At 45.3% G+C, this 242,146-nt stretch overlaps 6 protein-coding genes across 13 annotated transcripts; 3 read left to right on the forward strand and 3 right to left on the reverse strand.

Moving 5' to 3' along the window:
• Nucleotides 1–1,982: 1,982 nt before the first annotated feature.
• Nucleotides 1,983–18,252, forward strand: DSN1 (DSN1 component of MIS12 kinetochore complex). Its single transcript, XM_060078710.1, has 11 exons — nt 1,983–2,300; nt 3,858–3,900; nt 4,128–4,454; nt 6,772–6,845; nt 7,494–7,566; nt 9,184–9,271; nt 13,286–13,345; nt 13,961–14,035; nt 15,789–15,930; nt 16,802–16,889; nt 17,471–18,252. The coding sequence occupies exons 2-11, from the start codon at nt 3,873–3,875 to the stop codon at nt 17,572–17,574; spliced, it is 1,059 nt and encodes a 352-aa protein (XP_059934693.1). The 5' UTR covers nt 1,983–2,300; nt 3,858–3,872; the 3' UTR covers nt 17,575–18,252.
• A 7,144-nt stretch (nt 18,253–25,396) lies between these two features.
• Nucleotides 25,397–121,035, forward strand: NDRG3 (NDRG family member 3). Of its 4 annotated transcripts, XM_060120126.1 has the most exons (17): nt 25,397–25,464; nt 48,039–48,140; nt 63,157–63,192; nt 82,398–82,503; nt 83,991–84,111; nt 85,939–86,001; nt 87,052–87,112; nt 88,160–88,246; nt 89,970–90,026; nt 103,085–103,188; nt 104,332–104,397; nt 104,518–104,569; nt 108,264–108,311; nt 116,966–117,001; nt 117,087–117,138; nt 118,335–118,373; nt 119,449–121,035. In XM_060120126.1, the coding sequence occupies exons 2-17, from the start codon at nt 48,084–48,086 to the stop codon at nt 119,628–119,630; spliced, it is 1,167 nt and encodes a 388-aa protein (XP_059976109.1). In that variant the 5' UTR covers nt 25,397–25,464; nt 48,039–48,083; the 3' UTR covers nt 119,631–121,035. The 4 variants fall into 4 exon arrangements, with proteins under 4 accessions (XP_059976109.1, XP_059976111.1, XP_059976112.1 ...); XM_060120128.1 differs by lacking the exon at nt 118,335–118,373; XM_060120129.1 differs by lacking the exon at nt 108,264–108,311.
• A 5,652-nt stretch (nt 121,036–126,687) lies between these two features.
• SLA2 (Src like adaptor 2) lies at nt 126,688–146,229 on the forward strand. Its single transcript, XM_060078895.1, has 7 exons — nt 126,688–126,778; nt 130,781–130,880; nt 131,266–131,352; nt 133,088–133,191; nt 144,411–144,560; nt 145,321–145,453; nt 145,862–146,229. Exons 1-7 carry the CDS (start codon nt 126,688–126,690, stop codon nt 146,025–146,027), a joined length of 831 nt encoding a protein of 276 aa, XP_059934878.1. The 3' UTR covers nt 146,028–146,229.
• Nucleotides 146,230–147,372: 1,143 nt separating this feature from the next.
• Nucleotides 147,373–156,320, reverse strand: RAB5IF (RAB5 interacting factor). The gene is made up of 4 exons (XM_060078124.1): nt 155,966–156,320; nt 154,312–154,415; nt 148,807–148,936; nt 147,373–147,582 (listed from the first exon to the last, which is right to left on the reverse strand). The coding sequence occupies exons 1-4, from the start codon at nt 156,077–156,079 to the stop codon at nt 147,541–147,543; spliced, it is 390 nt and encodes a 129-aa protein (XP_059934107.1). The 5' UTR covers nt 156,080–156,320; the 3' UTR covers nt 147,373–147,540.
• A 9,419-nt stretch (nt 156,321–165,739) lies between these two features.
• TGIF2 (TGFB induced factor homeobox 2) lies at nt 165,740–182,455 on the reverse strand. Of its 5 annotated transcripts, none has more exons than XM_060078120.1 (3): nt 182,383–182,455; nt 178,452–178,677; nt 165,740–168,535 (listed from the first exon to the last, which is right to left on the reverse strand). In XM_060078120.1, the coding sequence occupies exons 2-3, from the start codon at nt 178,641–178,643 to the stop codon at nt 168,014–168,016; spliced, it is 714 nt and encodes a 237-aa protein (XP_059934103.1). In that variant the 5' UTR covers nt 178,644–178,677; nt 182,383–182,455; the 3' UTR covers nt 165,740–168,013. The 5 variants fall into 5 exon arrangements, with proteins under 5 accessions (XP_059934103.1, XP_059934106.1, XP_059934102.1 ...); XM_060078123.1 differs by lacking the exon at nt 182,383–182,455 and adding an exon at nt 182,254–182,314; XM_060078119.1 differs by lacking the exon at nt 182,383–182,455 and adding an exon at nt 182,161–182,314.
• A 40,935-nt stretch (nt 182,456–223,390) lies between these two features.
• MYL9 (myosin light chain 9) lies at nt 223,391–230,896 on the reverse strand. Its single transcript, XM_060120417.1, has 4 exons — nt 230,789–230,896; nt 227,429–227,638; nt 225,063–225,224; nt 223,391–224,172 (listed from the first exon to the last, which is right to left on the reverse strand). Exons 2-4 carry the CDS (start codon nt 227,610–227,612, stop codon nt 224,000–224,002), a joined length of 519 nt encoding a protein of 172 aa, XP_059976400.1. The 5' UTR covers nt 227,613–227,638; nt 230,789–230,896; the 3' UTR covers nt 223,391–223,999.
• Nucleotides 230,897–242,146: the final 11,250 nt, after the last annotated feature.

Raw genomic sequence — 242,146 nt, forward strand, 5'->3', positions numbered from 1 at the left:
AACCCCGCCAATACTGTGAAGCCCCCTTCCTAACCATCCTGGTTTCCTGGTGTGGACCCTGCAGCTGTGGGCCCTAAGGGTTCCCCAGGGAAAGGCCTTTGGGCGGGAAGGGACTAAGGGCATCCTTGGGCCAAACTGTCCACCTCTCCTGTCCGCTGTTTCTCCTCCCCACTCCTGTCTTCAGAAGGCTCTTTCCCAGGATGGATTGGGTGCTAGGACAACCATGGTCCAATCCGCCAGCTCTCCTTGCCCCCGTGTCTTATTTCAGACATGAGAATAACTAACTGTACAGTGTAAACTTACAAAGCGTTTTTAATGGTTGTAGATTGGAAATAAAGTATGTCATATGAACAGTTTCCATGGACTTGGCCTCTTCTCTGATTTCTCATTTTGGGTGGGTGGGGTGCTCAGCAGATTTGAAACTTGACTCTACCCCACACCCAGCTGCCTGGGAAGGAAGGAGCCCTGGGAATGCCACAGCCAGCTGGCTGGTTTGGGGGTCACTTGGGAGGAGCCACCAGGGGTTCCTGGCTACTGACTACTGACACCTCAGAGTCTCCCATGAAGGATGGTATGGCCACTGAGAAATAAATGCAGAGTCATCAAAAATGGAATTGAGGGAATTCCCTGGAGCTCCATTGGTTAGGACTCTGTGCTTCCACTGCATGGGGCATGGGTTTGAATCCCTGGTCAGGGAACTAGGATCCTGCTGGCCAAAAAAAAAAAAAAAAAAGGAATTGAAACTTTCTACAAAAGACTTTCCAAAATTTATCATAAAAAAGGACATGGATTGGGCCTCCCTGGTGGCGCAGTGGTTGAGAGTCCGCCTGCCGATGCAGGGGATACAGGTTCGTGCCCCGATCTGGGAGGATCCCATATGCCGCGGAGCGGCTGGGCCCGTGAGCCATGGCCGCTGGGCCTGCGCGTCCGGAGCCTGTGCTCCGCAACGGGAGAGGCCACGACAGTGAGAGGCCCGCATACCGCAAAAAGAAAAAAAAAAAAAAAAAGGACATGGATTAATTATCTATTACAGTAGAATTAATTATGCCCAAATGTTTATTATATCACAGATGCTGTGGGTCAGGAATTCGGGAGCTGAGTAGTTCTGACTCAGGGTCTCCTGAGGGTGCAGTCAAGTGTCAATCAGGCTGCAATCATGTGAAGGCGTGATTGGGGCTGGAAGATCATGCTGGGTGCTAAAGCAGCAGTCTGCTATCTGGGAGCCCGCAAGCCAGCAAGGGATAGTGGACCAGGCACAGGCTGGGCTCCTGGGAGCACAGAAGGGGGATCTGCTTTTCAGCCTGGGGCCTCAGAGAAGGCTCTGAGAGAGATGAATCCTCAGCTGAGGCTTAAAATCGGAGAATTTTGCCAAGAACAAAAGGCTTGAAGGGCTTCCCAGGCAGAGGGAATGGCTTGAGCAAAGGAGTAGAAGCAATGGGAGATGACGAGAGGAGAGGCAAGCAGTTTGGGGAGGGGCTGGCCTGCAGTGAGGTTACAAAGGAGAGTTCTTGAACTTTGCCAAGTATAGAAGGGACCACAAAGGGAGAATATGTGCTAGAGCAGGACTGGAAAAAGTGTGAGAGTCATGGTCCACATTTTCAGCGTTAAGAAGATAAAAGGAGGGGTGACCATGGCCTAGCGACGGAGCAGGCATCACTGCCCACCCGCTAATGCCTTGTATTCCTTTGGCAAGTACCTCCCTGGACCTCTGTTCCCCATCTTAGAAAGACTCTAGGCATACTGGGCGCAAAGGATACACAGGTGTGATGGGACCCAGTTAATGACTCCCTGGGCGTGGCGTAACTGAGGAGGTGTAACATGACAAAGTCTGGGTTGGGAAGCACTTGGACGAAGAGGGCGGGGCAACAAGAGTCTTGAACACCAGTTTGCGCATGCACCTTGAGTGAAGCCGGCATTCTGCGCGTGCGCGTGCGCCAGCCCTGGAAGTCGCCGGCGGCGCATGCGCCCTCGGCTGGCGGGAGTTTCACCAGAGGCGGGGCGGGCGCGGGCGGCGGATCGCCAAGCGGGCCCAGACCAGGAAGGAGCAGACGCTTTAGCGCAGGGCGTGCGGGGGTCTCCGGGGCCGCGGAGAGTGGCCTGCGGCCTTGTTTTTCGGGGACGGAGGCTTTGGGCTGGACGGGCGTCGCTCTGAGGTCAGGAAGTCGCAGACCTCTCCCTGTACGCGGCCCCGCTTACCCGCGCACCATCCTCTTTGGGATCGGACACCTCGGCCCAGCCCAGACCCAACCCGTCGTCACCCCCGACAGCGGGGACTAGGGGGGCGCTGCAGCCATCTCCGGGTAAGAGGAGACCCGAGGCCGGGCGGCGCCTCTCGGTCGGGGCCTGTTTGCCGAGCCAGCGGTCTAAACTCCAGAACAGTAGTTGAAGGTTGGGGGTGGGTCTCAGGCCGGGGTTGGAATTTCGCCTCTGCTCCAGGCTGGCTGCACAACAAGTTTGGGCCAGGCTTTTGCCTCTCTGAACCTCAGTCCTCCTATCTGCAACGTGGAATTGATGATGGTACTTACAGAGCTTGGAAAGGATTAAACGGGATAGTGATGCAAGTAAATTGTTTGCATACACACACAGGTCCTGGCATGTAATAAGCGCTTAACGGGCGACAGTGATTGCTGCTATTATCCAGGCTTTCATCTGAGTGATACAGTCGTTACTGGGGCGATGTAGATCCTCGACCTACCCCTCGTTGTTCTGTTATCTTTGCCATGTTGTCCCTTCGCATATATTCATTTCTCTTTACTAAGCACCCCGCAACGCACCGATTTCTGTTGGGGATGGGGGTGGGGGAAGCATGGACGATGTAGAGATGCCTCAGTCATGTCCCTGCCCTTTTCCAATCCGTTAGTTGTCTGTAACAGGCTCTAGAAATACAGTCTGGCCGGGGAGGCAGACATGTAAACGGACTTTACAGCCAGTGCTAGGGAGACCTAGGGGTGGAGCAGCCAACTCTGCCAAAGAGAAGTGGTGTGAAAGCGTCACACTTGAGCTCGATTGGGAAGGATGAATAAGCTTTACAGGCAATGTGTGCAAAGAGTCAAAAGTGGTGCATGGAATGGGAGTGGCAGGAGAAAGCAGGAATGGGTACTAGTTAGGACTAGCTTCTGGAAGGTGTTGAGTACACTGGAGGAATCTCTGCTGCTGTCTAAAGAATGGATTGGAGGGAATTCCCCAGCGGTCCGATGGTTAGGACTCCGTGCTGTCACTGTGAGGGCCAGGGTTCAGTCCCTGGCAGGGGAGCTAAGATCCCACAAACGGCGCGGCCAAAAGTAAAATAAATAAAATAAATAAGAATGGATTGGAGAGGAGCAATGCTGCATGTAGGAAAAACTAGTGGAGAGACAGATTCTTGGGGGATGTGGGGGAGAGTGGTAGAAATTATGAGATCTGAACTAAATCGATAATGGGAAACGGAAGAGTTGTAGAGACTGTTGGAAGTAGAATGAACAGGCCTTTGGATCTTAGAATTAATCAAGGATAATGTGATTTTTTCATGTTTTGAAGACCATATAGATCATAATGCCATCAACTGAATTATGCACTTAGGCACTTGTTAAACACAAAATAATTGGGAAATAAGATGGGCTACATGTTAAGGTGAGTATTTCTAGTGATGAATTCTGTAGAAATTGAGAACAGGAGGTGATGAGCTGTGCAGATGTTCTCTGGAGGAGGTGGGTGAGGCGGGGTTGGACTGGGCCTTGTCAGGCAGGTAGAATTTCATGGGGCAAAGAGGGGCAGTTCAAAGAGATTAGAAAGCACAAGGCCGATTCTGGGGTAGTAAAGCCCCAGCAAGACTGGGACTGAAATGTGGAGAACAGATCACCTCATTTTCCTGTTTTCAGGGCTCTCCACCCAGGATGACTTCTAGATCAGAGATTGTAGAAGGTGAGTACTGTAGTGACATTCAGTACCTCTTGGGTTCAGGTTCCTGAGCTTTACCTAAATACTTTACTGGCTCCTGGTGGACTTGAAAGCACTTATTCACGTATTTGCAGAGATGCTTCCTCAGTGTTTCCATGATCTGGGGCATACATTTCCTTTTTCCACTTTTTTGCACAGATACTTAGTTGTGATGGGTTTGATTCTGTATTTTGACTTTTTTTTATAACAAGTGCTAGAAGAGGAACCAGTGGCATCCAAGACTCATGATCATCAATTGGAATCAGATCGCAAGCCTGCGGAAGCGTGTGGTAATTCGTCCACCTCCCTGGAGATGACTGAAGGCGTTTCAAAGGAACAGATTCACCTTGGCTCTAGCCCTAAAAAAGGGGAAAGTTGTGATCCCAGCCACCAGGAAGGACTTCAGTCCAGGTCCCTTTATTTGTCCCCCCAAGAACAGTGTGCCCGTCACCAAGACAGGAGGCAATCCTGGCGGCGAGCAAGTATGAAAGAAACGAACCGGCGGAAGTCACTGCCTCCCTTTCATCAGGGCATCACAGGTGGGGTGCCATGTACATAAGACAATGGAGTTCCAGCTCAGTAAGAGGCAGTGAGGTATGGGAGACAGATAGACTTGACTTTGCTGCTTACTAGCTATGTGACTGAGCAAATCTCTCTGAGCTTCAGTTTCCTCATCTGTAGGAGTATCCTAAGATTATAAGTACTGATGTCAAACACCTAGTAAGTATTCAGTATCATTGCTATTTATATCATGTTATTAGCTACCCACTATAATCTATACCATGAACTGAAAACCTGATTTATGGTTGTTCAACACTCACCTCTGCTAAGTGAATGTTCAACATTCGCCTTTGCTAGAAGTAAAGATTTCTTCCTGTGGCTTTTGGCCTCATATCCTTAAGCAGAACAGAAGGTGGATGGGTCGCTACCTGATTTTAGGCTTTATAACTGAAAATATCTCAGAGGGAAGGACACATAAAAATATCTAGGGTAAAAACCTAGTTTTTTAGACATGCTGTATTTGAATGTGATTTTGTATGAATTTATAATAATATCATCTCAGTAAGCATTGAAGTACAAGATTTAATGTGGAAAGTAACACATTTCAGGAAGACCTTACTAGCTGTATGACCTCGAGCAGGTCCCTTAACCTCCTTTGCCTTACGGTCCTCATCAGTAAATGGGATGAAATAATACCTATTTTACGGGGTTGTGTGAGAATTAAATGAGTTGATATATAGCACAGTACTTGGCACATGGTAAAGAAATAGTTCAAGTGTTAAGCGTGATGATTATTTTAAAGACATCACCTCACTTCCAGATGGTCTGATGTTTAGAAGGAATTCTGGGTAAAAACAGCCATGTAGCATATCAGAAAATTGCTACCACAATTAGGCTCATTCACTTTACTCCATGGACGTGCCAAGAAACTTCAGTTTCCTAAGATTGCCCTAACCTGCATCTCTGTTCCAGAGCATGTGGGCCTAAAGTTCTGTGTAATAGAAAATTACTGATGCATAGTAAGATTTGTTATCTCCTGGTCACTACCAGCCACTTGCCAAGTTTCTTTGGTTATAGGCAGAAGGTATCCAGTTTTTCATGACTAAAAGCAAGGAGAAGTAATCAAGAGAGGGCACAAAAGAACTGTAAAAACACAGCCAGCTGAAGCTGGAGGGCAAAAAGACATGTATCTCTCCCAATTCTCAAAGCAAATTTCCTTTGCTGTATAATAGTTGATGTTTTTAAATGAACATCATCGAAAAAACAGTATCTATGTCTTCTAATTGTTTGAGGATTCAGTGGCATAATTATGTAAAATGCCCGTTCAGTTCTGGCTGACTCACTGTGTGACCTTGGGCAAGTTACCTATTGCCTAACCTTTGTCAAATGGAGTTGATAAGATACTTGGGGCTTCCCTGGCGGTCCAGTGGTTAAGACTCCGTGCTTCCACTGCAGGGGGCAGTGGTTTGATCCCTGGTCTTGGAAGATCCCACATGCTGGGCAGTGTGGGGAAAAAAATAAAGATTCACCCAGATAAGATACTTGCCTCAAGTTTTAATGAGGTGTGTATAGCGTTTAATAAAATGCCTTTTAGATAGCAAGTGTTCAACAAATTACTATTAATGTATCATTAGGTCATTATAGAGAGGCAGCATGTTATTAGTGGGAAAACAGGTTTTGGTGATGGACTTGGGGTTGAATTCTGGCTCCACCAGTTTCTGGCTTCAAACAAGTTATATCCCCTCTGAGCTTCAATTTCCCCATCTGTAAAATGGAGCTCATAGTTTATAAGAAGATTCTTAAGACAGTGTATGTATGTATGTATTCATTCATTCATTCATTCATTCATTCATTCATGACTGCGCCACACAGCATGTGGGATCTTACTTCCCCGACCAGGGATCAAACCCGCACCCCCTTCACTGGGAGCATGGAGTCTTTAACCACTGGACTGCCAGGGAAGTCCCAAGACAGTGTATTTAAAGCACACTGCAGTGCCTGTCATAGAAATACTGAAATATTCCCACCTCCTTTCTTCAAATGGTGAATATAAAACATAAAAGGAGTTAAATTTTTTTTAATCTACGTTGTTTAGCAAGACAAGATTTTAATGTAGTACATAAAAGGTTCTTATAACTTTTCAAAGTTAGGATGCACAGATGGGTAAATGTCATTCTTTGGTGATCTTAACAAATTAGATGTGACTATATATGAATTCTCCCTTTAATTAGAGAAGGCTGCTTGGGTTTTCTTAAGTTGGACTGCATCAAGGGGGAGGGAATTTTTCAGTTTTTTTTTTACTTTGCTACCTGTCTAAGTATCCATCTCCTTCAATGTGGTGATATTTTATGTTAGAGCTCTGCAGATCCATCAGTGTCAACATAGCAGAAAGCAAACGGCTGGGCTGTCTCCTGCTTTCCAGTTTCCAGGTGAGAGTCTCACGATTGGGAAATGCTTTCTTTTTCTTTTCTTTTCTTTTTTTTTTTTTAAACTGTTACTGTGACATCCCCAAAGAGAGATCAATACTGTGTGATTTATCGGTAAAGGGTAAAAGATATTTCTCTCTAGTGGGATTCATTTAAAAGCCAGCTTTAATCCCACGAGCTGATCTGTCTCTGGACTAGGCTCTACCAGTCCCATCGGTGCTGCTGTCGCTGAGCACTTAACAGTCAGATTTCCCTGATGTAGTATATTGTGCTCACTGGCAGCAAATGATGGGAATTTACAGTGAGTGGAGGTCAAATCTAAGTTTCAGCAGTCATTTGAGGTCTGACTGCATTCTAAGTTGGTGTTATATGGCTGACCGGTGATCACATCAGTTTAGATAAGCAAGTCATTTGTGTGAATTAAATGACCATTTCTTTTCCTGAATCAAAAATCAAATCATATAGTCTAGGCAACAGAGAGTTTTCCCCTTACCTTTTGATTTTCTCATTTTGTTTTGCTTATATGAAAAATCTTAGGTGTAGAGTTAAATCATGTTTACTCACATTTATTAAACATCATAAAATTACATGAACTTGGGACTGGTCTGGGTAATCTTGGTTGTTGTACTGAAAATGCTTTTCTTTATTTAGTTCTCTGTTCAGAAACTTGAACCTTTCCTAAGGGGCACTGAGGGCTTCAGTCTTGAAAGTTTCAGAGCCAAAGGTAAGTTACTAAGACTAGACCAGTGAGCTTTGACCTTGGTCTGTACCTGTGAAGGTCAGTTGAAGCCCCACATTCTCAGGATCCCCACTTACAGGAACTGCTGCCTCACAAAACCAGCTCCCCTCCTTTTTGGGGGAGTTGCATTTAAAAAAATAAGAGTATATGTTTATGAAGTTCAGAAGGTCCAAAAGTGACAAAAGTGAGCCTCTCTTCCACCGTGACCCCAATCACAGTTCTTTCCTCCCAGAGGCAACCGCAGTCGCCAGCTTCTTGTGTATCCTTGCAGAGAGATTTATTGCATTTCTAAACACTTATCCATCGAAATCAAATGAGTAAACCACTCTACACTGTTCTTCACCTTGTGTTTTTTTTTTAACTTAATTTATCTTGCGGATAGTTCTATATCACACTTACAGAGCCGTCTTGACATTTTAATAGCTCCATGATACTCCATTTTATAAGTGTACCATATTTGATTTAAACAGTTTTTTACTGGTGGACTTTTAGAGTTGTTTTCAGTCTTCTACTGTTGCAATGCATGGATAATGAATACCTTTTTATACCAGCCTTTTGGCACATATTCAAGTAAAAGTAAGATAAATTTCTAGATTGGAAATTAACTAGTATAATTATACTGTACTTAAAAGTTTAGATATTTTACTATTTAATTGGTGATAAAAGGTATTTTTTTGTACTTTTAATCTGTGTTTCTTTTTCTTTTGAAGAGGATAATAATTTTTTCATATTTTTAGAGGAGAGCCATTTGTGCTTTATTTTCTGTGTATTGTCTGTCCATATCCTTTGTTCACTTTTAAAAATTGGGATATTGGCTCTTTTATATTGATTTTGTAGGAACTCTTTATATATTAAGGAAATTAGCTGTTTGTCTGTGATGTAAGTTATAAATATTCTTTCCTAGAAATCAGTTTTCAGCTTTCCAGAAAGTAGCTATTCTCCTTACAGTGTCATTACACAATCATCCAGGTCAGAAATACTCAGTGTTACCCACTTAAAAGACCTAGAAAATACATGAACTCAGACTTACTTGCCAGTTAAAGCTATGTATCTCAGAACTGCACTATCACCATAATTAGAGTAGATATGCCCAGGTTATTTTGATAGCTATTTAACATATCTTTTCCCCTCTGCATTCCTCACCTGAATTTAATTGTGAACTCTTCAAAATTTAAGCAGAGACCTGTTTTTACCTTATGCCCATAATTCTTTATCTGCCTCCAACATTTCTCATTACACTCTTGCCCATTGCCTGACTTCTGTAATGTTCTTCCACCCAGTGCCAGCAGATCAGATCTGTTGAAAAGAATGAAATGTCCGTGCAGATACATCTTTTTAAATGCTTTTTCACCAGTCAAGTGTAAAAAACACTATTATAAATGTTATAAAAAGGAGTTGTCTTTCATTTTATCTATACCCATCCAAAGAAAAAAGATAAAATCTTCCTGCATATTTATACCACTTTTTTAAATGGGTGAGAATGTAACAGGTGACCCTAGAGCTGGGACCACATTAAGTACGTTATATATTTGTCAGCAGCTCACTGTGAAAATTTATATTCTCTTTATTTTATAACATATAATTTTATTCTATTCTCTCTAGCATCTTCTCTTTCTGAAGAATTGAAACATTTTGCAGACAGACTGGAAAGTGATGGAACTCTACAAAAATGTTTTGAAGATTCAGAAGGGTAAGAGCAATTCCCCTTCTGTCCAAAATTGTAATTGAATTAGGACTTTCTATTTATTTATTAAAAAAATTTTTTTTTAAATATTTATTTATTTGGCCGCACTGGGTCTTAGTTGTGGCACATGGGATCTTTGTTGCCATGTGTGGATCTTCGTTGCTGCATGTGGGATCTAGTTCCCTGACCAGGGATCGAACCTGGGCCCCCTTCATTGGGGTTGCAGAGTCTTAGCCACTGGACCACCAGGGAAGTCCCTAAAAAAATTTTTAATTAAAGTATAGTAGGGGCTTCCCTGGTGGCGCAGTGGTTGAGAATCTGCCTGCCAATGCAGGGGACACGGGTTCGAGCCCTGGTCTGGGAAGATCCCACATGCCACGGAGCAACTGGACCCGTGAGCCACAACTACTGAGCCTGCGCGTCTGGAGCCTGTGCTCCGCAACAAGAGAGGCCACAACAGTGAGAGGCCTGCGCACCGCGATGAAGAGTGGACCTCACTCGCCGCAACTAGAGAAAGCCCTCACACAGAAACGAAGACCCAGCACAGCCAAAGATAATAAATGTGACACCTTTATGTTAAAAAAAAAAAAAAAGTATAGTTGATTTACAATGTTGTATTAGATTCTGGTGTACAGCAAAGTGATTCAGTTACATGTACATATATTCTTTTCCATTGTGGTTTATTACAGAATATTGAATGTAGTTCCCTGTGCTATACAGTAGGACCTTGTTGTTTATCTATTTTATATACACTAGTTTTTATCTGCTAATCTCAAACTCCTAATTTATCTCTCCCCACCCCCTTTCCCCTTTGGTAACCATAAGTTTGTTTTCTTTTTTCTTTAAGATTTTTACATTTATTATTTATTTACTTTTATTTATTTTTGGCTGCGTTGGGTCTTAGTTGCAGCACGCAGGATCTTCGTTGAGGCATGCGGTATCTTTCATTGCAGCACGTGGGTTTCTTCCTAGTTGTGCAGGTTTTCTCTTCTCTAGTTGTGGTGCACAGGCTCCGGGGCGTGTAGGCTCAGTAGTTGTGGTGCGTGGGCTTAGTTGCCCTGTGGCATGTGGAATCTTAGTTCCCTGACAGGAATCAAACCCGCGTCCCCTGCATTGTAAGGCGGATTCTTTACCAATGGACCACCAGGGGAGTCCCCCATAAGTTTGTTTTCTATGTCTGTGAGTCTGTTTCTGTTTTGTAAATAAGTCATTTGTGTTGTATTTTAGATTCCATATATAAGTGGTATCATATGGAATTTGTCTTTCTTTGTCTGACTTACTTAGTATGATAATCTCTAGGTCCATCCATGTTGCTGCAAATAGCATTATTTCATTATTTTTTATGGCTGAGTAATACTCCATTGTGTGTGTGTGTGTGTGTGTGTGTGTGTGTGTGTGTGTGTACACACATACGCCACATCTTTATTCATCTGTCGATGGACACTTAGGTTGGTTCCATGTCTTGGCTATTGTATAGTGCTGCTATGAACATTGGGATGCATGTATCTTTTTGAATTAGAGTTTTCATCTTTTCTGGACATATGCCCAGGAGTGGGGTTGCTGGATCATATGGTAATTCTATTTTTAGTTTTCTAAGGAACCTCCATACTGTTCTGCATAGTAGCTACACCAACTTACATTCCCACCAGCAGTGTTAGGAGGGTTCCCCTTTTTCCACAGCATATTTTGTAGACTTTTTTTTCTCACCACACGGCTTGTGAGATCTCAGTTCCCCAACCAGGGATTGAACCCAGGCCACGGCAGTGAAAGCCTGGAATCCTAACCAGTAGGAGACCAGGGAACTCCCTGTAGACTTTTTAATGATGGCCATTCTGATGGGTATGAGATGATACTTCATTGTAGTTTTAATTTGCATTTCTCTAATAATTAGCAATGTTGAGCATCTTTTCATGTGCCTGTTGGCCATCTGTGTGTCTTCTTTGAAGAAATAAAACTTCTTATTTTAATTAGACAGTTGTTCATGCACTCAACAGATGTTTATCCAGCATCTCCTATGTACCAGGCTCTTCTAGAAGCTGGAGATAAATAGTGGTAAATAATCAAACAAAACCTCTCTTCTTATACATTGTAATAGGAGAGACAGTCAAACAAATACATAGAAAATAATGATTTCAGATAGTGATAATCTAAGAAGTCAGTAAATATGAGAGTGACTTGAGGGGTGGGCAACTTTAGCTAGAGTGTTCAGAGAAGTCCTCTAGTGATTTGACCTTTGCACTGAGACCTATAAGACCTGGATGGTGAGAAGGAACTAGCCATGGAAAGATGAGAGGAAAAGTGCTCTTCAGATCTTCACTAGCCATGCAAGTTGGAGATAAATTTATGTTCTTTAGCTGTTGGCAAGCAAGAATATTAGGAGAAATTTTGCAGTCGCACCCCCAAACTGGTCGTTCCTCTTCAGGGGTAGCACCCAGCCCTCTACCCACTGCCTGTAACAAATCATGTAACTTGGGCTTACACTTTCGACTTCAGAAAGGTCTACCTTTCTGTGGATCCTTAGAATTAACATTACTACTCAGGAAATGAAAAATATTTTAGTTCAACATAGCTTCTCTTTTAATACAGTATATATATATTTTTTCCATCAGCACTCCTTTATTGTTTTTCACTGTACATATCTTACCATGAGAGAATTACATTTATCAGGCAGCACTGAAGCTATTTATTCCCTTCTTATTCCATTAATTAAACTATAATACAATCACTTGGGTTACCCATAAACCAATCTTTGGAAGATTAATATAGGATGCTATTCTTTTGCTCATATTTGGCCTCTGCATGGTAATGAAACGGCACTAAGGTTTATATTCCCATAACTTAATGCAGTATATTTAAGCCACAGGCTGCTGCATCTCAGCCAGAGGTGATAGAGGCTGTTTTTCACAGGCCTTGGTAGGAAAACACGAACGGTGACACAACTGATTTGCTTTTGCCAGGTAGAGTACCATGTACCTCTGCAAAATTTTGGCATTTTCAATGCCTCCTGCTTATCCTTTAGGATTAATCGCCCTACAGAGCCGAGGCATTGGTTTAAGTAAAACATATCCAACCAGTAGCTTCAGTTTAAGTGGGAAGACAAGATGGTTATATGGAAAAGTATTGTTGGTTCTTAAAAGATATTAAGGTTTTGATTAGTGGGAAGGGAAGAGGCTAAAAAATGGCACGAACAAAACTTTGGAGATTGAAACCCTCAGATGTTTGATGCTGAATGGCATTATATGAGACAGAATAGATAAAGGGTAATAGGAATCAAAGTTAATGAGCTGGACAGAGCCAGAACCTTAAGTGAACCTTAAGTGCCAGGTTAAGGAGTTTTGGCTTTTCTTCTGAATGCAGTAGAGCGTCACAGAATTTTTAAGCAAGGAAAAAAATTAAAGGAATATTTTAAGAAAGGTTAATCTGGCTGTGTGCGAATTAGAATTGGTGAGAGAAATAGATGATGAAGAGACCACTGAGAAAGCTGTTACCTGGTGCAAAAGTGAAATAGAGCCCAAGAATAAATATTTGTTGAAAGATAAATTCTGGGACTTCCCTAGTGGCGCAGTGGTTAAGAATCCGCCTGCCAATGCACGGGACACGGGTTCGAGCCCTGGTCCAGGAAGATCCCACATGGCCGCAGAGCAACTAAGCCCGTGCACCACAACTATTGAGCCTGTGCTCTAGATCCCGTGTGCCACAACTACTGAGCCCACGTGCCTAGAGCCCGTGCTGTGCAGCAAGAGAAGCCACCGCAATGAGAAGCCTGCACACCACAACAAAGCCCCTGCTCAGCGCTACTAGAGAAAGCCTGCATGTGGTAAGGAAGACCCAACGCAGCCAAAAAAAAATAAATTAAAACTTTTTAAATAAATAAATAAATTTAAATCTTCAGAAAAGTTTTTTTTTTTAAAGAAAGATAAATTCTGAACATGTTTTATTGCCATTAAAATTATGTAAGGTGTCCATAGCAAGTGCTCTTGGAAGGTTTGTGTTAATCTCATCACCCTGTCTGTATTCTAGAAGAGCACCAGATTTGTCTCTGGAAACATCAGTGGCTGAGATGAAGGAATATATAACAAAGTAAGTGAAAATGAGTGAACCTTTGTTGGAAAATCTAAATTCATCTGGGGAAAATAACTAAACCTGGGAAAAAGGAATAGTAAACATCCTGTTCAGTGTGTCAATACTAGTGTATCCCCACTGGAAGTTAGACAGCTGCACACTGGGATTTTATGGGCTGTACTGATGGCCAGTTTCATAGAATGGAGTCTAGAGACTAAAGATCTGGATTTGATATTAAGAACTCATGTTTGATTTGATTAAATTAATAGCCTCGCGGGCTTCCCTGGTGGCGCAGTGGTTGAGAGTCCGCCTGCCGGTGCAGGGGACGCGGGTTCGTGCCCCGGTCCGGGGGGATCCCACATGCCGTGGAGCGGCTGGGCCCGTGAGCCATGGCCGCTGGGCCTGCGCGTCCGGAGCCTGTGCTCCGCAACGGGAGAGGCCACAGCGGTGAGAGGCCCGCGTACCGCCAAAAAAAAATTAATAGCCTCTGAATTGGTCATGCTTTCTCATCCTTTTATGACCTTTTTATTCATATCTTAGAACCAGAGTAGACACCTAACACACCTATTGTTGCCCTGAGTGATTCAGAGTGAGGTGATCAAAAATTAACTGAATTTTTTTCTGTTCCTATAGGTTTTCTTTAGAACGTCAGAGTTGGGATCAGCTCTTGCTGCGCTACCAGGAGGAGGCTGAAGAGATCATATCCAGGTTAGATCTGTGACAGGAAATAGGAAGCTTTTACCTTGTGGAATTTGATTTGAATTGATTTCAGTTCTCTGAGCACAAATTGAACGATGAATCCATTCTTAGAGGCCAATCAACTCATCAGCTCTCTGTAATGGGTATATTAGCACTTTGTAAATGGAGAGTGAGGGGGAAGGGAAGGAAGAGTTGTCACTATTTTCAGTCAAAGAACAGAACTGCCTCTGTTCTGTGTCCTTGGCTGCCATTCCACATCGTGGGGGAGACAGGCACATTTCTGGCCTGTACCTGGCAACCTGGGGCTGGGCCAAGGACAGTATCAAGGGACTTCAGTGAGCACATGGCCTTTGAGCTGCAGGTATGGGAGAGAACCCTGGCCAGGGCCTTCATGGAGATACAGACATGAAATGGGTAATGGCAGATGAGGTGTAGGAGAGAGAGGATCTTTGTCTGGGTCTTGAAGGCATAAGAAAATGGGTAAGTGTTAGATTTTGATTTCATTTTACCATCCAAACCAATGATTTTAAGCTTTTTTTCCCAAACAGAATCTTAGCTAGAAATGTAACTATAAAACATTAGCCAAAATAGTAATCGCAAAAGTGGCCTCTTAGTAGAGAGGTGCTTTGAGGAACACAGTTTGAAAAACTCCCCCAATCTAAGCATTGATGGTTATCAGTTACTTTCTTCACCCTTTAAATGTTCTATTTATGAAGATAGATAATGTATAAGATGGCAGTTTCAGAATAAAAACTTGATGGGGGCATAGCTTAATAGTTAAGAGGAATGCTTCTGGAAGCAGACTGTCTCTATTCAAATCCTAACTACTCCTTACTTCTGTGACCTTGAGCAATCTGAAGTGCCTCATTTGAAAATGAGGATAATATTAGTTCATACCTCGTTGGGTTATTATGAGGGTTAAATAAGGTTAAATGCAAAGTGCTCGGCTGTGTCTGGCACCCAGTAAGCGCTTAGTAAATTGTAGTAGCTGTTACTGAAGAGTCATCATCAGTTCTCGTGAACTGTCCATTATATTCAGTTTGTGGTTGTCGTTGGGGTTTTTTGGCCACACACTGTGCAGCTTGCAAGATCTTGGTTCCCCAACCAGGCATCAAACCCACACCCTCGGCCATGAAAGCACGGAGTCCTAACCACTGGACCTCGAGGGAATTCCCTATATTCAGTTACTTTAGATAATTGAAGTGGGCCAGCATCTCTTTGGTAAAAGATTATAGACGGGGCTTCCCTGGTGGCGCAGTGGTTGAGAGTCCGCCTGCCGATGCAGGGGACATGGGTTCGTGCCCCGGTCCAGGAAGATCCCACATGCCATGGAGCGGCTGGGCCCGTGAGCCATGGCTGCTGAGCCTGCGCGTCCGGAGCCTGTGCTCCGCAAAGGGAGAGGCCACAACAGTGAGAGGCCCACGTACAGCAAAAAAAAAGAGAAGATTATAGACGTTGACTTCAGGATAGCAGGCTTTGGCTTTACCCCAAGCGTAGTCCTTTTTGTAAATGGACCTTACTGTTAGGTGGAGTCAGCTAACCTTCTAGCATTTCCTGGAGTCCAGGGGTATAAAAATATTAATATTGGATAATGATCTCAGAATCTTCTGTTAGTTAGAGAGCCTGTACTTTCAGTACAGGGTGGAAGAATATTGATTCAGGTTAATAAAGCCTTCTAGGAGGTTTTTTCCCTAGGTAACCTTTACTGTTTTCCCCAGAAAATGATTATAAAATTATTTGAAAGCTTTTGTTTTGTGTTTAGAGGATCAACTGAAACCAAAAATACTGAAGTTGAACCTACAGCATATCTTGGGTCTTCCCAGAGTGAAGTCCTTAATACAAAGCCTGACTACCAGAAAATATTACAGAACCAGAATAAAGTCTTTGATTGTATGGAGTTGGTGGTAAGTTGGTTCATGTTTCTTTTGTTGAGTTATCCAGCTTTGCTACCTTGTCATCCTTGGAAATTAAAAGATGTGGAGAATATGCATAATTAGATGAGATAAGAGTATATTCAACTCTACCTTGGGGAAACATGGAGAGACAGTGGAAGAAAAGAAACGAATAAATGGTGATAAGTGCTAATAAATCAGGTGGAAGGAGGGCTGTAGGTTGCTATATAGAGGGGTTGAAGGTCCTGCTAAGGTTCTACTTTAATAAGACTTTAAAGAAGTGAGGAATGATCCATGAGGACATTTTGGAGAATAGTAGTGTATCAACCCAAGTATTAACAGGAAGCACATGGCATTTGATATCCTATGATAATTCAAGGAGAGTCTGTTTACAGAGGGGCTAAGTACAAAAGTGTGGGTTTCAGGAAACCAAAAGTAATCTGGGGCTTAGAGGCAGCTGAGCTATTACCTGTCGGCTGGAGGGAGGAACAGTTACCGTGGCACCTGGCAGGGAGTCATATAGTGGGATGCTTTGAGAGAGCCGTGACGTTCAGTTGAGAGACACAGCTAACTCTAGATGACCCTTCTGGAAGCGGGCCTGGGTAAAATACCCTGACCTCATTCAGCTCCCTGGCACTTGGCTCCCTCTTGGGCAAGCCCACCCAGAAACCAGAGGACATGGGATCTTGTTGGAGGTTGTGCAGGTCAGCCTGGTGGGGCATAGAGCAGTGTGGAGAAGAGTGGAGTGGGGATGTCTGGCATAAGCATTCCAGGTTGAAAGAACAGCAAAAGCAAAGCTCCTGAGCAGGAGCTCGCCTGACGTGTTTGAGGAGCCTCAAAGACGCCTGGACCCTTACAATTGACAGCTGTCTTTTGTCTGCAGATGGACGAACTGCAAGGATCCATGAAGCAGCTGCACGCCTTTATGGAGGAAAGTACCCAGTGCCTCCAGAAGGTGTCAGTACAGCTCGGTAAGCCTGTCTTAAGGGGACCAGAGCTTGTACTGTTTTACGCCTCATAGCCCTTTGGATACACACTGCCCTTCAAAACATATGGTCTCAGAGGGTAAGGCCTATATCTGGTGGGGTTTCTTTTCCCCTCACAATAACTATTACTTTGTGAGTACTCAAAGTTGATGGGAAATTTGTAGATGTAAATTCCACAGAAGCACAGTAGATTGAGAATTAAATATCCACAAACTGTGTTGTTTGGGTAAATCCAAGACTTAAGAAATACCCATTCCTTTTTTCCCTTTTCATTCTTCAAGAATCCACTAAGTGACACTGACATTACTTATCCATCACTTTTCCTGACCACCTCCAGCCCTAAATTATGTGCTATACATACCTTCATTTCATTATTCGTTGGATGGTATTGTGGTTGTAGTTGCAGCTGGCTTTCCTACCAGACTGCCATCTCGTAGAGGGCACATGCTCTAATTTGTTGTTGGAATGCCCTTCTGTGTGTCTGGCACAGTGTCCACACAGTAAGTTTTCAACAAATGGTATTTGAATTCAATTGAAATTTATTTTTTGGCTCCTTTTCTCTGCAGGGAAGAGAAGCACGCAACAATTAGATCCTTCACCAGCTCGAAAACTGCTCAAGCTTCAGCTACGGAAGCAACCTAGCACACGTTGCTCTAAGTCTTGTCAGTGACCGTATGCAGCTTTTCTGCCACAGGATGCTCCGGAGGAGAGAAACAGGAAGAGTGCCCCAGTGCACGGCAACTGCACGACGGGCTAAGCTGTGACATCGGCCCTGTTGCCTTTGAAGATAACTGGCTGACTATAAAGCACTTCGATTTTTTTCTTAAAATGATGGAATTTATGCATCTGAAAGAATGTCATATAGAAACTTTTTCCAAGAATGTGCAAAATGCTTGAGACTTCTGCTTTGGAATGACCTTGAGAACTAGTGGCCCATTCTTTTAAATATCCTTTGTGATCAGAAACCTTCCTTTTGTGAAGGTGTTTTTCAGGTTTTGAAACAACGCAGAGTCATTCAGGGCCAAATCCAATAAACATTTTAGGGGTCGTTCTGGTTGTAAAGGGATGGGACTGATTGCTAGTGTGGCTTTGAAGGTGATTTTAGGTAGAGGAGTTGTGAGCATTGTTAGCATCGTGTGGATACATAAATCACATCACGACATGTCCAAATTGAAGGAAGTACCACTCATTCTCTATATCCTGATGTCTGTAGTGTGCTTTAGCTTTTAATATTGAGTCGACATCCTAAATCCTGGATTCATGGCAAGAAGGGGTTAAGTACCTCTTTTCATTGTTCTCCATATTTGTTAATAATCTGCATTATAAGATTGCACATACTTAAAAGCTTTCCCTTGTCTCTGTGTTTTTTTGTTTGTTTGTTTTGCAGTACACGGGCCTCTCACTGTTGTGGCCTCTCCCGTTGCGGAGCATAGGCTCCGGACGCGCAGGCTGAGCGGCCATGGCTCACGGGCCCAGCCGCTCCGCGGCATGTGGGATCTTCCTGGACCGGGGCACGAACCTGTGTCCCCTGCATCGGCAGGCGGACTCTCAACCACTGCACCACCAGGGAAGCCCTCTGTGTATATTTTGAGTGTATAAAAAAATGAAAAGGCAGGGAAGGCTTAGCAGAAAATAGGATTCTTTGCCAGGATCTGGAAGTGAACAGTAGTGTGGAGATACGCCTCAGCATTAACTACTAGTAAAACACCAACTAATTTATTGTTAGTGTCTCTTATTCTCTGATCCTCCTATTAGGACAAAATCCATTTCACTTAAATACCCAGTCATTATCCTAAGTCTTAAGCCGTCGCCTAACCACCAGTTAGTGAGAGGTGATATCTCCTTGCTTTGACCTACATTCCTTATTCTTTCATAGATTTGCAGAGCCCCTGCTGTATGCCACACACAGTTGCAGGAACTGGGAAGAGAGCAAAGAACAAAAACAGACCTGGGACCTCCTTTCATGATGCTCACAGTCTAGTGGGGACAAGGGAACAAGAAGAGAGCCCTTTTCCACAGAAGTGATGCTTTCGTTAACTTGGGAAGGAGAAAGGAGTTAAATAGGGCAGTTATTTGAGGTAAAAGGAGCAGCATTTACAGAGGTCTGAGGGGAGAGAGAAAAGTGTAAGAGCCACGTGAGACAAAGATAATCGAAAGTCATTGGAAGGTTTTGAGAGAGGGAGAGATGGGATCAGAGCTTTATTTTTAAAAGATCAGGGACTTCCCTGGTGGTCCAGTGGTTAAGACTCTGCACTTCCTCTGCAGGGGGCGCGGGTTCGGTCCCTGGTCAGGGAATTAAGATTTTGCATGCCACACGGCAAGCAGCCAAAAAAAATCACTCCAGTTGCTGTTTGGAGAACAGACAGAAGCAAGTATGTGTGGGTGTGAGAGACCAGTTGGGCCTTTGTAGTCATCAGGTGGGGAATGACAGCCTGTGCTGGGAGTTGGCAATGGATGAGTGCGGGGAGTTGTCCACAGTGTCTGGAACATAGCAGGCATGTCACCTACGTGTTACACGCCTAACTGCCACGTATTAACTGACCGAGAAAAAGTTATTTAACCTCTTAATTTGTAAGATTGGGGGAATGATAGAATCTATATCACAGGGATGCTATAAGGGTTAGATTAAATAACGGAAGTTTAGAACAGTGGTATGAATATGATGGAGGGGGTGGGTAATAGAGCAGATAATGAGATGGGAAAGCTTGCAGTTCAGTTTGGGATGCCAAACATGTCAACTAGAACGTTGGATATACAGGTGGAAAACTGGGTAGGAAAACCTGGACTAGAAATAAAATTTGGAAGTTACTGATACCTAGTTATTAAAGCCTTAAGAGTAGATAATATTGTCCAGAGTAGAGCAGGAAGGGAAACTGGACAGACCCAAGGAAAGCTTTTAAGAGTCAGAGGAGTGGTGTTAATTGCCTACTCTCAGAAGCAGAATAGTATAGTGGAAAGAGTGTAGAATTTGGAGTGAATCTTCATCCTTATCCTGAATTTCCTTTGTGTGAAACGGGGAGAGATCACCTCTCTCCAAAGGTGATTGTACCTCCCCAGCCCCATTTTATCTACTGCATTGTATTACATCTTTTGTTGATAATTTGTTTAAGCCCAAGGATAGGAAGTATGTTTTTGTGTCTTCAACAGCTATGCGAGACAGAGCACAGAAAAAGAATATTTAATAAGCTCTGAGTATTCTATACACATACAGACCACAACTTTATGAGATAACTTCTATTTTTTGTCATTATAGGTGAGGAACTCAGGCATGGAGGGGCTTAATAATCTAACCAAGAACATATATATAGGAGTGGAGGGTCAACTAGAACCCATGTGGCACTCAGTAAATGTTAACAGATAAACACAAATCATATAATAAAAGGCTGTGCTCAGTATTAGCTTTCCCTCTCCCCAAATTTGGTTCAGGACTTGCACTTGATGAATACTATAGACAGTTGCAGCCCTTTAGATGTTTGGTAATATTCTTCCATTTGCCCTACTTTAGTTAAGAGAATATCTTGCTTTTAGTCAGTGATACTTAACACTAAAGAAATAATAGATCAAATTATAAGCTCTTTCAAGGAAGGGAGTATGTCCTGTACATTTTGGTGTTTTTTAAATTTGGGTGTAATTAAGCTTAATGTAATCATTCTGGGGAAAAAAAATTCCATTTCTCATGTTGCACTCTAAAAAGGAGATGGTGTGGCTGGTGGCGGTAGTAGAGGTGATACAATGGAGGACTAGGAATTAGGAGCCCTGTCTTGGATTCTAGTTCTTTTTTTTTTTTAATGTGTTGGAGTATAGTTGATTTACAATGTGTTAGTTTCTGCCGTACAGCACAGTCAATCAGTTATACATATACATATATACACTTTTTTAGATTCTTTTCCTATATAGGACATTACAGAGTATTGCGTAGAGTTCCCTGTCCTATATCTAGTTCTTAAGTTACTGGTTCATTCACCAAAAACTTACTAAGCCCTTTCCTCATGCCAAACACTGTGCTAGGTGCCATGTGACCTTGGGTACCTCTCAGGGCCCACGTCAAAGGAGGATGCTGTGCCCTGTAAAGCAGGAGTCCCTAACCCACAGGCCGCGGACTGGTACCACCTGAACCATCCTCACCCCCCAGCCCCCCACCGTCCGTGGAAAAAATTGTCTTCAATGAAACCGGTCCCTGGTACCTACAAGGTTGGGGTCTGCTGCTGTAAAGAGCTCTTAGGGGCTTCCTAAGGATGCAGCTCGGCAGAATGGGAGAAGTCAGCCAGACACAGCACTCAACTCCCCTCCCTCTGAGCAGTTCTAGTTTAAGGTTCTCCAGGGAGACTCCACAGCAAGAAACCGACGGGGATACGTTCCAGGACCCCAGTGGATGCCTGAAATTGCAGACAGTACCAAAGCTGATATGTGCTAAGTTTTTTCCTATATATACACACCTACAATAAAGTTAATTTATAAATTAGGCACATTAAGAGATTAACAGCAACAATACCAAAATAGAACAATCATAACAATATACTGTAATAAAAAAATTTTTTTTTAATTTAAAAAAATTTTTGACTGCACCATGCAGCATGTGGGATCCTAGTTCCCCAACCAAGGATCGAACCCATACCCCCTGCATTGAAAGCATGGATTCTTAACCACTGGACTGCCAGGGAAGTCCCCTGTAATAAAATTTAGGTGAATGTGGTCTCACTCTCAAAATATTGTATTGTCTTGTACTCACCCTTCTCACAGATGATATGAGGTGATAAAATCCCTATGTGATGAAATGAGGTGAGGCATTGTGACATAGCATTAGGCTACTATTGACCTTCTGACCATACATCAGAAGGAGGACCATCAAGCCATGATGATGTCAATGATTGGATGTCAGGAGCAGATGACGTTGATGGTTGGGGATCCACGATAGATAGTTGAAGGGTTTTTTGCTGAAAGCTTTTGGAAGAACATTGTAATTGGAGTTGCTGTCTCTTTAACTCATCACAGTGTTGCTGCAGAGTTTGTAATCCTTTGGTGATCATGAATGGCTACGGTGCTTCTTTTCATCTGAGGATCATATTCCATAATTTTGAAATTGATTGTGAAATTCGAAACACTTTGGCAAGTTTCAGTAATGCCCACATTGCTGATTCTGCTTCAGGTTCTTCACCTTCCTCTTCCTCTAGATGACTCCACAAGTTCTTCCAATAACTCGCTTGTTAACACTTCTCGTTGGCCTTCAATATGTTTTTCCACTTCATGTCGGCAAATTCTTCTCCACCAACTTGCCTTGCTACGTGAATGTATTTCCTAACTTCTCCATCGAGCCTCAGTAAACTTTAAAATCATTCACAACTTCATAAGTTCTTCCAGCATGCATTTACAGTTTCTGGTTTTAATTCATTCACAGCAGCTTTGATGAATGTATTGCGTTGACAATAGCGAATGATTTCCAGCACTGCTTTATGTCCAGATGAAAGTCTGCGTTAATTGCTGACTAATTGTGATCAAATATCAGGCAGGTGTATGTGGCCTTGACAAACCAAGTGATGCCTTGTCAAGTGGCTGAAGCAATGAGGTTGTATTTGAGGTAAAAATACAACTTTGACATTTTCATTTTCATAGCAGATTCAGGATGGCCAGGTGCATTGTCTATTAGTAATAGGATTTTAAATTCCAACCCTTCCTTTTCCAAATGTTTTTCACTTCTGGAAAGAAGCATTGGTGGAACCATTTCATAAACAAGATAACTTTCACCTGATTATGTTGTCAGACTACGGGCAGATAATTCCTGGTTTTGTTTCTGAGAGATTGTAGATGCTTCATTCTGTACACAACTCCTGCCTTTAACATATGCCCTGCAGCGTTGCCAATAGTAACAGAGTTAATCTGTTCTTCCATGTTTTATGACCTGGTGCCTCCTTTGCACTTCTATGAAGGTAGGTTTGTTGCCGAACGCAAGTTTGTGTGCCTGAGACACAATGAGGCCAAACAAACCCAAACGTCCGAGTTTGGAGCAGAGAAAGTTTTATTGCAAGGGCCGAACAAGGAGAATGGATGGCTCATGCTTAAAAAAAAAACAGAACTCCCGGACGGTTTTTGATTCTATTAGGCATCTTCTTCCAGAAAAGCCCAGTTTCATCACATGAAGACTTGCTTTGGATGGTATCCTTTCTCTTCAGTCAAATTCTTCAACTCTGCTGGAAACAGCTTCTGAAGCTGAATCCAGCCTCCATACCCTGACACCAAATTAATTCTCGGAGACAGAGTTTTGGGTGAAGTAGAAAAGAATAGCTTTATTGCTTTTCCAGGCAAAGGGCCACAGTGGGCTAATGCCCTCAAAACTGTGTATCTCAACCTGGAGGGGGTAGTGAGAAGTTTTATAGTACTGTTCAAGGAGGGTGTGATCAGCTCGTGGACAATCTTCTAACTGGTTGGTGGTGAGGTAAGTGGGGGTCAGCATCATCAACCTTCTAGTTCCAACCAGTTCCAACTGGGATCTGTGTGCTTGTGGGCAGCATACAGTTGATTTCTCCCACTTGGTGGGGGTTTCAGTATCTGCAAAATAACAGACAACAAGATATTGTTACATATATCGCTTGAGTGGGAAACAGGACCCTGCCCCAAGGCTGCATTATTGTTGGTTTTGACTGTCCCTACCTTGTCTCAGCATCCCGTCCCTTCCCTAATTACAACTGAATCTGCTTTTGCAACTCAGGAAGGTCATGGAGGCCGAAAGAAGCCTATTTCCTGTAACCAGGAAATGGCGTGCGTGGGTTGGGGAATTCCCTGGCCATCCAGTGGTTAGGACTCGGTGCTTTCACTGCCAGAGCCAGGGTTCAATCCCTGGTTGGGGAACTAAGATCCCTGCAAGCCGAGCAGTGTGGCCAAAAAAAGAAAAAAAGAAAAGAAATAGGGGACACAGAAAGGCTTTTGTGGGCTTCCCTGGTGGCGCAGTGGTTTAGAGTCCGTCTGCCGATTCAGGGGATGCGGGTTCGTGCCCCGGTCCGTGAAGATCCCACATGCTGCCAAGCGGCTGGGCCCGTGAGCCATGGCCGCTGAGCCTGCGCGTCCGGAGCCTGTGCTCCGCAACGGGAGAGGCCACAACAGTGAAAGGCCCGCGTACCGCAAAAAAAAAAGAAAAAAAGAAAGAAAGGCTTTTGTGCCCAGGAGCCCCACAGGGTCCTGCTCGGTATCACTTCTTCACTGGCAGACTCAGTCTCTCCAGCAATTTTTCTATTTTTCAGTCCAAAATATTCCTGAGTCTGTGTAACAATCCCTTATTTGCAGTAAATGGCTTGGTGTCACTCCCTTCAGAGGACCCCTTGCTGAAGTCTTTATATAGGCTTGAAACTGAGCAGGACCCAGTGGGGTCCTCCTGGGTACAAAAGTCCCTCCATGTCCCCGTTTCTTGTCTGTGGAAAGAGGCTTTGGTCTCCTAGGCCCAGGTGGAGGATGGTGACTGCATGCTGACCACAAGCACTAGATCCCAGACTGGTTGGAAGCAGAAAGTCCGTGATTAAGATTCCTGAAACATCACCCTGTTACCTCACCACCAACCAATCAGAAGAAGGTTATGCACCCTGCAGCCCTCACCCCAAATGTTGCCTTTAAAATTTCTTCCTTGAAAGACATCAGGGAGTTTGGGTCTTTTGAGCACCAGTCAATTGTTCCTTGCTTGGCCCTGCAATGGATCTTTGTCTGCTCCGAACTCCAAAGTTTTGGTTTGTTTGGCCTCACTGGGTGTCAGACACATGAACTTGGGTTTGACAATAGGCTCAGTGCTTTCTGGGGCAACATGTTGTTGTCAACAGAATATGTATTTTGTTCGTGTCTTCCACAAATTTAATGCCTTTTCACTCTCAAGCACTTTTTATGCACTGTGGCCCTAACTTTTGCAGTTTGAGGTGCGACAGCAAAGCTAGCACAAATTTTTTTCCTGCAGTTTCACAGAAAATTCATTCTTGCTGTAGATCTTAGCAACCTCAGCATACCGGTTTTTTTTCTTTCCTTATTGAGAACTTTCACCTTTTCACCTAAAGGAAGCCCCTTACAGCTTCTCTTTCGCTTATCCACATCACTAGCCATACTACTCTTGCACTTTGGGGCCAAGTAAGGGTTACTTGAACACAAACACTGCCATATGCAGACAATCCATCTGATGAGAGACCGTCACTAAATGATTAAGGGGGCAGGTAGCATATACAGCGTGGATATGCTGGACAAAGGAATGATTCACTTCCCCAGGGGGAGGGAGCAAGACAAGAGATTTCGACACACTACTCCGGACAGCACAGCAATTAAAAACTTACAAATTATTTACTTATTTTCCATTCAGTAGTTTCAGACCAGAGTCGGCCAGGCGGAACTGAAACCACGAAAAATGAGGCAAACTACTGTACACGGAAAATGGCGCCAGCTCAGCCACCATCTTCTCCGTAGGTTCCCGGGCGGGCGGGCACGGCGCATATGCGCCGCCTGGCGTCCTCAGCGCGCCTGCGCGGGCGCAGAGCCTTCCCCCGCCCCACTCCCGCCGCCTCGGCTGCTGTGCTGACGGCGGCTGCCGGAGCTTCGGGTGAGTGTGAGCGCCTCAGCCCGGCTGGCGGGGCGCGCGCCGTACTGCATGCGGGGTCGTCCCTCCTCTTGCCTTCTCCTTCCCCGCCTTATCACCCCAGTGCGGCCAGGCACCGGGTCAGCGCTGCCAGCCTCGTCTAGGTGTCCGAGCGCCCTCCGCCCTCCTCTCCTGGGGACCCGGGGGCAGCCCGGCCTCCCTCGGCCGCTCCCCACCTGGGCGGCGGGGCCCAGGGCGAACCCGCCAGCGACAGCGTGCAGGCGGCAGCGGCCGAGCCTCTGGGTGCCCAACAGCTCAGCCTCAGGGACCCACCGCAGGCGCGACCCCCTTTCCCGCTCCTGCTCTGCAGGTGGCGGAGCTCGGTGGGCCTCGGGGTCGGGCATTCGTCTGCCCCGTCCGCCCGGCGGGGGGCCTGGAAGATGGGCCGGGAGCTCGCCTTGCACCCGTGGGGTGGCGGTGCCGCAAAGAGTACCCTCTGGCTGGACCCCGCGACGACCATGCGAGGGAGGGGCTTCTTAGCCCCGCGTTACAGATGAGGAAACTGAGGCACAGAACGGTGAAGTGCCCTGCCCAAGGTCACGCGCCAGACGAGAGGCTGGAATGGCTCTAGAATTCAGGGTCTGGGGCTGTCAGGCTAGTGCGGTTGGAATTCGATCTTGTCCCTTTAAAAAAAATCTGAAATACACTTTCATCTCTGGAGTTGCTTCTTCGACGTCATAAAAGTAGGCTTCAAAACCAGCATTTTCTTGTTGTTGGAGTACAATTGAGGTGTTACTGTAATAATGGTAATAGTAATGTTATTAATTAAGGGCTCACGTTCATCCGCTTGCTGTGTGCCAGGGCTCCTGCCAAACATTTTAAGATTATCTCAGTATCTCAGCGCTTCGCCATCGGATGCGTCCTTCTTCCTTTTCATGCAGCTTTTTTTCCTGCAGAGCTGGCCTCCCTGTCACAGATAAACTAGGCTTAGGAGGCAGGGACGCTCTCAAGGTGGCTTACTGGCAGAGCAGGGGTAAGCCTTGTCTGCCTGAGTCCAGATTTTGTCCCCAGAGGATATTATTAGCCTTCCTTTTCTGGCTGCCAGGAGGGCAAGACTGGGATAGCTGGGCTGGTTGAATTTGGAGGTGACAGAGCGAATCTAGCGAGCATTCCCCTTATCCTGGGGCTTTCTGGCTCTATTCCAGTGCTGGGCTTGAACATCTCAGTTAAGATGAAGTAAAAAGAGAAGGAGAGCGTTGACAAAGTAGTGTTGGATCTAAGAAGCCTCACCGATTTAAAGTCCCAAAGGAAAGGCTGTAAAAATATGTGACTGTTTCTTCCCCAAAATAACTAGCTCAAACTTTTTTTTTCTTCCTTAGCAAACCCTGCTACACACTTCAAAACTCCATTAACTTACCACCTTTTCTGTGAAGCCTTCCTTGCTTGATTTTCCCAATTAGAATTACACACACATACATACGTATATATGTGTGTGTAGGTAGGTAGGTAGGTAGATAGATAGGGTAGAGGCTTCAGTCTTACCCTTTGGACTGTTAGCCCCTTGAGGTCAGGGGCCATCTTTGCAGCCCCAAGTGACTGGCTCATAGTAGGCCCTTGGTAAAGACTCAGTGAATTTCCATTGCTCCTTTTCATTACTCAAAGGTGATGTTTTCCTGCGGCCCTTCTGTTCCTCCTTCTTGCTCTTCAATTTCTCTTAGCTGTCCTTCTTTTTAGTTTCAACTTCTGGTCATCACTGGCCACTCAGAGGTCTCTAGTGCACCCTGTTGTGTCTGAAAATTTGCAGAAAAAGGTCCTACATCAAGAAGCCTGTTTATGGCCAAGAGTGGAGTTGGTATATGTCACCTAAGTGTACAGGACTGTTTTTTGTTTTTTTGCAGTACGCGGGCCTCTCACTGTTGTGGCCTCTCCCACTGCGGGGCACAGGCTCCGGACCCGCAGGCACAGTGGCCATGGCTCACGGGCCCAGCCGCTCTGTGGCATGTGGGATCTTCCCGGACCGGGGCACGAACCTGCATCCCCTGCATCGGCAGGCGGACTCTCAACCACTGCGCCACCAGTGTAGCCCATACAGGATTGGTTTTATTTGCATGTTGCACTAAGGTAGCCTGAGGCTTATAGCTTTTTAGTCTATTCCTAAATACATGTGAGATTCATTTTTACGTTCTTTCGCCTTATGTGGCTGACTGCCCCAGTGCTATCAGAGTAATCCCAATTTTTACCATAAATCATTTCATAGTATTTATGACAATAAATATTTGAAAGGGCCCTTTGGGAGGCAGTAGATCTGCCAAAGTGCATAGGTTCTCTACATAAATGAAACTTCTAAAATAATGTTTTCCAAATAATCTTCTGCAAATAGATGGAGCTGTTATGCATAAGGCATGGTGCTGGGTATGGTGGAAGATTCTCATAGTTCTTGTTCAAAGAGCTTCCTAGCAAAGCAATATGAGTATAATGGTATACTCAAGTATAATGGAATAAGATATTCCAATGTGAGACGTTTCATAAAGTCATACATTGCTCAAGGCTGAAAGGAAGTGTTAGGTCATTGAGTCCATCTGTCTTGCTTTTACAGACTTCATCCTGAGAAGTGAGCTTGTCCAAGGTCGCAGAACTGGTGCTACAACTTGAATGTAGACTTTTTATCCATTAAAAGTTTATCAGTATTTCTCTTGGTGAATTTATCCTTAAAGACCAGCAACTTTATTAAAATTTGTGCTTAGAACAGGGGTGAGGAAGAGGTGACAAAAATATGATTCATGTCTTCAAGGGAAGAGTAAAGAACTGTTCTCTATCATTGGAGACAGCACGTACCTAATGGTGAAATTGTATGGTAGAGGAACTAGGTATGTCATAGGAGGGGGACGAGCAGGAGGGATCAGTAAGAGCTGTGGTACTGAGAGCACTTTGGGGAGGATCAAGGACTTTCTGGGCTTTGACAGATTGGTATGATCAGAATTAATCAAAAGGACAAGAAATGCATTTTGAAGTAGGGTGGTAAAACCAAAACAAGGTTACAATGCCTGACAATATAATGTTTAAGGGACAGTAAAAATAAAAAACCAGCTTGGGGCTTCCTTGGTGACACAGTGGTTAAGAATCCACCTGCCAATGCAGGGGACACGGGTTCGAGCCCTGGTCCGGGAAGATCCCACGTGCCGCGGAGCAACTAAGCCCGTGCGCCACAACTACTAAGCCTGTGCTCTAGAGCCTGTGAGCCACAACTACTGAAGCCCATGTGCCTAGAGCCCATGCTCTGCAACAAGAGGAGCCACTGCAATGAGAAGCCCACGCACCACAATGAAGAGTAGCCCCCACTCGCCGCAACTAGAGAACGCCCGCGCGCAGCAACGAAGACCCAACGCAGCCAAAAAAAAAAAAACCGGCTTGACCAAGGTGGCTTGACTGTTAGAGGAGTGGTTCTCAACCATTAGTGTGCATCTGAATTACCTGGAGAGTTAATTAAAACACAGATTGTGGGGTCCCCACCTCCAGAGATTCTGATTCAATAGGTCTGGCGTGGAGCCTGAGAATTTGTAATGCTAACAAGTTCCCAGATGATGCTGATGCTTTTGATCCAGGGACAGCACTTTGAGAACTTGAGCTGGATTAGAAAGTTGAGAAGCGGGAGTTCCCTGGTGGCATAGTGGTTAAGAATCCACCTGCCAATGCAGGGGACATGGGTTCGAGCCCTGGTTTGGGAAGATCCCACATGCCGCCGAGCAACTAAGCCTGTGTGCCACAACTACTGAGCCTGCGCTCTAGAGCCCGTGAGCCACAACTACTGAGCCCGCGTGCCACAACTACTGAAGCCCGCACGCCTAGAGCCCGTGCTCTGCAGCAAGAGAAGCCACGACAATGAGAAGCCCACACATCGCAACGAAGAGTAGCCCCCGCTCGCCACAACTAGAGAAAGCCCGTGCGCAGCAACAAAGACCCAACAGAGCCAAAAATAAATAAATAAATATATTTTTTTAAAAATTGAGAAGCTAGAGTCAGAAACTGTCAAAGAACTTGTTCCAAAAAAGTGTAAGAGTGTGTGTGTGTGTTATATACCAGCGTAGGAAAGTTCTGGAAAGATACATTCCAGATTGTAATAGTAGTCATTTCTGGGAGTGGGATTTAGGAGGTTGGAGAATTCACTTTTCACTCCATACCTTTCAATACTATTTTTGCATTGTGCACATATAGCTTTTGTATTTTAAAAAGGGGAGAAAAGTAAGAGTCCTTTTTGAAGATATGCACTAAAATATTTATGGATTAAAAAAAGAGCTTGCTAAAGTAATCTAGTGTCATACAACAAACATTTTTAGAGTGTCTGCTGTATGCCAGTTGCTGCTGGTTCTGGAAATACAAAGCCTTTGGTAAAGCTTGCAGTCTGGTGATCGAGATGGGTAGATTGCAGCTCTACTGAGTATCACGTGAGCTTCCTAAGCTCAAGGACAAGGGTCTAGCTCTGTGCGTGGCAGATAATAAGCACTTGGTAAATGATGAATGAATGAGCAAATCCAGGCAAGAAGTAAGGACAGTCAGAAAGAAAAGGAAAGGGCAAATGGGAGATTCTGGAAGAAAAATTGACAAGCCTTAACAGAGATGATGAAAAGAAGGGGTGTATCAAGTACTTTCAAGTCCAAAGATTGATAACATTTGGATTTACTGCAGAACTGGATGCCCAGTCATCTATTCTGAAAGACCTTTTTAAACCATCCCCCCAGTCCCACTTTTTTCTTTTTTTAAGAGACTGCTTGAAAATAGCATGCAAAAGCTTAACTAGATTTAGTATGAGTATTTACCAGGGCTTTCTTTGGTAAATGAAACTTTTTTTCTTTAATCACAGTGCTAATTCTAATGTATTTATAAATATTTATCTATCTATTTAGCTGCACTGGGTCTTAGTTGTGGCATGTGGGATCTTTTTAGTTGAGGCATGTGGGCTCTTAGTTGCAGCATGCATGTGGGATCTAGTTCCCTGACCAGGGATCGAATCCAGGCCCCCTGCATTGGGAGCACAGAGTTTTAACCACTGGACCACCAGGGAAGTCCCTTCTCCCCCCCTTTTTTTTTTTTTTTTTGCCATACGCGGGCCTCTCACTGTTGTGGCCTCTCCCGTTGCGGAGCACAGGCTCCGGACGCGCAGGCTCAGCGACCATGGCTCACGGGCCTAGCCGCTCCGCGGCATGTGGGATCTTCCCGGACCGGGGCACGAACCCGTGTCCCCTGCATCGGCAGGCAGACTCTCAACCACTGCACCACCAGGGAAGCCCTCCCCCACTTTTTGTTTGGAGGTGCTACTTTTTATATTCTTCAGAGATTTAATATAGAAAATTAAAATTAATTTCCTTAGTAGAGGGGTTTAGCTATATCATTTGATTGTAATCCCTTTACCACCTAAAAAAGCCCACAGTCTACAGTTTGAGTTTTCAATTGACCAAATATAAATTTCTGATACAGCCACTCTTCATACTTGACTTTATTACTAATTATTATTATTATTTTTTTTTTGGTACGTGGGCCTCTCACTGCTGTGGCCTCTCCCATTGCGGAGCACAGGTTCCGGATGCGCAGGCTCAGCGGCCATGGCTCACGGGCCCAGCCGCTGGGCGGCCTGTGGGATCTTCCCAGACCTGGGCACGAACCCGCGTCCCCTGCATCGGCAGGCGGACTCTCAACCACTGCGCCACCAGGGAAGCCCTATTACTAATTATTTTAAGGTTTTTTTAGTTGTTATAAATTTTGCAGTATCTTTTTAAAGGTAATGCTATTTCAGGTTTGGAGCCAGTTATGTTTGTGAGTGTGATGGCCCAAAAACTCATATATCAGGATAAGGAAAATTTAGCTCATAAAAACTTGCTTCCCTTTTCTAATGATAAGAGGAGAAGTCATGTCAGCTTTTCATTTAATTGGTAGTTGTCATATGATAATCTTTCCAGAAATACCATTTGCTTTCAAAAGAGACACAGTTGTTTATTAAAAATGACAGTTTTACCTTCTATACTTTTAAGCCTGAACTTTCAACTTAAGGATAAAAATGAATGCTTTTTGAAACTGTGAGATTTCTTAGCTCTAAAACCATTTCATTTGAAACCTAATAATTGGCAGAGAAAGGAGAAGAGAGGAATCAGGCTATTATCTCTTTATCCCTGTAGTTGAGAAAGCTCTGGGGACCAGGCTTTCTGGGACCCAGGTTTTTAACCAGGATGTTGACTAAAGTGTAACTTTGGGTGATTAGACAGTCCACAGGGTAATTGCTTTTCAAATACTTCCAGATTGGTGCAGGTCTCTCCTATTCATTGAAGTAATGATGATGATAATAATAATACCTAAACTTTGTTTGGTGCTTCTCAGTTTTCAGAATTCTTTGATCATTAAGATCCTGGTAGACTCCAGTAGCCAAAGCTGAAAAAAATAAGTGGAAGAATTAATGGTCAGTTGGCATCAAGTGGAAAAGTCATTTATAGAGGCCCGCCCAAACTCTAGCTGCAGGCTGCTCAGGTTCAAATCCTTATTCTGCCACTTGCTAGCTGTGTGACCTTTGGCATATTACAGAACCTCTCCAAGCCTCGGTTTCTTCATCTATAAAATGGGGGGATTACTATCTTATAAGTGTGTCGGAAAATAAAATGAAATAATGGATGAAACTGCTTATTCTGGTATCTGGCATAGAGTCAGTGATCAATGTATTATGAGCATCAAGTTAGTATGAGTATTAAGTACTGCCTCTTAGGGCTCTTATTTGTCCTTTACCTCCATTCACGTTGTCTTAAAGAACAGATTGTTTTCAGAGATTCTATCTTATAGCTGATGGGCACTTGGAACCCATCCCAAGAGCACGTACCAGAGCCTTGCCAGCAGTAGCTTTCCTGGTGTCAAGAGTTGGAGACAGAGGGTAGTGCTTCTGCTTCTAGAGTGACTTTAGTATGACCCCCTTGTTAGAGCTTCAGCTGGTTGATGGGTGTCTGGGATTAACAAGAACTCCCCTAGATGTGTGTTGCTTTGTTCTAATAGCTATCTGTACCAGTATCCTGGGATGAATAGAATGGTTATAGAAGCAGACTCAGATTCCCAGCTTGGCAGTCTCTGCAGACCTCCCGTTTACCACCTGCTGCCAGAATCCAGGAGTGACACAACAGGAAGGCGGACCTGTTGTGAGGGGTGCTGCTCTTTTCCTTTTAGGAAAACACAAGGTGCGTGGACAGCCCTTATCCAGAGCTGAGGACTGTAGAGAGATTTACTGTTAAAATGAGGGTCTGTGGGCATGCTTCAGCAGCTGCCTTTGATCACTCTCCCCGTCCCCCACCTCTGCTTATGGCATAGCATTTCTGAAAGTATTTTCCTGGTGGAGAGTAACCCAGACTTTCCTTTATGCCGTGCAAAATGTCAGTGAGCTGTATTTTAAAAAGTCATTGTTTCTTCCACGAAGCTGGGGGTTTGGCTTGTTTACCTGGCTTTCTGGGGAGTCTCCTGAGACCCTTTCCTTTCCTAAGGGCCCTCAGGAGACAGCAACGAAATCAACATCCATTACCCTAGACACTTGAGAGGATGCTTAAGTCAATAGTTTTATGATATGATTAATTCAGGCTTTAACCCTGGCAAAACTTAAGAGGCAAGTCATCAGATTGTGCCTCTTAAAGACTGCAGTATGGAATTTAGCCCAGGACTCTATGGTATCTTTCAGAGCCTGGAATAGGAGTCCAGATGCCAGTCCCAACCCTACACCCAGCCGACTATGTGAATTTAGGCAGACCACTTAAATTTCTAGGCCTCTTTTCTCATCTGAAATTGACAGCATGACTGTAGACCAGTGGTTCTCAGTTCTAGCTGCGAGTAAGAATCACCTGTGGAGCTTTAAAAACAATACCTGGGCCCTGTCTTAGCCCGATTAAATTGATCCTTAGGGTTGAGGCCTGGGTATTGATGTTCTTCAAAGCTCCCCAGGTCTTTCTAATGTGTATAGCTAAGAGAACTGCTGGACAAGATGCCACGTTTTAAACAACTGTGTCATTTTGTTCCTCAGGAACCCTCAGTGATTGTCCAGTGATGTCTGATTCATGTGCTCTGTGTTCTGACCAGCCTTGTCTTCTTTCCCAACTACATTGTTCTTCCCGGTGTCTCTTGGATATGTTGTGTACATTTATTTCTTTCCCAGCTCAAATGTCCTCACCTGGAATGTCCTCTCCTCCCTTCCAGCTCTCCAGAACATATCCATTCAAGGCCCACCACTCTTAACTCCTTTGGGAAACTCCTGACCATCCCAGTTCTTAGTTGTTTCTCCCACTTCTGCACTGGTTCCGAGCTTCCTTTAACTCTGGCTAAACGTGATGAACACTAGATGCAATCAATGTAAGACATGATACTCGGGCAACATTCTGTCCTCCTGGGTAGGTGGGACACATGGAAATACCACTGGTTTGACTTGGATACTGTTAAACATCTGTGTAGTATCTTGTATTGTTGGCTGTTTCCTTATGGTGTGTATCTTGTAACTGTGAGTTGATGGATGGCTATCTGTGACGTGACTCCAGTGGACATTTTTAGCTTTATCACCTATTACCAACAGCAAGCTTCTGCTCCTGCCAAACTGGAACGCTGTCCAGCAGTGCTTTCTCATCATCTTGCTTTTTCGTTCTCCTCCCTTTCTGGCATTCCTTCTTTTATTCTCTCATTCTGACCTATAGGAATGGTATCTATTCTTCAAGGTCCAGTTCAAATATTACCTCCTCCATGAAACTTTTTCTCAGCACCACAACCTGCATTAAGTGACCTTTGCTCTAAACCCCTGTAACCCTTAGAGCAGTGGTTCTCAGCTGGGGGTGATTTTGCCCCCCAGAGGACATCTGGCAATACCTGGAGATATTTTTGGTTGTCACAACTGCTGGAGGAGGGTGCTGCTAGCGTTCAGTGGATGGAGGCCAGGGGTGCTACTAAACATTCTACCCAGGACAGCCTCACCACAAAGAATTATCTGGCCTAAAATATCAGTGGTGCTGAGGTTGAGAAAATGCCTTAGAGTTTGTCCAATTCATAGACTCACGTTTATCCCGCCTTGAACTGTAGTGATTTGTTTATAGACTTAATCTCCCCCACTCAATTGAATTAACGGGTGAAGGCAGACTCCAGTTCCAAATCTGGGCTTTCTTGTTATTAACTTCATATTAAGGTTTAATCCTAGAGCCTGTGGCCAGATCCTAACTGCACAGTGTAACTGAGGACCAGAGATAAAGAGGTCCTTAGTGTGGGATGGGTGCAGTAAGGCAGTCAGCTGAATTTCTCTCCTTTTTACCTCCAGGTCTTTCCATCTGTGATAACCTGGGAGGAAGTGTGGTACAGGGCATAGAGGAATAAGCATTTGAGATGAGGAGAAAATTGGGTTTGGGTTCGAGCTGTTGCATTTATTAGTTGTGTTTTTTGGTCAGTCCATTTCACCTCTTTAAGCCTCAGTTTCCTCATCTCTGAAATAGAAATGATGCAGTGCCCCAGTGTTTTACCTCACACTGCCATTGATAGATACTCCAGTAAGATGGTAAGTCTTTAACCTAAATTGTAAAGTGCTGTAATAATCATTTAGCCAGGGATTTATAGGTAAAAAGAGAGGACATGAGTCAGCTTGCTGTACGAACACCACTGTCTACTTTCCCAGCCAGTCCTCTGGCCACTTCCTGCAGCTTTCCAGTCATAACTGCTTCAGCACCAGCTCCAGCTGACCCCTTCCAGCTCAGTCTCCTTAGTTTGCCTCCCTCGTAGGCTGCCTTCATTTTGGTTTGGTTATCTGCCTGCAATCTTGCCAAAACCAAAAGTGACTGATTCTGCCCTTAGAATACAAACTAGTGGCCGGGTGTCAGTACATTCTGGCAAAGCATGATGAAGGCCAAACAAATTACCTGGGTCATAGGGAAAAGCTACAAAATAAGACAGTGTAGGGCTTCCCTGGTGGTGCAGTGGTTGAGAGTCTGCCTGCTGATGCAGGGGACACGGGTTCGTGCCCCGGTCCGGGAAGATCCCACATGCTGCGGAGCGGCTAGGCCCGTGAGCCATGGTTGTTGAGCCTGCGCGTCCGGAGCCTGTGCTCCGCAACGGGAGAGGCCACAACAGTGAGAGGCCCGCGTACCGCAAAAAAAAAAAAAAAGACAGTGTATAGTTTAGGAAGCCAATACTATGTATAGTCCCTTATTGTCTTTTTAAAGTAGCAAAACAATGCTTTTAAGCACTGGAAATCTCAGTGAGCTTTTTCTGACTAAATAAACAGTGTAGAGTAAGATAAAAGCCTGAGACCCTCATGTCCCTGGAATCAGGCCAAGTGCACCCTCTCACTGATTTGCTGAGTGACCTTCAGCTAATCGTTGAACCTCATTAGACTGATAACTGGGTGACCTCATAGGATTATAGTAAGAGCCCTATGAAGCAGAGGATAGGGGAGTGCTTACCCTGGGGAATATGTAAAGTACTACATTTACAGGGAGCTTTTGGGTCACAGAATGTCAGTCCTCTCAGGGGCCTAAAGTGTCATCCTGCCCAGCCTTTTCTCTTGACAGATGGGGAAACTGAGGTCCAGAAAGGAGAAATGCTTTACCCAGTGCCACTCAGCTAGGTGGGGGCCCACCTAGGTCTAGAGTCCACATCTGATGCACTCTTTCCATGACTAGAAGAATCAGGGTTTTGGTGCAATAATTAAAAGTCAGTGATCTTGATGATCTTTAAAGGCCCTCTCAGTGCTGACTCTGAGTATCAAAGAACACTGGTGCCTCTCTTGGTCATTTTTGCTTGCACTTAAATTCAGAAATGTCATTTTCTAGATGTTTAATAAGTCATAGTCATGGGCTTTTTAGCATGGAGTACTGAATCTTATTTTTTCTAGATTTTAATGCCATTGACTTTCCCTGTCAAAAGACAATGGCCTGGGGCCTCCCTGGTGGCGCAAGTGGTTGAGAGTCCGCCTGCCGATGCAGGGGATACGGGTTCGTGCCCCGGTCTGGGAGGATCCCATATGCCGCGGAGCGGCTGGGCCCGTGAGCCATGGCCGCTGAGCCTGCGCGTCCGGAGCCTGCGCGTCCGGAGCCTGTGCTCCGCAACGGGGGAGGCCACAACAGTGAGAGGCCCGCATACCGCAAAAAAAAAAAAAAAAAAAAAAAAAAGACAATGGCCTGGACTTCCCTGGTGGCGCAGTGGTTAAGAATCCTCCTGCCAATGCAGGGGACACAGGTTCGATCCCTGGTCCAGGAAGATCCCACATGCTGCGGAGCAACTAAGCCCATGTGTCACAACTACTGAGCCTGCGCTCTAGAGCCCATGAGCCACAACTGCTGACCCGGGTGCCACAACTACTGAAACCCGCGTGCGTAGAGCCTGGGTTCCGCAGCAAGAGAAGCTACCATGATGAGAAGCCCACGTATTGTGAAGAAGAATAGCCCCCGCTCGCCGCAACTAGAGAAAGCCTGTGTGCAGCAATGAAAACCCAACCCAGCCAAAGATTAAAATAATAATAATTAAATAAATAAATTTATTTTTAAAAAAGGATAATGCCCCCCCCCTTTTTTTTCATTTTTCGCCATGCCGCACAGCTTGTGGGATCTTAGTTCCTGAACCAGGGATTGAACCCAGGCCCCCAGCAGTGAGAGTGTAGAGTCCTAATTACTGGCCTGCCAGGGAATTCCTGCTAATGGCCCTTTCTTAGTCCTCCTCCTCTTTTCTGCTTCAGCACTTGACAGTTTCCCTCCCCTTCCATGTAACTCGGCTTCTTCCTTGGCTTCTCTGACGTTGTATTTCTGCTTTTCCTCTTGCATCTATGAGCTTTTTTTTTCGGTTGTGCCAGGCCTTAGTTGCGGCACACGGGCTCCTTAGTTGTGGCATGCAAACTCTTAGTTGCGGCATGCACGTGAGATCTAGTTCCCTGACCAGGGATCGAACCCAGGACCCCTGCATTGGGAGTGTGGAGTCTTATCCACTAGGCCACCAGGGAAGTCCCTCTGAGTTTTCTTTTTCTTCGTTTCTTTTCCGTCACTGAGCTGTCTTTCAGAAGAACCCAGGGCCTGCAGCTCCTTGTCTCTGGTTTGGTGAGCGCCTACAGATTTTCCTCACTAATTCTCACTCCTACCTGTGTATCTCTTGGAAGCCCAAATTTCAGCTGTGGATCAAAATTGTTTTTTTCACCAATTTCTCTGGTATTGTATCTCAGTTCCCCCATTTCCGTTAACAGTGCCATCATTCTTTTATCCCTAGAAACCTTGGCAAAATCTGACTCTTCTCTGATCTCAGGCTATTTTTTACCAACCATATACCCCAGATCTCCCTTTTTCTTTCTTTTTTTTTTGAATTTTTGATTTTTCTTTATTTTTTTATACAGCAGGTTCTTATTAAAATAAGAATCTCCCAACCTCCCAGTTCATCACACCACATCCACCAACCCTACCGCTTTCCCCCCTTGATGTCCATACGTTTGTTCTCTATATCTGTGTCTCTATTTCTGCCCTGCAAACCGGTTCATCTGTACCATTTTTCTAGGTTCCACATATATGCGTTAATATGCGATATTTGTTTTTCTCTTTCTGACTTAGTTCACTCCGTGTGACAGTCTCTAGATCCATCCACGTCTCTACAAATGACCCAGTTTCGTTCCTTTTTATGGCTGAGTAATATTCCATTGTATATATGTATCACATCTTCTTTATCCATTCGCCTGTCGATGGGCATTTAGGTTGCTTCCATGACCTGGCTATTGTAAATACTGCTGCAGTGAATATCGGGGTGCATGTGTTGTTTTGAATTATGGTTTTCGCTGGGTATATGCCCAGGAGTGGGATTGCTGGGTCATATGGTAATTCTGTTTTTAGTTTTTTAAGGAACCTCCATACTGCTCTCCATAGTGGCTGTATCAATTTACATTCTCACCAACAGTGCAAGAGGATTCCTTTTCTTCACACCGTCTCCAGCATTTATTGTTTGTAGATTTTTTGATGATGGCCATTCTGACTGCTGTGAGGTGGTACCTCATTGTAGTTTTGATTTTTATTTTGCTAATAATTAGTTATGTTGAGCAGCTTTTCATGTGCTTCTTGGACATCTGTATGTCTTCTTTGGAGAAATGTCTGTTTAGGTCTTCTGCCCATTTTTGGATTGGGTTGTTTGTTTTTTTAATATTGAGCTGCATGAGCTGTTTATACATTTTGGAGATTAATCCTTTGTCCATTGATTTGTTTGCAAATATTTTCTCCCATTCTGAGGGTTGTCTTTTCGTCTTGTTTATGGTTACCTTTGTTGTGCAAAAGCTTTTAAGTTTCATTAGGTCCCATTTGTTTATTTTTGTTTTTATTTCCGTTACTCTAGGAGGTGGATCAAAAAATATCTTGCTGTGATTTATGTCAAAGAGTGTTCTTCCTGTGTTTTCCTCTAAGAGTTTTATAGTGTCCAGTCTTACATTTAGGTCTCTAATCCATTTTGAGTTTATTTTTGTGTATGATGTTAGGGAGTGTTCTAATTTCATTCTTTTACATGTAGCTGTCCAGTTTTCCCAGCACCACTTATTGAAGAGACTGTCTTTTCTCCATTGTATATCCTTGCCTCCTTTGTCATAGATTAGTTGACCATAGGTGCGTGGGTTTATCTCTGGGCTTGCTATCTTGTTACATTGATCTATGTTTCTGTTTTTGTGCCAGTACCATATTGTCTTGGTACTGTAGCTTTGTAGTATAGTCTGAAGTCAGGGAGTCTGATTCCTCCAGCTCCATTTTTTTCCCTCAAGACTGCTTTAGCTATTTGGGGTCTTTTGTGTCTCCATACAAATTTTAAGATTTTTTGTTCTAGTTCCATAAAAAATGCAAGTGGTAATTTGATAGGGATTGCACTGAATCTGTAGATTGCTTTGCATAGTATAGTCATTTTCACAATGTTAATTCTTCCAATCCAAGAACATGGTATATCTCTCCATCTGTTGATATCACCTTTAATTTCTTTCTTCAGTGTCTTACAGTTTTCTGCATACAGGTCTTTTGCATCCCTAGGTAGGTTTATTCCTAGGTATTTTATTCTTTTTGTTGCAGTGGTAAATGGGAGCGTTTCCTTAATTTCTCTTTTAGATTTTGCATCATGAGTATAAAGGAATGCAAGAGATTTCTGTGCATTAATTTTGTATACTGCAACTTTACCAAAATCATTGATGAGCTCTAGTAGTTTTCTGGTGGCATCTTTAGGATTCTCTATGTATAGTATCATGTCATCTGCAAACATTGACAGTTTTACTTCTTCTTTTCCAATTTGTATTCCTTTTATTTCTTTTTCTTCTCTGATTGCCATGCTAGGACTTCCAAAACTATGTTGAATACTAGTGGTGAGAGTGGACATCCTTGTCTCGTTCCTGATCTTAGAGGAAATGCTTTCAGTTTTTCAGCATTGAGAATGATGTTTGCTGTGGGTTTGTCATATATGGCCTTTATTATGTTGAGGTAGGTTCCCTCTATGCCCACTTTCTGGAGAGTTTTTATCATAAATGGGTGTTGAATTTTGTCAGAAGCTTTTTCTGCATCTATTGAGACGATCATATGGTTTTTATTCTTCAATTTGTTAATATGGTTTATCACATTGATTGATTTACATATATTGAAGAATCCTTGCATCCCTGGGATAATTCGCACTTGACCATGATGTATGATCCTTTTAATGTGTTGTTGGATTCTGTTTGCTACTATTTTGTTGAGGAGTTTTGCATCTATATTCATCAGTGATATTGGTCTGTAATTTTCTTTTTCTGTAGTATCTTTGTCTGGTTTTGGTATCGGGGGATGGTGGCCTCATAGAATGAGTTTAGGAGTTTTCCTTCCTCTGCAAGTTTTTGGAAGAGTTTGAGAAGGATGGGTGTTAAGCTCTTCTCTAAGTGTTTGATAGAATTCACCTGTGAAACCATCTGGTCCTGGACTTTTGTTTGTTGGAAGGTTTTTTTTGTTTTTTTATTTTTCTTTTTGCGGTATGCAGGCCTCTCACTTCGGTGGCCTCTCCCGTTGCGGAGCACAGGCTCCAGACGTGCAGGCTCAGTGGCCATGGCTCACGGGCCCAGCCACTCCCTGCCATGTGGGATCTTCCCGGACCGGGTCACAAACCTGTGTCCCCTGCATCAGCAGGTGGACTCTCAACCACTGCGCCACCAGGGAAGCCTTGTTGGAAGATTTTTAATCACAGTTTCAATTTCATTACTTGTGATTGGTCTGTTCATATTTTCTATTTCTTCCTGGTTCAGTCTTGTAAGGTTATACCTTTCTAAGAATTTGTCCATTTCTTCCAGGTTGTCCATTTTATTGGCATAGAGTTGTTTGTAGTAGTCTCTTAGGATGCTTTGTATTTCTGCAGTGTCGTGACTTCTCCTTTTTCATTTCTAATTTTATTGATTTGAGTCCTTTCCCTCTTTTTCTGGATGAGTCTGGCTAGTGGTTTATCAATTTTGTTTATCTTCTCAAAGAACCAGCTTTTAGTTTTATTGTTCTTTGCTATTATTTTCTTTGTTTCTGTTTCATTTATTTCTGCTCTGATCTTTATGATTTCTTTCCTTCTGCTAACTTTGCGTTTTGTTTGTTCTTCTTTCTCTAGTTCCTTTAGGTGTAACATTAGATTGTTTATTTGAGATTTTTTTTTTGTTTCTTGAGGTAGGCTTGTATAGCTATAAACTTCCCTCTTAGAACTGCTTTTGCTGCATCCCATAGGTTTTGGATCATTGTGTTTTCATTGTCATTTGTCTCTAGGTATTTTTTGATTTCTTCTTTGGTTTCTTCAATGATCTCTTGGTTATTTAGTAATGTATTGTTCAGCCTCCATGTGTTTGTGTTTTTTACATTATTTTCATGTAATTGATTTCTAATCTCATAGTGTTGTGGTCTGAAAAGATGCTTGATACGATTTCAATTTTCTTAAATTTACTGAGGCTTGATTTGTGACCCAAGATGTGATATATCCTGGAGAATGTTCCTTGCGCACTTGAGAAGAAAGTGTAATCTGCTGTTTTTGGGTAGAATGTCCTATAAATATCAATTAAATCTATCTGATCTGTTGTATCATTTAAAGCTTGTGCTTCCTTATTAATTTTCTGTTTGGATGACCTGTCCATTGGTGTAAGTGAAGTGTTGAAGTCCCCCACTATTACTGTGTTACTGTTGATTTCCTCTTTTATAGCTGTTAGCAGTTGTCTTATGTATTGAGGTTCTCCTATGTTGAGTGTGTATATATTTATAATTGTTATATCTTCTTCTTGGATTGATGCTTTGATCATTATGTAGTGTCCTTCCTTGTCTCTTCTAACATTCTTTATTTTAAAGTCATTTTATCTCATATGAGTATTGCTACTCCAGCTTTCTTTTTTTCTTTTTTTTTTTTTTTTCTTTTTTTGCTGTATGCGGGCCTCTCACTGTTGTGGCCTCTCCCGTTGCGGAGCACAGGCTCCGGATGCGCAGGCCCAGCGGCCATGGCTCATGGGCCCAGCCGCTCCGCGGCATATGGGATCCTCCCAGACTGGGGCACGAACCCGTATCCCCTGCATCGGCAGGCGGACTCTTAACCACTGCGCCACCAGGGAGGCCCTCCAGCTTTCTTTTGATTTCCATTTGCATGGAATATCTTTTTCCATCCCCTCACTTTCAGTCTGTATGTGTCCCTAGGTCTGAAGTGGGTCTGTTGTAGACAGCATATATATGGGGTCTTGTGTTTGTATCCATTCAGCAAGCCTGTGTCTTTTGGTTGGAGCATTTAATCCATTCACGTTTAAGGTAATTCTCGATATGTATGTTCCTATGACCATTTTCTTAATTGTTTTGGGTTTGTTTTTGTAGGTCCTTTTCCTGTCTTGTGTTTCCCACTTAGAGAAGTTCCTTTAGCATGTTTTGTAGAGCTGGCTTGGTGGTGCTGAATTCTCTTAGCTTTTGCTCGTCTGTAAAGCTTTTGATTTCTCCATCAAATCTGAATGAGATCCTTGCCAGGTAGAGTAATCTTGGTTGTAGGTTCTTCCCTTTCATCACTTGAAGTATATCATGCCACTCCCTTCTGGCTTGTAGAGTTTCTGCTGAGAAATGAGCTGTTAACCTTATGGGAGTTCCCTTGTATGTTATTTGTCATTTTTCCCTTGCTGCTTTCAATAATTTTTCTTTGTCTTTAATTTTTGCCAATTTGATTACTATGTGTCTCAGCATGTTCCTCCTTGGATTTATCCTGTATGGGACTCTCTGTGCTTCCTGGACTTGGGTGGCTGTTTCCTTTCCCACATTAGGGAAGTTTTTGACTATAATCTCTTCAAATATTTTGTTGGGTCCTTTCTCTCTCTCTTCTGCTTCTGAGGCCCCTATAATGCAAATGTTGTTGCATTTAATGTCGTCCCAGAGGTCTCTTAGGCTGTCTTCATTTCTTTTCATTCTTTTTTCTTTATTCTGTTCCGCAGCAGTGAATTCCACCATTCTGTCTTCCAGGTCGCTTATCCGTTCTTTTGCCTCAGTTATGCTGCTATTGATTCCTTCTAGTGTATTTTTCATTTCAGTTATTGTATTGTTCATCTTTGTTTGTTTGTTCTTTGATTCTTCTAGGTCTTTGTTCTTTAATTCTTCTAGGTCTTTGTTAAACATTTCTTGCATCTTTTCGATCTTTGCCTCCATTCTTTTTCCGAGGTCCTGGATCATCTTCACTATCATTATTCTGAATTCTTTTTCTGGAAGGTTGCCTGTCTCCACTTCATTTAGTTGTTTTTCTGGGGTTTTATCTTATTCCTTCATCTGGTACAAAGTCCTCTGCCTTTTCATTTTGTCTGTCTTTCTGTGAATGTGGTTTTCCTTCCACGGGGTGCAGAATTGTAGTTCTTCTTGCTTCTGCTCTCTGCCCTCTGGTGAATGAGGCTATCTCCCTTTTTCTTTATCTCTGTGATTCCAGTAGCATGGTCAGACTCTTGTCATCTTTCAGCTAGATTTCTGCAGCAATCTTCTCTCTTTCTCCAATGTATTCCCCCTCTAGTTGGTCTGGCCTGTTGAATCTTTTAAAAATCCCATCTAATTTATTGAAATCATTTTTGGAAGAAGGCAGGATGAAATTAGATTAATAGAGTCTATCTCTGCCTCACCCTCATCATCTCTATAAAGGATTGTTGCTAATAATCAAGCCCTTCATTTCTTCACCTTCACCTCAGATGATCCCCTCTCTCCTCAGCTGATGAGGTCATATATTGGACTGTCAGTGCTCAAAACTGATTATACCTGAGATCCTAAACAAGATCCCCAGGTGATGGATTGTACATTAAAGTTTGAGGCTCATCATACTGAAAACAAGCAAGAAATAGCCCTCTTTTCAGAAACTAAGTACCAAGTAATAGCTGGGATTTTGCTTCACTTTTCCCTACTCATTTCTTGTTCTCCTTGTCCTCAGCTGACTACTGAGATAATGAGAGTTCTTGTCCTGGTGTGATGACTCAAACCTTCATTCTGAGGCTTCCGAGTCATTGGTGGTGTAGGATTGCTCTGAGTTTCTGTCACCTTTATTTCAAGGAGGTGCCTCTGTGGGGAGAGTGGAGGAAACCTGCCCAGGGTCCTACAACCAGTAGATGGGGGTCTGGCATAGACATTATGGTATAGTGGGAAAAGCAAAGGTTTTTAAATCCTTGCCTTGTTACTTACTTAGTTGTGGATATTGGAAAAGTCACTTAACTTCTCTAAGCCTAAGTTTTTTTGCTTATAAAGTAAGAAATGAAGATATCTACTTGGGAGGAGTGTTGAACATAACTTCTGGGAGGAGGAGAATTAAACATAAGGTCTTTGTATTATAATTTCTGGCACAGAATATACTTTTCCTCTTTCCCTTTCTAGCCTTTTGGTACAAGGTTTGCTTCCTCAGTTTGAGGATGGCTGTTTTTTACTTGTCACTCTCCCCTCTATCTCATAAAATGGAAAAGAGTTCTTATCTACTACAGTTTATAAAATCCGTACTAGCCTCTTAAAAATATTAATAGCTCTTAGTTCCAGGATGGGATCTGGCAGCCATATCATTTGTGCAGATGAGGGCACTGCAGGCCTTAGATCCCCAGGAGGGAGCCAGTCTGTGTAGCTGAGGGATCTGGAGATGGAGTTTTCCACCATGTGATCTTAGTTTTCTTATAGGTGTTATAAAACTGCTCATTGGCAAGGGTTCAGGGCAGTGAGAACTGAGCAGAAATTGAGTCTCTTCTGAGTGTCTGGAAGAACATGTTGGGTCCCCTGTAATGTGGAAGGTGAACATCTACTGTCTTGTTGCCAGTTCCTTAGTCACAGTGTCCTGCCTTGACTGCATTGGGCCTGGCTGATAGGGACGACCTTCTCATTTAATTTGTGCCCTTGTTTAAGTGTTTGTCCTGGCACAAACTGCATATTTCTTCATCTTTAAAAAATGCATGGGAACACTAGGTGAATGCGTCACTTTGGGGGCACCGCAGGCTTCCCTCTGTCCCTGAGGCTCCTTGACAGGCCTCCCCACGTGGAGTCACATTTGAATAATTAACATCTTGCAGCGCCCTGCTTTCAAATGAGTGAATTAAAGTAAGGAATAAAGAGGTGGGTTAGAAAAACAGTTTCAGGAAATAACCATTTTACAGGAGGGGAAAATGAAAATAGACTAAAATGTTAACAGCGGTGGTTTTTAGAAGGAAGGGCTATGAGTAAAATATCTTTTCATTATTCCATGGTTTCCACATTTTCTAAAGTGAGCACACATTACTTTTAAATAGGAAGAAGTTGTTTGAAATTGCCATTTTAAATTACTGGTAAGTAGTGAAATCCAAATGAAAAGTAGCCACAGTTTATAGTGTGATTAATAAACACAGTGAGTAGATCCCAGTTAGGCCAATATTTTGGGAGTTAACTGGGTTGAAGTGGGGACTATAAAAGAGAAATTTTAGATGCTGGCTGAAATTGGTGATAAAAAGTTCAAGCCATCTCATCCCGTTTTGAAGTGTGACTGATATGAAAATAAAATAAAAATTCAGTTCCTGGGCATTCAGTAGCTCAGTCAAGTTTATAGAATACCTGGGATCTGAGAAAAGAACCATGTCCTATAGGGAGGTTAAATATCGGGCTTGTGCTCTCTAACTGGTACAGATGTTTGGGGTCCTGCTATTGGCATCTGGGGTCCATAGTTTGAGCAGTGGTCCCTATTGGCACCCTCTGGGTTCTTCAGAGTAATGGTAGAAGAGGTCTTATTAGTCAGCCTTGATGTAGTCATAGTTGAGAGCAGGATTTATTTTGGTGTATTGGTCATTAATAGCTAAGAGTTTGCCTGGAGCACATACCCTCTCCATAGCTAACCAAGTCAAAGCCATACATCCTATCTCTGGAGGGAAAAACAGAAAAGTGGATTAATATAATAAACTAGTATCTTGTGAAGGATTCCCATCAATCAGAAGTAATTGCTTTTTTTTTTTGAGGTATGCGGGCCTCTCACCGTTATGGCCTCTCCCGCTGCGGAGCACAGGCTCCGGACGCGCAGGCTCAGCGGCCATGGCTCACGGGCCCAGCCGCTCCGCGGCATGTGGGATCCTCCCAGACCGGGGCACGAACCTGTATCCCCCTGCATCGGCAGGCGGACTCTCAACCACTGCGCCACCAGGGAAGCCCGTCTGGCTCTTCTTTTTATTTCTCATTTTGTAGTTAGCTTTATAGATAGCTGTCGTCCCTACTCTTTAGTAAGCTCCTGGAAGGCAGGGACCTTCTTTGTATCGTCCATAATGCTGTGCACAGTGAGTACTCAATACATGGTTGTTGAATGTCTGAATTCCCAACTCATGAATTTAGCATTTTCCCTGCAAGGCCAAGGCAGAGGAGATGAAGCCTAGAGCTTTGAAGTCTGGGTGGGAATCACCTGCATGCAGTATCCAGGATTTGCCGCCTCTCCCCATGGCTTCCTTACAGTAGGATGGAGGCTTTGCCTCTCGATTCCAACTTTCCCTAACTTCCCCCTCTTTGTACTAGTTACCTATTGCTATGTAATAAATCACTCCAAAACAAAGTTATATGTTAAGTCTCATGGTCCTGGGTCAGGAATTGGCGAGCAGGCTTGGCAGGGCAGCTCAGGATCTCTCATGCGGTTGCAGTCAGACGTCTCCAGGGCTGCAGTCGTCTGCGGTCTTGACTGGGGCTGGAGGATCCATTTGTGAGGTGGCTCACTCACATGGCTGGTAGGTTGGTTCTGACAAGTTGGTTCTTTTCCCCAGAGGGCTATTTGAATGTCCTCACTATATGGTGACTGGCTTCCCCCAGAGCTAGTGAATCAAGACTACAGTGTCTTAAAACAGAAATTATAATGCCTTTTATATTGTTGCTTCAGAAGTCACATATTGTTGCTTCTGCCATATTCTGTTACTTACACAGGCCATCCCTGATTTTTTTGGATGGGAGATTACACATGAGTGCAAGTATCAGGAGTCAAGGACCCTTGGGCTCATTGGAGGCCATGGTGGAGGCTGGCTGCCATACTCTCCATCTACTGCTTTGATTCCCCAGGTGAAGGCTAGTGAGCTTAGCCTTGGTTTATCTGTTTATCCTAGGCTACAGCATTAACCTTTAATTTTTGTTCTCCCTTAATCCACCCTCCAAACTGTTGCTTTCTGAAGTGTAACTGTGAGCGTGTTGTTCTCTTACTTATACAAAGTAACTAAAATGGATTCTCCATGAAGGCAAAGACTATTGTATTAAGTATCTGTTGCTGCATAAAAATATTACTGCAACCTTAGTGGTTTAAAACAACACACATGGACTTCCCTGGTGGCACAGTGGTTGAGAGTCCGCCTGCCGATGCAGGGGAAGCGGGTTCGTGCCCTGGTCCAGGAATATCCCACATGCCGCGGAGCAGCTGGGCCCGTGAGCCATGGCCGCTGAGCCTGCGCCTCCGGAGCCTGTGCTCCACAACGGGAGAGGCCACAGCAGTGAGAGGCCCGCGTACTGCAAAAAAAAAAAAAAGTAGAAAACAACACACATTTATCATCTCAGTTTCAGGGGGTTGGGATTCCAGCTGGGTTGACTGGGTCCTCTGCAAGGCTGCAATCAAGGTTCTGGTCAGGGCTGGCTTCTCATCTGAGGCTCGACGGGGGAAGGATCCACTTCCAGGCCCATATGGTTGTTGGCAGCCGTCAGTTCCTTGCAGGTGGTTGGACTGAGCATCCCAGTTTCTTGCTCTTTTGGCTGGAGGCTCTTTCTTACCACATGACCCTCTCACAACATGTCAACTTGCTTCTTCAAAACCAGCAGGGGAAAGTGTGTCTCTCCTCAAGACAGATGTTAAATATTTTTGTAATGTAATCATACACAGATACTCATGTACATTCCATCACTTTTGCCATATTCTAATGGCTAAAAGCAAGCCATGGGTCCCACCCACACTCAATTGGTGGGGTGGGGAATTATGCATGGGTGTGAATGCTAGGAGGTACAGAGATCACGGAGGCCACCTTTAGAGTCTGTTTGCCCTAAGCATCTAGTCTAATGTGTCTTCAGCACCCTGAGCCATGCATGACACATACTAAGCTCTAATATTTGAATGAATGGGTGTAGTGTGACTATTATGTTTCCAGCTCCTAGTTGAAGCCTTTTGCTTCTCTTCCGTTTCAGAGTCACTGGTTTCTTCTTGAGAATCCTCTACTCTCATCTGTGCTCATGGATGAACTTCAGGATGTTCAACTCACAGAGATCAAACCACTTCTAAATGATAAGGTAAAGACTGCTGTTGTCACTAAAATGTATGTAAGTCTTTTCTTCTGTGATTAGTTCATTTTCTATATTATCTAAATAGTACCTAACTCAAAACATATTTAACTTGACTTTCTATGGAGAGAATACTTTAAAAAATATATTGCTTAACCTTCTTCTTGATGTCTTGCCTCCCTTTCTTCCTACTTTTGTTTCCATTGGCCAAATTCAATCAAGTTATCCTTGGAATTTTCTTGTTTTACAGATAGAGATGTTAAGCAGACAGTGTGAGAGTGGGTTTGACTTAGAATCCAGGTGTCTTGACTTTCAGTTTCTATAAGGAAAACTTAACATCCATGGCTGGTGATGTACACAGGCTGCAGTGCTCTCTTTAAAATTTGTCAAGCCTGTGATGTGACCTTTCTGTTTACGTTGAGGTTTTCATCAGGGATGCCTGGATGTTGGTAATACACCTCATTTTTATGTTCATGTCAGAGAGCTACACAATAAGCATCATAGTTAACAGCCACCAGGATTCAGCAAGTAAAGAGTGCTGTGATGGTGGGAGTTACCAAAAAGCTAAGAAAGGCTTATCTGCTCTCCTCTCCCTCTCCATTCAGTAAATGTGCCTGAAATTCTGTCTTTTCAGCCCTATTCTTTTGGTTTATTGTCATGGTCCCCTATTAAAATACTGTTCTAGCTTGGTGTGGATGAGTCCATGGCATCCTTTCCTGAGGGAAGTATTGTTGGAGAGTAAGGGTAAAGATGGGTGAGGTCAGGATGGGGGCAGGGGCTATACCAGAAGATGCTGTTGCCTGTTATCTCTTTTGCCTAAAGCAAGGCCCTTCACCTACAACTTCTGGGGCTGTTGACCTACTGTGTGTTCGTTAATTTGCTGTTGAAACCTGTCAACCCCATTTTCGTCCCTGTGACCTCATCTCCATCCCCACTCCCACTCCTTCCTGTATCTTTCACCAGATTTCTTGCTCTCTCCCTTGGCAAGCTGCACACTTTTTTAAAACCCCCATTTGGTTTCTTCTGCTGCTTCCCTTCATGTTTTCAGAAAACTCTCTCCTTTAAGCCCTGTCTTTTGGTGCATGTGAAGAGCTGTCCCCAAAATGATTTGCTACAAAGAGGAGGAAGGAAATAAAATCTGCATCTGTAAAGCTTATGTATAGCCACAGAAATGAATAGTTACAGGGCAAGTGGGGGTAGGCAGTTTAGCTTCAGGAAGGTAGTAACTTATCCTAAACCTGGCTGATAGTCAGAATCAGCTGGGGAATTGTTTCAAAATACAGATTCCTGGGCCCCACTCTAGAACAACTAAATTGGAATCTGAGGGGAGGGGGACAGGACACACACACTTCTCTATCATCAGTGGTCCTCAACCTTGGCTGCTTATTGGAGTTACTTGGGGAGATTTAAAAATGACCGATGCCTAGGTCCTACCTCCAGAGGTTCTAATTGAACTGGTCCGGGGTGAACTTTTTTAACAGCTTCCAAAATTGAGAACCACACCTAAAGTGATTCTGATTAGACAACATTGGAAACCCATGACCTGATGGATCTCAGACATTTGAGGACTAGGACACAGATAAGAGGAGGATTCTTCCTTGACCCCGGAAATCCACAGGATGCCTGAGGCACCTACATGAAGAGTTGCAGGAGGGACTTCCCTGGCGGTCCAGTGGTTAAGACTCTGCACTTCCACTGCAGGGGGTACGGGTTCGATCCCTGGTCGGGGAACTAAGATCCTGCATGCCGCGCAGCGTGGCCAAAAAAAGAGTTGCAGGAGTTAATTGACTGGATATCTCGTAGAGAAGGCAGCTGGAAAAGAAAAGATTTGGTGACCATAACCACAGAAAAGCATTGAATTAACATCTGGGTCCTCATCTCTGAGGCCATAGTGATTCCTCAGCTATGTCTGATGTGTGCCCAAGTTCTCTGAACAGAATTGTGTCCCCTCCCCTAAAATTCATATGTTGAAGCCCTAGCTCCCTATGTGACTTTATTGGAGATAAGGCCTTTAAGGAGGTGACTAAGGTTAAATGAGGTCATATGGTAGAGCCCTAATCCAGTAGAATTGGTGGCTTTACAAGAAGACTGGGGGAGAGGAAAAGAGAGAGATCCACCCTCCACTCCCACTCCTGGCCAGGTGAGGATACATCTGCAAGCCAAGAAGGGAGCTCTCACCAAAAAATGAACCCTGCTGGAACCTTGGTCTTGGACATCCAGCTTCCAGAACTGTGAGAAGATAAATTTCTGTTGTTTAAGCCACTCAGGCAGCCTGAGCAGTCTAAGATACCAAGCATTGTCTCACTCCTTCACATCTGTTAGCTCTTCTTTGATAAGCCTGTGCTGTTCCTACCCACTTCCCACGCTCTATCTCCCTCCCTCCTCTTCCTGGGAAGTGCTTCTAGCCCATCACTATTCATGAGCACTGTCCTGCTCCAGCCAAGCTTTACTGAAGTAGACTGGCAAGAGGGCCCTCTTCAGATGGTATCATTCCCAAAGCATTCTACCTCATCACACCCCACACTCCACCAGTATATCAGTGCTTCTAGCTTGGCCCAATAAGTGGGTGCTTTTGCATTATTTTGAAAGGTATAATGGTGATAATAATAATAATAATAATCCATTATTTCATTTGATCCTCCCAAAGGCCTGGCGATGTAGGACACACAGATCAATTTATTTGCATATTGCTGATGAGGAAACTAGGGCTAAGAAAGCTGAAGTAGCTTACTCAGATTGTGTACCTAAGAACCCCTGCTGTATGGCAGGATTCTCAATCTTGGCACTGTAAATGTTTTGGGCTAGATAATTATTTATTGTGGGAGACTGTCCTGTGCATTGTAGGGTGTTTAACAGCACCCTTGGTCTCTACCCACTAGATGCCAGTAGTACCCCGGAGTCATGACAATGAAAAATGTCTCCAAACATTGTCAGATGTCTCCTGGGGGGGTGGGCAGCATCTCCCCATTTGAGAACCACTGCTGTTAGGGTATAAGCCTCCAGGTTTGACTAGGAAATGTCTTGAAATTTTTTGTTTTTGGGGAAGTTTTATTTTGCCTAATAGCCTATCCTGCTATTATTTATTAAGCACTTTTTATGTGCCAGGTGCTTTACATACCTTCTCTCTTTTAACCATCAGAATATCCCTTTGAAGTAGATAGTATTCCTCACTTAGCAGATGAAAATCTGACTGAAAGATGGGCTTGCCCTGTCAGTAAGTGGCCAAGCCAGGACTGAAACCCAAACCTTTCCTACTCCACAACCTGAGGCCTTTCCACTGTGTTCACACTATAGATATTTTGGCATCAGCTCTGAGGCTTGCCCTCTCTCTTTAAGGAGAAGCTTAGAGGCACGTATTATTTCACTTCCTCTTTCTGTCCGTTCTCCTCATAGACACTCTTAGCCAGAGACATCGCTGTGCCCTTCCAGGCTTCAGGGAGCTAAAGGAAGTCTAGACCCAACCTGTAATGCAGAAATTTGTCCTGAGCTGACTATAAGGAAGCATTCTCAAAATAGCTTTAGGCGAGGCTTATGTTAACTTTTCTCTTGTTGTTTGTTGGTACTTTTCCCATTTACTTTTAGTATGCCTGTGATTTTGTCTACGGCTCAGAATTGTGAAGAAGTGGGTAATTTTGCCGTGCTTGTTTTGGCTCCAGTGATGAAAAGAAGCACCTGCCGGCACTTCTGTTTGTTTTTTTGGAGGCAGATATCGCACAGGAATGTGAAATGATTTTTTTAAAAATAACATTTAACCATTTTCAGAGCACTTTCACAAATACTATCTAATTTGAATCTCCTGACCTCTTGTGAAGTAGGTAGTTAAAGGTATTTTTAGCTCCATTTTACAGATGAGGCTCAGAGAGGTTATATGAGTTGTCTAACATTGGTGTCTAGTGAGGTGGTGAAGCCGGGACTAGACCCCACAGCTGTTGACTTCAGCCTGGATCAGGGGGTCTAGGGCTCTTCCCACCATATGCTGCCCTTGTAGCTGGTTGTTCCAACCTCTTCACCCAACAGACCTTGTACAAGCAGGAGAGCTGGCTGGTTTGTGCTTCATTTTCCCTGCCCTCCTCTACCTACTGTTAGTTCAGATACTGCTGAGCCTGTGAAAGCTGAAGACCAGGCTTGAGAAAATAAATAGTAGACCACAGTTGGCTTCAGCAAAATTGAGGACCTATCAAGAAGGGGAATAAATACTTAGTGGGGGGAACAGAAACAAGTTATTTGCTTTGGTTGTTACAGTAGAAAGTGAGGTAGACCCTAAGGGAGGATATTATAAGAGGAAGCAGGGAGAACCCAAGGATGAGCATTTTTGTAACCTCCAGGGCAACAGAGACAGGCCAAAGGATTTATGCCAATGTCTCTTTTAAAAAAACAACACAGGGCTTCCCTGGTGGCTCAGTGATTAAGAATCCGCCTGCCGGTGTAGGGGACACGGGTTCAAGCCCTGGTTCGGGAAGATCCTGCATGCCGTGGAGCAACTAAGCCTGTGCGCCACAACTGCTGAGCCTGTGCTCTAGAGCCTGCGAGCCACAACTACTGAGCCCACATGCCACAACTACTGAAGCCTGCGCGCTTAAAGCCTGTGCTCCACAACAAGAGAAGCCACTGCAATGAGAAGCCCTTGCACTGCAATGAAGAGTAGCCTCAGCTTGCCGCAACTAGAGAAAGCTGCGCAGAGCAACAAAGAACTAAGGCAGCCAGAAATAAATAAGTTAAATAAATAAATTAAAAACAAAAACAAAAAAACCCCACAGATTTATTGACATTTTCATTAAAGAGTATTTGTGAAGTGCAGCATTGCTTGTACAGTTCCCCATCTTTCTCCTTTCTACAATAATCTAAAAAGGATTATTGTCCTTTTTTAGTAGAAATGCCATATTTTATTCTCTTTGACTGTTTTTAATCAGCTTGTTTCTAAAACTTTTACTGTCATAACAACTCCTCCTAAATCACTAAAGTGATTTAGTTCTGAGCTCAAGTGCACGTAACCCTTCCTCTTTGGTATTCATTTCTTACTCAAATTGAGTATCTCTATTTTGATATGCTCATAATCTATTCCAAAATGATATTTATTGCATTTACTAAGTGCCAGAACTGGGAATAGAGTGGTGAATCGGACACAGCCCCCCACATCAAGTTCACAGAACAGGTAGATTTGCCCCAAATCTCTTCCTGTTGGTAGTTGGTTCTAAGGTCTTATGTATCTTGTCTTTCCATTATATTGTTGCTTTCTGTCTTTTGACAACTCTGTGCATTGACTAGATCTCATGTTGGGAAATTACATTTCTCTTCTCTCTAGCAGTTCCTTGTTTTTCAAACTTTCCTCCTTACCTTCCCCACCTTATTTCATACTTCTCTTCATACACTGATGTATTCTCCGTTGCTTTTTGCTTATTCTCCAGCCTTGAACTGAGAGAATTACTTGTTTTTAATTCACTTTCTTGAGCTGCTTCATTTACCTTCTGCATTTGGCACTGAGCCTCAACAGGATACATTCCCCTTAGTTGGCTTCTACCTTGACTGCAACTTTCAGTAATGACTTCTTTTTTTCCTTGAGTTATTCTTTTTTTCTCTTCCTCCACATTATTCTATTTAAAATTTTTTTTCTTGAATCCCTTTCTGCTACTTAAGTCTGCTTAGTGCAAGAATCTCTCTGAACATGGAATTAATGGTATATTCAAAATGGACAGAAAATAGAAAGAAAGCACACAGAGCCTGAAACTTCTGGAAGTTTTGTTGGAGTGGAACCTTGTACCACAAATATAAGAGACAAATAAGTCCCCAGGGAGGTCTTTCTCCTTCCAGAGTCTAACAAGTGAGTAGTATTGAAATTTTTTTTGTTTTGGCCATGCTGCGTTGGATGCAGGATCCTAGTTCCCCAAGCCCTCCTGCAGTGTAAGTGCGGAGTCTTAACCACTGGACTGCCAGGGAAGTCCCCAGTAGTACTGAATTTTTAATGAGTTCAGAGAATTTGGCTTCAGTTGACTGCGCTCAACTGAGGACCAGCTAATGAAAGTCATTCAGAAACTCTGGATCCACCAGAGGGCAGACAGCAGAAGCAAGAGGAACTACAGTCCTGCAGCCTGTGGAACAAGAACCACATTCACAGAAGGGTAGACAAGATGAAAAGGCAGAGGGCTATGTACCAGATGAAGGAACAAGATAAAACCCCAGAAAAACAACTAAATGAAATGGAGATAGGCAATCTTCAAGAAAAAGAATTCAGAATCATGATAGTAAAGATGCTCCAGGACCTCGGAAAAAGAATGGAGGCAAAGATCGAGAAGATGCAAGAAATGCTAAACAAAGACCTAGAAGAATTAAAGAACAAACAAACAGAGATGAACAATACAATAACTGAAATGAAAAATACACTGGAAGGAATCAATAGCAGCATAACTGAGGCAAAAGAATGGAAAAGTGACCTGGAAGACAGAATGCTGGAATTCACTGCAGCAGAACACAATAAAGAAAAAAGAATGAAAAGAAATGAAGACAGCCTAAGAGACCTCTGGGACAACATTAAACGCAACAACATTCGCATTATAGGGACCCCAGAAGGAGAAGAGAGAGAGAAAGGACCCGAGAAAATATTTGAAGAGATTATAGTCGAAAACTTCCCTAACGTGGGAAAGGAAACAGCCACCCAAGTCCAGGAAGCACAGAGAGTCCCATACAGGATAAACCCAAGGAGAAACATGCTGAGACACATAGTAATCAAATTGGCAAAAATTAAAGACAAAGAAAAATTATTGAAAGCAGCAAGGGAAAAACGACAAATAACATACAAGGAAACTCCCATAAGGTTAACAGATGATTTCTCAGCAGAAACTCTACAAGCCAGAAGGGAGTGACATGATATACTTCAAATGATGAAAGGGAAGAACCTACAACCAAGATTACTCTACCCGGCAAGGATCTCATTCAGATTTGATGGAGAAATCAAAAGCTTTACAGACAAGCAAAAGCTAAGGGAATTCAGCACCACCAAACCAGCTCTACAACAAATGCTAAAGGAACTTCTCTAAGTGGGAAACACAAGACAGGAAAAGGACCTACAAAAACAAACCCAAAACAATTAAGAAAATGGTCATAGGGACATACATATCGATAATTACCTTAAACGTGAATGGATTAAATGCTCCAACCAAAAGAAACAGGCTTGCTGAATGGATACAAACACAAGACCCATATATATGCTGTCTACAACAGACCCACTTCAGACCTAGGGACACATACAGACTGAAAGTGAGGGGATGGAAAAAGATATTCCATGCAAATGGAAATCAAAAGAAAGCTGGAGTAGCAATACTCATATGAGATAAAATGGACTTTAAAATAAAGAATGTTACAAGAGACAAGGAAGGACACCACATAATGATCAAGGGATCAATCCAAGAAGAAGACATAACAATTATAAATATATATGCACTCAACATAGGAGCACCTCAATACATAAGGCAACTGCTAACAGCTATAAAAGAGGAAATCGACAGAAACACAATAATAGTGGGGGACTTTAACACCTCACTTACACCAATGGACAGATCATCCAAACAGAAAATTAATAAGGAAACACAAGCTTAAATGACACAATACACCAGCTAGATTTAATTGATATTTATGGGACGTTCCACTCAAAAACAGCAGATTACACTTTCTTCGCAAGTGCGCAGGGAACATTCTCCAGGATAGATCACATCTTGGGTCACAAATCAATCCTCAGTAAATTTAAGAAAATTGAAATCATATCAAGCATCTTTTCTGACCACAACACTATGAGATTAGAAATCAATTACAGGGAAAAAAATGTAAAAAACACAAACACATGGAGGCTAAACAATACATTACTAAATAACCAAGAGATCACTGAAGAAATCAAAGAGGAAATCAGAAAATACCTAGAGACAAATGACAATGAAAACACAACGATCCAAAACCTTTGGGATGCAGCAAAAACAGTTCTAAGAGGGAAGTTTATAGCTATACAAGCCTACCTCAGGAAACAAGAAGATTCTCAAACAATCTAACCTTACACCTAAAGGAACTAGAGAAAGAAGAACAAACAAAACTGAAGGTTAGCAGAAGGAAAGACATCATAAAGCTCAGAGCAGAAATAAATGAAATAGAAACAAAGAAAACAGTAGCAAAGAACAATAAAACTAAAAGGTGGTTCTTTGAGAAGATAAACAAAATTGATAAACCATTAGCCAGACTCATCAAGGAAAAGAGAGAGAGGACTCAGATCAATAAAATTAGAAATGAAAACGGAGAAGTTACAACAGACACCACAGAGATACAAAGCATCCTAAGAGACTACTACAAGCAACTCTATGCCAATAAAATGGACAACCTGGAAGAAATGGACAAATTCTTAGAAAGGTATAACCTTCCAAGACTGAACCAGGAAGAAATAGAAAATGTGAACAGACCAACCACAAGTAATGAAATTGAAACTGTGATTAAAAATCTTCCAACAGGGCTTCCCTGGTGGCGCAGTGGTTGAGAGTCCGCCTGCTGATGCAGGGGACACGGGTTCGTGACCCGGTCCGGGAGGATCCCACATGGCCCATGAGCCATGGCCGCTGAGCCTGTGCGTCTGGAGCCTGTGCTCTGCAACGGGAGAGGCCACAACAGTGAGAGGCCCGCGTACGGCAAAAAAAAAAAAAAAAAATCTTCCAACAAACAGAAGTCCAGGACCAGATGGCTTCACAGGTGAATTCTATCAAACATTTAGAGAAGAGCTAACACCCATTCTTCTCAAACTCTTCCAAAAAACTGCAGAGGAAGGAAAACTCCCAAACTCATTCTATGAGACCACCATCCCACTGATACCAAAACCAGACAAAGATACTACAGAAAAAGAAAATTACAGACCAATATCACTGATGAATATAGATGCAAAAATCCTCAACAAAATAGTAGCAAACAGAATCCAACAACACATTAAAAGGATCATACATCATGGTTAAGTGGGATTTATCCCAGGGATGCAAGGATTCTTCAATATATGTAAATCAATCAATGTGATAAACCATATTAACAAATTGAAGAATAAAAACCATACGATCATCTCAATAGATGCAGAAAAAGCTTTTGACAAAATTCAACCCCCATTTATGATAAAAACTCTCCAGAAAGTGGGCATAGAGGGAACCTACCTCAACATAATAAAGGCCATATATGACAAACCCATAGCAAACATCATTCTCAATGCTGAAAAACTGAAAGCATTTCCTCTAAGATCAGGAACGAGACAAGGATGTCCACTCTCACCACTAGTATTCAACATAGTTTTGGAAGTCCTAGCATGGCAATCAGAGAAGAAAAAGAAATAAAAGGAATACAAATTGGAAAAGAAGAAGTAAAACTGTCACTGTTTGCAGATGACATGATACTATACATAGAGAATCCTAAAAATGCCACCAGAAAACTACTAGAGCTCATCAATGAATTTGGTAAAGTAGCGGGATACAAAATTAATGCACAGAAATCTCTTGCATTCCTTTACACTAATGATGCAAAATCTAAAAGAGAAATTAAGGAAACGCTCCCATTTACCACTGCAACAAAAAGAATAAAATACCTAGGAATAAACCTACCTAGGGATGCAAAACACCTGTATGCAGAAAACTATAAGACACTGATGAAAGAAATTAAAGGTGATATCAACAGATGGAGAGATATACCATGTTCTTGGATTGGAAGAATTAACATTGTGAAAATGACTATACTACCCAAAGCAATCTACAGATTCAGTGCAATGCCTTTCAAATTACCACTGGCATTTTTTATGGAACTAGAACAAAAAATCTGAAAATTTGTATGGAGACACAAAAGACCGCCAACAGCCAAAGCAGTCTTGAGGGAAAAAAATGGAGCTGGAGGAATCAGACTCCCTGACTTCAGACTATACTACAAAGCTACAGTACCAAGACAATATGGTACTGGCACAAAAACAGAAACATAGATCAATGTAACAAGATAGAAAGCCCAGAGATAAACCCATGCACCTATGGTCAACTAATCTATGACAAAGGAGGCAAGGATATACAATGGAGAAAAGACAGTCTCTTCAATAAGTGGTGCTGAGAAAACTGGAGAGCTACATGTAAAAGAATGAAATTAGAACAGTCTATAACACCATACACAAAAATAAACTCAAAATGGATTAGAGACCTAAATGTAAGACTGGACACTATAAAACTCTTAGAGGCAAACATAGGAAGAACACTCTTTGACATAAATCACAGCAAGATATTTTTGATCCACCTCCTAGAGTAATGGAAATAAAAACAAAAATAAACAAATGGGACCTAATGAAACTTCAAAGCTTTTGCACAGCAAAGGAAACCATAAACAAGATGAAAAGACCACCCTCAGAATGGGACAAAATATTTGCAAACAAATCAATGGACAAAGGATGAATCTCCAAAATATATAAACAGCTCATGCAGCTCAATATTAAAAAAACAAGCCACCCAATCCAAAAATGGGCAGAAGACCTAAACAGACATTTCTCTAAAGAAGACATACAGATGGCCAAGAAGCACATGAAAAGCTGCTCAACATCACTCATTATTAGAGAAACGCAAATCAAAACTACAATGAGGTATCACCTCACACCAGTCAGAATGGGCATCATCAGAAAATCTACAAACAACAAATGCTGGAGAGGGTGTGGAGAAAAGGGAACCCTCTTGCACTGTTGGTGGGAATGTAAATTGATACAGCCACTATGGAGAACAGTATGGACGTTCCTTAAAGAACTAAAAATAGAACTACCATATTACCCAGCAATCCCACTCCTGGGCATATACCCAGCAAAAACCATAATTCAAAAAGACACATGCACCCCAGTGTTCATTGCAGCACTTTTTTTTTTTAATTTTTGAATTTTATTTATTTTTTTATACAGCAGGTTCTTTTTTTTTTCTTTTTTTTTTTAGTTTCTGCTTTATAACAAAGTGAATCAGACATACATTTACATCTGTTCCCACATCCCTTCCCTATTGCAGCACTGTTTACAATATCCAGATCATGGAAGCAACCTAAATGCCCATTGACAGACAAATGGATAAAGAAGATGTGGTCCATATATACAATGGAATATTACTCAGCCATAAAAAGGAACGCAAGTGGGTCATTTGTAGAGACGTGGATGGATCTAGAGACTGTCATATAGAGTGAAGTAAGTCAGAAAGAGAAAAACAAATATCGTATATTAACACATATATGTGGAACCTATAAAATGGTACAAATGAACTGGTTTGCAGAGCAGAAATTGAGACACAGCAGTAGAGAAAAAACGTATGGACACCAAGAGGGGAAAGCGGCGGCGGGGGGGCGGTGTGATGAATGGGCGATTGGGATTGTCATGTATACAGTGATGCGTATAAAATGGATCACTAATAAGAACCTGCTGTATAAAAAAATAAATTAATTTTAAAAAAATAGAAGAAGAAGAAAGTCTGGATGCCAGACACTTCAGACTGACCCAGTCATATCCTTTCTCCAGGATGATCAATCACTCGTGAAGCCTGAAGCCATTCTCCAAGAGGATCTGGCATCCCTTTGAGAAAAAAAAAAAAAAAAGCCAAGAAAACAAGTGTTATATAGTCTTCCTCTGATTATTAGTACCTTTTCTTTGGGAGTCTAGCTGTGTACATTGCATAAGGAACGTGGAATTTTTTTTTAATTGATTATTTTATTTTTTTATTTTGGCTGTGTTGGGTCTTCGTTGCTGCGACCGGGCTTTCTCTAGTTGTGGCGAGTGGGCTTCTCATTGCAGTGGCTTCTCTTGTTGCGGAGCATGGGCCCTAGGCACGGGCTTCAGTACTTGTGGCTCGCAGGTTCTAGAGCACAGGCTCAGTAGTTGTAGCACACGGGCTTAGTTGCTCTGCGGCATGTGGGATCTTCCCGGACCAGGGCTCAAACCCGTGTCCCCTGCATTGGCAGGCGGATTGTTAACCACTGCACCACCAGGGAAGCCCCGTGGTATTGTTTTTTTGCTAGGTTCTCAACAAAGAAAAGATCACTTTGGTTTCTGGAGAGAATTGCATCTTTCTGCTTTTGGTATTTCCCTTTGCGCTCTTCTCAGGCTTCAGGGCCTCACAAAATGCTTCGTGACTGTGATCACATGATAGTGAGTAAGGGAATTCATGCATACAGGGACAGCTGCTTCTCAAATTGCTCATCAGAATTTGTGTTTCTCTGTTTCAGGACCAAGATTTTAGTTCAGACTAGAGCGATTTTCCCTAATCTTTCTAAATAATCTGTAAAGGAACCTCTGGGAGCCCAGTAGGATTGAAGCTCTAATATGGTCTGTTTTGACATCATTATAAATTATTCTTCAAAAGATTAATGAATCTTTAAGTTGTATATTACAAAATACTAAGTTACAAACTTTTTTTTTTTTTTTTTTTTTTTGGCCACGCCATATGGCATGCGGAATCTTAGTTCCCTGGCCAGGGGTTGAACCCATGCCCTCTGCATTGGGAGTGTTGAGTCTTAACCACTGGACTGCCAGGGAAGTCCCGGCAAACATATTTTTTGTGCCATACCAAATCCTTTTTTTCTAATTTTTTAATTACAAAAGGTAAAGTATATGCTCATTGTAGAAAAGTATAAAAAAAGTTGTAATCACCCATAATCTGTCTATTTAGAAACAGCTGCTATTGTTAATGTTTTGGGTTTTTTCTTGTAGTCTTTTTTAGTGCATATTTTAATGTAGATGAGGTCAAACTTTGAAGACCATTCTGTAGCCTACTTTATTATCATTTAATAACCGTATCATGTCTTAAACTGGAATGCAGTGGAATTTTTTGTTGTTTTCCACCCAAAGTCTTAACAGAAGTATTTCAGCATTTAATTTTGTTATATTGGTGTATTGATTTTATAAATATATATTAACTTATACCTGGCCCTGTGCTATGTGTGGTGGAAGGTGCAAGTTGAATCAGGGATCAGGGGCTCACTGGCTGGTCATTTATATCCTACTACAACGATCTGCCCTAGTCCCTGAGAGGGCCCTTCCTCCTGCTTCTCATCGTCTAACTAGATGTTCAACACAACGACTTCTCTGAAGGAGTTCTCAGGAATTGTATGGGGCTAGAGGGGAGCTAGGGAACTCTGTGATCCTTTTTTTTTTTTTTTTTTTTTTTTCCAGTATGCGGGCCTCTCACTGTTGTGGCCTCTCCCGTTGCGGAGCACAGGCTCCGGACGTGCAGGCTCAGCAGCCATGGCTCACAGGCCCAGCGGCTCCGTGGCACGTGGGATCTTCCCGGACTGGGGCATGAACCCGCGTCTCCTGCATCGGCAGGCGGACTCTCAACCACTGCGCCACCAGGGAAGCCCTGTGATCCTTTTTACCAAGGGCGGCATTCCTTGGAAATGTGCTACCCAGTCCCATCTACGTGACATCTTAGTTGTCTTTCCACGCTGGGACTGCATCAGACTTTACTTTGTGAACTTGGCTTCATGCCAGGACTAATGCCTCAGACCGGCTGCCTCCACCACTCTCTGTCCTCTGTGTCATTTGCAGTCTCTCTGTGATTGGTAATCTATTGTGACATTACTGCCACCTTTACAGAAATGAGGTGGTAGGATACAGAACTGTTTCTAAGAGGATCTTCTTGAAGGGGGATGGGATTGCTTAGTACTCCCTCAGCATCAGATTTCTTGATCTTCTCCGGAGGGGCAGCTTTGGGGAAGGTGCTGATAATTATTATAGCTCCACACCTTCTGGAAGCTTTGTAGACAGATATAACACAGTTTCTAACGAATGAGAGGGGTTTTTTTCTGGGCAGGAGCTTTTACTTTATGAAAAATCAAGTCAGAAGGTTTTCTTTTCCTCCCAAACACGTCACTCATTACGCTGTTTTTACTCTTATGTCATACTCTTGCAACTCTGGCATCTGAAATGCTACAAAAATGCCTCTGAGTCATTGCCATTGATTTTTTTTTTTTTTTGGGCAATCAAACATTACTATGATACAATCTCTTTTTAGAAGCTTGGTGAATTCTCCTCGGATCTTTTGACTTTTGTGTTTTACTTTTTAAACGATTCAATGATTTGTCCTTTTTCCTATTAGCAGTTTCCTGGGATTTACCAGTGTATTAGGAACCCTGTTGTATCCTTCTTTCCCTCCCTCAATGACACCGCCTTTCTTCCTTGTTAAATTTCAGATCTTCCATTTCTGATCCACCTATATCTTTGTTCTCTTCTTTTTTTTTTTTAATTAAAGACACTTTTTCAATTTATTTTGGCTGCATTGGGTTTTCATTGCTGGGCGCGGGCTTTCTCTAGTTGCAGAGAGCGGGGGCTACTCTTCGTTGCGGTGCGCAGGCTTCTCATTGCGGTGGCTTCTCTTGTGGAGCACGGGCTCTAGGCACGCGGGCTTCAGTAGTTGTGGCTCGCAGGCTCTAGAGCACAGGCTCAGTAGTTGTGGCGCACGGGCTTAGTTGCTCCGCGGCATGTGGGATCTTCCTGAACCAAGGCTCAAACCTGTGTTCCCTGCATTGGCAGGCGGATTCTTAACCACTGCGCCACCAGGGAAGTCCTTGTTCTCTTCTTAATCCTTTCTTTGCTTCCTTGTCCCGGGCACTCTGGCTCCTGCCTTCCTTTGCACGTCTCAGGGTTGGCCTCTAGCTCCTTTCCTCCCAGATACCTCCCGTGTGGGTTGAATGTGCTCTCAGACTCTGATGCGTGTTTTACTTTCTCTCACTGCTCTCCTTAGGTAGGGAGACAAGAAGTTACAGGCTTTACTGGGAAACTAGGCTCCTTTCCTTCATCTTCACAGGAAGCCTGCCAAAGTGTAACCCTACCTCTAAAGGCTCACCTTTTACTAACACACGTTAGGAACCCACCCGGCCTCCTCTGAAGCCCATTGATGAGAACCATTTTAGTTTTATGGCAACCAAGAGGCTGCACATACACTGCTTTCACTGTGAACTGAATTTGCTGCACATTTGGGGAAGCCACATGGGGAAACTGACTGTGTTTTCTGCCTTCTGTTGACAGAATGGTACACGAAACTTCCAGGACTTTGACTGTCAGGTAAGGACTGTACAAACACCAAGGAGGGCTGTGTACAGGATCTCTACAGTGCTTCTCTCCCTGTGCTGGTGGTGTTATATAGAGGTGGATCTCTCTTCGTAGCTAATCATGACTCCTTCATGTTCTTTTGGTCATTGGATCAAGTTTATTTAAAATGATTTGCCATTGTGTTCAAAAATTGCCTGCCAGGTACCTGTTCCGTGGTTGTAGGTTATTGGGTGGAGCTTTCTCTTTGTAATTAAGATCTCCTTTCCTCAAATGATATTAGAAACCCTCGTTACAGGTGTCAAATGGTTGTCACCTCACTGCAGAGAAGGCAGGGGAGGGGCATTTTGAGGGGAGACTTAACCAACAACAAAATCTTTTCCTAAAAGAAAAAGACACCTTAAGTGTTTTTAATATAAAATGCAGATATCTCTTGGCTTTATCTTTGGAAACGCAAAATTCAACCTGGCTCATTAGTATTTTCCTAAATGATATTGTTCGTCTTAGTCTGCTTTTGCCTATAGCTCTATTGCCAATTTGAAAATCAAGAAAGTGAACCAGCAGCCCTCCCTCCATCTTCCTACTTTATCTGTTGCCTAGCCCTGAAAGAAATGGGAGGAAGGAGTATGGAAATGGGAACCTTATAAGCCCGTGCAGCCTGACTCTCCTACTTTTGGGGTAGATGTCATAAGAGTGGCTATCAGAGGCAACATGAAGTAGACTCAGAGGGTACTAGGCAGGAAAGGAAGGTGCAGGAAAGCCAACTTCCTCGTGTCCAGGATTCACCCAATGTGTATACCCACAGGCAGATAGTTATTTTCAGATATATTAAGTTATGTTAAGTACAGTGGAATCTCTCCATATAGCATTAGAATCAAAAGGAAGAACTAATATCTATCTCATAGGCAAACCTCTATCATAATAATTTATCGGGCACCTACTATAGATACTAAACATACATATCTCTAGTGCTTGGAACAATATCATTAGGTGGTTTTTATTACAGAAGAGGAAATTGAGAATCACATTTCATAACTTGCCGTTGGGTGGAATTGGAGTTGAAAAACCCACTTTGTCCTGAATCCATTGCTCATTCTTTCTCACTTGGGAATGTCCAGAGCTGAGATGTGGCAAGGAGTTGAGTTGTGTGTAAAGCTGAGGTTCCTTGGCAGGAAAATGAGACTGAGACTCACTTTAGAAGGGACAGTCTCCCTGTTACAGACTTTTTAATCCCAGTGCCACACACCTCTTGAGGTGACTATTTGGTATACTTACATATACAACATAATCAGCAAAGTGCTATTAGGGAATCATTTGCTATAGACACTTACTCAAAAACAAGAAGTCGGGCTTCCCTGATGGCGCAGTGGTTGAGAGTCTGCCTGCCGATGCAGGGGATACGGGTTCGTGCCCCGGTCCGGGAAGATCCCACGTGCCACGGAGTGGCTGGGCCCGTGAGCCATGGCTGATGAGCCTGCACATCCGGAGCCTGTGCTCCGCAATGGGAGAGGCCACAACAGTGAGAGGCCCACGTACCGCAAAAAAAAAAAAAAAAAAAAACCCCAAGAAGTCATATTATTTTTTTGGTGAATGGTGGCAATCAAGTTTGGGGTTAGTTGTCTTTAATTTGATCTAACTTCAGTTATGGTTTCGATCCTAGGTTGAACCAGTTTAACTTGATTGCTGTTAATATTTGATATAATTTACCTAGAAGGAGATCATTTGAGAGAGGGTGACAGTAAAATTCAAGGTGAGGAATTCCAGAAATAGTATATATATTCCTACCTAAAAGTGTGGAAGCATTTATTTTCATCAAATTGAGCACCCCCCTTCAAAAAAATGGAATATTAAAAAATTATGTGCTTATTGCAAAATAGATAAGAAAATACCAAAAAGCAAAAAAAAAAAAAATCACTTGTTATTTCACCAGTGTTAATATTCTGGTATATATACTTCAGGATTTTTCTTTCACACATAAACATACTTAGATATAAATGAAATTGAGTTTTAGAGATATAATTATCAATCACTTTTTAATATAAAGGCTTGAAAATAGTCTGGCAAAAATTCTTGATGTTTTGAGTGAAGCTCTAATATATTAACATGTTCTGGCCTCATTAAATATAACTTTTAGTTCAGTTCTGATACAAATAGAATGATGGCAAATGTTTGTCACTGTTTGTCACATGTCTGTTACTGGTTATGAATGTGTAGGTTCTCTGTGTTCTAAAGAAGAAAATATCATAGGCCCTTCTTTTTTTCTTCTCTCAACACTCATGAATGCTCTTCATTCTCATCTGTCTCTTTGTTAAAGGTTTATGTGGTGTTCTGGATATTGGGGGCATCTGGGTCAGGAGTCTAGCGACAGGTGATAGAAGGCCTAGGAAGTAGGAACTGTGCCGTGAGACATCTAGAGTGGCCCAGTTTGCCTGAAGCCTTCCCGGAGACCACTGGACATTCTTAGGAGACAAAGCAGAACAAATTTAAAGCCGCCCACTGACACTGTCACTTAATGGAAAGGCATTCAGCCTTGACATTGGTGTTGTTCATTAGCATAAATGTGGCACGGGGCTAACTGAGGCCAGTTAATCTGGGCTTCCTTCTGGTCTCTGTCTTGCCTCAGAGAGATCTTTAAGGAATCTTTGATGATATTCGAGGAAGTTATCTTAACATCACAACCGTGAGAGACCATAACTTCAGTCTGAACTGCCTTTTCCCTCTGTTTCCTTTACTAATCACCTACATGCTTTTTTTTCCCCCCCAATAATTGAAAATATAATTAAAATTGTACCATTTCTCTTGGTTCTTTGATTGTCCTAGTGACTTCATTGCTATATAGCTCCCCTGAGGCCAAAAGCAGTTATATTGGGATATAAGAGTAATGAGGGGAGGGGTGCTTAGAGGTGACATGCTTAGAATTTCTGTAAAAGGAGAAAGCCTATTGCCAGTTGAAACAGTGAATCAGCAGGCTTATTGTCCATTTATCTACTTCAGTGCTGCTTAATTTTCTTCTACTTATGAGATTGTTTAAAAATTTGGAATTAGAGCTGAGACAAATGCTATATAGCTTCTTTGTGTTTGTGATATATTGCTTTAAAAAATAATTATACCGGGGGATTAAGAGGTACAAACTACTATATACAGATAAATGTTACAAGGATATATTGTACAGCATAGGAAATATGGCCAATATTTTACAGAAACTTTAAATGAAGTATAATCCGTAAAACTTTTGGATCACTGTGTTGTACACCTGAAACTAATATAGTACTGTAAATCAACGGTACCTCAACTTAAAAAAAAAAGATGGATTAATAAGACAGATAGAGGGATGGATAGACAGATGCATGATAATTAAGTATAGTAAAGTGTTAATGGTAGAGTTCAGGTGGTGGGTATACAGATGTTCACTGTAAGGTATTTCAACTTAGGCATATGGTTGAACGTTTTCATGATAAAATATTGCGGGGGGACCAATGTTTACTTTTGTTAAAAAGTACACAAAACTGCTTTTAATTTTCACACAGCTCTCTCCATGGACATTTCCAGTACTTCTCCATACGCACGCACACTTGTGAACTTGTGATCACTATGTTTGTATAAATATCATCATTGTTATTTCTCACATGTTTCTAAAACTTCACGTGTAGTATTTAATGTGTGTATATCACATGAGTAAATATGTTAAAAGATAACACTTGTGTATAATCAAATTTAGAAAATGCAGAAAAGTATGAAAATAAAGGTTTCCTATAATCCTGTTCCCTAGGGATAACCGTATTTTATTATATTTCTTTCCAGTTTTTACTTTTATATTCTGGTTATCAAAAGAGTATGTGCTCATAGTTAAATATTTGGAGAGCACAGAGAATTATAAAGTAGCTAGAGAAAAGCTCACAGTCCTAGAACCCAGGGGCAACCATGTTAATGTGTTCAGTGTTGAGATGTATGTCTGTGTGTATTATTATTTATTTATATTATTTATTTATTTTTATTTTGGCTGTGCCGGGACTTAGTTGCCGCACGAGGGATCTTTTTTTTTTTTTTTTTTTTTTTTGCGGCAGGCGGGCTTTTTGGTTGTGGCATGCAGACTTTTAGTTGCGGCATGCAGGCAGAATCTAGTTCCCCGACCAGGGATCGAACCCAGACCCCCTGCACTGGAAGCGTGGAGTCTTACCCACTGGACCACCAGGGAAGTCCCTGTATATTATTTTCTAAAATATAATTTTTAAAGCTTATATAATTGGTCACTCTGGATGTACAATTATGTATCTCCTTTTCTGACTTAACATTAGAACACAATCTCATTTACATGTCATTTTAAAACTCTCATAAAAATAATCTCTAATGGGGAATTCCCTGGTGCTCCAGTGGTTAGGACTTGGTGCTTTAACTGCCGAGGCCCGGGTTCAATCCCTGGTCAGGGAGCTAAGATCCTGCAAGCCACGTGGCACAGCCAAAAAAAAAAAAAAAAAAAACTCTAATGGCTGCCTGTTATTTCATCATATGGCTGTCCCATGACGTAACTATTCCATTATTTTTGGAAATTAGATTGCTTATAATATGTTCAGTTCACTGAGCATTTTTGTGCATAAATTTTACATACACGTTGGATTATTTCCTTAGATGGATTCATGGAATGAACACACTTAAGGCTCTTGGCATATCTTGTCAAACTGCCTTCCAATTCCACCAGAGGGGTACTCAAGAAATATTAATGGAAAGTGAAAAGCTGCTGTCTGCCACAATATATCATTCGTGTAGAAGATGCTGATGATGGAGTGAACTCACAAGACTGGAGTTCTTGCTCCTAGGTTAAGAACTCCAGGCCTGGCCAAGGGCTGAGTAATTTCATGCTGGCTGTTTAATTGCAGTAGCTCTTAGGAGGACTCATTTACAGAACTCTATTGTGAGGACTGGTTTTTAGTACCACAGTTCAAATGTATGTATGTGACTGCCTCTTCTAAAGGGGTATAAACAGCTTTAAACTCTTGCACGTCACTTGGTGAATGGGCACTATTACAAAATAAGAATTCAGTGAAGTAAATAACTGAAAGTGCCTTCCACAGAAAAGAGGTGTTTGGAGACATCTGGGATTCAGCCACCTGCTACAGTCTGTTAGAGAGCTTGACCAGTTCCACGCTCCTCCCCTTGCCTTGAAGGATGTGATTGTGGCCCCAGTCCCCCTTTCAGCCTGTTGTCCCACTGCTTCCCATTGTACACTCCACCCACTCCCAGGAAAACTAGAATTATTGCTGACCTACCCATCCTTCTGCTTTGTGCTTTTCCTTTCTGATGGCCTTTGTTCACAGGTCCTCCCCTTGAGATGCATACCCATCCCCTTTTGGGTCTTTTCTCTTTTTTTTTTTAAACTGTTATTTATTTATTTATTTTCTTATTAGTTATCCATTTTATACACATCAGTGTATACATGTCATTCCCAATCACCCAGTTCATCACACCACCGCCACCACCCCCCGCCGCTTTCCCCTCTTGGTGTCCGTACGTTTTTTTCTCTACTTCTGTGTCTCAATTTCTGCTCTACAAACCGGTTCATCTGTACCATTTTCTAGGTTCCACATATATGCATTAATATATGGTATTTGTTTTTCTCTTTATGACTTACTTCACACTGTATGACAGTCTCTAGATGCATCCACGATTCTGCAAATGACCCAATTTCGTTCCTTTTAATGGCTGAGTAATATTCCATTGTATATATGTACCACATCTTCTTTATCCATTTGTCTGTCGATGGGCATTTAGGTTTCTTCTATGACCTGGCTATTGTAAATAGTGCTGCAATGAACATTGGGGTACATGTGTCTTTTTGAATTATGGTTTTCTCTGGGTATATGCCCAGTAGTGGGATTGCTGGGTCATATGGTAATTCTATTTTTGGTTTTTTAGGGAACCTCCATACTGTTCTCCATAGTGGCTGTATCAATTTACATTCCTACCAAGAGTGCAAGAGGGTTCCCTTTTCTCCACACCCTCTCCAGCATTTGTTGTTTGTAGATTTTCTGATGATGCCCATTCTAACTAGTGTAAGGTGATACCTCATTGTAGTTTTGATTTGCATTTCTCTAATAATGAGTGATGTTGAGCAGCTTTTCATATGCGTCTTGGCCATCTGTATGTCTTCTTTAGAGAAATGTCTGTTTAGGTCTTCTGCCCATTTTTGGATTGGGTTGTTTGTTTTTTTAATATTGAGTTGCATGGGCTGTTTATATATTTTGGAGATTCATCCTTTGTCAGTTGATTCGTTTGCAAATATTTTCTCCCATTCTGAGGGTTGTCTTTTCGTCTTCTTTATGGTTTCCTTTGCTGTGCAAAAGCTTTGAAGTTTCATTAGGTCCCATTTGTTTATTTTTGTTTTTATTTCCATTACTCTAGGAGGTGGATCAAAAAATATCTTGCTGTGATTTATGTCAAAGAGTGTTTTTACTGTGTTTTCCTCTAAGAGTTTTATAGTGCCCAGTCTTACATTTAGGTCTCTAATCGATTTTGAGTTTATTTTTGTGTATGGTGTTAGGGAGTGATCTAATTTCATTCTTTTACATGTAGCTGTCCAATTTTCTCAGCACCACTTATTGAAGAGACTGTCTTTTCTCCATTGTATATCCTTGCCTCCTTTGTCATAGATTAGTTGACCACAGGTATGTGGGTTTATCTGTGGACTTTCTATCCTGTTCCATTGATCTATATTTCTGTTTTTGTGCCAGTACCATATTGTCTTGATTACTTCAACTTTGTAGTATAGTCTGAAGTCAGGGTGTCTGATTCCTCCAGCTCTGTTTTTTTCCCTCAAGACTGCTTTGGCTATTTGGGGTCTTTTGTGTCTCCATACAAATTTTCAAATTTTTTGTTCTAGTTCCATAAAAAATGCCATTGGTAATTTGATAGAGATTGCATTGAATCTGTAGATTGCTTTGCATAGTATAGTCGTTTTCACAGTACTGATTCTTCCAATCCAAGAACATGGTGTATCTCTCCATCTGTTGGTATCATCTTTAATTTCTTTCATCAGTGTCTTATAGTTTTCTGCATACAGGTCTTTTGTCTCCCTAGGTAGGTTTATTCCTAGGTATTTTATTCTTTTTGTTGCAGTGGTAAATGGGAGCGTTGCCTTAATTTCTCTTTCAGATTTTTCATCATTAGTGTAAAGGAATGCAAGAGATTTCAGTGCATTAATTTTGTATCCTGCAACTTTACCAAATTCATTGATGAACTCTAGTAGTTTTCTGGTGGCATCTTTAGGATTCTCTATGTATAGTATCATGTCATCTGCAAACAATGACAGTTTTACTTCTTTTCCAATTTGTATTCCTTTTATTTCTTTTTCTTCTCTGATTGCTGTGGCTAGGACTTCCAAAACTATGTTGAATACTAGTGGTGAGAGTGGACATCCTTGTCTCGTTCCTGATCTTAGAGGAAATGCTTTCAGTTTTTCAGCATTGAGAATGATGTTTGCTGTGGGTTTGTCATATATGGCCTTTATTATGTTGAGGTAGGTTCCCTCTGTGCCTACTCTTTGGAGAGTTATTATCATAAATGGGTGTTGAATTTTGTCAAAAGCTTTTCTGCATCTGTTGAGACGATCATATGGTTTTTATTCTTCAATTTGTTAATATGGTGTAACACATTGATTGATTCACGTATACTGAAGAATCCTTGCATCCCTGGGATAAATCCCACTTGATCATGGTGTATGATCCTTTTAAAGTGTTGTTGGATTCTATTTGGTAGAATTTTGTTGAGGATTTTTGCATCTATATTCATCAGTGATATTGGTCTGTAGTTTTCCTTTTTTGTAGTATCTTTGTCTTGTTTTGGTATCAGGGTGATGGGGGCCTCATATAATGAGTTTGGGAGTTTTTCTTCCTCTACAGTTTTTTGGAAGAGTTTGAGAAGGATGGGTGTTAGCTCTTCTCTAAATGTTTGATAGAATTCACCTGTGAAACCATCTGGTCCTGGTCTTTTGTTTGTTGGAAGGTTTTTAATCACAGTTTCAATTTCATTACTTGTGATTGGTCTGTTCATATTTTCTGTTTCTTCCTGGTTCAGTTTTGGAAGGTTATACCTCTCAAAGGATTTGTCCATTTCTTCCAGGTTGTCCATTTTATTGGCATAGAGTTGCTTGTAGTAAGTAGTCTCTTAGGATGCTTTGTATTTCTGCAGTGTCTGTTGTAACTTCTCCGTTTTCATTTCTAATTTTATTTATTTGAGTCCTCTCCCTCTTTTTCTTGATGAGTCTGGCTAATGGTTTATCAGTTTTGTTTATCTTCTCAAAGAACCACCTTTTAGTTTTATTGTTCTTTGCTACTGTTTTCTTTGTTTCTATTTCATTTATTTCTGCTCTGATCTTCATGATTTCTTTCCTTCTGCTAACTTTGCGTTTTGTTTGTTCTTCTTTCTCTAGTTCCTTTAGGTGTAACATTAGATTGTTTATTTGAGATTTTTTTTGTTTCTTGAGGTAGGCTTGTATAGCTATAAACTTCCCTCTTAGAACTGCTTTTGCTGAATCCTATAGGTTTTGGATTGTCGTGTTTTCATTGTTATTTGTCTCTAGGTATTTTTTGATTTCCTCTTTGATCTCTTCTGTGATCTCTTGGTTATTTAGTAACGTGTTGTTTAGCCTCCATATGTTTGTGTTGTTTTTGCGGTATGTGGGCCTCTTATTGTTGTGGGCTCTCCCGTTGCTGAGCACGGGCTCTGGATGCGCAGGCTCAACGGCCGTGGTTCATGGGCCTAGCCGCTCCACGGCATGTGGGATCTTCCCGGACCAGGGCACGAACCCGTGTCCCCTGCTTTGGCAGGTGGACTCTCATCCACTGTGCCACCAGGGAAGCCCTGTTTGTGTTTTTTACATTTTTTTCCCCTGTAATTGATTTCTAATCTCATAGCGTTGTGGTCAGAAAAGATGCTTGATATGATTTCAATTTTCTTAAATTTACTGAGGCTTGATTTGTGACCCAAGATGTGATCTATCCTGGAGAATGTTCCCTGTGCACTTGAGAAGAAAGTGTAATCTGCTGTTTTTGGATGGAATGTCCTATAAATATCAATTAAATCTATCTAGACTACTGTGTCATTTAAAGCTTGTGTTTCCTTATTAATTTTCTGTTTGGATGATCTGTCCATTGGTGTAAGTGAGGTGTTAAAGTCCCCCACTATTATTGTGTTTCTGTCGATTTCCTTTTTTATACCTGTTAGCAGTTGCCTTATGTATTGAGGTGCTCCTATGTTGGGTGCATATATATTTATAATTGTTACATCTTCTTCTTGGACTGATCCCTTGATCATTATGTGGTGTCCTTCCTTGTCTCTTGTAACATTCTTTATTTTAAAGTCTATTTTATCTCATATGAGTATTGCTACTCCAGCTTTCTTTTGATTTCCATTTGCATGGAATATCTTTTTCCATCCCCTCACTTTCAGTCTGTATGTGTCTCTAGGTCTGAAGTGGGTCTCTTGTAGACAGCATATATATGGGTCTTGTGTTTGTATCCATTCAGCAAGCCTGTTTCTTTTGGTTGGAGCATTTAATCCATTCACGTTTAAGGTAATTATCATATGTATATTCCTATGACCATTTTCTTAATTGTTTTGGGTTTGTTTTTGTGCGTCCTTTTCTTTTGTTCCCACTTAGGGAAGTTCCTTTAGCATTTGTTGTAGAGCTGGTTTGGTGCTATTGAATTCTCTTAGCTTTTGCTTGCCTGTAAAGCTTTTGATTTCTCCATCGAATCGAATGAGATCCTTGCCGGGTAGAGTAATCTTGGTTGTAGATTTTTCCCTTTCATTACTTGAAGTATATCATGCCACTCCCTTCTGGCTTGTAGAGTTTCTGCTGAGAAATCAGCTGTTAACCTTATAGGAGTTCCCTTGTATGTTATTTGTCGTTTTTCCCTTGCTGCTTTCAATAATTTTTCTTTGTCTTTAGTTTTTGCCAATTTGATTACTATGTGTCTTGGTTTGTTTCTCTTTGGGTTTTTCCTGTATGGGACTCTCTGTGCTTCCTGGACTTGGGTGGCTGTTTCTTTTCCCGTGTTAGGGAAGTTTTCGACTATAATCTCTTCAAATATTTTCTCAGGTCCTTTCTCTCTCTCTTCTCCTTCTGGGGCCCCTATAATGCAAATGTTGTTGCATTTAATGTTGTCCCAGAGGTCTCTTAGGCTGTCTTCATTTCTTTTCATTGTTTTTTCTTTATTGTGTTCTGCAGCAGTGAATTCCACCATTCTGTCTTCCAGGTCACTTATCTGTTTTTCTGCCTCAGTTATGCTGCTATTGATTCCTTCCAGTGTATTTTTCATTTCAGTTATTGTATTGTTCACCTCTGTTTGTTTGTTCTTTAATTCTTCTAGGTCTTTGTTTAGCATTTCTTGCATCTTCTCGATCTTTGCCTCCATTCTTTTTCCGAGGTCCTGGATCATCTTCACTATCAATATTCTGAATTCTTTTTCTGGAAGGTTGCCTATCTCCATTTCATTTAGTTGTTTTTCTGGGGTTTTATCTTGTTCCTTCATCTGGTACATAGCCTTCTGCCTTTTCATCTTGTCTATGTTTCTGTGAATGTGGTTTTTATTCCACAGGCTGCAGGATTGTAGTTCTTCTTGCTTCTGCTGTCTGCCCTCTGGTGGATGAGACTATCTAAGAGGCTTGTGGAAGTTTCCTGGTAGGAGGGACTGGTGGTGGGTAGAGCTGGCTGTTGCTCTGGTGGGCAGAACTCAGTAAAACTTTAATCCACTTGTCTGCTGATGGGTGGGGCTGGGTTCCCTCCCCATTGGTTGTCTGGCCGAGGCAACCCAACACTGGAGCCTACCCGGGCTCTTTGGTGAGGCTAATGGTGGACTCTGGGAGGGCTCACGCCAAGGAGTACTTCCCAGAACTTCTGCTGCCAGTGTCCCTGTCCCTTGGTGAGCCACAGCTGCCCCCCTTCTCTGAAGGAGACCCTCCAACACTAGCAGGTAGGTCTGGTTCAGTCTCCTATGGGGTCACTGCTCCTTCCCCTGGGTCCCGATGTGCACACTGCTTTGTGTGTGCCCTCAAGAGTGGAGTCTGTGTTTCCCCCAGTCCTGCCGAAGTCCTGCAATCAAATCCTGCTAGCCTTCAAAGTCTGATTCTCTAGGAATTCCTCCTCCTGTTGCCAGACCCCCAGTTTGGGAAGCCTGATGTGTGGCTCAGAACCTTCACTCCAGTGGGTGGACTTCTGTGGTGTAAGTGTTCTCCAGTTTGTGAGTCACCCACCCAGCAGTTATGGGATTCGATTTTATTGTGATTGTGCCCCTCCTACCATCTCACTGTGGCTTCTCCTTTGTCTTTGCATGTGGGGTATCTTTTTTGGTGAGTTCCAGTGTCTTCCTGTCGATGATTGTTCAGCAGTTAGTTGTGATGCAGGTGTTCTCGAAAGAGGGAGTGAGAGCATGTCCTACTCCGCCATCTTGAATCAGTCTCCCCTTTTGGTTTGATTTTGTTGGGGTTTTTTTTGGGGGGTGGGGGGTAAGGGGGAGATTGATTAAGTACTAAAGATAGAGGTGACTTTATTCTCATTTGGGGAGAAAAAAGAATCTTATAGAAAAAGCTAAGACCTTTTATCACCACCCCCAATCTCAGTTCCCTTTTCCCCTGTCACTAGAGGGTTTATTTCTTTTTTTTTTTTTTCAGTTTTAGAAGCTAATTCGTTCATTCTCATGTACTCTTCTATGATTACTAAAGATCTCCAAATTCCTAAATACCTATTTCATTTTAACAAGTCCACATAAATATATGTATTTACAAGCGTATGAGTAGGAAGCTTCCTGTTTATATTACATATGCAGATAAATACATAGCCTCAGTTTTTATAAATCTATTACTCAAGTGCTTTGTTTCTAATATAAGGAAGCTTTTAGTGAAAAGATACTTTTTCTTAAAAAAAAAAAAGTGTTTTCAGTGTTTGGTCCAGATGTCTTTTTCAATATAAAATAGGGAAAGCTCTGTTTTTGCCAAGAACTATGCAGGATCTCTTCTCCTTAAGGAAAAGTGACTCTTGCAAGGATGCTGTTAGTTTTTCGGGTCTCTCTGCATTCCAAACTAAAGCTGCTTTTTCCGCCAGCAAAGGGGCAGCCAGTCCGGCTCCGGCTTCCCCGGCTTTCTGTCTCTTGCAACGATCACCAGCTGCCCACAGCTCTTTTACCTTTAGTTATGCTTAAAGTGTTATCCCCACTGGCCACAAAATCATACAGTGCAACGAAAAGGTTGGGGTCATTTTCGCTGGGACCAGCGAGAAGGTTTTCCTTAGAGTTCCAACGAGCTGCTTCGCTTAGACCTTGGGGCTCGAAGTCAGATGCTACTGGCCTCTGAAGGGCTTCATGTTCCACAAAAACATTGCAGTGTGGACCCCCATGCCTCGATGATTCTTTCTTCCCTGCTCCTTTGATAAAGTGCAGGGCAGGCAAACTTGGCCTTCTCTGGTCCCCAAGAACTTTTCCAGGCTGCTGACCCATAAAGTAACGATAGGCACCCCTTTCCAGAAGAGGGTTCAAGATCTTCCAGAATGATCAGTGAGCTTAGAAGGAAAACGATCTATATGTGGGATTTCACATTCACCGCATCTCCACAAGTCAGTCATTGAGGTCAATCACAAGACCTCTTCCATAATGAAAGGAAGCGAAGATTTTAGGTTGACATATGTAAACAGAGGAGTTCAGATTATATTCGCAGTTTATCAATTCGAAGTAATGTAATTGCGACGTGATCCCAAAGTTTCTTGATTTTAAGTGTCTTTTACTGGCTGAGTAAGTTTCTTCCCTTTCAAGGAGAAAAACCTAAACAGAAATATTCACAGGGTATGCTGTACAAGGGTCAGTAAGGCTAAAGTCATGTCGATTTCCACACATCAAGGAAACGTTGATCGTGTCTGGATGCTCCTCCAGAACTTTTCCTGGGGAAGTCACCCAACCCCTATCTTGGTGTCTTCATCTTCCGACAAACTTCCTGCTGCACTAGCTGCCGCTCCTGCTTCTCTACCCTGCTCTCCGGAAAAGGACACGGGTCACCCCGACTTCAGCGAGAGCTGGCCCTCCACTCAGACGAGAAGGAATGCATTGCCAGCAACTTTTAAGTCCGCTTTTTAAAAGGCCTGTGAAACCAGTCCAAGCTTTTCCTTTGCATTAAAGTTTTTGGCTGGGCTGAGACTAAGGGGGCCGTAGGTGACATTGGAAGAAGTCAGGGCATTAGAGGCTCACAGGAGCAACCTGGGGGGAAGGGGAGGCCCCTTGACAGCAGAGGTGGGATTTGAATGGGGGGCTCCGAGACCAAACCTGGGGCCGGGAGTCGGAGCAAGGAGCGGCTCGGGGGCAAGAGGGAGGCTGCCGGGGCGAGGCATGGGCGGCTTACTCCGGGGGCGACGCTCCTCCACGCCTCAGGAAACGGGGTGTCCCAGGTCTGGGGAAAGAGACCACCCCGAGGGTCCCAGAGCCGGGGCGGGGCTGTAAGGGACAAAGGACTCTCACGGCCCCGAAGGCGGGTCGCGGGCGGAGCGGGGGAGGAGGCCCGGCCGCCTCAGCTGCTCCGATCCTGGGGGTCTCTGCCCGAAACACCCCCTCCCCCGGCCCCGGACGTTGCTACGGCCGCCGCCGCCAGGCAGTCACATCCCCCGGGCTCCGTCGCAGGACCCGACCTCCCCCCAGGTAGGGGCCGTGGACAACGGAAGGGCTCCTCAGCCGCAGGACCCGGGAACCGGCTCCGGCTCCAACGCTGTTCAGGGATGGTCACCGACCCCCGCGGCCGCCATGATGGATTACGAGCCTAGAGGGTTTATTTCTCTGACAAGCTCTGTCATAGCATGGGCGTGACAGCTGCCAACTGTCCAAAATTCAGATCCTTCCAGCTCAACAGCCTCACTGCTAAGAGAAGAGATCTTTACCTGTAACTTGAGGGAAAAGGCTAGGGGAGGAATCTTATTGGCTTAGTATGGGTCACGTGTGTGGGGGTCACATGCATATCCCTGGACTGCTCACTGTGGCCAGAGATTGGGGTGTCTGAATTGGCCAAACCTGGACCCCTTCCTACCTGGACTAGAGAGTCCATGTTCTGAAGGTGTTCTGGGCTGTTGCATGTGGGTTAAATAGTCATTCACTCTTTTTCTCTTCATTGTTAGCTAAGGCTGTGTGAAGAAGATATTGGAGTCGGCTTTGAAAAGACAGATAGGAAAAGATAGATTTTATGTTGACATATTGCAGAAGAAGCTTTCACAAGAAGAGCATGATTTGTAGGAAGTCTGAGAGTGTGGGTAGTTGAAAAGTAAAAGTCAATGTCTCAAAGAATATTGATTTAACCAGGCTGAAAGATCTAAGAGGTAAGAGGGGAGAGAACTGAGGCTGGAGTCAGGGAGAATGTATTATAGAACTTTAAGAAGGAAAATATGATTTACTCATAGGCAGAAAGGCTGAGTAATTGTGGAGGCAGATTCTTTTACTATGGGATTAAATGAAGTCATGCAAATGAACTTTATACCACTACACAGGGGTAAGGCAGTGGGGGCATTATATTAAAATTTCCTATGTAATAAATAACAAAAACTATGCCCAAGGCTTATACAGTAGCCTGCTTATTAGAAACAGAATAAAACTCATACTAATAAGAATGTTGACATTTCCAAGAGTATGTTGTCCTACAAGTTTACCTAAACTGTTTCAGACTGGCCAGGGAGAGGAAGAAGCACTGATACACATGATGTGATCAAAATTTAACAAAGTTCAGAGAGGTATGACAAGTCAGATTTTGTAATAACTCTGGTGATTGCACATTTAGGAGAAGGAAAAGGACTCAGAAAAAAGGTGAACACTGATTATTATCAATTAATGGTAATATCCTAATTTCTCAACTACATCTTTGATTAAGAGGGAGAGGCAGTCTAAGATGGATTCTGTGTGTTGTGGACCGATATGATTTCAGGTGGTTTTATAAGCCTGGAGAATAAAGGATCATGTTTTAAAAGTGCATAGTCCTGGAGGTGGTAAGTAATCAGAGAATGCTAGGAAAGACCTATGACCAGAGCCTATTGGACACTTTCATTGTGCAGTCACACCCTCTAGAATGCTGGAGTGAAGGGTGAGGTATCTGGAGAAACAGCCTGTGCAGCAGCTTATATTGGCTAAAGCAGAAAGGTGGCGGCCGCATCGCCCCTGCAGTGGCCTGACCACTGAATCAGCTCCATAGCCAAGGTCTCTGCACACTCATCTCCAGATGGAGACTTGGTCAAGCCATTCACATATAAGGTCACAAAGGATATATTTACAAATCCACATGGATGTGAATGTCTCCTTTCTTTTCATATTACTTTGAAAATGAAGAGAAACCATAAGAGATACTGACCATCAAGAGTTGCTCCAAATAGGGCAACAGGATTGACAGACAGGGCCCAGGACTTGGCCTTTTGGTACTTTGGTCACTACACAATTTGAGGGCATATTATGGGGAGGTAGGGGCTAAGATCTCCGTAAAAAGTTGAAATTTTGTAAGCCGATTTTAACTCTGAATTTCGTCCAGATTATGAAATGATGACAAAGTAGTTACTTTGCCCTATTGCCTCGTCTGCTTTTTTTTTTTAAGGAATTCTTTAATTTTTATTATTTATTTATTTATTTATTTATTTTTTGGCTGTGTTGGGTCTTCGTTTCTGTGCAAGGGCTTTCACTAGTTGCGGCAAGTGGGGGCCACTCTTCATCGCGGTGCGCGGGCCTCTCACTATCACGGCCTTTGTTGCGGAGCACAGGCTCCAGACGCGCAGGCTCAATAGTTGTGGCTCACAGGCCTAGTTGCTCCGCGGCATGTGGGATGTGGGATCTTCTTGGACCAGGGCTCGAATCCTTGTCCCCTGCACTAGCAGGCAGATTCTCAACCACTGTGCCACCAGGAAAGCCCGCCTCGTCTGCTTTTTAAATGTGTTCTCTTTTGCCCCATCTGTTTTATCCCCCTTTTCATCATCCTTCTGAACTTCCCTGACAGCTCACTATCCCCCACCCTCCACCTGGCACCCTCCCTTTTCCTGCACACACTATCCCCATCAATTACCAGGTCTTAGGAGGTCCTGCTAACCCTAGGGCCAAAGTGTAAATTGTTTTTTTTCCTCAGTTCTCAGTAGCACAGCTGAGACCAAGCCAGGATATTTATGCAAGACTCTACTGAAGGCTTAGATATGACACAGGAAGGCTCCAGCAACTTAACTGTCAAGATGACAGATGGTTGCGCATTCTCTTCAATTTGGGTTCTCCTGTATTGTCACTCATCTGGCAGGGGCTGGTTTCTCCCTGTCTCCCTCTTTATTCTTTCTTTCTCTCAAGAAATGAAACATGAGAGAGACCGAAGCCTCCTTAAGTTCATTTTCGGAATATATCACCTCCCAGAAGGAATCAAGTCCTAACTTTAGTGTACATTCCTTCTCCAAGTCTTTATACTTTAAATATTTGTATGTAGGGACTTCCCTGCTGGTGCGGTGATTAAGATTCCGAGCTCCCAATGCAGGGGCCTGGGTTCAATCCCTGGTCAGGGAACTAGATCCCACATGCATGCCGCAACTAAGAGTTTGCATGCCACAACTAAGAGCCGGCGCAACTAAATAAATAAATATTTAAAAATATATATATATCTATGTATATGTAAACATATACAATCTGTATAGTGTTGCTTTTTTAAAAAATCTACATATGTAAGTCATATATCATATACAGATCCTTCTGCATTTCTACTCAGCATTGTTTTTTCAAGATTTTCTCTGTGTATTAATGCTTATAGTTCTAGTTCATTCACTTTTGTCTGCATCTCATTATATGAATGTCATAATTTATCAGTTTCCTTATTGATGACTAATTAGACTACTTTCAATTTTTTGACATTATAAATAAGGCCTCAGTGTATATGTATATATGTATATATATCTGCACATATCTTATGTATATATGTATATATATCTGCACATATCTTTTTGTCTGTGTGAGTGTGTTTGAGAATCGCTTTAGATTATACCTAAAAGTAAAATTGCTGTAGGGTAGACATCTCTTAACTTTACTAGAAATTACCAAATTTTTCTCCAGAGTAGTCGTTCCAGGTTACATGCCTACCAATAGTGTATGAAAGTTCTTATTTCTCTACATCTTGGCCAACACTTGGCATTATCGGACTTAAAAATTTTTGCCATTCTGGTATGTATGAAATTGCATCTCATTGAATTTAATTTATACTTTCCTGACTGCTAATAGAGTTAATGTCTTCCTCTTCAATTTTCCATCACAGCATCCTATTTATTTCTTTCACAGCTCTGATCACAGGCTATTGTTATGGGTTGGTTGGTTTGTGTGTTTATTGTCTGCCTCCCTGTGTAGAATGTAATCTCTGTGAGAGCAGGGATCACATCTCTCTTGTTCACTGTTTTGTGCCCAGAGCTCAGTCCAGGGTCTGGTAGTAGGGGTTCAGTAGAAACGTAGTTGTTTAGGGAATGAGCCTGATGGTGGTGGTGGAGGGGGTTCCTCAATAAGTGATGTTACCACGTGAGAAATGCTTATACAGCAACAGGAATTTATGTCTTTATATTTCTCCCATCCAAACCCTGTACTTTATTTCATAGCCAGTTCACAGTACCTGATTCTCTCCTTCATTTCTTATTCCCCCTTTTCAAGCCTTTGAAGAGGATGTAGCAAGCAGTAATAGAGAATAGCAGAAATATTGAGTCACTTGTGGTTTGATTTGCTAGAGAGATACCTGCTCGCTTGCAGCCCATGATTTGAGATATACTGACGTTCAGTTAGTGTAAGATTGTTCTGTGCCCCACGTGAGAGAAGAAACCAAGGCTCCGATGAGGTTCATTATTAGATAGGAAATTAAGTTGGAAGTGCTTTGCCTTTGTTGGGATTCTCACTGACAGAGTTATTTTGTCTCAGCTACTATAACACTTCCTGAGATAGGTACGGACTTTGTCAGCAAAAATTCACTAGGCTAGGTGTGATAATTCATTTTTAAGAAATATAGATGTTGAAGAAGACTAGAATAAATCTCAGTTACTTTTTCTAGAGTCTCTTTCTTTTCTACCCAACCACTCTTAGTGCTGGTCCCAGTAGCTCTGATTTCATCTTGTTCTAGCTTTATTCAGTTCCTGAGCTCTGCTCTGGCTGCATCTTAAATTTTACTCATTGCCTTGGTTAGGACCCTTTAGGATGCAGGGAACAAACCCACCCAAATTGCTTAAACCAGAGGCAATCCAGGGATGTCTCAGAACTTAACAGCACACACAGCCGGAACCAGGAATTAAAGTGGTGGAAATGCCTACTATAAACTCCCAAGTTTACTTCTCCTTTCAAGAGAAGAACCAAGCTGAGGATGGAATCTCTTAGTCCCAATTACAAATTCTCAGGGAAGGATGCTGACCTAGCATGGACCAAATGCCCACGTGACTCCAGTGAGCCATGGCCATAAGGTTTTAGTCTACAGACAAGGCGGCCAAGAGCCACTCCTGTACTGTATGGATGACACAGAAGGGCAGCTCCCAGGGAAGGGGAGAGATTTTAGGCAGAAACACCCATAGGTGCTGTTGAAATTATCAGTTGTTGAACATGCATTTAGAGGCTCTGAAGCCTCTGCCTTTTTACCCAGCAGCTTCTTCCCATCTTCTGCTTCCTTGACTTTCCTTTCCCCAGGTCTTACCTGGCTCCTCACTCAACTCGCTGATCTCCTTGCCATAGCCAGTTGCGAATACATTCTCAACAGATCCCTGGCTTCCCCACTTAAAAAAGTGAGGGGCTTCCCTGGTGGCACAGTGGTTGAGAGTCCGCCTGCCGATGCAGGGGACACGGGTTCGTGCCCCGGCCTGGTAAGATCCCACATGCCGCGGAGCGGCTGCGCCCGTGAGCCATGGCCGCTGAGCCTGCGCGTCCGGAGCCTGTGCTCCGCAACGGGGAGAGGCCACAGCAGTGAGAGGCCTGCATACCGCAAAAAAAAAAAAAAAGAAAAAAGAAAGTGAGCTTTGTAGATAAGGTACATTTTTCCTTAGTTTGTTTGTTTATCTGGAAGGAATTAAAAGGTAGGAATATTCTGTATGATACAACATCCCTCTAGTTGGCTTGTAATTCAGCGATGTGTCCTGCCCCAGCTAGTGGGAAACAGCAGTGAACTGGGTATTGTGAAACTTCAGTAACCTGGGAAGTCTGTTCTGCCCTTGCTGAGACCTTTATGTTCTCTTGTTACAGGAACATGATATAGAAACAACTCACGGTATGGTCCACGTCACTGTAAGAGGCCTACCGAAGGGAAACAGACCAGTTATTCTGACGTATCATGACATTGGCCTCAATCGTATGTATTTGATTTTATACCTTCCCTATTTTATTATAATACATAATCTCTGTATATTTTTTTAAAACACACAAGAAACCCCAGGATTCTGATAAACCATAGGTTTTCTCCTCTCTGCCTTAACCTTTCCTCCTCATTGCTACATGTTAATGGCAGAATTAAAGTTCCTGGGAAGTATGCAGTTGAATGCGTTTTGGGGGATACTGGGATTATATCTCACTTTGTGTGATATCTGCTAAAGGACTGAAGATTATATGATGAACTGGTTAAGAAAGTAGAACTGCAATTAGTTTTTTTTAAAAAAACAATCTGTGCTTTGGGTTTTTTCATATTTCGGGTTAGAAAATTCAGAGCTTGAACTTAACTTTGTTGTGAGCTCTTTAATAAATTAGTAAAAGTATTCTTATTATAGCCTGTCATGAGTGACTTTATTTAATTAATTAATTAATTAATTAACATCTTTATTGGAGTATAATTGCTTTACAATGGTGTGTTAGTTTCTGCTTTATAACAAAGTGAATCAGCTAGACATATACATATATCCCCATATCTCTTCCCTCTTGCGTCTCCCTCCCTCCCACCCTCCCTATCCCACCCCTCTAGGTGGTCACAAAGCACCGAGCTCATCTCCCTGTGCTATGCGGCTGCTTCCCACTAGCCATCGATTTTACATTTGGTAGTGTATATATGTCCATGCCACTCTCTCACTGTGTCCCAGCTTACCCTTCCCCCTCCCTATGTCCTCAAGTCCATTCTCTAGTAGGTCTGCGTCTTTATTCCCATCCTGCCCCTAGGTTCTTCATAACAATTTTTTTTTTAGATTCCATATATATGTGTTAGCATATAAGTAACTTTAAATGGACTTTGCTAGATGGTAATATAAGATTCTGGCCCTAGCCCCAGGCATACAGAGCCTACCTGTTTTCTTTCACGCTCCTCTGGCTTTCAGAGGTGGCCTGCATTTGAAGTTACAGTCTAGTGCTGGAGCTTTTGTTGCCTCTTTAGCATGAGAAGGGGTTTAAGCAGTTCCACCAACAGGGTAGAAATTGAAGCAGAAACCCCTCCCTGCACCCCAGCAATTTTGCCAAGAGACACGGTCTTCCACATGGTGAATGTAAGCAGCCTAAGATACTCACTTCGGCCAGGTTCTTGGGATATGGTCAGTATCTCTCTGTTAGGTAGGGGAATAAGACACATGAAAAATGACAGTATTATGGGCGTAAGACTGTTCTGTGAAACACCAGGATTGGTTTCCTCTTTGTAGACATTCTGTAGAATTGAGGATTACTTATCCTTTTCAAGTTGTTGAGATGTCTGGTAGTCAGCCTTTAGGGCAGCTTGAATCAGACAGATTGTTCAGACACTTCACTTTAGTGAGACCGTGATTAAAAGGGGGTGAAAGAGGACGATGATATGGAATTGATTGAGTAGAGGAAAACTGGGGAGAAATGGAGAGCTTGTGACTTACGAGTGTTTTGCTCTTGCAGATAAATCCTGTTTCAATGCATTCTTTAACTTTGAGGATATGCAGGAGATCACCCAGCACTTTGCTGTCTGTCACATTGATGCCCCAGGCCAGCAGGAAGGTGCACCCTCTTTCCCAGCTGGGTAAGACCACAAGCAAGACCTTCTGGAAGACACGCACTCAGAGAGCAAACGGCTAAGCTCCAGCGGGAGCAGTGGCCGTGTGCTTCCCTCCAAGCTGGTTTTAGCACAGCCTACAGGTTATACTTGTCAACCGACCATCTGCATATTTTCTCTCCTTGTTCTGAGAGGACTGTTATGTACAGTCTATTCACGAAAGCTGCATGTTTCCCCATATCCAGGAATGGCCCTCCATGAATCGGAGCCAATCACAAGGCATTAGTGTCTGGAACACCCACTTCTCACTGTCTTTTAACCGTCTCCTTCCTCATCTATTTTAAATCTGTCATTTTTGTGTCCCTCCCTGAAACTCCCAACTACCTAGGCCCGAACTCAGATCCCTCTGAGCTTCCTGGGAGCGCCTTCCCACCCTTACCTTCAATCTGGTGACAGGAATTTGAATATCACTATAACCATTTATTTGGAGGAGGCTGCCCTGTCAGCTGGAGGTGCATTTAACTGGACGTGGACATGGAGCTCTCAGCCTCAGCCTAAGCCTGCTTTGCATGGTGGAGCCACAGTCTCCCTGACTCTTCCCTGGACAGCATAATTATTGAGGAGACCTTGGAGGAGGAATGAAAGCACAAGCTGTGGAATGCTAATTCTTCCCCTCTCCTTTACTCATCTCCAGAGCTGCCTTTGCCAGTGACTGCTGTGAAATAGACCATTGCAGTGTTAGAATAATAGCTAACACTTACCTAGTACTCAAACAGTATTCTTGTCTCTGCATTGCATACTTTACATTTATTAACTCATTTAATCCTTACAACCCTATGGGATAGGTTTACGGTTATTCCCATTGTACAGGGGAGGGTATTAAGGCCCAGAGATATTAAGTACCTTGGCCAAGCTTACATAACAAATAAGTAATAGAGCTGGGATTTTAACCCAGGCAGTCTGGCTCCAGAATCTATGTTATTGACTATGTCCAAGCTATTCTGTCTCTTAAACACAAATTGGCCGGTGACCAGTTTATATCCAACAAGATTTAGATCCAGTTCCTTTTTTCTGTTTTATGTACAAATGGCTCAAGAGCACTCCAGTGCTTGAAGTGTTTCAAGCAGAGGCAGGCTGACTTCCCTGTGAAACGTAGAGCAGATCCTGCCCTATATGTAGGGGGTTGTCTGAAGATCCCTTCCATCTTTGATGCTGTAATTTCTATGGACACTTCCTACTTTTCTTGGATTCTTGGTCTGAGTCAGTTTCGGGCTTGCCTGACCATCTTAGGATCCAGTGGCTTAGATCATGAACCAAATTCAAAAGCAAATAATAAAGTAACTGGGTTATTCTAGGCCTAAGTAAAACAAATCAGCCTCTATGATGGGGAGCCCAGGATTTGCAACTGTGTGCCTAGGCCCAGTAGAGCTTTGTTTACTTTTGCACTTAGCTGCCTAAACCTAAGCAGCAGACCAAGAGCAGTAGGTTGACTCTTACTACTAGAAGTTTACTGAGCCTGAACCCCAAATGAAGTGGTTATTAGGGGTTTGGAAATACCCTGGAGAGAACCGTATTACCTGTTCTTTTCAAATGGCTTCCTCTCATCCCAGAGATTGCTCTTCAGGTTATAGAAACACGTAGGAGGTTTTTTTGTCTGTTTTTTACTTTCCTCTTAGTGTGGCAGTTGTAGAGAGTCACACAGCATGCCACAATCATTGCCGGGTACCACATCACCTCCTTTGAGCCTTTGGTAAAGGGAATGCTTTTATCTAAGAACCCTGTACTTTTCTAGCTGTTCTAGCGATGGGGAACTGTGATACATTCTAATTCGGGAGGTATCCTTCTGGATTTCAGGTACCAGTATCCGACAATGGATGAGCTGGCCGAAATGCTGCCTCCTGTTCTCACCCACTTAAAGTAAGTTCATTCTCCAGTTCTTTCACATGGTTTTTGTTTTTTGTTTTTTCACACTTTCTACTGTGTGTCTGATCTGGGGGATATGACGATGAGCAAAACAGTATCGTCACTACCCTCGTGGAGTGTGGAGCTTCCATTTTGGTGAGGGAAATAATTGACAACAAGTAAGCAAGCAAATAGTCACAACCCACGTGCTGTCAGTGGGGATGTTGTGATAGAGAATAAGGGCAGGGTGTACACAGGTAAGGCTAATGGAGGATTGCCTCTCTAAGAAGGAGTCCTTTAGATTGAGACCTGGAGGATAAAAAGGAGTTACCTAAACAGAGAGCCAGGACAAGAGGATTCCAGACAGAAGGAATATGTCCAAAAGGCCTGAGCCAAGTGAGCAAGTGGGAGAAAGTCACAGGGTGAAATCTGAGAAATAGACAAGGACCAGATTGCACAGGTCTCACAGATCAGGTAAGAATTTGGGATTTTATTCAAAAGACAAAAAACACCGAAGGGTTTTAAGTGCTATCCAATTTAGTCTTTTAAAATGATCACTCTAGATATGTAAATTGCACATCAGCAAAGCAATTTACATTTTTAAAAAGAAATTACTCCAGCTGTGGAGAGAATGGTTTAGAGAGGGGTAAAAGAGAAAAAACAAGGGACAGGTTAAACTGTTACAACAATCAGGCAAGTGATAATGATAGCTTGGTACTGGATACTGCCCAGGGGATGGAATGGAGTAGGAGAAGGCAGATGGAAATGCTTTGAAGGTAGATTTGCTGATGGGTTGGATATGGAGGTATTAGGAGAGTGAGCTGTCAAGGATGACTCCCAGGCTTTAGTCATATTTCATTTAATCCTTAAAATCAACTTAGAAGTAGGTGGTCATATTCTGTTTTATAGGTAGGGAACCCAGGCTCAGGAAGTTAAAGAAACCTGACCAAATTCTACATCCAGTAAGCATCAGAGCCAGATTTGAACCCAATTGCATTCTTTTCATTATGCCATTCTACCTCCAAATGAGTTAACCCTGTCAATGTTGGTGTGTCCCATTCACAGCCTGAAAAGCATCATTGGGGTTGGAGTTGGAGCTGGAGCTTACATCCTCAGCAGATTTGCAGTAAGTACGTGGAGGATTAGTCTCAACACCCTTGAGGCACTGCCTAGGTCACAGCTCTTACTGCTGTGTTAAATGACAAGGAACTGTTTTGGATCTTATGTCAGTTTTTCTATAAATTCTGTCAACAGATACAGGTTTGTATAAGGCCTTGCTTTGTACTTAGAGCACCTGAAGAATAACAGATGAGGGCAAGATATCATCAATAAAAATAGTTCTCAGAGAATACTTATGGTGGAATTTCTTACAACCATTAAAATTTTATAAGAAGAGCTTGTAATGATATGCAATTCACATACACCATAACCTTAACAAAAAGGTTAGAATACAGATGCACATAAAGTTTGTCATAGGTATAGGAAAGCACTGAAAGAAAACATGAAAATACTAACAGATTGATGTTGTATGGTTAGATAATATGAGATTTTATTTTCTGCTTTTTATAATTTCTCTGTTTATCAAATTTTCTATAGTGAGCATAATCGGAGGGGAAAATGTAAGCTGGAAAGTTTTTAGTTTACATAGAAATGTTCTTATTGATTTCTATTTAAGGAACTCTTTCCCAAATGCCTCCTGGGTGAAGGGGGGTCTTCTGGAGGGTGGTATCACCTATTCATGTGGTTTTAGAAAAAAACTTAAGAAGTTGCTCTTGGGGACAAGGTGTATGAGTATGAAATAGCCAGTCTAAGCCTCAGTAGCCCCTTAGGCCGTGTAGTCCCAAGGGCACTGCCCCAGCAGGGGAGACCCACCATGAGCTGAACAACTGTAGAGATACCAGGTGTCGTCCTCTGCTGTGGAAATAAAAACCATCTCCCCCGTAGATCTTTGCCAGGCGAGATCATTTGATGGTAATTTAGGAAGCTGGTTTTCCAGATGCTAAGCTAGATTTATAGAGCTATTTTTCTAAATATCCTCCCTAGCACCTCTCTGACCTTTCTTACTTTCAACTCTGAGGCATTGAGGCCTTGTAAGAGGTGACTAACCATGCTGCAGTATTTTTAGAAGAAGCTGAGAGTGGGGCTCTTTACTGTTGTCTTTGTCTTATTTCAGCTCAATCACCCAGAGCTCGTGGAAGGTCTCGTGCTCATTAACGTTGACCCTTGTGCCAAAGGCTGGATTGACTGGGCAGCTTCCAAAGTAAGACCAGTGTCCATTGGCTCATCTCTTGGTCCCTTCTCAAAATGGCTTATCTGGTTTTTATTTTTATTTTTTCATTCATACGGTCAAGGGCAAGAAGTTTTAGGTATATAGCTTGATGAATGTTTACACATGTAATCACCACTTAGTCAATATACAGAATATTTCAAGCTCTCTGCTTAATACTTCCTCCCTTTCCCAGAAATAACTGTTATTCTGACTTCTACCACCATAGATTGGTTTTATATATTCTTAAACTTCATATACTTGGAATAATAGAATATATATTCTTGTGTATCTTGCTTCTTTGATTCATCATTGTGAGTCTCAGTCACTAATGGAATACTATGCAACCGAAAACTTATGGGTTTTTTTGGTTATTTAAGGAAATGTGAAAATTCTCATGTTTAAAAAAACAGATAATAAAATTTTGTTAAATACATATATGCATTTATAAGGAAAATAATTTGCTACCGGTAGTTACATCTTTGGCTAGTAGCATTACAGATGATTCTTATTTTTATTTTATGTATTCTATGTTTTCCTAATTTTCTATGATAAACATGTATTGCTTTCATAGTTACTTTAAAATATTAAACTATTCCACCTGCCAGCAGACCAGATTCTAAAAAGTTTATCCATTCCTCCCCACATTTAACTTCTGGAGAAATGATGTATTTCCTAGCTTTGGATGAAATATATTAACAATGCTATTGCCAGATGCTATGGAAATTCTTTCTTACAACCTGACTTATTTAAAATTTGTTTTAATTCCTATCTAGGATGTGGGTACATTAAAACTTACCTGAACACTCTTAATAACGTGATACAACCTAGTAAAAATTCTTATAAAACTTTAGAATGACCTTATGAGTATTAAACATGAAATGAAATAGGTTATTAATTCTTATTATCTTTAATGTATAACCTGTGGATCATTGATAACCCATGTGAAGATTTCTGGGCTTCTTTCTTCCTTAATCTTTCTGGGACTACATGATCCTGCTCCACCCATATCCACATCTGTCCCCCTGATTTCCTCTTGTCCATCTCCACCCCCAACTCAGTACTTCACCTCTGATCCAAGTCAGCAGTAGGAATTGAGCATAAAATCAACAAAGAAGGAAGGCTTAAGGAAATCAGCAACGTAATTTGAGATGGAAATTTTTCTGAAAATAGACTAACAGTCTGCAGATTTACACAGATTGATGCATTTATTAGACTGTGATGTGCATAGTTTTGAAATGGGAAAAATTAGGAGGAAAATGTTCAAAATGCAAGAACATTCTGTAAACATAGCAATTTCCTCCCACTACTTGAAAGAGAAAGAGAAAAATCATTTTTTCTTTTGGATGGCTTGGGAGTAGTTGTAAGTCATTCCTTATTAACTGTAAACCCAGTGTAACTGCAGAAATACAGGCAGGAATGAAGCAGCTAATAGCTGTGAGTTCTCGGTCCCACGTTTTCAAAGAAGTAATGGCAGCATTTCTTCTAGCCACCTATTTCAAAGCAGGCTATATTATTACCCTGGAAGGAAAACTTTTCGTTTTTTTCTGACTTGTTCCTTGTTCTCAGGTTTCCTGGGACCACCATCTCACGAAAATGTGTGACACTGAGTTGTGTTGTTTATTTGTTGAAGGATAACATATATACAAGAAAGTGCACAGCTTGATAAATTTTTACCCATGCTAACTCCCTTGACACCAAGTTTTTATCTTTGTAGCTCTCGGGCTTGACAACCAATGTTGTGGACATAATTTTGGCTCATCACTTTGGGCAGGTAAGTGCCTGCGCCAGCCAGGAGAGGGGTGTGTTTACTGGCTTGTGTGCAAAGTCTTACTCACCTCAGGAAAGAAGGGGTGCCCCAGAACTCACCTGATCCCAGTGGGTTACCACTTTCAGTGTGAGATGCACGTGGCCCAGCAAAGGCCAGTCTTAGGGGAGAGGCATGAACTCAGTGCCACGTGGCTCTCGGCATTTGGAGAGAGGAGAGAAGGCAGCCCCCACCGCCGACCTGTTCCATGTGAGCAGATGCCATCTGTTCATGTTTGACAACATCATGTGCTTCACCAAGCATGTCTGGAGCCAAAATGAGGTCTGGGAAGGGCTTCACAGAAATAGAAGTTTCAGAGAAAAAGAAACCAAGAATGTTAGTGCTGAAAGAACCTTAGAGATTATCTTGTTCAAACCCCATGTCTTACTGGTGAGGAAACAAGTCCACGGAGGAAATGACAATTATATGGATAATTGTTACGTGAAAGAGGGGATCCCAGTCCTCTTTTCAGAGAGAAAGTGAGTTGGATAACAGAAGTCTTATACCAATTACAATGTGTGTTTTCTCCTACACCACCAAACAATTCTCAGACACCAGCTGGGTGTCCTGCAGTTCAGCTCAATGATGCCACTGTCTACCTGGAGATAGGTCAGATCCAAAAGATGGGGGCTCGGTCCTAACAACCAAGCCACCACCACTGCTCCCCCTTCCCCCACTTCAGCCACCAGTTGCCACTCCAGGTTGTCACCTGTGCTTCTGACCAACCAGCTATATAGATCAGAGGTTCCAACAACCCCCTACTTGGGTTCAGTTAATTTGGTGGCACGGCTCAGCAGAACTCAGAGAAACATTGTACTTACTAGATTACCGGTTTATTGTAAAAGGACACATGACTCAGGAACAGCCAGATGAAAGAGATGCATAGGGCAAGTCATATGGAAAGGGGCACGGAGCTCCCATGCCCTCTAGGGTGCACCGGTCTCCCAGAACCGCCACGCCTTCACCAACCTGGAAGCTCTACCAGTCCCGTCCTTTTGGGGTTTTATGGAGGCTTCATTACAGAGGCATGATTATGTGGTAATCAATTCAATGGCCAGCTCCTCTCCCCTCCCCGGAGGTGGGGACTGGGTGGGATTGAAAGTTCCCACCCTCTACTCACAGGGGCTGGTTCCATCTAGAAGTTACTTAGGGGCTCTCCTAAAATCACATTGTTAACAAAAAAAATACCTTTAGGGCAGATAAAAAAATATCAGTCTCATATCAAAAAAAGATATCAATCTCATCAGTTTGGAAATTCCAAGCATTTTAGGAGCTCTGTGCCAGGAGTGGGATGAAGACCAGACACATATTTCTTTTCTTTTTTTTTTTTTTTTTTTGGTGCTACGTGGGCCTCTCCCGCTACGGAGCACAGGATCCGGATGCGCAGGCTCAGCAGCCATGGCTCACGGGCCTAGCCGCTCCGCCGCATGTGGGATCTTCCCAGACCGGGACACGAACCTGTGTCCCCTGCATCGGCAGGCGGACTCTCAACCACTGCACCACCAGGGAAGCCCCCCAGACACATATTTATTATTATAAATCACAACATCACAGATGACCTATGAAGAAGCAATAAATGAGCAATGAGTTTGGGGAGCTGTGAGGTGTCTGGAGTTGGGGAGATGAAAACAATATAAATAGGAGTAATGCGGGCTCAACTGTAGTCTCTGTACTGAAGGAAAATGGTTGGTGGGGAGAAAATTAGCATTTACTGAGTACTCATTCTCTGTAAAGCACTTTGACAAGTACTTTTAGGTACAAACTCAGTTATTTTTCATGTGGTTCTATTAGACTTATTTTAAAATGGAGAAACTAAGGGCCAGAGAGGCAGCATAACTTGCCACCACGGTCCAGATGGCAAGTGGTTTGAATGCAGGCCAAGCTGACTCCAAAGCCCATAGTTTTTTTCTTTCATTGAGATTTTATTTTATCAAAGGTACAAATTCACACATATTTGAGAGTAGAGACGTTCTGCAGGGCTTATTACAAAGAATCTGCCACTCACCCTATTTCCTTCTTCTTAGATTAATTCTTTGAGCTGATTCTTTTGGGTTTTGCCTCTTTAATTAAGGTATTTACTTGCATATAGTAAAGGACACAAATCATAAGTGCATCTCAGTGACCTTTTATATTACATACATATACTCCTTTGTAACCACCACCAAATCAAGTTACAGAACATTTCCATCATCCCCAAAAGTTTCCCTCATGCCCTTTCCTAATCGCTATAATCCCCCTCCCCAAACAAGGTATTCACTATTCTGTTACCTCTATACATTATCTTGCCTGTTCTTAAACTTTATATAAAAGTAATTACAGTGTACACTCTTCTGGGTCTGGCTTCTTTTGCTTGGTATAGTCTTTGAGATTCAACCATGTCATTCTATGTATCAGTAGTTCATTCTTTTATTCTGTGTAGCAGTCCATTGTTATACACCATGAATGTTCCTATGAACATTTGGGTTGTTTCCAATCTTTTGTTTTTGTTTTACTATTATATTTATTTATTATTATTTTTTTAATTTTATTTATTTATTTTTGGCTGTGTTGGGTCTTTGTTGCTGCACGTGGGCTTTCTTTAGTTGGGGCGAGCAGGGGCTACTCTTCATTGCAATGCGAGGCTTTCTCACTGCGGTGGCTTCTCTTCTTAGAGCACAGTCTCTAGGCACACGGGATTCAGTAGTTGTGGCATGAGGGCTCATTAGTTGTGGCTTGCGGGCTCTAGAGTGCAGGCTCAGTAGTTATGGCACATGGGCTTAGTTGCTCCGTGGCATGTGGGATCTTGCTGGACCAGGGATCGAACCTGTGTCTCCTGCATTGGCAGGCAGATTCTTATCCACTGGACCACCAAGGAAGCCCTGTTTTACTATTATAAATAAAGCTTCTATGAACATTCTTTTCTTTTTTTTTTAATATTTATTTATTTGGTTGCACTGGGTCTTAGTTATGGCAGGAGGGCTCCTTCTTTGTGGTATGCAAACTCTTAGTTGCGACGTGCATATGGGATCTAGTTCCCTGACCAGGGATCAAACCCAGGCCCCCTGCATTGGGAGCACAGAGGCTTGCCCACTGCACCACTAGGGAAGTCTCCTATGAACATTTTTATATGTGTCTTTTTGGACATATGCTTCCATGTCTCTAAATATGCATATATTTCCACTTGTTGATTTTTCATTTATAGGCATTATCTGTTGGCATTCCATTATGAAAGATGATTTCTCTCATATACACATACACACCGACCCCATGACACACGTTTGTGTTTTCTACCACTCCATCCTCCCACTATAATGTAATTTGGATTAGATCAATTTCAAGCATTTACACTAGCATATAAATGTTATTCAGAGCTGTGCCATGACAGATTTCTTTTTCTGTACATTTCCCCTTTACCCAGTGACAGTGTTAGAATTTTAAAGTAAGGGCCACTGGGGGGACACTGCAAGGTGATAGTGGCAGGAAGGCACTTCCTTTCCTTTTTTAAAAAAATTTAAGACTTCCCTGGTGGCACAGTGGTTAAGAATCCGCCTGCCAGTGCAGGGGACATGGGTTTGAGCCCCGGTCCGGGAAGATCCCACATGCCTCGGAGCAGCTAAGCCTTTGTTCTACAGCTACTGAGCCTGCGCTCTAGAGCCCACGAGCCACAACTACTGAGCCCACGTGCCTAGAGCCCGTGCTCCACAACAAGAGAAGCCACTGCAGTGAGGAGCCCCCACACTGCAATGAAGAGTAGCCCCCGCTCGCCGCAACTAGAGAAAGCCGCGCACAGCAACGAAGACCCAACACAGCCAAAAATATATTAAAAAAAAAAATTTAGCCCAAGAATCAGGGCTTGCCATACAGAAGCCCTGGTGACACTCGTCTCAGCAGTCTTCAGGTCACACTTTCTCCATCCTGTGGGCTGTTTCCAGGGTCCAGTCAGGAGACAGAAACCACACACTTTGAGTTGAGAAACTTTAACATAGAATATTGTTAACTAGTAGAAGGTTGCTTACTTCTCAAAGAGGTGAAAGAGGACTCTCAGGTGTCTAAAAGTAGCAGGTGGAAACCAGCAGCTACTCCTAGGCAGAGTGCATGTGGACACTTAGGGAACTAAGGACTTAGTTGGGCCCACCCCCACCAAGCCTGACAGTCATGCCTCTTCAAGGAAGGTAAGGTTTCCACAGAAAGTACAACCGGGCAGGAGTGAAAAAACTTGCCAGAGGGTGAGGGCTGTAATTGGTCCATAGAGCCACTCACCAGATGAGGGAGACATTTGTCTAAAATAAGGTCTGAACAGCTGCAGAAGCTCCAGAAGCTGCAGCTGGATGGGGGAGAACCTGGGCCTAGGGTGCAGCTACAGCTTTTCTACGAGAATTCCTGACACCTTGAGCCAGTGGCTCCTGTGCTAAATTTTAAAAAGGGACTGGCAAACGGAAAATGTTTATGCATTCTAGCTCCAGTACTACAAAGAACGGTGGATCTGAGGCTGAGGATAACTGGCCCAGGTTCTTTGCCCAATGGCTAGTGATCCCTGTCTGTCCGAATTTTATAAGGGTGGATCACTGAAAGGCCTGTGTGCACCAGGTGAGGCTTATCCCTTGGGTGATTAGACTGGGCCATTTCCTTGGGGAGCCCCTGATGTCAGCAGCTTTAGGTCTCTTCTCTGGGACTGGTCAGATTCCCCAGATAAGCTTTGAGGTTACACACCAGACACTAATGTTAGTATTCTTGGAGCCAAGTTCAGAAAAAGACAGAGAGCCTCAACATTCAGGCTTTAAACTTTCACTTTTCAGTATGGTGTATCTACCCATCTGGGCCTGTGGTCTTCCAGATCAAAGACCTTGTGTTTTATTGTTTCCAGAGAATAGACCTTCAGTCTTCTTCTGAGGTGGGAAAAGGGAAGTCCCCCAGAATGCAGGGGAGGGATCTGGAGCTCTGGCTGCTTTATGCTTTGTTCCCATTGGACCACAGGTGCAGATAATTAGAATGATCATAGTCTTTGGTTTGTAATACACCCTCATCATTCATTGGTCATGCACATAACCCACTTTTATTTAGTTAATTAGCTAGTTATTTTTAATAATGTAATAAGCACCCAAGATATTACCACCCAAAGCAAAAGCTAGGGTTTGACAGTAACCTGCATCTAACCAAATGATACTCTGAATTAACCTGTCCCCCTTCTTTTCTCACCCTGAGGAAACTATCATCTTTTGTCAGTCCTTTGTTTACCTTTATGATAGTGTTACTGAATTTATATGTGTTCTTTTACATTATGTACATATTTCTAATTATAAAAGGATATTATGCTGATGTAATATGGGAAACTTTTTTCACTTAAAATTGCCAAGATTTATCCACATTACTGCTGGATGACTGTGAACAGTTTTGTATATGCCTCCTGCTTTATTCGTACAAAAATCCATCTTGGGTGTAAGTTTAGGAGTGGAATTGCTGGGTCTTAAGTGTTCATATATCATAAAATTCAGACTTTTAAGGTTTAGTGGTTTTTAGTATATTTATGGAGTTGTGTAACATTGCACTATCCCATTTCAGAACATTTCCATCACCCCAAAAAGAAACACCATACCTCTTAACAGTCACTCCCTATTCTCCTTCCCCCTGTACCTGACAACCACTAACCTACTTTCTGTCTCTGTGGATTTGCCTATTCTGGACATTTCTTAAATGGAATCATGTAATATGTGGCATTTGTGTCTGACTCCTTTCACTTAGCATGTTTTTGAAGTTCATCCATGTTACAGCATGTAGCAATACTTCATTCCTTTTTATGGCTGAATAATATTTCGGTGTATGGATACACCACATTTGGTTTATTAGTTGATGGACATTTAGGTGTTTTCCACCTTTGGGCTATTACGAAAAATGTTGCTATGAACATTCATATACCAGTTTTCACATGAACATATGTTTTCGGTTTTCTTGAGTATATACCTAAGAGTGGAATTGCTGGGTCACATGGTAGCTGTGTTTAACATTTTGAGAAACTGCCAGACTGTTTTCCAAAGTGGCTGCACCATTTACAGTCATACCAGCAAACCATGAGAGTTCCAGCTTCTCCACATCCTTGCCAACATTTGATGTTGTCTGTCTCTTTGATTATAGCCACCCTAGTGGGTGTGCACTAATGTCTCATTATGGTTTTGATTTGCATTTGTTTAATCTTCTTTGGAGAAGTGTCTATTAAAATCTTTTACCCATTCTTTAGTTGAGTTATTTATCATTTTATTATGAAGTTGAAGATTTCTTTATAGGTTCTTGATACAGATCTTTAGATATATGAAATGCAAATATTTTCTTGCATTTTGTGGGTTGTCTTTAACTTTCTTGATGGTGTCCTTTGAAGCACAAAAGTTTTTATTTATCTATTTATTTATTTATTTTTGTTCGTTTAACCTAATGAAAGCATCTTTTTTTGTTTTGTTTACATTTTATTGGGGTATAGTGTTGATTTACAATGTTGTGGTAGTTTCAGGTGTACAGCAAAGTGAGTCTGTTATACATATATCCACTCTTTTTTAGATTCTTTTCCCATATAGGTCATTACAGAGTGTTGAGTAGAATTCCCTGAGCTATATAGTAGGTCCTTATTAGTTATCTATTTTATATGTAGTATTGCATATGTGTCAATCCCAGTCTTCCACTTTCTTCCTCCCCCCACTTACCCCCCCCAGTAACCATAAGTTTATTTTCTACATGAAGCACAAAAGTTTTAATTTTGATGAAATCCCATCTATTTTTCCTTTTGTTGCTTGCACTTTTAGTGTCATATCTAAGAAACCATTGCTTAATCCAAAGTCATGAAGATTTACTCCTATCCTTTCTTGTAAGATTTTTATAGTTTTAGCTCTTAACGTTTAGGTCTGTGGTCTAGTTTGAGCTAATTGTTTGTACATGGTGTGCGGTTGCGGTACCAGTTCGTTCTTTTATATGTGAAACTCCAGTTGTCCCAGTACCATTTTAAAAAAGACTTTTCTTTGTCCAGTGAATTGTCTGGGCTCCCTTGTTGAAAACAAGTTGACCATAAATGTAAGGGTTTATTTTGGAAGGCTTCTTTTTATCCTATTGATATTTGTCTAGCCTTATGCCAGTATCACAGTGTCTTGATTACTGTATCTTTGTAGTAAGGTTTGAAATAGGGACGTGTGAGTCCTCCAACTTTGTTCTTTACCAAGATTGTTTTGGCTGTTTTGGATTCCTTCCATTTCCATATGAATTTTAGGGTCAGCTCATCCATTTCTGCAAAAGAGCTAACTGGGATTTTGATAAGGATTGTGTTGAATCTGTAGATCAATTTAGGGAGCATTGCTATCTTAACAATACTGGTTCAATCCATGCACATGGAGTGCCTGTCCAGTTATTCGGGTCTTTTAAAATTTCTTTCAGCAACGTTTTGTAGTGAAGTCTTCCCACTTCTTTTGTTATATTTTTTCCTAAGTATTTTATTTTGGGGGTGCTATTATAAATGGAAAGCTTTCTTAATTTCATTTTTGAATTGTTTATTGCTAATGTATAGAAATACAATTAAGTTTTGTATATTGATCTTGTATCCTTCAACCTTGCCGAACTAATTTATTAGCTCTAATTGTTTTTTTGTGGATCCTTAGGATTTTCTACATACAAGATCATGTCATCTGCAATAGACATAGTTTTACTTCTTCCTGTCCAGGCTGGCTATGTTTTATTTCTTTTTCTTGCCTAAGCAGAGCTTTCTAGGCCCTGGATAGAGCCTCTGGTACAGTGTTGAATAGAAGTGATAAGTGGACATCCTCATCTTGTTTCTGATCTTAGGGGAAGCCATTCAGTGTTTCATCATTAAGTATGATGTTAGCTGTGGATTGTTCATAGATGTCCTTCATCAGGTAGAGGAAGCTCTCTTCTGTTCCTAGTTTGTTGAGCACTTTTATCATGAAATCGTGTTGGATTCTGTCAGATGCTTTTTCTGTATCTATTGAAATGTATGTGTGACTTATGTTCTTTATTCTTTTAATATGGTGTATTACATTTATTGATTTTTGTATGTTGAACCAGCCTTGCATTCTCTGGATAAATTCCACTTGCTCATGGTGTGTAATCCTTTTTATATGTTGTTGCATTTGGTTTCCTAGTATTTTGTTAAGGATTTTTGTGTCCATATTCATAAGAGATATTAGTCTATAAGTTTCTTATGTTGTCTTTGTGCAGTTTTGGTATTAAGGTAATACTTGGCCTCAGAGAATGAGTTGAGAAGTATTCTCCCTTTTATTTTTTTAAGAATTTTGGAAAGATTGCTGTTAATTCTTTAAATGTTTGGCAGAATTCACAGTGAAGCCATCTGGGCCAAAGTTTTTCTTTATGGAAAGTTTTTATATTACTAATTTAATCTTTGTTTCTTCTTGAGACACTTTAGGTGGTTTGCATCTTTTTAGGAACTGGTCCATTTCATGTAGGTTATCTAATTTGTTGGCATATAATTATTCATAATATTCCCTTATAATTATTTCTGTTTCTGTAAAGCTGATAGTGATGTCTCCTCTCTCATTCCTGTTTTTAGTAATTTTGAGTTTTATCTTTGTTTTTCTTGGTTAGTCTAGCTAATTTTCGATTTTATTGATTTTTCCTATTCTTTTTCTATTCTCTCTTTCATTTATTTCCACTTTCATCTTTATTATTTCCTTCCTTCTGCTTGCTTTAAGTTTCCTCTCCTTTTTCTAGTTTCTTAAGGTGGAAGGCTAGCTATGAATTTGAGATCTTTCTTCTTTTTTAATACAGGAATTTACAGCTGTAAATTTCCTTCTAAATATTAACATAGCTGCATCCTATAAGGTATTTTCATTCATTTCAAAGTATTTTCTAATTTCCTTGTGATTTCTGCTTTGATCCATTATTATTTAGGAGTATGTTGTTTAGTTTCCCACATTTCCTTCTGTTATTGATTTTTAATTCATTCCACTGTGGTCAGGGGATATTCTTAGTATTTCATTCCTTTTCAAATTTATTGAGACTTGTTTTATGTCCTAACATGGTCTATCCCAGAGAATGTTCCATGTACACTGAGAAGAAAATGTATTCATTCTACTGCTACTAAGTGGAGTGTTGTGTAGATGTCTGTTAGGTGTGGTGGTTTATAGTGTTGTTCATTTTTTCTATTTCCTTGTGATCTTCTGCCTCGTTATTCTATCCTTAATTGAAAGTGGGGTATTAAAGTTGCAAACTGTTGTTGTTGAATATTCTATTTCTCTCTTCAATTCTGTTTCATTTTGCTTCATCCGTTTTCATTGTTATGTCTTCCTGATGTTATGTCTTTTTTTTAAATATTTATTTATTTGGTTGTGCTGGGTCTTAGTTGCAGTAGGTGGGCTCCTTACTTGTGGCTCGCCGGCCCCCTAGCTGTGGCATGTGAGCTCTTAGTTGTGGCATGCACGTGGGATCTAGTTCCTTGACCAGGGAGTGAACCTGGGCCGCCTGCATTGGGAGCGTAGAGTCTTAATCACTGCGCCACCAGGGAAGTCCCGGATGTTACGTCTTTATTAAACAGGACTTTCAACCAATCATCCTTTGTACCATGTTTACCCTCTGCTTACAGAGAGAACTGGTGCAGACAAATCTTGGGCCTTTTCAGGCTCCTTGGTACATGATCACTTACTTTTTTCACTTTCCCCACTGCCAGCCTAGCCGCCTTATTGAGTCTGTTAAATGAGTGATTACAGTCTTCCTTCTGCTTTCCCACTTTCAAATGTTATTGCTGTTGTCATTTTTCTTTGTTGTCTTTGTCCTTATGAGTTTATGGCTTATAAAGAAAAAAATTTACTGTTATTTTTATGATTTTTCTGGAAGGAGTAAAACTGTATTTTAATCCAGGATCTTTAATTGGAAGTTTCAAAGACCATGATCTTTCCACTGCATAGTGCTAGGTAGAGTGGGTACTTTCCTGAAGACAAAGGTTGCTTGGTTTTGACTGTAGACCTTAAAAACCAGTTCACAGAATTTACAAAATTCCATGCTAAGTGCTCTGGGAGAGACAAATGTATATAAGATATGGCCCTTCTTCTCCAGGAGCTCACTCTGTGGAGAGATGAGATGTACAGAAATACTGCTATGGCACATGTAAAAAGGGATAAGTAATAAGAACTATTGATACCTTTCATTGAACGTCTACAGATTTCAGACAGACGTGTTATGTACGTTAAACAATTCAATCTAATAATCTCATAATGGGAATTGTATTAGTCCCACTTTCCAGGTGAAGAATGAATTGTTTTATACAAGGCCAGCAGCTAATAACATATCAAGGGAGATTTGAAGCCACGTGTGTCTAACTCTGAAGCTTTCCTCTTTCTACCATGTCAGGGTATCTTAGGAGAGGCCCCGTTAGGGACCTAGAGAAATTCAAAGGCAGGAGAGCATCAAGGAAGGCTTCAAGGTGGAGGCATCCCAGCTGGGCCTTGAAGGGTGGATAAAATTCAACATTTCAGATTTTGGGGGGAAGGGGATCATTCCAGGAAGGGGGAATAGTTTGTTCAAAAGCCAAAGAGGAAGGAATTATAAGATGCATTTGGGGGTTTTCAATAACCTGGTGGTAGACTTAGTGTAGGATACCTGCGGGAGGTTAATTGCCAAAACAGCTCCTGACCTGGAAGAATGAGGCCCTGAGGTGTTTGCACTGGAATAGGGGAGAGAATTTTAATGATTTTTGTAAAGTAAGAACAGCCTCACAACATATATATAATGTGTGTTTAATTAAAAATGTGTGAGGTCACAGACAGTGGGTTGTCACAAGGCTGAAGAGTTCATTTAAAATTTAAGCCAGCAAACACATGTATATGGAATCTAAAAAAAAAAAAGGTTCTAATGAACCTAGGGGCAGGACAGGACTAAAGACGCAGAGGTAGAGAATGGACTTGAGGACACGGGGAGGGGGAAGGGTAAGCTGGGAGAGAGTAGCATTGACATATATACACTACCAAATGTAAATAGATAGCCAGTAGGAAGCAGCTGCATAGCACAGGGAGATCAGCTCAGTGCTTTGTGACCACCTAGAGGGGTGGGATAGGGAGGTTGGGAGGGAGATGCAAGAAGGGGGGGATATGGAGATATATGTATATGTATAGCTGATTCACTTTGTTGTACAGCAGAAACTAGCACAGCATTGTAAAGCAATTATACTCTAATAAAGATGTTAAATAAAAAATAAAAATAAATAAAATTTAAGCAAACAAATGCTTGTATTGCTCTTATTGCTTTGAAATGAAAGCAAATAAGTTTTCTAAACGGTAATAATCTCATCTTCTCTAATAAGAAGAAAAACCCACAGTGATATCCCCTTTCTTATCTATCAAATTAGCAAAAATCAAAAGTGATCATTTGTGCTAGCAAGCCTGTGGGAAAACAGGTAGAATAAATAAATGAGATGGCTCCATATATCCTGATAAGGAATGACGACCTCTGCCATACTTTTAAGTGGAAAAGCACAGTGTAGAACGGTACGTGTAGCCGACTACACTTTGTGTTTTAAAAAAATGTGAGTGGGGGGTGCAATTTATACGTAACAGCTTTTCCTGGGAAGTTCCATTAGCACTTAAGCCAGTTTTACCCCTTTTATACCAATATCATTCCTTCTCTTTTTTTTATCTCAAACTTTGCTGCTCAAGTTCCCCTTCAGACTTTCAAGGGGGAGCTGGATAGGTCATTTCATCTCTAATTGCCATGTGGTTCATTTGTTGTTCACTTTTCTTAGTATCTTCAGCATTTATCACGTTTCTTTGGAATGGCTCCAGTGCCCTTTAGTTTCAGGTAGCCTCTGATCCAGTTGGTAAGTTTCCTACTGTATTCTTGGCTCACTTAACCCATATAGTAGTGAGAATGCAAATACACGTTCTCCTTATCTCTGTTTCTCTACAAGGCTTGCTGGTAGTGACCTTTACACACTGCTTTAGATTTACTGACTCTCACTATCCCTGATACATTTCTTTCCTCCAGTGTAAACATTTTCCGTTCTGCTTAACACTATTTACTGGGGGGGGGGTGTGTGTGTATACATATATGTACATACATGCTTATGTACACAAAAACCTAGCAACTCATTCTGGTGGCCTCCAAGAAGACCAGCAAGATAGGGACCGCTGGACAATGGGTAATGGAGAGGGAGATTCTCTTTTTACTGATAGACCATTTTGTTTCTCTTGAATTTTATACAGGGAATATAGCCAATATTTTTTAATAACTTTAAATGGAATATAATCTATAAAAATTTTGAATCACTTTGTGGTACAACTGAAACTAATATTATATTATAAATCAATCCTACCTCAACAACAAAAAATAGTATTGGTAATAAGAATAAATAAATGATAAATTGACTTAATAAAGTATTATAAGTGGAATGTAATATATAATACTACAATGTATATTATTAAATGATAGTATATAAATAGATATTATACCCATTATATTGATGAAGATACAGATAAGTTAATTATGCAGATTTATGGCTAATAAGAGAAATGTTACTTTCCACTTATTTTATACATTACAGTCCATATAACTTTTCTTATTTAATTTTTAAAACAGCCCTGGCAGGTAGCTGGTTATTATCTTTATTTACAGACACTCTATTTTTATGAGAATGGCAGAACATGAATAAGACACAAATAAGGAAACTAGGCTTCCGAATGGTTAGGTCACCTAAGTTTCACATCTAGTACTCGAATCCAAGTTTAGTGCAGCTTCTTCTGTGCTGCAGAGAAAGGTATTCAGAGCATATCCCCAAGTTTTTGTGCTTGATTTGGAGTTGATTACCGACCTTTTCCATCATAGCTTCTTTGGTGCCCTCATTCAACACAGAATATGGCACTGAACCAGTCTGATGCAAATAAAAAAGAAGCCATTCAGCCTCCCAGTACATAAGTAGGCCCCCCAGGCTCTGCCCCATCTCCCATCATGGGCAGGGAGCTTTGGCTTTGGGCATTGAGAATGCAAACCAAACAAGATAGACTTGTACTGTAGCTCAGAAGTTCACCTGTGTCTTCTTTTCATTGTTCTAGGAAGAGTTGCAGGCCAACCTGGACCTGATTCAAACCTACAGACTGCATATTGCCCAAGATATCAACCAAGAAAACCTGCAGCTCTTCCTGGGTTCCTATAATGGGTACAGTTGTTTCTGTTCCTTCACTTAAATGCAGACTAGGTCTAAGAAGATAACGGATATTTAAGAGAGAAGGAGAAGAGGAAATAAACTACTTCTTCCAGTGTTGTGTGATGGGATTGCTTTCATACTTTTCACCACAGTAGAAGGGGAAGGGCTTTCAGACAGAAATGAAGACAGCTTTCAAGAGCAATGCATGAATTGAAGGCTGTTTCAGGCATGTTCAACTACCAGTTGTACTTTTAAGATGTTTTGAGACCAGAAGTACCTAAAGTTATGTACACACACAAAACACACAAATTGAGGTGGCACAGAAAGATGCATGTAGAGGAGGCAAAGAATAGAAGTCTTGGGCCCCAATTCAGTCTCTCTGCTGGTGTCCTGTCATCATGCAGAAGTGACACATGGAGAGAAGCTTAATTCTTATCACACACGGAGAGAAGCTTAATTCTTATCTTGGGACCAGCTTCTCCAAGGTGAAAATGTTAGCTCCTTCTAGCTTTCTGGGTACATGGAAAAAGATTGAGGAAATGGGTCAGCTGTAACTTACCCAGAGTCACACAGCCGGTCAGGAGCAAAGCCAGGTTTTGAACCCAGTCTCTCTAGCTCCTTTGTGTAACAAAGCCTCCTTATTTTTCGTTGAAATCAGAAAGGTTATTAAGTACTGCACTGAACTGTTAGTTACCAGGAGAATGTTCCCCCAAAAAAGTTCCCCTTGGACCTCCATGGCGGTCCAGTGCTTAAGATTCTGTGCTCCCAGTGCAGGGGGCACGGGTTGGATCCCTGGTCGGGGAAGATCCTGCATGCCATGTGGTGTGGCCAAAAAAAAAAAGAAAAAAGTTCCCCTTAAGAAATTATTCCTATACACTAGTTGGAAAGTTGAACACTTAAGACTTGAGGATTTCAACAGCATTGCTATTGAGTTTTGAAGTTGCCTCCTTTTAGCATCCTGCAGAGTCCCTTTTTCCTGCTCTGTACCACTCAGGATGCCACTGAACAAAGTGCACAAGGGCCCCTTCCCTCATCTGTGTGAAAGAAAGATAGTTTTCAGATTTCTTGATACATTTTGTTTTTCACAACCAGGAAGTAACCTGAGTTGCCATGATTTTACCTGAAAAGTGCATTGATTCCTTTGTGTTTCGCTAGACGCAGAGACCTGGAGATCGAAAGACCCGTTCTGGGACAAAATGATACCAAATCAAAGACATTAAAGTAAGTCCCTCAGTCTCCCCCACTACGTTGCTCAACATCTTTGCCTTTCATAGACAGAGTCATTTTCAGTGGAGTATATGTGCTCCTTGCTGAGTGTCTTCTTGTTTTCCCTTTCCCCAGGTGTTCTACTTTATTGGTGGTAGGTGACAATTCACCTGCAGTTGAGGCTGTGGTAAGTACATCCTGATGTTGTGAAGGTGAATAAGATGAAATGCAATAAATTGTGTGTAACACACTGCTGACGCACTCGAAACAGTTGGTAGGTACTAGTTTTTGTGATTTCTCATTACACAGACCAGGGTTTGTACTTTGTTACCCAGTTTGGAGGAAGAATTCCTCGTTGATCACTGTGTTTCATCAGAAGGGATCAGGACTGCCCTTGAGTGCTTTGGGTGGTGGAGCTCGCTCTGTGGCAAGCAGTACAGGTAAAGGCCACTGGCTTATCGTCAGACTTCTGACAGCCTTGGCCTTCTGCAGCTACCACAGATAGAGAAGGCTGCTGGGAGCCTGTATACTTTCCTCAAGCACGTAGCACACTGGCAAAAAAAAATATGTGCTCATTGTAGAAAATTAGTAAATAGGAGGACAGGAGGAGAAGTCATGAGCCCATTACTCAAAGACAAGCCATTATGTTTTTCTTTACAATAGATAGGATGATATTAGCTATACAGTGTTTTGGGACCTCATGACTTAGCACTGTTGAGAGCATTTTTCCATACTATAAAGTCAGGATGTCTGTATAATAGTCAGTCTTATAAATATACCCTTGTTTATATAACCTCATTCTCCTGCTGATTATTTCTGATTTTGCACCATTGATAATGTTGCTGTTGAACATCCTTATAGAATCTTTGCCTGAATCTTTGATCATTTCCCTGGGATGAGATGGAAATAATGTGTCAAAAATCATAAACCTCTATAAGGTTTTTAATACGTTTTGCCAGATTCCTTTCCAGAAAAGACATAACAGTGTGTTGCCACTGCCTGTGTATGAGTGTGCCTGTTTCACAGCATGCTGTTCAGCATTGGACTTTTAAATTTCATTAGTAGTTAATTTGATTAAAAATGGTCTCCCACTTTTTAATTTGCACTTCTATAATTACAGATGAAGCTGACAGTTTTTCATAAGTCTGTTATCACTTGCTTGTCTTTCCCACAGCATATATAACTTAAGTATCTGCGTGAAATTATCTGGTTTTCTTTGGCCTACTTCACTTCTACCCTATAACAAAACATAAGGAAGTAAAGCTTTTAGAAAGGGAATCTAGTAATTAATCAGAGATGCAGACATAGATGAGAAGGTTGGTGGGCAGGGGGAGTGTTGGTAGGGTGAGATAGGTGTGACAATAGAATATATTCACACTTCCCTGAATTACCCTGTAAAACATTCTGTGTCTAGTGTAAAATACATAGTGTGGCTTGAGCACAGAGGCAAATAACTCTCAACTCAAAAAAAAAAAAAAAATCCCCAAAGGTGATAAAGTTATAGTGAAGATCTCATCAAGAAGGAGTTTTGTAAAGGTCAGTCTTTTTTGGCTAAAAAGGTAGAGATACGTGCTACAAAATATCTATCAAAACCATTTTTTCATAAACATGTGTTTATGAAAATAGTATCGTTTACAGAAAATACCCTTAATCAGAATTCTCTAATCATGCTGAGTTGCCTTTTGGAACTTATTTGGACTTAAAGCAACATTACCAATTATTTTTCAAGATTGTGTAAGTTGGCCAATACAGATAAGATCTTTTTCTCTTTCTGATTTCCACACCTTCAGTGTTTATAGAGAAGAACTTCAGGAACCCCATCTGTGCCACAAACTAGATGCTCTTCCAGACGCATTCAAAACCAGCTCCCCTGCCAGAGCCTTTTATCCCATAAGCTGGTAGGGATTCAAGGGCTATATCCTTGCACGGAAGAGCAGGAAGAAACTCCACAAATTCTGGTCACTGTTGCTAGCTATTCTTTTTTTTTTTTTTTTTTTCGCGGTACACAGGCCTGTCACTGTTGTGGCCTCTCCCGTTGCGGAGCACAGGCTCCGGACGCACAGGCTCAGCGGCCATGGCTCACAGGCCCAGCCGCTCTGCAGCATGTGGGATCTTCCTGGACTGGGACACGAACCCGTATCCCCTGCATCGGCAGGCGGACTCTCAACCACTGCACCACCAGGGAAGCCCTGTTGCTAGCTATTCTTGCTCACATATTCATTCAGCATCATTTTTTGAGCATCTCCTATTCTCTCGATGCTGTGGAGAATACAAAAATGAATAAGACGGAGTCTCTGCACTTGGAGCTGGGGAGAGAGTAGACGTGTCAAAAACCAACTGTTGTTCTTGGCCTACCAGAAACTGAGACTTCTTATAAAGTTACAGAAATTACAACGTGGTGAACCAAGGAAAGCATGCTTTATTATATTAAATACAGACTTGGGAGTTAATTCCTCCAGAAAATATTTATTGTATATCTACTGTGTTCCCAGCATTGTGCCTGGCAGTTAGGGATCCGGTTTTTACATTCTGCCCTTTAGAGCACCTTCTATAGTAAGTAAACGGGTACATTTGTTTGTCACTGCCTGCGTTGTCATTTGTATAGAGCAAAAACCTTCATTTGGTGATTCTGGCTTTTAGATCATCCTGTGATTTTAGAAGAGTTTTGAATACCTACCCATCAGCAATCCCCAGAGTAAACGTTCAGCTGGGTTACTGGTTCTTGCCTAGGTAATTTTAATAACTCCCTAACTGGCTCGCTGCCTCTGCAGTCTGTCATACAGACCACGGCTGGTTATTTTCCTAAAACAACTCACATCCTGTCACCCCAGAAACCCTCTGTGGCTTTTTGCCTTCCACAGTCAGTTCAAGTCTTTCCAACCTCTCCCCACAGTGCACCCTCACGCCATGCTTCTCTCTGTAACGCCACGCATGCCCTGCACACTCACTTTGCATCCCCTGGGTCTTTGCTTATGCTTTCCCCCTGACTCTGGAAGCCTTCAAACGCCCACCCCTTCTTACTCTAGCTATAGAAATTCTACTCATTCTCCTATTCTCACTCAGCTCAGAAGTGAAATTTTCAAGTGATCTCATTCTGCCTCATATTACATTATTACATTTCCACCCCACTAGATTCCATGCTCTTAGCACAGTGTTTTATATGTGTGCTTGGGCAAGCATGTGTAAAGAAGAGATCCAGTTAATCAAGTTAACCATAAAACATTGTTGAACCCGGAGATTATCTCCCCAGAACATTTTCTTTGAGGTCCCTGCCTTTGTGGATAACAAAGGTATGAGATACGATACATGTAAATATACAAGGTTGTAATTCTTAATTGTAATTGCTACAGTGAGAGAAAAACCGTAGAGAGTTCAACTTTCTGTGGGATAGCCAAAGATCTTGAGGCAGAAGAGAGTCAGGGTGTAAGGAGTGGCAAACCCACTACCTCCAGGGCACGGGAAAGGGGTGAGAAATGGGTAGGGGAGGGGTATAAGGGCCAGTCATAAGGGCCGGTTGCGCTGGGAAATCATCAAGACCCCAGCAGGTGCGGGCCACAGTCCAGTTCACTTTTTAAAGTAGGCAACTTGTCCCCATGTTATGTAGCGGGTAGGAGGAATTAGATTCAACATGTAGTCCTTTAAAGACTCTACTCGTAACGGATTCAGAAAATGAACATTGCCAGATTTTTAGATCTACTAAGAAATATATGATATAAAGTACTTCATATAAATATGTCTCCCACTCTGTATTTTGGTAATTTGGCTGATTCAGCCATCTCCAAATGAGCCATTGATCTTGGAAGATCAATCTCATGCCAAGCTATTTCTGATTTTTCTAGCAGTTCATAAAATTGTCTCTCTCTATCTCTCTCTTTTTTAAGGTTGAATGCAATTCTCGCCTGAATCCTGTAAATACAACTTTGCTAAAGGTAATGTGTCTTCTTTCCTCATTGCCAACCATTAGTGAGTAAATTATATGTGGTTCAAATTACTTTATTTCTGGAATAGTTGCCCAGAAAGAAGGAAAGCTTCTCTTTGTCTGATTCTCTCATTCTCTTAAAAAAAATTTCTTTTCCTGAATATATTCTCATTGTAGAAAATTGGAAAATAGGAAAAAAATGGAAATATAAAAAAGAATAAAATAAAAATTACCCTAATCCTGCCACCCAAAGGTAACCTTCTGGTAAAAATATCAGTCTTTTTCCTATACATTTTACATTTAAGATCATAGGCTGTTGATAACCCTGTGTCTGTTTTCCTCAACTTTTTGACATATAAACACCTTCCTGTGTCACTAAAAACGTCATAAGCATTATTTAATATTGTCGTGAGAAATTAGATAATGAATGGAAATTCTTTACGGGCTAAATCCCCTTGTATGGATAAGGAAGCTTCCAATAACATTCTTATGATAAGGGTAAATGCATTTTTTCTTTCTCTTAGGGCAAATAGAGAGTAACTCTTTTTTTTTTTTTTTTTTTATTTTTCCCTTGCAAAACTATTTTTTTTTTATTTTACAAATTTAATCAGTTATACATATACATATGTTCCCATATCCCCTCCCTTTTGCGTCTCCCTCCCACCCTCCCTATCCCACCCCTCCAGGCGGTCACAAAGAACCGAGCTGATCTCCCTGTGCTATGCGGCTGCTTCCCACTAGCTATCTACCTTACGTTTGGTAGTGTATATATGTCCATGCCGCTCTTTCACTTTGTCACAGCTTACCCTTCCCCCTCCCCATATCCTCAAGTCCATGCTCTAGTAGGTCTGTGTCTTTATTCCTGTCTTACCCCTATGTTCTTGATGACATTTTTTTCTTAAATTCCATATATATGTGTCAGCATACAGTATTTGTCTTTCTCTTTCTGACTTACTTCACTCTGTATGACAGACTCTAGGTCCATCCACCTCATTACAAATAGCTCAATTTCATTTCTTTTTATGGCTGAGTAATATTCCATTGTATATATGTGCCACATCTTCTTTATCCATTCATCCGATGATGGACACTTAGGTTGTTTCCATCTCCGGGCTATTGTAAATAGGGCTGCTATGAACATTTTGGTACATGTCTCTTTTTGAATTATGGTTTTCTCAGGGTATATGCCCAGTAGTGGGATTGCTGGGTCATATGGTAGTTCTATTTGTAGTTTTTTAAGGAACCTCCATACCGTTCTCCATAGTGGCTGTACCAATTCACATTCCCACCAGCAGTGCAAGAGTGTTCCCTTTTTTCCACACCCTCTCCAGCATTTATTGTCTCTAGATTTTTTGATGATGGCCATTCTGACTGGTGTGAGATGATATCTCATTGTAGTTTTGATTTGCATTTCTCTAATGAGTAAAGATGTTGAGCATCCTTTCATGTGTTTGTTGGCTGTCTGTATATCTTCTGTGGAGAAATGTCTATTTAGGTCTTCTGCCCATTTTTGGATTGGGTTGTTTGTTTTTTTGCTATTGAGCTGCATGAGCTGCTTATAAATTTTGGAGATTAATCCTTTGTCAGTTGCTTCATTTGCAAATATTTTCTCCCATTCTGAGGGTTGTCTTTTGGTCTTGTTTATGGTTTCCTTTGCTGTGCAAAAGCTTTTAAGTTTCATTAGGTCCCATGTGTTTATTTTTGTCTTTATTTCCATTTCTCTAGGAGGTGGGTCAAAAAGGATCTTGCTGTGATTTATGTCATAGAGTGTTCTGCCTATGTTTTCCTCTAGGAGTTTGATAGTGTCTGGCCTTACATTTAGGTCTTTAATCCATTTTGAGCTAATTTTTGTGTATGGTGTTAGGGAGTGATCTAATCTCATACTTTTACATGTCCCTGTCCAGTTTTCCCAGCAACACTTATTGAAGAGACTGTCCTTTCTCCACTGTACATTCCTGCCTCCTTTATCAAAGATAAGGTGACCATATGTCCGTGGGTTTATCTCTGGGCTTTCTATCCTGTTCCATTGATCTATATTTCTGTTTTTGTGCCAGTACCATACTGTCTTGATTACTGTAGCTTTGTAGTATAGTCTGAAGTCAGGGAGCCTGATTCCTCCAGCTCCGTTTTTCGTTCTCAAGATTGCTTTGGCTATTTGGGGTCTTTTGTGTTTCCATACAAATTGTGAAATTTTTTGTTCTAGTTCTGTGAAAAATGCCATTGGTAGTTTGATAGGTATTGCATTGAATCTGTAGATTGCTTTGGGTAGTAGAGTCATTTTCACAATGTTGATTCTTCCAATCCAAGAACATGGTACATCTCTCCATCTATTTGTATCATCTTTAATTTCTTTCATCAGTGTCTTATAATTTTCTGCATACAGGTCTTTTGTCTCCTTAGGTAGGTTTATTCCTAGATATTTTATTCTTTTTGTTGCAATGGTAAATGGGAGTGTTTCCTTGATTTCACTTTCAGATTTTTCATCATTAGTATATAGGAATGCCAGAGATTTCTGTGCATTAATTTTGTATCCTGCAACTTTACCAAATTCATTGATTAGCTCTAGTAGTTTTCTGGTAGCATCTTTAGGATTCTCTATATATAGTATCATGTCATCTGCAAACAGTGACAGCTTTACTTCTTCTTTTCCCATTTGGATTCCTTTTATTTCCTTTTCTTCTCTGATTGCTGTGGCTAAAACTTCCAAAACTATGTTGAATAAGAGTGGTGAGAGTGGGCAACCTTGTCTTGGTCCTGATCTTAGTGGAAATGGTTTCAGTTTTTCACCATTGAGGACGATGCTGGCTGTGGGTTTGTCATATATGGCCTTTATTATGTTGAGGAAAGTTCCCTCTGTGCCTACTTTCTGCAGGGTTTTTATCATAAATGGATGTTGAATTTTGTCAAAAGCTTTCTCTGCATCTATTGAGATGATCATATGGTTTTTCTCCTTCAGTTTGTTAATATGGTGTATCACATTGATTGATTTGCGTATATTGAAGAATCCTTGCATTCCTGGAATAAACCCCACTTGATCATGGTGTATGATCCTTTTAATGTGCTGTTGGATTCTGTTTGCTAGTATTTTGTTGAGGATTTTTGCATCTATGTTCATCAGTGATATTGGCCTGTAGTTTTCTTTCTTTGTGACATCCTTGTCTGGTTTTGGTATCAAGGTGATGGTGGCCTCGTAGAATGAGTTTGGGAGTGTTCCTCCCTCTGCTATATTTTGGAAGAGTTTGAGAAGGATAGGTGTTAGCTCTTCTCTAAATGCTTGATAGAATTCGCCTGTGAAGCCATCTGGTCCTGGGCTTTTGTTTGTTGGAAGATTTTTAATCACAGTTTCAATTTCAGTGCTTGTGATTGGTCTGTTCATATTTTCTATTTCTTCCTGATTCAGTCTTGGCAGGTTGTGCATTTCTAAGAATTTGTCCATTTCTTCCAGGTTGTCCATTTTATTGGCATAGAGTTGCTTATAATAATCTCTCATGATCTTTTGTATTTCTGCAGTGTCAGTTGTTACTTCTCCTTTTTCATTTCTAATTCTATTGATTTGAGTCTTCTCCCTTTTTGTCTTGATGAGTCTGGCTAATGGTTTATCAATTTTGTTTATCTTCTCAAAGAACCAGCTTTTAGTTTGATTGATCTTTGCTATCGTTTCCTTCATTTCTTTTTCATTTATTTCTGATCTGATTTTTATGATTTCTTTCCTTCTGCTAACTTTGGGATGTTTTTGTTCTTCTTTCTCTAATTGCTTTAGGTGCAAGGTTAGGTTGTTTATTCGAGATGTTTCCTGTTTCTTAAGGTGGGATTGTATTGCCATAAACTTCCCTCTTAGAACTGCTTTTGCTGCATCCCATAGGTTTTGGGTCGTCGTGTCTCCATTGTCATTTGTTTCTAGGTATTTTTTAATTTCCTCTTTGATTTCTTCAGTGATCACTTCGTTATTAAGTAGTGTATTGTTTAGCCTCCATGTGTTTGTATGTTTTACAGCTCTTTTCCTGTAATTGATATCTAGTCTCATAGCATTGTGGTCAGAAAAGATACTTGATACAATTTCAATTTTCTTAAATTTACCAAGGCTTGATTTGTGACCCAAGATATGATCTATCCTGGAGAATGTTCCATGAGCACTTGAGAAAAATGTGTATTCTGTTGTTTTTGGATGGAATGTCCTATAAATATCAATTAAGTCCATCTTGTTTAATGTATCATTTAAAGCTTGTGTTTCCTTATTTATTTTCATTTTGGATGACCTGTCCATTGGTGAAAGTGGGGTGTTAAAGTCCCCTACTATGATTGTGTTACTGTCGATTTCTCCTTTTATGGCTGTTAATATTTCCCTTATGTATTGGGGTGCTCCTATGTTGGGTGCATAAATATTTACAATTGTTATATCTTCTTCTTGGATTGATCCCTTGATCATTATGTAGTGTCCTTCTTTGTCTCTTCTAGTAGTCTTTATTTTAAAGTCTATTTTGTCTGATATGAGAATTGCTACTCCAGCTTTCTTTTGGTTTCCATTTGCATGGAATATCTTTTTCCATCCCCTTACTTTCAGTCTGTATGTGTCTCTAGGTCTGAAGTGGGTCTCTTGTAGACAGCATATATATGGGTCTTGTTTTTGTATCCATTCAGCCAGTCTGTGTCTTTTGGTGGGAGCATTTAGTCCATTTACATTTAAGGTAATTATTGATATGTATGTTCCTATTCCCATTTTCTTAATTGTTTTGGGTTCGTTATTGTAGTTCTTTTCCTTCTGTTGTGTTTCTTGCCTAGAAAAGCTCCTTTAGCATTTGTTGTAAAGCTGGTTTGGTGGTGCTGAACTCTCTCAGCTTTTGCTTGTCTGTAAAGGTTTTAATTTCTCCATCAAATCTGAATGAGATCCTTGCTGGGTAGAGTAATCTTGGTTGCAGGTTTTTCTCCTTCATCACTTTAAGTATGTCCTGCCACTCCCTTCTGGCTTGTAGAGTTTCTGCTGAGAGATCAGCTGTTATCCTGATGGGGATTCCCTTGTGTGTTATTTGTTGTTTTTGCCTTGCTGCTTTTAATATGATTTCTTTGTGTTTAATTTTTGACAGTTTGATTAATATGTGTCTTGGTGTATTTCTCCTTGGATTTATTCTGTATGGGACTCTCTGTGCCTCCTGGACTTGATTAACTATTTCCTTTCCCATATTAGGGAAGTTTTCAACTATAATCTCTTCAAATATTTTCTCAGTCCCTTTCTTTTTCTCTTCTTCTTCTGGAACCCCTATAATTCGAATGTTGGTGCGTTTAATGTTGTCCCAGAGGTCTCTGAGACTGTCCTCTGTTCTTTTCATTCTTTTTTCTTTATTTTGCTGTGCAGCAGTTATTTCCACTATTTTATCTTCCACCTCACTTATCCGTTCTTCTGCCTCAGTTATTCTGCTATTGATCCCATCTAGAGTATTTTTTATTTCATTTATTGTGTTTTTAATCGATGCTTGATTCGTCTTTAGTTCTTCTAGGTCCTTGTTAACTGTTTCTTGCATTTTGTCTATTCTATTTCCAAGATTTTGGATCATCTTTACCATCATTATTCTGAATTCTTTTTCAGATAGACTGCCTATTACCTCTTCATTTGTTAGGTCTGGTGGGTTTTTATCTTGCTCCTTCTCCTGCTGTGTGTTTTTCTGTCTTCTCATTTTGCTTATGTTACTGTGTTTGGGGTCTCCTTTTTGCAGGCTGCGGGTTCGTAGTTCCCGTTGTTTTTGGTGTCTGTCCCCAGTGGCTAAGGTCGGTTTAGTGGGTTGTGTAGGCTTCTTGGTGGAGGGGACTACTGCCTGTGTTCTGGTGGATGAGGCTGGATCTTGTCTTTCTGGTGGGCAGGTCCACGTCTGGTGGTGTGTTTTGGGGTGTTTGCGGACTTTTTATGATTTGAGGCAGCCTCTCTGCTAATGGGTGGCGTTGTGTTCCTGTCTTGCTAGTTGTTTGGCATAGGGTGTCCAGCACTGTAGCTTGCTGGTCGTTGAGTGAAGCTGGGTGCTGGTGTTGAGATGGAGATCTCTGGAAGATTTTCGCCGTTTGATATTATGTGGAGCTGGGAGGTCTCTTGTGGACCAGTGTCCTGAAGTTGGCTCTCCCACCTCAGAGGCACAGCACTGACTCCTGGCTCCTCAACTTGGGATGATTTGTTGTCTATTCATGTATTCCACAGATGCAGGGTACATGAAGTTGATTGTGGAGCTTTAATCCGCTGCTTCTGAGGCTGCTGGGAGAGGTTTCCCTTTCTCTTCTTTGTTCTCACAGCTCCTGGGTCTCAGCTTTGGATTTGGCCCCGCCTCTGCGTGTAGGTCGCAGGAGGGCGTCTGTTCTTCACTCAGACAGGACAGGGTTAAAGGAGCAGCCTCTTCGGGGACTCTGGCTCACTCCGAGAGTAACTCTTGTACTAAATTTCTAGGGTTAATATCTAGCTTCTCCCCATTTTGATTGTACCCCAGGCTCACATTTTCTGGAGGCTCTAGTGACATATTTAAGGGCCTGACCTCCTGGTTTGAATTTGGATTACAGTAGATTTAAGTACTGATCTTATGCTTCTCACTGTTAGTATCTCAGCCTGAAAGACCTCTGCTTTCTTCCCTTTCTCTTTGAAGTGAGATTAAAAGGGAAGTGCTGCCACCAGAAGCAGCCCATAGTTCCTGGAAATATAACATGAGGTTAATGCTCTGTGGTGACAAAACTCAGAGTGTTCTGGGGTCCAGGTGATTGATGAACTAGTCTAAAATTTGAATTTTTTTTTTAAAGCATGTGGTTTCAAATGAGCTTTTGTTGCAGGTTTGAATCAGTTTTCCAAAAGCGCAAAACAACTTTACAGTAGCCATAGATGTGCTTATTTCTGGGCAAAAATGTCCATCCACAACAGCATGATGGAACTGATTCTCTGTTTGATAGGTATCAAGCTTGGAAACAGTCTTTCCCAGTATTCTCTCTGCATACGGGAACTGTTTTACAGTTCTAATCAGACTTTGACTCCTAACCTTCATGAAAATACAGCCTGGGCCAGTTAGGTCTATTTGATACTTATTCAGGTTAAATATTTGTTCCTGATCTTACACGTAGAACTTTCAGGGAACTGTTCTTATTAACCTCAAATTCCTGTGTCTCCTGTGGCATCCCATCTGCTGAATAACAGTCCACCCTCAAAGAAAGTTTTCATGTTAGTGAAGGGAGACCATGGGGTTCATGTCTCTTTTTTAAAAAATGCCAGTCAGCCTGAATAGGCTACTATCTGAGTATGGAATGCATAACAGCTGGAAGGAGGAGGGTGGCCTCATGGTTGGCCATCATGCCCTAGAAGCAGTGTTCTCTGCGGATTGGCAGAATATGCATCACCTGGCTTGTTAGAAATGCAAGTTCTTGAGACCCGCTCCAAACCTATTAAATAAGAATCTCTAGGGACTTCCCTGGTGGTCCAGCAGTTAGGACTCCATGCTCCCAATGCAGGGCGCCCAGGTTTGATCCCTGGTCAGGGAACTAGATCACACATGCCACAACTAAAAGATCCCACATGCTGCAGCTAAAGAACCCACACGCCACAACTAAAGATCCTGCACAGGGCAGTGAAGATCCCACATGCTGCAAAATAAATAAATATTTTTTTAAAAAAAAGAATCTCTAGGGCAGGAACTCAAGAATCTGAGTTTTAAGTCCTCCTGGTAATTCCAATGCATGCTAATAAAACCCTACTCTAGAAATCTTTGCACAGGTGAGAATAACCAACTGTAAAGATTTATGAATTGAGAGACAGCCTTACCAAATCCAACTATGAAATGAAAGTGGCTGACCAAGTAGGTTGGCTGAATTCAGCCTCAGTGCCTGACTGGAGACATCCCCTTAGTCGTGAAGTGAAGACAATGTAGAGTTGAGAGGAAACCTTAAAAGTGTGGTACCCTGAGAAGTTAGGATCACACTATTTGAGGACTCTGAAAGTAATGTTCTCCAGGTTCAGGCAGAACCATGGTTGAAGGTAGTGGTTAACTTCACTATCACCCAAATGGAAAGTTCCCGACATGGGCCTGAAAGTTAGGCCCTGCACTACTCATTAATGTTGAATAATCCTTCAAAATTACATCCAAGGTTATTGCTAGGATTTAAGTCTTTGTGTAAGAGTGCATTGAGGGGGACTTCCCTGGTGGTGCAGTGGTTAAGAATCCTCTTGCCAATGCAGGGGACACAGGTTCAAGCCTTGGTCCGGGAAGATCCCACATGCCGCGGAGCAACCAAGCCCGTGCGCCACAACTACTGAGCCTGTGCTCTAGAGCCTGCGAGCCACAACTGCTGAGCCCATGTGCCACAACTACTGAAGCCTGCACGCCTTGAGCTCATGCCCCACAATGAGAAACCACTGCAATGAGAAGCAAGCACACTGCAGTGAAGAGTAGCCCCCGCTCGCCGCAACTAGAGAAAGCCCGCGTGCAACAACGAAGACCCAACACAGCCAAAAATAAATAAATAAATACATTTATTTATTTAAAAAAAAAAAAAAAGAGTGCATTGAGCAGATGGACACTTGGATGTAGTTAAACATTAAGTTAAGGAACCTAAAATTTGATCCTGTCCTGTTTGAAAGGACCCATGGATGTTTGGAGCATTTCCCTTAAGTGTAAGTCTCATCTGACTTACATATTTTTCCTCTTCTAGATGGCAGACTGTGGTGGACTACCCCAAGTAGTTCAGGTAAGGAGATTTTTATAAAAGCACCCATTTGATTCCAGCTCTCTGACTGTGCAAAGATTAATGCCTTCTTATTTTGTCCCCCTAGCCCGGGAAACTCACCGAGGCCTTCAAGTACTTTTTGCAGGGAATGGGCTACAGTGAGTAGTACACAGCTTTCTATTCTACCAAAGATTTATTGATAATGGGGTCATTTCGGCATCTGATGAGTACTCAATTCTCAGGGCTTAACCTCTGTGCTAACCAGCCTGAAATCAAGTAGAAACCAAAATGTTTATGGAACATTCATCTGTGCATATATATAAAGATGAGCTAATGCTTATTAAGCACTTACTTTGTGCCAGGCACTCTATATTCTTAACCTTGAGAGGTAAGTTCTGTCATTAGTCCCATTTTATAGAAAAGGAAACTGAGGCTCAAAGAGGCTAAGCACCTTTCCCAGGGTAACAATTCAGCTGCAGAGCCATGATTCAAACCCTGGCAGTCTGACTCCAGAGCCCACATTTTCAACCACTGAAGCTTAGCCAGACCTAGCTATGAATCTGAAGTTGTTATTTGCATCTGAACTCAGCTGGTTAATGACTCCTGGACTAGAGAAACAAAATGGAGACTCCATAAGAAAAGGAGTTAAATCAGTTGAGTCTGCTCCACCACAGGAGATGAATTTGCAGAGTATTTTAGAGTGAATCCAAGGATGTGTCCATATCATGTGCCACTGTCCTGGTCTCTTGTATTGTGAGACCCCTGAGCTTTCTCATTTGTCACAGAATATCCACACTTGCTCCTTTCTTGGAGTTATAAAAAGGAAAACTCTTCTACCCAGGTACAGAGCTCTTTATCCAGTAGGGTGATTTTTTTTTCTCCTGTCTTTGGTATCAGTGTGATTAATGACGATTGGGCAGCTGCTCTGGGCAGCAGCTGGGCCCCTGGGTACAGCCCTGTACCTGGCAGGCAGCTCGTGTATGTCTCGTCTAGAGTGGCTGTGTCATCCCCGTCTGTGAGCCACTACCAACCGAGCCCACACCCATATCCCTCTGGGAGGAGCAAAAGTCCCTCTCCTTTCCTAGGAAGCAGCTGATCTTCCAGCTGTTGGATCCATTTCTGATCCAAGCAGGTTGGCTATTTATAGTGAAGGAGAAAACCTTTGACTAGTTGAGAGAAGTAACATCTGAGATGTAATTGAAGCATCAGTTGGCCTCACCTCCTTTCTGGGCCTTAAAATAAAACTTCACCCCTGGCTTAGAGTGTTCTGTCAGTGTCTGCTAGGCAGCCAAGGTTGCCGCTTGGCACTGTCGGGTCACTAACCTGCCTTTTCCTGTGTCCATCCTGCTTCCAGTCCCGTATGTGCAGCTCAGTCACCTGAGCACCGAGTCAGGTACCTTTCTCTACGCTGGGCCCTGCCCCCGCCTCCCAGCCATGCTCTCCTGGCTGCATTGGCTGCCCGCAGCATGTCCGTGGTTTTCCTGTGCGGTGAGAGCCCGATAGAACGTGGCTCGTTCGTTGTGCCCTGAGCGAGTTAGCCTCCAGGTCCCGCCCTGGTCCCCCAGGAGGAAAGGAGCGGGTTGTAACAGCCAGGGTCACAGCAGCAGCTGAAACTTTATAGGCAGGGCCCCTCCACCACCACCTACTTACTGATCCCTTGAGTTGAAGCCCAGACACTGGATTCTCAGTTAGGAGCGTCAGAGCCTGTGCCCGGAGAACTGCAGGTGATGGCATCTTCGGACCCCAGCGTTGAAACGGCAGCTGGGGGAGTGGCTCGTGTCTCAGAAAGATAGGCAGGGGGGTATGCTGTGTAAGGCCCTTTCCTGGCCAAGCTGGAAGGACCTTACAGACAAAGCAGTGGCAGTAGGCAGGAGTCTGAGTTAAACAGCCACCTCCAGTGCTGTTCCTCACAGGCAGCCTGTACCTCAGCCCCTGTGCAGAGACCAGCTCCAGGCCTGCCTGCCCTCCCTACACCTCATCTTCCTCCATGTCTCCTCCCCAGGTAGCAAGGGTCGCCTGTGGACACGGATGGTAGTCTTGTTGTATCGGGCTTGCACTGTGTTTGTGAAACACCTTCCTACTTGTGTGGTGTGGTTTGTCTTTCTTTGGTTTAGTCTTGCATGCACTGCAGGTTTTGGTTACCTGCTTGGGTTCCCAAAGCCTGCTTCCTAATCACCTTATGAATGGCATGGGCACAGCTAAGAGGCTATACTCTGGACTTAGGTTTCCCCTTGTTCTGCTGTGGACTAGAATCAGCTGAGATTCCAGCCAGAACCAGAGGATTAAAGCAGCCTTGCCTATAGCCCCTCACCTAGAGCCAATAATGCAAAGTGGGGATGGCTCTGTCTTGTCCTGGTGTCACCTTAAATGGGTTGGGAAAGCGAAATGTAAAGCTTTTGGTGAAACTTCTAGATTAGCTGAGTTGAACCAGGGCTCCTTCCTATAGTCCTCTTGGTTCTTTCTTACAGTCCCATCTGCCAGCATGACCCGGCTCGCCCGATCACGGACCCACTCCACCTCAAGTAGCATCGGCTCTGGAGAAAGTGCCTTCAGCCGATCTGTCACCAGCAATCACTCAGATGGAGCTCAAGAATCCTCTGAGTCTCCTGATGTTCTGGACAGACACCAGACCATGGAGGTGTCCTGCTAAGCAGATGCTCCTCCCCTGGACCATGCAAGTCCACACCCCTTCAAACAAGCACTCCATAATATAACACTTCATCCAGCAAACTGGCATCTTATCTATCTTTAAGTCTTGCATGGCCACTGACTCTCTCTTTCTGGTATCCTGGAATCATCCTCTCTGCCTGCCCACCCCCCTTTTTGTATGTACCAAGAACCACTTCCATGCCATTACTGTAGCATTCCAACATCTTCAGCTGGTCAGATCTCCATATCTTCTCTTGCCAGCTTTTCCCTGTGCTTTCCCAACTATGTAGCTAAGATTGTTTGATCCTGATGTATGTGTGTGAGCACGCGTGTCTGTGTTTGTGTGTGCATAGTTCTGTGATTTTAGACAGGCTTTCTTGTAGAGCTTCTGCAAAAAACAAAAAAAAAGGGACTCTTTTTTTGCATTTTCAGTGGTGTTTTTAGGGGAAATATGCAGAACAGGTTTCTAGGTTGGGTAGGCCATTGCATTCCCTTTCGCTTCCATATTGGTCAACAAGATCTGCAAAGTGACTTCAGGAGAGCAGTTCTGAGGAATGTGGAAGATCATAATTCCTGTTTGGATTGTTGACTGTGACCAACAGAAGGGAGCCTGTTACATAGAGAAGCAGGCCGGGTGGCCAGCCACCTTCTCCTCTCCAAATGAATTCACATATACTCTTCTGTGAATAAAAGGGAGGGATATGTTCTCTTAGAAGCCCATGAATAATGAGGTTCTGATGCAACATGGAGTTTTTCCCGAGGAGTGAGTGTGGCTTAATCACTGGACTTTTTTAGCACAGGAAGGGGAAAACGAAATTCCAGGCCTCTGCTCTGTCAGAACAAAACTGAGTCTCTGCAGTGTCTGATACCACATACCAGACGTCTGCAGGAAGCACCTCCCAGGAGGAACACTCTCCATCCCTCGATTGCCCCAGAAGGGAGAGGTATTATAGCCTGAAAATTATGTAGATGATGAGGAAACGGCTGGGGAGAGAGGAACAGTATCGACTTGATTTCAGCAGACTTAATGGAAGCTAAATGAAATTCAGATAGAACCCATTTCTCAGGAAGTTATTCCTGTGAACTCCCTTTTGTAGGAGGGAAGGGACCAATCTGTAAGGGCAGCCTGTCCGGGTAGAATTTTGTTCAGTCCGCTGCTATGTGAGGGAGTCACAGTCACAGTCACAGAGTATCACCAGGAGGAGGGTGAAAGCAACTGCCACCCAGTAAGGGCCCAGCTTTGAGGGCATTGAGATGTTACATAGAGAAGGGTTACACAGTTCTGATCTTAGGAAGGGGCTTTTTGGATGTAGCATTTGCTTTCTGCTGAGATACAGAATGCGTTACTCTGTCAGAGTACAACTTTTTACGGATGGTGAAATAAAGCTGTATATGTCTCATTGTTACCTGGCGGTTGGTGTGACTTCTCTCAAGCCACTTCCTGGGGCTCAGGGGGGTACTGAGTGACTGCGTGCGGGCTCCGCGCTGGGTGTACTCACATACCTGATGATTATCCACCCAGCAACGCTGTCCATTTAAAGTGAGGAAACCAAGACCCAGGATAAATCATTTGCCCGAGGTCATACCAGTAAGCCAGCCGAGACTGAGCCCTGAGTCCATCTGACACGCCTATATTCCTCTCAAACCGAAAACCTGACCGTGAGCAGCCTGACCGTGAGGTGATGCGGGAGAAGCCAAGCTCTTGCAAAGGCATTCTGCATCTCAGCTCTGCCCTCTTTGTGCAGTTGCCACCTCCCACCCCTCACGTAGTGATCTGCAGCCACCTGCCAGGCTCCTCCAACAGACCAAACTGTATTTTGCCAGAAGGGGCTGTCTTCATACCCACCAAGGATAATTCCAGGAGGCAGCCGTCTCAGGTCAGTTTTGAATGGTCCAGGGGCTGCAGCTACCACTACATCGAGGTTGCTGTGTCTGTGGCAGATACTTGTAAAATGACTCGACCCTGTCCATCCTGGTAGAGGACAGGAAACAAATGCATGTGGGCCGATACAGGTGACTGTGCTGAGGTCCTTACAAAACAGGCAAAAGCAGAGTTCCAGAGCTGGAGGTGGTCTCATGGGCACAGTTGCTCTACGAACCCACCTTGCTCCAGCTGCCTTGGCTACACATCGGCAGGGATGGTTGCCTGTTTCCCACCTTGGCTGTGTGCGTGGACTCGGGCCCCAACTGGCTGGTCCTTACCACACTCATCCTCTTCTCATTTTCATTTCCTTTCTTCCTATTCAATGTATTCCAAAAATAAAAAAGTTGGGGTACCTGCTTTGTGAGAGGCAAGGAAGTGGCCAGGTCGATGCTACCTACCCAAGATGATTGTGTGAAGCTTCTCCGTATAAATTGTCTCACCCAGTTCTCATGGCAACTCTGCAAAGTGGCAGTGTGTTTTACAGACAAAGAACAGCTGAGGAAAGTTAAGTGATTTGGCCAAGGACATCTAGCTAGAAAAAGTTCCCAGTTCTTCCAAAATCGATGCATTTTAGTATTTTATTAACTACAGGCCACGCCCTTACACCTTCCTGAATGTTCCTCCTACTGAGCCAGTGAGACCCTATTCCAGTTTTGTGGATGAGAAAACAGGCCTAGAGGTAACCAATTTACAAATGGTCAAAAAACTAACAAAGCAGCAGATCTAGGCTTTAAGCTCTCTAATTCTCAGGTGCCTCCCTGAGTGGAACGGGAGAGGATATGGTAGGATTTTTTTTGAGACCATAGATGGTCATTCCCTACTTCCTTCCTCGTTCATGGGCCTCTCCTTAAGGCCAGTCCAAAAGTCTGCCTGTCAGATGAAAAGATGGACATCGTGGTGGTGTGGGGGCAAGAGCAGGAGGGTGGGCCTGTGATCAGTTCCCTCCCAGCCACAGGCCACATCCTTGAGTGGCCGTCACCCACCCTAACATCCTGGTTAGAACCTCCACTCTGGCTCCCTCAGCTCTCCACGCCAGGTGCCGCAGGAGTTAAATCTCAAACCAGCCGTCCCCGGGAGAAAGGGAGAACGAGAGCCCAGGTGTGCTCAAGGCCCCAGAAAAGGCTGCATTGTCTGTGAAATAGCGGTTTCATGTTAAAAGCATCTGTCTCCAGGATTGCTAAGCCCTAATGGGGAGGCAGTGAATGGGTGGTTATTTAGATACTAATGAGCTGAGATTTTTATTAATTTAAATTCAAAAAAAAATTTTTTTTTTGGCCACGCCACACGGCTTGTGGGATCTTAGTTCCCCAACCAGGGATGGAACCCGGGCCCTCAGCAGTGGCAGCGTGGAGTCCTCACTACTAGACAACCAGGGAATTCCCTAAATTTAAATTTTAATGACTGATTTAAACATACCAATCAAAGGGCCAGCCGTGTGGTTCTTAAGTTTAGGGTGTACATCAGAATCACCTGGAGGGCTTGTGAAAACAGGTTACTGGCCCCCTACCATGGAGTTTCTGATTGGGTAGATGAGAGATGGAGCCTGAGAACTGGCATGTCTAACAAATTTCCAGATGATACTGAGGCTGCCGGCCTAGGGACCGCACTTGAAGAGCCACTGTCCAGGTCCTGCTACGCAAAGTGTGGTTCCCAAACCAGCAACATGGGTATCGCCTGGGAGTTGTTAGCAATGCAGAATCTTGAACCCCACCGAACCAGAATCTGTTTAACCAGATCCCCAGGGGATTCCTATGCACATTAAAGGTGGGGACACTCCAAGGCAGTGCTTCCCATACTCGCTAGTCAAAGGAATCTCTTGGAGTGTTTAAGATTCACATTTTTGGGCTGCTCCTCTGGTGACTTGGATTCAGAAGATGTGGGGAGATCCCAGGAATCTGATACTAACAAGCCCCTCAGGTGATTATTATGACCAGGTAAGCATGGGAAACTCCTGCTCATTTAGCTTGGTTCTGTGTTCCTTGGATCAGACCAAGCCACAAAGTCAGAGAGAAACCTCTCCCTCCAGGATCATGATGAGGCAGCTGCTTCTCCCCCATAAACAGGAACTTGGGGAAGGTGGCTCCTCGATGGTCTGTGATGCCGTCAGAGGAAACGGGTGGTTGTGAGAACCACAGAGCCTGCAGATGCGAGCTGGGAGCTCCAAGGACCCTGTGACAGACCTTGAGGAGCCCTGAGCCTGCGTCCTGGCCTGGCTGTGCTTGGGAGGGCCAGCCAGTTGGAGGTCTGTAAGGAGCATGGGGCTCCTGTCCCATCCCCGGGGTACAGACTGCTGACCACAGGCAGATGCCAAGCTCCCCAAAGCAATATCAAGAGCCTCTCCCTGAAGACTCCCAGGCTGAGAGGGTCCCGGGTGACCTAGGACTAAGGACATTGGCAGACTTCCAGAAGGGGCCCCCCAAAGCCCTAACCTCTTCAGCTAAAGCATACGTCCTAGCCGAGCCCCTGCCCCAAGCCTCTGATGACAGGAAAACAGTAAGTACGCTTGTTTTTTGTTTTCCGATGGCCTTGGAACTGTGTGGCAGGATGGTCCCCTCAAGACTGGGAGTGGGCTTTACGGTTGGGACGCAGTGTCAGTGGCTAAGAGGAGTCTCGATTATAACTTCTGAAGTCACGTTCAGCTCTAGAGTCTACAATTCTTAAAAGGGTGATCTTTCTCAGTTGAAAGGGAGGGAGGTCTCCCTTCAGCTCAATCCAAATTTATCACTTACGCCGCCACTGAGAAATTATCTGCAGAAAATTATCTTCAGAAAAACACAAAAGACGCGGATTGTAGATCCAGCTCTGCACTAACCAGCTACGAGCAGTGAGCACGAGGTTGCTCTCCCTGGGCCCTGGTCCTTGTTTTGAATGGCATTCAAACCCTGCCGACCTCTCAAAGGGTCAAGTACTATGGTCAAAACACCAGATGTTCCACATGCTGACCGTGGCTGCCTTTAACTCTTTGCTTCCGCCCATGCCTGGGTCCCCTAGAAAGCGCCTACCTAACATGATTAGATTCTTAAAAGTTCGGGCCAGTACCATCTCCCCCTCCTAGGTCTGCCCACCCACCGTCTTCATTTTGCCCCTAGAAGGCCTGACGTTGACGGGACCAGGTGAAGGGAGCTGGCAGAGTGCTGGGGGCTCTGCCGGCCTGAGTGCAGGGTTCTCCGGCCTCATGGGCCCAGCCCCCGGCACCACCTGCAGTGGGGAGAAGTCTCGGTTCAGTGTGGTTGGTGACTGTCTTGTTGAAGCAGGGGAAAGGAGACTAACCTCTACTGAGCACACACTCCGTGCCAGGCCCCTCAGCTTCTCCTCACAGCCCCATGGAGTCAGTATTATCCCAGATGCACCAGTGAGACTCAGAGAAGTTACACGCTTTGCCTGAGGTCACACAGCTCGAGCTTGGTTGGTCTGAATCACTCGTGCTCCCCAGGAATGATCTCTCCCAGGGATTTTCTGGACCCCTGTCTGTCTGCATAGTTAAGCACAGAGCATGGGCCCCATACCCAAGGGGAAAGGACTATTGAACACCTGGCCTGAAGGGGTGCCTTGGCATTGAGGGAAGCGGAGACCCCCGGAGGTAGCAACGCCGTCTCGGGCAGCCAAGGCTTCAGGATCCCACAGTCGGAGCAGGAGGTGGCTGCCGGGAGCCATTCCCGAACGGTGGGCCTGTTTGTGGTAGAGAGCTCTCCTGTCCCGTGAATACGGAGCTCCCCCGGGAGGCAGGAGCAAACAGGCCGTCATCCGCGTGTGGATGGCATGAGACTACAGACGGCTGTTCATTTTCCAGGGCCGGATCCTTGCTCCTCGGACAGGAAGGCCCGTGAGGCCATGGGAGTCACTCCACCATCATGACGGACACCTGTCTTCACCCAGGTGTGGGAAAAGGGTCAAAGGCAAGGACGGAGCCTGCTATGTCCCTAAACGGGTATAATTATGCCTTGTCTCTAACGAAGAGACTGAAAACCATCTGAAAGAATGAAACCGTCTCCCCACAACATCTTAATACGTATAGTGTTTGAAAAAACGGCATTACCCTGGAAACCTGGGAATTTAAATTATTCTAAGGATAAGACACCTGTCCAAAGAGCTAATAATCACTTCGTCCATTTAGATAATGTGTATCAAGTGTGGGTGATACACTTGTGTGGGTGAAAATGCTGAGGAAATGGGCAGAGAGGTCCTTGTTCTCAACAAGCTCTAGAATGATGGCTCATTAAACAAGCACCCTAGTACGTGAATAATTAAAACTTGGGAAGAGCACAGCAGGGAGCCCCGAGAGGGAAAAAAGGGAAGGTCCCCAGGAATGGCCTCTGGGGAAGTGACACTCGGAGCGTGAAAAAGGAAAAGCAGGCCCTGACCTGGCTCTTCACATGCGTTATCTCTCAGACCCGTATGGTGGGTACCGTTATCCCCATTTTTCAGATGGAGAAATGGAGGCAAAGAGAGGGAAGTGGTTCGACAACCAATCCTGTAAAGGCTTGCAAGTCATCACTGTGTCATACAGTCTCCCAGGCATCTTACTTTGCCCTGTGACACTAGTAACAGTGTGCTCAGTGTCACCTTAGCGCGTGAGACATGCCAGCCAGCTCCCAAGCCCCCTCAGATCCCCCTTGCCCACCTAGCCGTGGGTCCTGGTGTGCCTAGAGTGAACTCTGTCCTATCACTGGCCCCTGCCACCCAGTGGCAGAATGTGATCCCAGGTCAGGCAGTGGTTCTGAGGAGCCATAGGAATGATCAGCTAGGGCTGGGGGATTCGGGGAAAGCTTCCTGGAGAAGGGTGGGATCCAGACAGGCCCTAAGTGGAAAAAGGGTCTTCCAGTAATGGGAGGGGGCTTCACACACGCAAAGGCCCAGGAACAAAGAATGGAGCACGGTTACAGTGTAGAAGAGATGGGGGGCAAAGAAAACAGGGTCCGGTTTGCAGAAAGCCTTAACAGTCTGGTGGAGGGGCTGGAACCTGGTCCTGATGGGAGGGATCTCATTTGCTTGTGTCAGCAAGGAGGTCATCAGGGCTGAGCTGGGGAGGGAAGGTGTCTGGGCACCAGGCTGGGAACCATGGCTCTGTCCCCATCACAGCATCTCTTTCAGATTTCTCTTGGTGATGCACTTCTGAGTGTTCTGCTGAGGAACGATGGGAAGTCAGCCCAGCAGGGGGAAAGCCCTTCCAAGCCCAAGCCTGAGGCCCTGTGTGCAAGGCCAGGGTCCTGAGCCCATGCAAGCAGGTAGGCCGAGGGCCCCAGGGCAGCCAGGCCCTTCCTGAGCAGCCACTCCAGCCTCAAGTATCAATGAGGACCTGCTGTATACCAGGCCCTCCCCATGAACCACACAGCCAGGGTCCCTGCTCTTAGGAAGCTTACATATTAGTGGTCAGAACATTAAACCAGATAAACTAGAAAATGTGAGGGTGACCAGAACTAACCAGGAGTGTGTGATGGTCCCCCAGGCATCTCCCATGGCTTCCCTCCTCCTAAACCAGTTTATCCAGAGCCTGAGCTGCAACCCTAAGACCAACCCACATCCGTAGCTCTCCAAAGCTGCACTGTCCATTATGATAGCCACTAGCCTTATGTAGCTATTTCAGTTTAAACTGAAGTTAATTAAAATAAAATAAAATTAAATATTCAGCTCCTCAGTAACACCAGCCATATTTTAAGTGCTCTCCAGCCATATGAAGCTAGTGGCTACCTTATTGGGCAATACAATTATAGAATATTTCCATTATCACAGAAAGTCCTACTGGACAGAAATGCTCTTATCCTGAGAGGTGCTGTGAAATACTTGAAGCAAAATAGAGCTATGATGATTGGAAAAAATGAGTTCATGCAATGCATGGGCTGACCCTGTAATTGTGGTTTTCTGAAGCAGTCCTGACTAAAAAATACCAGTTTTTAGGACGATTAGGCAATCAAAGTATCTTGCAATATCTAGTACTTTGATGTCAGAGCTACAGCCCCAGTTTGTTTCTCGTTCCCTGAAACAGCTCACAAATCCTTTCTCAAATCACATTCTGATTTGGAGTTTTGATAATGTATTTGTTAGGGCTCCCCAGAGAGACAGAACCAGTAGAATGTGTGTGTGCGTGTGTGTAAGAGAGAATTTTTTAAGAAGTTGGCTCACACAGCTGTGGGGTGGCCAGTCTGAAGTCTGTAGGGCAGGCCAGAGGGCTGGAGACCCAGGGAAGAGTTGATGCTGCAGAATTCCACAGTGGAGTCTGGAGGCAGGATCCTCCCTTCCTCAAAGGACCTCAGTCTTTTTCTCTTAAACTTTTCAACCGACTGGATAAGGCCCACTCACGTTGTGAAGGGTAATCTGCTTTATTCAAAGTCTACTGATTTAAATGTTAATCTCGTCTCAAAAATAGTGTCACAACAACATCTAGACTGGTGTTTGAGCAAATATCTGGGTACTGTGGGCTAGCCACGTTGACACATAAAATCAGCCATCAGAGATAACAAGATGACTCTAAACCAAGCAGCACTTCTAGGAGGAAGGACACACACACACACAGTTAAACAGAGGTAGAAGACTGCAGAGCCACACTGGCTCTCTGTGTTTGGCAGGCTCTCCCTCAAACTGAAAAGACCTCTGCAATGGCTGGGGCTTCCTTTCTGCTCCTCAGCCCCCATCCCCAATAGCCACCTTTCTTTTTCTTAAATACTCTTATTTTTTATTAATTTTTTTTCTTTTTGGCCACGCTGCACAGCACGTGGGATCTTAGTTCCCCGACCCAGGATCGAACCCGCACCCCCGTGTTGGAAGCGTGGAGTCTTAACTACTGGACGGCCAGGGAAGCCCCAACGTCCTCCTCCTCTCTTTAACAGCAGCCTCCCCTAGTCCCCTTGGTCATCGATCGGCACCCTGGACCCTGTAGACTCCTGCTGGGGAGGCAGTTGCCTCCTTCTAGCCACGCAGTGTGCGCCGAGAGCCTGGGGCCCAGCAGGCCCTGCAGGAAGAGATCTGGAAACCACACAGACCCCCACCTCATTTCCTCTGAATCTAGCCACAGGCAGCGGCCCCGAGGCTGCTCTGAGTCATGCCCAGGATGCTGAGGGGGTGACCCCCCGGCAGGTGTCCTGGGGCCCTCCTTGCCTGTGGGAACTGAGGGGCACTGTGTTCCCCTCTCTGTCAGGGTCTCCAGGGGACGAATGGGCTTCTCTCAGTACTTCTACCCCTGGTCCCAGCAGGAGCATGGATTCTGGGCAACTCCTTTGTCCATCAGCCTTGCATCCATCCAAAATCTACCAAGGCTCTACCCCATGCCAGGCCTTGTGCCAGGACCGGGGTACACAGTAGTGGACAAGACGGATACAGTCCCTGGGTTCAGGAACAGTCGAACCTCAGGGACAGGTGCTAAACCAGTAATCAATTACAACTGTGTTAGATTTTGATGACAGTGTTTTAAGGGACTCTGACCAAGAGTGTGTGCTGAGGGGCTCATCAGGGAAGGGACGTTTCATCCAAGGAGTGAGGATGAAGGTGACTCAGCCACCGGAGGGGACCCATCAGGGGGACAGCATGTGCAGCTCAGTGGCTCCTGGGGCGCAAGGCCAGGGCTTCCAGGAGGGGGAGGGGCCCTTCTGGCCACCTGGCTCTGTTCTTGTCAGAGGACACCCTCCCCAGACTTACTTGCACCGTGTATTCGGGCATCAGGCAGGCATTTCCCTGCACCGGGGGGACGGCCAGGCCCTGCGTTCTGAGGAGCTCCTGTCTGGGCTCACCACGGGGGGCTCCATGTGTGTCTGGGAGGACATGTAGGAACTGGTCCATTTCCAGAACCACAGTCTCATTCTGCTCATGTCCCAGAGGCCCTCAGCCCGCATAGCGTCCAGCTCTGTGTCTGTCCCACCCGTCCCCTGGGTCCTTGTCTGTCCTCTGCTCTCCCTCCCTCACTTCCTGGGGCCCCAGCTCTGTCTAGAGGGCCTCACAGAGGCCTCTCAGCCTCTGAGGAGCATCTGTGAGGCACATAAACCTTTTTTGCTGACCTCACTGCTTCTCATAGCTTCATGCAGAGACCCCTACTGAGATGGGGTAGGAGGAAGAGAAGGGAGGGTGATGGGGTGTGGGTGAAGGGCGCTCTGCAGCCCGTGTGTTTTCAGGACGAGTAGGCCTGGACAGGCATCAGGAGGTCTAGATGGTCGGGGCAGGCTGGTCCCTGAGTGGGGGACGAGGGGATGAGCGTCCTGTGCTAAGGGAGCCGCTGGCCGCCTGCTGTCCAACCTCAGAATTGGGCCTCAAGGCCACCACGTGCTCAGGACCAGTCCTGGTGTGATGGGGTGGGGTGCGGCGGCTTGGTGTCCTGTCTCTGTGACTCCGTCTCTGAACGCCAGCCTCCCGGGGAGTCTGGGCCTTTCAGAGACGTGCTGCTGCTGTCCAGCCCAGTCCCCCCACCCTGGGCCCATGGGGGGACAGGGACAGGGTGATGTGGCATAGGAGCTGTGCCCGCCCTCCCCGGCAGACTGCTCCGTGGAGCCTCAGTTGCCTTGCTGTGTAATGGGGCTGAATGGAGAAGACACATACAGCACCCGTCAGGCCCTGACACAGAGCAGGTGCTCAGGAAGAGGTGGCAGGTGTGTGACCAGGACACTTGGCTGAGACACACATTCCTGCCGGGCGTCTGCTCTGGGCCAGGCCTGTCCCAGTGGGCCCGGGGGCTGCGCCTCTTCTGAGGGGGCAGCACAGACCTACGCCTGTCGCTCTGGACAGAGGTCACGGGAGAGCCACTCTGCCCACGTGCACGGCACTCCAGAGTTACAAAGCCCGTCCAGGTCAGTGATTTCCTGGGCCCCTCCAGGAGCCCTCCCCCTCCCGTGGCCACCTCCCAGCCCCTCAAAGCTAGTCCATCTGGTGGCCACCTCATCGGTGCCTTTCAGAAGCTGAGCTCAGAGATCCAGGCTGATACCTGCTTAGAGCTGTCGGCTTTAAGTTGGCTGAATTCCTTTATCAGAATCTCCTGCGATGATCTGTATAAAAAATGGGATTGTAGCCAGGAACCCCACTTCCTCTTGCCACACCAATCCTTTCCCCGAGGGGCCCCCAAGAGATGTCTGGGCACCCCCAGGGCTCTGCAGAGCCCTATGGAAAAGCATCAGATTCCAGGTTGCCATCCCGGGATCCCAGCAGACATGCCGCCCTAGGGTGCCCGTGGGAGGATTGATGGTGGGAGCCCAGCCTCCACTGGAACTCATGTCTGGCCAGAGGGTGACCATCTCTGTCCCTCCATCCAGAGAGGAGCAAGGCCAAAGCTGTGGCCTTGGGCAGTTGCCCGGTAGGCGAGCAGGCAGAGCTGTCTCTGAGACTGGGGGAGCCACTGACCGTCGTCTCTGAGTAAGTCCCTCTGAGGGCACTGGGTGGGGTGCTCTCTCCCCTCCCCCGATCCCCGAAGAGGCACTAGTGGGAGGAGGGGCCCCTTCCAGGAGAAAAGAGCATGGACTTTTGTGCTGAGCTCACACAGCACTCTAATGGGATTTTAGGCGGCTTGACACACCTGTAGGGAAAAGCAGCGGGTGGGTAGGGCCTTGCAGGGGGGCCCTGAATCAGGCCATTCACTGCCCAGGAGGTACCCAGACTGGCTGGTGCAAGGAAACCTGGGAAACTCAGGTGGGATAGGTGGCCGCAGGACCTCACCTGGAGGGTCCTTGTGAATCCCACATGAGCGGTGCCCAGGGCCTTGGCCCTTCTGAGAGGGGTCCCCTCGCCCTTCTCTCTCCAGGGATGGAGACTGGTGGACGGTGCTGTCGGACATCTCAGGCAGAGAGTACATCATCCCCAGCATCCACGTGGCCAAAATCTCCCATGGGTGAGTTCACACCCCAGGCCCTGCCTCCGGGGAGCTTCCTGCTTTCTCCTCCCACAAGTGTAGTTCTTTACGCCCAGTGTTATGCTGAGCAAAGCTGGGGTCAGGGGAAAATCAGGCCCAGACCCTGCCCTCCAGAGGAGCTGACGACTGACTGTCTCAGGTCAGCCTGTGAGACTTGGGAGCCCAGAGGAGAGGGCTCGGCAAGGCCTCATGGAGATGTGGCGCCTGCGCTTTGGAGGGTGGCCGGGAATCTGGTGGTGGAGAATGCTGGAAGGGACTTGCAGGAGGTGGGGGCAGCCTGCATCAATGTCCCCAGAGAGCCTCCTCGGGCTGCCCTTCCAAGAGGCACTTCCTCAGGAGGGCTGGACTCGGGGACGCAGGGTCTCTCAAAAAGTGTGAGCCATCCCTTGCCCAGAGTAAGGGGCAGACCGACTCCAGAGCAAATTCTATGTCGAGAGAGAAAGGCAGTGAATAACCTGGAGCCAGGGACATGTCCCCGTGTCACTGTGTGTGCTGTGACAGCCACGCTTCAGTTCTGAGGCAAAGCACGGCTCCCACACTGGATGGCCTTCCTTTCTGAAGCTCGTGGTATGTCTGGCTCTGAGGAAAGCAGCATAGGATCCTGAGACACGTGGACACATCATAGAATCAGCTCGCGTCTCCCAGTGGCCTGGGCCTGCTGGGCAGGGTTTTGCCTCCACAGCCTGGCGTGAAGTTTAAACAGAGGAAACACCGACTACCTCTAAGAGGCCCCTTTCCTTGCCTCTGCTTCATTTATAGCCTCGATTTTCCTAAGTTGTATGAATGGTGTATTTTATTTACTATAACACTAGGCTCAGTTTGCTGCTGGCCCCAAGACAATCACAGCTTCTCTACTTTATTTACTTGGAATCAACTCAACCCTGACTCTGGCATTTCACAAAATGACAGGGAGGCAACCATTTCCATCAAATTGGCTTCTGGAGGCTTTGCCTGGGACCCCTGGACATGTCTCTGGGGACAGTAAGAAGCTGATGGACTGTAAGCCAAAAAATTCCTGCACGACTCCTTGAACTTTTCACTGCAGTGAAGTCCTTCATGGACATACATAGGTGAGGGATTAAGTGAAGAGAGAAAAGGAAGGTGTGGACTCAGAGTTATCAACAATCCCAGCATTGGAAGAGGCACGTATGGCTATTGATGGGCTATGTGAATTTTTTCAAAATTTTAGAATGTCTTGAACATTCCAGTTCCAAACTTTCTACCCACAAATAAGCTACAGTGGAAGTTAGATTTCAGTGATAATGAGTAAATGTTCACCTGCATACCTTTTGGCTACAGAGTTAAACTTTAAACTGTTGAAATAAAATATTTACTAAAATTAAAAAAATAAGAGAGGCAATTCTTGGAGAGGTGAAGGCTTAGACAGGTGAGTGGATGGTGTAGGGGTGCTGGGGGAACTGGGCAGTGACAGGAGAGGGTCTGGGATCACCTCACCTGCCCCCAGACCCTGGCCACTTGGGAATGAGCTCTTCAGTTAGAAAAGGCTGGGGCTGACCCCATGAGATGGTCCTGGCTCCAGGGGCCTCAGAGGACAAGGACAAAGCTGGGAGCCCTGAGAGACCTGAGGCCAGCTCTTCATGGGACGTTTGGAAGTCTGAGGCCCACAGAGGGAAGAGAGGTTCCAGGAGAGTCTTGGGCCACCCACCCCCAGGCTGACCCCTGACCCTCTCTCTGCTCATCTCCCTACTCCCAGGTGGTTATATGAGGGCCTGAGCCGGGAGAAAGCTGAGGAACTTCTGCTGTTACCTGGAAACCCAGGAGGGGCCTTCCTCATCCGGGAGAGCCAGACCAGGAGAGGTGGGTAAGCTCAGCCTGCCATGGGCTTTTCCCTTTCATGCCAAGAGCCAGATGTGATGTGACTTGGGGGTAGAGGTAGGAGGCCACATGTGGAGGGCTGGAGACCTGGCCTTGGAGTCGGGCAGTCTGGCTGACTGACCACTTGTTGCTGCTGTGAGAGCCTATCAACAATGGGGTAGGGCTTCCCTGGTGGCGCAGTGGTTGAGAGTCCGCCTGCCGATGCAGGGGACATGGGTTCGTGCCCTGGTCCAGGAAGATCCCACATGCCGCAGAGTGGCTGGGTCCGTGAGCCATGGCCGCTGGGCCTGCGCGTCCGGAGCCTGTGCTCCGCAGCGGGAGAGGCCACAACAGTGAGAGGCCCGCGTACCGCAGGAAAAAAAAAAAACAAAAAAACAAAAAAAAACAACAGGGCTTCCCTGGTGGCGCAGTGGTTGAGAGTCCGCCTGCCGATGCAGGGGACTAGGGTTCGTGCCCCGATCCCGGAAGATCCCACATGCCGTGGAGCGGCTGGGCCCGCGAGCCATGGCCGCGGAGCCTGTGTGTCCGGAGCCTGTGCTCCGCAACGGGAGAGGCCACAGCAGTGAGAGGCCCGCGTACAGCAAAAAAAAAAAAAAAAAAAAAAAAAACAAACAAAAAAAAACAACAATGGGGCAATAACCTGCATTTCTAAAAGTGGTGTGAATTGCCCACAGGAGGGATCCAGCTCAACCAACACTCCAGCAACCAGGACTTGTAACAGAGTATAGTCACAGGATTTCTCTGCCTTGACCAGCAGTGATTTCTCCCTCCTCAAGACACAACATGACCCTGATCTCTTGACAAGGTCTCTGTGCTTTGGGTCACCAGCCAGTCGGAGCCAGAAAACCCACTAGGAGTCACCTCATGATCTTCCTCTCTGTGCTGTGCAGATGGGGAAACAGAGGCCCACAGAGGGATAGGGACATGTCACACTGCACGTTCATATGGGACTTCTCCCACCCCAGGTGCAAACGAAACACGAAGTTGAGTCTGTCTCTGATGCCCCTGCTTCTCTCTGAGCTGCCCTGAGTCCCTTACAGCAGGGACAGAGAGGGACATTGAAGGAGTGGCAGTGCCCTCGTTTATGTTAGCTCTTTAAATGCCTTCAAACAACCCTGTGGGGATTGTACTTCCAATGTCCCCGTTTTACAGATGAGGAACTGGAGATTTGGGGGAAGAGAAATGATTTGCCTGGGGAGACACAGCTAATAAGTGCAGAGCTGGGATTCAGACCCCGCTGAGGTTCATCGCACTTCAGACACCCAAGAGAGGCCCACCTGTGACAGTAACGGTGGCATCACAAGCACAGGGGCAGACTAGGGAGAAGCTATTCAGGAGTGAGGACGGGCTGCCTGTGCTTCCCTTAACTGAACTCACGTGGATGCGTCGTCAGGGTCCTTTGCTCTCTACTCAGTCTCCCTCCTGGGGCCCCTTCCAGTGCATCTTTGCCTCTCCTTCCCTTCCTTTGGGAGCCCCCTGGGTTGACCTCTCCCCAGCCCCTCCTACTATTTTCCAGGCAGCGCCAGCATCCCTCACATACACCCATAGGCAGGCCAGGGTTGGGGGCTGGCTCAAGTGCAACAGCTACAAACAGGAAACCATAGCGGTGCTGTTGGGGGCAGGGGCACTGTAGACCGGGCCCCAGTGAGCGTGAGAAGTCACAGGAAGTGCTCCGTGCTCACCTGCCCCTCCCACACCCCTTCTCTGGCCTGGTTCAACCCGAAGAGCATAGTGACCGAAACTTATTGCCTCTCTGAGCCCCTTTTCTAAGAAGGCACATATACAAGAGGAACTGGTGGAGAAATAAAGGAGAAAGCAGATAAGAATCCATAGGATCTTTTTTTTTTCCTTGCAGTTTTATTGAGACATAATTGATACACAGCACTGCATAAGTTTAAGGTGTAAAGAATCCATAGGATCTTTAAGGATCCACAAAATTGCTGGGATTAAGGTTAGATTTGACTCTGAGGTTCCCCATAGCAACACCAAAAAGGGATAGATCAGAATGCAGCTCTCATTATCGAAAAAGGAAGAATTTGCCAATTCTGCAGGAAAGGCAACAGTTTCCCAGTACTGATTTCTAATCTCTCATCCTGGGCTTCCTTTTGGAGAGGAAACTTCACCAAAACTTTTTCCATTGCTTCACCAAACTTTTTGTTTTCGATAATTTTAAGTGTGTCCTGGGTCACTGTAAAATTTCATATGTGGTTTGTGGTCAAAAGAAGTTTGACACTAAATCTGTACGGGCCCGAGTGACGCCACAAGATGGTGGTTCTCAGATTTGAGTGTACAGGAATTGTCAGGGTATCGTCTTGCCAATGCACTCTTAGGCCCCGCCGCAGACCTGCCAAATCAGACGGTTGGGTACAGAGGTCAGAAATCTGCTTCCTTCACAAGCTCTCCGGATGGTTCTCATGTTCTTTTAAGTTTGAAAACACAGTTCCAATCTAGGGAACCCAAAATTAAGTAATGAGAGACAATGTTTTTCATGTTTACATAATGCATCTTGTCATATATAACAGTAATTAACTGACCAAGTGAGTGAGTGATATCAGGATCAGCTTTTCTTTGGCCCAAGATCCAGACGTACCTCTGGGAAGGGAATTCTGTAGGGGCTTTGAGCCTGTGGGTGGACCATGGAGGAAGGCCTGGGGCCACTGAGCTCCCAAGAACACTACTCAAGAGTCTGGAAGGGGAGGGGAAGACCCCCCCATCTTCCCCAGAGTCCCTCTGGCATACCTGGTTGTGTTCTAGGCCTGGGGGGAGCCACGACAGGGCCCAAGTCAGGCCGAAAACCTTGGTGTGTGAAGGGGCACAGAGTTTGTGGAGGTCCCAGGACTGCTCGAGAGGTCAGCGCCAGGGCCAGACCCCAAGAGTGTCACCCTCTTGCCTTCCTACTGTCCTACTATGTGTCTATACTGTGTTGAGCATTGCAAGAGAGACTGATGAGCAAGACACGCTTCCTGCCCCTGAGGGACTCACCTCTGTGATTTCTGACAGCCGAGAAACACTTAAAAGCATGTCCTCTGAGTCAGGCCTGATAAGTTGTGATTCCTGCCCTCAGGCTTCACACAGTCAAGGGTCCAGGGTGCAGTCAAGGGTCCTCGAGGCTATCAGCTTCTTAGAGGTCTCAGAAGAAGTTCAGAGGGTCCTGCTAGACCTGCGTCCCCCAAACAGGTTTTAATGTGCTCCCTCACACCACTGTGGACCCCTCCCCTCCTCCCGGCATCATCATCAGAACACCTGGGAGAACATGGCTCCTGAGCCCACGGGTCACTGCAGGCCAGGGTGTGACACTGGCTCAGCCTGCTGGAGCTTTCTGGAATCCGGGACCTCATACTTTCCTTGCCTTTTTCCCAGTGGGTCTCCCTCCAGGCCCTGCACCCAGCCATAGCTCCTACCATTCCTTCCCACAGCCCACCTTCTGGCCCACTGCCCACCGGGACACTCCACGAATGAACACCTGTTCTTTCCACTGCTGCATCCTTGCACACGAGCCTCCCTCAGGGCCTGGAAAGCCCTCTCCTCCAGTCCTCCACTTGGCCAACCCACACTGATCCTTCCCGATGCATGGCAATGCCATTTCCCCAGGTTATTTGTCACTCTTTGCTCTCAACTCCCACAGCATCCTGAAAAGACCTCTTCTGTAGCTGCAATAAACATTTCTTAAAACAAAGTCAGGGTATGTGGTCTAACAGCAGGGGAACTAAATACTTGAGATGAGGACCATAAAGGAAAATTCTGGCTGAGGGATACGCTGAGGGACAGTACTTCTTTCCCCAGAGTATGAAGATCTGATTACCTGTGTCTGGGGCTAGTGCAGTGTCAGCTTGTAGCAAGTGTTCAACAGATGTTTACTGTATAAATGGATGAGTGAAGGAGTGCATGCATGTACGTTGAGGGGAGGAGAGAGGATGAAGAGCCTGGGGTAGGGCAGACTGACCCCCAACACCATCTGTGCTCACAGCGGTAGGAGTGCAAATGGTGGCAAGGACTCTTCAAGTCTGCTTGTAATCATGGCCGTGTCCAGTGTTTATCACAGAGACTCAGTAATTCATTCAACAAATAAAAATTGCATGGTGACTCTGGGCCAGCCACTGTTCTAAGTGCTGGGGATTCAACAATATAAAAAGTACCAATAAAGAGGTTAAAAAAAAAGCAAAATCCCTGCCCACAATCCAGTTGGCAATGTGCACAGTGAACAAATAGTAATTGAGCAACTGATCATGGCAAGTGCCACAAAGAAACAATCAAGCGACAGTTAAGAGGAACAGAGTAAACAGGTGCATCCTCAGCAGGAGGCAGGTGTGCCTGGAGCAGATCCAAGGTCACCGGAAGTCAGGTCATGCAAGGCCTTTCCAGGGTGAGAGCTTCAGGGAGGGTTCTAAGCAGGAGAGTGATGTGATCTGATCCCTCTATGGTGCAGAGAGGATTTGGCAGGGGATGAGGCGGAAGTGGGAAGCCACATGGGAAGTTATTGCAGGCTAAGAAGTGGTTAGATTCCGGATATGTTCTGAATGTAGCCGGTAGGGTTTTCTGTGGGGCTGGATGGGAGGTGAGGGAGAATGGGAGCTGCCAGGGATGATGCCGGGGTTAGGAGCTTAGTAGTGAATGGATTGTGCTGCTGTTTTCTGAGATGGGAAGATGGTGGGCAGATACATTAGGACAATCCCTTGTGAGGCTCACAGCTGGTTATATGGTGGGGTGGGGTAGTGTTGAGGGACAGACGATGGGAGAGTAGCACCTTTGGCGCTAGCACTTGTGTCTGGGCAGCCTAGAGCTGGGGTTTCTACCAGGCAGAGAAGGTGTTCTGGAGAGGAGTTGTCTGAGTAGGAACTGAGTCGTCAAAGGAAGGCTGGCGGTTACGCAGGTGGAAGAGTGTTCCATATAAAAGGAACAGCGTGAACAAAGAACCAGGGAACTGATAAGGAGCACTGGATGCTTGCTATGCGCCAGACACTGCTAAGTGCTTTACCTACTTTACCACCTGCATCTTTGTGGCAATCTATTGAGGCGGGGACAATTATTATCCCCCTTTAGAGAGGAAGAAACAGATCTGAGAAGTCAAATAATGTGTCATAGAGACACAGCTAGGGTTATAGGATGTAGGGGTGTTATAGTGTGTGACTCTGGGTGGGATATGAAACCAGGGAGTCTGAGTTTAAAAGACGTCCTGGAACTGGGAGCCAGCTGCAGATATCTGGGGCTGGCTGAGCAGCAGTGAGAAGGAACAGCAGGATAGCAGGCACACAGGGTAGTCGAAGGTGGCCTTGGTAGGTGACCTGTCCCCACAGCAGGGTAGACAACCCCACATGGGCTTGACAGAGCTTGCTTGTTATCTCTGAGTCTACCAGTCACATCCTCAGTGTAGCTGTGAGGATCCCTCCTGGGTCTAGTAACTGTGATGACAGTGGCCAGGGTGGGGTGGCTGGAGAACCAGGCCCCATAGAGGGACTTGGTCACTTAGTTCAGCTGGTTGGTTGGCTTCCAGGGCCTAGTTTCAGATATGTATCCCTTTCCCAACCACAGAGCTTTTTCAGGGTCACAGCACAGCTCCAGAAGAGATTCCTCTTAAAGGTACAGAGTCAAGGGGTCTCCAGAGTCAGGTAGAAAACAACGAAAAGGAAGCAAGGACCTTACTCCATACTTCTCAAAGTATATTGACTTTGTATCCTGTAGCCTTGCTAAATTCACTTATTAGTTCTCGTCGCTTTTTTGTAGGTTCCTTAGGATTTTCTACATCTATGATCACACATTATCTATAAATATAGTTTAACTACTTATTTTCTAATTCATATACCTTTTTTTTTCCCTTGCTTTACTGCACTGGACCTCTAGTATAACAAGTAAAGTGGGAAGAACATTCTTGCTTTGTTCTTAGAAGGAAAAATGCAGTCTTTCCCATTAACTATGATGTTACTTATAGATTTTTCACAGATGCTTTATGTCAGGTTAAGAGGAAGTACCCTTCTGTGGTAGGCAGACTAGCCCCCAAAACGATGTTCAGGTCCTAATCCCTGAAACATGTGAATATGACTTACCTTACATTGCAAAAGAGAGTTCGTAGACATGATTAAGGATTTTGAGATAGGAAGTTTATCGTGGATTATCCAGATGAGCCCAATGAAATCACAAGGGTCTTTACAAGATGGAGGCAAGAGGGTAAGAGTTTGAGAGATTGGAAGATGCTATGCTGCTGGCTTTGAAGATGGAGTAAGGGGCCATGAGCTAAGGAATGCAGGGGGCTTCTAGAAACTGAAAAGGCATAGAAATAGACATTCCTCTAGAGCCTGCAGAAGAAGTACAGGCCTGCTGATACCTTGATTTTAGTTTAGTGAAACCCATTTTAGATTTACGACCCCCAGAATTGTAAGATAACACATTTTTTGTTGTTTTAAACCACTATATATATGGTAATTTGTTATAGCAGCAATAGGAAATTATTACACCTTCTATTTGTAGTTTTCTTTTTGTTTCTTAAAAATCATGATGGGGGGCTTCCCTGGTGGCGCAGTGGTTGAGAGTCCGCCTGGCGATGCAGGGGACACGGGTTCGTGCCCCGGTCCGGGAGAATCCCACATGCCGCGGAGCGGCTGGGCCCGTGAGCCATGGCCGCTGGGCGTGCGCGTCCAGAGCCTGTGCTCCGCAACAGGAGAGACCTCAACAGTGAGAGACCCGCGTACTGCCAAAAAAAAAAAATCATGGTGCATGTTGAATGTTGTCAAATTATTTTTCTACATTTCTGCAGGTGATCATGCTTTTTCTCCTCTATTCTACTAACTTAGTGAGCTAACACTGACATTCAATTTTTTTTTTTTTTTTCGCGGTACGCGGGCCTCTCACTGTTGTGGCCTCTCCCGCCACGGAGCACAGGCTCCAGACGCGCAGGCCCAGCGGCCACGGCGCACGGACCCAGCCGCTCCGCGGCATGTGGGATCCTCCCAGACCGGGGAACGAACCCGTGTCCCCTGCATCGGCAGGCGGACTCTCAACCACTGCACCACCAGGGAAGCCCTGACGTTCAATTTTTAAATCAACTTGTACTCCTGGGATAAAGCCAATTTAGTCATAATATATTATCTTTTTTATATATTGCTGGATTCAATTTGCTAACAGTGTGTTAAAGATTTTTTGTGTCTACATATATGAGGTATATTGGTCTATAGTTTTCTCATAATGTTTTTGTCTGTTTTTTTTAGCAAGTTAATTGCTGGCTTCATAAAATGGGTGGGGAAATGTTATCTTCTCTATTTTCTTAAAGAGTTTGTATAAAATTGATATTATTTCTTCTTTAAATGTTTGATAGAACTCACCAGTGAAGCCATCTGGACCCAGAGTTATCTTTTCAGGAAGTTTTAAAATTATGAATCAATTTCTGCAATAGATATGGGTCTATTCAAATTTTCTATTTCTTGTGTCAGTTTTGGTAATTTGTGTCTTTTAAGGAATTTGTCCATTTCATCTAAGTTGTAGAATTTATTGGCATAAAGTTGTTCACAATATGCCCTTATCCTTTTTTTTTTTTTTTTTTTTTTGCGGTATGCGGGCCTCTCACTGTTGTGGCCTCCCCCGTTGCGGAGCACAGGCTCCGGATGCGCAGGCTCAGCGGCCTTGGCTCACGGGCCCAGCCGCTCCGCGGCATATGGGATCCTCCCAGACCGGGGCACGAACCCGTATCCCCTGCATCGGCAGGCGGACTCTCAACCACTTGCGCCACCAGGGAGGCCCGCCCTTATCCTTTTAATGTGTGTAGGATCTGTAGCGATGTCCCCTCTTCATTCCTGATATTGGTAATTTGTGTGGTGTTTTTCTTTTTCTTTCATCAGTCTAGTTTGAGCTTTATCAATTTTATCAACCTTTTCAAAGAATCAGCATTTGATTTTTCTCCATTGTCTTCTATTTTATTTTTATTTCCTTCCACTTAAATTTATTCTTTTTCTAGCTTTTTTTTTTTTTTTTTGCCGTATGCGGGCTTCTCTCACTGTTGTGGCCCCTCCCGTTGCGGAGCACAGGCTCTGGACGCGCAGGCTCAGCGGCCATGGCTCACGGACCCAGCCACTCTGCGGCATGTGGGATCCTCCTGGACCGGGGCACGAACCTGCGTCCCCCACACCAGCAGGCAGACTCTCAACCACTGCGCCACCAGGGAAGCCCCTTTTTCTAGCTTTTTAAAGTAGAAACTTTATTTTATGCCTTCTTTTCTTCAAGTGTAAGATTTAAAGCTAAAAATATACCTTTAAGTCCTGATTTAGCTGAGCTCACAAATTTATTTAAATTTATTTATTTAGTTAAAAATATTTTCTAATTTTGCTTATGATTTCTTCTTTGATCCCTGGGTTATTTCCAAGCATCTGGGGATTTTCCATATGTCTTTTTGTTATTAATTCATAATTCTGTGTGGTCAGAAAACATACCTTTAATTATTTCAATCCTTTTAAATTTGTTTTTACAGCCCAGTCTATAGTCTGCCTTGAATATTCCATGTGCTCTTGTTGGGCCCAAGGTTTGTTAATTAAATCAAATGGGCTGACTGCATTGTTCAACTCTTCTATATGCCTGTTGATTTCTATCCTATCAAGTACTAAGAGAGGAGTGTTGAAATCTCCAGTTATAATTATGGACATCTATTTTTTCTGTTAATACTGTTGGCTTTGCTTCTATATTTTGAATCTCTGTAACTGGTGCATAGAAATTCAGGATATCCTCTTATCTCTGGTAATACCCTTGGTCTTGAGTTCTACTTTTCTGATATTAATATAATCACTCCAGTTTTCCTATGATTAATGTGTGCATGATACATATTTACTTTTAGCCTGTGTTTTAATATTCAAAGTGTGTTTATCATGTAGTTGGGTCTTGCTTTTTAAAATACAGTTTGAAAATCTCTGCCTTTTAATGGAGTATTTAGACCACTTCCTCAAAGTAAAAGCTTCCTAAAACTGAGCACTGCCTGTGGTTTGGGAAAGTCACTCCTGCATTTTGTTGGCATTCCACAGGGAAAGGTGAAGTGACAGGGTCACTGGCTCTTCCTCCAGGTTCTCTGTGCCAGTTTTCTCATCTGTAAACTGGGGATAACTGTACCTACCTCACAGGGTGGTTATGAGAATTAGACGAGATAATCCATATAAAAAGTGCACAGTAAGCACTTAAATAAATGAAAGCTACAGATAGCTTTAAATAATTAGATAGTAATAATAGGTTATTACTATTATTCCACTAAGCACCCTCTTCCCATTTGACTTTGATGAAGTGTTAGAAATGAATCCCACTTTACAGTTATAAAGATCACTCATATGCAACCTCCTCTGCTGAAAACTACTGCTGGAGGCCTGATTTTATATAGTTATATAGTTATGATTTTATATAGTCTTTTCTCTCTATCCATTTTTCAACCATGTGCTTTTCCTCTTCTAGCCAGTTATCTTTTAAATGAAAATTTTCGTTGAAACCTATCAAACTGTACACTTTAAACATATGCATTTTATTTTATATAAATTATACCTCAATAAAGTTGATTTAAAAAACTAAAACAGGGAGTTCCCTGGTGGCCTAGTTGTGAGGATCCTGGGCTTTCACTGCCAAGGCCTGGGTTCAATCCTGGTCTGGGAACTGAGATCCCACAAGCCACGCAGCACGGCCAAAAAAAAAAACAAAACTAAAACTAAACTGGAAAAATTCTGTCACTTGCATCAGTGAATATAATATTCAGGTATAGGTTTAAGACTAATAACAGGGACTTCCCTGGCGGTCCAAGTGGTTAAGACTCTGTGCTTTCACTGCAGGCAGTGTGGGTTTGATCCCTGGTTGGGGAACTAAGATCCCAAATGCCGTGTGGTGCAGCCAAAAAAAAAAAGACTAATAATAAAACCAACATCCATATGCCCACTTACCAGCTTAAGAAATTGTGCAACAGTCCCTTTGAAGCCCTTTGCCTGCTTCATTGTGTTAATCAGTTACTTTTCTTCACAATTTTTTCTTTTCCTGGTTATGCCGGGTCTTAGTTGAGGCAGGTGGGTTCCTTAGTTGCGGCAGGTGGGCTCCTTAGTTGCAGCTCACCAGTTCCTTATAGTTGCAGCACACGTGATCCTTAGCTGTGGTATGCAAACTCTTGAGTTGTGGCATGCATGTGGGATCTAGTTCCCTGACTGGGGACTGAACCCGCTTCCCCCGCATTGGGAGGCAGATTCTTAACCATTGCGCCACCAGGGAAGCCTTCTTCATAGTTTTGCCATACACGTGTCTCTATGCAGTAGTCTTGGCTGCCTCTGAACTTTATTTAAATAGAATCATACTGAACGTATGCTTCTGTGACTTGCTGTTTCTGCTCATTATTTTAAACATTTATCTATGCTTATGTGTGTAGTGGTTATTAACTTTTACTGCTGAATAGTGTTACATTCTAGAACCTACCATTTTCTTTTTTTTTTTTTTTTTTTTGCGGTATGCGGGCCTCTCACTGTTGTGGCCTCTCCCGTTGCGGAGCACAGGCTCCGGATGCGCAGGCCCAGCGGCCATGGCTCACGGGCCCAGCCGCTCCGCGGCATATGGGATCCTCCCAGACCGGGGCACGAACCCGTATCCCCTGCATCGGCAGGCGGACTCTCAACCACTGCGCCACCAGGGAGGCCCCAAGAACCTACCATTTTCTTGAGTCCATATGGGCTGTTTGCAGTTTGGGGCTTTTCTGAACAATGCTGCTATGAATATTTTTGTTCATGTATTTGCAAGGCATTGTGCTGGGATGGAACGGCTGGGTTGTGAGGTATGAGCATGTTCAACTCTACTAGATAATGCCAACTGTTTCCAAAGTGGCTTGTACAATTTCTCTCTCCACCAGCAGGGTAAGAATTCCTTTCTCCACATCCTTGCTGACATCTCCTGACACATTTTCACATCCTAACACTTCTGCCCACTTGAGTCTTTATCAGAACAGCCAACACTTAATGCTCACTTAAACTGTGGCAGGCCCTGTTCTGGGCACTGTGTGCGTGGTCTTGTTTCATCCTCACGAGAGCCCTAGCTATGATAAGTGTGTTGTCACTTATGAGCAAGGGAGCAAGTCTTTGTCCCTCCCTTCCCCCTTCCCTCGTCTGGGCCCAGTGCCCACTCTCTGTGGCCATTTCATGTCTTCCTTCTTCCACTCTGGGCTGGGCTTGGTCCCAGCATAGCCTTAATCCCACCCTGGACCCTTTCCTTCTCAGGCTGTTACTCCCTGTCGGTCCGCCTCAGCCGCCCTGCATCCTGGGACCGGATCAGACACTACAGGATCCAACGCCTTGACAATGGCTGGCTGTACATCTCACCGCGCCTCACCTTCCCCTCACTCCAGGCCCTGGTGGACCATTACTCTGGTATGGCCATCCCCTACCTCCATGAGAGCAGACTGGGGTTTGGGTCTGTGGGGAAGTTAGTCATACCCTTGGACACTTTGCCTGCTGGAGAATATCTAGGCAGAAGAGGGACCTCCCCTCTCTCCATGCCAGTCCCTGTGCCACGAAACACAGCCCAGAAGCCCCAAGTTCATCTCGTGCCAACAGAGCCACGGAGGTGTCCCGTGTTAGTGCAGGCCAGTGCCTCACCCACCACTGTGGTTCTGAGTCAAAGTCCCCAATGGCTGGCACGGTTCTCTCCACAGGAACTAGGCCCCGAGCTGTTGCTATCGTGGAATTCAGTTGATTCTCAGCATTTTCTGGTGCCTGTTCTGTAACAGGCACTGCAGCCACTCCAGCAGAGTGTCAGAGAAGCAGAGAGGAAAGACTGCTACTGGGAAAACTGATCGGGGGATTTCAGGACAGTCATTCCATGCAGCAGATACTGACAGAACAAGTAGAGACTGATCATCCCTTAGCTTTCTTCTTTCCAAAGCACTTTTCTAACCAGAAACTGGGGCTCAAAGAGGTTCATCAACTTACCCGAAATCACACGGTAAATTACGTCTCCCGAAACCTAGCCCAGAATGACCTTTGACTGCATGTCAGCTTCCAGATTAACAGCTTGGGGCTCATGCTCCCACCTGCCAAGTGTGGAAAGCTGTCAGGGTGAGGGTGGAGTTGTTGGGGAGGAAGGCAGGGCTGGAGCCAGCCATGTCAAGGGTCTAGGTCTCTTCCTCAGAGCTGGCGGATGACATCTGCTGCCTACTCAAGAAGCCCTGTGCCCTGCAGAGGGCCGGCTCACCCCCTGGCAAGTCCATACCTCTACCTGTGACTGTGCAGAGGACACCACTCAATTGGAAAGAGCTGGACAGGTGAGGAGCCCCTGGAACGTGAAGGCAGAACAAAGGAGGGTTAGAAGGACCCACCCCTGGGAACCCAGAATGGGCTTGTCACCTTCAGGGACACCTGGGAGCCAATAAGCGTTGACTGAACTCAGGCCAGCCCAGGCTCAGCAGGTCTGCTGGGGGGACTAGCAGGGAGGCCAAAGTGGGCATGGATATGGGGCATGCCTGGGCACCAAGGTGGCCAGGATGGAAGGTCAGACAAGATGGGGTACAACAGAGAGCACCAGTCCTGAGTGAAGTCAAGGGGAGTTTGATATGACAGGGAACAGGGAACCACTGTGAGTTTTTCAGCAGGTTTTGAGAACAGGGAACCATGTGGTAGGTGCAGGGAGGAGGGTGAGGCTCCCTGATGCAACTCCTTCCCCCTCTCCACAGCTCTCTCCTGTTCTCCAAAGCATCTGCCACAGGGGAGGAGTCCCCCCTCAGTGAGGGACTCCGGGAGGCCCTTAGCTCCTACATCAGCCTGACTGATGACATCTCCTTGGACGATGCCAAGGCCCAAAGCAGAGGCCGAAAGGGGAACCAACGCTGCAGCACCTAGAACCCCAACTCAGCTCAGCCTGACCGAGCACCCCAGAGGCAAAGACTGTGCAGAGTGAGGGGAGGGCTGGGACACAGAGGCACGGCCAGAGTCCCACCTCTATCCTCTGTTCCTTCCTCTCTCAGCCCTAAGAAGTCACCTAACCTCCTCCCAGTGCCATGACCCGACCTACAGCCTCTAGTTCAAGTAAAGACCAGTTAAGAACAGGGCCAGGACTCCAGAGAGACTAGATGTCCTTGGTGTGACCCAGCCAGTTCCCGAGTTTGGGAGCCCCAGTACCACCTTCCTCCCTCTGCCTGTCGAGTCTCATTCTACATCCCCACAACCACTCCCACGGGGCAGAGAACGCCCACTGGCATCAAGGAGAAAAAAACCATCATTTAAGGAAAACTGACCAGTCTCACTCAGAATGCCACCACACCTCAGAAGGTAGAACTACGGCCTAGAAGGGACAGGAAGGAAGAGGGGATGGGTGGCTTAAACGGCAGCAGAACCTGGGCTCTCCAGCTTCCACCTGACCGCCACGGCAAAGAGCAGGACCTCTGACAGTCCGGGTCCTCCACGTCCCCATTAAGCCCCTTCTCTGGACAGTCCTAGCTCTCAGATCTTTCATTTTGTGGCTCATCATTTGAACCTGGCTAAGCTTTCTCGGCTACAACAGCCTTGCCGTCTTGTACCCAAATGCAAAGGACACCATCTGAGCCCAGCACACTGCGGTGAGCTTAGTCACGTCTCAGTGCTGAGCGGGAGCATCAGGGCATCAGAAGGCGGTAAGCCCTCCCTCCACAAAGTCAAGGCCACAGCCTACACCAACTCCAGCCCTGGATTTCCCTGCTGCACATTAAGGGAAAGAAGCCTGGATAGAGGTGTTAAGGGAGCAGGGAGAGGAGGAAAAGGGAAGGGGGAAGAGGGAAGGGGATGGGAGGGCACCACCTCTATTGCTCCTATTGGGTTCTGAGGCTAGAGGTGAGGTGGGAAAGGCTTCATCAGGTATCACCAACAGGGGCTCAATTAAAGATCTGATTTATTCAAGTATCTGAAAACATTCTACAACGAAAACTGTTATTAGATGCTGCTTGTACTGTGCTATGGACCACGCACGTACTGCCATACTGTTTTCAGGAGACTTGAAATGCCAATGTTTGATATAGTTTAAAAACCGTACACCTGATGGAAAAGGAAGACAATTTAATGTTTCATCCGGATCCAGAGGTGCACCAAATTGAAGGACAGCTCCAATCGGCAAACAGGTGTTTCATGATGGTATCCAAGAAGAAACGGTTGGTGATGGACAATTCAGAAATGCTTCCCCAAAAGGTGGATGGTTCTTTAAAAAGTTTCAGGTCACAACCCTTGCAGAAAACACTGACGCCCCACACACTGATTCTCGGTCCAGGAAACACGGGTCTTCCAGGTTCCGCGTGGCTGGGGTGCCCCCCAACAATCGTGCTTCTGTGGTGTAACTAAGAGGGTCCTTTGGACCAGACAGGGAGCAGGTGGGGACTGTGCACCGTCAATCATAGTGGATGGCAGTGTAAAAGATGATCCAAATGACCTAGAGAGGAAACAAGCAATGTTCATGGGCTCCCTCACCAACAGGGTCAACATAGGCTCCCATTCCACAAATCAAAAGCATCCTAAGAATGTGCGCACAGTGTACTTCCCGGGGGCTATCCAATGCATAAGCTGCCTGGGGGCTTACATAATTTCACTGAAATCAAGCTGTCTCTAATAGAGCCCAGGACCACCATCCTGTGCTCCCTAAGGGACCCTGGACAAGTCTCTCCCCCTGCCAAACAGAGACCAGAGTGTGAGGGCTTCGAGTTATAGGTGTGGAAATGATACAGGTAAAGCAAACTGTACTGCTAGGAAGTGTTAGCATTAGCAACAAACGTGAAAACAAAACTACATCATACCCTGTCAGCTTCATATCAAATAAAACAGAGGTTCTCAAACCTGACTCGCCTTTGCAATCTTGTGGGCTCTTTAAAAACCTACAGAGAGATGCCTGGGCGCCACCTCCCAGAGATTCTCATTTTGTTGTTTGGGCTAGGTTCTATAATTTTTAAAAAATAACTTTGATATATAATTCATATTTCATGAAGTTTACCCTTTTAAAGGATACAATTCAGAGGTTTTTTAGTATATTCAGAGTTGCGAAAACATTTTGGAGCATTTGCGTCACCCTGAAGACAAAATCTATTCCCATTATCAGTTACTTCCCATTTCCCCTCCCACCCCTGCCACTGGCAACCATTAATCTACTTTTTATCCATACGGATTTGCCTATTCTGGACATTTCACATAAATGGACTCATACAACATGTGTTCTTCTGTGTCTGGATTCTTTCACGTAGCATAATGTTTTCAGGGTTCATCCTTGTAGCACGTACCAGTTCTTCATTCCTCTTTATGGCCAAGTAATATTCTACTGTATGGGTATATAACATTTTATCTAGCCATTCATCGGGTGATGGCTGTTTGCATTTTTTGGCTGTTATGAATATATTTTTAAATGTTTTCCAGTTTTCAATATGCAGCCAGAGTTGAGAATTAGATGTAGAAACTGACAATGAGCTCTCACCACAGGGAGACTATACAGTGTATCACACCACATCTTTTGGGACATTAACTCAAGAAAGGACATGCCCTCCAGCCTCGGGAGTCTAGAAAAATGGTACCCAAATCACACATTGTAACTCAATCAAGGGGCTCCCCCTGAATAACTGACATCTCAGGAAATGACAAAACCTGCTGTGAAATTATCAGCTACACATACCATGAACAAGGCAAACGATGTCATAAACCCTTCCTTTGTGAGCTCCCACGTGCCGCCATACTCTTCCTCATCTATCTGTAGGTAGTTGCTGAAGTAGAGGTACAGGACACCTGCATTGATCAGGCAGAATCTGGAGCAAGGGAGGACAAGCACCAAACATAAACTGTGAGCTTGGAAGACTGAGAACTCCCACCAACATGGTCCAGCTCTATCAGGGCACTTGCTGTTGCACAGTTAACTCTATTATGGGGGCAAATGAAATAATACATAAAAACGCCTAGGCCCTCAATGGAGCTGCCCACTTGGTTGTGCTAGAGACTTAAAAAAGGAGCAACTCTTTTTAGCTGACCAGCAAAAGCAGAAAATAAAATAAAAATAAAGCACATATAAGTTCTCCAAGTCCCCTTGAAGTATGACAGAAGGCTGCTTGCTGAACAACCCCAAATAGGTCCAGTACCTGACATGGGCCTCCAGGTAGCTCCAGCTCGGGGGGTAGGGGTGGGGGAGCATGGGGAAAACACATGTTAAGCTGCTGCTTCATGGCCTAGTTGAGCAAGCAAGGGCACAGTAAAGCAGCCTCTGCAAAATTCCCAACGGGAGACAATTTCTGAATGTCCACTGTCTGCTACTGCACTTGATGCAGAGGTGAACACGACAGTTCCTGCCCTCAGCTCACCACCTATTAGGGGCCAGAAACAGCAGTCAGAGTGAATTGAAACCAGAGGTTTGTGAGCACTTCCAGGAAGGTCTTTGACCCCTAACACATATGATTTAACTGATGCAGGAATCAGAATACCCTTATGGCCAAGTAATATTCTACTGTATGCGTATATAACATTTTGTGAGTAGTAACACATCACTCTGCTCTACTGATCTCTTGGTACTGTCACTATGTAAAAGTAATATTCATAAAGTGATCAAAACTCTCTTTATGATCTTTCCAGTTACGGCACCTAATCCAATGGGGGACTATAAGCCTTAGGCCACATGCCTTCTGAAGGTTGCAGTAGAAAATGCAAAGAGAACAGGTTCCTCCTAGCAGTTAAGTGTGAGCTGGTGTAGGGCAGGGCAGTATGATGGCGATGAGTGTAAATCGGTATTTGGAGGGGCGGGGCAGGGAACAGACCCTGGGGCTGTCTGAGCAAGGTAACAAGGAGGTAGGGTGTACATACACCAGGAAGTCTAGTTTGTGAGTAGTCAAGAGTATGGGCTTTCTCGTGAGTGGAAGGAAAAGGAGCTAGGAGGCTGGTTTAGACCTGTTTCAGGACGTAAGTACAAATAAAGTTTGAGGACAGGGACTGGGAAAATGGCTGAATGGGGAGGCAAGAATCCACAAAGGCTTCAAGCCTAAGGACCTGGGAGAACCATGGGTCCAGTAACAGAAGCAGGGAGTCAGGAAGGACAGATGGTTTTTCTTGGATTTCACACGAAATACAGTCCTTGGCTTGGCTATGTCATGGCCATATCCTGATCGTCTACTAGAAATCTTGGGACCCAGCCAATCTGGCCACCTCCCCCTGACAGGCGTTTCATTTTGGCCAGGCTGAGTTAGTGGCTCTAGACAGAGCCTACTATCAGGACTTAGCAGTGTCACTCTGGGGCTCAGCTAATAAGCTAGGGCTGGACAGTGAATGGAGACTCACTGACAGTCTCCAGCTGTGAGGTGGTTGCTTAGTGAGATGAGAAAGGGAAATATAAGAGAAAGAGATAAATAAAGGATGACGGGAGAGAGAAAAGGGCTGACAGAGGCCCTGCCTTCCAAGGGGCACACATTAAGTAGAAAATGAATTCACAGACACAAAGGCATTTAAAAGTCTGGTGTACAAGGGGGAGGGGTCAGGAAAAGGACTGGAAAGGCTCACACTGAGCTTTAAGGATGGGCATAAATTCTGTATTGGAAATGGGAGAGAATGACATAGCAAATGGGTGGACAAAGAAATGAACATACTGGGGACTTCCCTGGCAGTCCAGTGGTTAAGACTCTGGCTTCCACTGCAGGTGGGCAGGGGTTCGATCCCTGGTGGGGAAGCTAACATCCTGCATGCCGCATGGGGCAGCAAAAAAAAAAAAAAAAAAAAAAGACTGACTCTCAAATGGATTTTTAACAATTCTATCTTAAAAACTCCAGTCTTAACAAAATAATGCATCTCTAACAAATACTGACTTCAGGGCTGGAAGGTAATATATGACTCTGCTTCCAAGGGTCAATGGGAACTCATTTCAGCTTTTCAAAAATTTTAACAAGCATCCACTGAGCACCTCTTAATCATGTGCCAAGCTCTATGAGAGACAGAGAGGCAGAAAGGGATGAATAGAACCCCTCTCCAATAATGTAAAACCTCGGCAGACAGAGCAGAACCATCACACTCAGTTCCCAGGCAAATTTTAAGTAATGAGACCCAAGGAAATGGCTTTACCTTAATAGGCCCTAGCTGGTGGCCACACCAGAAATGAAGAGAAGTCAAGTGCGGGTCCAGACAGAGGGCAGCGGAGGCGGGAAGTGGGGAGGAGACGGTCACCACAACTGAGCACCAGGCAGCTGAGTCAGACAGATGGAGGAAAGGGGTTGTGTGTGGAAAAATCAATGTCCTTGGGCACTTTCCAAGAGCTGGGAAAAAGGTGCCAACCAAAGGAGGGAAGGGATTCCTTTGGAGTGAGAGAAACTGGCTCTGGCAGGACAGTGTGGGACTGAACCCTAGAAAACAGGCAGTCCTGAGAAAGTGGCATGATGGGTAAGCCACTCCAAGGTGAATTCACTGCAAACACCCTGTTTCTTGCTTTCTCAATAGCCAGCCATATTTTATCACTCTTTGTAAAACTAATCATATGATTGCAGTGAACCACTTATGGAGTACCTACGATGTACTAAGCCCTACACTTAGCAATTTACTTGTATCATCTCATTTAATTCACACATCAATCTCATGAGGAAGGCACTTCTTTATTGCCCCCATTATAATAAGGAAACTGAGTCTCAGAAAGTGAGCTCCAAATTATGTAGCTTGAAAGTGGCAGAGCTGGAACTTGAATCCAGAGCTCTCTAGAAAGTTTAAAAAAAAAATCTGTTTGGGCAGCCTTACTCATTTGCCACAGTGGGAAGGATACTAGACCAGCTCTAGTCTTTGCTATATTATTTCCAGATTGGGTGACTTCGGAAAAATCCCATAGGACTCCTACAAGACGAGATAGGTGCTGGGGGTTTGAACCAGTGTCATCCTCTCCTAGAAAAGTGATCTGGGGAAGACAGGAGACTACCTTTTGCCTTTAGATTGCCTTCTGCCTTCTCTGGCATTTTCCTTATATCTGCCTTTTTTTTTTTTTTTTCCCTCATAGAAAGCTAAAACTGGGTGACCAACATTCTAAAAATGTATCTACATACCACTTCCACCCTGAGAAGACCTCTGTGAACGCCAGGTCCTGCCTGTGTCTCATGACCCTCAATGAGTCCTCATCAAATGTCCACTCAAAGTCAGTCAGAGGATAAACTCTTACAGTTTCCTTGGACAAATGAAGCTCAGCATCATAAATGGAAAACTTCTTTAGGGACTTTTCTGGTGGTGCAATGGTTAAGGATCTGCCTGCCAATGCAGGGGACACGGGTTCGAGCCCTGGTCTGGGAAGATCCCACATGCCGCGGATCAACTAAGCCCCAAGTGCCACAACTACGGAGCCTGCACTCTAGAGCCCTCGAGACACAACTACTGAGCCCGTGTATCACAACTACTGAAGCCTGCGTGCCTAGAGCCCGTGCTCCACAACAAGAGAAGCCACTGCAATGAGAAGCCCGCGCACCGCAATGAAGAGTAGTCCCCTCTCGCCACAACTAAGCCTGCGCTCAACAACGAAGACGCGACGCAGCCATACATACTTACATACATACATACATACATACATAAATACAACAACAACAACTCTTTAGTTAGGAGAGGGGACTGTACATTCCTTTGGGTTATCTTCTGAAAAAACAGGCAACTCAAATGAGTTTGAAACGATTTCACACTTTTCACCCCAGAGTAAGGAATAAGAGATGTATGTGATCACGGTTAAAACAATATATGTGAGGGCTTCCCTGGTGGTGCAGTGGTTGAGAATCTGCCTGCCAATGCAGGGGACACGGGTTCGAGCCCTGGTCTGGGAAGATCCCACGTGCTGTGGAGCAACTGGGCCCGTGAGCCACAGCTACTGAGCCTGCGCGTCTGGAGCCTGTGCTCCGCAACAAGAGAGGCCACGACAGTGAGAGGCCTGCGCACCGCGATGAAGAGTGGCCCCCACTTGCCACAACTAGAGAAAGCCCTCACACAGAAACGAAGACCCAACACAGCCAAAAATAAATAAATTTATTAAAAAAAAAAAACAACAACCATATATGTGATTTTCCATGGGTGAGTATGACAGTTTGTATTCCCAGAGGCCTGCCTGTCCATTTCTACTATAACTTGCCCACAACTCCTATCCTAAGACAATTCCAGGACTTTCCCGGTGGTCCAGTGGTAAAGAATCCACCTTATAATGCAGGGGATTTGGGTTCAATCGCTGGTTGGGGAACTAAGATCCCACGTGCCATGGGGCAACTAAGCCCGCACACCACAACTATTAAGCTCGTGCGCCTCAACACGAGAGCCCACGTGCCGCAAACTACAGAGCTCACATGCTCTGGAGCCTGCGCGCCACAACTAGAGAAGAGAAAACCCGCACGCCACAACGAAGAGCCCGCGCACCGCAACAAAAGATCCCACATGCCTCAATGAAGATCCTGCGTGCTGCAACTAAGACCCGATGCAGCCAAAAATAAATAAATACATCTTAAAAAAAAAGAAAAAGACAATTTCCACAGATCCTATTAAGTCAACCTGGCGGGCATTCGGACTTGCTCTCAGTGACTGGTTAACAAGCTGAGCCACGACCGGGAGCTGGTGTCAACTGCTGCCACAGGCACACAATAAAAAACTGAGGGCTTCATCTCCTACTTTTCACTGCCTTTAAAATGTAGGCACCTGGGACTTCCCGGGCGGTCCAGTGGTTAGGACTCCGCGCTTCCAGTGCAAGGGGCACGGGTTCCATCCCTGTTCAGGGAACTAAAGATCCCGCATGCTGCAAGACGTGGCCAAAAAAAAAAAGGAGGGACCTAAAACAACTTCTGCCAAGTCCAAGATTCAGGACATCCAGCACAGTGCACAAGGGAGTGGTCATCAAGTATTAGAAGCTCTTCCACAGACAACAAAGGTCATGTCAGAACTAGATGCCTGCTGCCAACAGGCAATATGGCAACCTCTTGCATGAGGTCACTATGGACCCATGAATGAATAAACTAACCCGGATCTTCATAAAGGTAACATGCCTGACCCAAGCTGCTCCCAAGCCTGTGGAATTGAGGAGTGCTGTATCAGACCCAGGAGTGCCATCATGGGGCCAGTTTTTTGATTTAGTCATTACACACACACACACACACACACACAGGGAAAAAAAACCAACCAAACCAAACAAAACAAAAAACCCAAGACTTACCCTGCTATTCCCAAGAAACCTCGCAATGGTAACACTCCCCAAATGACACCTAGGACCACAGCAATGATCTGTCGGAACCAGTAGATCACATCTAAAAATTCATCCTGTAGAAAAGAGAGAGAATGTGTGCATAATCTGGAGTGGGTGCCACAAGAGAGCCTCTTGTGATAGGTGAGGAACAGAAAAGCTTTCTGTTAAACTTATCTTCCAGAGGAATTTTCCCCAAAAGCAATGGTATATGGTTCTTGAATCTCCACATCTTCTTATATTAAAATGTGGTTAAAAAATGATGCATTTAGTTATCTTAAGTGATGGCTTCCAGGGCGTTGTGCTCTACATAAAAATCTTTAGAAAAATCATTTACTTTATTTTTTCAGAAGCTACAAAAATGAAATTGCTGTGATAGTAACTGAGCTACTGGCCAGTTATCTGACCTGGAGAGACATGAACAGACTATCCACAGGCAGAAGGGCTGACTGTTAACCAATTCAGTACCACCTTCCCAAACTCTGAATTTTGAGTAAGTCACAAAAGAGAAAAGAGATTAGAAACAAAAGTGCAGGAGGCAGGTGCCAGCATATCTAATTTTCATACAAGAACACGGAAGACTCAGGTTTCTGACCTGCCCTGGACTGCAGAAACCAGTCCTTACACAAGGAAGGAAAGAAATGACACAGCAAATCAGAAAGATTTTACAACAGCTGGGCAGCACTATGGGCAGGACAAGGGCACCTTCAGGAAGTATCTCCCATCCCCCCCTTTACAGGAACTCTAGGAAAAACTACTTCTGATGAAAGTAACTGATGAAAAACTACTTCATCAGTCCAAAAAAAAAGGGGGGGGGGAAGACTGCAAATCTAACATTCTTTTCAGGCCAACTGGAATCAAGCTATTTGTGATGGTTCCTTCCACGCGATGGACCAGAGTTGGGGAAGTGCTTACACTCAGATCTTCTGAATGAACGTGACTAGTAAGGACATCTTGAAGTCCCCCAACCATTCCTCACACACATTTGGTGGTTTCTCCCCCACTCCCTCGCGTGTACACACACACACACACTCACCCCTGAAAGGTGGTCTCATTCTCCCCTCTAAACTCTCACACTTATTCTGTTTTCTCATTCAGCAGTAAAGCACTGGCAGCTCAACTTTAGTGAGCCTCACCATGTGCTAAATGCTTTACCGCACCACGGTACCCCACTTCAGAGTTGTTCGGAGACTTGAGTGAGATGACGCACAGAGGGCGCACAACACACAGCAAGTACTCAGTAGAAGTCTGTTACCGTTACTGTTCGTGCTAACCACGGGGGTAAGTAGTTAATTCGACAAGGTAAGTCACTTACTCAAGATCCTACTGGGAGTAAAAGGCGGAGATCGAATCGAATTCAGCTCGCTCTCGCCGTTCAGGCACCCGACCTGCCCGCGGGGTGGCAACACCTCCGCCCCCTCCTTGACCCGGGCGACTTCACTCTTAGGCCACTCCGTAGTGAGCCCGGAGCCCGACAGCCGGGCCCTCCGAGTTCGCCCCGACACCCTTGGGCCACCCGCCCCACCAACCCGAACACTCGGCAGCGCCCAGACGGGGGCAGGGGCAGGCTCGTCCCCGAGTCCCAGCCGGCTCCTCGAACGTGCGCCCTCGCCAGGCCCCACCGCACCTTGTCCTCCCAGGCCGCGTCGCTCCGCAACACCTTGCTCCAGACGGAGACTTTGAGGGCCCCGTTAGCCAGCTGCGGCTGAAGCGGCTCCTCCTTCCGCCGCCCGCCGCTCATCCTCCCGTCGCGCCGCCCGGGCCGAGCCTGGGGCGCGCGGGCCGATCTAAAAGAGGTCGGGGTCGCGGGTCGCGGGTCGCGGTTCACGGCGCACGGGGTGTGGCGGTGGCGGTGGCGGCGGCGGCGGCGGCGGCGGCGGGCAGCAACAGGATCAACGAATCGGCTCGGCGGCGCGCCTGCGACTGCACCCACTTACCCAAACACCCTGGCTCTGCTAGCTCGGCCGAGACCAGGAGCGCGGAGGGCGGAACAACGCAGCGCCGCGCGTCCTCCCGCCGACGTGCCCACGCAGCCAATCGGTGGCCGCACAGCCATCTACGCGAAAGAGCAACCGCCGCTTCGGCGCAAGCGCTCTACGCGCGGGGAAGTGACGGGACGCTTCCGCCAGCCCCGCGGTAGAGTGAGAGGGAAGGGACAATCTTGGTAGGGACGGCGACACGAGCGCGAGGAGGTGCTGCGGAGACTGAAGAACGGTGGCTGAGGCGAAAGCAGAGGTTGGGACAGGAGCGTCGTCCAATCCACCACAGCTTGTCCCGTCGAGCAGCGGGGCAGAACGCGGCGCTACCTTCCCCGAGGCGTCCTTTCGAGCCCAAACCTTGCTCCCCGGAAGCCACAAGTTGCCCCTCAGGATTTAGCCCTTGCTCGTTTTCTCCCCTAACCCTTCAAGTCCCGTAGGACCTTGTTCACAGAGTTAACTCTTTTCTGTAATAACTTAGTGTCTCCTCATGCCTAGCACCCTCTTGACAAATGTGAGCCCGGAGATCCAAAAAGGGGAAGTGATTTTCTAAGGCTGTATAGCATGTTGGAACCAGCTGAGGACTCCTCGGGGGAGTAAAGTTGCGAGAGTACTTTATTGGCTATCAGAAGATCTGGGTATTTATCTATCGTGGCCTCGCTATGGACTTGGTTAGTGGTTCTCACAGTGTGTTTCTGGACCAGCAGCAGCTGCATCACCTGGGAACTTGATTAGAGATTCAAATTCTGAGATCCCCATCCCAGACCTACTGAATCAGAAATTCTGTGGGTGGGACCCATAATCAGCGTTTCAGTAAGCCCTCCAGGTGGTGTCATGCGCACTGTGCTATGTAGCAAGGCCCATCATCCTACATGGTGGGTTTCTATAGGCAAAGAAACTTACTCAGAATCACTCGACTGTTACCTGGGTCTGTCTGACTTCAAAATCTGCACTCTGGGGAGTTCCCTGGCGGTCCAGTGATTGGGGTCCCGCGCACTTTCACTGCCATGGCCCCAGGTTCAATCCCTGGTCAGGGAACTAAGATCTTGCAAGCCGGGCGGCGAGGCCAAAAAAAAAAAAAGAGGAAAATCCGCCCTTTTTTTTTTTTTTTAAATCCTCACTCTTAATCTTACACTTGAAGTCTTAAGGAATATCAATAAGGTCAGAACATCCTTTGCATACCTGTCAACATTCAGATGTAGTTCTCCACCTTAGGTGAACAGTGGCATCTCCTAGGAAACTTTTTCAGAATACCATAGCTGTTGTTTTCTCCCACAGCCCAATCCCAAGATCCTGTTTCAGTAGGCTGAGTGGGGCTGGACCCCAAAGATGATACACACTTCAACAGATATTACTTTGTCTGGACCTGGTGGGACAGCCATATACCTGACATGGACGTACAACTTTAGTACTAACTTTCCCGTGGATCTTGTTCTTATCAGCCCTCCCTTCTCTGAACAGTTTCTCTCCCATAAGCAAAACTGTGGTAAAGCCTAACCAGCTCACTCCAGTTTGGATGTGCACCACTGATATAAAGCCTATTTTATAGACTCCCTGGTGGCATGCAGTGCTGGAGACAGACAGATCATTCTGTCATAGAATGTTGGGAAAATACCTAGCCTGGAGTCAAAGACAGAAGAGGTAAGTTTTTAGTCTGCTGGGTCTGGTGGCAAAGGTTTGTAATGGGGAATTTGATCTGGGGGGTTAGGGAAGACTGAACTCTGAGGGAAGAATAGGAGTTAAGAAGAGGGAGAGGGAGGGGAAGGGAAGAGGGCATTCCAGGAGATGAAACCATGTCGGCTAATGGTGAGGTATAAAGCCACAAGTTGGGGAAGGACGAGGAGAATCATGCTGAATAATTTTTTTCCAGTGGTATAGAAAAATAATTGATGTACATCACTGTATAAGTTTAAGGTCTACAGCATGATGATTTGACTTACATATATTGTGAAATGATTACCACAGTAAGATCAGCTAACCTCCACCTTCTCAGATAGATACAATAAAAAGAAAAGAAAGAAGAATCTGAAAAAGGAAAAAAAAATTCTCCTGTCCTGAGAACTCTTAGGATTTACTCTCTTAACTTTCCTATACATTGTATGGCAGAGTGTTAGCTATAGTCATCATGTTGTATGTTACATCCCTAGTACTTATTTATCTTTTAACTGAAAGTTTGTATCTTTGGACCACCTTTCTCCACTTCCCTCTCCCCTCACCCTCTGCCTCTGATAACCACAAGTCTGATCGCTTTTGCTACGAGTTTTGCATTTTTTTTTTTTTTTTTTGCGGTGTGCGGGTCTCTCACTGTTGTGGCCTCTCCCGTAGCGGAGCACAGGCTCCGGACGCGCAGGCTCAGTGGCCATGGCTCACGGGCCCAGCCACTCCGCAGCATGTGGGATCTTCCCAGACCGGGGCACGAACCCGTGTCCCCTGCATCGGCAGGCGGACTCTCAACCACTGCGCCACCAGGGAAGCCCTTGCTACGAGTTTTAAAATGTTTATTATACTTAAAGATTCCACATGTAAGTGAGGTCATACAGTATTTGGCTTTCTCTGTCTGACTTATTTCACTTAGCATAATGCCTTCAGGTTCCATCCATGATGTGGCAAATGGTAGGATGTTCTCTTTTTTATGGCTGAATAATATTCGTGTATGTGTGTATGTATGTATCTCACAACTTCTTTATCCATTCATCCATCGATGGACACTTAGGTTGTTTTCATGTCTTGGCTATTGTACATAATATTGCTATGAAAATGGGGGTGCAAATATCTTTTTGAATTCGTGTTTTCATTTCCTTTGGGTATATTCTCAGAAGTGGAATTGCTGGATCGTATGGTAGTTCTATTTTTATTTTTTTAAGGATCCCCTACAGTGTTTTCCACAGTGACTGTTCCAATTTACAATCCCACCAACAGTGCACAAGGATTCCCTTTTCTCCACAACCACGCCGGTATTTGTTATTTCTTGTCTTTTTGATGATGGCCATGAAGAATTTGTTTTTATCCCAAGCGTGGAGGAAGCCACAGAAAGGATTTCAGCAGGGAACACTTCACTTTTCAGGTTTGCATCTTGACAAAATCACCCTGGCTGCTATTTGAAGGACTGGATCACAGTGGGAGACTAGTTTTTAGATCAGATTTTTTTTTTCCTCTCTTTTTATTGGCTGCGTTGGGTCTTTGTTACTGCGCGGGCCTTCTCTAGTTGCGGCGAGGGGGGCGCTGCTCTTCGCTGTGGTGCGCGGGCTTATTGCAGTGGCGTCTCGTTGCGTAGCTCGGGCTCTAGGCGTGCGGGCCTCAGTAGTTGTGGCGCACAGGCTTCGTTGCTCTGCGGCATGTGGGATCTTCCCGGACCAGGGCTCGAACCCATGTCCCTTGCATTGGCAGGCAGATTCTTAACCACTGGGCCACCAGGGAAGCCCTGGGAGACTAGTTTACCCAGGTGAAATTTGGTGGGGGCAGTGAAGATGGAGAAAATTGGAATAAAACTTATAATAAATAATGATAATTATTATTAATAATTATTAAATTTAATAATTTTATTATTAAATTTAAATAATAAATTTATTAATCATTAAAGTTTTATTATTAAAATAATAAAAGTTAATTCTTTTTTAAAACGTAAAAAAATTAAAAAATTTTGCTCTAAAATATACATAACAAAATTTGCTGTTTTTAAGTCTATAGTTCTGTGACACAGTGAAGTACATTTACTTCGTAGTGTGGCCATCACTACTATCCATTTTAAGAACACTTTCATCTTACAAAACTGAAACTTGGTGCCCATTAAACTATTAACTCCCCGTTCTCCCCTCCCCTCAGCACCTGGCAATTACCATTCTACTTTCTGTCTCTGAATTTGACTGAGTTCCTCATAAGACTGTAATCACAGTGTTGTCTTTTTCTCATTGGCTTATTTCACTTAGCACACCATCTTCAAGGTTCATCTATGTCATGGCATGTCAGAATTTCCTTCCTTTGTAAGGCTGAATAATAGCTTTGTTAAGTGTCCACGGTATATACATTTTATTTATCCATTCATCTGTTACTGGACACTTGGGCTGCTTCCACCTTTTTGCTGTTGTGAATAATGCTACAGTGAACAAGGGTGTACAAATATCTGTTCATGTCTCTGCTTTCAGTTCTTTTGGGTATATACCCAGAATGGAATTGCTGGATCATATGATAATACTGTTTTTAATTTTTTGAGGAATAGCCATACCATTTTCCATAGCAGTTGTACCATTTTACATTCCAACATTGCACAAGAGTTCCAGTTTCTCCACATCCTCATCAACACCTGTTTTCTGGGTTTTTTTTTTCTTCTTATAACAGCCAACCTAATGGGTGTGAAGTGGTAACTCATTGTTTTTGATTTGCATTTCCCTAATGATTAGTGATGTTGAGCATCTTTTCACTTGCTTGCTGACCATTTGTATATCTCTTTTGGAGAAATGTCCATTCCAGACCTTTACCTGTTTTTGAGTCTAGTCTTTTGGTTTTTTGTTGTTGAGTTTTAGGAGTTCTGTGTATATTCTAGATATTAATCCCTTATCATATATGTAATTTGCAAATACCTCTCTGTCCTGTGGGTTGCCGTTTTACTCTGTTGATAGTGTCCTTTAATATACAAAAGTTTTAAATGTTAATGAAGTGAAATTTGTCTATTTTTTGTTGTTGTTTCCTGTGCCTTTGGTGCCACATTCAAGAAATCATTGTCAAGTCCAATGTCATCAAGTTTTTCTGCGTTCTAAGTGTTTTATAATTTTAGCTCTTATGTTTAGGTCTTTGATTCATTTTGAGTTAATTTTTTTATATGGTGTTAGGTAAGGGTCCACCTTCATTCTTTCAACATGTGGATATCCAGTTTTCCCAGCACCATTTGTTAAAGACTCTACTTTCCCCATTGAATGGTTTTGGCACCATCATTTGACCATATATGCAAGGGTTTATTTCAGGGCCGTCTCTTTTATTCCATTGGTCTGTTTGTCTGTCTTTATGCCAGTACCACTCTTTTGATTACTGTAGCTTTGTAGTAAGCTTTGAAATCAGGAAACGTGAGTCCTCCAACTTTGTTCTTATTTTTCAGATTGTTTTGGTTATTGGGGATCCCTAGAGATTCCATATGAATTTTAGAATGAGTTTTTCCATTTCTGAAAAAAATAAAGCTATTGGGATTTTGATAGAGATTGCAGTGAATCTGTAGATTGCATTGGTAGTAACAATATCAAGTCTTCTAATCCATGAGCATGAAATGTTTTTCTATTTATTTGTATGTTCTTTAATTTCATTCAGTGATGTTTTGTAGTTTTCGACATATAAGTCTTTCACTTCCTTGGTTAATTCCTAAGTATTTTATTCTTTTTGATGCTATTGTAAATGGAATCGTTTTCTTATTTTCCTTTTCAGATTTTTCATTGCAGAAACAGAGTTGCTTTTTGTGTGCTGATTTTTGTATCCTGCACCTTTGCCGAATACGTTTGTTAGTTCAACAGTTTTTTGTGTGGAATCATTAGGGTTTTCTACATATCCGATCATACGTGCAAACAGAGATAAATTTATTTCTCCGCCTCCCCCCCCCCGCAAAAGTTAATTCTTTATTTGTCATATTGTATCATATTTTGAAGCTCTGCTATTAACTCCAAGATTCTGTAAGTTTGTGTTTACATGGGAGGAGAGGAGAGTGTCGCAGAAAGTTGTATTTGGAAGGGTGCTTAGATCCTGCCCAAGGTCACACAGCAAAGTTAGAGGTCCAACAGGCATCTGAAACCTCATCTGTGTCCCTCCTCTTAGCTTTCTAGGAGCAGACAAAGCCAAGCTGGCAGCCTGGAAAGCCCTTGCCGAGAAGGTATTCATGGGACTGAGACGTGTTCCCTTTCTGCTTTTACCCAAAGCTTTCCTTATCTTAGGAAGTGGGGAATTTGGCTGAAACCCAGTGCATCCATCTGGTTAAAATAAACGTCTTGGGTGGTCTAAGATGGAAAAGAACTTAATGAAGAGTCAGATTTGGAAGTGGGAGAGACAGATTTGGAAGTAGGGGAAATGTTGCCTTTGTGAGGTTGGGGCTTTTTAGCACCAATTAAACATATGATGTCAGTCTTGGGCCTGAGGGTGTCCCTTCCAGTTGAATGCCCCTATACCACTGCCAGCTGCCTGTAGCAGGGTTTGGAGGAAGGTGTGCTCTGAGGGGTAAGATTGTGGCCTCAGACAGAGATAGATGGAATCACAGAAATCAGGAGCCATGTGGGGGAAAACCAAGGAGCTGTGGAAAGAGCACTGGTTGTGAAGTAGAGGTCTGAGTTTGTATGCTGGTCCTCTTCTTTTTTTTTTTTTTTTTTGGTACGCGGGCCTCTCACTGTTGTGGCCTCTCCCATTGTGGAGCACAGGCTCCGGACGCGCAGGCTCGGCGGCCATAGCTTACGGGCCCAGCCGCTCCGCGGCATGTGGGATCTTCCCGGACCGGGGCACGAACCCGTGTCCCCTGCATCGGCAGGCAGACTCTCAACCACTGCGCCACCAGGGAAGCCCTGGTCCTCTTCTTTTTGCCCACAAGAAATATTTTACTAGCATTATTGAGCCCTTACCAGGTCCCAACTTTACTAAATGTTTTTCATACATTTGTCTCCAAAAGCTGGCTGGGCTCTTAGTCACTGTACTGAACTCCTCTCCTTTTACAGTAGTCCCTCCTTTATCCACAGGGTACATGTTCCAAGACCCTCAGTGGATGCATGAAACCATGGATAGTAGCAAATTCTATGTATACTATGTTTTTTCCTATGTGTACGTAACCTATGATAAAGTTTAATTTATAAGTTAGGCACAGTAAGAGAATATCTGAATCGCCAGCATCACTACTCTTGCATTTTGGGGCCATGATTAAGTAAAATAAGGGTTACTTGATCACAAGCACTGAAGTATAACAACACTGGATCTGATAACAGAGCAGGCTCCTAAGTGACGAATAGGCGGGGTGGGGAGCACCTACAGCATGGATAAGCGGAACAAAGGGATGATTCACGTTCCCGGGCCGGAGGGTGGGAGGTTTCATTATGCTACTCAGAACAGCATGCAATTTAAAACTTATGAACTGTTTATTTCTGGAACTTTCCAGTTAATATTTTTGGACTGAGGTTGACCACGGGTAACTGAAACTGCAGAAAGTGAAAGGACTACTGTACCTTTACTTAAAATTTTTCTATAGTGAATGTTGACTACTTATGTAATTAAAATGACAACCTCAGGAAGGCTACACTTGACCTTCAGGACATTATAAACTCCTAGGAGCCGAGGGAAGTCAAATGGTCTTGGGGGACTACTTGGTGGCAGTCTTCCTCTCACCTTGTAACTTTTTTTTTTTTTACATCTTTATTGGAGTATAATTGCTTTACAATGGTGTGTTAGTTTCTGCTTTATAACAAAGTGAATCAGTTTTACATATACATATGTTCCCGTATCTCTTCCCTCTTGCGTCTCCCTCCCTCCCACCCTCCCTATCCCACCCCTCCAGGCGGTCACAAAGCACCGAGCTGATCTCCCCGTGCTATGCGGCTGCTTCCCACTAGCTATCTATTTTACGTTTGGTAGTGTATATATGTCCATGCCTCTCTCTCGCTTTGTCACAGCTTACCCTTCCCTCTCCCCATATCCTCAAGTCCATTGTCTAGTAGGTCTGTGTCTATTCCTGTCTTACCCCTAGGTTCTTCATGACATGTTTTTTCCTTAAATTCCATATATATGTGTTAGCATACGGTATTTGTCTTTCACCTTGTAACTTTGAAAGATGAGGTGCTGTCTTCCCAACCCAGCAGTTTCCTGGGGATAAGTCAGTGTCCTGATTATAAATGATCAGGTCTCTGGAGCAATAGCATGAGAATCTCCTGTGGCATCAGTGAAGGGTGCAGATTCCTGGACTCTCTGGGGGTAAGGTCTGGGAATTTGCATTTTTGTAAGCTCTCCTGATGCATGAGAACTACTTCTCTGGGTTCTCCCACTTAAAAGCTGTGTGGTATTGGGCAAGTGATTTTTTAAAAAAACATTTATTTATTTGGCTGCTCCAGGTCTTAGTTGCAGCACACGGGATCATCTTTGCAGCGTGCGGGATCTAGTTCCCTGACCAGGGATTGAACCCTCCCCACCCCCTCCCACAGCACTGGGAGCGCAGAGTCTTAACCACTGTGCCACCAGTGAAGTCCCTAGCGTGTAGTTTTAAAATCCAGGGACTTCCCTGGTGGTCAGTGGGTAAGACTCTGTGCTCCCAGTGCAGGGGGCCTGGGCTCAATCCTGGTCGAGGAAGTAGATCCCACATGCATGCTGCAACTAAGAGGTCCGCATGCCGCAACTAAAGATCCTGTGTGCTGCAACTAAGACCCGGAGCAGCCTAAATAAATAAATAAATAAATAATCCAGAGTCCTGAATCCCTAGGGATTCTTTTAAAAAAAAATAAATAAATAAATAAATGTGTTATTATAGAGTGTTGCTATATTTCTTCTTTTTAAAAAAATTTATTTATTTATTTATTTATGGCTGTGCTGGGTCTTTGTTGCTTGGCGCAGGCTTTCTCTAGTTGCGGTGAGCAGGGGCTACTCTTCATTGCGGTGCACAGGCTTCTCATTGTCGTGGCTTCTCTTGTTGTGGAGCACAGGCTGTAGGCGCACAGGCTCCAGTAGTTGTGGCACGTGGGCTCAGTAGTTGTGGCTCACGGGCTCTAGAGCACAGGCTCAGTAGCTGTGGTGCACGGGCTTAGTTGCTCCGCGGCATGTGGGATCTTCCTGGACCAGGGCTTGAACCTGTGTCCCCTGCACTGGCAGGTCGATTCTTAACCACTGTGCCACCAGGGAAGCCCTCTCTTTTCTTTTTTTTTTTCTTTTTTTTTTTTTTTGGTGAATGTGTGTACAAAAGTTAAGAGGTAATGTTTGGGCTGCAATTACAATGTACAGTCATTTCAACAGAAATGCTACAAGTAGCTTAAGCAAAAAGGGGAATTTACTAGCTTACATAATAGGGAAGTCCAGAGACGGTACTGGTTTCAGACATGTCTAGAGTATCCATATAACATCTCTGCTTCTTTCTGTGCTGGCTTCATCCTGTAGTCATGCTCCTTCCTCATTAGGAGAGGGGGGGGACAAAGTTACCAGCTCACTAAGTTCCCTTACCACTTAGCAACCCCAAAGCTTGACTGCTGACACAAAGGAAGACTGGTCCAGCTTGGGATACATATGCCCCCTGCACACTGTGATGAAGAGGATGTGGAATACTCGTGAGGCCCAGGAAATAGGGATGCAGAGTACACAACACTCACAGGCAGCTACTAGAGGGAGGGTGAAAGAGGTAAGGCAGAGTAAGAACTCAGCAATTGTCCTGTCTCCAGGCTGGGCCCAGGGTCATAGTGGATCAGTCCTTCTGCTTTGAAAAACAAAACCAAAACCAAAAAACAAAAAAACTTTATTTGACAAAAGACAAAAACCAAAGTTATTTACAGTAGTTTTTTGCTCAAATAATCCAACGGGATAACTGTGCTTCCAGGGTTACCTCAGAACCGAACCAAGCAGAGGCTGCCCCGCCCCCAGCCTCCCCGTCTTGTACAAGGGGGGAGTGCCAACCAGAATTCAGCAGCATGGCTCCCTGACCCCTCACCACCCTCCACTGCTCAGTGCACTGTGGGAGGGAAATTCCCACCCCAGCCCCACACGCTTCCACAGTCCCCTGCTGCCAAGAGTCCTGCAACAGTGACAACAGACCTGGGCTCAGAGACATGGGTGGGGTGCAAGAGGCCGGGCAAGCAGCAGCTTCAACTGATCTTGAAGCTGCCGTGTTCATTCTTCCCCAGCTGGGCCTCAGGAGGGTGAGGGTCCCTGATCCCCCCCGGGGCATGCCAGGAGAGGGCACAGAGAGGGGAGGAGGCAGAAGAGAGAGCCTAGAAAGCCTGCCCACTAACAGAGAGCAAAGCCCCCTCTCTTAAATAACCAATCCCCACTCCCACAGCAATGGGTGGGCCAAGCCACTCAGAAGTTGGGGAGCCTCCCTGAAGTCTTCAGGGATCATCCCAGAAAGGATAGAACACATGTTGCTGCCTTTCTCCCAGCCAAGCCCACCCACGTCAGCCAATACCCAGGAACTCTCCCCCTGTGCCCAGCATGGCAACTTCAGGAAACTACAGGCTGAGGATCCTGACCTGTCTTTTGGCCCAGTAACAATGTTATTCAGAACAAAAATATTTCAGCTAATAACCTAGGATTAGTGTTTCTTAGGATATACTAGAAAGATGGGGTATATTGCCGTTGAATGCTATCAGCAATGAAACAGCAAAAAAAAAAAAAAAAAAGTGGGGCCTGGCGGGGGGAGGCGGGAGGAGAATAAGACTAACTGTGATCCGTTTCACTGTGAAGTTCAGGGCAGGGGCTTCTGCAACTCCAATTTAAAGAGAGGTGCAACAGAAAGACACTCACAGCGAACAGGCTTCGTGACCGATTCCCAGCCCCAGCCTCCTCCCGGGGCAGTTCCACAGGCAGCTGGGGGAACTATTCCAGGTTTCCTCCAGGAACAGTTTCCGGCCACCATCATGGGAAAAGCTGCCCGTCTGGATCAGCGAAAAGGCCTTCCTGACCACTAGATGGCTCACTTCTCTCCAAGTAGGAGCAACAGGGAGCTTTTGACATTCTGGCCCCACTAAGCCAAGTTCCTAGAAGTAATTCAGAACTCAGGCCGTGGGGTGAAGCTTTCAAAGATAAAGAAGGGGAAAACATGAAAGAGAAAAAAAAACACCACCCCACTGCTCAGCCTAGCTTACCTCCCCCTCCCCTCCCCCACAATACAGTAAAAACAACCACCAACCAACCAGAAAAACACCTCTATCATCCTTCTCTGCTCTGCACCTAGAAGGTTTGGTCAGATTTGTTGGACCCTCTCTCTGGCTGTGCCTTTATCCCCTTCTCCCTTCTGTGCATGATGCAGAAAAGCCAAAGCCCATAAAAGTTTTTTTCTAACTTTTTTTTTTTTTTGTAAACCAAACCAACAATAAAACAACCATTTGGAATTTTGCAGAGATTTAGCTGGTCCCCCAAATGAAAATACTCCTTCCTTGTAAAACAATCACCAATTGCAGTGGTGGATTCTTCTCAGTTCATCAGACTCCACCAAGCAATGCACTCTCATTCCCCACACCTGGGCTAACTACTCCTGTTAATGCAAACCACAGCAAAGGGAAAAATAAACACAAAGTTTAGCAAAAACCTGAACATTCAACCGGAGTCGGTTCTGTTACATCTGCTGGGCTCCTCTTTTTCTTCTGTTCACACTTATGAACCTGGAATGTCCACACTTAACAAAAAGAGGCCCTGTCAGGGGCAACTGGGACCCAGCACAGGTGTGAGTGAACTTGGCAGGTTTCCTGTGCCCAGCCCAGGAAAGCAGGTGGGAACAAAGGGGTCCCGGGGATTCTCTGCAGCAGCAGCACCATGCCTGTCTCCAGTCTCTTGGTCTCATCACTGAGGAGGCCTGGAGAAACGGCAGAGTCAGCAGAGGAGAGGTCCCATCACAGTGCAGTGACACCAGCTGGCATCTTCCTGCTGAAGACCTCTGGACAGAGGAGATGATCCCGATGTTTGGCAGTGATCCAAAGAAAACCCTCTGTAGGAAGGGGAACCAAAACGGAAACCCAGGACAGCTGGCTCGAGCCTCGAGCACCCCTGTTGGCAGATGCCTACTTGGGGTTTTCAGAGACAAAAGAAATGGGAGTGCGCAGCAATGGGGGTGACGGGTCCTGCTGCTTCTGGAGCTCCATCTCCGCAGCCCTCTGGAGCGCCACCTCCACCAGCAGCTGGAAGCTGCTGAAGTCCTCCTTGTCCTGCTCTGGGGGTGTGGGCGGTGGTGTGTTGAAGAGTCCACCCGTGGGGCTTCCAGCTTCAGCCCTGGTCAGCAGGGTGAGTGTGCTACCAGGGGTCACCAGGGGCTTGGGGGGCTCCAGCTCGCCTTGTGGGAAGGTGGCTGCCGGCTTGTCTCCCTGGCCTGAGCGGAGCGGCATGGAGCACACGGACAAGGAAAGCACACTGGTGGGGGCCGGCACAGACACAGCCAGCACTGAGGGGCTGCCGCCTCGGGGGAGGGCCACATCGGAGGCTTTGCCCCCACGGCGGGAAATGGTGTACTGGTTGGGGTCTTTGCCGTCCTTCCGAAGCATGTCTGGGAGAAGCCGCCGCCGGGCGTTGATGAACCAGTTACAAATCTGGAATGAGAATGAGTTCGAGAGACTGATCAGTTTACTCTCTCAAAACCGGCTGCAAAGCACCTGCATTCCTGGCCCCAGAAACACAGCAGCAAACAATTCAGGCACAATCGCAGCCCTCAGATTTATGTTGGGCAGAGAGAGTTAAAGAAGAAATCATATCATTGAAAATAAACTGCAACTGTGATCCAGCCAATGAAGGGAAGGTACGTCGGTGCTGTTGGACACAGTAATGGGAAGACCCAATCCAGTCTTCGTGGACGCGGGGTCGTATTCTGAGGAAGCGGCTTGCGAATTGAGATCTGGAGGATAAGCAGTAGGTTAGGTGGGAGGCCGGAGGGGAGAAGGGCATTCGACTGAGAAGGGTCAACACCTGAGAAGTGCCTACGACGAGCTCAGAGAAGGAAGTCCCGTCTGGATGGAGTTCAGAGTGGTAACTGGAGGTTACCTCTCGTGGTGGGGATCTGGTTCTTTATTCTAAGGACGATGGGGAGCCGCAGGAGGGTTTTAGGCAAAGAATGCTAAAAATGCTATGTGGAGAACAGAGTGCAAGCAGAGTGCAAGGTTAGTAGTTCAAGTTAGGTTAAGGGAGATGAGGAGATGACGAACGTTTGATCTGTCTGGGAAACTGGAAATGACAGGACCTGGTGCCCAGTTGGATATGGGTGTGTGAGAGGAGAGGGGATGGGGCCAAGGGTCATTCACTCCTAAGATTCTAGAAGAGAGTCTTGCTGTATGCCAGGGAAAGAGCCACAAAGACACTAAAGGGACTCTCAGGTAGAAGAAAAGTTATTGTTTCCAAGCAAAACCAAGGTCAGTGGTTGAATGTGCATTCAACCAACATCCTTAAATCCTTTTTTCCTATATGCTGCTGAGAAAGCTACCATTAACCGTGACCCCATTCCTGTCCAGCTGATTGTTTAGATCAATCCTCTTGGGCCTATGCCTGAGGCATGACATTTCTTACTGTTAAGTGGTCTGCTGCAAAACCAAGGCATATCTAGCACCCATCCTATATTTGTCTGGACCCTTTATAATAGCCTCCAGATTCACAGCTCTCCAATCCAGCCTCGTCACTGGTTGTCACTCACCTTCTAAAATGCAGTACTGTTATTCCTGTTCTAAAAAACTGCCATTTGTCTCCTACTCCCTATAGGAACAACTCCAGACTCTTGGGCCTGGGTGGTAAAAGCCTCCCCTGTTCATGGCCTATCTTTCCAGCCCTTGTATTCTTCTTCTTCTTCTTTATTTATTTATTTATTTTTGGCTGCGTTGGGTCTTTGTTGCTGCATGTGGGCTTCTCATTGCAGTGGCTTCTCGGTGCAGAACATGGGCTCTAGGCGCATGGGCTTCAGTACTTGTGGCTTGTGTGCTCTAAAGCTCAGGCTCAGTAGTTGTGGTGCACGGGCTTAGTTGCTCTGCAGCATGTGGGATCTTCCCGGACCAGGGCTTGAACCCATGTCGCCCTGCATGGGCAGGTGGATTCTCAACCACTGTGCCACCAGGGAAGTCCCTATATTCTTCTTCATGTGAAATTGCTCACCAGCCCTCACTGAGGCCCTGTGCTTTAAAAAACAAAACACAACACAACTCCATGCCTTTTGCACATCACATTCCTTCTTTCTGGAACACCCTCTTCTCTACCTGGAGAATGCCTACTATTCTAAGTCTTGGCTGATCTAAGATATTAGAGACTGGGCTGAGGCAGAGGAAATGGTTTCAAAACATCTCTCCTCACGTACAGCTGCTGTAGGGCCTGGCAGTTTCTTTTCATACTTGAATGAATAACACCATGAGGGTAGATAACTGTTCAGGAAGAGTGTGAATAGTTTCTGCACACCCCAGAGGAGAAGGCACCTAATCATGGCATCATTACTGATCAGCTAAAAGACCAGCCACTTACCCCCTCCTTCCTTTCATTTACTCCTAACAGCCTGGAGATGTGACAAGACCAGTCCTTTAACAAGCTCACCTGGGCATTATTTTAAAAGTTATGGATTAGACTAGAGAACAGTTTCTTAGCTGCATGGCTGGTGTAAGCTCATAAATACAAAACCCGTTTTTCCTTAAATAGGCAAATACAACCCTTTATCATTTTTTCCATGTCTTTCTCCCTCTTGCCCTCCACTGGAGGAGCTGCCACAGGGGAAAAGTTGCCTAAACTTTCTTGCTAACAGAAAAGTAGCTGGAGAGAAGAAACAAACTGTGGGAGTGTGTTGGTGATGAGGCCTGGGTGTGGCATGGTATGCCTCCACATATCTAGGCATCTTTCTGGGAGCCTTCGTTGAGAAGCTTTACCAATAGCTGCCGTTTACTAAGCACTGTACATCTACGCAATTTTCTTCTAACAGTTTTATCAGCCCTGTGAGTTTGATCAGCTCCCATTTTACTGACGAACATATATAAAGCTGAGCCTGGAGAAGTCAGGCAGGATTCTACCTCTAGCCAAGGATCCCCAAGCCTGGACCTTTGGATCTGGAGGAACAAGAACCCCTACTCTCTGAATCTTTCTCTCAGACTATCACAGGACCCCAGAGCCCAGCTTATTTTACTCACTAGAATGGTCAACTTAGAACTTCTCACCTTCCTGTTGCTCTCCCTTTCAAGGCTTCGTGCTCACTCAAATAATATTTATTGATGCTTGCTATGTGCCAGGCCAGTTCTTGGTGCTGGGGATGCTTCTGTGAATTAAATAGATATGCACTCTGCCTTGTGGAGCTTATAGTCCGTCTAGTTGTGGAGACTGGCAATGAACGAACATCACTATAGCAACAAGAAGTGCCAGGAAGGAGACAGACAGGAATAAAAAGATTGTATATAATGATAAGGGAGACCTCCGTAGATAAGGGGTCTGGGAAGGCTGAGACCTGACAGATAAGAAAGAGCCAGCCACACAGAAAGCTGAGGGAAGAGTGTTCTAGACAGAGGGAACAGTAAATGTCAAGGTCCTGAGGCAGGAAAGGGTTTGGTTTAAGGAACAGACAGAAAGCAGGCAGGGCTGATCCCACTAGGCCAGAACACCATGGTTAACCACCAAAGGGGCCTAAACAGTGGCTTAAGCTAGTTTTCAAACTGTACGTCCTTCTCCTGGTCCTGTCTTTTCTCTCCTCTTAGTTCATCAACGGAAACTTACAGAGCACGCAGTAGCTGCTGTAGGGGAAGAAATGAAAGGAACCCCTCCCGCACACCCCTCCTGTGCTGAGAGGCCAGGAACTGTGCGGGCTGCAGCAATGCCTAACATTCCTCTAATGGGTGACTGGATCAAAGGCCCAACTCTCCTCAGGGCTCCCACACCAGTTTCTACCCCTGCCTATCACCTTCCTTAGCTGACACCTGGGCAAGGCCTTGAGTACCACTACCCAGACAAAGGGATGGCCACCTATGACAAGAGTGGGCGCCTGGAGTTGGCATGGCTCCTTGCCCAGCAGCCTGCAGCTGTACCTGTTCCACAGGTGGCCCAAGGATAGCACCAGGCTCCAGGTCCTGTCAGGCTGGGAAAGCTCATGGGCAGGGCAGAGCCAGAGCCTTCTTGGGGCTTCTCTCCCTTTCCATTCCAGCCTGGAAGGACCCTGCTTCTGGGGTTCTCATTTACCCCTTTACCTCTCCGGTCCTCTCAGTGTACACGTACACACACACACACACACATGCACGCGCGTGCGTGTGCGCGCCAGCAGGCATCAGCTGACACTGTTTGAGCTGCTCACTCCAATCCTGGCTGGAGCTGCAGGGGAGCCCCAAAGGAGAAGTAAGACTGAACAGCTGAGTGGACGAAGGAACTAAGGATCTTTGACACAAGGTATCACGCCAACCATCTCACTTGCATTATGTTTAATCTGCATGACAGCCTGGATGGTAGTAAGCAGTGTCCCCAAAGTACTACAGAGAGACCTGGAACTCAGAGATGAGAGAACCTGCCCAAAGTCACACAGCCTCGGAGTACAGAGCTGGGATTCAAACTCAGGTCTCCTGCTGCTGTTCCCATTCTGGTCTGCTGTCTTACCAAAAGAGGAACAAAATGGACAGCTGCAAGGCATCACCATAATCCTAAAAGCAGACTCTGGCTGAACACAAAATGTATCAGGTGCTGTTCTGAACACTTCCCATCTAACTAACTCATTTAATCTTCAACAGCCTATGAGACAGGTTCTGTGATGATCTCCATTTTATGTGAACCACTGAAGAAACAGAGGCCCTGATCAGAGAGATTCAGTAACTTGCTCAAGGGCACAAGGGCAAAGGCTAGGATGTGATCCAGACAGCCTGATTCCAGGCTACTACGGCTGTCAGGTGAAGATAAGAGACGGAGGAGAGTCAGCCTGAGGCCTTTTCTCCTTGTTCAGATGCTTCCATCTCTCCATCCTACAGCTGCCTCCTTGGCTACCTGCGCTACAGGAGAGCACTACACCTCTCCACCTCAGCCCAGGACGCAGGGGAAACGTGACCTGGGTCAAGAGGAGTAGGGACTAGTGCTTTTGCTGAGACCAGTCCTGGGGAGGGGAGCCTGGTGTTTACTAGCAGATGCGTGGGCACTTAGCCTCTAGCTGCACCTCCCATTTTGGCTTCTAATTCTGAGAAGAGAACAGCAGAAAAACACACTCCCCCCCACGTGCTCACCCTGGTCCACAGAAAACTTGGCAGCCTACTTACTGTTTTGTCTTCTCATCCGATAGAAATGCACAGCTGAGGGCAGCCGGGCAAGGGCACATGGCCCGAGTGCACCACCAGTGCCAGCTGTGATAATGGGCTCTGCGGATTTTCTGTAGCCCCTTCCAGCAGCCTGACCCACGCCTAAGTCAGGAAAAAAGCATGTGACTTGCCCCAATTCAAGGTCCTTGGGGAGGGGGTAGGAGAATGCCAAGGTGAATTCTGTGATTGATTCGGCAAAACACAGGCTGGGTGCCTGAAAGCCTGTCTCTACCATAAAACAGGGCTCTATCTGAAAAGCTGCTGCCCTGTCAGTATTTTCTTTTTTTTTTAATCAGTGGCTGAGATGAAGGACACGGGAGGAATCACTGTGGCAAATGGGAGTGGGAGGGGCCCTGGGGAGCAGATAAAGGCCCCAGAGGACCAGAGCAGGGCTTTTGAAGGCGACACAAGTGCTTTAATTGTAATGTCTTTTCAACTGTGAAAGACAGAAGCAAAAGAGGGGAGAGAGAGGGCATGGAGAGACCTTTCCCAAACACCACGATCCCTCAACCTGCGTTGTGACCACCCGTATCCAGGTGCTCCTAAAGGCTGCTGGCTGTATGAGAATAACCTTGAGGGTGATTTAAAAAAACTGCTCGGTCTCATCTGCTTCATAGATGGGGGGCCGGGGAGAGGGCTGGGTGGAATCAGGAATGTGTGTTTAAACAAGCTCTCCAGAGTTCTGCCACCCAAGCTTAGGAACCAATCAGTGGTTTAAGCCACTGGTTTAACTTGTCCGTGCGGGCCAAACTCTTTACTTAAGCAAAAAAGCTTACACAAAAGCTCAAAAAATATACAAATGAAAGGCCTTAAGGTGGGGAGACAGGGGTTACCAGGAGGAAGAAGCGGGAGGCAGCAATCTGTGGAGCCAGAGTAAGGACAGCAGCCAGGCCAAGCCCTCACCACACAGCAGGCCGCTACAGCTTCTGCACCAGGCTCCTTTCTTGCCCAGTACAAGTACCAGAGAGACTGCTGCTCCCCACCTCGCCAATCCTTCAAGTCCGTCAGGATTCCATTCATATACAGCTTCCGGAGAAGCCTTGCCTACCAGGGCAGCTCAGCTGACACACACGGGTAATTAATTACACTGACTTCTCAGTCCTTTCGATGTCTTCCCTCCCCCAGGGGGGACAGTGCCAGTTCTACTGTTGTGTTGTTCCCAGCACACAGCACTGGGTCTGGCACAGAGCACACCCCCAATCAATATGACACAGAGAAGGAATGGGCACGAACCGTCCCCGCCACACTTACCTCCCCTGCCCAACTGGCAGCCCCTCAGAACAGAAGCCACAGCAATAAAGTGGGCTTACAGGGTGTCACTGGGACCTGTGAAAATCCTTCACAAATGACTTTCTGGTTTTACCCTCCCAACTGCCTCGCCCCGGGCAAGTACCAGCTAACCAGTTAGTTAAATAACTCATTGACTTGCTAATGAGATTGCTCCTGGGCCGGTTAAAGAAGACAATCGAAAGGGAGGTCCCCAGGGAGAGAGAAAACAAACTTGGCAAAATGTTGATGCTTGCTGGAGCCAGGTGACTGGTGCCAGGGGTGCGTTATAATATTCTCTTACTTTTGCGGTTATCTGCAAACGTTCCTAATAAGCAATGGAAATTTTTAAAATTCAATACAGGAAAAAGAGATGCCTCCGGGGACTGACTTAAACCAGCTTTTCCAGATTGAGGAGCCACTACATTTCCTTTATTTCTGAGGCCCTGCCTATTGACATTTCCAACACTTTTGTTTTCTTTTTTTATTTTGGGCCCCACGCGCAGCTTGCAGGATCTCAGTTCCACGACCAGGGATTGAACCCAGGGCACTCGGCGGTGAAAGTTCAGAGTCCTAACCACTGGACCACCAGGGAATTCCCTCTAGCACTTTTATCTTCATTTTGTCACTTCAACAATTATTTACTGAGCACCCACCAGACACCTGGCGTTGAGCTAACACTGAAGATGTAGTGATAAATAAGTCTAGGCCTCTGGAGTTTAGTGTGTTCTAAAAAGCAATCGGTCAAGTCCAAATGCTGACCCAGTCCCGGTGCTGTGGGAGCACAGAGCTCCTCTAGGGGTCAGGAGTCTCCCTGGTCAGGGCTGGGAGCAAAGCGGTGGGGGGTATCTATCAGTGTGGCAGCAACATGGGGGGCCAGGGATGAGGCCCGCTGCACAGATTGGGAAAGATGATGTTGTCAACAGGTTGGCAGGAGCCACTGAAGGGTTTTAAGTAGGGGAGTGACGTGATCAGATGATGATAGGTTGGACTAGGGTAGGAAAGAAGCTATATTCCGGAAATATTTAAGGGGTAAATGTATAGGAATTGGTGAGACCAAAGGAGCTGAGAAAGGGCTATCAAGGGGAGCCCCTTAGAAAGGGAAGGACCCAGCTTGGACAAACTACCTGTTATCAGTCAGGAAGTCTGGGGTGCCTGTGAGACCTTCAAGCACAGATGTATGGCTGGTGCTGCTTGGAATTCATGGTACAGTTTCCATCAAGGAGCACTAGATGGTCCCCACTGCTCCTTTTTTTTTTTTTTGGCCGCACTGTGCAGCAGGTGGGATCTTAGTTCCCTGACCAGACCAGGGATCAAACCCATGTGGAGTCTTAACCACTGGACCACCAGGGAAGCCCCACCACCACCGCTCCTTAACTCTCAGCAGCCTCTAGAACAGGGTGGCCACCAGTGGAACCCCTTCCACCAGGGGATGCCAGGATCCAGCCAGCCCTTCCTCAGAAGTCTCCAGCAGCTAATCCTGAAATGGATTAGCTGTAGCCCCAGACCTACATTTCTGTAAGTGGCATCTGGGGATATGCCGTCCTAGGGGCCCACTAGTTCCCCACAGGAATGTTTTGGTTTTGTGTTTCCAATTTGTTCACGAGTAGGAGTGCCGTGGCCTCTGGCAACACAGGTTTGCTCAACTCTGGAGCCAGTGCCTGTCATACTACACATCATAGCGCAGTCAACAAAACACCATCCACCATTTGTTATTAATGCAGTTAGATGGACTCTCATCCGTTTTACATCTATGTACTTTGGAAAACTGTTTGGTTATTTCACAGTTGTGTATAAGAGCAAAAGCAAGAGGTTTTTTTTACCCAGTTTTATGTCTGTACATGCTTAAGTGACGTGATAAACATTATTCGAGTGTACATTGTGAGGGAGGCAAGTCCGTGAAAAAGATTTTCTTTAAGAGGAGTCAGTACATTATTCAGACTTGAGAAAGTGTCCCTGATAAAAGGCAATTTCAATACAGTGTGGAATGGTTTGGTCGCACAGGTAAGAGGCACACTGGAATACACAGCTGGGGGAATCAGAGAATGCTTTCATGAGAAAATGCTTAAACAGAGTGAGCCAGGCTCAGAGAGGTCAAGAAACCAAGGGAGAAGGCCCGGAGGGCTGGGCGTTCAGGGGCCCCAGAGACAGGAAGAACTAGGCTGCAGGCAGTAAGATTAACAAAGAGGCTATCTAGGTAATCCTGGCTCTTAGGCACCAAGACTTTGGCTTGTGCTGTTCTGCATGCTGTGAGTTCAAGGCCACCTCTTCTGGGAGGCCTTCTGGGGCTCCAGGCCTGCTCAGAAGCCCTGCCCTGAGTCTCTCCTGCCATCTGTCCCAGTGGGGATCACTTTTTGCAAACATCAGTGGCCAGGTCTTCCCCTGCTTTCCCATCCCAGACTAGACACTCCCTAGGGTAGGAATGTGCCTGGATCCTCTCTGGGATCCCAACCCTGCCCCGCATAGAGCTGGGCATAGTGCAGCGCTTGTCGGTAAACTCGTGAGGTTCTAGGAACTGCTAAGCGAGACCTATGATCTAGGAGAGATGAGGATGAAAGGGGGAGGAAGAAGCGCCCACGCTGTTCCCAACACCTCACAGCGGGCCTTGAACTCTTCTCAGTCCTGCCCCCAACCCTTACGTGCCAGGAAAGTGCTATAATCAGCCCCCTTTTCAGGTGAGGAAACACGAAGCTCAGAGAGGAGGCAGTGACTTGGCCAATGTCCAGGCTTTCTCTTGTGGAGAAGATGGGATCCGAGTCAGGGTCAGTAGCTCTAGAGCCTTTCTCACAGACAGCCTCCGATCAGCCACTGCCCAGCGAGTATAAAGTCAGGTGACAGGAATTCTGAGGGGCGAATACTCACCATGAGGCTTCGTGGAAGAGGGCGCAGCTGGAAGAGGTGGGGGGTTCAGAGTAGGGTAAGGGAAAGAGAGACGGCGCCAGGGGGTGGGGTGGGGGGAGTGGGGCGCCAGCGGGGCAGAGGGTGGGCCTTTGCTAGGCTGGGGGCCTGTTCTGTGTCTCCCAGATAGGTGAGAGCCCAACTGGAGGCAAGGCAGCGGCAGTCCTGGGGGTCTCACCTCAGCATCAGGAAAACAGAACAAAAACACCTGTAGGTCAGCAACTGGGGCAATTCAAAGGGGGTAATACCTCTCACTCTGACCAAAAGTGGATAACATGGGCTTCCCTGGTGGCGCACTGGTTGAGAGTCCGCCTGCTGATGCAGGGGACATGGGTTCGTGCCCCGGTCCGGGAGGATCCCACATGCCGCGGAGCGGCTGGGCCCGTGAGCCATGGCCGCTGAGCCTGCGCTCCGCAACGGAAGAGGCCACAACAGTGAGGGGCCCGCGTACCACACACACACAAAAAAAGTGGATAACATGATCTTCTGAGCGTGTTCATGTTCGTGGTTCACAGAGCACTTTCACATCCAGTTCTGAATCTATTCCTCCCAACGGTTCAGTCAGGCAGTCTAATCCCACTTTACAGATGGGAAATCAAGATGTGGTTTACAACTCCTGCGTGGCAGAATGGGGTTTCGACCCCAGAACCTCTGACTTCTGCCCTTTCCTTAACCGTGACTCCAACTCACTTTTAACCACTCTGCAGATCACCAGCTGCCCCGTGAAACCAAACTGCCATCCAAGTACCAATCTGGGGCTAAAGGCCAAATCCCAGACACTCAATGCCTCCTCACCCTCTCCCAGCCTCCAGTGTTAATGACGACACCTAGGCATTAATAACAAACAATTCCTTGCCTCTTCCTAACTCTCCAAAATCTGAAGTCTAGCTGCAATGACTTCATGCAATTGTCTTCCCTTGAGGCAGAGAGGGTGGGTATTCTCATCTGACCTACAAAGAAACTGAGGCCCGGAGAGGGGAAGTGACCAGCCCAAGGCCACACAGTTGAGTCAGTGACAGGGCTGGGACAGGACCAGAATCCAGGTCTCCTGCTACCCGCTCCTCACCTGCAGCACCGACAGGTTGGTCTGTCCAGAAAGGCTCAGCTTCTCCTGCTCTGAGGGGTAGGCGTTGTAGCGGTGCAGGTACAGCCAGTCCCGGAGGATCTTCACCGACTCCTTGGGCAGGTTCCCTCTGCGCTTCCTCTTGCCTGCCAGGGAGAGGAGGCCTTCATCCTCACCCAGGTCACTGTCTGACATGGTGTCGAGGGGCTACGCTGGACCTCAGGCAAGCCTAAAACAGGTGACAAAGGGGAGGGGAACATTATTACCGTGCGGTGCCTTTGACCCTTTCCCTAGTCTTCCAGCACAACATTACTAGAGCCTAGGACACCAGAAACGGGGTAATCGGAATTCAAAGTCTCAGGCCATACCAAAGCCTGGGCAAGGTAGAGGGAAGGGTCCAAAATGCCTCTATTTCATCAGGCCGGTAGATAACTACTGAAATAAATGGCAGATCATTAATAAGCAGAACCAGACTAGAATTACAGCTACCACTGAGGCCTGTTTTCCATGCTCTGTACTGAGCATTTCACCTTTATTATCTCATTCAGTCCTCACAAATGCCCTTGTAAGGGAGACACTAATATCATCATCATTTTACAGATGAGAAAAACCAAGGCCCAGAGAGATTCAGAAAGTCACCCAAGATACTCTGGCTGTTAAACAGTTACCATGTGACCCAGTAATTTCACTCCTAAGGTAGCTAAGCTACGAAGAGGAATGAAAACCCATGTCCACACAAAACCTTGTACAAAAATGTTTATAGTAACATTATTCATAATAGTCAAAGGTGGAAGCAACCCAAGTGTCCTCCAACAGATGGTTAAACAAAATGTGGCGTATCCATAATAGAATATTATTCAGCCCTAAAAAGGAAGTTCCGATCCATGCTATAATACGGATGAACCTTGCAACTATTATGCTAAGTGAAAGAAGCAAGTCACAAAAAACACATACTATATGATTCCGTTTTTATGAAATGTCCAGAATGGGCTGGAGGGGATAGAAGAGTGATAACTAAAGGGTATGAAGTTTCTTTTCCAGGTGATAAAAATGTTCTAAAATTGACTGTGGTGATGGTTGCATAATTGTGAATATACAGTGAAAAAAACTGGTGAAAAAAACACTGGTTTGCTTTAAAAGAGTAAGTTGTATGGTATGTGAATTATATCTCAATAAAGCTGTTATATATATATATATATATATATATAAAAATCTCACCTCCAGGATATGGTATGGAAGTAGGGTTTGGACCCAGATAGCTTGCCCCATCCTCCACCCCCATCCCATCTTGCTTCCAGGGTCTCCCAGGACCCAGTGAGGAGTCTGGAAACCCTATCAATCTCCACAGTCCTACAGCAATCCATGTAACATTTACTGTGTACCTACTATGTATACCCTACAGAGATGCTGAGTTATCCTTACTGGTTGTCTCTCATTCTCCTTTGTCATCTAGCCCCTGGCCTGGTCCCAGAATCAGTGCCTCAAAAATCCAGATAAATAAGCAAGGCTGGGCTCTAGTTCCTCCAACTTGGCTGTGTGACCTTGGGCAAGCATCCTTCCCTCTCTGGGCTTGAGCCTCCTCTTCATCTGTTAATTGAAGGAAGGTGTTTCCCTAGACAATCCAACTCAGTTGCTTATCCCCCTGACAAAACTTCTTGTTCGCACACGCAAAAGAGATATTATACATTTTAAAACCAAAAGTTCCAGGACAAGCTGATGCCAGAATCTTAAGGCCCCTCCCTCCTCAGCCTTTTAACAGCTCCCTAGCAGGCTGGGCCAACAGACTCTGGCATCTCCCAGGTTTTGTTTCCTCGACTTGGGCCTGAGCCCAGATATCCGGGCTGGCTAGGCCAGGCTTTCGAGGGAAGGGTCCACCCTCCCAGCCGGGCCACCTGGAGGTGAGACAGGCATTGGTTAGAGGTGCCACTCCTCAGAGAGCAGCAACAGCAGGCTGCTTTCTGAGGTCAGGTTTCTGAGGTTTAGCTGGCCAGGGCAGTTGGGATCTGAGCTCAGGCAGGGATGCAGCCCTGGCAGGCTGTGAGAAGTTTACTCAAGGTTATCTGTACAGATTCCACCCTGGCTGCCAGTCAAGTCCCAGTCTGCAGGGTTCCAGTGGGTGGCGTGTGGAGGTGACCCCCTCCGTCTACACAGACCTCTCTACCGCAGTGTCCTGCACTCCAGCCATGATATTCACCGACAAATACAGCAGACACAGTTTACAAATCCCAATCCAGGAGGCTCCCCCCCAACACACACACCCCACACTCCCACCCAGCCTCACACCAGGCAACTAACTCTCTACGAGCACTCAGATAACTGGCACCAACCCATCACTCAGCCCCTGGAACCCCCAGGACTTTCACCGACAAATTCAACAGACACACAGTTTACAAATCCCACGTCTAGCACGAACAACTGGTACCACACAACCAATTCCTGGATATACGCCCACCCACGATCTCTCAGACTGGGACAACTCTCGACGACATCAGACTAAGGGTCAGTTCTTACCCTAACTGGCCTGTGGTAGCACCCTCTCGACATAACACCCAGGGCACCCTCCTACACACGCCACGACGCTGACCTGCAACCAGTCCCGCGCCAACTTTCTGACAACTTCCCCAGCTCTGCCCGACACTCCCCCAGGCCGAACACTCACGCTGCATTCCCAGCAGTTCACACAAAGCGCGCAGCCTCCCCCGCGGCCCAGACCCGAGTCGGAGCACATGGCTCCCGGGGCGGCGGGGAATCGGCCTGCGCTCGGGGCGCCTGCACCCCTCAGCCCCCCACCCCGCGTCAGACTCGGCGCTTCTGTTCCCCCGCGGGCCTGCAATCCGGGTGGGGCGGGGGCTCTGGAAGAAAGAAAACTCACGTGTCTGTCCCGGGGCAGGAAAAAGTTTGGTTCCCACCCCCTTCCCCCGCCGCTCGGCGCTCCTGACTCTTCGGGGCGCGGGGCTGGCCGAGCCTGCGCGCTCGGCTTTGTGCTCCGAACTCGGCCCGGAGGGGGAGGGGAGGGGGCTGGGCTCCCACCTCCGCACCGCCCCCCCAATCCTGCGCCCAGACTCCATGTTGGCCGCCCCCTGCCCCGGAGACTGCGCGCTTCGCCCGCGGGAGGCTCGGCCTGCCCGAGGGACCCGGCGCGCACAAACTTTCTTCGGGTCGCCGGCCCCACGCGCCCCGCTTCCTTGGCTCGCCTGGGAGTGACAGATGCCTCCGAGACAGACTTTCCTTTGTTCCAAAGGAAAAGGGAACTCGCGCGGGCTCCCCGGCTCCCCCAGCTCCGAGACCTTCCGGCTGCCCCCACCCGCAGCTGTCACTCTCGGGGGGCCCCTCCCCGGCTCGGCCGCGGCGGGGGGTGGGGGGGGCTACCGGCGGTTAGCAACGTGCACTTTTGAAACCAAACAAACCCGCCCCCCGCGCGCTCACCCCGGCGCGGGGCAGGGGCGGCCCTCTACCGGGGTGGGCTCCTAGGGAGTTGGGTCCCCCAAAAGGGCCGCGAGCGAACTTTTTCCGGGGGGGTGGGACAGCCCCCCCCGCCGGTCCCAGTCAGCACACCGCAGTCGGGACTCAGAAACACACCCGAGGTCACCCATCCACAATCGCACGCGCTTGGACGACGCCCCCTCCCCCGCCCGGCCGAGAAAAAGAAACTTTCCAAGTTGTCCGCGCGCCCCCCGCCCCCATCTGCCCCCCTCCTGCGCCCCTCACTGACTTTTCCCAGCAGCTTTTCCGTCCACGCGGCCTAGGGCTCGGTCCCGGGCGTCCCGGCAGGGGGCGGGAGGCGCCGGGGGAGCGCGCCGCGTACCTGCCGGGCCTGACACTCGGCCTGACAGCTCGCGGCTGGAAAGCACCTCGCGGCCTGACGTCAGATCCCCTCTCCTCCCCTCCGCGATCTCCTCGCCCTCCCCCACCCGCCCGGAGGGAGAAAACAAACTTTGTGAGAAGCGCTGCGAGCGACGCCCACCCCCCGCGGGGCGGGCCAGCGGCGGCTGGGGGCTTCGCCCCGCCCACCGCGCCCGGAGGGGGCGGAGCCGGGAGGGCACCTTCTTCCTGCGCCCACCCCCACCCTCAGGAATGCCACATGGCCTCCGAAGAGGAGTGGTGGGAACCCGGATCGGGATAGTGCGCTTGGGGGCAGGAAGTGGCCCGCTCCTCCTTTCGGAGAGCATTTCCGGAGCGCCTACTGTGTGCTCCAAGCAGGGGGTGGGGGTCGTTACCGAGAGGAGAAATAATGCAAATACCGATGTTTGTTAGTCAAATCTCCGGAGAGGAAACTGAGGCCCAGGTAGTCCGGGGATTTACCTCCAGCTGGTAAGGACTGGGGTCTGAATGCGGCGCCTCTTCTGGCCTCAAGGTCGCGTAGAGTCGGGTAGAAGTCTCCCTCGGACACAGCCCCAAAGCACGTAGCCCCAGGGTCTGTAACACAGGGGCAGCCAGAGGTAAAAATAGCCAAAGTTTAAGGAGTGTTTATAAGGCAGTGACGTTAAGCGTGTGTATCACCCTCGGGTTATGGGGTAGGTCCTGTTATATATGTCAGTCCCTGGTTTGCCCATGAGCTGTTCTTGACTTTGCTCCTTGTCACACAGTCAACCAGTGTCATTCAGCCCAGGTGGGTCCGATAGCGGGAGGCCGAGCGCTTATCTGATTGAGACGGGCCCTGGAAGGAGGCAGATCACCGTCTAAGAGCTCTCAGCGCTCCCTGGTTTCTTTTTCCTCTGCCCTCAACACCGAACTCCAGGACGTTTCCCTTGGTCTTCCCCAACCCTGCCAGTACTCTCTTCCCTGCTCTTTGCTCTCTGTTGCACGTACTGTAAAATACCTACTGACCAACCTTTTGGCCTTCTGGGGAGACTTTGTGCCCCGCAGAGCCTAGCACAGAGTCAGCCTAGAAATGGGTAAGGCCTTTTGGGTAAGGCCTTTTCTGGGCCTCTGGTTCCTCATCTGGTCTCAGATATGTAGGACCCTCGAGCTTGGAAATCAGCAGCTTTGCAATGGTTTTTGGTCTTAATTGCCCTTTAGCTATGGAGAACTCAGAACAAAGATCTAGTTTGCTCCCCAGACCCTAAGCCAATCAGAATGCTGATTAAATGACTGTTGAGGTGCACCTGGACTCCCCATTGAAGCCAGACTAACCTGCAAATGCTTAGAAGCTAGTTGGCCACACTGCTTTCCTCACAGCGGTAGCCAGGGTGTTAGTGCTGCAGCCCAACGCTCTCCATGACACAGACGGGGAAACCAGAGCCCAGAGTGGAGGCCCCAATTTCTTGGAGCGCTCTGTCCACAGCCTGAGAGAAAAAGGGAGGCTTGGGGAGTCTCAGGTAAAAAAGGTAAAACCTCCGGGCCCTGCAGAAATAGAGACGCAGATGTAGAGAACAAAGGTATGGACACCGAGGGGGGAAAGTTGCAGGGGATGAATTGGGAGATTGGGATTAACATATATACACTAATATGTATAAAATGGATAACTAATGAGAACCTGCTGTATAAAAAAATAAGTAAAATTAAAAAAAAAATTTTTTTAAAAACCTCCAGACCCTGGCGCCTAGGATCATAGAACATGTGTGGGATGGGGGCCTACACAAGGGGGAGCCTGGAAGGGAAAATGGGTGCAGCCAGGTAAGCCTGTTGATGCGACGGTTCCCAGCACTTGGTGTCAGTGCATGAGAGCCAGACTCTGCCCGTTTGGGGGAAGCCACAGGGGACCTGGGCTGCAGCCCAGAGACCTCCCGGCAAATTCAGCCGGCAGCAGCCCCCTAGGCCAGTGCTTTGCACGTCTTATGCTAGACGAGGTGCATGGGGCAAATGGAAGAGAGCACTTCTGTCCTGCTTTTAGCCTGCAGTGGAGCCACCTGAGAGCCGATAACAAAGCAGCTTCAGGAGCCCCTCCCCAGACTTCCTGGAGGGGGAGGGGGAGAGTTGGGAGGTAGAGGGGAGGCTGGTAGTATGTCTAGATTGTGCACTGTAAACAAATTTGAGACTTACCGCGTGTTTCTCAACTGTAAGTTATCAGAATTTAAAATATGTGCATCCTTTAAAAGCCAGTAAGTGTACTTCTAGTAATCTATATCGAGAAATAATTGCAGAACAAAGATGAATGCTTACACAAGATTGTTCTTTGCAGCCCTATTTATTTTGCTGGAAAATTTCAAACAGCTACATGCCCCTCAGCAGGAGCTGACTGCTTACAGGCACTCTGGGACCTCTGCACAGCGGGATGTTGTAATGGGGTAAGTCTGTGAGCACTACCTAGGAGATGGCCAAGGAATATTTGTTATGACACTTTGCAATGTCCTAGCAAGGAGGGGCTTTGGGTATACCTGGTGAGAACTTTCGTGGGAAAACATTTTCCAACTGGGAAGTTATTCTTATTGTCATTTTTCTCTCATCCAGTTTTGCACCCCCCATCTCTTTTTCACAGATGAAAAAACTGGGTCCCTGAGAGAAGAAGGGACTTGCCCCATGATCTGCCTGGGGTCCTGACTCCTGGCACAGATCTGGGGTGGGGCTTGGAGGGGAAGGAGAGGTGGGCGTGGCATCAGAGCCCATGCAAACCTGGTGGCCGCCAGGAGGCCATTTTAGGAAGAGTCCCAGGAACTCAAGATCCCTCAGGCCAGAAAAGGGACTGGATAGGCTGCATGAGGCAATTCCTCCTCTGTACCTGAAAACCCAAATTAGAGGCTCCTGATGATGGGGCTTTCTCTTGATTGTGCCTGTTTCTAGTGAACTTGGTTATTGCCTGCATAGGTTCAAATGAATGTTATGCAAATCTATTTTCATTGGGAAAAAAAAAAAGGCCAGCCGTTACTCTTTTTACCTGGGGTTGTGGAAATGGGGAAAGAGACTGATATTTACTATATTCACTTGGCTTCCAACAGGAGCCAAGGCGAGATCCAGTAGCACAAAGGAGATAGGGTTCTGGGAGGTAGAGGGGAAGAATCCAGCAAAGGCCAGGGTCAGTCAGTAATTCAGGAAAAAGCTGGATTTGATCAGCTGAGGGCCTTGAAGGCTGAAGTGAAGAATTTGGATTTGGCAGTGTGGGGTCGTAGGGAGCCCCTGCAGGGCTGCTGAGACAGTGGCTGAGGAGAGGTGGGAAGAGACTGGAGGTAGGGTGATCAGGTGAGCCAGCTCTGGGTAATTGAGACCAAACAGATGGAGACGTGTCTCTGAAGTCTAGGAGGTTTGTAGCTCTCTTCCGTGAGGTTGTGCATTTTCATCTAATATGGATTTCAGTTTATCAACATCTTACTTTAAAAGTCTTGTAGTATTTTTTTTTAAATACATTTATTTGTTTATTTATTGATTTTTGGCTCTGTTGGGTCTTTGTTGCTGCGCACGGGCTTTTTGTAGTTGCGGTGAGCGGGGGCTACTCTTCGTTGTGGTGCGCAGGCTTCTCATTGTGGTGGCTTCTCTTGTTGCAGAGCAGGGGCTCTAGGCATGTGGGCTTCAGTAGTTGTGGCACGCGGGCTCAGTAGTTGTGGCTGCTGGGCTCTAGAGCGCAGGCTGAGTAGTTGCGGCGCACAGGCTTAATTGCTCCATGGCATGTGAGATCTTCCCGGACCAGGAATCTAACCCATGTCCCCTGCATTGGCAGGCGGATTCTTAACCACTGCGCCACCAGGGAAGTCCCTAGTATTTTGTTGATCAGCTACAATTTGCTTAGCTTTCTCCTAGTTGTTGGGTATGCACTCATTCATCTAATTTTTGAGTGCCCAGTGCTTGACAGGCTGTGTGCTTGAAGCTGGGGGGTTTGGGCTACAGTGCCCGGTGGTGGAAAGGATATGGGATTTGGGATTTGGAGCTACTAGCCAGGTGATGGAGGCAAGTTATCCAAACACACTGAACCTCAGCTTTCTCATCTGTGGAAACATCTGGCTTTGGTGGGGGTCAGAGGAAATAAAGGCTGTGTAAAAACCGTTTGTGAATAGCATTCAGCGTTTATAGAACAGCAGATACCATTATCAGGGTGTCTTAGCTCTGCTTCTAATAGCTGTGTGGCATTTGACAATCCAAGTTCCCGTTTCTTTCTCTTCATCTGAGAAATGACAGTGTTGAAAGATAGTCCTAAAGGTCTCTTCCTTCTTTGGCATTCTACCATCTAAGGCTTAAATGTTTTTGAAAGCAACGTATTGTATATATAAATGTCTGTTTGCCCAGTTTAGGCAACACTGGGTTAAAGACTAAAACACTGGATTAAGATTTTAAAATCTTTTTTTTTTTTAAGTTTTTGTCTGCACCCCATGGCACGTGGAATCTTAGTTCCCCAACCAGGGATTGAACCCACACCTCCTGCATTGGAAGTCAGAGTCTTAACCACTGGACTGCAGGGGATGTCCCAAAAAAATCTTTTTAAAATTTTATCTTTTCTGGGTTAAGTGGTGAGGACTATTACCTAAAATTGTATCTGTCTGCATGGCTTTCTTAAATAGCTTTCTAGTTACACTTGATTATCTGATTTTCTTCCTGTGCAGTTTACGTTTCAAATGGGCCCCAAGTTATAGCACTTTAACTTAGGGATGTCCGTGTGGCAGGGATGGGCAGTGACCTGCAGGTAGAGATACCACAGTCTCTTCTCTTGATGCCTTCTGGCTTCTAGACAGATTAATTAGTGAGTGTTGTGCTTTTAATTCGGGGATTAAAAAAAATCCCTTTCGATTTTTCTGATAGTCTGCTGTCCTACCTGTAAACCACTGGGTACTGGTACTTGGAATCACAGCCATAGAAATCAGCTGTCAGAACTGGCTATTGTGGGGCCTGGGAGATTTAATGACTGTATTTTTCTTCATTCTTTTTATTAGGATCCCAGGTGATAGGACAGTGGGAGATCAGATTCTGTTTGGCATGGTTTCATCTTTTTTATATGTGGGAACTTTTTTACCTCCTGGAGTACTTTTTTATTATTTTTATTTTTTAAATTAATTTATTAATTTTTGGCTGGGTTGGGTCTTCGTTGCTTCATGCGGGTTCTCTCTAGCTGAGGAGAGCCGAGGCTACTCTTGGTTGCGGTGTGCAGGCTTCTCATTGCAATGGCTTCTCTTGTTGCGGAGCGTGGGCTCCAGGCACACAGCCTTCAGTAGTTGTGGCTCGTGGGCTCTAGAGCGCAGGCTCAGTAGTTGTAGCGCACGGGCTTAGTTGCTCCGCGGCATGTGGGATCTTCCCGGACCAGGGATCAAACCTGTGTCCCCTGCATTGGCAGGCGGATTCTTAACCACTGTGCCACCAGGGAAGTCCCCTGGAGTACTTTTTAAATTACAAAAGGAAATACACTGTTAATTATGGCAAGTTAAACAATGCAAAAGCATATAAAGAAAAGTGAATAACCTCCCCCCATCATTCCCACCTTTCAGCATTAGCAGTGATAACAGGTATGTATTCTTCCTCACCTTTCTCCATGTTCATGTAAACACATGCAAATATATACACACATCCTGAGAGGTGTTTTCTCTCCTCCCTCTTATTTACATTTTTTCCTAATTTTCAACTATTGCAAATAACATTTCCTACATAAAGATATTTGCAATTCTGAGAATTTCCTGAAATAGATTCTCTGAAGTGGGATTACTGGGACAAAGAGTAAGAATGAATATTTGTAAGGCCTGTTACCAAAGTGCTCTCCATGACAGCATTTGTAGTGTTTGAGTGCTTGTCTTGCCCCGTCCTTAGCCACATCAAGTGTTAGCAGTTTTATGTTAATCTTTGCTCATTTGATGGCTGAGGAATCGCCTTTGGTTCTTTTAATGTGCATTTCTTATTATTATTGGTGAGATTGGTTATCTTTTTTTAAAAATTAAATTTTTTTTTTGGCTATGTTGGGTTTTCGTTGCTGTGTGCAGGCTTCCTCTAGCTGTGGCTTGTGGGGGCTACTCTTTGTTGCGATGCACGAACTTCTCATTGTGGTGGCTTCTCTTGTTGCGGAGCACGGGCTCTAGGCGCGTGGGCTTCAGTAGTTGTGGCACGCAGGCTCAGTAGTTGTGGCTCGCGAGCTCTAGAGCATAGGCTCAGTAGTTGTGGCGCATGGGCTTAGTTGCTCCATGGCATGTGAGATCTTCCCGGGCCAGGGCTCAAACCCGTGTTCCCTGCATTGGCAGGTGGATTCTTTTTTTTTTTTTTTCGGTATGTGGGCCTCTCACTGTTGTGGCCTCTCCCGTTGCGGAGCACAGGCTCCGGATGCGCAGGCCCAGCGGCCATGGCTCACGGGCCCAGCCGCTCCGCGGCATATGGGATCCTCCCAGACCGGGGCACGAACCCGTATCCCCTGCATCGGCAGGCGGACTCTCAACCACTGCGCCACCAGGGAGGCCCGGCAGGTGGATTCTTAACCACTGCACCACCAGGCAAGTACTGAGATTGGATATCTTAAAATTTCATAATTATTGGACATTTGTCACCTGTGAATTATCTCCACATCTTTTCAGGTCATTATGAGTTTTTTTTCTGACCTGGAAGTTTTCTAGTAGTAAGGATACTTGATCCTTGTTTGTCCTATTGGTTGCAGGTAGTCTTTTCCCCCAGTATTATTGTTTGCTTTTTTTCTAAGACTTTTCTAAGCCTTTTTTTTCTTTGTTTTTTTTTTTTTAAACTTCTCGTTTGGTCAAATGTCAGTCTTTGTGATGTTGCCCATTGCTTTTAGGCTCAGAAAGAATATCAGTGATCCAAGGATATTCACCTAGACTTTCTTGTTGATTTTGTTTCTTAAGGTTTAATTTTTAACACTTAACCCTTTGCTGCATCTGGAGTTTATTTTGATTTACAGTGTGAGGTAAGAATCCCAATACATCTTTTTTCTTAATGGCATACGATTTTTTGTCATCTTTCCTTATGTGCGATGCCACTTCTTCTAAGGCATTGAGTTATTACACTGTTTTTCATGGTATATCCCAAGGAGGGGGTATCTTGAGACTACTACTTTAGATGATGAAAAGACAGATTTTGGCCAGGGAAGGAAAGCCTTTGAATTTCTGTAGTGGAGACAGATTCGCCTCTGTGAAGCTAATGATGTTTGGGCTTTAAGGACCCTTACCTGCCCCTGTCTCTTCCAAGGCCCTGGAAGAGGTCATATGTTTTCATAACGCGTACAAATTAAGAAATTGTCATTGTAATCACTTAAGACCACTGTCTTATTCCACTATGACTTCCCTCCTCACTGTTCCCCTCCTGCTAACTGGCCTTCTGTTGGCTCTGGACATTTTTTTGGATCTGGCTAAGGGTTGAGTTAGAATGCATTTAGCTTGGGTTTATCTATTTATGTAGCTTGTAGTCACCTCCACCAACAGTTCAAATACTGACAACTGTCCTGGTAGAGGAAAGCCTTTCCTGACACAAAGTTGCAGGAACAGAGGTAGTGGCACCATATAAAGGTGTTCTATAGCATCCACACCAGAAGTCTATAAGTAAAAGGAGATAAACAAGGTTGGAAACATGGATCAGAAGCTGGTCTGTGGCAAATTCTTCCAATCATGAAGATTGTAAAAATGGAAGCAGAGGACCCAGTTTTTGTTTTTTTTAATTTATTTTTGGCTGTGTTGGGTCTTTGTTGCTGCGTGCGGGCTTTCTCTAGTTGCGGTGAGCGGTGTCTACTCTTCGTTGCGGTGCGCGTGCTTCTCATTGTGGTGGCTTCTCTTGTTGTGGAGCACAGGCTCTAGGCACGTGGGCTTCAGTAGTTGTGGCACGCAGGCTTGCGGGCTCTAGAGCTCAGGCTCAGTAGTAGTAGCGCACGGGCTTAGTTGCTCTGCGGCATGTGGGATCTTCCCGGACCAGGGCTCGAACCCGTGTCCCTTGCCTTGGCAGGCAGATTCTTAACCACTGCACCACCAGGGAAGTCCCGAGGACTCAGTTTTTACCATCACTTATTAAAAGTGGAACTTTTCGGGAATTCCCTGGCAGTCCAGTGGTTAGGACTCTGCGCTTTCACAGCCAAGGGCCTGGGTTCAGTCCCTGGTCGGGGAACTAAGATCCCACAAGCCGTGTGGTGTGGACAAAAAATAAAATTAAATTAAATTGGAAAAAAAAAGGAACTTTTCTTCTTCCAAGAATGTACTTGATAATGCAGTGTACACAATTATAAATGAACACATCATAAGAAAGACTGAATCATCTTTATTTTTCTCTATAAAATCATATTATGAAACTATTATCATATAAGGTCAAAGAAAATGCCCCCAAAAGTAGGAAAAAATACTTGGAGAGGTGTTTCAGGCAGTTAATTAAGAAATACTATGTTATTTTTCTGGATTTTGTGATTTTTGTGATATATGTTAGTTTTTTTAAAATATGTAGTTTGTAGTTTGTAGTTTGCTATCTTTTTTTTCTCATTTTGAATAAAGAGTCACATTTGTGCCAAATTTTATATATTTAATTTTACATTTTTTTTTCTTAATGAAGCCACCCTCCAAATTATATGTTTCAGTTCCCACAAAACCTGGATCTGCCTTCAACCCTTAGGATGAATATATCGGTAAAGATTAAGCCTTACCCCTTAAGAAGCTCTGGTTATAATTTGTCCCCTCTGGCCCTTTGGAAATGAAATTTCTTGCCCTTTACTCTGATTTTGACACGGAAATAAAACTTTTAAAGGGGTCATTAAGTGAATGATACTTTATGCATTCTGTTCTTCACCTTGCCTTTTTCACTTAACAGTATATCTTAGAGGCCTTTCTCTTCATATGTGAAGAACTTCCCTGTTCCTTTCAGCAATTACCTCTTACTTCTTGGTATGGATATACCATATTTATCTTACTGCTGTCCCGTGGATTGTCATGTAGGTTGATTCCAGTATTACTATCACAAACAGTGCTGCAGTAAGTAACCTTATACATCTGTCATTTCACAGAGTACAGTCGTAGGATAAATTTTCAGGATTTGTCTTCCCATGAGTGTATGAGAAAAGTTTAAGTTGGAAAAAATTTTTCTTCAGATTTTTTTATTGTGGAAAAATATACATAACATAAAACTTACCATTTTAACCATTTTCAGGTGTACAGTCCAGTGGTATTAAGTACATTCACACTGTTGTACAACCATCACCACCGTCCATCTCCAGAATTTCTTCATCTTCTCCAACTGAAACCCTGTACCATAAATAGTAACTCCCTGTTCCCCACTTTCCCTAGCCCCCAGCAACCATCATTTTACTTTTTGTATCCATAAATTTGATTACTCTAGATACCTCATAAAAGTGTAATCATACAGTATTTGTCTTTTTGTGTCTCACGTATTTCACTTAGAGTAATGTCCTCAAGGTGCATCCATGTTGGAGCCTGTGTCAGAATGTCCTTTTTTTTTTTTAAGGCTGAATGATATTTTGCTGTATATGCATACCATGTTTTGCTTATCCATTCATCTGTCCTTGGAAGCTTGGGTTGTTTCCACCTTTTGGCTATTGGCAATAGCTCCTATGAACATGGATGTGCAGAAGTCCATTGAGTTCCTGTTTTTGGTGCTTTTGGGTAGATACCCAGAAGTTTCATCAGAGTTTGAAGGCATTACTCTGCTGTCTCTCAGCTTTTAGTATTGCAGTTGGGAAATCCCAAGTCATTCTGAATACTGATACTTTGTATATGACCTACTTTTTCTTCTCTAGAAATTTCTAGAATGTTCTCGAATCCTTATTGAACTGGAATTTCTTGATGATATGTCCTGATATGAGTCTGTTTTTTCCCCTATTGCTGAGAGTTCTGGGAGTCAAGAGTGGGGTGAAAGCCAGGGGGGTGGGGGTGGGAGGGTCTCACCATTTAGTATTATGAGCTCTGTGCCTCACTGGCAGTGTTCCCAGAGCTGAGCGGAGGAAGAGGGCTGAGGGTCTGGACATCTTCAAGAGTTACTACATGAACTTCCGTATAATCCCCTTGTTGGTATCTCCTCTGTCTCCTGTGCCTGGTGGGTACTTGTCCAGGGACGTTCTTCTACCTTCTCCTAAAAATAAACTTCTGATCTGCCAGGGTCTGGGTTGCAGCCATGGTGGGTGGGGAGTAATGTAAGGAAAGGGATCTAAGAGTCTGTTATTTTATATGTATATATTTTTTAAAGTATTTTTATTTATTTATTTATTTGTGGCTGCATTGGGTCTTTGTTGCTGCATGAGGGCTTTCTCTAGTTGTGGCGAGCGGGGGCTACTTTTCATTGCTGTGTGCAGGCTTCTCATCGCGGTGGCTTCTCTCGTTGTAGAGCACAGGCTCTAGGCACGCGAGCTTCAGTAGTTGTGGCTCACACGCTCTAGAGCACAGGCTCAGTAGTTGTGGCGCAAGGGCTTAGTTTCTCCACACTGTGTGGGATCCTCCTGGACCAGGGCTCGAACCCGTGTCCCCTGCATTGGCAGGCAGATTCTTAACCACTGCGCCGCCAGGGAAGCCATATTAGTTTATATTTAGGCAGCTTTTTAAGCCCTCTTCTGCCCATCGTCCTTGCTATAGCAGCCCCTCCCCCAACCTCACCTTCATGCCCCCTTCTAGAGGTGCCACTGATTTCTGAGTTTTTTGAGGATTCTGTGGTATAAATTAGGTTAAATTTTCACCTTTCCTTATTGCCTGCTTGGTTTTGCCATCTGATAGTACTTGTCCATTTACTTTTTTTTTAAAGCAGAGACCATATTCTTTTTTTTTAAAATTTTATTTATTTATTTATTTTTGGCTGCATCCGGTCTTGGTTGTGGCACGCGGGATCTTTGTTGCGGCATGTGAGATCTTTCATTGCAGCCTGCGGGCTCTTAACTGCAGCACACGCATGGGCTTCTCTCTAGTTGTGGCGCGGGGGTTTTCCTCTTCTCTAGTTGTGGCACGGGGGCTCCAGAGCACGTGGGCTCTGTAGTTTGCAGCACACAGTTTCTTTAGTTGAGGTGTGTGAGCTCAGTAGCTGTGGCGCGTGGGCTTAGTTGCCCCGAGGCATGTGGGATCTTAGTTCCCCAACCAGGGATCGAACCCGTGTTCCCTGCATTGGAAGGCGGCTTCTTAACCACTGGTCCACCAGGGAAGTCCCCTTGTCCATTTACTTTCTACCCTCAACAGTTCTGTAGCGCTCCCCTCTCCCATTCTCCTCTTTCTTGTGGGTTTATGCATTTTGAAAGTAGAGTTACAAAAGGGAGCCACATTACATACCTGTGATACATCTACCATCTTCAACTTAATTTTTTTCCCACATGGCTTCCCAATGGTCCCAACACCCTTGTGTTGAGTAGTCTACCTTTCTCCCTCTGGGTTGAGATGCCAGCCTTATCCTACACCAAGCAGGTCCCATTTGTCTGTGGATCCTATTACTGAGCTTTGTCTTCTGTTTCAACAGGTCTTTACTGAGCATATTCTATGTGCCAGACTCTGATCTAGGCCAGGCTGTGATCTAGGCACTGGAGATAAAAGCAGTGTATAAAGTACAACCTCCGCCTCCTGGAGATTACATTCTAGTGAAGGGAGACAGGCAATAAATAATGTCAGGCAATGGTAAGTACTAGGAAGAAAAATAGAGTAAGGCATAGAGAGTGAGAGGTTGAGCTACTGTAGATACCAACAGAGGAGTGCCATCTCAGGAGGTGATGATGAATAGGATCTTTATAAATGGGAAACTTCAGCCATGCATGGATCTTTAGAGAGGGGGGTGTCACGAGCAGAGGAAATACCCAGAGCAAAGACCCTGAGATAGAAATGAGCTGGGTGAGGGACTTCCCTGGCGGTCCAGTGGTTAAGACTCCGCGCTTCCACTGCAGGGGGCGTGGGTTCAATCCCTGCTCGGGGAACTAAGATCACGCATGCCATGTGGCCAAAAAAGGAAAAAAAGAAAAAGAAATGAGCTGGGTGAGTTTGAGGAATAACAAGAACAGTCGTGGTTGGAGCCCTGCAGGCAAGGGGGGAAGTGGTACCTGGGGCCAGATTTTGCAGGGCCTGGTAGGCTGTGGCCAAAAGTGTGTATTTTATTCCACACACAACGGGAAGTCATTTTAGTGTTGAGAACAGAATGGAGACATAAGCATCATTACATGTTAAAAACAAGGCTGTGGTGGTTGTGCAGAGAACAGACTTCGGGGAGGAGGCAGGAGTGGCAACAGTTGGGCTGTTGTCCTAACCTGCTGAGACAGAGGTGCCTTGGGCTAACGGGAGGTGGGGTGGACAGGTGAGAAGCTATTGGTTCTGGAATATATTCTGAAGGTAGAGCCAACAGAACAGGTGGGCTGAAGGACTGGATATGGGTGGAAAGGAAAAGATTGACCTTATCAACTAGCGGAGCTGCAGTGATTGAGCTTGACTAGGTGCTCGACACAGATCCTTTCGTTTACTCTTCATAACCCTTTGAGAGGGGCTTCCCTGGTGGCACAGTGGTTAAGAATCCACATGCCAATGCAGGGGACACGGGTTCGAGCCCTGGTCCGAGAATATCCCACATGCTGCAGAGCAACTAAACCTGTGCGCCACAACTACTGAGCCCGCATGCCATAACTACTGAAGCCTGTGCACCTAGAGCCCGAGCTCTACAACAAGAGAAGCCACCGCAATGAGAAGCCCGCGCATCACAACAAAGAGTAGCCCCTGCTCGCTGCAACTAGAGAAAGCCCGCGCGCAGCAGCAAAGACCCAACGCAGCCAAAAATAAATAAACAAAATAACCCTTTGAGACAAATGGTACCTTTTTGAAGAGTAGAGGGAAAGGAGATACAGATAGTTTAAGTAACCTGCCTGTGACTATACTCTGGTCATTGGAGGAGATAGGATTTTATTTCTGTAAGGTCAGTAGTAATGTCCCTTCTTCTCTTTCTGATTGTAGTAATTGAGTCTTCTCCCTTTTTTTGTCTTGGTCAGTCTAGCTGAGGATTTGTCAGTTTTTACAAGCTTTTCAAAGAACCCACTTTTGGTTTTGTTAATTTTCTCTAATGTTTTTCTGTCCTCTATTTCATTAATTTCTGCTCTAATCTTTATTTATTTCCTCCTGTTTGATTTAGGTTTAATTTTCTCCTCTTTCCTCTTTTCTAGTGTCTTAAGGTAGAAGGTTAGGGTTTTTTTTTTTTAACATCTTTATTGGAGTATAATTGCTTTACAATGGTGTGTGAGTTTCTGCTTTATAACAAAGTGAATCAGCTATACATATACATATATCCCCATCTCTCTCCCCTCTTGTGTCTCCTTCCCTCCCACCCTCCCTATCCCACCCCTCTAGGTGGTCACAAAGCACCGAGCTGATCTCCCTGTGCTATGTGGCTGCTTCCTACTAGCTATCGGTTTTACATTTGGTAGTGTATATATGTCCATGCCACTCTCTCAAAGGTTAGGTTTTTGATTTGAAATCTTTCTTCTTTTTCAAAAAATAAGCCTTTACAGCTATGAATTTCCGTTCAAGCAGTGCTTTAGCTACATCCCATAAGTTTTGATATTTTCGTTCATTTCATAGTCTTTTCTAATTTCCCTTGTTATTTCTTCTTTGCATCATTTATTGGTTATTTTTAAAAATAATTATTTATTTGGCTGCACCAGGTCTTAGTTGCAACATGCAGGATCTTTGTTGCTGCACGCAGGATCTTTAGTTGCGGCATGCAGGATCTAGTTCCGTGACCAGGGATCAAATCCGGGCCCCCTGCATTGGGAACACGGAGGCTTAACCACTGGACCACCAGGGAAGTCCCTCATTTATTGGTTATTTAGGAATATGTTTGGTTTCCATATATTTGTGATTTTCCCAAATTTCTTTTTGTTATTGTTTTCTAATTTCATTGCATTGTGCTCAGAGAACATACTTTGTGTTATTTCAGCACTTTTAAGTCTATTGAGGTTTGTTTTATGGCCAAGCATGTAGTCTATCCTGGAGAATGTTCCATGTGCACAAGAGAAGAATGTGTATCATGATGTTGGGTGGAGAGTTCTATAGATGTCTGTCAGGTCTAGGTGGTTTATGGTATTGTGCAAGTCTTCTGTTTCCTTGTTGATCTTTTGCCTAGCTATTCCATCCTCTTTTTTTTCTTTTTGGCTGTGCCACATGGCTTGTAGGATCTTAGTTCCCTGACCAGGGATTGAACCTATGCCCCCTGCAGTGGAAGTGTGGAGTTTTAACCACTGGACTGCCAGGGAATTCCCTCCATCCATTATTGAAAGTTGGGTATTGAAGTGCCCAACTTTTATTGTCTTCTTCTCCCTTCATTTCTGTCAGTTTTTGCTTCATGTATTTTGGTGCTCTGTTGTCAGGTACATATATGTTTAAAATTCTTATATCTCCCTGATGGATTGACCCTTTTATCATTATAAAATGTCCTTCTTTATCACTAGTAGAGGATAATATTCTTCTTTTTTTTTTTTTTTTGGCCTAGCCATGCAGCTTATGGAATCTTAGTTCCCTGACCAGGGATTGAACCCAGGCCCTCGGCAGTGAAAGCATGGAGTCCTAACCACTGGACTGCCAGGGAGTTCCCTAGGGGATAGTATCTTAAACCCAGTCAGTGTGATTCTCAAGCCCATGTTCCTAACCTCCTACCAATTGTCCTGCTTCTGGAAGGTGCATCTTCAGCTATTCCTCCAGCTCTTATGTTCTCAGTCATTCCAGACTCACCCAAGTGTTCTATGTCAGCTGGATCTTCCTGCCCTGGGTCTTAATAAGACAGCTGAAATTCCATTCTGTACTCTGGACAAGTCCCAAACCCTTCCCAGGATGCCTGCAGATTACTAGACGTTTTCACTCTTCATCTTGGGCCCTGGAGCCTGCTTGCCCACGAGCATGCCCTGGTTCTGTAGAGTCTTCACAGTTCAATCACTTTCGCCTTCACCTCTCCCAGTGTCTCCCCTCAGTCTCCCCATCCCTCACCAAACCTTGCTTATACCGGTGGAGTAAGCCATTTACTGTAGGAGGGTGAGAGGGAAGGCGTACTTTACAGAAACACAGAGGACTTCCATTTCCATGTTCTCCATCCACGGGCATCCTCTGGTGCCTCAGCTCCTGGAAGATTTGTCATGACCCAGCAGTATCCCGCCTTCCATCACCTGCCCCAGGCTCTGGTCTCCTCTCCCTTCTATTTCGAGGTCCTTCTTCTCTCTCCCCTCACCCCCTTCCTCTCTGTAGCAAAAACAAATTTCCCTTTCTGCTTTCTGCAGAGTGACTTAATGGGTGCTTTTGTTGTCTTTGTTTCTTTGGATTCTCAAGGGTCAGGCTTGTCTGCTTTGGTTGAGCCCCTTAAGGAATTTCCCTAAACCCAGACTAACTTAAGAGTAGTGGGAGGGACCTCCCTGGTGGTCCAGTGGATAAGACTCCATGCTTCCAATGCAGGGGGCCTGGGTTCAATCCCTGGTCAGGGATCTAGATCCCATATGCCACAACGAAGAGTTCACATGCTGCAACTAAGACCCAGTGCAGCTAGCTAAATAAATAAATTAAAAAAGAAAAAAAAATATATATGTATACTAAAAAAAAAAGAGTATTGTGGGGCCAGCAGTTAGATAAGAAAACTTTCCACCTGGCTTTGCTGGGTTTATTGTCCTGTCTTTCTGCTGTGGTTGGGTGAAATGTTGGCATTTCCTGGACATTTTGATTATTTGTGGGAGCAGAATATTTGAAGCCAGGAGTTTTCAGAAGAGTCTCGAGATCTGTGATGCTGAGTGAATCATCAGTCTGAGGCCCAGGGAGCGCCTACAGCAAGTTAGTGGTGGAGCCAGTCCTCAAGCCCCAGCCCTGGGATGTTCCTTGACCCTGGTGGACCTTGATGCTGGATGTACCTTGGGTCATTCCCTTCCCATCCCTGAGCCCAACTTCCCATATGGGAAATGGGAATAAGAGCACTGTCTCGTCCCAAGACTATTGTGAGATAAATGACAAAATGCTTATGTCATGCTCTGCCTAATGCTTGGCAAATAGCAAGGGAAAGTTACGCAAAAAATCTTCACTTAGTTACATTCTATGACTTCTGACAATTTTCCAGTCTGTTTCACAAATCAGTGTATATGTGTTTCATATGGGCAAGACAGGCTTCTGCAGGAAATCCATAGCAAGAGAATACTTACTTTTTGCACGGAATGGCAGGAAGCACCACAGAGAAAGCTGTTATTTTTGGTAAAGAGCAAAGTATATGTCCACACAAAAATTTGTGCATGAATGTTCATGGCAGCCTTATTCATAATAGCCCCAAATTGTAGGCAACTCAAATGTTTATCAACTGGTGAAAGGATAAATTGTGTTATATCCTTACAATGGAATACTACTCAGCATTGAAAAGGAACCACAGGTACATGCAGTAACAGAAATGAATGTCAAAAATATGCCAAGTGGGGCTTCCCTGGTGGTGCAGTGGTTGAGAGTCCACCTGCCGATGCAGGGGACACGGGTTTGTGCCCCGGTCCGGGAAAATCCCACATGCTGCAGAGCGGCTGGGCCCGTGAGCCATGGCTGCTGAGCCTGCGCGTCCAGAGCCTGTGCTCTGCAACGGGAGAGGCTACAACAGTGAGAGGCCCACATACCGCAAAAAAAAAAAAAAAAAATGCCAAGTGAAAGGAGCCAGGCACAAAAGAGTAAGCATTGTATGACCTACTCATTTAAAATTCTAGAAAAGGCAGAGAAATCTATAAAAGGTAGATCAGTGGTTGCATGAACTGAGAGATAGGAAGAAGGGCTCAACCAAAAAGGGGAATGAACAAACATTTGCCAAAACGAATTTCATTTTGCATTTAAAGTGGATAAGTTTTATTTAAAATTAAAAAAAAAAACAAATGGGACACAGAAAAAGCAATAGTAAAGAGAAACAAATGCAACAACAATAAACGTTTAAATTTAATCATACATTAAATTTAAGTTGGGGGACTTCCCTGGCAATCCAGTGGCTAAGACTCTGAGCTCCCAATGCAGGGGGCCGGGTTCGATCCCTGGTCAGGGAACTAGATTCCACATGCCGCAACTAAGAGTTTGCATGCCACAGCTAAAGATCCCACATGCCACAATGAAGATCCCGCATGCTGCAACTAAGACCCAGTGCAGTCAAATAAATAAATTTTTTTTTTTTTTTTTTTTTTGTGGTACGCGGGCCTCTCACTGCTGTGGCCTCTCCCGCTGTGGAGCACAGGCTCCGGACACACAGGCTCGGTGGCCATGGCTCACGGGCCCAGCTGATCCGCGGCACGTGGGATCCTCCCGGACCGGGGCACAAACTCGTGTCCCCTGCATCGGCAGGCGGACTCTCAACCACTGTGCCACCAGGGAAGCCCCTAAATAAATATTTTAAAAAAACATTTTAAGTTGAGAATTCCCTGGCGATCCAGTGGTTGGGACTCCGTGCTTTCACTGCTGAGGATGTGGGTTCGATCCCGGGTCGGGAAACTAAGATCCTAAAAGCTGTGTGGCTCAGCCAAAAAATAAATAAATAAATTTAAGTTGATCAACAGCTTACATACATGCTCTTTGTTCACTTGGTTGTAAATTTACTTTCTCATCATCCCAGTTGGGGACATTTTACAGCTCAGCGTCTGGATAAACAAAATCCTTTAAGATCCAAATACCTTGTGCCTGACAGTTTCCCTTTAGCTGAGGTGAATTTCTTTCTTAAGGGAGGATTTATATCTGACTTCATATTTTTCTTTCTCAGAGGTGAGGAACACTTATATTCTGTTTCTGTAGGTCTCTATGCTTAGAGCAGGGGGGACGTGCTGGCGGGTTTCGGTCAGGGCAGTGACCTGGTCCCATATACTTGGAAAGAGCAACTGGAAACTGCCCTGTGGAGGATGGATGAGAGGCACGTGGGGGGAGAATCAGGAAGGCCGCTTAAGAGGCTGGAACAGTTCATGGAGCCGTACGCTTCAAATGTATGCATTTTTCCATATATAAATTATATATGTATTCAGTTTTTTAAAAAATGAGAACAAAAGACTGTTGCAATAGTCCACATGAAGTCCAGTGGCCAGAGAAAGGGGCTCCAGGCCAGTCTGAGAGCAGTGGGACAAGTCTAGAGACTGGAGTGGGATTCTGATTGTAGAACTGACAGGGTTTGAGGAGAGGTTGGGAAACTGAGAGAAAGCACCGGGGGAGGAATGGGGGACCAGGAGAGGGAGGAAGCCAGGTCATATTTGAGCACTGAAGATGAGCATTTCTGAGCGGGTCTCAGGGGCCCTGGCTGAGTGAATAAACTTACTTTGTAGCTCTCGGATTCTGCTAGGATGGAGCCGAGAGAAGACCTAGACCCCATCCTCGAGTGTCATGGCTCAGTGGGGAAAGGGGACAGCCTTCTTGGGCCGGTTGGGGAAGGCATGGAGGGACTTGAGGGAGGAAGTAGACGTCCCTTTATGACCCCTCCTTCATACACCCTCCTTACCTGTTTGCCTCCCAGATCTGAGGGTGGGGGATTAGTGACCACGTGACAAGGGTCTGACCCACCTGGGTGTGAATTCTAGCTCTGAAGTTCCCTAGCTGTGTGACCCTGGACAGGTTGCTTAACATTTTTGAGCCTCAGTTTCCTCACGTGTAAAATGGGGATAATACCTTATTTGCTCGCATATGACTTTTGCCCCGTTTTCCCCAGGAAAATGCAATTTGCAATTTCCCTGTTGCCTTGTAATGTGCTCATATCGTAGATGGACGGGGATGGTGCAAAGGGTGGTTCTTGGTTACCTGGGTGAAGAATTCCTTTATTTAAGCTCCTGAGGGCTCCATGGGCCTGGGGCCACCAGTCCCTTGAGCGTCTTAGAACAGAAGGCAGCTCTGGGGAGGCAGCGGGCATGTCGGAAAGCAGAGGGGGCTGGGAATTGACTTCTCTGCCTCGAACTCTCTGGGTGACCTTGGGCGACCCCTAGTGGAGAAGTGTGACAACACACGACATGCCTGCAAGGGTGGGTTTTGCAGCTTTGTACCAGATTTTGCTGAAAATACATGCTTTTGCTGCAGGTCCCAGGTAGAAATTCCGTCAGTGTATTTTTGGCATTGTGGCTTGCTTTTTATTCACTTGGATTCAGCCCTGTGTTCTCAGTTACACCAGTGTATGTATGGAAGGGCCTTTCGTTTACTGGCAAATCTAGTATACCTTGTTACTGATGTCATTTTTTCCTTAGCTTTTGGGATTTTTGTCCTTTTCAGAGCTTGTGAATTCCTACTAGGATCCTCTGAACTGTATTTACATAACAAAAGTGTTTTCTCCTATAAAACCATTTTAAGATCACATTCAATGTATGTATTTAAAAATTCATTTTATGTAATAGCTTTTTAAAAAAGTAGCACTTTCTGCTTACCAGGCACTGTTCTGTGTACTTTATAAACTTATTTAATCCTCATAATAACTCTATGAGGGTGAATGTTATTATCCTCTTAATAGTTGAGAAACTGAGCCTCAGAGAGGTTAAATAACGGGCTCAAGGGCCTCCCTGGTGGCGCAGTGGTTAAGAGTCCGCCTGCCGATGCAGGGGATACGGGTTCGTGCCCCGGTCTGGGAGGATCCCATATGCCGCGGAGCGGCTGGGCCCGTGAGCCATGGCCGCTGGGCCTGCGCATCCGGAGCCTGTGCTCCGCAACGGGAGAGGCCACAACAGTGAGAGGCCCGCATACCGCAAAAAGAAAAAAAAAAAAAAAAAATAACGGGCTCAAGTTCATGCTGCTAATAAATGGCAGAACCAGGATTGCAACCTAATTTTGTTCTCTTAATTATTCTCCTGTGTTACCTGTGACCTCAAAATTATTTCTGCAAAGCTTTCCATGTAAAATTGGGATGCATCTTATGTACTTGTGTATCTTATAAACCAATAAAGATGGTACTAACAGCTGGACTTAATCCAACTTAACCTCAAGTCTGAGCCTCAGTTCCTCTTCACAGTGAGTGACCCCAAGTCCCCTAGGCCTCATCTGTAAAATGGGGGTGGGCATGTGAAGAATTATATGAGTTGTTTTAAGGTTTGATTTATTTACACTTATATTTCCTTCCTCAGATCCATGTTTGTTTTTTTTAAAGAAGATGTTGGGGGTAGGAGTTTATTAATTATTTATTTTTGCTGTGTTGGGTCTTCGTTTCTGTGTGAGGGCTTCCCCTAGTTGTGGCAAGCGAGGACCACTCTTTATCGCGGTGCGCGGGCCTCTCACTATCGCGGCCTCTCTTGTTGCGGAGCACAAGCTCCAGACGCGCAGGCTCAGTAGTTGTGGCTCACAGGCCTAGTTGCTCCGAAGCATGTGAGATCTTCCCAGACCAGGGCTCGAACCCGTGTCCCCTGCATTGGTAGGCAGATTCTCAACCACTGCGCCACCAGGGAAGCCCCCTCAGATCCATTTTGATGCACAAAGAAGGTCTGGCATATACCGCCCCCAAGCCTAGCACAGGATTTTACACACAGTGGTCCTCCCATAAATGTCCTGGGGATGAAGGGAAGACTAGCTCTAATGAACATCCCCACCTTACCTCTCCTGGAAGTTAATTTCTAGCCAGGGGAAAATTGCTGATAATTTCTATGGTAATTTCTTTCTATGATAATTTCTATGGTAATTGCTGGTAATTTCTTTTTTTTTTTTTTTTTTTTTTTTTTTGTGGTATGCGGGCCTCTCACTGTTGTGGCCTCCCCCGTTGCGGAGCACAGGCTCCGGACGCGCAGGCTCAGCGGCCATGGCTCACGGGCCCAGCCGCTCCGCGGCATATGGGATCCTCCCAGACCGGGGCACGAACCCGTATCCCCTGCATCGGCAGGCGGACTCTCAACCACTTGCGCCACCAGGGAGGCCCTGGTAATTTCTTATTAGAATTAAGTCCCACCTTAAGAGGTGATATAAAGTAATTCCTAACTTCACAATGACTGATGCAGCTGGTTCTCTTGTTTTCCTTTATTTGGCAGATGTGGTGGGAAAGGGGGTCAATGGTTTTTCCCAGGTGATTCATGAATGTGAGTGGGAATCAGGCGAGGCTATGGGTGGGTGAGACTCTAGTCCTTGTGATGTCCTTTCTGGTTGCTGCTGTAGTCATTGCCTTTGGCCATTGCTGCCCCACCTTGAGTGCTAGCTTTGAAGAAAGGGACTATTCAGCCTGAGTGTCCAAGAGCCAGCCAGAGGCTCTTGCGGGCTCCATGGGCCTAGACTGTTGGCTCATTGAGGTGGGATCCTAACATGTTAGACCTGGAGGGACCTTGGAGGTCCTTTAGAGGCAGCTAACATCAGGATAGCAGACTAGGCTGGGAATTCCAAGTTCTTTTTTTTTTTTTTTTTTTTTTTTTTTTTTTTTTACAAATTTAATCAGTTATACATATACATATGTTCCCATATCCCCTCCCTTTTGCGTCTCCCTCCCACCCTCCCTATCCCACCCCTCCAGGCGGTCACAAAGAACCGAGCTGATCTCCCTGTGCTATGCGGCTGCTTCCCACTAGCTATCTACCTTACGTTTGGTAGTGTATATATGTCCATGCCGCTCTTTCACTTTGTCACAGCTTACCCTTCCCCCTCCCCATATCCTCAAGTCCATGCTCTAGTAGGTCTGTGTCTTTATTCCTGTCTTACCCCTATGTTCTTGATGACATTTTTTTCTTAAATTCCATATATATGTGTCAGCATACAGTATTTGTCTTTCTCTTTCTGACTTACTTCACTCTGTATGACAGACTCTAGGTCCATCCACCTCATTACAAATAGCTCAATTTCATTTCTTTTTATGGCTGAGTAATATTCCATTGTATATATGTGCCACATCTTCTTTATCCATTCATCCGATGATGGACACTTAGGTTGTTTCCATCTCTGGGCTATTGTAAATAGGGCTGCTATGAACATTTTGGTACATGTCTCTTTTTGAATTATGGTTTTCTCAGGGTATATGCCCAGTAGTGGGATTGCTGGGTCATATGGTAGTTCTATTTGTAGTTTTTTAAGGAACCTCCATACCGTTCTCCATAGTGGCTGTACCAATTCACATTCCCACCAGCAGTGCAAGAGTGTTCCCTTTTTTCCACACCCTCTCCAGCATTTATTGTTTCTAGATTTTTTGATGATGGCCATTCTGACTGGTGTGAGATGATATCTCATTGTAGTTTTGATTTGCATTTCTCTAATGAGTAAAGATGTTGAGCATCCTTTCATGTGTTTGATGGCAGTCTGTATATCTTCTGTGGAGAAATGTCTATTTAGTTCTTCTGCCCATTTTTGGATTGGGTTGTTTGTTTTTTTGCTATTGAGCTGCATGAGCTGCTTATAAATTTTGGAGATTAATCCTTTGTCAGTTGCTTCATTTGCAAATATTTTCTCCCATTCTGAGGGTTGTCTTTTCGTCTTGTTTATGGTTTCCTTTGCTGTGCAAAAGCTTTTAAGTTTCAGTAGGTCCCATGTGTTTATTTTTGTCTTTATTTCCATTTCTCTAGGAGGTGGGTCAAAAAGGATCTTGCTGTGATTTATGTCATAGAGTGTTCTGCCTATGTTTTCCTCTAGGAGTTTGATAGTGTCTGGCCTTACATTTAGGTCTTTAATCCATTTTGAGCTAATTTTTGTGTATGGTGTTAGGGAGTGATCTAATCTCATACTTTTACATGTCCCTGTCCAGTTTTCCCAGCACCACTTATTGAAGAGACTGTCCTTTCTCCACTGTACATTCCTGCCTCCTTTATCAAAGATAAGGTGACCATATGTCCGTGGGTTTATCTCTGGGCTTTCTATCCTGTTCCATTGATCTATCTTTCTGTTTTTGTGCCAGTACCATGCTGTCTTGATTACTGTAGCTTTGTAGTATAGTCTGAAGTCAGGGAGCCTGATTCCTCCAGCTCCGTTTTTCGTTCTCAAGATTGCTTTGGCTATTCGGGGTCTTTTGTGTTTCCATATAAATTGTGAAATTTTTTGTTCTAGTTCTGTGAAAAATGCCATTGGTAGTTTGATAGGTATTGCATTGAATCTGTAGATTGCTTTGGGTAGTAGAGTCATTTTCACAATGTTGATTCTTCCAATCCAAGAACATGGTACATCTCTCCATCTATTTGTATCATCTTTAATTTCTTTCATCAGTGTCTTATAATTTTCTGCATACAGGTCTTTTGTCTCCTTAGGTAGGTTTATTCCTAGATATTTTATTCTTTTTGTTGCAATGGTAAATGGGAGTGTTTCCTTGATTTCACTTTCAGATTTTTCATCATTAGTATATAGGAATGCCAGAGATTTCTGTGCATTAATTTTGTATCCTGCAACTTTACCAAATTCATTGATTAGCTCTAGTAGTTTTCTGGTAGCATCTTTAGGATTCTCTATGTATAGTATCATGTCATCTGCAAACAGTGACAGCTTTACTTCTTCTTTTCCCATTTGGATTCCTTTTATTTCCTTTTCTTCTCTGATTGCTGTGGCTAAAACTTCCAAAACTATGTTGAATAAGAGTGGTGAGAGTGGGCAACCTTGTCTTGTTCCTGATCTTAGTGGAAATGGTTTCAGTTTTTCACCATTGAGGACGATGCTGGCTGTGGGTTTGTCATATATGGCCTTTATTATGTTGAGGAAAGTTCCCTCTATGCCTACTTTCTGCAGGGTTTTTATCATAAATGGGTGTTGAATTTTGTCAAAAGCTTTCTCTGCATCTATTGAGATGATCATATGGTTTTTCTCGTTCAGTTTGTTGATATGGTGTATCACATTGATTGATTTGCGTATATTGAAGAATCCTTGCATTCCTGGAATAAACCCCACTTGATCATGGTGTATGATCGTTTTAATGTGCTGTTGGATTCTGTTTGCTAGTATTTTGTTGAGGATTTTTGCATCTATGTTCATCAGTGATATTGGCCTGTAGTTTTCTTTCTTTGTGACATCCTTGTCTGGTTTTGGTATCAAGGTGATGGTGGCCTCGTAGAATGAGTTTGGGAGTGTTCCTCCCTCTGCTATATTTTGGAAGAGTTTGAGAAGGATAGGTGTTAGCTCTTCTCTAAATGCTTGATAGAATTCACCTGTGAAGCCATCTGGTCCTGGGCTTTTGTTTGTTGGAAGATTTTTGATCACAGTTTCAATTTCAGTGCTTGTGATTGGTCTATTCATATTTTCTATTTCTTCCTGATTCAGTCTTGGCAGGTTGTGCATTTCTAAGAATTTGTCCATTTCTTCCAGGTTGTCCATTTTATTGGCATAGAGTTGCTTATAGTAATCTCTCATGATCTTTTGTATTTCTGCAGTGTCAGTTGTTACTTCTCCTTTTTCATTTCTAATTCTATTGATTTGAGTCTTCTCCCTTTTTTTCTTGATGAGTCTGGCTAATGGTTTATCAATTTTGTTTATCTTCTCAAAGAACCAGCTTTTAGTTTTATTGATCTTTGCTATCGTTTCCTTCATTTCTTTTTCATTTATTTCTGATCTGATTTTTATGATTTCTTTCCTTCTGCTAACTTTGGGATGTTTTTGTTCTTCTTTCTCTAATTGCTTTAGGTGCAAGGTTAGGTTGTTTATTCGAGATATTTCCTGTTTCTTAAGGTGGGATTGTATTGCCATAAACTTCCCTCTTAGAACTGCTTTTGCTGCATCCCATAGGTTTTGGGTCGTCGTGTCTCCATTGTCATTTGTTTCTAGGTATTTTTTAATTTCCTCTTTGATTTCTTCAGTGATCACTTCGTTATTAAGTAGTGTATTGTTTAGCCTCCAAGTGTTTGTATGTTTTACAGCTCTTTTCCTGTAATTGATATCTAGTCTCATAGCATTGTGGTCGGAAAAGATACTTGATACAATTTCAATTTTCTTAAATTTACCAAGGCTTGATTTGTGACCCAAGATATGATCTATCCTGGAGAATGTTCCATGAGCACTTGAGAAAAATGTGTATTCTGTTGTTTTTGGATGGAATGTCCTGTAAATATCAATTAAGTCCATCTTGTTTAATGTATCATTTAAAGCTTGTGTTTCCTTATTTATTTTCATTTTGGATGACCTGTCCATTGGTGAAAGTGGGGTGTTAAAGTCCCCTACTATGATTGTGTTACTGTCGATTTCTCCTTTTATGGCTGTTAATATTTCCCTTATGTATTGAGGTGCTCCTATGTTTGGTGCATAAATATTTACAATTGTTATATCATCTTCTTGGATTGATCCCTTGAGCATTATGTAGTGTCCTTCTTTGTCTCTTCTAGTAGTCTTTATTTTAAAGTCTATTTTGTCTGATATGAGAATTGCTACTCCAGCTTTCTTTTGGTTTCCATTTGCATGGAATATCTTTTTCCATCCCCTTACTTTCAGTCTGTATGTGTCTCTAGGTCTGAAGTGGGTCTCTTGTAGACAGCATATATATGGGTCTTGTTTTTGTATCCATTCAGCCAGTCTGTGTCTTTTGGTGGGAGCATTTAGTCCATTTACATTTAAGGTAATTATTGATATGTATGTTCCTATTCCCATTTTCTTAATTGTTTTGGGTTCGTTATTGTAGTTCTTTTCCTTCTGTTGTATTTCTTGCCTAGAGAAGTTCCTTTAGCATTTGTTGTAAAGCTGGTTTGGTGGTGCTGAACTCTCTCAGCTTTTGCTTGTCTGTAAAGGTTTTAATTTCTCCATCAAATCTGAATGAGATCCTTGCTGGGTAGAGTAATCTTGGTTGCAGGTTTTTCTCTTTCATCACTTTAAGTATGCCCTGCCACTCCCTTCTGGCTTGTAGAGTTTCTGCTGAGAGATCAGCTGTTATCCTGATGGGGATTCCCTTGTGTGTTATTTGTTGTTTTTGCCTTGCTGCTTTTAATATGATTTCTTTGTGTTTAATATTTGACAGTTTGATTAATATGTGTCTTGGTGTATTTCTCCTTGGATTTATTCTGTATGGGACTCTCTGTGCCTCCTGGACTTGATTAACTATTTCCTTTCCCATATTAGGGAAGTTTTCAATTATAATCTCTTCAAATATTTTCTCAGTCCCTTTCTTTTTCTCTTCTTCTTCTGGAACCCCTATAATTCGAATGTTGGTGCGTTTAATGTTGTCCCAGAGGTCTCTGAGACTGTCCTCTGTTCTTTTCATTCTTTTTTCTTTATTTTGCTGTGCAGCAGTTATTTCCACTATTTTATCTTCCACCTCACTTATCCGTTCTTCTGCCTCAGTTATTCTGCTATTGATCCCATCTAGAGTATTTTTTATTTCATGTATTGTGTTTTTAATCGATGCTTGATTCATCTTTAGTTCTTCTAGGTCCTTGTTAACTGTTTCTTGCATTTTGTCTATTCTATTTCCAAGATTTTGGATCATCTTTACCATCATTATTCTGAATTCTTTTTCAGATAGACTGCCTATTACCTCTTCATTTGTTAGGTCTGGTGGGTTTTTATCTTGCTCCTTCTCCTGCTGTGTGTTTTTCTGTCTTCTCATTTTGCTTATGTTACTGTGTTTGGGGTCTCCTTTTTGCAGGCTGCAGGTTCGTAGTTCCCGTTGTTTTTGGTGTCTGTCCCCAGTGGCTAAGGTTGGTTTAGTGGGTTGTGTAGGCTTCTTGGTGGAGGGGACTACTGCCTGTGTTCTGGTGAATGAGGCTGGATCTTGTCTTTCTGGTGGGCAGGTCCACGTCTGGTGGTGTGTTTTGGGGTGTTTGCGGACTTTTTATGATTTGAGGCAGCCTCTCTGCTAATGGGTGGCGTTGTGTTCCTGTCTTGCTAGTTGTTTGGCATAGGGTGTCCAGCACTGTAGCTTGCTGGTCGTTGAGTGAAGCTGGGTGCTGCTGTTGAGATGGAGATCTCTGGAAGATTTTCGCCGTTTGATATTATGTGGAGCTGGGAGGTGTCTTGTGGACCAGTGTCCTGATGTTCGCTCTCCCACCTCAGGCACAGCACTGACTCCTGGCTCCTCAATTTGGGATGATTTGCTGTCTATTCATGTATTCCACAGATGCAGGGTACATGAAGTTGATTGTGGAGCTTTAATCCGCTGCTTCTGAGGCTGCTGGGAGAGGTTTCCCTTTCTCTTCTTTGTTCTCACAGCTCCTGGGTCTCAGCTTTGGATTTGGCCCCGCCTCTGTATATAGGTCGCCGGAGGGCGTCTGTTCTTCGCTCAGACAGGACAGGGTTAAAGGAGCAGCCTCTTCGGGGACTCTGGCTCACTCAGGCCGGGCGGGAGGGAGGGGCACGGAGTGCGGGGCGAGCCTGCAGCGGCAGAGGTCGGCGTGACGTTGCACCAGCCCGAGGCGCGCCGTGCGTTCTCCCAGGGAAGCCGCCCCTGGATCCCGGGACCCCGGCAGTGGCAGGCTGCACAGGCTCCCGGAAGGGCGGTGTGGACAGTGACCTGCGCTCGCACACAGGCTTCTTGGCGGCGGCAGCAGCAGCCCCAGCGTCCCACGCCCGTCTCTGGGCTCCGCTCTTTCAGCCGCGACTCGCGCCCGTCTCTGGAGCTCCTTTACGCGGCGCTCTTAATCCCCTCTCCTAGCGCACCAGGAAACCAAGAGGGAAGAAAAAGTCTCCTGCCTCTTCGGCAGCTCCAGAGTTTTCCCGGACTCCCTCCCGGCTAGCTGTGGCACATTAGCCCCCTTCAGGCTGAGTTCTCGCCGCCAGCCCCAGTCCTCTCCCTGAGCTCTGACCGAAGCCCGAGCCTCAGCTCCAGCGCCGCCTGCCCCGGCGGGTGAGCAGACAAGCCTCTCGGGCTGGTGAGTGCCGCTCGGCACGGCTCCTCTGTGCGGGAATCTCTCTGCTTTGCCCTACCCAGGTATGTGGGGAGTTTCTTGCCTTTTGGGAGGTCTGGGGTCTTCTGCCAGCGTTCAGTAGGTGTTCTGTAGGAGTTGTTCCACGTGTAGCTGTATTTCTGGTGTATCTATGGGGAGGAAGGTGATCTCCGCGTCTTACTCTTCCGCCATCTTACCCGGAAGTCCCAAGTTCTTTTTTTTTAACATCTTTATTGGAGTATTATTGCTTGAATTCCAAGTTCTTTGTCCCAAATTTATCTGGGCAACCTTGTGCTTGCCTCCACCCTACTCTGGGCCACAGCTAGGATACTGGAGGTCCATCTAGCTATGGTGTTCCATGATACAAGTCCAACATTTCCATTTTATGTGTGAGGATGCTGAGACCCAGAGAGGGACAGGGATTTGCCCATATAATTTTACAGCCAGAGGAATTCTTAAAAAGATCCCTTTCATCCCTGAAATCAGACTACCTAAATATAGTAATTGCTCATTAAGTGTGGGCCATTATTTTTAAAGTTATTTTATTCACATGTTGCTTTTACTCAATTTTTTTTTAAAATAAATTTATTTATTTATTTATTTTTGGCTGCATTGGGTCTTTGTTGCTGCGCGCGGCCTTTCTCTAATTGCAGCGAGCGGGGCCTACTCTTGGTTGTGGTGCATGGGCTTCTCATTTTGGTGGCTTCTCTTGTGTGGAGCATGGGCTTTAGGTGCGCGGGCTTCAGTAGTTGTGGCATGTGGGCTCAGTAGTTGTGGCACACGGGCTTAGTTGCTCCACGGCATGTGGGATCTTCCCAGACCAGGGCTTGAACCCATGACCCCTGCACTGGCAGGTGGATTCTTAATCACTGCGCCACCAGGGAAGCCCAGCCATTATTTATTAAGCAACATCTTATACAGTGATTGAGTGTGGGTCTTACTAGTTGTGTGACCTTGACTTGAATAGGTCACTTAACTTTTTCCTGCCTCAGTTTCCTGGGTGTGGATTGGGTTAATAACAGCCCATCTTTATGGGGGAGTTGTACAGAATAAAATGTGATTGTCCATGTAAAATGTAGAGCTTGCCACATGGCCCATAGTAAGTGTCCAATAAAAATGAAAGTCTGTCCTTGCTTGAAACCTTCCAGTGGTTCCCGTGGCATTTATAGTCCTATCCAAACTCCTGCAGGGTCCTAGAAGACTCTGAATTCATCACTTGGCCCCTGCCATCTTGGCCCCTTCTCTCATACCAGCCTCAACCCCACTTACTTTATGCCAAGTTCATATGTATACAGTGGGGTTTTTTTTTTTGAATATAAAGACCATTCTTTTTAAAAAATTTTATTTTTATTTATTTATTTTTGGCTACATCGGGTCTTAGTTGCGGCGCACAGGATCTTTCGTTGCGGCACGTGGGCTCTTTGTTGCGGTACGTGAGCTTCTCTCTAGTTGTGGCACGTGGGCTTCACAGCGTGCGGGCTCAGTAGTTGTGGTGCGTGGGCTTAGTTGCTCTGTGACATGTGGGATTTTGGTTCCCCGACCAGGGATCAAACCCGCGTCCCCTGCATTGGAGGGTGGATTCTTAACCACTGGACCACCAGGGAAGTCCCTTGTTTGTTTTTTGTTTTGTTTTATTTTGTTTTTAACCTCTTGTTGTTTCCTCTGATTTCAGCTTAAATGTCACCTCCTCAGGAAGGCTGTCCCTGACCACTCAGGACTCCCTTCCCCCCATTAATCTCTTTCCTACATCACACTTAACCTAGTTGGTGATGGTTAGTTTTGTTGTTTATTGTCTCTCTCTTTCTCCCCTGCTCAACGGTAAACTGTTTTGTTCACTGTGGAATCTCCCAGCACCTGCAACCTCCCATAATAGGCTCTAAATAGATGCTTGTTGTACCTGGTATCCAATCTCCAGTAGAGGCCCCTCACCTACATCCACATTGGTCTTTCTTGAGCAAATCTGATCAAGCTCTGTCCTGCTTCAGATGCATCAAAGACTCCTTGGTGCTCTGGGGGCAGGAGGAAAAACCAAACGCTCTCACCTCACATTCAGGTCCTTTCAGGTCTGGCTCTGCGTCTTTCTCCCCACCCTGCCTCACGCTCCAGCACTGATACTGTGGGCAAAGTCACTTCCCCTGTTTGACTTGCTTTATTTCTCAGTTAAGTTGACCAAGCTTCCTTCTGAACTTCAGATTAACCTCACTCGTTTCTTGTGTACATATCATTGCATGCCTGTCCTTGTGGAGATTTATCATTTATCCATCAGGTTGCACCCTGTTAATTTCAGGTGCTCTTTTCTGTCGCATTCTGTTTCTCTTTCCCCAATCCAGGTGACTCCCACCTCCTTTTCCTCCCTGTCTCCTGTGCCCCTCCCCCACCCTACAAATCCCCTCTAAAATGTTTTCTTTGGGTCCTTGGGTAATGTCCAAACAGTCCCTTGAACAATCCTATGCTGGTTTTAAAATCTTATGCACGTTTTAAAATTACATTTAAGTTGTTAGGCGATAGCTCTCATTCTGTTTCTGCCCCCCCGCCCCCCGCATTGTCTTTAATATCTGTTTATGTTGATGCAGGAACACTGAGTTCATTGCATCAGAGTGCTGCATGGTATTCCCACAGCATGCATCCTCACATTTCACTTACTCATTCTCCTTGTGACAGACATGGGGGTTCCCTCCAACACCCTGCTACCAGCAGTGCTGCTGGCAGTGGACATGTTGTCCTGCCTCTTCTGGGCTTGCCCTGTTTCCCTGGGAGATGTTTCCAGGTGTGGAGTTGCTGAGCCGGAGGGGCTTTACTTGTTCACAAGTACTGGCAAGTGCTGTCCCGCATGGGGGACCAGCCCATCCCTGATCACCCAGCGTAGGAGAATTCCCCTTTGTCTCCATCTTTGCCAATGTTCAGTGTTATCCATCTCTCTGATTGGCAATCTGATGACTATAAAGTGGTCTCTTGCTTTTGCTTTCTGGACACCAGTGAGATTGATATATTGTTCTTGTTAGTTGAAATTCCCCTTTTATGAGTCTCCTGTTTATACACTTTGCTCATTCGCCTATTAGATTCTATAACTTTTTCTTGTAATATTTTAGATATTAATTCCTTGTTTCATTTTAATATAGTAAAAATTCACCCTTTCTAAAAAATGAGTTTTACTAACACAACATTGTATTGATAAATCAACTATAGTCCAATATAAAATAAAAATTAAGAAAAATTTAAAAATAAAAAATGAGTTTTCTAAAATTAATTTTTAATGGAGTATAGTTGATTTACAATGTTGTGTTAGTTAAAAAATGAGTTTTAACAAACATAAACAATCATATAATCACCACCATAATCAAGACAGAGAACAGTTCCATCGTCCCCACCCCCACCCCACCTCCAGAATTCCCTGACGTCCCTTTTACAGTCAGTCTCTCTTCCCACCCCTAGCTTCTGGCAATTGCTAAGCTGTTTTCTGTCTTATAATTTTGTCATATTCAGACTGTCATACAAGTGGAATCATATAGTATATAGCCTTAAAAAAAATTTATTTGGCTGTGCCAGGTCTTAGTTGCGGCATGTGGGATCTAGTTCCCTGACCAGGGATCGAACCAGGGCCCCGTGCATTGGGAGCGCTGAGTCTTAACCACTGGACCACCAGGGAAGCCTTTTGAATCTGCTTCTTCCTTTGAGCATAATGCATCTGAGGTTCATTTCTCTGTTGTGTGTGTATCAGTAGGCAGTTTGTTCCTTCTTATTAATGAATAGCATTACATTGGATGAACAACCCACATTTTGTTTATCCAATTATTGTTTTATTTTTATTTTTTTAATTTTTGGCTGCGTTGGGTCTTTGTTGCTGCATGTGGGCTTTCTCTAGTTGTGGTGAGCGGGCTTCTCATTGCGGTGGCTTCTCTTGTTGTGGAGCACCGGCTCTAGGTGCGTGTGCTCAGTAGTGTGGCTCACAGGCTCTAAAGCGCAGGCTCAGTAGTTGTGGCTCATGGGCTTAGTTTCTCTGCTGCATGTGGGATCTTCCTGGACCAGGGATTGAACCCGTGTCCCCTGCATTGGCAGGCAGATTCTTAACCACTGCACCACCAGGGAAGTCCCCGATTATTGTTTAAAGGATATTTGGACTGTTTCCAAATGTGTCAGTTTGATTTTGATGACCTTGACAGTTTTGAGTAGTCCTGATCAGGTATTCTGTGCAATGTCTAACTTCTTTTTTTTTTGCGGTATGCGGGCCTCTCACTGTTGTGGCCTCTCCCTTCGCGGAGCACAGGCTCCGGACGCGCAGGCTGAGTGGCCATGGCTCATGGGCCCAGCCGCTGTGCGGCATGTGGGATCCTCCCGGACTGGGGCATGAACCCGTGTCACCTGCATTGGCAGTCGGACTCTTAACCACTATGCCACCAGGGAAGCCCCAATGTCTAACTTCTTGAACACTATCCTTTGAGTTTTGCAGGGCATCCCACTGTGATGCTCTGTGGACTTAACTTACCTGCCAGAGCCAATTAAGCTGTTGTCTGTGAAGGGGGTTTCGTGGATTGTTTAAGGCACACCTTTTTTCTGGCGCCTGGAGTGAATTTTAAGCGTCAATAAAACTTTACCTTCACTGACTCTGTTTCTCCCCTCATACCATCTCTTTTTTTTTTTTTAACTTTCTTTTTTCTTGGTTGCTTTTTTTCTGACTGTGTTTTATTTTAGTTCAGGCTATTCTCATGGTGGCCAGCAATGATTGACAGTTGGTTTTATGGTCTGTTTGTTGATCTCTGTCAGGACACTGGGGGTCTATTCTCTATCCAGTGGGAAAAGAGGGAGAATCTGATTTGTTTTTTTGTTTTTTTTGTTTTTTGATAGTTTGCTTATTATTTGTGAGCTCAAATCGGTTAAGAAAATACTGAGAGAAATAGAAAGCATTGAAAGGAGCAGCCCACTGAGATACAGGCCAGTGAGTTTTTGTGTTTTTTTGGTTTATTTTGGCACATGGCTGAGGTTGTTGAACTGAAGCTGAAAGTTTTCAGTGTTTCTCTATGAGTCTGAAATATTTTATTACCTCCACAGAATGTTAATTAATAAGTCAAATTATACCTCTTAAATTTAAGAAGGTTTATCAGAGCTAATGGGGCTTACATAAATATAAGGAAATACAGAAATTTCAAGAAAATAAAGACATGGAAGTTTAGCAGTTTAGATGTGCTAGCCTTTGAAGAGAAAAACAACAACAACTAAGCTTTACAAAAATGTTAGCTTAAGAGGGTTTTTTTTTTTTTAAATACAATAGTGTTTATTTTTACTTGTTGACAGTTTGCTTTATTTATTTATTTATTTTTGGCTGTGTTGGGTCTTCGTTTCTGTGCGAGGGCTTTCTCTAGTTGTGGAGAGCGGGAGCCACTCTTCATCGCGGTGGGCGGGCCTCTCACTATCGCGGCCTCTCTTGTTGCGGAGCACAGGCTCCGGACGCGCAGGCTCAGCGGCCATGGCTCACGGGCCCAGTTGCTCCGCGGCATGTGAGATCTTCCCAGACCGGGGCATGAACCCGTGTCCCCTGCATCGGCAGGCAGACTCTCAACCACTGCACCACCAGGGAAGCCCAAGAGGGTTTTTTTTGACTAGTTATTTGTTTTAACAGCTTTATTGCTATATAATTTACATATCATAAAATTCACCCATTTAAAGTATACAGCTCAATTAATTTTAGTAGATTTAGAGAGTTGTACAACCGTCAGCATAATCTGTAATTTCACTCTCCTTCTGCACCCTCCTTACCCCAGCCCTAGGCTGACACTAATCTACCTTATTCTCTGTAGATTTGCCTATTTTGGACATTTCATGTAAATAGAATCATGCAATATGTGGTCTTTTGTTATGGACTTGTTTCATTTAGTGTAATGTTTTTGAGGTGTATCCATGTTGTAGCATGAATCAGTACTTCATTCTTTTTATTGCTGAATAATATTCCAGTGCATGGCCATAAAAAGAAAAGAAATTGAGTTATTTGTAGTGAGGTAGATGGACCTAGAGTCTGTCATACAGAGTGAAGTCAGAAAGAGAAAAACAAATACCGTATGCTAACACATATATACGGAATCTAAAAAAAAATAGTTCTGAAGAACCTAGGGGCAGGACAGGAATAAAGACACAGACGTAGAGAATGGACTTGAGGACATGGGGAGGGGGAAGGGTAAGCTGGGACGAAGTGAGAGAGTGGCATGGACATATATACACTACCAAATGTAAAACATAGCTAGTGGGAAGCAGCCACATAGCACAGGGAGATCAGCTCGTGCTTTGTGACCACGTAGAGGGGTGGGATAGGGAGGGTGGGAGGGAGATGCAAGAGGGAGGGGATATGGGGATATATGTATACATATAGCTGATTCACTTTGTTATACAGTAGAAGCTAATACAACACTGTAGAGGAACTATACTCCAATAAAGATGTTAAAAAAAAATTCCAGTGCATGGATATACCACATTTATTTATCCATTCATCAGTTGATGGACATCTTGGTTGTTACTGTTTTTTAACTCTTTTGAATAATGCTGCTATGAAGATTTGTGTTCAAGTTTTTGTGTGGATGTTTTCATTGTCTTCAGTATGTACTAGGAGTGGAACTGCTGGGTCATGTGGTACCTGTGCTTAACCTTTTGAGGAACTACAGACTATTTTCCAGAGCAGCTGCATTATTTTCCGTTTCCTCCAGGAGTGAATGAAGGTTCTAATGCCTCTACATCTGCCTCCTCTCCAACTCTTGTTATTGTTTGTTTTTATTATTATTATTACAGTCCATTTCCCTAATGATGTTGAGCATCTTTATATTTGTTTATTGACTGTGTGCCTATCTTTTTTGGAGAAATGTCTATTCATATTTTGCCCATTTTACAATTGGATTGTTAACTTTTTATTAAGTTGTGAGAATTCTTTATATACAAGTCCTTATCAGATACATGATTTGCAGGTATTTTCTCTGTTTTATTTTCGTTTTCTTTTTTTTTTTTATGTGGGATCTTATTTCCCTAACCAGGGATCAAACCCACGCCCCCTGCAGTGGAAGCGCAGAGTCCTAACCACTGGACCACCAGGGAATTCCCTTATTTTCATTTTCTTGATATGAATCACTTTATTCAAATTTTCTGTTCTTTCTTGTACTTCCTCAGAAAAAAAATTCACCCATATTTTCAAATTTCTTGAGTTCTCTTTTCAACCTTTCAGTTACTTAATTAAACTTTATACCTAGTTAACAGTTATTTGTATCAAATAATCTCTGTTGAAATAACCAGTGTGGTTTCTGTCCCCCTGACTGAATCCTGACTGATACAAATGTGTACCCCTTTGTGTCTGTTTTCTTTTTTTTTTTTTTGGCTTGACTTGATATTTGTGAGATTTATCCACATTGATGCATGTAGCTGTAGTTCATTGTCATTTCTTTGTCCATTTTGTTTGTGGGCAGATTGGGTTGTTTCTAGTATGGGGCTATTACAGTGGTGCTGCTGTGAACATTCTTGCATCTCTCTTTTGGTGAACAAGTGCCCACATTTCTGTTGGATATGAACATACCTAGGAGTGGAATTGCTGAGTCATGGGGCAGATGTATGTTCAGCTTTTTTTTTTTTTTTTTTTTTTTTGCGGTACGCGGGCCTCTCACTGTTGTGGCCTCTCCCGTTGTGGAGCACAGGCTCCGACGCGCAGGCTCAGCGGCCATGGCTCACGGGCCCAGCCGCTCCGCGGCATGTGGGATGTGGGATCCTCCCGGACCGGGGCACGAACCCGTGTCCCCTGCATCGGCAGGCGGACTCTCGACCACTGCGCCACCAGGGGAGCCCTGTTCAGCTTTAATAGATGCTGCCAGACAGTTTTCCAAAGAGATTATACCTGTTACACTCTCTCCTGTACTTTGTGAGAATTCTAGTTGCTCCCCGTTCTTACCGTCATCTATGTGTAGTATTGAGAGTTTTTTTCATTGTAGCCCCTTTGATGAGTGTCAGCTCCATTTATTGAGTCCCTCCTTTCCCCACTGATCTGCCACCTATTTCATATAACAAGTTTCATGAATGTGTGGGTCTGTTCCTGGGCTCTCTATTCTATTCCATTGATCATTTTGTCTATCCCTCCACCAATATCACACCGTCATGTTTACTATAGCTTCATACTAAGCCCTGAAATCTAGAAGGCACAACTTTTCTTCACTCTTCTTTTTCACAATTATCTGGTAATTTGTGGCCCTTTATTCTTCCATATAAATTTTAGAATCATCTTGATCAAGTTTTTTTTTTTTTTTTTTTTTTAAATTTTTGGCTGCGTTGGGTCTTCATTGCTGCATGAGGGCTTTCTCTAGTTGCGGCGAGGGGGGGCTACTCTTTGTTGCGGTGCATGGGCTTCTCATTGCGGTGGCTCCTCTTGTTGCAGAGCATGGGGTTTAGGCACCCGCGCTTCAGGAGTTGTGGCTTGCGGGCTCTAGAGCACAGGCTCAGTAGTTGTGGCACACGGGCTTAGTTGCTCTGCGGCATGTGGGATCTTCCTGGACCAGGGCTCGAACCTGTGTCCCCTGCATTGGCAGGCGGATTCCTAACCACTGCACCACGAGGGAAGCCCCTGATCCACCTTTTTTTTCGTAGATATTCTTAATCCAGTTAAGGATATTCTCCTCTATTCTAATTTACTAAGAAATTTTAACATGAATAGGAGTTGATTTTTAAAAAATCATTTAAAATCAGGGGGGTTTTTTGCATTTATTGCTATCATCATATGTGTTTTTAAAGATTGTATGTATGTGTGTAACTGAGTCACTTTGCTGTACAGCAGAGATTGGCATAGCATTGTAAATCAACTCCAATTAAAAAAATAAGTAAACACCTAATTACATTCTAAAAAGAATCATATGTATTTTTATTTTCTTCTAATCTGTTAATATGAATTACATTACCATCCTTGAATAATCATATGTGTTTTTATTTTCTTCTAATCTGTTAATGTGAATTACATTACCATCCTTGAATACCTGGAATAAATTCAACTAAGTCATTATTTATTATCTTTTTAAAAAATACATGGTTACATTTGGCTTGCTAATATTTTGTATGAGAGTTTTACATCTATATTCGTGAATGAAACTGATCTGTTTTTTTCTTAAAACATTTTTTTAAAAATCAAAAACAATTTTTTCTTAATTCATTTTATTTATTTATTTTTTTCCTTCGACCTGTTATTTTCTCTTCTGATAATATTTTTTCTGCTTTTGGTGTCGTAGTTATGCTAGAACAGTCAGGATGATCTGTTCCTTGAGTTTGGCAGAACATGCCTATAACATTATCTGGGCCCAATGTCATCTTTGTGGGAAGATTTTGTTTTAATTCAATTTAATGTTCCTTTTCTTTCTTTCTTTTTCTTTTCTTATTTTGGCTGTGTCGGTTCTTAGTTGCTGTGGGAAGATTTTTAACCACTGCTTCTATTTTACCAATACTTAGAAGAAAACTCAGGCTCTCTTTTAACTTTTTTCCTATTTTTAAATGTTTTATTATAACTCTTATTTCTTTCTGAGCCATTTCTAAGGCTCTATTCTAGGAATTTGTTCACTTGTTTAGGTTTTCAAAATTGTTGGCATGGAGGGACTTCCCTAGTGGTCCAGTGGTTAAGACTCCTCACTCCCAATGCAGGGGCCCTGGGTTCGATCCCTGGTCAGGGAACTAGATCCCGCATGCCGCAACTAAGAGCCTGCATGCCGCAACTAAGACTGGTGCAGCCAAAATAAATAAATAAATATTTTAAAAAGAATTGTTGGCTTGTACTATAGTTGTTAACAATACGAATAAATTCTTGGTCTTGGTTCATTAATTCTTCTTTGCCTCGGTGTTAGTCTTAGCTCCACCCTGGCGCAGTTCTTTTTCAAGTGCTGTCTTCTTCATGGGAACAAGAGGAAAGCCTAGGGACTTGGGTGGTCTCCAGTCTTTGTCCCAAGGTTACCCTGACGCTCGGGATAAATGGTGGAGGCAAAAAAATCGCAGCCCAGAGACTTCCACCCCTCCCAGAATCCCCGTTCTGCTTTGGGCTGCTCTTTACCCTTCTTCTCTTACACATCCCCACCTCATCCATTGCAGCCCAACCATGGTCCCAGAGGACTCTCTGTTTTGGGGTGGTGTTGACAGTTCCCTTAACCTCCCTCTGGCTTGCTTGGAGTCTCTGGGTTGGTGGTGAAGGGAGCCACAGCCTGGCTCTTTCTCCTTGTTCTGTGCTAGAGGCCCTTTAGCTGTGATCTCAGCCTTCTGCATCAGTGATTTCCTCTGCCTGAGGGAACCTGGCCTGATTTATGCCTCACTTCTCACCTTCTCCTGGATCCTTGCCTGCTTTCCCACCTGAGGGCATCCCTGTTCTGTGATCCTATCACACTGAACTACTCAGTGCTCTCTGGTTTCTGGACAGTCTCCCCATGACCCTGTGAACTCCTTTAATATCAGAACTGTGATTTGTCCATTTGAGAGCTCCAGTGCTTATTATGTGCCTGGCACATAGTAGGTGCTCTACATATATTAAAAACCTAATCAACACCCATGTTCATAGCAGCATCATTCACAATAGCCAGAAGGTGGAAACAACCCAAACATTCATGGGCAGATGAATGGAAAAGCAAAATGTGGTATATACACACAATGGAATATTATTCACCCTTCAAAAGGAAGGGCATTCTGACACCTGCTACAACATGGATGAACCTTGAGGACATTATGCTAAGTGAAGTAAGCCAGGGACACAAGGACAGATACTCTATGATTCCACTTAAATGAGGTACCTAGAGTAGTCAAAGTCATAGAGACAGACAGTAGACTGGTGGTTGCCTGGACCTGAGGGGATGGGGAATGTGGACTCAGCGTTTAATGGGAATAGCGTGTCAGTTGGGGAAGATGAAAATGTTCTGGAGATGGTGGTGATGGTTACACAATAATGTGAATATACTTGACATGTAAAAATGGCTGAGATGGCAAATTCTATGTTGTGTGTATTTTATCACAATTAAAAACTTTTTTAATTAAGAAAAAAACAAACAAACAAAAAGTAATACAATCATGTGAGTTGTCTGAGGTCACACAACTTTTTCCAGATAGAACTATTGTTCCTGAGAATATAATTGTCAAAGACCCAGGCACTTTCATCAAAGATCTAAGTATAAGAATTAAAACTAGAAAAAACTAGGAAAAATAGAATATTTTTACAATTATATGATGATATCGAACACTTAAAAAATGCTTATTTAAAAAAAAGAAAAAAAGGGAGTTCCCTGATGGCCTAGTGTTTAGGATTCCAGCCTTTCACTGCCATGGCCTGGGTTCAATCCCTGGTCAGGGAACTGAGATCCCACAAGCCGTGTGGCATGGCCAAAAAATAAAATAAAATAAAACATGTTTATTAAGTGTTTATATTTCTTCTGAGATTCTCTTTTCATATTATTTGCCCATTTTTTCCTACCATTGTCTTTTCTTTTTTGGCTGCCCTGACCAGGTCCTAACCACTGGACTGCCAGGGGACTCCCTGCCTTTTTCATATTGAATGGTTGAAGCTCTTTTTATAGGATAGTGTCATTGATATTTTTTATTAATCACGCTACAAATATTTTCTCCCGATCTGTATTTGGTTTTAACTTTGCTTATGGTTTCTTTAGCCCTACAGAAGCATTTAGTCTTCATGCATTTAAATCCACTGGTCTTTGTGTGTGTGTGTGTGTGTGTGTCTTCTGAGTTTTGTGCCAGACTTTGAAAGTTCTGGGGGTGCTTCACTGTTACCTCTAAATGTTGCCTGTGAGAAATAAGACATTAGCTGCTGCTGCTGCTTTTCTAAAAAGCTGCTGTGAGATGTTAATAAATTAATGAGTGAAAAACTGCCTTCCCCCTGGCTCCTGAGTATGTGCCACATGCACTCCTGCTCCCAGACTTTTGTTCAGGCCATTTCCATTCCCTGCAACACCCTTTCCCTCTTAGCGCCTCCTGCAGATTCCCCCTGGCCTGCTGGCCTGCCCTTCCACACAGAACACTTCCCCTTTCCCATCCGCTGGGTCCCGTGAGCCCCAGGCCAGCTCTGGAACCAGGGAGGCTGCACTGGGCCTGTCCCGCCCACACCTGGGTGTGAAGCCTCCTCTCTCTGGGGTGGAGGGGGAGTAGGCTTGTGACAAAACCGGGGGTTGGGATCGAGGAGGTTTGTTCCTGACGGCACGTCCCTGCCTTCTTCCAGGAAGGCCTTTGATGCCCCAGTGGCCCCGCCGAGTGATCTGTGGCCAGTGCTCTGGGAGTCCTGGGAGCTGGCTGCAGTGAGTGGGTGGCCAGACTCAGCGTGGGGTTGGGGTGAGGGTCGCTCGGGGCCCACAGTCTGGGGTCGGGGTCAAGGGTGCGGTGTGGTTGGGACTGAGTCTGGGGAGTGTTTGGGCCTGGTTGGGGCTGGCTCCGTCTAAAGTTGAGATCAAGGACTTGTGGGGCTCAATTTGGAGGCAAGAGGAGGGGTTTCATGGGGCTCTGACCAGGGCTCGGCTGGAAGGGGCCTGGAGCCCCGATAGGGCCAGAGACCTGTGGGAGGTTAGGCCTCCTGGGCCAGTGCAGGATCGCCTTAGTGCTCAGTGCTCCCTTGGCTCTGATCTCAGACCTTTGTCGTACACTGTGGCTGGCTGGCTCTGGGTGACCCTTAGGGAAGGCAGCGGGACCAAGAGGGGCCCAGCACCTGCTCCCTGCTGGGGTCGGGTGGGATGTGTCCAGCCCTGGCCTGAGCCCCATGGAAGGTCCAGAGGCCAAGGTCCAGCTCTTTCTGCCCCAGACCCACTGGGTGACCTCAGGCAGTCCCTGTCGCTATTGACTCTCTGTTCATTCAGCCATTATTTCCCCTCCCCTTATGCTCCAGGCACCGCGGTCAGTGTCACCATCGTTCAGATGTAACAGGGATCCCGTCCTGCCCGTCTCTTGCACATGTGGGATGTGAAAAGCTCTGGCTTGCTGTGCTGCTGGTCATGTGGCTGAACTGACCCTCCAGCTGTGGCGGGTGCAGCTCAGAACACACCTGGTAGCTGCCTGGAGCTGCCCGCGAGAAATCCGTTCATTCTCATCTCCATCCTGAGCTAATGGGATGAGCCCTTCTCACTGTTCCCAAAGCCTCCCTGTTCTTCCAGGACCACCTGACTTTCCAGGAGCATTGAGGTGACCCTGGAGATCCAGGCTCTGGTCCTGAACGCTGTGACCTTGACCGCTGCCCCCTCAGAGGCCCAGACCCCCCCTGGGATTTGCTGTGGTGATTCCTGTGGGTCCTCCCCACTCTGCCCTCTCTCTGCCAGGAGGGCTTTTCCCCTCAGCACCTGTCTGCTCCCCACTGCTGGTCTGGTCTCAGCTGAGCCTCCCCTGGGCCAGGGGCCGGGTTGGAGAGATCGGGGCAGCCCTGGGGGATGGAAGGAGAGGGTGGGAGGGTGTTTGGGGCATAGGGGCTCCTTTATTCCACCCCAGTCACTGACACACAGACTCAAGGCAGTGCTCAGCCTTCTATTAGACATTCTGTCTCGCCGAGACAAACGCCCACCCTACATTCATCTGGAGCGCACTCCCGGCGGGGTGGCGTGTGTTCTGGTGGCTGGGCAGGGTGTAGGGGACAGGACTGGCATCCTGTCCTCTGAGAGGGGGCCTGGGTGAGGTTCGCGTGCTTGTGGCAGTGGCTGGGGAAGGGCTTTCATGCCCTGCACAGGGTTGCACGTGCAGTGGTGTCCCAGACCAGGACGCAGGGCCCTGCCCGTGGGGAGCAGCCTGGGAGTGGGCGGGCAGCAGCCGAGGTCTGGGCTCTCTTGAGGGGCCTTCCCCTGGTGCCTCCAGGTCCAGCCTCTAGCCCAGGTCCCAAGAAGATGGGGTTTCCTTGGAGGGTCACGGGGGGAGCCCCCGCCTCACGTTCGCTCTGCCCCCTGCCTGGCACTGTACTCTCTCAGCCCGTTTCCTCCACTGGAAGCTGGGACCCTAACCCCTCAGAGGGAGGATCCTCTGAGAGGGGCCTGTGGGCTCGCGGGTTTGTGGGCAGAGCCGGTGCAGACAGTGTCTGAGGGAGCGGGTGACTGGGACGCGGGCCTGGGCACAGGGGGGCTGGGCTGGCCTAGTCGTCTTTGTCTTTGGCGCCATGTTTGAGGATGCGGGTGAACTCCACATAGTTGAAGTTGCCTTTCTTATCGATGGGCGCCTCGCGGTACATCTCATCCACTTCCTCGTCTGTGAAGCGGTCGCCCATGGTGGTGAGCAGCTCCCGGAGGTGGTCCTCGTGGATGAAACCTGCAGGGCAGGGCCAGGGCCATGAGACAGGGACTCGGGCCAGGACACACCTAACACCCTCTATCCCCGGGGCCCCCACCAGCCCTTTCAGACCCCGGAGGGGCCAGGAAAAGCCACAGCGCTGGTCTCTGTTCAGTTCAAGGTCGCTAGGGCCCATAGGGAAGAGTTTCCCCATGGAACTGTCGGAGGTGTTTCTGCAGGGGACCTGGGGCTGTGGGGCGGTGCTGGCTATGTCCTGCTTTAAGAGCCTGAGCCCCAGAGTTCCACTGCCTGAGTTTGAATGCTGATCCCCCCTTCTTTCTAGCTGTGTGACCTTGGGCAAGTTACTTAACCTCTCTTTGACTGTTTGATCTGGAAAATGGGGATGAAAATATGCCAACCTGGTAGGGGACTGTGATGGCAGTCAGGAAAATGTTCGAACATGCTTAGGCCAGTGGTGTGCCTGTGACCCCTGAGAAACTGCTGAAACAACTACTGCCAGCGTCGCTCTGGCCTGTCCCTGGGAGAAACCAGCTGTGAGATAGAAGCCCTTTGGAAGATTTGAGGATGGGGGCTGGTTTCTGTACCTTGTTGGCCAGAGGGCCTGAAATGGTTTGGTGTCTGGAAGGGTAAAAAGCAGAGGCCTAGTGCGTTGGGCCAACAGGTGAACTAGGAAATGGGAAAGCTTGGTGGATGTGGGCTGTTTTAGTCTCGCATTTGGGGGAGAAAACCAGAAAGTAGCATAGCTTTTATAGTTCTGGCAACAGAAATGGGTGATTTCTGTTCTGGCCTTTGGGGGCAAGGGGCCCTGAAGTCCCAGCGTGGCCGGGTCCCCCCGGCATACACGGGGGTGCCCTGGGGGAGGTGTGCAGGCCCAGCCCTGTCCAGGCCTCCATCCAGAGGCTGCCGACCTGAGGCCTCCTCGTCAAAGCAGGCGAAGGCGTTGCGGATCACGTCCTCGGGGTCTGTGCCATTCAGCTTCTCCCCAAACATGGTGAGGAACATGGTGAAGTTGATGGGCCCCGGGGCCTCGCTCATCATGCCCTCCAGGTACTCGTCCGTGGGGTTCTTCCCTGTGGTGGGAGGGCCATTTGTGCCTGCTGTCACCTCCCGTCCCCTCCCTCCTCCCTGTCCCCTCCCTTCATGGCCCCACAGACAGGAGACAGTACGTTTTGTAAACTGTAAAGCATCTCTCTGGGACGGACGGCTCTCTGACTGCTCCCTCCCCGCTCTCCTGGCAGGTGGCCTTGACCACTTTCCTCCTCAGGTCTGGGGTCTGGATGTCCGCCCCGGGTAATGCTCACTGAAGTATAAGGGCCCCCATCTGCTGACCGCTTACTGCGTCCCGTGCTCCATGTGCCTTATCGCTTTAACTTTCACCACCGGTGAGGTCAGCATTCTTATCCCCCTTCACAGGGGTGGGACCTGAGGCCCAGAGGTTAGGACTTGTCCTTAGTCACACAGCGGGTAAGGGGTAGAGCCAGCATTTGAAGCCAGGCAGCCAGACCCCAGGTCCCAGGCACAGTTTTGAAAGTAGTTAAACCAGTGAGCTTTGGTGCCACACAGGCCAGGGTTTGAATCCCAGCTCTATGCCCGTTTCCCCTGCCTCTGAGGAGGATTGTGAAGGTGAAGAAGGCAATGGCTGTAAAATGGGCAAAACGATGATTGGCATTGGCCCTATGGATTTGAATCGACTGCTGGTTCAAATCCCAACCCTACCACTTCGTAGCTGTGTGACCTTGGGCAGATTACTTAACTTCTCTGAGCCTCTGTTTCCTCATGTATAAAGTGGGAATGATAATCACACCTACCTAATAGGATTGCTTTGAGATTTAAGATAATACCTGCAGAGCTGCTTCTTGTTATTATTTTATTATTTGCTGCTCTTGTTTTTTAACCTCAGGATGATGTTCCTTTTTTTGTTGTTTTTGGGCATGCCGGTGCGGCATGCAAGATCTGAGTTCCCCGACCAGGGATCCAACCCATGCCCCCTGCAGTGGAATTGTGGAGTCCTAAGCACTGGACTGCCAGGGAATTCCCAGAGGCTGATGTTCTTAACCAGAGGCCATGGTTGATCTGTGGACTCACTGACACGAGCTACAAACAGGAGTGAGGATTTTTCTGGGTAGATGCCCAGGACTGTCATCAAGTCTCTGGGGTTGAGGGCCCTGGGTGCAGGCGCTCCCTCAATAAATGGAAGGGAGTCTTCGTGTCCCTGTCTCCTCTGAGCCTCACACACTCTGCTCTGTCCCCATGGGATGGCCGAGGCCTGAAGAGCTGTGACATTGGGACTCACAGCTCCTCCCCTCGCCAGGCCTCAGTCCTCCTTCCTGCTGGTGACCTCCTCAGGGAGGGAGCCTTCAGGTGAGTCTGGCCTGAAGCTGGGAGGGGTGTGGTGCCGAGGGTGGGGGCAGTGTGTGATGTCAGCCCTCCTGCTCCCTCTACATTGCTTGCTTCTCCCACCAGACACCCTGGGGTGCACACAAGGGTCACCATTGCACAGGAGGGGAAACAGGCACAGAGCGGGACTGCCCAGCTGTGAGGGGCAATGCCAGGGACTGACTCAGGCCTATCTGACCCTAGGCTGCCGCCTCTACTGCCAGAGACCACCCCTTCCCCCAGCCAGTGTCTGGCTGAGGTGCTCTCACCTGGATGAAGGGGGCACCAGGAACTTGGGTCGAGGGTGGTTGTCTGTGGCTAGCACATGGGGAGGGATGTAGAAGCAGAGCCACAGGCTGGGGGCTGGTGTCTGGAGGCCTGGCCCCTGGGCCTCAGTTTCCCCATCTGAGCAATGGTGAGATGCACTAGATTCCTGAGCCCTTTCAGCTCTGATTCTGATTCTGGGGAAATCGCTGGAGTCAGCCTCTCAGAGCCTGACACAGGTGACCTCTAAATGAGGGGGGCAGATACCCTGGCCTCCCTTCTAAGGCCTCAGTTTCCCCATTGTACAATGGAAAGTCCATGCAGTTCAAACTTGCTTGTAGTTGCGGATCCCTTTCTTTAAATGAAATGGTACCGGGCAGCCCAATCCACAAATCTGCTTGAGGCAGTCCTGCCCTGGAGTGGGCCTGTCTGGGTTCAAGTCCAGTGGCGAACTGCTCTGTGCCTCAGTTTCCCTACCTGCTAAATGGAGAAAGTGATGGCAGCTACTCTCCAGGGTGGGTGCCTCATGTCAGTGCACAGGAAGTGTCCCGTAAGGGATGAGCAGCCCCACCGCCTGCTCCAGCTGCAGCCCTTGCTGGGCCCACTTGGACTCCCACACCCCGCCCCTGCTCACCCAGCGAGGCCAGCATGTCATGCAAGTCCTCCTTGTCAATGAAGCCGTCTCGGTTCTGGTCAATCATGTTGAAGGCCTCCTTAAACTCCTGGATCTGGGACTGGTCAAACATCGCGAAGACGTTGGATGTGGCCCGCTGTGGCCGCTTCTTGGTGGTCTTGGCCTTGGCCCGTTTACTGGACATCTTGGCTGCGGGCGTGTGGGGCTTTCCTGTAGGCAGTGGGTGTAAGTGGGAGAGCCTGTGACCCCGGGCCAGAGAATCTTCTGGCCTGCCCCTGCTCGGCTGTCAGCGCCTGGGCCAGTCTTCGTGCTCCCATAGGCCTGGGGCTCCTGCCACCCAGCTCATCACAGAAGCATACAGCGTTGGCCCTGTGTGATCTGAAACAACTTCCTCTACCTCTCTGAGTATACTCATCTGGGAATGGGATAGGAGTGCCCAGCCGAAGGGATTAATTGATTTAGTGCCCAAGAAGCCCCTGGCATGGTGCCCAGCACAGAGGAAGCTATTTTTGCTGTAACTGTTTGGGTAAGACACTTAGGATTGGGTTCAGTGCCAACCATTTCCGTGCTTTATCTCCTTTAAGCCTTAATAGCATTTACACTGTCCATCTCTCTCCAGCTTACAAGGTGGGTTGCCTTGTAAGAGGCTCTGAGGCTCCCTGCCCCCACCAGCAGGAAGGAGCTGGGTCAGCGGCCCTGCATTCCTGACATTCCTCATCCTCTCCTCCTCCCCATCCCTCTGCCCTCCCTCCTCTGGAGGTTCTGGAAGGCCAGTGCTCTGGGCAGTCTCCCTTCCCCCGACCTGTCCACACTTGACCAGCCCCTTAGGGTGGGAGATAGACCTGATTTGGGCCCTACTCCTTGTTCTCACTCCTCAGTGCGTATAGGAGCATAAAGTTCCCCCCCGGGCTCAGAACCCCAGCTTCCTGTCACCCTTGTTTAGACCTGGTCTCCGAGCCTCCAGCCTGTCTCACCCATTGCATACAGACCCAGACACTTCACCTTGAAACCCTTGAGGGTTCCTGCCATACCCTCCCCTCCCCTAGCAAGTCTTGGCCCCTCAGCCTGGCATCAAAGGCCCTGTGTGAACCCCTCCTGCCCTGGTCTCTGACCGGCCATGGCATCCCTCATGGCGTCCCTCCTGCCATCTATGTCTGCTCCCCAGATACCCCCCCCCCCCCCGCCGACTTTCCTTCTTGGTCCTTCCCCCTGGAATGCCCTTCCTTCTCCAGCCCAGTTCTTCAGACAGCCCTTGGGGAGCAGTCCCCCCACCCTGGCTTTGACAGTAAGCACTTAAAGGTCTGTCTCCCTCACAGTCAATCAGGGCTGGTGTAAGTCCCCCGGTTTAAAGCTAAGCCACGGTGGTGCTCATAGATGCTTGTTTAATGAATGACTGTGAAGGCAACTGCAGCCAGTCTGCTGGCCCCACTGTACAGATGGGGAAACTGAGGCCCAGCAAGGGCTCTTTCCCTGAACCCTTGTCATGGCTAGTGGGGACTGTGCCCCTGAAGACCTAGGGCCATGTGCCCCTCAGCTGGGGCAGTTGTGGGCCTGGCCGAGGCCCCAAGCCTGCTCGCCTCCCTCTTTCCTCTGCCCTGAGTCCCTTTGTCGAGGATCTGCAGGAAGCCTTAAGTGCTCCTCGATCTGTCGCCAGGCCTTTATCTCATGACCCTGTTCAAGCCATTTGCCGTCTTTGGCCTTTGAGATCTTAAACCCTGAGCTGGGACACTGGCCAGCCCCAGCCCTTCCCCAGAGCCACAGCTGCCTATAGTTATAGACTGTCCCACTGGGTCCCACTGGACTGACACACCTGGCCCTCAGGGCTTCTCCTGTGGCTCAGGGTGCGTAGACAAAAGCCTTTCCCACCCTTGACCTGGGTGGGAGTGGGATGGTGCTGTCCTGTGGTTAGTGCTTTGAGGGGCCCACTCCTTCCCTGAGCCAGATGTTCTCTGGGGACTTGGACTCATGGCACCCACAGCCGAGAAGAAGTCCATCGGGCCCAGCAGAGGCCGTGATGGTTATCATCACTGTCACTCCCTCCCTCCCCCTGCCCCCCGTAAAGTTCTAGGGCAGACATGGCAGGATGAGGGAGAAAGCCACGACCAGAGGCGGGAGCGGCCAAGAGCTCACCCACTGCTCTGATACTAGCTGGGCTCCCCTGCCTCCCTGGCCACCCCATCCCCGCCCTCTTGTGCTGAGGGGCCGTGACAGGGCTTGGAGCACTGAACTGTACAGTTTGTCCATCCCAGCAGTCTTGGGAAGCAGGGTGGGGAGAGTGGGGCGCCCCTCACTGTGCAATTAAAAGAACTGAGGCCCGAGAAGTGGTGTGTCCATGAGAGGGGTAGAGTCCAACTGGAAGCCAGGACCCCTGGGCTAGGGGTGGGTCTGGGGGTGGCAGATGGCCTTTCATGGTGGGCGGATGGCTCCTGAGGGGCTGAGGACTCTTTGTGACCAGAGGCAGTTTCCAGTCTTGGTTGAGGGACTGGGGTCAGAGACAGGCTGGCCTCTTAGCCCTGGAGCCGTCCCCTCCTCCTCCTGGGGACCCTAGGCACCAGCGATCCGGTATAGCGGGTACTTGGCCTGCTGCAACTAGGTGCCACCTCCCCCTTTCTGGTGCCCGACATCCCACCGTAACAGCAAAGACAAGGCCCGTGTCCCCCATTACCTCATGGTCCCTATGGCTGGCAGTGCCAGATGCCTTGCTGGTAAACTCACCTCATCTGAGGCAGTTATCTGACCCTTTCCTGAGAGTAGCCAGAGCAGCTGGAGGGCTGGGGAGGAGCAGGGACCAGGTCCTGAAGCCCAGGTCCTTGTCCAGCCGGGGGGCGGGGTGAGCCCGCAGAGGGCCCCTGGCGCAACTTCCCCACCCGGCAGGCCCAGGTGGGCAGATGGCTCAGAGCGGGCAAGCCCCGGGGCGCGGCACACAGCCTCCGTGTGTGTGGGCGGGGGTTACTCCGGTCTCCATCCCTCTCTCCTGCCCCAGGAGATGGGGGATGGGACACGGACGCTCTGGAGGACACACATGGGTCCCCTAGGGCAGGGAACACCGGCAGCCACAACGCCCTCCCGTCCTCCCGGGCATCCCGAGTCCTGGGCTTGGCACCTCTAACTGCACAGCAAAGGGGCAGGGCCCGGACAGTCTTCCCTGGCCATAGGCCCACTGGTTCCCAGAGCCGGGAACAGTCTCCCTGCTGCCCAGACCCAGCCAGAATCCCCGTCAGACCGAGCAACATCGCAGCCCCAGCCAGGCCCACGAGCTGTCCCTGCACAGGGGCCCTCTGACACCTCCCTGCGTCCCCAAGTTCGGGCCGCTGCCGTCACACCGCCCACGCTAGACCACCCGGGCCGCCGGGCTCCCACCTGGTGCGGAGAAGGCGCTGGCTCGGTGCGCGGAGCGGGTGCGGAGCCGGGGCTGGCGGGCCGTCGCTGGGGTCCGGGCTGGGCGAGGCGGGGGCGCGGGGCGGGGCGCGGCGCCGGGCCTTACAAGGCAGAAGAATGTGCGGCGGCGGCGGGACGGGGGCGGGGCCGCTGCAGCCCGGCCTTATTTGGCCTTGACCCACGGGCCCGGGAGGTGGGGTGTTCCCGGGTGAACCCCCAGGCTGCCAGGGCCTTTCCCATCGTGGACCGGGGAGGTGATGGGGGTGAGTAGGGGGCCTGGACTGCCCGGGGAAGGGGGTTTATCTGGGCCGGCCCTGCGAGGCCGGCAGAACATCCAGAGGAGCCTCTGGTCCTCAGACCCTACCCCCATCTTTCCCCCAAAGGCGCGCTGCTCGGCCCATTCCCGGGGGAGGGCCTCCTTCCACCAGGCCAAGTATGGCTTTTTTCCAGTCCCAGAGAAGAGGCGTGTCAGAGAGAACCCACTATCCTCATACCGAGCCATCAGTCAGCCTCCTGGGGTGTGGGGCGCACATGAAAGTTGGGTGGGACCGCACTGGGGACAGCCCACCTCAGCCAAGTCATTCTTCTCTCTAGGTGCCCTCAGTTTCCTTACCTGTAAAATGGGAGTGTGGTGGTGAGAATTCAGTGAAAGAGTGGCCAGAAAGACCCACGTAGACCCTGGGGAGCCAGCGAGAGGAGCAGGGGCTAGCGGACCCCCGGAGCATCGTTGCCAAAGGGGCTGCACCCCCTGTCCCTCTCTTGTTGGCCTGAGTTGGAGGATGGAGTCTGGAAGGACAGACCCATCCGCTCTGCCATCGGGCATCAGGTCCATCATTTTGACCCGTGAAGGAACACCTTACCCATCAGCCCCCACCTGGACTCCCGCCCTGCTCTCTCTCCCCTTTGATCCAACACGGACGTTCCCAAGGGAACTTTTCAACGCCCAGTTACTTGCTCTGTAAATATTAACTGACACCTGCTACCTGCTGGGCACTGTGCTTGGGTGCTGGGGTAAATACTCAAGTAATTGCACTCAGGAAGCATTTGTTCTTGTGGAGGGAAATACCATGAACAAGTAGCTCCATGGCTTGGAGGGTAGAAATAAATGCCTTGAGGGAGAATAAAACTAGGTGAGGGGAGAGGGAGTAACAGGAGGTGGGGCTGCCTCCCAGGAAGTGACATTTGGGCAGCGCTGAAGGATGTGAGGGAGTGAGCCAGCCCGCTGAGCCTCTGAGGCAGAAGCCCTGTAGGGGGAGCTTGCCCAGGTCACGGTCAAGGAGCAGCGGGAGGTCAGTGTGACTGAGGGAAGGGGGGTGGGAGAGGAGGTCTGAGAAGCACTAGGGACCTAGCCCAGGGATCCTTGTGTTACCCAAAAACTGGGTTTGCCTCTTGGTGGGTGTCAAGCCAATAGACACTAACAAGCCAAAGATCAGGAGAAGGAAGGATTTATTATTACTTGCAGCCAGTAAGGAGAATCCTGGTGATCTTTCCCAAAGCAGTGTTTCCCTGAACAGCAAAACTGGGGAAGTTTTAAGCTAAGGGTACATGCATATTCATGAAGGGGCTTGAGCAGAGGAGAAATCCGCATGGAAATGGGGCCAAGGTCCAAGCTTTAGCTGAAGTCAGGAGGGTCAGCATCATCATTCTGTCCTCCACCTGGGGGGGTGGGTCTTAGTCCCTGCAGAGCGCAAAGACAAGTTATTATGTCTATCCCTTGAGGAGGAGCTAGGACTCTGCTTTATCAGTGCACTGTTGTTTGACTGCCTTTTCTCTGTTCCTGCATTGCTTTGTTCTCTTAAGATCAGTAATTACTGAGACCTGTTCAAGGGCAAGCATTGTGGTCAGGCTTCGATCACAAAATGACTTAGGCCAAAATGGCTTCTCTTATGTCAAGAAAGCCATTCCTGGTTCTCTTCCTCCAGGGACCCCTTAATTTACCTGCTTACACTCGTAGGCCGCTGTAAGACATCAGAGAGTTCTGAGCAGAAGGGTGGTATGATCTGGCTTATGTTCTAACTGAATCCCCTTTGGGGTTGGGGAGGGAGAAGCAGGGAGACCAGTGAGGAGCTATTCAACAGGATGAGGTGTCCAGACTAGTGTGGTGGCAGTGGGAGAAGTGATGGGATTCTGGACATATTGTTTTGGCTCGGGAGGGAGGGTGGCCATGCAGTGCGGCTTGTAGGATCTTATTTCCCCGACCAGGGATCAAACCTGGGCCCTCGGCAGTGAAAGCGTGGAGTCTTAACCACTGGATCACCAGGGAATTCCCATCTGGACATACTTTGAAGTTGAATCCAGTAGGATTTTCGCATAGATTGGTATGTGTGTGAGGGTCAAGGAAGACTTGAAGACTCCAAGGGTTCTGGTCTGAGCAGCTGGAAAGAAAGAGCTAACATTTTCTAAAATGAGTCTCTTATGGAAGGAGAAGGTTTGGTGAGAGATCAGAAGTTCTGTTTTGGACATATTAAATTTTAAAAACTTTACTTTGAAATAGTTTCAAACTTACAGTAAAGTTATAAGAACTGTACAAAGAGCTCCTATATACCTTCACCCAGGTTCTCTAATCGTTAACATTTGGCTTTATTATACTGTCTTCTGTGTGTGTCCTCCTCCCCAACCATTTGAGAGTAAGTTGCACACATCAAGCCCTTTTACCCCGAAATACTTCAGTGAGTATCTCCTAAAAAGGAGATTATATTACATATCCATAATACAGTGATTAAAATTAGGAAAATTTTTTTTATTGAAATATAGTTGATGTACAGTGTTATAAGTTACAGGTGTGTATAATATAGTGATTCACAATTTTTTTTTTTTTTTGCGGTACGCGGGCCTCTCACTGTTGTGGCCTCTCCCGTTGCGGAACACAGGCTCCAGACGCACAGGCTCAGCGGCCATGGCTCACGGGCCCAGCCGCTCCACGGCATGTGGGATCTTCCCGGACCGGGGCACGAACCCGTGTCCCCTGCATCAGCAGGCGGACTCTCAACCACTGCGCCACCAGGGAAGCCCTGTTTTCCTTTTTAAGGCTAAATAATATTCCAGTGTGTGGGGAGACCACATTGCTTATCCATTCATCTGTCACCAGACATGTGGTTCTTTCCATCTTTTGGCTGTTGTGAATAATGCTGCTGTTAACATGGGTGTAGTACAAATATCTTTTCGTGTCCCTGCTTTTTATTCTTTGGGGGTATATATCCAGAAGCAAAATTGCAGGATTATATGGTAATTCTGTTTTTAATTTTTTTGAGGAACCGCCATACTATTTTCCACAGAAGCTGTACCATTTTACATTCCCACCAACAGTGCGCAAGGGGTGTAATTTCTCTACATCCTCGCCAACACTTGTTATTTTCTGTTCTTCTTTCTTCCTTCCTTCCTTCTTTCCTTCCTTCCTTCCTTCCTTTCTTTTTAATAATAGTCATCCTAATGGGTGTGAAGTGATACCTCGTTGTGGTTTTGATTTGTATTTCCATAATAACTAATGTTAAGTATCTTTTCACGTGCTTATTGACCATTTGTGTATCTTCTTTGGAGAAATGTCTATTCAAATTCTTTGCCCATTTAAAAAATCAGGTTGTTGGACTTGCCTGGTGGTCCAGTGGTTAAGACTCCATGCTTCCACTGCAGGGGGCACGGGTTCGATCCCTGGTCAGGGAACTAGATCCCTTATCAGATAATATGATTTGCAAAAATTTTCTTCCATTCTGTGGACTTCTCTGTTTAAAATAATTTTTAAAATTTATATAATTTTTATATACCATAAAATTCACCCTTTTCAAGTGTACAATTCAGTGGTTTTAGAATACTCACAGAGTAATACAACCATCACCACCATGTAATTCCAGAACATTTTATCATCCCCCAAGAATCAACATACTCATTAGCAGTCACTCCCCACTTCCCCTTCCCCTCATCCCCTGGCAAACACTAATCTACCTTCTGTCTCCAGATTTGTTTACTCTGGAAATTTAATGTAAATGGAATCATATAATATGTGGCCTTTTGTGACTGCCTTCTTTCACTTAGCATAATGTTTTCAAGGTCCATCTATGTTATAACATGTATCAGTACTTCATTCTTTTTATTGCTGAATAGTATTCCATTCTATTGCTATACCACATTTTGTTTATATATTTATCAGTTGATGGATATTTGGGTTGTTTCCACTTTTTGACTATTATACATAATGCTACTATGAATATTGGTGTATAAGTTTATGTGTGGATTTTTTGGATATATATCTAAGAGTGGAATTGCTGGGTCATCTGTTAACTCTATGTTTAAACTTTTGAGGGACTAACAAACTGTTTTCCTCAGTGCTGCGTTGTTTTACATTACCACCAAAAATGTGTGAGGGTTCCAGTTTCTCCACATCCTCACTAACACTAGTCTTCTAGTCATCCTATTGCGTGTGAAGTGGTTTTTTTTTTTTTTGTTGGGGGTAGGAGTTTATTAATTAATTTATTTATTTTTGCTGTGTTGGGTCTTCGTTTCTTTGTGAGGGCTTTCTCTAGTTGTGGCAAGCGGGGTCCACTCTTCATCGCGGTGCGCGGGCCTCTCACTATCGTGGCCTCTCTTGCTGCGGAGCACAGCCTCCAGACGCGCAGGCTCAGTAGTTGTGGCTCACGGGTCTAGTTGCTCCGCGGCATGTGGGATCCTCCCAGACCAGGGCTCGAACCCGTGTCCCCTGCATTGGCAGGCAGATTCTCAACCACTGCACCACCAGGGAAGCCCCTCATTGTGGTTTTGATTAGCATTTCCCTAAAGACTTGTTATCTTGAACACCTCTTCACGTGCTGATTGGACATTTGTATATCTTCTTTGAAGAAATGATTATTCAGATATTTTGCCCATTTTAAAATTTCTTTTTTTGTTGTTGGGTTGCAAAGGTGCTTTGTATAGTCTAGCTATTACACCCTTACCAGGTATATGATTTTCAAATCTTCTCTCCCATTCTGTGGGTTATCTTTTCATTTTTTGGTTTGTTTAAAGATGCATAAATGTTTTTAACTTTGATGAAGTTTATTTTTTCTTTGGTTTCTTGTGCCTTTTTTTTATCATATCCATGAAACCATTGCCTAATCCAAGGTTGTAAATATTTATACCTATGTTTTATCCTAAAAGTTTTGTAGTTTTAGCTCTTCAATTTAGGTCTCTAATTCACTTTAAGTTAATTTTGTATATGGAGTGGGGTAAGGGTCTAACTTCCTTCTTTTGCATGTGGATATCCAGTTGTCGCAGCACCATTTGCTGAAAAGACTATTCTTTCTTCATTGAATTTTCTTGGCTCTCTTGTTGAAAATCAGTTGTCCATAAATGTATGGGTTATTTCTGGACTCTCAATTCTACTTCATTGATACATATGTCTACCCTTACGGCAGTACCACACAATCTTGATTACTTTAGTTTTGTAATCAGGAAGTGTTTCATCCAACTTTGTTCTTCTTTTTCACTATTGCTTGGCTATTCAGAGTCTCTTGCATTTCCATATCAATTAAGATCAGCCTGTCAATTTCTACAGAAAAGGCAGCTGGGATTTTGATAGAGATTGTGCTGAACCTGTAGGTTAATTTGGGGGAGTATTGCCATCTTAACAATATTAAGTCTTCTGATCCATGAACATGAAGTGCCTTTCCTTTTACTTAGATCTTTTAAAATTTCTCTTAATGATGTTTTGTAGTTTTCAGTTTACAAGTCTGAAAAGTCTGGTAGTTGAACTGTTTTTACTCACGATACTTCTGACACCAAATATGTGGGTATTTTCCTCACACCAGTCAATTCTCCAACTCTCTGGACACCAATTGGATGTCCTACTATTTGGTTCAATTCTAACCCTAATTACCTGGAGTTAGTGTCAGACTCCACAGGTTTAAGGGCTCAGTCCCACAAGATTTCCCTCACATCAGACCCAGGTTACCCCTACTTTTGTCCAGCTTGACTACAAATTGCGGATTACTACACATCCCTCCCCGCCAGTGTTAGGGAACTGTTGACCAAAACCACCAGCCTTAGCCAGGCTCGCTTGCCTGAGTTGTCTCACAACAGGAAGTCCCGATAAGGACTGGAATCCATCTTGGCTGAGAGATGAGCATGCCACCAGGAAGGATCCCGAGTGAGACTATGGGCCAGGCAAGATGATTGGCCAGAGACAACCCGGAAACGAATCGCATTACCATAAACCCCGAGACTGGGAGCCACGTGGCAGAGCAGTCCTCCTGGGTTCCCTGACCCTCCTGCTCTCCTCCTGGGCGCCCCTTCCCAATAAATTCTTTTGCTTTGTCAGCACGTGTGTCTCCTTGGACAGTTCATCTCTGAGTGTCAGACAAGAGCCCGCTCTCGGGCCCTGGAAGGGGCCCCCTTCCTGCAAACACCAGGATAAATGATTTCTTAGAACTGCTCATAGAACTCAGGAAAGCAGTTTAATTACTATTATCAGTTTACTATAAAGGATACAACTCAGGAACAGCCAAATGGAAGAGATGCACAGGATAAAGTGGGGGCAGGGGAAGGGGGGAGCTTCCATGCCCTCTCCAGGGATGCCATCTTCTCAGCACCTTGAAGTGTTCACCAGCCTGGAAGCACTCCAAACTCTGTTGTGTAGGGGTTTTTACGGAGGTTTCATTACAGAGGCATGATTAAATCTTTGGCCATTATGACTGACTTAATCTCCAGCCCCTCTTCCCTCCCTGGAAGTTGGGGAACGAGGCTGAAATTTCTAACCCTCTAGACATACCTTGGTCTTTGTAGCAACCAGTCCCCATCCTGAAGCTATCTAGGGGCCCCCAGCCACCAGTCCTGCCATTAGCATACAAAAGATTCTCATCACTCCAGAGAGTCCAAGGGTTTCAGGAGCTGTGTACCAGGAACTAGGGACAAAGACCAAATATTTATTATTTATTATATCACAGTAGAGATACGATAGGTTTTTTTTTTTTTTTTTTTGCGGTACGCGGGCCTCTCACTGTTGTGGCCTCTCCTGTTGCAGAGCACAGGCTCTGGACGCGCAGGCTCAGCAGCCATGGCTCACGGGCCCAGCCGCTCCGCGGCATGTGGGATCTTCCGGGACCGGGTCACGAACCCGTGTCCCCTGCATCGGCAGGCAGACTCTCAACCACTGTGCCACCAGGGAAGCCCACGATTGGTTTTTGTATATTGATCTTACTTCCAGGAACACTGCTGAACTAATTTATTAACTCTGATAATTTTTTTGTGGATACCTTAGGGTTTTCTATATGAAAGATCATGTTATCTGCAAAGACAGGTAGTTTAACTTCTTTCTTTCCAATTTAGATGCCTTCCATTCATTCATTTATTTTTTTTTTCCTTTTTTTTTTTGTGTGTGTGTGTGTGCGGTACGCGGGCCTCTCACTGTTGTGGCCTCTCCCGTTGCGGAGCACAGGCTCCGGACGCCCAGGCTCAGCGGCCATGGCTCACGGGCCCAGCCGTTCCGCGGCATGTGGGATCTTCCCGGACCAGGGCACGAACCCGTGTCCCCTGCATCGGCAGGCGGACTCTCAACCACTGCACCACCAGGGAAGCCCCATTCATTTATTTATTTATTCTTGCCTAAAGGCCCTGGCTGGAACCTACTGTACGATATTGAGTAGAAGTGGCAAGAGTGAACCTCTTCATCTTGTTCCTTATCTTGAGGGGAAAGCTTTCAGTCTTTCACCATTAAACACGTTAGCTGTGGATTTTTTTTTTTTTTTGGATGTCTGTTATCAGCTTGAGGATGTTCTAATTTGTTGAGCATTTTTATCATGAAAGGGTGTTGGGTTTTATCAAATGTTCATTCTGCATCTATTGAAATGTCTTTAATCTCTGTCCCTTAGAACTGTCCTTTAGCTTTTCTATGTCTTTCATGCACTGACATTTTTGGAGAGTCCCAGCCAGTTTCTTGGTGCTCCCTCATGATTAGCTTCAGGCTATGGATTTTTTTTTTTTTTTTTTTGCGGTACACGGGCCTCTCACTGTTGTGGCCTCTCCCATTGCGGAGCACAGACTCGGACGCCCAGGCTCAGCGGCCATGGCTTACGGGCCCAGCCGCTCCGCGGCATGTGGGATCTTCCCGGACCAGGGCACGAACCCATGTCCCCTGCATCGGCAGGCGGACTCTCAACCATTGCGCCACCAGGGAAGCCCCAGGGTATGGATTTTTGACAGGAATATCACAGAAGTGATGCTGTATTCATCCCAGTGCATCTTATCAGGAAACACGTATGATGTTATTATTACCAGTGATGGGAAACATTAACTGTGGCCATCTAGTGTCTGCCAGATTTATTCATCAGAAAATCACTATTTTTCCCTTTTGTAATTAATATGTTCATTAATAGGTAATCTGTGGGGTGCTCCTTTGAGACTAAATATTCAGTTCCTCATCAAACTTACCCATGGCTTTTAACACGCACTGATGATCCAGTTGTTACTACGATGGTTGTCAAGTGGGTGATTTTTCTAACCATTCTCACTTCCTTTTACTGGTTGGTGGACGTGTTAACTTTGAGATTACCTGTTAGACCTCTAAGTGGAGGTGGTGAGTGGGAAGTGCAAAGTTCAAGGAAAGGTACAGGTTGTAGATTTAGATGTAGGAGTTGTCAGTCTGTAGAAGGTTAAAGCCATTAGCAGTTGAGGGTCTCCAAGGGCCCATGTCCCCTGTTGGTCACAGGGCTTCACCAGGCCTGGGGTCTGCTGACATGTTTTAGAGACAAACCCTGGTGCTGACTGGGTCACCAGAGTACCATGGCTCCATGGAGGCTGGGACTGGGGGCTCCTGTCTTATGGGAAGCTGGGTTCTGTGGAAGGAAGTGTCCTTGCTCTGTTCAAAGCTGGTAAAAGCCCTTACTGCTTAACCTGGCATTCAAGGCTTGTCCAGCACCACCCCTGCCCTGAGCAGCAGCACAGTCTTACACTTCTGCCTCTGCTTGCTGTGCCCTTCACTGCCACAGCTGGGGGGGAACTCCTGCTCATCCTTCAAAGCCCAGCTCAAACATTACCTTCTCTGTGAAGTCCCACCTCTACTCTCCGCAACAAGGTCATTCATTTAGAAAACAGTTCTTGAGGCTCTCCTCTGTGCTAGGCACTGAGACTAGTAAAAAAAAAAACTCGATTCCTGCCCTCAGGGAGCCCATTGTTTCCTGGTGGAGACAGATATTCATAAGTAATCTCACAGATCTAAGCATCAGTGACAGCAACAAAGCAAGGTAAGTGAAGTGACTGTCCAGCTCCAAGAGTTAGAGCAGGGAGTTTGCACCAACCTGGCCTGGCTGAGGTGCTTTGGGAAGGTTTCACTGCAGAAATGCCAGTTGGCCTGAGAGCTGAGGGGAAAGAACAGATGCATTGGTGGGGGAGCCATGGCTTCCTGTGCAAGGCCTGAGGTGAGGCTGGAAGGCAGAGAGCAGGGGATGGGCTCCCATGGGAGATGTACCTAGAAAGGTGGGCATAGGCCTCCAAGGCCAAGGTGAGGAGGCTGGATTTTCTCTTGCTGGTACTGGGAAGGCTTCAAAGGGTCCTGAGCAGAGGGGGATTTTCGAGGAGTCCCTGTGGGAAGGAAGAGGCAGTGTGGACCACATTGATTTTTCACATCAGCCAGATTCATATCAGTAGGAGATACAACTTCATTTTTTTGTTTAGATTTTTATTTATTTATTTATTTATTTAGTGCCAGGTCTTAGATGTGGCATGGCATCTCTCAGTTGCGGTATGCAGACTTCTTAGTTGCGACATGTGGACTCTTAGTTGCGGCATGTGTGCAGCACCTAGTTCCCCAACCAGCGATCGAAACTGGGTCCCCTGCATTGGGAGTGCAGAGTCTTACCCACTGGACCACCAGAGAAGTCCTGATACAACTTCATTTTAAGTTTCTTTTCTAAACCTCATTCCAGTGCTGGTGGTAGGAACTTCATCTCAGTTGGTCTGGGGGTCCTCATGGTCTCTGGATCTCAGGCCACTGGTGACAGTGGCTTTGTCCTGCTGGCCTGGCCACAAGGACCCTGAGCCCTGTGCTGCTCCTGGCTACGGCTGAGCCTTCTTTCTCTGCTCTCAGGCTATGGGGTGGGGACTCCAAAATGCTTGGGGACCCACAAACTTTTGGGGAGCAGGAAGTTTACAGGGGAGCCTGGGCCTCCCTGCTCTCTGACCTGCAGCCTCTGGGTGGTTCTCAGGGACCCAGGGACGGTGAACAGTCTCCTTCTCTGCTCCCTTTCCTCTTCCCCAGCACCCTGCAACCTTCAGGAGGGTGCTTTCTGTCTCTGTTTGGCCCTGTTCCCTCAAGGATTGTGCTTTGGAAATGCAGAAACTGAGGACTCACTCCCAGCTTCTCAAGGAAGCTGCTGTCGGCCTTTCCCTGAAATAACAAATGCCTCCCTGAGAGAACAGAGTTCAGACTGTTTAATCTGAGTCATAAGAAAACAGAAATCCAGATTATGTAACATTCTCTAAGATGCTTGGATACTTAAAAAATGTCAATGTCATGAAAAAAAAAAGTGGGGAAACTGTTTCTGATTCAGCGAGACTAAAGAGACATGATAACTGAAAGCAGCCAATGATCCTTCACTGGATCTTGGATGGATACAAAGTAAAAGCCATGGAGGACATTGCTTGGGCACTTGGAGTATGGCCCTGCTTTAGCTGGTATTAATGTCTGGGCACTAAGTGCCATCCTGGGTAAGGGAGGTGCTCGAGGGTCACTCGTTTGTTAAATTGGAGTAATAGTGGTATTGTGCTCATGTAGGAATGTCCTTATTCTTAGGTGTCGCCTGGTGTATTTGGAGGTGAAGCAGCACGGTATGTGCAGCTTATTTTTAAATGGCTCAAGGTGAGGGGGATGTTTGTGTATGTCCCTGGGAGGAGCAATGCAAATATGGCAAAATCTTGACAGTTGGTGATTCTGGGTAAAGGACATTAAACTATTCTTTCAACTTGGGGAGGGTGGGCCTCTCCTCTGCTGCACCAGCAGGGCGGGGAGAGGGGGCCCAGGTACTATGATACCTGGAGTGCAGGACCCTCCCTGAGACCCTGATCTAACCCTCAAGGCCCCTCCCCTGCTGCCGCAGAAACACTCAGGCTCTGAAGGGGTAAGGGTCCACCCAGTTCCCCGAGGCCCATCAGTAGAGCTGGGCTGCTCGCTGGTCAAGTCCAGCGTGACTGCCTCCCGTGTTCACTCACACCTCTGAGTATCTGGCTCAGTGCCCAGGCAACTTGAAACACGTTCACTTACCTTCGAGTCACCCTCAGCCATGTCTCAGGGCAGGGGTAGGTCCCGCAAGGTGGCAGCCCCAGGAGTTCATCTGAGCCATCCATGGTCACTGGACGCTCAGCCACCACTACCAGGATCTA

Source organism: Mesoplodon densirostris, chromosome 16 (genome assembly GCF_025265405.1).
Source record: "Mesoplodon densirostris isolate mMesDen1 chromosome 16, mMesDen1 primary haplotype, whole genome shotgun sequence".
Lineage (NCBI taxonomy): Eukaryota > Metazoa > Chordata > Mammalia > Artiodactyla > Ziphiidae > Mesoplodon > Mesoplodon densirostris.

Excerpts from the sequence above, each read along its gene's own strand:
- NDRG3 (XM_060120126.1), top strand. The coding sequence starts at position 48,084 with ATGGATGAACTTCAGGATGTTCAACTCACAGAGATCAAACCACTTCTA. Across the intron at positions 86,002-87,051 it reads CCTGTTCTCACCCACTTAAA|CCTGAAAAGCATCATTGGGG; the intron begins GTAAGTTCATTC and ends TCCCATTCACAG. Across the intron at positions 117,139-118,334 it reads TTTGCAGGGAATGGGCTACA|TCCCGTATGTGCAGCTCAGT; the intron begins GTGAGTAGTACA and ends TCCTGCTTCCAG.
- RAB5IF (XM_060078124.1), bottom strand. The coding sequence starts at position 156,079 with ATGAGCGGCGGGCGGCGGAAGGAGGAGCCGCTTCAGCCGCAGCTGGCT. Across the intron at positions 154,416-155,965 it reads ACGCGGCCTGGGAGGACAAG|GATGAATTTTTAGATGTGAT; the intron begins GTGCGGTGGGGC and ends TCTTTTCTACAG. Across the intron at positions 148,937-154,311 it reads GGTTTCTTGGGAATAGCAGG|ATTCTGCCTGATCAATGCAG; the intron begins GTAAGTCTTGGG and ends CCCTTGCTCCAG.
- MYL9 (XM_060120417.1), bottom strand. The coding sequence starts at position 227,612 with ATGTCCAGTAAACGGGCCAAGGCCAAGACCACCAAGAAGCGGCCACAG. Across the intron at positions 225,225-227,428 it reads TGACATGCTGGCCTCGCTGG|GGAAGAACCCCACGGACGAG; the intron begins GTGAGCAGGGGC and ends CTCCCACCACAG. Across the intron at positions 224,173-225,062 it reads CTTTGACGAGGAGGCCTCAG|GTTTCATCCACGAGGACCAC; the intron begins GTCGGCAGCCTC and ends CCTGCCCTGCAG.
- DSN1 (XM_060078710.1), top strand. The coding sequence starts at position 3,873 with ATGACTTCTAGATCAGAGATTGTAGAAG. Across the intron at positions 7,567-9,183 it reads TGAAAGTTTCAGAGCCAAAG|CATCTTCTCTTTCTGAAGAA; the intron begins GTAAGTTACTAA and ends TATTCTCTCTAG. Across the intron at positions 9,272-13,285 it reads TGTTTTGAAGATTCAGAAGG|AAGAGCACCAGATTTGTCTC; the intron begins GTAAGAGCAATT and ends TCTGTATTCTAG.
- TGIF2 (XM_060078120.1), bottom strand. The coding sequence starts at position 178,643 with ATGTCAGACAGTGACCTGGGTGAGGATGAAGGCCTCCTCTCCCTGGCA. Across the intron at positions 168,536-178,451 it reads CCAACCTGTCGGTGCTGCAG|ATTTGTAACTGGTTCATCAA; the intron begins GTGAGGAGCGGG and ends TTCTCATTCCAG.
- SLA2 (XM_060078895.1), top strand. The coding sequence starts at position 126,688 with ATGGGAAGTCAGCCCAGCAGGGGGAAAGCCCTTCCAAGCCCAAGCCTG. Across the intron at positions 126,779-130,780 it reads TCCTGAGCCCATGCAAGCAG|AGAGGAGCAAGGCCAAAGCT; the intron begins GTAGGCCGAGGG and ends CCCTCCATCCAG. Across the intron at positions 145,454-145,861 it reads AATTGGAAAGAGCTGGACAG|CTCTCTCCTGTTCTCCAAAG; the intron begins GTGAGGAGCCCC and ends CCCTCTCCACAG.